We start from the raw sequence: 288,358 nt of genomic DNA on the forward strand, positions 1-288,358 counted from the left end.
CATTAGACCACCAAGACCAGGACATCTTTTCTTGGGAAAAGCGGTGCATCTTTGGACCTATGGGCTACCATGAGCACACCTCTAGGTCAACATTGGTCCTGCCAGATACTGAGGGAGGAGTGCCAGTGAACCGCTTGGGTGCACTCTGGTGAAAGACGTTTTCCATTTAGGACATGCAGACTGTTCTGTCGGTGAATGGATGGTGGGCAGCTGAACAAGCGGACTATTAAAATACCTCTAGTGAACACCAAGTGAATGTTCGGTAAGCCCCAGAAAGTACACCACAGGCAATGTTATGATGCAGACTGAAGAAGTGGTACCTCAGGCAAAGATTAGGTCATATGCAGAAAAAGCCCCTAAGAGCTACTTTCAGTATTGGGCCTTAACAGCATCATCAAGTGACTGATGGTAGTCACTGGAGGGCTACAAGGGGCCTTTTAATGCCTGGTCAGAACTGAGACGGAGACTGGTACCTCTGTCAATATAAGGAATGCATTTAGGAGCATTCTTGCCTAATCCAATTCTGTGCGGCATGTAGATAGTGAAGAGAAACCCTGGCGAGAGGGGGTGACATTTGTCAGGCTCAGGTGAAACTGCAGAGTGCTTCCCCCCTCCTCAGTTTTCTTCTCAGCAAAAGATACATAAGGTGGAAGCGAGGCATGCTGAAAGGAAACATGTAGTGGCAGCAATACAAACACATATCTTGGAAGCCTCAGTAAGAAACACATACAACATTTATTGTGTTGTGGAGCTTTTCATATAACGCCAGTAGCCGTTTCAGGGCAATTGACAAGCAGCAGCAGATTAAAAAAAAGCAATAAAACACTCAGAAAACACATGAATCTTTAGAAGGATGAATGGCTGGTTATTCTTGTCTTGGAGGTTTTCTGGGTATCTTCAGAGAGAGGCTCCCAACATAGGGAAAATACAACTGAAGGATTTGGGAATCAAACAATTCAACAACTTGATGTTTGTGAGGGCATTTGTGGATAGTACAACACAGACTATTGTAGTAATGCAATGCAGATCCAACAGAGAACCGGGGAAAGCCAGAGGCTGCATCATTTGTCTTTGCAGATGTTGTGGACTAAAACTCCCAGGGAAAGCGGAATTGTAATCAAAAACATCTGGAAAACTGCAGTCTGCAGACACCATCAGATAGGAAGAATTGTTTTTAACATTTGTATCTTGAAGGTGACATGGGTAAGGGGTGGAAACTTTCAGGGCTGGGTTGGAAGAGGCAACCACATTTTTAAGGCGAGGCACAGGTAGAAAATAGGGGACGTCAATAGAAGGAAATGTGCAATATTTAAAGAAGGCCAATTATGTTTCTTCTTGCAGTTGAGGAGGTCATCCGTCAAGATCTTGATCTACACACAAGTAGACTGTTTCATCAGAATATGATTCAAACTGGAGGTTATAATTTCACTGGATGTCAACCAGAGTTGCAATCTAAATGTTCAAAAGAAATGGAGAAACATTGGAGATTGAGGACACCACAATTAACAAAGCTGTCAAGTTTGGTGGTGTACGAGTTGTCGAAAATGAAGCTTGAACAAATTGCATGCCAAAATGTTGGTGCCAGCAATTATGGACTCTTTGATGCAATGCTCACTCCCAAGGTCTGCGCCGAGGAACCTAAAACCAGTACCTTCATTCCACAAAGCCTCCCAGGCAAAGTACCGGGTTCTTTGTACGTTAGTCCATCAGCACTTAACCACAATTCAGTTTATTAGTAAATACATCATTGGTTAGAAGGGGCTTCTTTGGAGGGAGGGTGCTACGGGCTTCACGTGGAAACATTCATTGTCCATGTCCTTCATTTTGGCTAGACTACCACTCTGTTGGAATCAAACTCCAGAGGTAATCGCTGATGAAGGCTTTGCTGTGCTGGGTGGCATCTATGTTGATGGGTTGGGCTACCTCTCCGCCGTAGTGTACTGAGAGCTGTGAGTCAAGGAAATGTCTCATTTTGTAATAGTACGAAATCATTTTTATGTTTGCTGCTTTAAAATGTTTCCATTTATCTTACGCTAGCTAGAGCACTCAAACAGAGCAATAGAGCACTGTCTTTTGCAAGAGTCAGAGGAGGGGGGCTTGAAAACTGCACGTTCTTCATAAATCATTATACCATCCAATCATTAAACAATCAAACAGCACAAAAAGATTACCCAGCTGGCCAATCGAACACTTAAGACAAATTTATAGTGAATATTTGACAAAATTAGAGGGAGCTGTGGACCGGAAGTGGGAGTTATGATGCCTTGTACTTTGGGATTGACAGGTGCTACAGGGAGGTTTTCAAGTTTTCCCTAAACTGGGAGGGAATGGTTTTGGATTATAGGGAAATTTAAGTTACAGCTCTTTTCTATAGTGACTGCACTTTTTCCCCATACTTGCACGTTATTATGTTCCTCCGGCTCCGGGCTAGACCATGTTGTTTTCTCGCACGACACACCAATACACCCAAAAGCCTCGGGCACGCAAAGACAAACAAAAACAGACAGCCAACAAAGGAGGAGGGAGGTCAAGGATCAATAAATAAACTACTTAATCTAATACTCTATTTAAAAAAGGAGAGCTTTGACTGCCTTCCTGAAGGAAGACAAACACAAAACCAATCAGAGAGAGAGGGGAAGTTCATTCTAGAAATGCAGGGCCTGGAAATCAAAAGCAAATTCCACCGTATTTCTTCAGGTTGTGCTGAGGAACATTGAGGAGATGGAGTTCATTAGGCCGGAGGGCCCTTCTGATCGATGCATCCTTCAAAGGCTTAGAAAGATAGCTAGGCTCCAATCCATGTACAAATGTATAGGTAAGGGTGCACGCTTTGTGATGAATGTGATGTTATACAGGAAGCCAGTGTAAATTACGTCTGGCTGCAGTAACATGCAGTTGTTTCTTAAGGCCAACAACAGTCCTAACAGCACCGTTCTGAATAACCTGCATTTTCTTTATGTTATAGGCATAGATGCCATCCAACAAGATGTTACAATGATCGAGCTGGGCATTGATTAGGGCTGACCAATAACCACTTTATTCTCCGAGGAGAGATAGAGGCGTATTTGCCAAAGCAGGTTATTCAGATAGGTGCAGGAAGAGCGCAGATGGGATACAGGTTTATCAAATGACAACTTGGCATTGAAGTATACTCCCAGGGTTTTCGCAGGAGGAGATACTTTAAAGGCACTCCTGACAGTTGAAAAGAGGCAGTATCGTGGATCCAGCTTTTTTTTTTAGCCTGATCCTATGGTCAAGAACTCTGTTTTACCATCATTGAGAGCAAGGGAATTCACAGCCATCCAAGATTGCATGGCAGCATAGAGGTTATTGATGGCTTTGAACAAAATGAGTGTATCCCTGTTGCAGATTCAATTTAATATATAAAGAACAACTTACCAACACAGCTCCACAATTTGTGCGAGTCTGTGGTGCATGGGTCTGATACAGAACACTCACTTCTTAGTGTTGCAAAAGCAAATGTTGTAGTTCTTGAAATATGAACAATTCAATAATAAACATAATACAGATTTAAGAAAACAACAGATGTAGTGCTAAATTTCACGAATAATCGCGCTGAAGACATTCAAAATTGTCTAAATCATAAATCCTGGTGTTACAAACCTGTAAAATAAAGTTTTGTGACATTAAATAGAAATAAATATAAGCATTACACATTTTTTATTAAAATGTCTATGCATTCTTATGTTGTTCTAACTATACATTCTTGTGCGTGTTATCTATGAAGTGGCCCAAAACCAACTACTTTGTTTTTGATGGCTTTGATTCATAATGATTTATTTTTTTATATAGTGCCTTCATCTAAAGCGCTTTACATAGGACATACTTACATTATGCAATCTAAATAGGTACTCATGTTTCGACCTCGGAAGGATAAAAGGCTAAGTTGGCAGCAACAAGCGTTTAACCGGTTTAGTCATCTTACCGGCTGTAAGCCATGAACATAATCACTGGACAATTACAGCAAGACCGGAGTATGATCTGCACAGTTTGTGTAGCAGAACCCTGTGCTATCCAGCAGACCAAACAGAGGCCTACTGTAGATGTTAAAGAGCATGGGGGAAGTACACAAGCTTTGAGGGACACCACAGATAAGCTGAATTAGAGAGACCTGAAAACCTCCAACTGCCACCCAGGCCCAACGAGGTCCCAGGAATTAATGTATCCAGTCTGCAGCGGGTTTAGATCATCTGCCAATTTTCATCGGTCTTAACAAGAAAAGAGTGGTCTCCCAAATCAGAACCCGCTGACAGATCGAGAAGCATTGTCATGTAAAATGAACCTGATCGATGATACCCTCAATATTAGATTACAAATCCAGGAGTGGCGTTTCAGTTCCATATCCAACTCGAAAGCGGGATTGACAAGCCCCAATCAGATTGTGAGCTTCAAAGAAGTCTTGTAGTTGGGTGTATGTGACTTTGTCCAATATTTTCAATGGGAAGGGGACATTAGTGATTGCTATTGTAGGATCAAGGTTACCCGTAGTAACCTTCTTTCAACTGGATGCTCCTCCCAAGCATTCCTCATTTGTGATATATCCAGGTCTGCTTGCAGCTTGCTTTTGAATTCATTTTCTCCATAGGGTTGAGCATCATGCAGCGTCGAGTCTTGGTCTTCGACAGCCGCCGTAGCATCCCTCGTGACGTTGACACTGATATACGGGATTCAAAACTTTTTCGGGAGAGAGGAAAAGAAGTCCTGTGACACTGTTTCTTACTCTTCTTTTGAGTGATTGTCTCCGATGTTTCGGGCTTTTTCTCTGGGGAAAACATCCCTCAATTCGGAGGATGACTTTCTTTTGGATGGGGCTAATTGATGGGGATTGGGAGAGGGCTTACCTGCATTACGTTTCCCATTCCTCTCCCGCAAAGCCTTGACAGTCATGGACTGACATGAGCCACAGTCATCCACCTTGTGGCCTGTCCCCAAACACCAGACAGACACAGTGAGGGTCTGTAATGGAAAGTTTTGCCCCACAGTCCGCACACCATCTGAAACCTATCTTCGGTGTCAAGGACATGTTGAAGGAGTATTAATGTCACCAGGGACGCTATGGAGGCCATCAAAGACCAAGACTCAACACTGTGCCATGCTCAATCCTATGGGAACAAAAATCTGAAGCAAGCTAGGCTTGGATATGGACTACGTGGGAAGACACAATCCATTAAATGTTCTTTTTTAAGAGTGGTGTGATACACGCTTCCTTGCTAGGAGAGGGGACAAGGGACTCAACAAAGGAGGAATTTAGTCCTTAATGATGCTCGCAAGAGAGGTGGGTTCTTCAGCCACTTGATGAAAGCAAACAAGGATTGATATGGAGAAAGTGTGGCAGATCTATAGTCGCCAGAGAATATCAACAGATTGTAAAGAAAGAGGGTTTAGTGATGCTTGACGAGATGTAATACTCTGTTGATGAACAGATATTTTCACAACAAGCTCTTCTTTGATAGCCTGGGACCAGGCATTGATCTTCACAATCTCTGGCCCCTTATTCTTGCCCCCAAGTTCAAAAAGAATGACAAGAGCTTTCATCAACTGGACTTGGCCTCAAGAATTCCTTTATGATAATTAGCTCATTTTGCAGACAAAGGTGCCAGTTTATAGGCAGCCACAGCCTTCGTATAATCAAGGAGTGAGTCAGAGCCACATTATTTTGCTTTTTCACTTTTCTAAGAGTGATCAAGCCACTGCCAAACCAAGTGGGGGATTTTGCATCCCTTTTGAGGTTTTTGGTCCTCAACGGGGCAAGAGTGTCTATTGCCTAGAGGATCGTCTGCTGATATTGAGGCACCAGATCCTCAACATGCATAGGTAGATTCACGGGTGGAGTAGCTGCAAATGTTGCTAAAGCATCAGCATTGACATTCCTGAAATTCCTTGTTTTTTAAAATCCTTGTGGTGACAAAAGTCTCCCTGACCGTGGTGACTGGCAGATTAAGATCAAAGGAAACAAGATGGTGATCAAACCACGTGCAGGGGCTTACTTCAATAGAGGGTTAGATATTAGAGGACAGCACCCAATCAAGAATAGTACCTTCTTGGTGTGTGGCAGAGTGAACCTTATGACTAAACACAAGAGCCTTCAAGGCACTAATAAGAGAGGATGCTTCCCAGTCTTGAGAGTTCCCAGTCCACAGGTTAAAGTCGGCCAGTGCCATAAAATGTGATGCAGGTGTTAGGGTTTCATTACAAAGGCCAAGGAATTTCTCCTCAAAGTGGGGCATTTTGTGTGGTGGACGATATATTACCAAAAAGCTAATAGTGGTAGAATTTAAACTAAGTTTCAGCAGAAACAAATCACAACTATCCGGTGAAATTACACTGGTGGAGTGTATTTTCAGTGAATCTTTGTAGAGAGGTGTCCTGTTTAGTGGTGACCCTATCTGACCTATAAGAATTATAGCCTGCAAAAGTTGCAGGAATAAGAGCATGAGTAGCAGTCACATGCAACCAGGTCTCTGACAGCAAATTTCAGCAGAGATTGTTGTGGGTATGCGTGACCACACTCCAACCGGGATCCTCCCGGCAAACCACCAGTCGATGTTAATTGCATGCACTGGGACATTTTAAAGATTCTAAAGGGGGTAGGTCACAAAGAAGGACAAGAAAAAGAGAACAGCGGTCACTACTCCTACATCCAGCCCCCTTTCTCCTATACTTATGGGAGATTAAAAAGCATTCCTACTAGATGGTAGGAAAGGAAGGTAGCCAATCCACAACCTAAAAGAGTTGATAAAACTATTTAGACAAAAAATGGTGCAGAGGACAGATTGGCCAGATCTTTGTCGGCTCTAGAGAAGGAAACCAAAGAATACGGTTTACAGAAGTAATAACGAGAAACCCACATAGCTGCCTTGCAAATACACAGTTGGGGAAATCGGGTCTCAGAAGGACCACAAAAGCCACATTCCCTCTTATCAAGTGCACATGAAGGCCTTTGGGAGGTGGAGCCTTAGCCAGCTTGTAGGCCTCCAAGTAGCTCACTAGCAACCTAGTGATAGTAGCCTTGGCTGCTCTAGAACCTGGAGATTTTATTTTGTAGTCTGAAATTCAATCAAATGACATGATGGACTTTTGTGGGCTCCAGGTACAATTTAGGCAACTGACATTGTGTAATGAAATGTCTTTAGGCCTCTGAGGAAGGCTGCAGGGGAGTGGGGCGGGGAGAATACTAAATATAATCACATGAAATTTCATGACCCCTCTGTGAAGGAAGTTAGGATAAGCGAAGATGCACCTTATTAATATGTAAGGCCAAGCAAGGTAACTCCCTGGATAGTGTTTGAAGCCAGCTGATTTTACAAGTGGATGGAATGGAGACCAAAGGCATTCTTTCAGTACAGCAGATTCATATCTGCTAAAGCCATAGCCTCAAAGGGCCTATGCATAACTTCTTAGATGTCAATATTGAGGTCCCACGAGGCAGCTTAAAGTGGGGGGAAATGCATGGCAGCCCATTCGAATGATGCTTCACAATGGTATTTCATAGTTCTATGATGTTTCCCAGCAGGCTCTTTTGCTTGCTACACGGTTCGCAGATTCAGAGTTCGGTAGCGCAGGGAAAACATGTCCCTTGCATGCTTCCTACCCTCCTCATTTGCGAGGGACACCTCCACAACTCCATCAGCCCTACCTCCCTACCCTGTTACCTTTATTTTGCAGGAGACCCCCCAGGCCCACTCTGTCCCCTTTCCGTTCTCCCTCCTCCCCCCATCACTCTTGCACATACATACACAATTAACCCCAGTCTCCCTCAACTGCCGCATATGAGCGGCAATCGATGGGAAGAGAACAAACCAGACAACTCGAACTGCGCAGTATATAATACCCATGTTTTGTCCGGTATCCAGTGTGGATGTGCGATCTCCTTTACTGCATTTTATCAACACAGATTATTTTCACCAATATATCTTTTGTTAAAAACATTTTCATTTCACCCCTTCTCTTGGCACATTTTATATCTGGGGTATTTTTAAAACCTTTCTCACCAAACCAACAATCCGGACATGTTGCTGCTCACCCCCCGACATTCTCTAATTGGTCTTCGACATCTTTTGCCCTTTGAAGTTTGTTAACGGTCAAAGCAGTCAATTCTATTGATACTTTAAGGATTTCTGTGTCATTGTTGCCTTAAGAGTACCTTATGCTTTTAGACAAAAGGGATAATGCTATGTTGAGGTCTTTCCCAGTGGAATATTGTTCGCTCAGAGGGAGTGACTGGGGCAGTTTGAGCAGATTAAAGAACCCAAAGCGCTTGCACGAAAAGTAATGCACACAGCCCTAACACCCACCCACCCCCATCTCATGCATCCAGTCTGCTTTCATCCACCCACTTCTCTTACCCAGTTAGGACCTCTGCTACAGCTTGACATGCTTTGCATCAGCCACAAATCTGCTGCAGATTTAGACCATGCTGCTCTTGCATGCCTTTTCCTTCTGCCTCAAACCTTGAAGTGTTTTGAATGCCTGGCCTGTGGCATTGCTAGTCACTTTGCAATTTGTGTGGAGGAATTACTTGCAAGACTACACCAGGTAAATAAGTTTCTTTTTACACAGGTATGACACACTGTGGTCTCGCACGATGCTCACCAGCACAGTAGCCTCAGAGTGAATTTTCACTCTAATTTCCAAGTAAGGCTTAAGACCGGTTAGAAAACTGAGGTGCCCATTTGGCTGATGATCGGACCTTCCCTACAGGTGCTGCTTTATTGGTCTTGAAGGGGGATCCTGCTTCTGTGGCCTACCCCAGGTAACGGACTTTCACCATGAAGGCTTCAGCAGCGAGAGCTTTCACCAGGGGTAAGGCTTTGTCCAGTTTTTATGTAGGGATATTTCCCAAGATGCAGTTGCCAGGGTGACCACAACCAACTTCATAGTTCAGCAAGCCAACCAAGATGTCTGCAATAAGGTCAGGCGAGAGACCGACGTTGCTTCAACGCTCAACCTGGAACTGAGATGGCATTTTTCTGAAAAAGGTTTTTTATCAGTTTTGACAGTTTCTGAACGGGTCACAACTACACACATATATAAGGGAAATAAGGGATATGGTCTCATTTAATTGGAAGCAGTTCCTTGATGTCGCTCCCCCACCATTATTTTTGCTCATGTGCTGATGGCCTGCCAAGTATCCAAGGTTGGCGAGAAAGCCGCCAACCAGTCAAAACTCTCAATGTGAGGCCGCTTAGCACATGTTGCATTAGCCAATTACTTCTTGCTAGGATGTCTTTCTTTTATCTATTCTAGGGTGGTCCAAGATGGGTCCGTCAGATAGTTATATCCAATGAAAAGACCAACCCATATACAAACTATATGTAGACGATTCCCTAAAAAACAAAAAAAACACAGGGCTGAGGGATTGGTTAACTAAGATTGTGATGCAACATCGATTAGGACCCATTTCGTGGTTAAAACCTGATGTTTTGTATTGGAGAATCAGAGATGAGACTTGAGTGCTTACTGCTGTCCCGGATTTATATGCATGGTTAATAAAGGAGACTTTGCCATTTACATTGACTATTTCCATTATTGGGTGCAGGATTTCCCAGCCTGATTTTTCCACTTGCTTTTCTTCTGAACCCCATTACAACTTCCTGTCTACTTGCATCTCCCCCACATTTGGGGCAATTCCACCACCCTAAAAAAACTTAAGTGTAGTGTCGCTGAGAGGAAGTGGAGAGCACCGAGCGCATCCTCAAACTGGCCTGTCGCCTGCTCCAAAGGCAATACAGATTTTCTGTCCTGTACAAGAAGAGAGGCCACATTCAGGCCCGAGTCTCTGCGGCCTCAAACAACTGGGCCGAACTCTTTAAAATCTGCAAAGAGCTGGCCAATCCTTCTGCAGTCTCCGCCTCTCCTGTTCCCTCCCAAGCCCTCTTTATGGCTCTGGCTTCTCACGTCACCACTAAAGCTCAGGACATCTTCTCCTCTTCCTCTCTCAGCCCCCCTTTGGCTGCCTCTCACTCTCCTCCTCCGTTCTCCTCTTTCTCTCCGACTACACCCAATGAGGTTTCTAGACAAGGCCAATCTATGACAGTGTCCTCCAAACAGGTGCTCCCCTGCTCCTCTAAAACCATCAAGGACCACATTGACACCCACGCTCTAGTCTTGGCCGATTTCTGCAATCACTCTTTTACCACTGGAACTTTCCCCTCTCTCAAGCACTTCCTTGTGCACCCCCTCCTTGGCTCCAACCTCTCACCCTGGCTCTTCAATGTCAACTTGGCCCCTTTGGCCTACCTTATCTCTACGTTCTCCTCTAACATTCAGTGTTATGCAGATGGCACCCAGCTCTCTTTTAGGCTTCCCTCAGCATCCTCTCCCCTCATTCCTCACGGTCTATACACAATTCAGGTTTGGTGCACCTCCAACGATCTCTGCCTTAATGCCAGTTAGACTGAGATCCTTCACATTGGGACCCATGCTCCCGCTTTCCCTCTCTCACTCAGGCTGCCGTCCTTGGGCACTCTTCCTTCGCCTTCCTGTGAGGCAAAATAAACCTTGGTGTCATCTTCGACTCCACACCCTCCATCTCTCCTCATATCACAGCCCACTAGCAGCATCACCTCCTCAGAGGTATTCTTCCTTTTCTTACTTTCCCCCAGAAGCTCACGGTCTCCAGAACCCTGGTTCTCTCTAGGATGGACTACTGCAACAGTATCTTTCTCAATCTGCCTTCCTCTACTCTCTGGCCCCTGCAACTAATCGAGAACAGGACTGCAGGACTTGCCCTTGGCCTCAAGCACAGGGACTGTATCTCTCCAGCCCTGAAATCTCTCTACCGGCTCACAGATGCTGTAAGGATGAAGGTCAAGAACCTCTGCATCGTCCACAGGGCTTTCCGCGGTCGGGACCCGCACTACATGCAACTTTCTCTTCCAAAACACTTTTCTTCTCAAGCCTTTCGCTCAGCCACCTCTAACTCTGAGAGCCAGGCAGAGAGAGGGGTGTAAATCTCCCTCCTCTGCAGGTGCCCTCCTCTGGAGTGGCCTTCCGGCTCCTCTCAAACTTGAGCGGGCCCCATTGAAGTTCGGAAGTAGCTCAAGACCTTCCTTTTTGCCTATGCTTTCTCTCCAACTCCCCTGCTGTCTGACCTATCTGCAGCACTGACTGGCGGCGTGGCTACCCTCAGAGTCTCACTGGGTACCAAGCTCCTCCAAGACAAGTCACCCCTGCACTGCCTACCGTGCACTTAGTGGCTGTAACTGTTAACCCTACAGTCCCCTGCCTCCTTGAACTTACCCAGATCCTGGCTGCACTTACTCAGAGCAATGGTGCCTTGATTGCACTGCCCACTCTCTGTCACTTTCCTCCTCTACCCCCACCGCCTGCACCTCACATTATCTCACTTGCACGATCCGAATGACACAAGTCCTAGTAAGATTGTTTGTTTTGTCCTCCCTATCTGTTCCCTCCCTTGTTACACCCAGAAACCGTGTACAAGCACATTATAAATGACATATCATACAGAGCAGTGTGCACTGGATATCAAAGATCTTCTGAATGAAACCCTACTCACATCACCCGCCTGCCCTATTTCTCCACTCTCGCCTCGGCTATTGCTAGTGCTTCGCCCTTTGATCCTTGTGAGCTAGAGCTCACTAGTCTAGAGTTTTCTGGGGCATGGAGTTACTTAATCTTGCAATACCTGACCCAGCAAATCAAACCAAAACCAGGATGCTCACCTAGGAGTGTTAGTCTTCCAAGGCTCAGAGTACTGGCCTCCCTATTCAGGGCAGCATCCTCAAGGTGGCCAATGCAATTCAGCCCAAGCCTTGCTCAGCCACAACTATCAGTATGTTTGCACAATCAGGTCTTTTCCTCAAACAAAGGCCATGTGGAGTTTTGCACTCCGACAATCATCCGTGGTGTCATTGGCTTTTCAATATGACCAGGATTAGGCCATGGCTTACAGCACCCCTTTAATAAGATTATCAAAACAGGGCTTTACAGTTGATGCAAGTAGGAGACATCATGGCAGACTCACCCCTTATGGTGTGGGGCAATATCACACTGTTAAACACAGACTATCAGAGAGGCAGAGGCAATTTAAAGTGGTGGCTGTCCCAAAGCAGAAGGCGAGGGACATGTTGGGAACATTGGAAGCAGAGCCGACAGACATTTATAAACCTGAATAGCAGGCAGTCCCAAGCTCTTCCCAGACATATATTTCGGCAGGTCCGAGCCCTAGAACAATGGCATTGCTGCAAAATCATTTACCGTTTGATCCAAGCATCGGCCTGTGTCTCCACCTCACTCTTATCAGGACCTAAGAATGAAGGGCCATGTAGGATTGCTAGGCAGAAAATGTACCAGATGATTACAAATGGGCTTATTAATTAGGCATTACACTTCTAGAAGCCAGGTTGAGAAACTGAAGCCCATACAGCAGAATTGTACTTGCACTGTGTGCAGGCCATGAACTTTGTAGTAGTTTTAAGTGGTTATCACAAACCTTCCTTCTTACTGCCCTACCCACAGTGCCCATATGTGGCCCAGATGGGTCATAAAGGGGAAGTTCAGTCAGAAATTGTATTGGCCCAATCGATTGGGGCATGTATTTTAGAGCATACATCGAAGATTCTTTTTAAAAAAATGCAATGCACCCAAGTGTTTCTCACTTTAACACATGCTAAAACAATGAGTCGGGTCCCGCCATCATGTGCTAATCTTATCCTTCTAAACAAGTTCCCTTGCACGATTATTTCAGTTCACCCGCTGCCATCACTACACGCTCACCATGAGCTCCACCTATTTTAATGTTGTTAGTGGGCAGCATAGCCAAACGTACCGTCATCACCAACGTCAGAACGTTATCCAACGCCAAACTATGACCATAAACACGCATATCCACAGACGCAAAACTTTAGTTTCTTAAAAAAAAAAAATTGATAAAAACAGTTTATTTTGAAGAAAACAGCAATAGTCGAGAGTGTAACATTTTTCATTTTGACATAAGGCACAAGTCCATGAAAACATGGGTAGCGTTTTCCAATAAAGGTTATAGCTAGCAAATATCGCATTGTTCTCATTTACGGTGATCAATTAATCTGAGTTTTTGCATTCTTCACAGAAGGTTTTTATCTTCAATCGCCAATTTCTGATCAACGCACATGGCGTTCCATTAGAGAGAAGAAATGAGTGGCTTAAATTTCAAATGCAATACTTTCTCATCCGCACGTTTTCAGAGTTTATAGGCTGTCATGTTGCTCCTTATAACTGCAACTGCAAAAAGGACAGATTGGTGTCCGGCGAACGTCCCAGATAATGGTCTTCACAGATGCCTTGTTGGTGATTATTGCCCAATTGCAGTTAAAGAAGCCGTCGACCAGTAAACTGTACCCATGACAGGCAGACAGCAGTATAATAGAACTATGGAAAATCAAGAATGCAAACATATATTTCAGTACCCAATTTATAATTGTATATACACAGTACATAATTATGTTAACTATCAATTCAAGTTAGAATTAACACATACAATGTCTATTATTTGAGTCAAATTGAACATTCATCCGTCACAACATAAATCATACAGCACACTTGCCATCCTCACCGTCATAAATATTATTGAAAACTTTACTCACATTGTGTGTTGTGTGTCCATTTTCCCTTTAGGACTAATGACCAACTGCTTCGAAAAACAGATCTCAGTAATAGAAACTTAACATTCCTAGGTAAGCTTTCAATATAGTGAATCTTAGCACTTCTTTGTGGAGCTCCAACACATTTTGGCCTTCATATTGTTAGTGCAGTGTATTCAAGGGCACACAATAATGCAAACCGTCATCCAGCATTCACAGCGTGTAGGAGGGAGTCTTGTTTTGGGAACACATGCCACAAAATTGAACAATATTAATGGAAAGGTATGCAGTGAAAAACCACAAAATATTTCAATTATCTCAGATATGTAATCATTTACTTCCATTTGAACATTATAAATGTGCCTGGTCCCACAAGATCTACGTATTCTTTCAAAGATGACCCTAGACGAGGTGCACACAGGCTCCGACTTCCCTATACTTCAATAGGGCAATGCCCCAAAAAAGAAAAACCAAAAGCGTGGGGCCATTTTTTTTTCGGAAATAAACAGAATTCAAATGCAAATGCGGTGGGTTAATATATAGAGACAGCACGGATGGACAGGGAATGGGGAGGGTGGGGGTCAGGGCGATTTAGCACCAGGCTGGATGGATTGTTGCAGCCAGAGCAACACGTGCAATGAGCAACAAAAGAAGAAATAGTTTACATCACTAAAATTCCAGCATTCCTCAAATGAGTGCAGTTTTGAAAAGCTTACTGGTTTCTGTGTATATCTACTCCAGCAATCGCATTGATTTCTGCATTGATGCATGCACACCTGGTTGGCTTCCACAGTAAGATGTAAATGTGCAAAGGCCACAGGCGCATGTTCATAGTGCACATTGGCAAGACATTTCCTTTGCTCGTTATTTCAAAGTTGGCCAACATTGTGGTACATACACATTTCGTCTATTGCTAGCTGCAGCCACTTATCATGGCTACTTTACAGCAAGGTTAGACTTCATTTATGTATTGGTTATTTGTAAAGTGCTTACACAAAAGTGCTGTTTCCAGGCACCACAAGACAAACAAGGGTAGGGAATTAAAAAAAAAACAATAACAGTCCTACTGGGCCTTGTCATCTGTATCTTGCAAGAGCAGTAACAAATAGTGCAGGGGGGAGGGTGTAGGTCAGGCTGAAGGGGAAAATGCTAGGTTGGGAGGGAGGTGTGGGGAAAGAGGAGGTATACAAGTGCAGGGAGGAGAAGAGGGCCAATGGGACCAGGCAAGTGCTAAGGGGAGGCCAGGTGGCCAAGTGTCAAGGGAAGCAGGGAGTAAGGACCACATGCAAAGCGCAAGGATGAGGCTGGACCAGGCTCGGCAGGGATGTACACCCCTGCCAGGCATGTCAGGTGAAAGGAGCCCAGAAAGGCAAGCGCAGATCGTGGGGGGAGGAGGTATGAGGACAGGGAGCTGGGGTATAGTGGGCGTGGAGGGCCCGGTGCCCTGTGGAGATGAGAAGGGACCAGGCAGCCATTCAATGCAACAGAGAGGGGCATTATTGAGGGGCGAGGGAATGTAGAAGAGAAAAGTTGGGTCTTGAGAATGTTCAAGAACTTAAGATCAGGTAGAATCCTAGGAGGGGCAGGGAGCCCATTACAGAGGGATGCTCCTGCTGAGGAAAGAGATCTACCCCTAACACTCTGCTTGGAATAGCGCCTGATCTGCAGTGAATTGCAGCTATATGACCGAAGGTCTCCAAGTGGGAGGTATTTAGGCAAAGAGTCGGATGTAGTGGGGCCCCTGGCCACAGAAAACATGTGGATGATGTGGAGGGTCTTAAACTTGATCCTCACAGCCACCAGGAGCCAGTGTAGATATTTTTAGGCTCAAGGCCAAGGATAAGTCTTGCAGTCCTATTCTGGATTAGTTAAAGGGGGCGAAGGGAGGATTTAAGTAGATTGAGAAAGAGGCATGTTCCAGTAGTCCAGCCTGGAGAGGATCAGAGCTCTGCAGACCATGAGTTTCTGTATATCTGCAGCTCCAATTTTCTTCTTAGATTCTTCAACCATTGTGAGCTCATTAAAACCAGGGCTTGAAATTAGGATTGAATAAAATGGAATTACATGAAGTGTCTGGGTATCCAGCAGTAACTAGTGACCGGGAGCTACCACTATGGAACAATGAGCTATTTGATAGCGTTACATTATTTGGCCGGTGGGAGCCAAAAGTAGCTCTTGGTGACGGTTGTTTTTAAGCTTACCAGTCTCTTCTACTTTTGAATTGAGTCACATACTCAAAATAATAGGAACATTTATTTTTCTAATATAAATCAATTATATTGATGGTAATAAATACACAAATGAAAGAAAAGAACAAGTTATTTACCAACTGGTAATGTTATTGCGACTGGTTGTTCCTCCAACGTATTCCTTAGCTTTGATATTCTCGGCCAGCTTCGGCTGCATCAGAAAAAAAAACATTTCGGCAGAGGGCGCCGTGCACCGAGTCGATGTCCCTCGAAGGCCTCCATCGAGGGTGACGTCATCAGGTCTACAAGTAGCACACGCAGCACCCGTTGGCCTGAGTTCCGTTTTTCCTCCCTGTGCGTGTTGGTTGTTTGTGTAGGTTAGACGGTAGGCAGCCCTGCGAGAGCTGAAGTAGCAACAACATAGGTCATTCTACAGAGGGGTAGGATGGGAGGGCGATGAGGAATACGTTGGAGGAACATACAGTCGAAAGAACGTTACAGGTTGGTAAGTAACTTGTTCTTCGAATGGACTGTGTCCTCCAACGTATTCCACATCTTTTATAGACTCCCAAAGCAGTATAAGGAATTTGATGGAGGTAGTAGAATCTTGAGACTGATGGTATTTTACAATGCTGAATATAGTACTGCCTTACCAAAGGCAACTTCCTGAGAGTGGGAAGCGTCTAAACTGTAATACTTTGTGAGAGTTTGCATTGGAGACCTTATTGCTGCATCACAAATCGATTTAATAGGGACGCCCCTTTGAAGGAATGTGGAAGAGGCTATACCACTGGTGGAGTGGGCCCTCAAGCCTTGCGGCGGGTCCTTAGCAGCCAATCTATAGCATTCTGAAATGCAAAGTACAATCCATCTTGACAAGGTCTGCTTTGAAACCGCTTCACTCAATTTCCTTCCGGTGTACCCATTAAAGAGTTGTTCATCAACTTGGAGGCCTAGAAATACTAAAACTTAAAATCCTTTTAGGGTCCAGTCTGTGGAGTCTTTCCTCCTCTTTACCAGGATGCAGCGGAGGATAGAACACCGGCAGAATGATTTTCCGATTCAAATGAAAACAGACACGACTTTAGGTAAGAAGGAGGGTTTAACCTTCAACACCACCCTGTACTTGTGGAACACAGTATAGGGTGGCCTGGAAGATAGTGCCTGCAACTCGCTCACTCTACGTGCAGATGTTAATGCAACCAATAAAACGGTCTTGAAGGTTAACAGCCTCAATGGGAATGTGTGCAAAGGCTCAAATGGGGCACACATTAAAAACTTTAGAACCAGATTAAGGTCCCAAACTGGGACTTGAAAAGAAGAAGGTGGGAACACATTTGTGAGCCCTTTCAGGAATTGAATTATCAAGGGAAGTTTAAAATAGGAACACTCTTCCGAAGAGCGCTTGATGATGGAAAGCGCTGCCAGGTAACCTTTAATGGTCCCAACATTGAGACCCTTGTGTGCCAGTGATAAGAGGAAAGATAACACCTCTGGAATTGAACATAGAAAAGGATCAACATTCTTTTCCCTGCACCAGTCGCAAAACTTGTTCCAACGGCAACGGTACAGAGATTTTGTTGCTGGTCTTCTTGCAAGCAACACCTCCATGACGTCATCCGGGATGTCCAAATCCTTGTATCTCAGCCTTTCAGAAACCAAGCGTGAAGGTTGAGAGTGTTGACCTCTGGATGGAGAACCTGTCCCTCCCTTTGTGAGAGAGGATTTTCTTTCTGCAGAAGATGAAATGGAGGACAGGAGGACATGTGTAGATGGTCCGGGTACCACATTCTCCTGGCCCAATCCGGGGCAATTAGGATCATGCAGTTTCCGAACCATCTCAACCTCCTGATGACTTGAGGAATGACGGGGATCGGAGGGAACGCGTATAGTAGTGGGAAATGCCAATCCACCACAAATGCGCCTCCTACAGCTCCTCTCTGAGGAAATTCCCTTGAGCAATACCTTTCGCACTTCTGTTTGCGACCTGGATCAACTGGGTCTGCTTGAGGGGTTCCCCAAAGGGCGAAGATCTCTCGAAGGACTTCCAGAGCTAGTTTCCACTTGTGGGACACTGCACTCTGTCTGCTCAGAGCGTCCGCCATCATGTTTTCCTCTCCGGCCAGGTGAACTGTCGATAACGAGATTCCTTCTTGAATCGGACAGGACCAGAGCTGCATTGCCTCTCTGCACAGAGGTAGTGACCCTACACCCCCCTCTCTTGTTGAGGTACTGCATGGCCACTGTGTTGTCTGTCATTATCGGGACATTTTTTCCTCTAACCAAGGGCAGGAAGGCTTTCAGCGCTAGTCTGATCGCCCTTAGCTCCAAAAGGTTGATGGGTAGTTTGGACTGCGATGGAGACCAACGACCACTGATTGATAGGCCGTTGACATGGGCTCCCCACCCTGTGAGTGAAGCGTCCGTCACTACAGTAATATCTGGCCATGGTTGCCAAAAATGTTCCCCCTTCAGAATATTGTCCTCGCAGGCCCACCACAGAAGATCCTGGGCGACCCTGCTTGGAACCCGAAGTAGATCCATCATCTTTCCCGAGAACTGGGACCATTGAGTCTCCAGAGCCCATTGAAGGGATCTCATCCTGAGGTGGGCCTCTTGTACCAGAAAAAGGCAGGATGCCATGAGGCCAAGCAACCTCGTAGGCCGGAAGATTCTGGGCACTCTGAAATGTTGAGACCATCTAAAGAATATCTTGAGCCCTCGTCTTGGGTGGCAAGCTCTTTCCCAAGGATGTGTCTAATACAGCTCTGATGTACTGGGGCTGCTGGGAAGGTGTGTAATCTGTGACTTCTTGAAATTGAGGGAGAAGCCCAGTCTGTGAAGGGAGTGGCAGATTACTTTTAGGTGATCCAAGGCTTGCTCTGGAGAGTGCACCCTGCTCAGCCAATCGTCCAGGTAGGGGTAGACATGACCCCCCCCCCTCTCTCCTGAGATGCGCTGCCACCACTACCATCAGTTTGGTGAAGACCCTTGGGGCGGAGGTCAACCCGAATGGTAGGACTCGAAACTGATAGTGCGAGCCACCAACAGCGATCCTCAGGTATTTTCTGTGCTTGAGATGGATAGGCATGTGGAAATAAGCATCGAGAATGTCCAATGACACCAACCAATCCTGAAGTTGAAAGGCCTGAAGGATCTGAGAAAGTGTGACCATATTGTACTTGGTCTTCCTGAGGAACTTCAAGAATCTCAAGTCCAAGATGGGTCTCAGTCTTCCGTCCTTTTTCGGGATCAAAAAATATGGGGAATACAACCCTTGATCCTCTCCTCTATAGGTACTGGTTCTATAGCACCTTTCTCCAGCAGAGTTAATGTTTCTTAATGTAGGAGCGGTGGATTGTTGTGAGACTGCATTAATAAAGGGAGATGGTAACCTTAGGCTATTGTTTCCAGAGCCCAGGCATCTGAAGTAATGTCTCGCCATTCTTGCAGATGCTGAGACAGCCTGCCTCCTACTGGTGTGACGTGACGCAAGCTCAAAGCGGTTTTGGGGCAGATGTTGCAGCTGCTGATGGCAAGGAAGCTAGAGCTGGCTTAGCACTTACCTCGTCCACATAGGATTTTTCTTTGGCCTCTTTGACTGGCCATTCCCCTCACCTTTCCATATGAGGAGTAGTAACGATAGGATCATCCCCTCCAAGACTGACCTGATGAACGAAAAGGCTGGGGTTGCCTAACAGCAGCCTCTAAAGATTTGGCTGCCGCTTTTGGGGTCTGCAACCTCTCAAGGCTCTCGTCAGCCTTACTGCAAAAAAGGTGAAACCCGTCAAATGGCATGTTCAGGAGACGGGACTGCACGTCTGGTGAGAAACACGACTTCTGCAACCACGCAAACCTGCGCAGAACTGTGCCCGCAGCCATGGACCTGCTGACGCGGTCTGCAGTGTCCAAACCAGACTGAAGGGATTCACAAATGGCTTCCTTTCCATCTCTAACTATAGCTAGGAAGCCCTCCCTTTCATCACATTCTGGTATGTGCTCCGCCGCCATGTAGATGCACTCCCACAGTGTGTACGCAAATTTGGCAAAGGCACATGTGAAGTTGGCCGATTTTAAGGCCATACTGCCTGCTGAAAATACCTTGCGATCTCATCCATCCACACGCTTGTTGTCCCTATCCGGAGGGATGATAGGGTACGCCACTTTGTTAGATGTAGCTGTGGCTGCCCGGACCACCAAACTCTCGGGAGTGGGGTGACAGGATAGCCGGGGTTACTACTGGAAGAGCGGTATTTTCTAGCAAGAGACTTATCCACAGCTGGGATAGCATCCGGTGACTCTCAATTTTTGGCTACCCTATTTTGCAAGGCCACGCAGAAGGATAAAATTGGGTTAGTGGGCGGACCTTCGTCTAGAATGTCCAACAGATCATCCTGAACAAATTGAGCCGATGGTCTAGCCCATCCTGAAAAGTCTACCACCTTTGACGTTAGCTGCCAGTAGGAGGAATCAGCATGTTCCCCTGGCTCTGGTTTGCCAAATTCAGTCTCTGGAGATGTATCTACATCACTAGCATTATGTAGTGCGTCAATGAGGTCCCTCATTTTACTCTCCACAGAGATCAGACACGCTGGCACATTTGGAGTACCAAACACGACCAAAAGGAACCTCCTCATCCTCTGATCTTTCCTGTTCTGCAAAAATAGAAGATAAAAGATTTAAAGTATTCCTTTCTGGGCAAAGGAATGTAAGATTTTTCAGGAGGAGTTGGTTTTGAGGGAGGTATTGGTTTTACAACTTTTTCTTAAGTTGCAACTTGCTCAGAGGCCTGAGTTGGAGCCTTAGAAATCTTTGCGCCGATGGCTTTGGTGTCGACAAATGCATAAATGAAAATGGTGCTGAAGGAGTAAAAGGCTTTGAGGGTGTCAAAGCTTCAACGACCTTCGAGGGTTTCGCCTTAAGAGTAATGCAGAGCCTTGGACGGCGTCGAGGACCTCGAGCGCGCGTCACGTCTGGAACGACTTTTTAGTCGGAGAGCTCACGATCAGATCTTCTTCGATCACCCGGGCTCGAGGACGCGCGAGTGTCGGTATGGGAACGCTCTCGGCCGGCTTCAGAGTAAGGCGCAGACAGAGGCTTGGCCTTCTCAAACACATCATTTTAAAGCAAAATGCTTCCCACTCCACAGAAGAATGTTTAGTGGCGCATCTAAACTTACTTGGGGATTCGTCTGAAGACGAAGATGGTGAACGGTGGCATTGCTTCGAAGACGAGTAGCGGGAGCCACTTCGAGATCTCAACCTTTCTTCCTTCCTTTTCGCATCTAGGGGGAATGAACTCTAGCCTCGACGGTCAAGGATCTGTCGGATTTAGATTTTCAACCCACCTGCAATTTCCCCTTCCTCTCTCGTAGGGCTTTACCCGTCATCGCCCGACACTTTGAGCTGGCCTCCGCGTCGTGGCCCTCTCCCAGGCACCACAGGCACGACCGATGCGGGTCTGTGATCGACATTCTAGAACGGCACTTCTTAAAACCTGAACGACGGGTAGTTGGGGGTCGATGAAGAAGACATCTTCGAAGGTTTTTTTTTTTTTTTTTTACAAAGAACGGAAATTGCGCAGCAGAAAATAGCAACGAGGCGCACGAACAGGTTCTGCAGAAAAACAGAACTGAGGCCAACAGGCACCGCGCATGCTATTTGTACACCCAATGAAGTCATCCTCGACGGAGGCCTTTGAGGGACATCGACACGCCATCGACACACAGCGCCCTCTGCTGAGAATTTTTCTTCCGATGCAGCCGAAGCTGGACAAGAAGATCAAATATGAGGAATACATTGGAGGACACAATCCATTCTAAACAGATTCTAAGGCATATCTAGTGCCATTACTTCACAAACTAATTAATTAAAAATAAATTATTTAACAATTACATCTCACGTGACATACTATTCCGTTTATTGTACAATGAAAACAGTTTCCAAACACTGCAAAAGCTTGAAAACGTGCTTTGTTAAACATTGTGAAGAGAGCCACACATCATTTGAAACTTGAGGTCAACCTTTCAACAAGTTCGGGAGGGCAACCCTCTTTTGCGATATTCTGTGGCATAGACTGGAAACAAAATCTGAAGCTATTCCATGCGTTTCCACAACCAGCACATTCTTTCACAAATTCAATATCCATGTGCTGGAAGATTGGCTTTGTCATTCACTGTTTGCTTCTTTGGTAAACTCATTGTTGTAAGAAGGCATCACAAAAAATCTGGCAGTTTTTGCTTGTTCCCTTCCAATGTTCTCATTGTGTGCAAAAACAACTAGTCCTGTTGTGGCCTGCATAGCGTCTATTCCAAAATGCAACATTTCAGGTCTGTACTTTAGGCACATATTATGGTTCACCTCCAAATATCCGGTGTGGCAGAACCCAGAGAGGCCCCTCATGTCTCTTGAAAGCATTTTGTCGTACACAATCTTCTCAAGTGCTGTGAGAGGAGGGGAGCCTGGAACCAACCACCTTTTGTTACGTTCCTGCTCAATGGTCCATGTGCACATTTGTGGAAATGCTTGAATTCTGTCCTAGAGTATGTTAAAACAATGGTGCATCAATGAACGCCATTTTTCAAGCAGAATCCATCAGAGGTTTTTGAGCTCCATCACAGAGGTTGCTGATGGACTGACCAATTGAAAATGTTTTCTGCAGCATTTTTTTTTCTCAGAAGCTGTCTTTTTTTTATAGTTGATTTTGCGACGGGTCATACATCCTAGTCATGCTTTATGTCTGGGAACTGCTCCCACATGGCCTTGGCTGTTGAAACCTGCCTAGTGGCTATCCAGTATATTTGCATTTCTCTGGATTGCAGAAGCTGAATAGATTTAATGAATGTTTTTTCCATGGCAACAGACAATGTACATTTAGATACTTGCACGACGACTGAACTCATTGTTTTGTTTCCATGTCTTGGAAGTGGCAAGTAAATACATCGTTTATTATTATTTTAAAATAAATATTTGTTTATAAACAAATACAAATGCAAGTGCAGTATTTACCAGAAAAACCACCACCAGCAAGCCAGAGCCTTCTGCCAGCGAGAGCATTAACATCTGTTCAAGTGTCCATGCCTGGATAAAAGCAGGGAACAAGACATCCTTCTGATATTTGTAGTACTGTGTTTTTTTAAAGGAAATCGAGTCCCACAAAGTTAGAAACACAACAAAGCAGATGAACAAAGTACATTTTCAGCAGGAACTTTTCCAATTACAGGTTGAGCAGACCATGAAAATTAGTTACAGTGGTATACACAGCTACCTTTTATCTTCAGGTTGGTGCATTTGACCACACAAGTAAACTTCACCAATGGCTCCCCAGAAATCCTCCTACATAATTTGTGATCACATTTAATCATTCTCGATCAGGCAGCAGTCAAACACAATGTATTTTGGTACCTTTAACAGCCAATCATCCAGTACAATGGTTTGCAATTATTCCATGGTGGTGGATAAGTCCTCAACACTAGGAAGAGGGACATACACATCATGAGCACAAGCGTCAATCAGTAGCGAAAATGCTTCGGTTATTTTTGTGTGTGATATTTCGGATTTGTCCGCATGTATTGGGGAAATGGGTAACATTTTCTGTTTCTTATACAACTTTTAGAGAGTTGGATTGTGTGAGCGGTTCTGCAAGTAATTCTGAAACATCTTCTGCGTTTCTTCTGGGTGACGCTGTAACAATGATCCAGGGTTACTTTCCATGGGTCACTGCTGACATTCAATTCAAATTCCGGCCACTGAACATCTGCATCATGACATAATCTTGTGAGGACCATGTTGAACCTAAAAATGCAGCTGCTCACAAGTGACAACTGTTTGGCAAGCAACATCATTAGTTTGTGTAGTTATCTGAGTCGTTATGCTCCTCTTCTTCCTAAGCCTCTAATCAAAGAGAATAAAAACATGCTTAATTTATAGCACACATACAGAAAATATGAATTACAACATGAAAATGTAGTATCAATGAAATAACTCCCAAACCACACATTTAAAAAAACATTCTGTTACGAACCCTTGTTTTCCGAATTTACCTTGAAACAGTCAAATCGGATTTGCCGACCAACAGACAAATCTGAAAAACAACATTTTGAAATTGTATAAACCTTGAAATGTGCTCTTCCTGTTAAATAATCATATGTACATATATAGCAAAATGTCACCATGGAAACCATTAAAATATTTTAAATATGACACCACAGTTAAAATGGATAACTAATATTTTACAATATCTTATGTATACCTCTTGTTCATGTGTCTCTTCAATTTCGACAGCTTCAGTAGTACATACTTCGTACATAGCAAATTCAAAGACCATTGATTCAATTGTTAAAAATGTAAATTTAAAATCTTTGATCTCACAAAATAGAGCTTGAGAAAGGTGATTTAATGATGGCTGATCTTAAAATATCAGTTAAGCTATGTAAAAAAAATATATCGTTAATCCTTTAATTAAAATGTTTAAATAGGTATTGACAAAGTCAAAAACTGTGTACATGAAACATTTTAAAAATATATAATTGAAAACTACCCGATAACCTTCAGAGATGTCACAGGGAGTTGGGTGAGAGATCACCCTGCAAAACATTGATTAAATGAATGCATTGTAATGTTATTTTGTTTCATTGATTCCATTTTCTGCTAAGCAGCTAAAGGTTCATAAACAGAAACATACACCATTCATATAGTTAAAGGGTCTGTTACTATGTGACAAAGTATATTTTTCTGAATGTTTACTTTCATTGTTGCATGTGTTTCTGCGATAAATACATCAAGGTCGCTGGATCGAATGCTTTGAAATTTGCTGACAGTATTGCAAATTATCAGAAAAGTTACCTTACATGTAAAATCAATATTGTTAATCAACTAGAAGTAAAAATAAAACAATAAATAAACAAAAAATTATCACTTGTCATACCTCATCCGCCAGACCGGTTGCAGTAGAAGAATAGTGCATTGTTAAAGTTCCAGGGCTCTGCCTATATAACAGTAATTGTAATAATAAAGATGCAACATCAACAACAAAAAATTACATGTAAAAGATGGTCGTTATTGACAAGGAAGCCTACAAGTCAGTTTGTATTAAAAGCTTATATTAAATATAACAATAATCAATATGTTTTGTTGTACAAATACATATTTTGTATAGTCACATCTGAAGGAACAGTCTAAAGAAATGACTTGAAAGGTGAGTGAGGTGGCTGTTGACTCCGGAATAGTGGTCAATGTAGCATCACGGTCCCTTAATCAATGTATATATTCAAACCATTGTTCGATAGAAAGATGGACATTAGTATTATAATTTAGACCACAACAAAAACGATTTAAAAAAAGTGTGTGCGCAAGTTGCTTGGCCCCACTGTTAGGCGTGTGTTTGGTTACCTCCATGGTACCAGTCTGTAATTCCATCAGTGCGGTCTACGTAAAGACAGACAATTTACAAACAAAAAATATTACCAAATTTTAAAGGACGTTAGTGTGTGTTTGGAAAGGGTCCCATTGCTCAGAACTATTGGAGTATCTCTAATGTAGGGATACACAAAGTAAACTAAAGTTCAAAATGTACAAACCACAGTACATTGTGTCACGAAGGAAACTTGTGTAATAAAATATCAATAGAAATATTCCCGAAAAAACTGAAAACTGTTATATTAGCTGTTCACAGACTATTTCATATGCAAATTTAGAAAATGGTAAAAAGCATTAAAAATGTACTGTCCACTATCACCTGGGTCAGCGTGTGCCGAAATTCAATTGAACTGCATCGGGAAGTAATTTGCAAAGGCATCTGGGGCAATGCTTTTTAGTGTACTGTGATTGTTCGTACATATCCTCTTTGATGGGCATGCTGCAGATGTGGAATCGATTGCCCATCCAAGACATCATTGGCTCTGCTTTCAATTTCGGACACTGGAATTCCACAGCTCAAGAGCCATTTTCATATTATATTTAAATCCTTTGCAAATACATGCAGGACTGTACTGACTTTCAGCATGGCTGTTATACGTGCAACTCAAAACGATAGAAGAAGGCTTCGTAGGATTGTCCCTATGATCTGTTAAAGACATATAAATAAATATTACCATTAAAAAAGTATTGGTGAGTAAATCAAAACACATTGCTTTGATAATTAAAACATTTTTATAAAAAATGGCACCTAAAGCAAACGCGCATTGAAAACATGCACTACAAAAGATTACATTGGGAAACAATACTCTGTAATGTTATGTGCTAGTTATAGAGATAACAATGTGTAGGACAGTTCATAATGGTGTAGCCTCTTTGAATAAAATGAGAATACGGTGTACTTGGAGTATAAAGCAATAGAAAGTGGCCTAGCAGAGAACGTTGACACTACAGAAAACAATCATAAAAGTTGACTAACAGTTACTTGGAAGAACAGATGAGCTGACTCAGCAAACAAGGTAAAAAGTGGAGTGCTTGCGATATCCGTTGTCAGATGTTTTCTTGCTAACCCCCTCACTGTTTATAAAGGATTTCAGAAGTGGGTGTGTATATGAATGTATGACGTGTTCGTACACACCCACCAGGCCTCCATGACAATGGTTGACATCTTCAATCCAGCCAGTGCAGCCCCCTTGCCAGCAAGAGTACGCCCACTGGTGCGAACAGCCATTGAAAGCGGAGTGGGGTGGATGTGGATGAGACGAGCGCAATGGGCACAGAACACAGTCAAAAGACACAGACATATGTTGATTGCAGGGACGGGTTCCTCAAAGGGGAGAGTCTGGAGACACCGGGTCTGGGGTGGTTAAGGGTGCCCATGCGAAAAAACCCTTTGTGATGTACATGGTATTCGGCACCTTGAGCGTTCCCATCCTCCCAGCCCCCTTGCAAGCGCATGCCCACAGGCGTGAACAGCCATTGATAGCAGAGGGGGGATAGATGTGGAGAGCGAGATAGGGTAGTAAACTTGTTAAAGCACATTAATCTTTTACGATACTCTTAGATGTTTGGACATGTTAAAGACTTACAAAAAGTTTCTAACTGTTCAGATTAACTAATTTTTTATACATTTTATTAAGTTTGGTAAAGTGGATGGCAATGACACTACAAATTATGCTGCTGCGGTCAAGCTACTGCCTGTATAAATCCATGGTATCATCCGTGGTCACAGGGGAATTCATTACTAATGGCTCGAACCACACAAGCAGTTGTTACTCTTACACGAAATCCCAGTCTTCCATGAATACACCATGTAAAGGCACGATATGCCACAAGTCTGCACCATCTACGTATGAGAATCAGAAATAGTTTGCATTTTCTTTTCTTTGCACTACCTTGAAAAATCTAAGGCATTGTAATGCTTTAAAAAGTACCTTTTATGAGCAAATTACTGACAGTACTCAAGTAGGGATCAATTAGAAACGTGAACAAACATTCCAGCAAAGAGAGTTTGGGAGATACTTCCAAGTAAAAGAAACGTAATTGTTCGACGATAAATCTAAAGATGAACACTTTGGTTTCAGATTAGAATGAGTTATCTATTCAATTTATAGAAAAAAATAATTTTGTAGTAATCCATCAAAGTTATATTGATGTAGGGGAACAGTCGACTCGGTCGTCAAACACACAACATATATAGAGTGAATTTACTCGTTACTTGGATTACGAGGGCGAACGGTAACGCACAACAGTGGTGTGTCTTATTCGGCAATGTAGACCAAACAGCCAGAGTTTTCATAAGCTCACAACAATGGCAGGTACACCAGGTGGAAACGTGTTCCATGCGACTGGGTACAGGCTGCAGTCATTTATCCTTATGACTCATTTGATTCCTCGTCTCAAGTTTTTTCTCTTTAAAAGGATTTCCTCTTTGGAATATTCAGGCTCGTACAGTTAGGACTGAATTGTTGCCATAGTTCCTGAATAGTGAAGAAGCACAGAATCAGCAGTTATGTAAATACAAACATTTATGTTTTTATACAGTAAAGAGAGGAGATTTCCATGAACATTAAGGGCCTGATTAATGGAACATTTTCCTATGGGATTGCGCCGTTATGAAACACTTCCATGAATGAGCCCTGAATGTTTAAAGGAATGGTTCGCCCAAAAAATTTTATTTAAAAAATAGATAGGCAATATAAAAAAAAACGATTGGCATTTTTTTTTTGAAGTCCCTATGTAAAATTTTGAGCAATTCAAGCTCACAGATGGGGGCATCCATTTTGTGAAATGGATGCCCGCCACTGTGCTCGCTTTGGCGGCACTAATGAAGGAAAAGCCAGCCAGCTGTAGTAAACAAAAGCTACCACTGGGTGGCTTTTACTTCATTGTTGCCGGGACTCGCATTGGGGGAGCACCAGAGACCCAAAGTGATAGCCACGGCAGGCAGAAACACAACGCGGTTGTGTTTGAAAACGCTGCGGTTTTTCTTTGAGTTTCTCAGGCTCCTCCGAGCAGGAGGAGCCTGAGAAACTTAGAAAGAAAAACCGCAGCGTTTTCAAACACAATAACGCTGTATTTATGTTTGCGGTCACTTCAAAAGCGACCGCAAACATAAATGCAACATTTTTAAAGCTGTTGTTTTATTTCTACGTTTTCCGGGCTCCTCCAGCCCGGAAAACTCAGAAAAAAAACGAAGCTAGTGCTTATTTTAAAAAATAAATAAATAGCACTTACCGAGATGCAGCTGCAGCTTTTCTGCCTGTAGTCTCTGGTCCGCGTCCTCCGAGTCCCGGCACCAATGAAGGAAAAGCCACCCAGTGGTAGCTTTTGTTTACTACAGCTGGCTGGCTTTTCCTTCATTAGTGCCGCAAAAGCAAAAGCCAGCACAGGCGTGCAGCCATTTCCCAAAATGGATGCGCCCATGTGCTTGCTTTTTCAATTTTTGAGCTTGAATTGCTCAAAATTTTACAAAGAGACTTCGAAAAAAAAAATGCGAATCGTTTTTTTTTTATATTGCCAATCTATTTTTGAAATAAAAATTTTTGGGCGAACCATTCCTTTAAGAAAGACGAGCGAAGAAACAGCCATGTTACAAAAAAAAACGCATCCTTAAAAGACAAGATTAATAGGCTCAAACTAAGTTTGCAAGGACTTTTGTTTAAATATGGTTTGGTAAAGACATTTGTCCTTAATATAAGAAATGAAAAGCAACTACTGAGTTAAATCATTTTAGGCAGTACAAGTACCGGTTCTCAGTGCGTCGCACTTGGCAGATATCTGACCAGAGCAGAAACAAGTCATGGATGCTTGAAATTAAATGCACCGACACGAAGGAAAAAGAAACTCCAAAGTTGTATGATCAGAAAGGGTTTGTTTACACTTGTCTAGGAACAGGATGTCTTGCCATTGCAATGCAGAGACCGATGAGACGTGAATGGGCGTTGTGCAAAGGGGCAGGTGATGTGAATCAGTGCTGCGAGGGCACTTGAATTTAGGGCAATGGATCAACTGAATTTAGGGCAATGGATCAACTGATAAGTTAAGCACAAGATGGAGGTACACGACCCGTCGTTTTCACATGTGTGAAAGTGAGAAAAACTCAGGTACGTTGAATTGGATTTTGTTTTAAGAACGTACAAATGTATGCTCTAAAATACATGCCAATTCGATTGGGCCAATAACAATTCCGACCGAACTACCTCTTTAAGGAAGAGATGGAACAAGTTACTTACCTGTAACTGTTGTTCTCCAGCATGGGTCTGGCATGGATTCACATGCTCATAAATATTCCCCGTCGTCAGGCAGGGAATCCTCGGTAAAAGAAAAATCAGTTTCGTTTCTGAACTGTCTTTCTCGCCTAAACCAATCACTGAGCTCTGGGTCATACTGCTCCCAGCCAATGACTGCCCTCTACCTAAGCTTCTCCTCTGGCAGCCATCTTCAGATTTGGTAGCACGTAAAGCGGCAGTAGGACCAAGAGAAGAGCCGCAGAGGGGCAGGCGGGAGTGTTTGCATGTGAATCCATGCCAAATCCATGCTGGAGAACAACAGTTATAGGTAAGAAACTTGTTCCTTTTCCAGCATGGGGTCTGGCATGGATTCACATGCTCATGAATAAATAAGATAGCAGTACACGCATGCACAACCACGGGAGGTGGCAAGGCATAAGCATCTCTTACCTCCTCACCAGGCTCATCTTCAAGCGAACGGGTGCGCAGCACTGCTTGGCCGTCTCTGGCTTCTTCCCTGGAATCACTGTCGACGCAGTAGAATCTCGTGAAGGTATGCATCAACCTCCACGTAGCAGCCCTGCACACCAGACAGGAACATCGTAGTAGCAGCGATCGCACTGGTCGAATGGACAATGTGTGAAGCAGCCGGCGAGCCATTTGGAAATGGAAGCCTTGGATAAGGCCTTCTCATGGTTCACAGGGCCAAAGTTCACAAAGAGCTGAGACGTCTTCCGGAAACTCTTTGTGTGGTCCACATAGAACTTCAACGCTCTAGCCACATCCAGCGAGCGCAAAGTCCTTTCAGCCAGCGACAAAGGCGTTGGAAAAAACACAGGTAACACCAAGAGCTTGTTGAGATGGAAGTCTGACAGCACCTTGGGCATGAAGGAGGGGTGCGTCCACAGCACCACCCTCGTCTAGTGAAAAGTCAAATAAGGTGGCTTACAGGACAGGCCCTGAATCTCACCTACCTGTCGAGCAGAAGTGATGGCCACGAGCATTGCTGTCTTCCACAAGAACTTCAGTGGCACTGTCTGCATAGGTTCGAAATGGAGGGACCATGAGCCTAATCAGTACCACATTCAGCTCCCACACCGGGGCAGGAGCCTTCACCGGCAGGAAATAACAGAACAATCCCTTGACGAAATCCTTAACCAGACGTTGTGACCATAAGGACCACCGTCTCGAAGATGGTTTAGCGGGAGATAGCCGCCAGATGAATCTTGATGGAGGCATGGGCCAGTCCCGGTTTGGCCGACAGCTAATATAGTAGCACCTGTGGAGCCGTGACTCTTAGACGGTCGATAGTCTGTGCACAGCACCACACAGTGAACCTCTTACATTTATGTCCATAGCATTTTAGAAGAGGAAATGCCCTGGCTTTGGCAAGCAACTCCTTGCAGTCAGTCTGTAGATCGTAACCCCCGAATTTTAACGCTGCAGTAGCCAGGCCTTCAGGTTCAGCCATCCTGGGTCGTGGTGCAGAATTGTGCCTTCTTCCCTTACGAGAAGATCTGCGACCACTGGAAGCTTGACTGGGAGGGGACGCTGTCATGCTGAGAAGGTACGGGTACCAGATCTACCTCAGCCACGCTGGTGCGACGAGAATCATCATGCCCCGGAACCGTTTGTTGATTGATGAGTCAAAGAAGCAATGGCGGGACCGCATACAGAAACAGGCCATCCCAGGGGAATTAGAATGCATCCCCCATGCTCCCTCACTGGGGAAAACTGATGGCGAACCTCTGGCACTTGGCGTTCGTCGCCGTCGCTAACAGATCGATCTGGGGATTGCCCCATCCGCGGAACAGGTGGTTCACTTGGTCCTGCCGAAGCTCCCATTCGTGGAAAGAGTGAAGCTCCGTCGACGGTGTTCTTTACTCCTGCCAGGTGAAAAGGAGTGAAGAACATCCCCTGGAGCGACGGCCCAGTGCCATAGGTCCTGCACCTCTTTGGGGGAGCGCTGGAGATCTGGTGCCCCACTGCTTCCAGATGTAGAACATCGTGGTGGTATTGTCTGTGAAGTTCTGCACCACCCTGCCCTTAAGGGACGGAAGGAATGACTTGAGGGCCCAAAACACCGCCTGTAGTTCCAGAACGTTGATGTGCAACGTCTTCTCCTCCGGCAACCACAGACCTCTGGCGTGAAGACTTCTGGTGCGAGCTCCCCATCCTTCCAGGGAGGCGTCTGTCTTGACTGTCTCCTGGTGTGGTGGGGGGTCTGAAAACCAGCGCCTCCAGACAGAAGAGAGTGCACGTCCCACCACGTTTATCGCTCGACAGAAGCTCTCGTTGAGCGTGATTCTGTCCTGGAAGCTTCCTGACACTTGGACGGGCATCGAGGAACTCCTGCAGTGGGTGCATCCATAGCCTGCAGAGCCGGATGAGGTAGATGCACGACGACATCATGCCGAGCAGAGATTTGATGGTCCTCACTGTGGCGATTTTCAGTGCTAACAGCCGTTACACATTGCCTAGGATGGCCGCTATCCTCTCCTCAGACAGTGCCGCCAGACATGACAGTGATCAGACGGGACCCCAGGAACAGCGCGTCCTGCGATGGAGTCAAGCAGGACTTTGCATAGTTCACCGAGAACCCCAGATCCATCAGAAAGCGAACGGTCCTCGCCGTTGGTCGACGGCGACTCACCTTGATCTGTACCGGATGAGCCAGTGGACCAAGTAGGGGTAGACGTGAATCACTTGCAGTCGTCCGTGGGCCGCCACCGGAGCCAGGCACTTTGTGAAGACTCTGGGTACAGATTTCAGCCCAAAGGGAAGGGCATTGAATTGGTAATGCATCCCTAAAATGACGAAGCGCAAGAACTTGCAGCATCCCTTGTGAACCGGGATGTGGAAGTAAGCATCCTCCAGTTCCAGCGACGACAGAAAGTCCCCCTCTTCCAGATTTCTGAGGACGTGTTGAAGAGTGACCATCTGGAACTTTATGTATTTGTTCAGCCGTCATTCAGCTGTCGCAGGTCGAGAAAGGGCCTCCAGCCCCTGGTCTTCTTTACCTGGAGTATACTCCGGAGCCCAGGAGCTGCTTTGGAACCAGCTCCATCGCTCCTTTGCTTAGCATGGCCCGAACCTCCAACAGCAGTTGAGGGCTGTGGTTTTCTTGCCGGACACCAGTGGTATTTGGGGACAAAGTTTCAACGAGAGCGTCCAGCACCCAACGGTCGGTGCAGATGGTCTCCCACGCGCTGACGAAGTTCACCAGCCAGCCTCCCAGCGGGGTGCACGGTCGGGGCCGACATCCTGGCCGGTATATTCTTGTTTGGAGGTCGACAGGGCGCCTTGGGGTCCTTGGAGACGACGCCAGCCTCCTCCTATAGTCTTGGAGCAGCCACTGTTGGTCTCCTGGGTCGAGGATTGGGAGTGTTGGCGGTAGGATTAAAAGCCTTAGTGTCTGCCTTGATGGCATGTAGACTCATCTACAGCTTTCCCGAAAAGATTCTCTCAGTAAAAGGGCATGTCCAAAACCCTTGCCTGAACCTCCTGGCAAAAGTTGGTTGCCTTGAGCCAATCATGGCGATGAAGGCAAATGCTGTGGCCCATATGGCGGAAACCTGCATCGGCAATGTCTGTGGCAACCGTGATGGCATGATCCGACGCCACCTCGCCGTCGTGCAGAATTTCCAATGCTTCGGACGTCTGGTCGTCGAGGTGGAAGTCCAACAAAGGAGCAAGCTTGAACCACAGCTCTTGGTCGTAGTGTGCAACAATAGCTAGGACGTTGGTGGCCTTGATGGTCGTAGCTGCCGAGTAGATAACTCTCCATCCCATAGCATCCAACTTCTTCCCTTCACTGTCCGGAGGAGAGGACGCTGCCGAAGACAAAGCGCCTGATGACTTCTTCTTGGCGCTGCAGAGAAGACCGAGTCCGGTGACGGTTGGGCCCGCAATCACTTGGGTGCAGAGTCCGGCACCCTGTATTTCTTCTCTAGGCGGTGCCTTTTCGCCGGGGCCGTAGAGGGGTTCTTCATGAGCGATAGACCCTCGTCCCAAATGTCATCCAAGAGTGGGACAAACAAGATGGTCTGCCTCTTTGCCTCATGACACTGGTATAAGAAGCCCTCCTTCTCCTCTGGCGCGAGTTGAAATAGCTGCGACGCTCTGGAGATCATCGCATGGAACGAGATGATCTAGTCTGACAGGGAGGTTATGGGCGGAGGTGACGTGAGGTCCACTCCACCGCCGTCAGTGCCCGTCGTCGCTTTGTCAGGATCAGTCTCCTCCCCCGGAAGGGTTGGTTGGGGGGGGGTTAGGCAAGAAGATTAAGGGTGCCTCTTCCTCTTCTTGGCCGGTTTTTCCCCCGTAGCTAGAGGGGTCAGCCGGTACCAGAGCCGCGGGCGGGGCTAACGGCAGAGCCGGCATCTTCTTCTGTATCTCGGAGCCCAGCATATACAGATTAGAGAGAATGTCCACCGAGAGGTCTCGAAGGGGCAGCTGAGGCAGAGGACAAATATGAGGCTGGGGCATAGGAAGAGAGCCAAGGCCCTCGTCGCCCTGAGGCTCCCCGTCACCTTCCTCAATGGTATCCTCGCCGTCGTCACCCTCATCGTGGGGTGTGACGCCAATTTTTCCATCGTCGCCACCCCCTTCCTGGATGGTCTGAAGGTAGGTGAGCTTCTCCTCTGAGGAGATATCTGTACCCTGGAGGACCTCTTTACCCGCCCCCCCCTCCTTCGCATACAGAGGTGATGGTCTCGGGGAGATGATCAGCATCTTTTCCGGGGTCTTCTCAACAGGCTGGAATGAAGACTCCCTTCTGGCAGGGAGGGACACTCTTGCCTTTGGAAGTGAGCCCTGCGGGTCCACCTCTGCGGCCTTCGAAAGGGATGCACCATCACCTCAATGGAAGGCAATGCCTTCGTCGGGTGTACCTGGGCCTACACGGTCAGGACCAAACCCTTGTCCTGCTTGGCCCTTGTGGTTGTCCCGGATGCCTTGTCCTGCTTGGCCATTTTAGGGGGCGGCTCGGAGCCTCGATCCCCCTTGGCCTTCTCCGACAAGAGCACACTGGCTTTGGACTTCTCCTTGGCCGTCTCTGGGGCCACCTGGAGTTTGCCCGGATGGTCCGACTTCCTCTTGGACGAAGATCCTGAGCGTTGACTGGTGACTGAAGTCGGAGATGTCCGACGCACCCTGGCCACCGTGGAGCCCGCCGCAACGGCACTCCCGGTGGCAGTGGGCTTGCAGTGCTTAGCCTTCTGTAGGATCCCCGCGGGAGGGGCACCCTCAACAGACTTAGAAGCCCGCTCAGCATTCCCAGAACTGGGAGAGGCATGCTCCTGGGACCCCTCCCCCCAGTGCAGAGGCCTTGGCCTGTAGCCACTCCTTCAGCCGTCTATGCCGATCCTTCATTGTGCACATCGAGAGTTCATGGCAAAATGCACAATCTTCCGCCTTGTGCATCGGGTACAGGCAGAAAAGTGACTGGAAATGTTTATCGTCCATATAAACATTCCACAGACTGCAGTCGGTACAAAGCTTGAAAAGAGAGGGGGAATTCTCCTCCTCCGCCATGCTCCACACAGTGTAGGCATTGAAGAATCTTCTGGAACCTCCATGAAGAAACTCGACGAAATTCACCCTTGAGGCGCACTGAAGAATCTGAAAAATGGGCCCCCATTAGTCAGAAGGTTGATCGATGGAGCACAGGTGCTCGATTAACTGAAAAATAGAGTAAAACTCTTCCAAAATGCAAAAACCGCAGTAAAGGCTCGAGAGCCAAGTACGAGGACTCCCAACACTTGAACGTAAGGTATAAATCTGAAGATGGCTGCCAGAGGAGGGGCTCAAGTAGAGGCAAGTCTTTGGCTGGGGGCAGCATGACCCAGAGCTCAGCGATTGGTGTAGGGGAGAAAGACAGTTCAGAAACAAAACAAACTGATTATTCTTTTACCAAGGATTCCCAGCCTGACGACAGGGAATATTCATGAGCATGTGAATTCATGCCAGACCCCATGCTGGAGAATTGCATTACTCATATTGCAAAAGAAAACTGGTTCTGCTTCAAGTGGTTTGCCAGGGCTCTTCTCCAGCTTCTTCACTGCTGAGAAAATAAAGAATTCGGAAGTATGCAGATGTGAGATGCGGTATTCTTCAAGTTGAGAATTTCAAAATGATGCACTAATGCAGTTTGTGTCCTTCCTCCAGCAAGGAGAGTTCTCCTGTAGGTGGATTTCAGAGCCAGTCCTCCCTGCATCAAGATTTCAGACCATCGTCAGTGCCAACTTCAATTTGTGACAAATGGGGTCCCATGGTGGTCTTTCATGTAACGTGTCCTTTCGCCACCAAAAGAGGAATCACATTTACCTCTATCAGGACAACAGACTAAATGTTGCCGTTTCCCCCCGCCTCCCAATGAGCATCCTAGGATGAAGGTCACTCCGCTTCTATGGCAGCTCATTGAGATCAGCGCCCCGCAACTAATCACAGCAGAGGCTACAAAATATGTTCCTGTGGTTAATGGTGGAAAAAAGGAAGCACTGCAATGCAATGTCAGCTCCCAAACCGTTCTTTTTTGGGCTAGACCAACTTAGAGGACACCAATGAGACACCCCTGTGCATGCTCTCTGGGGTACCAACAAATCCACATTATCACTATGCAGTTGAAACCATTCTTGTTGGCCCTTTGTGCTATCCAGACAGCATCATGAATCACAGGAGTTTGGTCTTTAATGGCTCCACTACCACAATGTTTATTATGTGACTAGGCATGGGCAGCCAAGGTCCCCTCATCTCCAACATGGAAAAACTCAATAACAGATGCATCCACAACACCTAGGCAGGTAGCTGAGCAGCAGCAGAATTTGCATAAAAAGCCACTATTTCAACGTGGGCACAGCTGATCATCATGAACACAAGGTTTTCTAACATTTACCAGTTAGTCTCTCAAAACAAGTCCTTCGAGGATGCATTGTTAAGCTCATAGCATAAGAAGTTCCTTGATGTCTTCCTCTCCTATTTAACTTACCAAGATCTTGAGGTTCAGAGTCGTCAGTGTGAATGAAGGTCTCTGAGGCGGCTCTGTACTGTACCAACCACTTCCACACATGCTGCATTAGTCACCATCTTCCTGTGCTCTTCCAGGTCAGACCAACCTCCTTTCTTAAAAGAAGGATTGGGTCTTCCCCCTTAATTATTTGCTTTAGTTTTTCCTCTCCAGTACAGAATGTTTGCCACCCTAGTTTAAAGTACGGGTTGGACCCAGATTATTGTGACAGCTGTAACCTTGGGGTGGAATATTTGAACAGCAAATGGTTTGTTTTCAGTAAATGTTGAAAATAAAAGTTTCAAACATCTTCACACACACTAGCAAGGTTTAGAACCATGGAAATGGTATTTTCCCATCATAAAATCTCCTTTCCAATGCGAGTGGGATAGATTTTGAGAGCCCTGGAACAAGCCCATTGCCTGGGTTGCATCAGTGTCACATTTGATATTTTGCAGCATCTGATCGATTTCCTTGCTAAAAAAGGGAGCATGTTTCGAAATGAGCATCCATTAATATACTCACAACGTCCAGTGTAAACTTTACAGCTCTTGGTGATGAAAGCCTTCTTAGCAGTATAGACCGGTTCATGGTCTTGAATTCCATGTCGTCCAGGTCCACTGCTACTTTCTGGAAGAAGGTAGCCAGGCCGTCCCCAAGAACCTCAGTGTAGATTAGTTTCCCCCCACAACACTTATACCTTACAAACCGAGTGAACCTACGTTTTGTGTTGTTGGATATCTTTTTACCAAGGGCATCCAACTTAATGATTTATTTCACCCGGTGGTGTAGCAGATGATGTAATCACATTGGCCGCTCTTCTAGCCACCATAGAAACAATGGATTATGGGGAAGGGTCACGACCATGCACGGGGGGTGGAGAAGCAAGGAAGGATCACCTGGGTGCAGGGTAATTGGGGATTGGGAAAGATGTTCTCAGGCAAGACACAGTATTCAACTTTTCCCTTTCGGGATGAACCGTCTGTTCCAGAGGTAGTCATGGGATATTATTACCGATGTTTCATTAACCAAGAAAATTATGGGAAATATCACCAGTCCAGACGAACCTGAAAGAGGGTGAAAAGGGTTAGGGGTAAGGTATCCCCCCTTTTCCCCATTAAAGACCAACCTAGCCCCCATCCCCCTCCACCTGCCCCCACCGGTCATTTATGGGCTATTATAAAGCAGTGCCCCTCATTTGCCCACACGTGAGATTTGACCATACTGAGACGAGGAAGAGCAAACAGAGTAATGCACACTAAGCATTATCACCACTTATGATGCCTGCAAAGAGTAGTGAAGGTCAGGCATGGCCTCTAATTATGGTCAGGCAAATCCAATTGCAAGTCCACACCTGCAACCTTTTGACAGGTTGCAGGTTTATAAAGGGAGACATAATTGGGAGCCAAGGGAAACACAGGGAGACCTGTGGGAAGGACACCAGCTGGAGACCCGTGTCTGGAGGGGGCAGCTGTGGTGGGTCCTGCGTAGGAACCAGGAAGCCAGCACAAAGCCCAGGAGGCCCACCCAGCCTCAGGTGTATCGAATAGTTAGGCTGTTGCAGAGGCAGGAGCCTCTGTGGCGGAGAATCCTGCAGCTGGGGCTGCAGGACAGTTAGAGAGCGGGATGCTGCCTGCAGCCTAAAGGAAGTGGCGGAGCAACCAGCAAGGTCAAAAAGCAGCCGCGCATAACGAGCTGGGCTCGCATCAGCCAGTCCGCTACCTGGAGAGGTTGGGAGAAGCTGCGGAAGCCACTGCGGAACCACGCAGCAAACCGTTGAGTGTCAGGAGAGGCAGTCGGGGCGTTTCGAGGGGGTGGCGGAAACATACGTCTTTATCAAACTGAAGATAAAACATGAAAATAAACACCCCAAGTGCATATTGAATACTGAACCAAATAGGAACTTGAAATTGAGCATTTTCAAGCTCCTTTTAAACATTGAAATTGGATGAAACTTGCACTTAAGCATTTTGAGCCTTTGCTAAACATTGAACGAAGTGAAAACTTGAAGTTAAGCACTTTTGAATATCTGTTGAATATCAACAGCGTAAACCTCGCAATTAAGTTGGTTGAACATAAAACTAAGCACAGCTTTGTGGGAAAAACAAGCACAGCTAAAGCGAAAGTGCCCATACGACAAAAACACACAAACGAGGGCACTAATGTGAAAGAGTGCTATATAAAAAGGTGGGGCAAGAAAAGGACCACCCCAAAGCGTAATTTGTAAATAAATACAATGCAGCAGGGCCAAAGACTGTTGGAAGGTGTGTGACTTACTCTGGAAAGGCCAGCAGGCTACAGAGGAGAGACCAGAAGGGTGGACATTGTTTGCCAAAGTCAAGAGACCAACAAAGAGGAATCCTGGTTGCGTGACCTGTGCTGGATGGACCGTGCAATCTAACAACTGCGCCTAGACCAGTGAGCCCTGAACTGTGATAACCAAACGACACTGAAGTAACTAAGAAGGAATCTTATTATTTGAAAGAGGTATATTTGGCAGAGCTGAAGTCTTCGGGAAGGGAGCCCTGAGAAGTTATACTTGTTGTTTCAAGAAGAATCCTTGAGACCATCCTTTCTTTGAATGGTTCTATTTGGAACTTGGGGAAGGGAACCCCGAGTATTGTGTGGACCAGTGTTACCTTGAGTGGGAACGAGGTAACAGAATTTTGTGGAACTTTCTTGGAGCTGGAGAAGAAGCTGATAGCTGGGAGAAGCTTGTAACTATGTATCGAACAACATGTTTGTTTGTTTGTTTATTTATTTATATAGCGCTCTTGACCCGGGGGTATATATGCGCTTTGAACATCAGGTTACAGGTAAAAGACAATAGTACAGTATTGATAGGGCATAGATAATAGTAATCAAACAGTATACATAAAATTGGACATTCGGAGTGCATACATATGTGGTAGGACAGTTATTTGTTGGTTAACCAGGAAATGACCTTGGTTCTGAAGGGTTGGAAAGTAGGTGTGGATTTAATATCCAGTGGGATGGAATTCCAGAGTTGTGATGCCAAGGTTGGGAAGCTGGATCCTCCAGCTCTTTTGAGGGAGTATTTGGGAACTGTTAGTTGTAATGAGTTGGACGATCTGGTGGTTCTAGTGTTCTGTCTTAGTGTAAATTTGTTCGAGAGGTAGGGTGGGGCAAGATGATTGAGGGCTTTGTAAGTAAGGCATATGGTTTTCAAATCAATTTTCTGTTGGATGGACAACCATTTGCAGGCAGTTCTGGTGGCGGAGATGTGTTCCCTTCTAGGAATATTGAGGGCGGCACGGAGTGCGTTATTTTGTAAAACTTGCAATTTATTGATTACTGTTTTGTTGGCACCTACATAGAGGCTATTACAGTAATCCAGTTTAGATTGAATGAGTGCTCTGGCTAGGATGAGACAGTTGCTAGGGGAGATCAGTGGTCTGCAGGCCCTGATAAGTTTACCGGTGTAGGCAGTGGCTGAGGCGGTCATGTTGATTTGTTTAGCTAGGTTGATGTTCGTGTCTAGGTAGAAACCGAGGGTTTTTACGCTCTTGGCAATGGGTATGGTATTACCGTCAATAGTGAAGCTAGTGTAGCCGGGACAGAGTTTACTGATAGTGTTCGGTGAGCCGACAAGAAGCAATTCAGTCTTGTCATCATTCAGGCATAGGCCATGTGTGGCCATCCATGCCTGAATGATGGAAAAGACTTCATTGATCCATTTAGCGTCCTTGTTGTAGTTGCCTGATAAGGTGAGGAGTATCTGGGTGTCATCTGCGTAGTTAGTATAGGTGACACCCAGATTGTCCAGCTTGTCGAATAAGGGCTTAGTGAAAATATTGTAAAGGGTAGGTGAGACACAGGATCCTTGTGGGACACCGCAGGTGATGGGGATGGGGTCAGCCGCTGCTAGGGGGGAGAAGACCCGCATGGTTCTGTTGTCCAGGAAAGATTGGATCCATGTGACTGCAGAGTGGGAGAAGTGTGCTGCCAGAGATAAATGGTTGCACAGGATTTTATGGTCGACCAGGTCGAAGGCAGCGGAGAGGTCAAGGAGTAGAAGGATGGCAGCCTTGTTTTTGTCTTTGAGTTCGTCTATCTGGCATTTGAGATCAACAAGGGCCGTTTCTGTCCCGTGTTGAGGTCGAAAGCCAGATTGGCGAGTTCCTAGTAGGTGATTGGCCTCAAGGTAGTCCTGGATTTGTAAATAAGCCACTCTATCCAAGATTTTTAGTAGGAATGGGACGGTGGTAATGGGTCTGTAATTCGTGGGGATGTCAGGGTTGAGAGTAGTTTTTTTTAGTAGCGGTAGGACCCAAGACTGTTTCAGATTGCTGGGGACCATGTTGTTGGCGAAGCACAGGTTTATTAATTTGGTGATAAATGGGGAGAGATCCCTAGCTGCATCTTTTATGATCTGTGCGGGGCAGCTGTCCCCCTTGCAATTCGATGGTTTAAGGGATGCTATAATTTTCTGAACCTCCAATATGGATACCTTTTTGAAGGTGAAGCCTGAATTAGTGGCAGTAGGTGGAGGGGGCGTGGGGAAGGAGGTGGGATCGAGAGTGAGTTGTTGACGTTTGTTGTTGATTTTAGTTTGGAGCCCTGAGATTTTGTTAGCTAGGGCATTCTGGATCCCTGTGCACCAGGGTTTATCCTTAGTGCAAGAGTCAGTGGGGGTAATGGGGTTTTCTAATTCCTTTAGTATGTTAAAGAGCTCCTTAGTACTGGAGCTTGCCTGGGAGATCCTAGTGTTGAGAGATTCTTTCTTGGCCCGTATAATCTCATTTTTGTAGAGGGTGGAGATGTTGGTGAGATTGGTTCTGTTATTTATAGAAGGCACTAATTTCCAGAGTGCTTCAAGTTTGTTTTTTTGTTGACGCAGGGTTTTGAGCTCAGGGGTGAACCATGTGTTCAGGTGCGCTTTGGGTATTCCTTTGCGCGATTTCAGTGGGGCAATGATGTCAATGGCTTTGGCCATGGACTCATTGTAGGCGTTGACCAGTTGGTTCAAGTCCGTTGTGGCGGGTAGTGCGTTTAAAGTAGGGATCACCAGAGGTATTAGGGCTTCCGCTGTGATATTGCTCTTTTTCCTAGTAGGGCAGGCAGGTGCCATGATAGGCCTTTTATGTGCTGAGTTGCTGGTAAGAATGTCAAACTGGAGGAGGTGGTGGTCAGTCCAGATAAGTTGTGTGGGATCTTTCGTAGTAATGTTGCAGTTAAGGGTAGTTATCCAGTCAAGGATTCTGCCTTTCGAGTGGGTAGGTTTGGAGCAAAGTTGTTGGAGGCCATGCTCCTCTAATGCCATGGCCAGGGCAGTGGCTGGGGTGTCTAGGGGGTCGTTAAACCCAAGGTTAAAGTCTCCGAGTATAATCAATTGTGCTGATGGTTTGGAACTTTCAGCAACTAGTGAAGTGATGTCTTCCTCAAATGAGCCAGGAGGGCCCGGGGGTCGGTAAATTAAGTGCAGCGTAATAGTACTTTTAGGGGAAGTTTGAAATTTGACTGTAATGTGTTCACAGGATTTGAGTGGGGGAGCAGAGGATAGTCTGATGTCAAGCGTGGACTTAAAGATGAGAGCTACGCCGCCACCTCGAGCGTTCGGTCTATCTGCTCTAAGGATGGTGTAGTTATCAGGTATGGCTAGGGTAAGAGATGGACCTGCAGCATCGTGCAGCCATGTTTCGGTTACCGCAAGGAAGTCCAGGTTGTTTGTTAGAATAATGTCAGCGACTTCTGAGGCATGGGCGATTAATGATCTGACATTTAGGAGAGCTCCTTTAAGACTGGGATGGATAGTGTTGATGGGTGTTACAGTGTGAGGGTTGATCTTATTGAGTGATTTGGTAGGGCCTTTGCTAGGTCTGTGGTGGGTTCTGGTGCCAAGTCTAGAATTCCGATCGGAGGGGATGAGGGTAGTGTTACGGGAGTTGGTTGGGTTAGCTAATGTAGAGGTGTTGTAGTCAATGGTAGGGCAAGATGCTCTCGTGTTGATGGGGTTCTGCTTATAGACAGCTAGGTGTGTGTTAGCTGCGACATGCGGAACGTGTGCATGTCTATGGGTGGGAAGGGCGGACTTGGTATCCGGGGGGAAGGCTGGTGTGGTGGGCAGGAATGGTGTAGGGCAGGTGATCGGGTGGTGTCTTGGGCAGGCGGGTCTGACTAAACCATTATTATAGGCTAGGTAACTGTTGCCAGTGCAGGGTATGTTACTTTGCATGACACAGAAAGGGAACATGATCGCAGTCAGGCAGAGTAGCATGCTGGGGCTAAGGTAATATACAGGGGAGTGGCGTGAAGGGGGCATAGGCGTTATAGGTAGGGCACAACACAATGCGAATGAGGTCAGGGCGACCATAGGGCACAGCACAATGCAAGTGGGGTCTAGGCGACCATAGGGCACAACACAATGCAAGTGGGGTCTAGGCGACCATAGGGCACAACACAATGCGAATGATGTCTAGGCGACCATAGGGCACAACACAGTGCAGGTGGGGTCTAGGCGACCATAGGGCACAACACAATGCAAGTGGGGTCTAGGTGACCATGGGGCACAACACAATGCAGGTGGGGTCTAGGCGACCAAGGGGCACAACACAATGCAAGTGGGGTCAGGGCGACCATAGGGCACAACACAATGCAAGTGGGGTCAGGGCGACCATAGGGCACAACACAATGCAAGTAAGGTCTAAGCGACCATAGGGCACAACACAATGCAAGTATGGTCTAAGCGACCATAGGGCACAACACAATGCGAATGATGTCTAGGCGACCATAGGGCACAACACAGTGCAGGTGGGGTCTAGGCGACCATAGGGCACAACACAATGCAAGTGGGGTCTAGGCGACCATGGGGCACAACACAATGCAGGTGGGGTCTAGGCGACCAAGGGGCACAACACAATGCAAGTGGGGTCAGGGCGACCATAGGGCACAACACAATGCAAGTGGGGTCAGGGCGACCATAGGGCACAACACAATGCAAGTAAGGTCTAAGCGACCATAGGGCACAACACAATGCAAGTATGGTCTAAGCGACCATAGGGCACAACACAATGCAAGTGGGGTCTAGGCGACCATGGGGCACAACGCAATGCAGGTGGGGTCTAGGCGACCAAGGGGCACATCACAATGCAAGTGGGGTCTGGGCGACCATAGGGCACAACACAATGCAAGTGGGGTCTAGGCGACCATAGGGCACAACACAATGCAAGTGGGGTCTGGGCGACCATAGGGCACAACACAATGCAAGTGGGGTCTGGGCGACCATAGGGCACAACACAATGCAAGTGGGGTCTGGGCGACCATAGGGCACAACACAATGCAAGTGGGGTCTAGGCGACCATAGGGCACAACACAATGCAAGTGGGGTCTGGGCGACCATAGGGCACAACACAATGCAAGTGGGGTCTGGGCGACCATAGGGCACAACACAATGCAAGTGGGGTCTGGGCGACCATAGGGCACAACACAATGCAAGTGGGGTCTGGGCGACCATAGGGCACAGCACAATGCAAGTGGGGTCTGGGCGACCATAGGGCACAACACAATGCAAGTGGGGTCTAGGCGACCATAGGGCACAACACAGTTGCGGTGGTACGTTAGCGACCATAGGGCACGGCCAAATGGCAGTCATGAGGCATGGAGCACTAAGGGCTAAGGAAGCCTGTACTATTAAAGAGGTGGCAGCAGTAATGCATAGAGGCGGCGGCGTTGGAAGCATGAGCATATGTAGCAAACAGTTAAAGAAACCGAGTTCAAATGTTTATGGGTGCGTAGTAGCAGAGGGCATACCAGAAAGCACAATAGTATAGACTGAGGGTATTCCCACTACTCACAAAAGAATATAGGTCCGCGGCCCCTGGCTCCTGATGCTCCAAACAGGCTCTCAACAGGCCCTAGAGTGGCCTTGGAGCTGGCCGCCGGCGTGATCCGCCTGCCGGCGGTTACCGCTGATGAAAATGAGGCTCAGCCTCGGTTTCAGCCCGCGCTGCGCCCGGCATGGGCGAGTCAGGCGCCGTGTGGGGACAGGGTCAGGCAGGCCCTGTCCTGTTCCCCGCTGTCGCGTGGTTCCTCTGCTGGGCTGGGGGTGCTGGGGGGGCTCCTGCCCTCGCCCCACGATGAGGAAGAGTGGAGTGAGGGGGTAACAGGCTCTCAACAGGCCTTAGAGTGGCCTTGGAGCTGGCCGCCGGCGTGATCCGCCTGCCAGCGGTTACCGCTGATGAAAATGAGACTCAGCCTCGGTTTCAGCCCGCGCTGCGCCCGGCATGGGCGAGTCAGGCGCCGTGTGGGGACAGGGTCAGGCAGGCCCTGTCCTGTTCCCCGCTGTCGCGTGGTTCCTCTGCTGGGCTGGGGGTGCTGGGGGGGCTCCTGCCCTCGCCCCACGATGAGGAAGAGTGGAGTGAGGGGGTAACAGGCTCTCAACAGGCCTTAGAGTGGCCTTGGAGCTGGCCGCCGGCGTGATCCGCCTGCCGGCGGTTACCGCTGATGAAAATGAGGCTCAGCCTCGGTTTCAGCCCGCGCTGCGCCCGGCATGGGCGAGTCAGGCGCCGTGTGGGGACAGGGTCAGGCAGGCCCTGTCCTGTTCCCCGCTGTCGCGTGGTTCCTCTGCTGGGCTGGGGGTGCTGGGGGGGCTCCTGCCCTCGCCCCACGATGAGGAAGAGTGGAGTGAGGGGGTAACAGGCTCTCAACAGGCCTTAGAGTGGCCTTGGAGCTGGCCGCCGGCGTGATCCGCCTGCCGGCGGTTACCGCTGATGAAAATGAGGCTCAGCCTCGGTTTCAGCCCGCGCTGCGCCCGGCATGGGCGAGTCAGGCGCCGTGTGGGGACAGGGTCAGGCAGGCCCTGTCCTGTTCCCCGCTGTCGCGTGGTTCCTCTGCTGGGCTGGGGGTGCTGGGGGGGCTCCTGCCCTCGCCCCACGATGAGGAATGTATTTGATTATTGACATCCCTGCACATTGTTTAGCTTTAGTTGTGAGGGCAAGCAGATGTTTTGGACACTGACTTGAACTCTGACTCAGACTTTCCTTGGTTTCATTCAGGTAAGGAAATCCCAAATTAGAATAGGGCAATTTAGGCTTTCTACTGTCCTGCCATTGGAGTTAATACATCATCGGTTGTCCATGTCATAATTTAAGATTCCTCCACAACTGTGTGCTTTGTTTTCAGTGCCAAACTATTGTGGACCACCTGTGGCGGTTCTATCCGACGCAGTAGACTACTTGTGAGGCTTGCTCTTTGGGGCCGAATCCTTTAGTAGCCTACCCTCCTTGTGAGGCTTCTTAATTGTCACATTTGCTGGTGCGTGTGCACCTGGTTGCTTAAATGATGCTGCCACATCAAGTGGTACTTTATCATTAAACGGCACCGACTTGTGCCTTTTCTGTGTTGTAGTATTTGTGGCCAATAGTTCCAGTGGTACGTTTAACAGACCCACTGAAGCCAATATCCAATGCCGGTGTCAAGTGAAAAAGTCTTTCACATAACCAAATTTCAAAAAGCACAATTTAGAAAGAGCGTTCACAGCAGTCTTTCTAAATTGTACTATCAGCCCTTGCCACACACCAGTGCGCCTAGGTGCCGACAGGCGCATACGGGACTTGAGAGGGAGACGCGGGCATCTCGGTTAAGTGTTTTTGGTGTGTTTGAGTGTGCGAGTAATGTTTTTGTGGCGGCAAAGGGAGGGAGTGGGTGAATGGGAGTGCGTTTTTTGTGATGTTAGTGTGCCCATGGTAATATTTTCAGGGGTGAAGCCCACCGCTTTTCAACAAGTTCCACCACCTCTGGAATAGGGTGGGATCAGGGATCAGATTTTGGAGGGGTGTGGGGGGAGGTTATGGAAGCGTCATATTTCCACATATTGAAGGCCGCACAAAATACGCCGGAAAAATTGAAAATGTCTTTTTTGTGTTCGGTCTTCAATATGCAGAAATGTCACATAGAACCCCAATGACAGTATACAGACTGGGGAGAAAACTAGGATAATTGTGCAGAACAAACATAGCACCCTCCACAACAGCATGGGCCCAAACAAGCTTAATCACATTTTTTTGGGTTTAGAAGACACTGGCCTCACTCTTGCTTTTAAGGATACCTCTCCCACTAAAAGCTTCTTCCAATGTATACTGCTAAGAGAGGACTTCTCTCATGAAGGGACCTGGATGTGAAGGATGTGCCTATGTCAGTGTTTATATTCATTGTCAATATATTTCTTGCCACATTTCCAGCACTCAGTGGCATATCAAAGGTTTTTATTTTTTTAATTTTTAATTAATTTCAACCTGATCACCATACAGTCCAACAGCAATTATACATGTTCATTTTCCTGTACAGTTTCAAGTCGTTTTTTCACCACCCTCCCCCACTTTCGAGCCTACCCCACATTTAGCCTCTCTCAATTTAACCCTGTGGGCTCCCTTCCCCATCTTCTAAAGGGCTATCTCCCCCGGGCTTACCCGGTCCAACCCCGACAGGGAGCTACTAATTGTTTCCAAACGCTTAACGTACCCGCTTCTCCCACCCCCCCCCCTATTTGTTGCTTCATTCCATGCCGTTGTCTCTGCATTCGCCCATTTCAGATCATCACGCCACCAGGCCTCCCCCTCTGTCTCCTGCTTGCTTTCCAACTCATTGCTATCCTACGTTTAGCAAGTATATACGCCAGTTCTTTGAGTTAACTCACATGTTTAAGTTCGCGTTGGCTGTGGACCCTCCCAACCCCCCAACATGCAGGCCCACAAGGAGTCCAGGTTTATCTCTTTTCCCATCAAGTGGTGGGCCACCTCCCTCCAGAATCTCCTTATTTCGGGGCATGCCCAAAACATATGTACCATCCCTGTATCCTCCTCCCCGCATTTTTGGCATATCTTTGTTTCGATGTTTTTGAACTTGGCTGTCTTTCTAGGGGTCATGTACGCTCCATGGGTGATATAGAATTGAATCTGTTGCAACCTCACATTCCTGGATACCTTTTTGCGATACCCTTGTACTCTGACCCAGTGTCTCCCATCAGTTCTCCCGCCTCCTCCTGCCAATCTCGTCTGGAACACCCCTTTCCCAACCTTAGCCATCAACAACTCATATATCCGGGAAACCTCATGGCCTCCTTCTGATATGTTGTGGAATGTTTATATGACCGCATCGAGCTGTTGTGTCAGCACTGTTTCGGGCCATGCACCTTTTATCATCTTCACCAGCCTAGCATATATGATGTATTGGCCCCGATGTAATCCTGTATCTTCCACCAGTGTGTCAAACTCTATTGCTTCCACCGTCTTGCCACTCATCCCCTAGGGTCGCCAAGCTCATCGGCTCCCACCATCTTCTTATGTTTCTCCTCATTTGTCCATCCACTCCCTCCAGTGCCACTAGCGGGGCATATCAAAGGTTTACCTCAGAAAGTTCTGAAGAAACTAAACACTGAATGGAAATATCCCAGAAAAAACGACATGGAAAAAGAATACTGTACTAGACATACTCCACTCCAGCAGGAAAAACACTGTCCCTCACCAAAGCTGCATGGAAAATAATCTGACTGCTGGAGGAGATTCCTGCTTACAGGAGCCCGGGCTGCCTAACAGTGTCAATGAGCACAGTTTAGTCTTGCCTAATTCAGGGTGATGAGTTACTTGGTAAGTACCGTTTTCTGGCAATGTCTTGGTTATATACCGTGGGCTCCCTTATAGGATTCCAGACTGGTGAATGGTTAAAACTCATACGCTGTAAAGACGCCAGAGGGGGGTGTCTGTAATTCCGCTCTCTATATGGTAGAGGAGAGGCACAGCGGACCCCAGCCAAGATTCTCTATAAGGTAGCAATGGACGAGCAATCAAGACCTCGCTTCTCAGGAGGTGATGCAGGCTGGTTCTTAAGTACGGTGTAGTCCACAAGACCCACAAACGAATGTCCACACACTGTATCGGTTAAACCACAGTCTTTATATAATTAATATTCAAGGTCACGTACACTATCACAATAACTCACTTTGTGCTCAGAAATCAACAATGGTAAATATATACAGTTCTAAAGTGGTACCACAAACGTTATCAGATCTCATTAAAGTGCATACGGTCAGAATGACACACAGATCAAATAAAGGAAACCAACAATAGAAAATAGGAGGAAAGCAGTTGGTTGGAACAATTGGCAGATTACTGGTCTCGCTACCTAGACACAGTTCTGTGTGGAGACCCCCCCAACTGGGCAACCTGTAAAGCAAAGATGTATCACAAGCCCAGTCCATATATTGTTCACCCCAGACTTGCCAATAGTTCCGCAACCCCAACGTACCTGGCGTTGTAGCGTTCCTCGTCGGGGAATCGACGGCCCTTCTCGAGTGTCCTCCCTTTCAGGCAGGAGTCACGGGTCGTCGAACCTCCGACGGAGAACAGGTCGAGCTACGACAGGGAAGTGGCAGCTTCGTTCCTAGCGGTGCTCGTTGACGGGGAAGCGTAAACGTCCTGCAAGGAAGAGGCGTGCGGGACACCTCGGTGTCGATAGTTCTGGGCCACAAAGAGTTTGAAGAACAGTGGCCCAGCAAGGGCGTCGAGTCATCGGCTTCTCTGTGGTCTTTGTGTGGCGGATGCTCCTCGGCGCGTCGACGGTCAAGCCTTCTCCAGCAGGATGCAGACGAGAGCGTCCTTGGATTCGAAAGTTCTTAGGCAAAACGGGAGCACGGCGGCGCCGGTGGGCGACGGCGGTCGTCTACAGTGGCAGACAACAGTCCGGGCGCTTCTCCTTGGAGTTCCGCAGCAGTCCACGTATCGGGTCGGCAGACTGTCGAAGGTCTGTCTACCCGGGAGCTTTGGCAAATATCAGCTGGTGCACGATGGTCCCTCGTAGCTCGGGAAGAGGGCGTCTTACCAGGTCCTATCTGGGTCAGTCCTTGGAGGAGAGCAACAGCAATTCTTCTCATCCAGCAGGGCTTCAAGGTCAGGCTTCAGTTACTCCAGTTACTCGTCGTAGTGGACTTCAGCTTCTGAACATGATTCCTAGCAGTGAGAGGTCCCCAGATATACTGTTGATCTCCCATTCATTCCGCTGGGTCACACTCAAGCATCCAATCACGACTAAGGCCTTCATGCAGGCAGGCAGCCAATCAGGCACACAGTGCATTCAGGCCATTCACTACTCTCCAGACACTCACAACAGGTTATGCGTATTGGGACAAGTACCGAGCCATTCACCACTCCATACTGCATTCATACCGGTTTCGGACAGGGCTGTTTCAGGCATTCTGTCAACCACCAGATACTAGACACCCACAACATAGAATGCGTATTCGTCACACACTCCATTCACCCATGTCCCACCCACAGGCGTACCCACAACATACGGTTGTTGGGAAGGCTCCAGCCAGTCTGGTCGGCACTTCCCCACACTACCATATATGGAACTTCCACCCAACAGCCAGTCAGGGGGAAGGGCCAGAGGCAGGGCATCCCGGGACTTCGGGAAGATCAAGGTAACAGGTGATGGAAGGTAAGAGGCCATGGGGACCATTTTGTCTCCATCAGGAATCTATTGATTCCAATGACAGGACCTGGGAATCCCAAAATGGAGGACGCTCAGGGCACCAGTCATTTCAGCACAGAGCTGCCACCAGCCTGTACCGTGCTCTGTGGGCCACACACAGGTGCCCAAAAACATACATTAGGGGCACAGGGTTGCACCCCTACCATGGGTGTCATAAGGGTATCTCATGGGCCTGTTCACCAAACCAAAAGAGAGCTGCACCGCGAGGAGTCCCACATGAACTCCTGCACGGAAAACACGACAGAACACACGATAAAAAGCAGTAAAGGACAAGGATACAGAGGCCCTGTCCCTCCGATGCATTTCCAGCATCACATACGCAACTCAGGGAATCAATTCTTCTCCATTCTCACATCCCTCAGGCCTACCCACGTCAAGGTTATGTCCTCCAGTATCAAGCACATTAAGGCTTAAGTGCTACTCATCCTCAATACACCCTCCCTTGCCAAAGGAAACTACCACTCATCTCAGAACCTGCTTCTCAAAAAAGCAAACTTAGATGCAGGCAACTTGTCAAATAAACAGATTACTGATTTCCCCATTTCTGAGAAAGGGAAGCAGCTCCAAAACAGAAGAGAGGTGTTGGACCTCTGGCGCATGTTCGTAGAAGTCCCAAATGCCAAAAATAAAGACATGAACTGTAGAAGCAGTAAAACAGGTCGAGTGAGAAGAAAAATGCATGGGGGAAGAACCTAAAAAGTTATGCCTATTGTTAACTAAACCTGCCGAGGCATATTGCGGTCCAATGTATTTGCCCAGGCCCCGCGCACCCCCTACGCTGGCAGCCCCTCTCCCTCCCCCTTACGATCCTAAAGGTCCATACGGGCAAACATGTGCAACCCCAGTACACCTAGGGCGCCTCACATAGGATTTAGAATCACAGATCACCACTACACAAGCAGAATTAACCAGATTAAGAACATTATGTGAGAGTAGACAACTTTTGCCCAGGGGTGGACAGACGTCACCGTCTCTGCAATCAAAACATGTGTGTGTGGCTGAGGAGGAATGGGGACTTCGGATCGATAAAGCACCTGTCAAGGTGATACGAGTAGGGCGAGAGGAGGAGCAGGTAAGTGCAGGGCAAGGAAGTGTGGCCTCGGGTAGGGTAGAGGAGTGTTGGAGCAACCTGGAGGAGTACAAGGAAGGGGCCCAAGCAGATGGCATATCGTTGTCAAGGAGAACACTACTAAGTGATGAAGGGGAGCATGAGGGGTGGCATGGTGGAAGGTTGAGGAACAGGATAGGGAGAATGGCATTATCAAAGAAAAAAGGAACAAAGGTAAGTAAAGGAAAAGGAAAGTCAAACTTACAGATGTCCCTAATCCACAAGGGGGCAGGGAGGCCTCACTATGTACCCTGGGCACAAATTGATAAATCAAATTTACTAAAGACGCTGCCCCTGCTTTCTGGAGGCGCCAGTAAGTGGATATCTGCATTTGAGAAAAACATGGCAGGAGTTCCACTGGCAATAGGTGATGTTAAGAGCTTGTTAGTGTCTGCAGTGGGTGACCAAGTCAATGGGGTGTGGGTGAAAGCAGGGTTCCCAGGGGTAACACTAGATTGTGATCACCATGATGGGGCTTCATTTAATAATGTGAGGGCACAGGTATGGGACGCGTTGCAGAGTACTTTCCACTGACACCCCAGATTTACACGCAGTGATGCAATGTACTATTGGGGAGGATGAAGACGTTGTGACTTACATTCTTCGGGTGCAGGACATGTGGAGGGCGGAGATGGGCACCGCTTGGGACCAGTCTACCTCCATCTTTTACTTTATCATCAAGAGAGGCCTCCCCAAGGAGGTACAGAAGGCCTTGGATAAAACTGCCGGGATAGAAGCCAAGGGTTTGCCAGAAATACAGAGAATTATAGTACATCATTGTAGGAGGATCAAACAAGGGGAGAAGGAACTGGCACAAAAGCGATTAGCATTCGAGGCAAAGCTTGTGCAAAATAAATTGGTGAAGGTTGCAGAAGTAATAGCCACCCTCCCTGCAGAACGACAGGGAGTTGGGGAGGAGGGGCCGGTAGCAATAAAAGCGAGAATAGCAGCCATTTGGGCGGCAAACAGGCAGGAATAATGGGCTGGAGAGGAGCAGTATGGAGGGCCCCAATGGCAAGGAAGACCTGGAAGAGGAAGAGGTGGGTAACAGAGGCCAGAGAGGGGGCTATCGAGGACAGGGACCTTGAGGAGGGGGACAAGGAGTATGTTGGTTTTGTGGGAGGTGGGGCCAATTTGCAAGGGAATATCGTGCCTGTCCCATGACACACTAACAAAACACACAAGGGTTCAGCAATGTACAGCAGTATGGTCACCCCCACCCAGGTAGCCCCTATGGATTACCTATGGGAGAGTACAGACAGGAGGAGCAGGTTAATACTCTCCCCATGCAGGAACAGCAAGCACCGCCAGAGGGGGCGCAGTAACGGATAACGCGCCAGAACCAAATGATAAACACACACAGTAACCCTTTTGTCACCACTGCTAATGTCGCACTTCACGGGGGACAACCATGGTTGGGGAAAATGTTTTTTCCCAGGATAAAATACATATCCAGACTATGACAGCCCACAAAGAGCACTTGCGTTCGAATACCTTACACGTCCAGATGAGGAACCACTGGTGCGGGCAGAGATAGGAAACAGACATTTCATCATTTTGGTGGACTCAGCGGCGGAAAAATCATGTCCAATGGAATGCCGGTTTCTGCTTTCGGACCGGAAGTTGGAAACGCAGGGGTTTTTCTAGGGCTACAGTCACGGTTGTATACACTAAAGATCTAGACATCACATTTGGGGGCGGGGGGGGAAAGAGACGTGCAGGCACGCCTATTGTACTATGAAGATTTGCCAATAAATCTGCTAGGGAGGGACTACTTAGCAAGCTTAACTTGACCATCTCCTTTACTGAAAGAGGTATAGTGTGTTCAACCCCGGGAATATGTCCTCACAGAGCAATGTTATTGATGAATGCCATTGCAAATGAAACAGTCCGGGGAGTGCCTGTTGACGCAGACATGTTCATGTATGGAATACAGGTTTTGGCAAGAGTGGTACCAGAGATAACACAACAAGAATGTAGAATACCCTGCAACTTTGTCTTTCGCCCCTTAACCGCCCCCGAGGTGGTACCTGGGAAAATATCGTCCATAGATTTGCACATGTACAAGTGTCTGCCCAGCGTATCGCGGTGATAGGTTTGGACACGCATGGGTGCGAGTTGAGAACAGTGCTCTGCATAGATCCCAACATCACGCTGCACAACCTCATATATGAGGATCTATTCACTGACAATGACGGAGAGATAATGGAAATTTGCATGCCTTGTGGCATAATGATCCAGCACAGGCAGGTGGCAAACCCCCTCATGACCATTGTCAGTGTGCCCCCCACTTTTTTTGAAGATGACATGCAGCAAGTACCTGCTAAATTATGGACCACCAATCCTCATGTCGTAGGGCTCATGTAAGGGGTAACACCTGTCAAAATAAAACTCAAACCCAGGGGCAGTGTTGCCCCGAGTGAAACAATATCCCTTGTCATACAGGCATTACTACAACAGAGTATCATTGTGTCATCAAATTCACCAATACGGTCATTTATCTGATAAAAAAGCGAGGGGCGAGTCTTGGAGGATTATACAGGATTTACGCCCACTTAATGACGCCTTACATAAGGAATTTCCCCTTGTCCCAAACCCTGCATCAATTTAGTGCAGTATCCCAAAATCAGCCACGTGCTTCACAGTGGTAGACTTGAAAAACGCCTTTTTCTCAGTACCACTCAATCCTGCCTCACAATACTTGACTGCCTTTACCTTGGAGGGCAGAGGGGGTGAGGGCTGGAGATATGAACATTGCATATTGCCCCAGGGGTATTGTGAAAGTCCCAGCATTTTTAACAGAATACTACATGAAGACTTGGGCAACATTGATGTCAGAAGCACAGTGATACAATACCTAGACGATCTATGTGGGGAAAGAGAAGAACAGTGCAGAACAGACTCAATCACCTTGTTAAATTTATTGGCAGAGAAGGGGTACAAGGTGGACAGAAATAAACAACAGTATTGCTTATCAGAAGTGCTGTATTTAGGACAACCAATATCGAAAGATGTCAAACGAATACTCCCGGACAGAGCAGCACCAGTGCATGCGGCTATCAGGCTGCGCACATTAAAGGAGATGCAGAAGTTCTTCTGCATGTAACTATTGTCGAGCATGGATACTAGATTATGCAGCATACTCAAGGCCACAATTACAAGCACTGAAAGAAGCACAAAGAGAAAACACAGCCATTGTATGGACACAAGAGACGAGCACTGCCTTTAACACACTAAAAGAGCTTATATGCACAGCCCCCGTTTTAGCGACCCCGGATTACGATTGAGAATTCTACTTGTTCTCACACAGCAATGGGACGCTCATGACAGCAGTGCTAACACAGAAAATATTATTGGGGCACAAACCATTGGCCTATTACAGTAGTACCCTCGATCCTATCATGAAAGGTCACGTCGCATGCAAACAGGCTCTCGCTGCTGCCGCCTTTGCAATTGAAAAGAGCGCCACCATTGTGATGGGCTGCTCAATAACACTGAATGTTGAGCACTCCTTTGCAATCCTTGAAAGATCCAAATCCACATTGACAACACAAAGAGCAACAGCATATGAAATTATTTTCGAACGCAAACATTCATGTAGTACGTTGTAAAACGGTGAACCCAGCAACGTTTATCACAGAACCATGCAGAGTTGAGGATATGCAACAACATGATTGTGCCAGAAACGAAGGGGAGGGCAACGACATTCCCAAACCAAATGAGAATTCCCTAGAGGAGGGTGAGGTGTATTTTGTAGACTGTTCAGCTTCAATTTGTCCAGAGACATGTGAAAAACACGTGGGTGCAGCGTTACTGTGGCAGGAAGACCAGGAATATGAAACGATTGTGCAGAAACGGTTACCAATGCATTTCTCCGCACAGGCAGCAGAACTGGTGGCATTAATTGAAGCGTTGCACATGGCAAAAGGTTGCACGGTTGACCATATACACTGATGCAGCATACATGACCACAACATTACATATCATACCCTTGCAAAAGTTCAATGAACACCCTTGAACTGTGGTCACTTTTGTCAGTCTTACCGTCTTACTGTTGACACCATGCCTTCCTTACAGATCCTTCCGCACTGGTTCCAACCCAAGGCACTGGATCCAAAAGCGATGGCCGTGTCCTAGCAGTTTGGGTTGTACTGCCCTTTTGGGGTGGGACCAAGCCTGATTTGCATATGGTCTTTCCCCTTCTGTAATGGCTTGGCAGGCGAAGAACGATGGTCTGGACGGTTGCCCAGAGCAATGCCAGAGGTAAAGATTAATTCTAAACCTTCCAGTCGTCACCTCTTTGTTTTTGCATGACCACCAGGATGACAGATCCCCGGGGACTAGTGGGTGAGACACCTTCTGGTTTCTCACAGGATGCAAACATATCCAGGTCTGCGAACCCCCAACGCAGGAACAAGGAGTCAGTGTGCAACTCCCACTCGCAAGTGTTGAACCCCAAGCGGCTCAACTGGTCCACTTCTGATTGCTGTCCCCGGGGAGATGGACTGCTGGAATCCAAATCCCATCGGTCAGGGCCCATTCACAGATCGATAACTCCTGCAGAGGAGGAGGTAGGGGGAATGGGTGCCACCCTGCATGTTCAGGTAAAACATTGTAGTAGAATGGTCTGTCCTGACCAGAACAGACCTGTCACTGAGGAGGGGCAAAAGAAACACCTTGAGGACCAGACCCACTGCCCTGAGCTCGAGCAGACTGATATGCAGGAGGGCCTCTGCAATGGACCATAGTCGATGAATCACATAGCCCTCCAGACTAGCCCCCCCCAGTCTGTCATCACCACCAGGGTAGGCTCTGGCCGGGTGAAGGGGCTCCCACCGAAACATTGCGATCCACCAGCGAAGATAGCGCAGTAGGGGAGGTGACACTGGGAGCCTGTCCAACTGAGGCCCTGTCTCCTGATCCCAAATGGCCACCTGGTGGAGTTGGAGGCGCATCATCTTGAGGTGTGCATGCTGTACCATGAGCACACAGGAGGCCATCAGGCCCAGAATTTGCTGGAACCACCATGCCGAGGTGGTAGAATTGGCCAGAAAGTGCCCCACCACCTTGCGGAGGGACAGGATCCTCTGGGGCATAGGGAACACCTGCTGAACGGTAGTGTTCCAACACACCCCTAGGGAAACCAGTTTGTGAGATGGGCAAAACTGTGACTTCCTCTGGTTGAGGAAAAACCCCACCTGAGAAAGGATATCTGCCAATCTCTGGCAGGAGTGCACCACTCATTCGGGTGACCCCACCTTCACCAGGCAGTCATCCAAATAAGGGTACAGATGATGGCCCTCCAAGTGGAGAAGGCTGCCACTGCATTCATCAACTTTGTGAAGACACGCGGGGCCGAGTTTAGGCCGAAGGGCAGCACCTTGTACTGCCAGTGGTAGGACATAACCGTGAACCGCAGAAACTTCCATTGCTGTTAGTAGATGGGTACATGCAGGTACGCATCCTTGAGGCCCAGGGAACACATTTATTCCCCTGAACACACAGACTAGGCTATGTGCGTGGGAGTAATCATCTTGAGGCGTTCCAGCGGTTGAGACAGATTTAGAAATGACGGGTTCAGGACAACTCTGATGCCATCCTGGTTAGGGGATACTGCAAAAATCCTGGACTAGTACCCAGAGCCCATGTCTAAAAGAGGAAAATGTTCCATCTCTTGCATCTCTAATAGCGAAAGAACCTCCTGTAAAAGAGCCGGGGACCCGATCTGAACAAGAGGAAGAGAGGATGGTAGAGGCAAAGGAAGAGGCGATCCGAAGGCTGTGGAGACCATTGATAAGATCCACGGGTTGCTGAAAAAACGCTTCCAGGTGGCCTGGCAAAGAGCCAAATAGCCTCCCACAGGCGAGCAGTGTTCCCTGACCTCGACGTCACTGATTCTTAGCATCGGAGGCAGAGAAGGGGGAGCGGAGAAACCTGTGCAATGCATCTGCTGCTTCCTCCTGTTGTCTCTGGGCGACCTGCCAGGTCTATGTGTACCACAGTCGTGGAACCCCTTGAAGCCATAGAAAGCGCAGGGCTTGGACTCGGTCCTGCCCTGGGACGAAGGAAGGATGTATGTCCAGGTTTTGTCAGGATGGCCAAGGACATGGCAGTTTGTTTGAGTGGAGGTTTTCTTCTTTGTCAACTCATCTGTTGACAAATGAAAACGGTCCAAGCCCCCGAAGGGCAGATCCAGGATCTGCTCCTGCACGTCAGATGAAAACTTAGTGGCATGCATCCATGCCGTCGTCCTCATCTCAACACCAAGGTACAGCCCTCTGCTGGCAGTGTCGATGTGGGAGACAGAAGACTCCGGGTTGAGGAACCGGCACTGGAACCAGCATCGCTGGAGAAACCGGAGGAGTACCCAGAGGAGGAAGTCGTGCAGTACCACCTGCGGGATGACCTTCAGGAGCCCCTGCATCTGAGGGGAATGCATGAGGAAGAGGAAGCGCACAAATAAGCGGTCTTTGCAAGCCGCCGTGTCCATAGGGGCCCGGTTCTCCGAGTCGCAGTGGGCCTCTGCTCCTGGTAAAAGCGGCGAGGCGCCTGTGGTGTGTAGCCATAAGGCCGTGATGATTAGATGTATATCCCTGAGGAGACCAGATGCCTGTACCGTACAATCCGCTTCCTCTTCGAGAGGGTAGGGAAGTGGGATCATTTTGTAGAGCCCATTCGATGGGAGAAAGCATGGGCAGGCCCTCAGCTGGATCAATATGGCCACCGGGCTGCCAGGCTCTGCCAGGTGCCTCTCCCCCATATTGAAGCCTTGCGCCACACCCTAGGCAGGAGGGCGCGGAGGCGCTCATCCCCAAGAGAGGTCTCAGATACGGGAGCCTACTGCTTGGGTCTTGCACACGAAGCAGAAGTGTCGACCTCAGATATCAGTGAGCGCCGGTATGCTGAATGCCCTCGCCACCTGTGCCGGTAGCTGTGCTGGATTGTGTTGAGGACACTCTTGGAGGTCGTCGAAGAAGAGGACAAACTTATCGGCCCTCTGGAATAGCCCGGTAGGGCCCCTGCACCCCTCAGTTGGGAGCCGGTAGCATTGGAGGCCTCGGGCCTGCCAGAACCCCAATCCGAGGAATCGATCTGTGGGAACCCCCAGGAAGGGGGTCGCCACTCTGTGGAGCCATGCTGAACAGAGGGCCTACCTTGTCTTGACAAGAGGTCCTGGAGAGGAAGTGCTTAAGGCAGGGTGGAGCAGGCGTGTGGGAGATCTCTCTTCACTGTGACAACCAATTCTTCATTGCCCTGTCACCGAGAGCGCTGCAAGTCGAACATGTGTCAGGCACAACTCGAGAGTGCATGGGGGTCGGAGGCTGGGAGCTGAGCGCATCTTGTGAATCCTCCTACTGTTGACGTGCACAGACGGAAGCGAAGCACCAAAGGGAAGTTAAATATGATTGTAAAAATAAAACTGGGAGCAAGCGGAAAGCGAACATTCTCCGCGCAGGCTGCCAGGTCCGACACTGTCCGTGCGGAAAAAGGGACTGAGGTGAGGCGCAGGAGGGTGGGGCCGCGGCAGGTGTTCCCACACCAGAGGCCGCGCATTATACTAAATTTAAAGGGGAAGCTCAATTCTACGCTGCCAAAGGTTCCAGTAGCGTCCCCATGTTGGGGGCTCCCAAAATGATGGAGGAAAGAGGACGGGAGGTATTTACATTTTTGTACGCATTTATGAGAGGTTTCTCTCTTAATTACTCTAATTTGCAAAGGCCAAATTACATCAAAAATTGGAAGCGTTAGCATATGTAGTCAGAGCAGTCAGGGAATCAGCAAGGGAGATAGAAAGCAGAAGTGAAAAGGAAGGTCTTGAGTTGTTCCCTGGTCTGCTCAAGTTTGAGAGAGGCAGGGAGGCTGTCCAGAGGGGGGCCCCAGCCGAGGAAAGATCTACACCCCTTCTCTGCCTGGAGAAGCGTCTGGCCCTCAGAGAGTTGGAGGTGGATGAGCGGAGGGCTTGAGAAGGAAGATGCTTAGGAAGAGAAATCTGGAGGTAGTGCGGTCCCTGGCCCCAGAAAGCCTTGTGGACGATGCAAAGGGTCCTGAACTTGATTCTTTCAGCCACAGGGAGCCAGAGGAGAGATTTCCGAGCTCGAAAGATAGGATCCCTGGGCTTGAGGCCAAGGACAAGTCTTGCAGTCCTGTTCTGAATAAGATGTAAAGGGCGAATAGTAGAGGCAGGTAGATTTAGAAAGAGGCCGTTACAGTAGTCCAGCCTAGAGAGGACCAGGGCTCTGGAGACACTAAGCTTCAGAGCCAAAGTGAGAAAAGGAATAATACCTCTTAGGAGGCGCAGTGGATAGTGAGACTTCTTAGAGATGTCAGAAATGGGAGGAGAGAAGGAGAGGGTGGAGTCGAAGAGGACGGCAGGGTTCTTAGCCTCACAGGAAGGAGCAGGTAGAGGTCCCAGGGTGGGCCGCCAGATTAAGAGAGGAAAGGAGGTAGCATGTGTCCAAATGTGGAGGAGCTCAGTCTTACTGGCATCAAGGCAGATATCGTTGGAGGCACAGCATCCCTGAATTGCAGACAGTCTGGTATGAGAGAAGGAGCAGAAGTGACTGAGGGGAGCCTGAAGGAGAGCCGGGTGTCACCCCATAACACACAGTAAGAGCAGAAAGGCGAGATGTGGTGGGCAAGAGGTGCCAGCTTGTGGTTGAAAAGCCAGGGAGATAGGTTAGACCCCTGGGGAACATCAGAAGTAGAACAAGATATAGAAGAGAGCAAAGACCCAAGTTGTACCTGGGAGGGTCGATCAGTGATAAAGGAGGGCAACCAGGCCAGGGCCTGACCAGAGACACCCAGGTTACCACGGAGGGGCGGTGGGAGGAGGAGGATGGCGTGATTGACCGTGTCGAAAGCAGAGGATAGATCAATGAGAATGAGGACCGATTCAATGAGCAGGGCTAAAACCAGATCCTGTGTGTTCAGCATCGTCCAGTAGGCAGGAGTTACTGCAGGGGGCACCAGGAGCTAGCAGAGATGCTCATTTAACTTTTCCAATTTGTATCAATCATTCTGTTTAAATGTGTATTAGATGTGTTGTCATTCTTCTTTATTAACCTTCTCAAATACTCAAGTTAATGTCACATTTACATGTTTGGAAGGCACCAGTTGGTCCCACGAGCCAAAGGTAGATCCTGGTAGCTGTTGGTTTCAGGTTCCCCAGGCTATACTATGCTAGCAGCAGGAGCTAAATAACTACCAGCTCCCCTCAATTTAGAAGCCTGTTTTTTTCATGATATGTTCCGAAAGAAAGCAAAGCCAACACTGCTTTTGTATGTTCCAATATCAGAATAATTTACATGGGTTTTTATTTTAAAAGACAGACCATGAAACAATAGGCTATCCTATGCAATTCCACAGGATTCCAATACTGAGTTTGTTGAGATCAAGAGTGAAGTGTAAATGTCTTAATAACAAACTGCAATTAAACTGTGGAAAACTGTGCATTAAGAGATGGATCATTTGAATGGGACAATTAACAAGACAGGCATCAGGAGTTGAGCTGGAACAGAAGTTTAGAGGGGTTGGGGAGGAGACATTACCAGATCAGTGTGGGGGGACGTACAAGAAAGATTTTTGGGTATTGGAAAAAGGGGAGATGGTAAGACCCAAAGTCGGGCTTTCTCCACCACTCTAGCTTTACCAGTTAGTATATTATATGTCAGATGGCATCAACCAACCTCAACACACAACACAAAATATATCATACATTATTTAAAACTCTGAATAAATTCATTATTTTCCACTTTACAATTTCATTACACCACCATTACCAAATAGACCTATACTATTTATAATAATTCCCAATATAAAACCTACATAATACAGCACCAATTTCATAACTTAAACATCGATAAAGTGCTACTAGCAGTGGCGAACTACAGTGTTCCATGAAAAACCTTTCCCAAAGAAAATCCCAGGGCAATATTTGCAGGTCCTTTATATAGTTAGAAAGTATTCGTCCGGGAAGAGCAGTGTATGCCACCAATAGATGATATAGGGTTTTCACTTTGGGGTTTCCATTTCAGGGTTTTTTCCCCAGGTAATTCGAGGCAGAAATACATTATAAGAAAAGGCACATTTCCAGAAAGGAAAGGTCAAATAATTTGCTGGGGCACTCTGAGATCGAAAGCCCCTCGTCAAATTCATACATTTCAGACTTTCTCCACTGTGTTCACCCAAACCCGCTTCCAGATTTTCTGCTTACACTTAAATTGTGTCCCCAAAGGGCTAAATTACACTAAAGCCCATATTTTGCAGGTCACAAATCTTGTCCATTAGCTGTGCAATATTTGCAGTTTTTAAGTCTAACAGTTCATATATCGATTCCATTGGAGGTTTTGCAAACAGGTCACTCAGTTACATACTTTTCCAAAGCGTTTTCATCTGAAGAGAAATTAATCCAAATTCGAGCTGAGACAGGCCTCCAGCGTGGCCTTAGGGAGTTCCAGAACGCTCCTCCACATTATACCGCCGTAGACATCGCAATCACCATCACCCAACAGATGATACACCTCTAATCCATAAATTAACACGGGGATCATTTTTACCAGATTTGTAGTTTTGCTCAGAAAGGCACGTGGATGTTCAACTCCCTCACACATTGCACTCTTCAAGGTCTAAATGGTACACTGTGTTAAACAGGGCAAAGTGGAGGGTATGGAAAATAAATGAAAAAACAGCTCAACTGGACTGCACATATAAAGACTGACAACAAACCAACCCTGCCTGCCTTCCTGATAGCAACTGCCAGAGCCAGGAGGGCCGCACTCCAGGGTCAGGAGATGCCAAACAGACTGACTAAAATCCAGAGTGTAATTATTCTGAGGTTTACTTATGAAAAACACAGCAGAGACAGGATACAACAGGGACAAGGTTCTGGATGAGGCGTTTCGCGTTCACAGAACTCTTGATCACACACGGATTACAGGGGGACAAATGCAGTTATATTTCATGCAGAGTCCTTTTTCCACGTTGACAGAACAGGTAAGCGAAACAAACAGTGCGATATGGAGGCAGACATATTGGAATGGAGGATAACACATTACACAAGGCAATACATCCACATGATCGTCAAATACATACAAATAAATACATTGCCTTTAAAAACGATAAGAGCAAAAAACTGCCAAATCCATAAGTAATGCATTGATCAGTGCAGAAACTGATCACTAATGCAGGGAAAAGTGTGCAGGTGCTAGTGCATAAAGCAGCATCAACATGAAGTGCTAGTGCAAGAACGTCCAAACGACCATGCGCTGGAATGAGTAAAACGTGAGTCTGTATCTAACTGGCGGACAGTTCAGATAAAGTGCAAGTGCCAGCAGCAATGAAATAGTGCTATACAGGCACATTATAAAGTTCAAGTGCACAAAGCCGACAAAGTGCAAATGCATCAATTGTCCAAATGACGCGCTATGACGGCTATGCAGTCAATCATTAAAGATGATAATCTCCCTGACACATAGGAATATTACGCCACAACGATTATCTTGTGTGTGAAACAGGTCACTATGATCCTCCACGCAGACAAAGCATAGCTAAAATCGCTTCCAAGATTAGCAACGCCGGAGAAAACAAACCAACACCGGCGACATACCAACATTATTAATGAAGAAAAATGTAAGCAATTGGTCCCGGACTCCCCCCACTAATGTGAAGTTCGAAGCTGTGTAGCCAACTATCGAGCATGTGGTCAAACCTAGGGAAGCCAAATATGAGTGGAGCTTGTGGGATATATTGACCCAACTCAGCAGTACTTCCACACATCACCAAGCTGCGCATCTACAGTCACCAGTAAAATGGCTGCGCTGGCTCCTGTGGGCACCATGGCACCAAAACTGCGTTTTGCTGCAACAAAAAGATGGCTGCACACTCTTGCCAAGCACATACTGGGCAGGATGGAACAAGGGGGGCACACTGAGGGAGCTTGCCAGTGTGTTCTTACATATACAAAAGAAACAGTGAAAAAGCAGCGCTGTTTTGCTGACAGACCAAAAACCCCATTGAAAAGGGGGTATTTTACCTTAAAATGATGCTGCTCTGACGCTATTTTTATTTGTTCTTCCTCAAACTACTGTTAGTAATAAGGCCCTGCCATGCCCATTCATATCCCAATTGTGATTCAGCAAAACCAAACATGACCCCTGAATGACAGGCTCTGTCAAACCAAATCAACAAAGAAACTTAATTTTCCGTCGCACGGGAAAAAGCTTCACTTTCAAGTTACAAGGTGTCAAGGATCCATCATTCAAAGAAACTCCATCTTGGGGGGATGTCAATTCCAGTGCATAGGTGGTTCAAATAAACTACTGCCTAAACAAAAATAGCCATTGCTGCAAAACAGTGTGGGAATCCAGATGGAAAGTCAAAAACCGATTTTGAAAGAAAAGTGCTAGCAGCTTGTACCACATGTGTAAAAATGGGCTTTGCAAACTAAAGGAGAAAAATGCTCGTTTGAGAGTACTAGGCTGAACAAAAACTTCTTGCCTAGCAATATGAAAGGGGATTGTACTGTGAAAACACAATGTATGAACGGGTTCTATTCAGCAGGTTTTTCTACCAATTCAGAGCTAAAATAAATAGGATTAAATCAAACTTCAGTGGCTACATGGGGTTGGGGGGAGGGGGAGGGGAAATCAGCCCAAGACAGGTTTCTGCTGAGGATGACAGAAACAAAAAGGCCCTCTCAGTAGATACTAACACCCCAGGGATAATAACTAGGTTGGACAGAATCTGGTCTGGGCTGAACCCTCGGACCATGGAACTCCCAGGACACGAATGTTCGAAGTGGATACGGGCCAATAAACCTTCAATCAAGCTGGGAAAACCCATCCTCCCTCTGGGGAAAGTGACAGTTGGTGGTAGCTGAAAAGGAAAAAAAAATGGGCCATTGTAGGATGACCAGTTGTTTCAAAAGACCATTTTATTAAAAAACTTTGAAGACGTTTATCTTTGCAACAGGAATTGGCAAAAGTATACAAATGTTGTAGTTTAAAGGTGATTTTTGTGGCTTTCAAATAAGAGGTCTTGGCTGGCAATAGCATGTATGGGACACGAACACCAGAAGAATGTGAATCATGGGGAAAAGACACATGATGGAATGTTAAAAATTAACAGAAATGGGCCCCATGATATTATGTACGCACGTGTAAAGTCACAGAATTTTAGGCCGAACATTTCACATTGAAAATGACCAAAGACTATTAAATGTACAAAACAATGTCTCACAGATTTCAGAGTTGGACTGCAATGGTCTGCATAAAATATGTAACCTGTTTATGTAATTTGCTAATAGACTTCAACTGTATAAAGGTACCATTTGTGGAAAAATCGGATTTTAGCCAAAGTAACTGTGTGAGGTTTTTTAAACATTGTAAAACTCACATCATAAATCGGACATCCTGCCCATGTTTGTTTATTTATTTGTAACGCGCACCATACCCGCATGTATCAGGGCGCAAGGCAACGATATTTTAAGCTTAAATAGTTACATAATACAGTAAAGGTCATTTTTGGTTACATAGTTGTACGTTATGGTACATGGACTAGTTGCAAATTCCAGAGCAGGGATTAGCATGGTTAGCAGATTACAAATATAATACCAGAATATACAGGGCTGGCCTGTAGTACAAATTACAATTCTGAGAATAGCAAGATTAGCAATTTTATAGATATAATACAGTGATATACAGTGACGGCATATCCATAATGCCCGTTTGGTACAAAAGAACGGTCATAAAGCGGCTAGAATAAAGCAGGAAGGGGTGAGAGAGGTTAGGAGAACCTTCTCTCTCTAGCCTAAATTTAAAGATCATTGGATTTATGATATGGCATTGTAACGCGCTAATACACAAGTGTTTCAATTCAAGCCAATTGATAATGTTAAGTCTGAAGTGTGGGTACGGTTGGATCGCCCTAAGGTGTGGAGGGAGGGAGTTCCAAAGTTGGGTGGCTTTGACATGGAAGCTATTCCGCCAATGGTTACTTGTTTGAAAGAGGGGACTGTCAGCGAGATAGTGTAGGCCGCTCTAGTAGGTCGGAGTGTCGATCATTTGCTGAACCTCTCTGTTAGGTAGCGAGATGCTGCGTCATTGAGGGAATTATATGTTAGTGAGGCAGTTTTTATTCTGATCTTCTCACTGTAGAGATGTGATCTCTTTTTGTCATTCCTAACACTGCTCTCAAAGCGTTATTTTGGAGTATTTGAATTTTCATAGTAATATGTTTGTGAGCTCCAATGTAGAGGGTGTTACAGTAGTCTAACTTAGATAGCACAAGTGCTCTTGCTAATGTTGTACAATTACTTGTTGATAGGAAAGGTTTAGAGGATCTAATAGGTTTACAAGTGTAGGCCATGGAGGATGCCATAGCATTCATTTGTTTTGTCAGGGTGAGGCACAAATCAAGGTAGAAGCCTAAGGTTTTCACCTCCTTCATCAACTTGATCGTGTTGCCATCTATGACAAGGGAAGTATATTTATGGCCAGGTTTGTTAATGTTAGGTGTGATCCCCAGGATGATGAGTTCCGTTTTATCATCATCCAGGCATAGACCATGACGTGCCATCCATGCCTGGATGATGAGGTATATTCTATTCACCAAGGCCAAATCCTGATTGTAATCCCCTGTAAGTGGGAAGAGAATCTGAGTGTCATATGCATAGTTAGTGTAGGTGACACCAAGACAGTCCAGATCATCAAAGAGAGGCTTGGTAAATATGTTATACAGAGTAGGGGAGACACAGGAGCCCTGGGGAACACTGCATGAGATGGGGATGGGACCAGCTGCTTCTGTAGTGGAAAAGACTCATGGTTCTTTCGCTTAAGAAGGATTGAATCCAAGCTATGGCTTGTTGTGAAAAGTGTGCGGCCGATTCTAGAGAAGTAGTAGGGCACATTTTCCCTGGTCTCTCAGCTTGTCAACCTGAGCCTTGCCGGGTACCAAGGAGTTTGTTCTGTTCCAAGAAGCCCTGAATCTGTAGGTATGCCAACCTATCTAAGATCTTAAGGAGGAATGGCACCTTTGTGATTGGCCTATAGTTCGTGGGTATAGCAGGGTCGAGCGTTTGTTCCTTCAAGAGAGGGAGGACCCAAGATTCCTTTAGGTTGCTTGTGATGGTACCTGTGGTGAATGACGCATTAATAAGCTTGGAGATAAAGGGTGAAATGTCTCTCGCAGCGTCTTTTATGAGTTGGGCGGAACATTGATCTCCTCGGCAATCGGAAGGTTTGAGAGAGAGCATTATTTTTTCAACTTCTGTTATCGAGATTTTAGTGAAGTTGAAACAGAGTTCTGGTTTTGGTAGGTGAGGTGAGTTTCTAGGTTGCGGGGTGGATGTCGGTACGTTTACTTTGTTGTGGGCAATTTTTACTTGAAGGGTGCCAATTTTATTAGCGAGTGCTTTCTGCATGTCGGAACACCAGATCTTGTCTTTGACACAGTTATCAGGTACAGGGATGGGGTTTTCTAGTTCCTTTAGTATAGCAAAGAGTTCCCTTGTACCTGATTTGACATGTAGTATCCTACTGTCAAAGCTTTCTTTCTTTGCTCGCCGTATTTCATTTTTGTATTTCGTAGAGATGTTGATAAGGTTCACTTGAAATCCAACCAGCTGAGAGCGAGGCAGGGAATAGCACCCCTGACCAAGCCAGTGGGTTAGACGTGTGCTTATCTAAGCCTACCTAGCCGTACACTTCTATGATGTCAATATGCATTATAAATAATGCCACTATGCATTATAAATAAGAGTCCATGACAGGACTCTAGACAGACACTCTTCCTGAAGTTCCTGCGCTGCGTTCCTGATCTGCTCCATTCATCTTGCCGATTCCAACTACAAGGCCAAAGCATTGCGAACCCTACTCCAGAGCCCACTGCAAAACCCAAGCATAGCCGATTCCTATCCCAGCAAGGCCAGTGATCCAGAATTAACCCACTAATATCCCATTAAAAAGGGGAAAGCTGTGGTACCTTTTGCATCCTGAAATCAGACCGGCTTGCAGCTCACTAACTGCATCCAGCAGTACCTGTACCATCCAGTGACCCAAATTGCCCAGCTGTTTGCTACCCCTTGACCAGACCTTGCCCAGCTGACTTTTGCTAGGTGCGCCGCCATGCGGTGACCAGAACTGTCCACAAATCCCAAAACTAAAAAGTGGACTGTGAGTATAATCCCCACCCCACAGAGACACATAGCCTATCTTGTCTTGCCTTGCCTTTGTCCTTATCCCACTCTCCAAGTAGTCATAGTTACACCCTGGTAACGTGTTAAAACTGTTAGAATGATCCTCATATCCTGTCCTTAATGTTTAGTGCTAGCACCATCTCTTTTCAATTTTGTCTGGTGTAAATTATAAGCCCTTAGTTCTATTAGGAGTATCAAAAAAAATTCCATACATTTTATTGTTGGGGTTGAGCACTGGGGTGACAAGTTTGACCTTGCAAATCAATCTTGGACTTTACTGTGTTCCGCTTTAGCAATATAGCCTAGATAATTTAGTGTAAATAACATTTTCCTTTCTTTCAAAACCAATTTTCTCACGTTTGACTGCTCCATTTACATAAAAACGAAGCTCACTCTACCTTCTAAATCTCTCTCCATTTACCAGCTAGAGACCTATTTTCACCTCTAAATTGTCCCTGTGATACCTCCATCCCCGAAACCGCCCTCCACACCAGAGTATTTGACCCATTTTTTATTAAAAACCGGTTGCGTAATTTTAAGCGGGAATTGAGGAAATTGCAACTTTTCAACATGTCATTTGGCTGCAACATGCTCTAAACTTTCCACTCATCGAATTGTATGCCTTTTGCTGACCCATTGCCTTGTGATTGCCAGTGAGATAACATACATGCTATTGTGATAAAACATATGTATATTATTATTTAACCACACATTAATTATTTGTAAAATTCAAGTGTTATTTTAGGCCTTTGCTAAGGGTTTAAAGCCGTTTTTGCCTCTTATTCTGTGAGGGAAGGTTGCATTGTGATTCTGTTTTCTCCCTCTTATTCCCGACTACCTGCTGCTTCTTTCTATCCACATATATCAGAATTCGATTATTTGTGAGTTGAGGGAACATTGCATAAAATCAAAAAGTGCTCCTATTCAATTATGCAGTGTATATGTTCTGGGAGAAGGTTAATTAAGTGCTTTGCTTACATTTCTATTGTAATTATCTCCCCATTGGTGATTGCAGCCCCATATTAAAATAGTCTGATTTCATTTGAATTTTAAAAATAAGTAAATATTGCATTTTCACCAACCAGTATGGTTCATGGTCCATTGTGACCCGGGGTATTTGAAAAAGGGGGTGTGATACGAGTGGTTTACCATCTCAAATTGAATTTGCATAAAATAAAGAGAAAGGCATATCAATTGAGCGCTACACCCTAGGCTGAGACCAAGGTGTGTCGCCTGATTGAAATCTTTAACGAGCTTGGGCCCAGAAGGCTGAAGAGCAACCAATACCACAGAGCAGGGAGGAACCGGGATACAATATACAAGAAGGTAATAACCCAATGCAAGAAAAGCAAAACAGGAAAAGAAACCCACGTCAACCATAAGACAGCAACAAATACAATTAACAGCTTATTTATTTATTTGTGAAAGTGCGTTTGAATGTTTGTGGTTGGCCCAGCCCCATAACAGTTCGTGGGCTGAAATGTTGGCCCAAGGTCGGAATACCGGTCTGGGGGTGGACTGGCGATAGTGAAATGTGCCAACTGACGATTTTTGCGACTTTTCCAAAAATAGAAGTTAGGAACAGGGTCGTCATACCAGTCTGGGGCGTACTGGAAATAGTGAAATTTGATCAACCCCACCCATGCTCCCTGCAAAGAGGTGGAGCGGGGTCTGGCTTTGTGCCATCCGCATACCCGATTTCGAGAGATTGACAATTTTGCGATTTTTCTAAAATAGGAAGTTGTGACACAATAAAACATTGACAAGGCTATAGCAGACACCCACGTGCACGTCAGCTACAGACCCGTGCAACGCCGGGTGCTATCGGTAGTATTCAATAAATGACTCATTACACCCCAATTCTGCAGCTTACTCTGCAGAAAGTTCCAAACGCTAGCTAAGGCTAGGTAAATACTTCTAGCATAAATGCAGGGGATTTTCTCTGCCATGCCAACGGTTGCAAATAATCAACTATAACCCGTGCACAATGTCCAGTATTGACCTAGTTGGTATTTTTCCATTACCAATGGGGGAGACATGGGTCAGGCTAATGCGGCGAAGAATGCATAGGGGAAAAGAGTCTGTAGACTAGGCATTCAAGAGCTACCCCATACTTAAGTGTGATTTTAAAGCATCCCTAGTAAGAGAAAACCAGCAGCAGAGCAGGGCAAAATACAGCCAAAAGATACACTGCTGGAGTCCAGAGAGAAAACACATGATGCTGCTTTACAAACAGCCTCCACAGGAATTGCCCCAAAAGCAACAGAATCAGTCCAAGCGCTGGCTGAAGGTGCTTCACAATGACATACACTGAGGAGAGGAGGTGCACTGCAAAAATACTTAACTTCAAACGAAAAGTACAAGAAAAACCTCAATATACTTCACTGTAAATGGGCAACATCCTTGGCCACCAGCCTTAATCTATGAATACACCCAAAAGAACCAAGGAGATGAAAGTTTGGACAACGGGTGGATGAGGGGTCTGCAATAGTTGATAACACTAAAAGGGAGCATGAGAAAATCCAGTGAGCAATACAAACTTTGAAAGCTTGCTTTCCCGCAAGCGTGAACACCCCACAGAAATAGAAACTTAGCTAACACTGTGTTGGTGAGATTTATCAGATTAATGCTTAATTGCCTCTTCTAGTGAGACCGCCAGCACTTTCTGCTGGACTTCTGGACCTTTTTCTTTCTATCCTGAATGAGGGGAGCCTTTTTCACTCTCTAATTATTATTTGCTCTGACTTTCTGTGAACTCTGTTCTTTTTGTATTACCTTATCATATGGAGTCTGCTTTCCTCCATGTCTCTTAAAGGCATCTGTAACACTTTTGCAATGTTGATGGGAAACATATGGGTTCTCATTTTGAGATTCTGTAACTATCCTTAAAGACAACTGTTCTTAAGGATAGAGGATACTTCGTACCCTTCCTAAAACTTTAATTTATGGGATATTAGCACACACCATGTGGAGTGCTAAGGGGATACTTAGTATGCCCCTTCTCTAAGCTCCTGTGACTTCTTGGGTACAGTGCCAGCCCTATAGTTAGGGCTGGTGGCAGTGTTCTACCAGCATTTGTGCTATTTTCTACGGCAGACTGTATTCACAGACTTGGTTATGCACAAAAGGGTCACTTATGCTCAAGCATGGCAGTTCCTTTCTTTTTTTGCCATTTCTTGCGTGGTAATCCTTTGTTAGCCTTTCTTCTACCATTCGGGGAGGGGGTGGTCAATGTGAGTTTTGCCTTTGGTGGGAACCCTTGGGTGCCCCCCCAATGCTCAAGTTTGTCTGTGAAGGCAGGAAGCAGGGAAGAAGTTTAAAACTCCTCTATCCATTGTTCAACAGAATGCCTGAATGTAGCCAGGGCCCACTGAGCGGGCTGGCTGTCCCGATTGGACAGTCGCCCGCCCCTTTCTGTAAACGGCTGGTAGAGTTTCCAGAGGAGTGAATGGGAAATCCAAATAAAAGGTGAGGTTCCTGAGGCAGAAGATAACTTGACCACTGGAACAGAAGCTCCGAAGCTGGAGATGACCAGAGATACCTGCAGACCCACCCAGTAACTGTGAAGAGACCACTGCTGTTCTGACCTCATTATCTTATCGTCAGAGGAGTTGAGCCAGGCTGATGGGACGAATCAACCCCAGGACAAACTGCAGATTGAGCCATCTCCAGAGGTGCAGTTGCCTTCCAGGACTGCATACCGCGAATACCAGGGGACCGCCAACCAATCTACAGTGCAACATCTTTGCGAGGACAAATCCGCCCAGTCCTTTGGTGAGCTCCAGTTGGACCTCAAGAGGCACAATCCCACTCATCCTAGTCCCCTTACCAGAGTGTCTGACTGCAGAATCGAGGAAGATCGACCAGCCGATAACCGTCCTTTATTGGGTTGATAAAAGGGCGCCAAAACCACAGACCGACTAATCCTTGCTGAGTGTCCTCCCTCACAACTGCTGCTGTGACTTCCCATTGAGAGTCCTTACTTTCGTCACCAGACCGAGGAATCTGGAGACAGGGTCTGTCGCTGCTGAACAGGAGAGAATCCAGCTGCATTTGCTTCTTCTAACCTAAGGTACTGTGGGGCTAAATGTAGACCTTACCTTAAGCCGAATAGTTACTCCAGTGTGACTAGATTGCGTTGCAAGGTGTTTCGGTGGCCACCCATACCTGTGGCAAAGGCTTAACAGCTTGTGCTCTTTCGTCCATTGCAGGGTACCTAGAACATGTGTTATTCACTAAAGCATTTTTATTTAAGTGACTAAAGTAAGGAACTTGGGCTTTCCTGCTGCTACATAAGACTTTTGCTAAACTCCTACTCTGACCTTAGTGAACGGTATAGTTCGGGATTGGACTGCCAAAGCATTAGAAGCCTTGAAAAGTGTTGCTAAGAAGTAATAACTGCTAAAGTGTTGAATAACTCTCCTTTTCCTTCCTACAGATTTTATCTGATGTGACTTTACTAAATGAATAACCTATAATTTCTCTAACAAATGTGAGTGCACTGTACTACAATTAATACGTTAGAACTGTCCCTAGTGTCATTTTCTGTAACAATTGTAAGTGCGAGCAACTACCATTGAAGCAGTCCCCCATGAAAAGTATTGTGAACAATTCTTGTGTGTATTGGTTAGTCTAAAAGAGCATTTACTTACCTACCTTGTGTATATAAAATAAATGTATATTTTATTATAACAGTGTGTTAACAGTTGCTTTTGACTATTGTATTGACTGGGATCAGTGTACTTACCTACAGCTCACATCCAACTCATAAAATAAGCCTGGCTGCTTGGCCATTCTACCAGATCCTTTGGGTAGTACAGACTGAGTGACCTGTATACCAATAGATAGTTGTATAGAGTCCTATCTCCAACTGGACTTTAGGAAAACTCCCCATATACATTGAGATTGTGAAAACCATCTGCTTGGTACAGAAACACATTGAAAAAAGGCAAGACCACCAAAGTCCTTCTGCAACCCAGTGAGAACATTTAGGAGAAGGGAAGGAGGCATGCAGAGTACAAGCGTATGCGTATGGCTGTGGAAACGTCCAGCCCTGTCCGTGCAGAGAAAACTCTGGGCTAAACCACAGTCTGCTCACAAGGAGGGCAGGGAGAACATGTACACCTTTTCAGTTTGTAGAACAGAATTTAGCAAAATATTGCACCCAACCCTGCCTTTGTTAAAAAGGCAGTCCTATAGGTATACAGCAGGGATCTGAAATCTGCGTGCCTCCAGATGCTTTAGACTACAACTGCCATGATCTGCAACCATGGTCTATAATGGCTGTTGCTGATGGGAAATGTAGTTACAATAAAATATCTGGAGAGCCAAAGGTGGCAGACCTCGGGACAGAGCAAAGGAAATGGGATACAGAAGTAAAGCAGGTCAATCTGGAGATCAAACCTGCCTGGAGATTTAGGCCACGTACTGTCATCCGTTTAAGTACCCCATTTAGAACAGCAGCAGACTAAATATGGACCAGTTAAAGGATACTGCCCTTAATGAGAGTGGGCTCTGTGCTGTAATCCCAGTCGATTTTTGTGACCTTGTGGTAGAGCTGTGCCAAGTACCTGTAGGAAAACAAAAAGACCCATGACAAAACGGCAACGCTTTGTAGTAAGATCATGCACCGGTGGTATAGGTTGACATGTGAACGTTTAGTAAGGGGCAGGCATGACATTAAGCATAATAGATCATGAAGTTTGCAAACCCTCAATTTTAGTTTCACTTAAGATTGGTCTTTCAAGTAACAATAGGGAACCCCAAAGTTGCCACCATGAGCTGTAACTCAAAATGTCACAATGTTTGTTCAAAACAGGAGGATATTCTCTCCAACTACCAATAGTGGACAGCTGGCTGCAATAAAGAATGAACGAAAAAGCCTACACTGCCGCTTTAAAAACGTCGAGTAGCAATTTCAGTTTGATGTTACTACCTATACACAAGTAACACTAAAATGCATCAATGACTCAACAGTATCAATCTAAGAAACCTTGAAATTATACGTTTGCGATTCCAGACCTACAGCCGCCCATTTACAGATTTATTTGACAGATATGGAAGAGCAGAAGAACTCAAAATGGCTGCCAGTTGGCACACGCGAGTGCTTAGCAACGTTTCATCTGCAGTGTTTAAGCTTGATTCCCACAAGGGGCCAACTCTAGCTAACCACAGAAAGAGGTTGGTTGTTCCACAAAAGGGCCAACCAAGAAAGAAGAACTTTGTTTTTAGCTTGCACAGGATCCTGGGATGGCAGCTAACATTTGGAAAATTCACTTAAGACTTTGGAGTACAAAAGTAAAACATGCCATGGCTCAAGAAACACTCAAGGACAGTGCAAAGGTTGTTATTGAACTTCAAGGGTTCCTAGCCCCCCCCCCCCCCATCTTGTTTGCAAGCCCCTCCTCTCTAGCAAATGCATCCTTACCCCACCCCACGGTTAGTATCTACCAATTGTTTCTCCCACCATTCTTATGTGAAGATCTAATTTAGCCGAGACGATGAACTAAAGGGTAACATTACTTATCTGTTTAAACTCCCTGAAGGACTTGCTAACTGTGAATGTGTGTTGCAGGCATCCTGTTCGATTCACTCTTGCATCTACAACTCTTTTTTTCTCACACTGCAGCGCCCCCCTACTCTATAGCTACCCCTCACCGACCTGCTACTCATTCACCCTTCTTCTCACAGTTACTTTCCATTCATCGTCATTCCTTACACCATTTTATCTGCAGTAACACTTGCTAACCAATAGGTCAACCTCTAGCAAGCAACTCTACAATCTGCAATTCAATTCTTCCTCCTGCTGGTTTCTTGGCCCCACCACCTCCACCTCTTCTGACCACACTGAATAACGCGTCTTCCTCATTCCCTGCTAGTTTCCCAATTTATCCTCCTCCCGGTCTCCTGGTTGGTGATCTGATCTCACCCAATTGGGGCCTGCTTCCCCTCCCCGGGTTTGGAATAGTGGATACTGCAGCTTTGAAATACAGGGCTAAGCCCCCACCCCTTTTCTCTATGCAGTACTACCGTCGAGCAGTAATGGAAGCCCGCAATCTGTATTGTCCCCGTTCAAGATAGGGGTTCGATGTTCCATTTTGAGTTCTCGTCTCTTTCAGACGTTTAATGTCTGCTTTAGTGTCTGGTCTTCTAGTGGCCCTGTTCGGAAGGCGGTCTCACAAAGGCCGCTCTTCCTTTCAGGTACTCCTGCTTTGAGGCTGTTGCTGATTCAGCACAGGAACGCATGTACACTGTGGGTTGAACGGCATCTCTTGCTCTTGGGTTGTGGTTTGTTGGGTTTGGAACAGAATGATGTGTGGGGCGCTGTTCGTAATCCTGCCACTTTTTCTTCATTCTGTTAAATCATTTTTTATTATTAAAAGTAGTACAATCCAATACAATACCCTTCGATTCCAGTCCATACAAAGCAGTGGGCATCACATTGAAGCAAACTAAGTGTAGGTCCGAAACGCCAAGGTAACAGCCTAATCGCCTAGGCAAGAGTTCATAATACCATCTCGGCCCACATGCATTATTGCCCACCTCGAACACATAAAACCACCTCCACCATGGCCAAATTTACTTAACCCAACCGACCCCCCCTCCTTCTCTTCTAACAGCATAGACTCATTATAAACTTATACTAGGTATACAACTTTTTGAATAACCAACAGTTTACAAGAGTTTTTTTTGGGACAAACAATATACTGGGGCAAAGCAGTCTCCCCATCTCCGAAACGGAGGTGTAGGCAGATCATCCTCCAGTCACTGGGTCCTGAGATAGACAATCCATTTCCACCATTTAATCATAAGCAATGCATTAAATGTGCAATGTACAACTAGGTCAAGCAGGAAGTATACAACCTTTGACCCGATACTCATCGATCCCTAGCAATGAACAATAAGCTATAAGGAAATCAGCATAAAAAGGAAAAGCAAGCGGGACGGGCAAAGAAAGAAAAAAGAAGACAGACACATAGGGGATAAACAGCACAATGGCAGGGGAAGAGATGATAAAATAAGCAGCAATACCCTTAGTATCAATACCCTCAGCAGAGCCAATGAGGGTCCTCTACCCACCACGGATGAGAGGGGCAGGTCAGACACCCCCTGTACTCCAACAAGCCAATCAGACATAACCAACAACACGCTTAAATAATCGACCAAGCAAGACCCATCTGACACCTCTTCTCCCCCCAATGTACCTCTCCCATATCAAGGCTGAAGGCTACGGGACCCCAACCTGGGAGCCCTCTCCCTATGTAGTGGAGATAATCCTCTATAAGTGACCAATGGTTACCTCCCCCCGCAACACTCCGCGATTTCCTGCAAATACAAGTTTCCATATGGTGCGCATAAGCCACCAGATTCCACCATGCACATAGTTTATCAAGCTCTTTCCAATTGGATGTAATCACTAACTGCACAGCTACTAAAGCATCTCAAAGAAACCCTACCCTTAAATGAGGGTTGCACGCTCCCCAGGAGGCCAACCACTGGGGAAAAAGGGATGTCGGAATTGCAGGTGCGAATAATGTGCTGCCAAATTCCTGCTCAGAATGCCTGTGAAAACCTTCACCTGAACAGCATTTGTAATAGTGAACCAGTCTCCTCCCAACAAGACCAGCACAGCGTGGATTGCCTACTTTTACCCCCTGCTTCGAGAAGTAGTATACAGTGCTCTATTGTAGTCCATAAAAAGGGTTTTTGTAGTGGCCGCCGACAGGGAGGTAAATGCAACTTTTCACCAAATTCCTAACACCACACGATTAGTGATCACAGACTCACAGTCCACTGTGCATGCCAGCTCTGTTTTTTATTGCGACTATCTGCCTGCATTAGGACCCTATGAATATGTGCTACTTTGTAGGTAGCAACTTCCCAGTCCAGGCCCTCAACCAAACGGTTTCTCTCCAGCATCCACACCTTTAGCCATCTACAGGAAGACCAGTAAAGCGAATTTCTCCTGCAAGTCCCGAAATGGGACCATCCCCTAGTTGCTTGGATCTAATCTAAGTACAAGATACCACTGTCCCTCCAAGTAGACCAGTTGAGAATTCTCCCCGCTCCACTCTCCCCAGCCCCCACACCACACCACCACTCGCAATGGATCGGCACTCGAGGGCCTAGACACTCCGGCTGCATGGGTACCCCAACTATGCAATACAGTACACGTATACCCTATCAGCTCCATACCTTGCAGGGAGAACTTGGCCCAAATGAGGGGGGATATCCTGCAACCGATAAGGGAACGCTAGAGAGGCTTTTAGGTCTACACATACCGGATGGGAGTGCAGGGTCACCCCAGAAAACTACTCTACTCCTTGATAAAAGCCAAATGCTGACTGATTCTCCCACCCCCCCTTTGAAATTTGGGACCCCACCCCCGGGAAGTAGGCATCAGGAGCCTCTTAAGAGATATTCTGAGCCTTTCGCCTCCACCAAAGGAATGTGGTTAAAATCCTATATAGCTCCTCAAAAAATAATGACGCCCATTGAAGGGCAAGCATTGCCAAGGAATACACCACCACCGGGGTAATGCAGATTTTAATATTTGCCAGTCACCCCCACCAGGTTAGGAGAAGGGTAGACCATTTGTCCAGAAGCTTGTCCACCCTGGCTTTCACCCTAGCACAATTTAATCTTAGGGAATGTGACACATAACTGGAGAATGTAATCGCTTGGTCTTGATACTGCTCTTCTGCCACTGCAGGCCTAGGCCCTCTACATGAGAGCTAAAACAGAGGTTGTTCAGGGGCATGACTTCACTTTTAGTTTGAATACATTTGTATCCAGACACCCTGGAATATTCCTCGATTTTCTGCAGGAATGGAAGGGGGGAGGGGGAGGAGGAGTGGGAGAGCGAAGTGGCTGGGTCCTTCATATATACCAGAATGTCATCAGCTTTGGCCGAAACTTTGAGGTTAAAACCCCGAGAACCCACCCCTTTAATTGCATCATTCATTTGAATCTGCTGAAGCAGGGGCTCCAAGGATGCAACTAAGAGTAAATACCATTAAGGTAGGTCAAACTCCATGCCATTGCAGAGCTCAATCCAGCAAATCCCACCTAACCCTGTCAAACGCCTTTTCAGTATCCAGAGCGGCAGCTGCCCAGAGTTTGTCAGCTTTCTTCTGCAGCTCCAGAATGTCAACTAATTCTTGGCTTTATAACGAGCAAAGAGTGCCAGTAACCTAGCGGCCAGCATTTCACTGAAAGTATAATATAACTCAATAAGTTGGCCATCAGGACCTTCTGCAGCCTACATATGGCTTCCTCAATTTAATCTCTGGAGATTCCCCTCTCTAACAAGCCAAAAGGTTCCTGTGGGACACTAGCTCTTCTCGGATGTGGAATAAGTAAGTATCCGTCATACCTGCAGGAGAGTGAGAATCTGGAGGATAAAGGACTTTGTAGAATTTTGCAAATTCCTCATCATTACAAATTGTATTCCTCTCCACTACCAAAGCTGCAATCTTATTATTTTGGCTATAGCTTTCAGGTAATTTGTCAGTAATTGTCCTGCCTCATTAGCACCCCCCAAAGAATTTCGAATAACACTTTAGAAGCACCCCCGCCGCTTTCTCCATGTCATCTTGTTGAATTAGCATTTTGCTTTAATCATGCCTTTCAACAAGTGATCATCCGAGTGCCTCATATACTGGAGCTCCAAGGTTCTAATGTAGCTGAGTTTCTTCCGAGCAGATACCCAAGCCCCCTTCTCTCCCGCTACACACCCAGTTACGTGACCTTGGAGAGTGGCTTTATACGCATCCCAAATTACTGTATGCTTCAATTCTTCCCTCTCATTTAGCGAAAAGAACTTGTGCCCCCCCACCCGTGAATTGGCACATCGTCCATCGAAAGTCTGGCTAACTTAGCAGATCCGTACTCCGTCTCCACTATTATTTTCTTAGTCAGTAATCCCCCAGTCAAAATAAACTGGCACTGGAGTGCATTCAAGTTGGTAATTCAGTGCCAGATTGGGGGAAGGAGGGTACCTATAGGAATAAGCAAGAGGGAATGGGCTATCTCCTAGAATGGGGGCAGGGGGAGACAGGCACACAACGGATCTGTAGTAACACCATGAATAAAGGCCTTGTGGGGTAATGCAGGGCTAGGGTCGCAATGTGCCTGCCATCGGCCTAGGGAACTTCTGTACATTACTACGAGATGGGGAAACACACTTAGCAGGGACGCCCCCAGGTTGGCCCTCATCCGGCAAAACTGCACTGAGCACATTATCAACAAATCACGGATTAGGGTGGAGGGAGATGAAGCTCGGGCTGCGCGTCACAAGCAGAGCAGCTGAGACAGCACTGGGTGATGTAATGACGAGGCAGTAAACCAATCCCACGGGGACTCTGAGCCAGAGGGGGAAGTGGATTTGAGCCAGAGAACCATTCCCACAGCCACAGATGTCTTTCGGTGGGTGGCTATGGGAATGGGAAAGCTGCACAGAACAGCATCCCTGGGAGGATCAATCAGACAGTAAGTTTGTGTCCCTGTGAGGTGGGCAGCCTTCAGATTATCCAACACAAGGTCTGCGAAGGGAGTTATCCGGCAGGTGCCGTGTGAATGTCTCCCTTCCCACCAGAAGCAGGGCATCTCCACAGTGCTGAACAATGGCAGAATAATGAAGTCCCAGCGGTCAGCACAAATGTTATTTATTTTATTAAAATAAATTATTTTAATTACATATAAACTTTAAGCACGTTACAAAACAATCATCATAAGAGAATGAAACACAAAAATTATCAATTAAGAGATGCGATTCAGACAAATGCACACAAGACTAAGATCTACACGTATAGTACATACTTTCAATTCAATTATATCAATAACTCCATGCACCCATATTGTGCTAAAAGGCAGAGAAGAGGATTTTTCCTAAGTACTTGTGGCCCTATTCCAAATTTCATATGCAGCCGAATTCATTTCCACAGACTGGGCCCCCGTCAGTGTGGACCAAAATTAAGTCTTCTCGGATGCTTTCCGTTGCACTTACAATATGACCATACCCTCTCCTGTAAATCTCATTCACGGCTGTACATGATGGTAGAGTATGTCGAGCGGTCTCAATCTCTAGTTTGCAACATCTGCATAGATCCTCCTGAGAAACAGAAGCTTTCCAGTGGCTAGTATATTCGTTGGTAGGGAGAATGTTAAAGCACAGGTACAGGATAAAGCGCTTTAAGTTAATACTACAGCATTTGGTTGAGTAGCTACAGGGCGCGTTTCCGCAAAAACTCTGATATGAATATTCTTTATATCGAGCATATTGATGCAGGTTCTCGATATTCGAGATCAAATCCCATTGATGGGACTTCTGCTTAACGATTTTTTCATAATTAGGCGAGTTTACGAGTACATTACTATGAAGACCCAACATTCTCAGATGATCCTTACAAAACCTATGAAGTTCTACAATAAAGGGGGGGGGCGGGAGGAGGGGTTTAAAGCAAGTGATGAAAGCCTACCACCAAGGAGTTGCAGTAGAGCTTTTGAGGTACGATCTTGTTTCCTCAATTTGGCATACAATTGTGCTCCATAATAAATACAAGGGTAGAACATATTCAAGCCTCAAGGCCTCAACCGGAATGGCTTGAGGGAGATTTATAATAGTTTGCAATATTTTTGCTTCCAACTTCCTCAGCGAGCAAGAATTCAAGGGCATATAATATGGCAGGAATTATGCTCATCCCATAAATCTCCACAAAGCCACTGATATTCCATCCTCCATTATGTTCGATGAAATTCTTTGTGACCAGCCATCGTTTCCATACTTTCCCATGGACATGTGCTTCCTAGGAGAAGGCTGGTGCTCCAACCTTTACAGGGAAACCCAAGTATAGCAATTCCTGCAAGTCTTGGAGCAAGGAGTTATCAATGTGCCATAGCTTTAGTCTTTGCTGTGCGTTTTCCCCCAAGGCACATTGTTCTGGTCTTCTTTTTTATTAATGATCTTGTTATTAGCTGCTGCATTCTCGGCAAGAGCTGCTAAAGACCGCTCCAGGCCAATAGGAGTCTGATCAAAAATGATGATGTCAGTGTAGGAAATGCAGACGACTGATGTTATTTTGGGGCGGAAAATTACGTACAGTGTTCAATACTGGGGCTTAAACAGCTGTGTATAGATTATACAAAATAGGTCCCAGTACACATCCCTATTTTAGGCTGCCGTTAGTTGGAGTGTAATCAGAAGGTTGACCTTCCGAGCTGAGACGCACGGATATAGAGGTGTTGGTGTACAAGGATTGAATGAAATACAACAGCTGTGGGTGAATGCTCTGTTTCTTAAGTGTATCCCATAATGCTCTTGAGACCAGATCAAAGGCCTTGGTAAAGTCTACAAAGCAGAAATAGAATGCATCATCTTTCTCCTTAGAACAGGAGGAGATCAAAAACTGCAACGTAGAAATATTAGTTGTGGTATTATAAGACTTCCAGAAACCAGTCTGGAACTTACCTAATATATCACTTTCTTCGAGCCACAGAGAAAGTTGTTCTAATAGTAGCTTTGCAAAGAGCTTTTGACTGGAGTCCATCATGGCCAGTAGGTCGATAATTTGATGGCTCCAGTCGACTGCCCCCTTAAAGATAGGGACCAGTATTGATCATATCTAGCCAGCTAATCGGGATGATATCAGTTTGAATAATGTGTGCAAACAGTACGCTGAGGACCTTAGCCCATACAAACGGCTTTCTTTGAATACAGTGTTGGGAATACCATCCGGGCTTGAGGCCCGTAACGATTTTGATTGTCCAATCTCACCAAAATTTCCTCCTGAATGTCAAGTTCAAAGGGACACTGATAACCAACAGTAGCACTCCCACTGTCGTTCAACCTCACATTCAGGGAGGTGTTCTGATGGCATAAAGTACAGATCCTGAACGTATTGCAACAACAGCTCTTGTGATTTAGGATTGAGCTCTTGAGAGAACGATTTTTGAAAATCATTGTAAAACTGCCAGAATTTACTGGTATCGTGTCTTTAGCAAGAAAACAATTTCTGCCAATTGGCAGTTCTGAGAGATAGCTTATGCTGTTTTCAACCGTTTTTATATTTTGTTTTCAGATTTATTTGCATTCTTTGTCTCGCCTCAAGGCTCAATTCGTGGTTGTTTCTTACACCAGCGCGCCCCTTACAGAGTAGCTTTTTATGCTCAGCTATAATGTGATCAAACAGAGCCAATTTACTGATCACATTATTCATTGTTGGTCTCCATTTATTCGATAAAGGTAGAACTATAATGGAGACCATTTCTCCCAGGTACCATCCAGACCTTTCAAATGCTTCAACCAAGTCGAATAGTTCCAGGGATAACTTCACATAGTAAACGTAATGTTTTCCTCTGACCATTGGAGACGGTTTCCCTGAAAGTTTGAAATAACGCTAACAGTGCGCATGACCATCGGTGGTTGGTTTATGATGTTCTTGTGCCAACATAATAGTCCATGGTGAGACTGTTGTGGGTAATAGTTACATTACTATGGCGCAAATGCAAAGCCGAGCTACATAACACAATCAATATATGATTTCAAGATGCCATTTGACCAGTTGTAAGGGTGCACATTGCTACTAATACAGGAAGGGGCCAAGAATGTTAAATCAAAGGGATTGATTATGTCAAACTAGGAAAAAAGTCCTGGATGAGTGGTTTTTGCACCTATACGCAGATCCCTTTTGTTAAAAATCACCTGCCAATACAAAAATATCATGTTGGTGATTGCTCGAGCATTGAAGAATGGCGTTAAACACCATATTTTGAACGGCTTTCGTAAGCAAGCCACTCAGTGGATCGTAAATATTAAAAATAAAAATGTAATTTCGGCAAACTAATTAGAACAGAGCCGCATTATACCCATTGGCACATTTAGGGATTTTTCCAGTACAATAAAAGGAGTCAAACTTAAATGAGCCTTGGCCCCAATGGGCAGTCACCCCTGGCACGTCCCTTCTTAACGGGAATAGCATTTGAGCATTACATTTGGAAACCGTCTATACCTAAGGTTTTTGTCAAGTCTCTTGGATTAGAAACATCAGCGGTTTCCAGTAACTTTTGACCCTCAGTATGATCAAGAAAGGATTGGAAACCCTGTGTATTCCATGATAAGAATCTCAGGCCAGGTGAAGAAGGATCTGGTCAATTGGCCCCACTGTGTGACGACACCAGCATTCAAAAGCCCTTCTGCTGCACACTATCTCTCAGCTTGTAGAGCTCGGGAGTTGCGCCTATGAACCAGCGATTGTATAATTGCATCATTGAGGACAGAGTTGTGTCATTTAATTTTTCTGTGAGGTATAGAGAGGGGCACGCGTGTGGTAGTTAGTATTGTTTTATGGTGTGACCCGTGGTGGAAGGGCCAACACCAAGAGGTACCTTATGTAAAAAAGTGTGCTTGCCATTGTAGCAGCGGTCATATGCAGATGGCACGGAGAAGGCACAACACCTATTTATTCTAACGTTGCAAATGGTGAGCCCGTGGAGAGGGCCGATGGATAATAACAAAGCGACTGGTTGGGCTTGTGGAGAGGTCCAGCGTGTTCAGTGGAGTGCTTCGGTGGGCCTTTGGCGTTTACGTTGAGCGAGGTGAGAAAGGAAGTGAGTGAGTGTGACCGGAGAAAGGGTGGTGGGGGAGAAGAGAAAAGGTGGGAAGAATACACAGGGTAGTTGGGATAAAAAAAAACTACAGGAGGTAGGAGAATAATGACCTATTTAGATAGCCCCCTGGATCAGTACAATTTCCAATTGGCTAAGAAGACTGCAGGCCAGTGTTTCCATGCATGTCCCGGGGAGGGTACTTTTGACAGCACAATAATAATAGAGACTACACTCTCTTATTTATTAACAAAATACAAGGGCTCTGGAAGTTGAAAGGCGGACAGAACATATTGGGGCTTTGGAAATTACAAGAAGAGACCAAAGGGGGAAAAGTGGAGAGAGAGGAGACTTACAGGGTTGGGAGGGGAGTAGTTGGAGTCCAAGCTCTCCTCCCCTGCACTATGAGGTCTGTCATTACGCAAAAGTAACCGGGGAAAGGGACACAGATGCATGAAGGGAGGAAATGCACACAAGGGGAGAGAGGAAATACGTAGCGGACATAGAAAAGAATACGCGCCGACAAGTCGACACATTATTCAGTGAGGCAGATAGTAAGTGGAGGAGCAGAGGAAAAATAAGGGAGGCATTGGAGTTTCACCATGTACCACAGATTATAAATGTATGGTTAAATCTCAGTACTACACTCCTCTCTAAAGAACTGTATTTTTACAGTATGTATTTAATAGTTCCTTTTGTGTGACTTATTGCTAGTGAGCCAGTCCTAGACCCATGTTGTTGGCTCTCTAGGATTCGTTGCTAAAGTGTTACCCTTTTCCCGTATATCTAAGTGGTATATGTAATGCATAGGGTACATTTGTGATATTAATGCTGCCTTGTACTGGAGGGGAAATGAGTGCATCTCTGTAGGACATTGAGGGTCCCGATTAGGACTTGAAATGTAGATTTATTATTGTGTAGGGTTCCCTTTTCCTCTCCCCATCCTTAGCCGGTTCAGTATTGCTTACCCCATGTAGTAGGCATACGTTTCGCCTAGGAGTGGCTAGGGTTGGTCTATGGCCTATACATGCACTGTCGTTTTAATATGCTTTAGGTTTATCCTTCAGTGCATGTCCCCTTACAGATATTAACTGAGTGATTTGATATCAAATTGCATATTATTCAGTATACCAGTTAACTACTTCAATACCAACTTCCCCCTCCTCTTGATTTAAGCCGGAGTGCTCAGCCATAGCTACCTTTACAGAGGTCTGGGCCTGCCTTTTTGGGAAAACCATGTTTTGCCATTAGGTTAGATGGTTTTACATTCCTCAGAGTACTGTGGACAAATCCTACACAACAACCGGACTCACCAAAACAGTGAAGTACATAGTAGAAGCCAATTGCAAACTTATTGCTAAAGGGCTGATTTGCCTTAACAAAGACGCTGAAGGCAGTCTTGCAATTCATGTACCCATCACTTTTCAACTTTATAGTAGGCAACGCGTCCACATTCAATTTGCAACACAACTGCACTCCAACGGAAAATCCATAATTCTAGATTGTACTCTAGGTCTGAAAACAGCCAGATTTATCCATGCTCACTCAGGGTTCAAAATTGCTGGGAGCTGCTGAGTCTAATCTCCGAGAGTCAGGTTAGCTGAAAACAGTTACCAGGAGCTACGTTTGGCACCCCAGGCCAAGTGAGTTTTCAAGAGTGTAAATATAGAATATAAATGAGACATCAACATATAATGGTACATACATAATGGGCAAAACTTGAAAGTGTGCATCACATGCGGAAGTTACATTTGCAGTGCGTCTGGTAATCGCTGCTGGTTCCCCAGTAGTAGCTCCTGTCTACTGGGTGATGCCCAACACCCAGGAGCTGGTTTTAGCTCCTGCTCATCGAATCTTAATTTCAAACCCTGTAGACTGCGTAATGCATCTGCAAATTCAGCTTTCAAAAATGCAGTTGCGGAACCTACTGTTGCCCTCCTCACTAGGTCAGTTATTAGAACACCAAAAGCATATCGTTTATTGCCTATTTTGTGGCAAAACAAACAAGACCTGCACCTTATATCAGAAGTCTGTTTTACTGGCAAAGAACGGCTCCACTATTAGTTGCCAACTAAGCACTGTGAATTATGTTACAGCAATAACGTCCAGCAGATCTGGTCATGGAACACTGGTTCTTTACTGTATGCCCAAAGTGCATAGATCCTCTGGGTTGACGGATTGCCCACATACGTGACCATTTTTTAACATTCCGGTATCTAAAACGATTATTTTCCAATTAATAACCACTGCCCATCATGTACAGGACACTACACATTTAATTTTGAAATTACATGTTCCTTACTTGATGACTACCTTAGGATAGCCAATTTGGACGTCACTTGCTGAAATACTAATATTCCCAACGTTAAGAGGATTGAGATGGTGAGACAGCTTTATTACTGAAAATAACCCAGGATGTTCAGCATGAGATTTAAAAAAAAAACAACAGTCTCTGGTCTTGAAAGAAAATAGTTGCAATATTTGTACTGAATGTTGCAAATATATGTTTCCATGTTTTCAATTGTACCCCAATGTTTCAGAGGGTACAATTTGGACATGATTGACATGTTAATTATGTGGCATGGCAAGGTTGCCTCATTGATGTGTGGGGGGGAAAAAACAAATCTGGCGTACCCTGCTAAATTCACTGCAACAACTGGACCAAAGGGTTTCTTTTATGCATACTACAGCAGAGATCACAGATACATGGTTCGTTGCACCAGAAGAACACTGACCACAACTCCTTGCTGTCAGCAGTTTCTGCAATGCCAAACAAACCGATTCTTGACCATTTCCGCAGTTTCGTACAAAGCGAATAATTTTAGACCCTACTCCTAAACAGTTCAAAATTATAGTTCGAGATTTTGACCGAATGCCGACCAGAAAAGCATCAATGAGGAAAGTTACTTCACAAATTCAATTAGCAACACAATATATTCTGGCATGTAGGACGCAGACCATGATCGTTCAAAACATGGTCAAGATATATTCCAATATTTCAGTAGAGGAAAACACGATTGGCATCACAGTGTCTGCACCACCTATCACTATGTCCAATCATTCATCAAATTCATTGCATTTTCTTGTTGAAAGTAGTTGATGTCTTAACATGATCTCACTTGAATGTGAGACCCATCTGGGTTCTGGAGGACAGACAGCTCTGAGGCATTACATGTATTCGTGATCTGTCGATCCTTCAGATAGCTTCACTTCTCCACAGAGGGGTCCCCCCTCCCATGAGGCCAGGTGAGGCTGCTCCCCAATAATCCCCCTAGGGGCAGTGCACAGCGGGAGGATCTCATGGACGGGGTGGGGGTAAATGTCCCTCCCAGGGAAATTTGCGTGGGTCTGGGATTTGGGGTCCTGTAAAAATCCTAAACCAAGGTCTAACCTCCTTGCCGCTAAATGTGCAATGGAAACTACGTGTTTTTGTAATCATCCCAACAAAGTGAACCGACACTACTACCTTGATGATTCTTCTGAAATGGTTACTAGTAATGTTGATGAGAAACTGAAACCTGAACACTCAGGTAACCGTCACCTTTCCCTTCACATCACAAAGAGGGAAATCAGGAAGAAGAGCAGGCTACATGCACCACAGCCAAGCAGGAAGAATATTAAAATAGCTTTTGGCCTGTGGACTGACGTTACGCAGGGGCCATGCCCACTATTTAAAACAAACCAAGAAAGAAGAGAGGAGTAGCAGTAGTCACAGAGTATGCGTATATGGTTCTTGGCCTGCAACAGGAGGAGATCTCGAGTCAGCAAGCTGAGAGAGGACCTAAGCCAGTGTGGAAGGGGCGAACACGCCATCCTCTCATTCCGACAACCAGCATTCAAATGACAGCGGTTTGCTGGAGAGCCAGGTTAGCCTCTTAGCCACAGAACCCAGTGAGCAGGTAAACTGCTGTAGGAAGGTGCAGACGAGCACCAGGTGCAGGGAAGTCAAAACCCCAACACCGTAAAGAAGTGCAGCAGTGAGAAGGAGGAACAGTTGCGGGAACCATCGAGGGTGGATAGTTTGGTCTAACAACTTCACCTATACTGTTCCTCCCCCAGCCGACGCGCAGCAGAAGCATAGTGAAGGCAAACCCTTGCGTGCATGGACCGAGAGGGTCAAAGAATCTAAAAAATCTGTACAAAGAAGTTGGCTTCCATACGGAGCAAGCAGACCGAAGCCGGAGACAGAAAGATACCCAAGGGACCTCGTGTGACCAGTGAAGAACTTCCTGTGTACAAGTATCATGGAGACATTCAAGTCCAGGTGGGGCCTGGGACTTAACCGTATTGAATAACACTACCTTGATCACTTTGTACAAGTTCCCAGTCAATACCATAAAGATTTGGTGATTGAAGAACCAAAGCCAACTTAATTGTTTCAACAGCCAGTGATGTTGCTAAACTTACAAACTTTAAGTTGACTTTACTTTTGTCCTCAAGGACTTGTTTTCTCCATAAGGGAAACAGTTTAGGAGAAGTGAAGCTTTCTCCGATCCCTACTGGAACTATATGAAGCCCACTTTGATACAAAGGAACTTTCAATAGTCCGGACAAGGGAGATTTTCTGAGCAGAAGCATAGTAGAACTTTAGCTTCATTAGTTACAGTCACAGGGAAAGGGATAAAGTTTTGACCAGGATGGAGTTTACTTTGGACTCGCATGACCAGCCCGGTTTTAGGTCATTTAGGCAGAGTAACCACTGTAGAATAGGAATTTGCTTTTCTTTAATAAATGTTTAAAGCAACAAACGTGACCCCACTTGGTCAGTCTCCTTGTCACAACAGTGAATACATGGTCTTTTTTTTAATGCCCTTCTGGCAAGATTCATGTTGTACAGTAAATTAAGGAGAGGATAAGTGAAATTCTATTGGCTATCAGGACAAGTATTGGCAATCATTTCCAAACATCTGAGATACAGCTACAGTTCTCCACTTACCTTACACACATTTTGGATTTGTGATTTTAAATGGGGTTATTGATAGTATCAGTGGTTTACATTGATAAATATCCTTTTGATAGTTTGTTCTACATTTGTATTGCCTGTTTCATTTATTGTTCATCATGGTCAGAGTATGGGTCACCATTGCTTGGTATCCATATTGGCCTTTGTCGATTTACAGTTTTTCTTGTTCGCATAGATTTTCAACTTCAGCCTTTGTATTATTTCTACTATTGTGGGCAGTATATGCATTAGTATTAAATTCACTATTAATGTTTCCCCTATAGCTTAGTCCTTTTAATATACCACTGCAACCATAAAACCAAATCAAACCTTAAAACTCACCAAGTAGAAGGCAAAGATCAATACCATAGTTGAAATGTTTTAAGGTTTCATTCGTAGTTGCATGGCGCAAGTTATGAGTTTCAAGTTGCATTTTCTAGTGTATACAGTGAGTGTTTCTACCTTATTGTTAATCCCACTCTTACGACCCTTTACTTTGTTAGATCATTCTTGACATAAAAACTTTGATAATTTCCGTTTTTTAAACTAGTAGGATGTATAGCGTGTGATTGTGTTTAGCATGAGTGAATGTAGTAAGGATTGTATTCGCGTATGACATAAGCCATACACTTTATTTATTACGTATATGCAACATTTGTTATATCTATGATGGCATACATGTACATTTTGTATAGGAGTACATTGATTCTCGAGTTTGTCTCAACAGTGTGTGTATGTAAGAAGCACATGTAGCCTAACTGCATGTTATGTTACTTGGCATTTGTATAGCGCCTTATGTACCATAGTTATGACCTCAAAGCGCTGGTAGGTTGAACGCCCTCGGGAACCGTAGTTGAAGTCAGAGAGAGAGAGAGAGAGAGAGAGAGAGAGAGAGAGAGAGAGAGAGAGAGAGAGAGAGAGAGAGAGAGAGAGAGAGAGTCGTATAGTGCATGGGCGCAACGGATATGTGTGCAGCTGGTGTGGTTGTTGCAGGATAGCTGCTTCTTAGCGATAGGTGTAGTGCCAGTCTGGAGGGTGGACACCCAGACTGAGTTCTGGCTGTGCTAGGCCTGAAGCTAGCGGTATGTGCTCAGCTACCTGTGTTTTATTATGATGAGGAGGAGGAGATTGTGGGGGCATGTTAGTATGAGGACAGCTATACCGAATGTGTCATAGTATAGCTGTATTCTAGTTGAGTGATGGTGTATAGGAGAGAGCAAGCGTAGTAGTGTGATATGGTTGTTATCAGTAAAGCGCCTGCCACCAGGCACGAGAACAGGACAGGGGGGCGGGGGAGGGGCAGTCATACAAAGGGCCAACAGGATGGATAGGGAAGACGTGATACGGATAACAAGGGGATTCCATCCACTTTATCATTCGTCCATTCTATCTTTTCCGTCCACTCCATATTATATATTTTGTAACAGCATGTACCCAAGTCTGTGGTAAGATTGTGTGTCAATTGAGGTCTGGTAGCATGCCTAGTAGTATCATGGATTTGAGTTTTCAGGAGATGTACAAAACTGGAACTCTTATACCTCTTTCTACAATTCATAAGATTAACATTTTGCACAGAGGTTGTTCTAGAGCAACAATGCTTGGAAACCGACACCATTTGGATATTCTTGCTGCTGAGCAGGCAAAAGTACCAGCAGTGTGGTGTGGGACAGACACAAGGTCACATTCCAGTCAATATCAAATATGTAATTACACCTTTGCCTAGATTGATTCTAAGCTCACTTGTGAGGACTGTCATACGTGCATTAATTCCTAGCGTGTAATGTACATATTCTGAATGTACATTTTATACATTATAGTAGTGTACATGCACAGAATGTATATATTCTACATGTATCTGCCAATTTGTACAGAAGGTGTACATTGCTTCTCATAATAGCACGTGGCATAAGTGTTTATCGTAGGAGTTTGCATCATAAGAGCATTGATGAGGTTTCAGGAAATCCATATTGCATAATGTACGAAATATTAAACCTACCATTTGTACATTTCACAAGAAAGGAACAAGTAAGTTACTTACCTGTAACTGTTCTCCAGCATGGGTCTTGCATGGATTCACATGCTCACATCACATGCTTATGAATATTCCCGTCGTAAGGCTGGGAATCCTCGGTAAAAGAAAAATCAGTTTCCGTTTCGTTTTTGAACTGTCTTTCTCCTATAAACCAATCACTGAGCTCTGGGTCATACTGCCCCCAGCCAATGACTGACCTCTCCCTAAGCCCCTCCTGTGGCAGCCATCTTCATATTTGGTAGCAAGTAAAGTGGCAGTAGGACCAAGAGAAGAGACGCAGAGGGGCAGGCGGGAGATTTCGCATGTGAATCCATGCCAGACCCATGCTGGAGAATGGCAGTTACAGGTAAGTTACTTGTCCTTTCTCCAGCATGGGGTCTAGCATGGATTCACATGGTCATGAATAAGAAATGCATAGCAGTACACACATGCACAACCACGGGAGGTGGCAAGGCTCAACAGAAGCAATTTCTCTTAACATCTCACCAGGCTCACCTTCAAGCGAACAGCTTGTGCAGCACTGCTTGGCCGTCTCTGGACTCCTCCCTGGAATCCCTGTCCATGCAGTAGAATTTCGTGAAGGTGTGCATTGACCTCCATGTAGCCACCCTGCAGATGTCCAGCAGGGGCACACCAGACAGGAATGCCGTCGTAGCAGCGATCGCTCTGCTAGAATGGGCCAGGCAACGGACGGCCGGGCAACGGTCGGTTTGCCAACCGATGACAATGAGTGATGCAGCCGGAGAGCCACATGGAAATGGAAACTTTGGATAGGGCCTTCCCACGGTTAACAGGACCAAAGTTCACAAAGAGCTGGGAAGTTTTCCGGAAAACCTTTGTACTGATCACATAGAACTTCAGCGCTCTAGCCACATCCACTGTGTGCAAAATCCTTTCAGCTCGCGGTGAAGGCTTCGGAAAAAATAATGCCAACACCAAATGCTTGTTTAGATGAAAGTCTGATGGCACCTTGGACATGAAGGGGGGTGGGTGCATCCGCAGCACCACCCTCGTCTCGTGGAAAGTTGGGTAAGGTGGCTTACAGGACAGGGCCTATCCCACAAAAGAGGACGGTCCCAGAGATCTGGTGTAGCGAGAGATAGCCGCCAGATGAACCTTGGAGGCAGGTGACAGCCCCACTTTAGCAAACAATAGCAAATATGGCACTACCTGAGGGGCCGTGACCCTCAGAGGGTCGATCTTCTGTGAAAGGCACCAAATTGTGAATCTCTTCCATTTGTGTCAGTAGCATTTTAAAGTAGATGAGACACTGACCTTGGCAAGCATCTCCTTGCAGTCTGCTGGAAGATCGTAGCCTCCAACATTGCAGGAGCCAGGCCTTCAGGTTCAGTGATCCTGGGGGGTGGTGCAGAATTGTGCCTCCTTCCCTGGCGGGAAGATCTGTGTCCACTGGAAGCTTGACTGGTGGGGAAGGGGGGGGGGGAACGCCAACATGATGAGAAGGTCCGGATACCAGATCTGACTCGGCCATGCTGGGGCAACGAGGATCCTCCTGCACTGGTACAGTCCGAGTTGATTGATGACTCAAAGAAGCAACGGAGGGAACGCATACAGACACAGGCCGTCCCAGGTGAATGAGAATGCGTCCCCCATGCTCCCCAGCTGGGGATACCTGCTGGCGAACCTCCAGCACTTGGTTTTCATCGCTGTTGCAAAGTGATCGATCCAGGGATTGCCCAGTCTGCTGAACAGATTGTCCACTAGGTCTTGCCGAAGTTCCCAATCGTGGCAAGAGAGGAGCTCCCTGCTGAAGGAATCGTCAACAGTGTTCTGTACCCCTGCCAGGTGGAACGGAATAAAAGAACATCCCTGGGCGACGGCCCAGTGCCACAACTCCCGTGCCTCCTTGGAGAGCGCCAGGGATCTGGTGCCCCCCTGCTTCCGGAAGTTAAAACATTGTGGTGGTATGGTCCGTGAAGAACCTCACCAGTTTGCCCTTGAGGGACGGCAGAAAAGACTTGAGGGCCCAGAACACAGCTCGTAATTTCAATAAGTTTATTTGCTTCTCTTCCGGCAGCCACAGGCCACTGGCCGGAAGTCGTTTGGTGTGGCCCCCTCCCCTCAACCTTCCAGAGACGCATCTGTCGCTACCGTCTCCTGAAACGGGGGGGGGGTTCTGGAAATCCACACCTCAGCAATATAGGAGCATAAGCCCCCACCATCGGGTCGCCCGTCGAAACTCTTTGTCGAGGGTGATCCTGTCCTGGATGCCTCCGGACACTTGGATCCACCGGGCATCGAGGAACTCCTGCAGGGGCTGCACCTGCAACCTGCAGAGCCGAACCAGGTTAATGCATGACAACATCATGCCGAGTAGCGACTTGATTGTCCTCACTGTTGGATCTTCAGTGCCAACAGCCGTTGTACCATGCCGAAGATGGCAAATATCCTGTCCTCCGACGGCGACACTAGACATGACACTGTGTGGAGTCTGGATCCCAGGAATAGAGCATCCTGTGATGGAGTCAAGCAATATTTAGCATAGTTCACTGAGAACCCCAGGCCCTTCAGCAGACGAATGGTCCGTACTGCATGGTTGACTGCGATGTCCCTTGACCTGGCCCAGATGAGCCAGTCATCCAGATAGCGGTAGACATGGTTCTCTTGCAGACGCAGATTGGCCACGACCAGCGCCAAGCACTTGGTGAAGACTCGGGCGCGAACTTCAGTCCAAAGGGAAGCACCTTTAACTGATAATGTTTCCCATGAACGACGAAGCACAGAAACGTGCAGTGTAGAATGGGGACGTGGAAATACGCGTCCTCCAGATACGACGACGACAGAAAATCCCCCTCTTCCAGCTGGCCGAACACGTGCTGTAGCAGGACCATCCTAAATTTCGGGGACTTTATGTATTTGTTGAGCCGTCGTAGGTCGAGAATGGGCCTCCAGGCCCCAGTCTACTTTCTCACAAGGAAGTACCTTAAGTAAACCCCGCAGCCCCATGCTCCATCATCCCTTTTTGCAACACTGCCCAAACCTCTGGCAGCAGCTGACGGATGTGGTTTTCCTGTCTGGCCACTGCAGGTATTCCCAAGCACTTCACTGAAATTCTAGCGTGTGTCCGTGGGCGAGAGTGTCCAGCACCCATCTGTCGATGGAGATGGTCTCCCACACGCTGACCGGCCTCCCACCGGGGTGCATGGTGGGGGGCCCAACGTCCCAGCCGGTTCATTCCTGTTTGGAGGTCAGCAGGCTGCCAGACAACATCAGCCTCCGAAGGTTTTGGATCAACCCCGGTTGTCTTCCTGGGCCGAGAAACAATAGGGTTGGCGGTAAGAGGATGAGCCCCTGACGAAACCCTTCGATGACCTGAAAGACTTCCCTCCTGAGGAACAAAAGGAGGTCTGTTCTTGCTGTTGGGTGCCTGGGGCCCGCGACCTCTCCGTGTCTGTCTTGATGGCTTGGAGACACATCCACAGCCTTCCCGAACAGGTGGTCCCTGTCGAAGGGCATGTCCAAAACCCTTGCCTGAAATTGGTGGCCTTAAACCAACCACAGCGATGACATACCCCATTTCCCATCTGGCGGAACCCCATATACGCGATGTCTAGGGCCACTGTGATGGCCTGGTCCAACACCACCTCGTCTTCTGGAAGGATCTCCAATGCCTCTGCCTGCTTATCCTCCAGGAGCAGAGCCAGCTAAAACCACAACTTTCAATCGTACCTGGCCACGATCACGTTGGCAGCCTTGATTATCGTCGCCGCTGAGTAGATCACTTTTCTTCCCATCTAATCCAACTTCTTTCCGTCGGAATATGGAGGGGTGGAGGAAGAAGAAGACGCCAAGCCCAGCAACTTCTTCCTGGCGGCCATCGAAACCACAGAGTCTGAAGAATGTTGAGCCCGCAAGCACTTGGGTGCAGAGTCCGGCACCCTGTACTTTTTCTCCAGCTAGTCCCTCTTCGCCGGGCCATAGCGGGTTTCTTCAGTTGGGTCAGTCCATCATCCCACAAATAGTCCAGGAGTGGGACAGAAAGGATGGTCTTTCTCTTTGCCTCCCAGCGTTGGTACAAGAAGCCCTGCTTTTCTTTGTGTGCGCTAAAATCAGATGCCCGGGCAACCATCGCATGGAAAGAGCCAACCTCGTCCGGCGGAGAAGCCCTGGGCTGTGGCGACGGGAGGTCCCCCGTCCCGTCATCCTCTTCCGTTGTTGATGCAGTGTGGGGTCTTGGGGGGGTGGGGGTTTGACCGTGGCGCCAGTGAGGGAGGCGTAGGGTGCCTCCTCTTCATGGCCAGTGGTTCCCACGATGGCAACGGGATGGCCGGAACTGGTGCTGCGGGTGGAGCTGGCGCCAGGATCAGCAGAGTGTGGAGGTTAGAGAGAATGTCCTGTGAAAGGTCTATGTGGTATCTGGGGCGTAGGAACGCCAGGTGGAACCTAGTCGTCCTGGGGTCCCTCGTAGTCACCTCCGTGGACGGTATCCCTGTCGTCATCGTCTTCCCCCGTCATGGGGAAGAGTCTCCCGCATTACCCTGGTCGTAATCGCCCTCCTGGACGGGCGGACGGAGATATCATCAGCCGAAGAGATGTCTGTGCCCTGCAGACCTTCAAAACCCTTTCTTTTCCTGGGTCCAGAGGGGTCGGTCTCAACATGCATGCTCAAAGCCTCCCTCCTGAGAGAAAGCCACCCTGGCTGTCGCCGGGCCACACTGCGGGTCTGCGCTTATGGTCTTCGCAAGCGACGCCACCACTACCTCGAGGGAGGGGGACGACCTCACCTGGTGCACTTGGGCCTTCACGGAAAGGCTGGATCCTTTGTCCGGTTTGGCCTTGTCCTTCTTGGCTGTCTCGGACACATTGTCCTGCTTAGCCTTCTCCTTCGGGGCCTTTTCAGACACACCGTCTTCCTTGGGCTTCTCCGCCGAGGGTGGGGCGGCCACTGCTCCCTGCTTGGTCTTCTTCGGCCTGGACTTCTCCCTCAGGTAGCAGACTTCCTCTTGGATGATGACCCGGAGTGGTGGCTGGAAACTGATGCCGATGATGATCGCACGCTGACTGTCGCAGGACCTGCGGTAGCTGCGACCGACGGAAACAGACTTGCGGTGCTTGGCCCTCTGTTGGGCCCCCACGGGGGACGCACCCTTAAAAGGTCTTAGAAGCCCACTCTGACTTTCCTGATCCAGAATCATGTCCCTGGGTGCCACCGAGGGCAGAGGCCTTGGCCTGCAGCCACGACGCCAGGCGCTGGCGCCGATCCTTGAACATGCACGTGGTGAAGCCATGGCAAATCACGCAGTCTTCCTCCTTGCGCGTAGGGTGTAAGCAGTACAGGATCTGGGAATGCTTGTCCTCCATATACACATTCCACAAACTGCAGTCAGAGCAGAGCTTGAAGGGGGAAGCACCGTCTTTCTCGTCTGACATTATCCACGCAGTGTAGGCCTGAAGAATCTTTTTGAAGCCTCCAAAAAGAAAAAGCTCAATGAAAAACTGCCCTTGAGGGGCGCTGAAAAATCCGAAAAACGGGTCCCAGTTAGAGCACAAGGGCTCAATTGACCGAGAATTTAACACTAAAAAAAATGCGAATAATGCAGCAAAAGAGCAACGTGCGGTAAGAATCTAAAGATGGCTGCCAAAGGAGGGGATTAGGGAGAGGGCAGTCATTGGCTGGGGGCAGTATGACCTAGAGCTCAGTGATTGGTTTATAGGAGAACGACAGTTCAGAAACTAAACTGATTTTTCTTTTGCCAAGGATTCCCAGCTCGACGACAGGGAATATTAATGAGCATGTGAATCCATGCCAGACCCGATGCTGGCGAAGATATCAAAGCTGTTCCCAGAGAAGCTACACTTGGGACATGACACAGCTCGGGTATTCATGATGCTGAGCAGGCTAGTGACCCCCACAGTGTAGTTGAGGACAGAGACAAGGTCAGATTCCACAGTTCGTATCAAAGATGCAATACAATGAATTATTAAAAACATAAAATCATTAAATAATAGAAAACATGTTCGCGACATGCGTTAAATATACACACAATAAATCAGGAAAATCTAAACATTGGGAAGTCGATTTTCAATTTTTGTTCCTTCGGTGGACCAAATCCTGAGGTGGACTAGGAGCATGCCAAAAATATAAGCAGCCAAGTTCGAGATTTGGGCCTAAAAAATATATTTTTTCTCCCATCGGAAAACCCCATGTTAGAAGCTGTTGGAAACACAAAGTAACACTTTGTTGAAATAAGAACTCATCCTTTAAAATCTGGAAATGCTCCATGCAGAGACAGCTAACTCACATGTATGGTTGTTGAATATTTTCTGAATTTTTCATGCAACGGTTCAAGTTAGGAAAAGTTAGTTTCTGAAAGTCTATTAGTCAATGGATATTAATTGGATCAATGTCATGCGCCACACACACCTATTTCTGCAATCTATTTGATAAAGGAGTAGCTCACTAGGGAACAAATTCTAGATCAGTAAGCACCCTGTTGAATATGTGTTGTGGACTGTATGAAATTGGTCTTTGAAATGTGTTACTAAATAAACCTTTTTGGATCTTCAGGATATACCCCAATGAGAGGGTGTGACTTGTGTGCCATTTATTGGCCAAAACTTATTTTGCTCCAACCAGATTTCATAGATTGGCCCTTCCCGGGCTCACTCACTATGGTTATCAAGGAAAGCAAGCGTTTTTTGCATCAGTTTATCATCTGTGAGCTAATCTAATGCCACAAGCAGTCTACTGTCCTTCCCCACGCTCCAGCAGGCCCCATGTCAACATTCATAGCTATTAAAATAAGATTGACGATGTGCGAGAACATATTCCCCTTTCAGATTAAAGTATAAAAAGATGTTCTACCAGTCATCATATTACACACACCCCACACCGAGTACAGCCAGAAGATGTGTAAAAGAGAGCCATGCTCCCATCACCGACCGTGCAGAGGGAATCACTTCAGTTGTGTCTTCATCCACTTCTTCCTGCATCCGCTGCATTTCAGCCTCCATTGCCATCAGTTCCTCCAGCTCTTTTGTCAAAAATGTAATTCAAACAATGTAAGGAAAATCAAATGCAATTAAACAGCAAATGCAGGCAGTCCTCTGGAAGCAGACATTGGCACAGAAGTTAACAGACAGTGCATTTCACATGTTTGATGTAATAGGGGTCGCATTACAAAACTGGCAAATTGTTGTGTACTGTACTTCCTCAATGAAGTACAGTCAGAAATGGAAAAGGAAAGAAAAGGAAGGCAAGTTGTACACAAGCCCATAGCAAAGGTCCTACTGATGCGGCTGGATCCAACAGCCTCTAAAAAGGGAGAAAGTTGCCAGTAACAATCGATTTCAGCTGGGTATGTAGCTCAGTTGGCCAATGCCTCCAGTACAGGGATCTGCATTTGACCTCATGAGTACAGGTTTGAGTTCCAGGCACTCCACTCAGCCAATCATCCTAAATGGATACAATGGGCCTCATTACATGGATGGCTTTAAGGATTTACTGGTACCGGTATTTTACAAGCTCTACAATGGGCCTCATTACATGGATGGCTTTAAGGATTTACTGGTACCGGTATTTTACCGGTACCGGTAAATCCTTACCGCCTTACTACGAGGTCCCTTTACGGGTTGGGGAATTTAACGCCTGCTTTTTGCAGGTGTTAAAAACCAACCCGCAAAGGGACTCAGGGAGCTAATTACGGTACCGCAATTTGCGGTACCGTAATTAGCGCCTTCCCCATTCCCATTATGCCCTATGGGGCAAAAATGGGAATGGAGAAGGGCAATGGTGGAATGGGGAATTACCGCCCCGCCAACCTTGGAATGGGGCGGTAATTCCCCTTTCCGCCAAGGCGGTGCCGGTATTTTACCGGCATGAACCATGGCGCTAATAGCGCCATGGTTCTCCGCCATCCGTGTAATGAGGCCCAATGAGTACCAACGCATTGGTATCTTACATGGATTCACATGCTCATGAATATTCCCCCATGGTGAGGCTGGGAATCCTCAGTAATATAAAAGAAGTTTTAATTTAAAAGCTATAAACTGCTGGTCGCTTATATAGCCTGCTGTCAGCTTGGGTCATACTGCCCCCAACTAATGGCATTCGTCCTCCTTAGCTCAACCCCCGTTCAGATTGTAAAGCGCACATAAAGTGGAAGTAGGGACCAAGAAGAGCCATAGAAGGAAGGCGGGAGGGCCACATGTGAATCCATGTAAGAAACCAATGCTGGATAACAGGAGTTACACATTGCTTCTGCAGCATTGGATCTTACATGGATTCACCTGCTCATAAATAGGATCAGACAGCAGTACATATACACAACCACAGGAGGTTGAACAAGCTCTCCGGAAGTAATAACACCTCTGGGACACTCACCTCAAGCAAACCGGTTGCAAAGCACTGCCTGGCCAGCAGTCATTACTGCAATCTCTGTCAATGCAGTATGTGAATGTATGGGTGGATCTCAACGTAGCAGCACTGCGAATGCCCATCAGGGGCACACCAGACAGGAACATCGTAGTAGATGCCACGGTTTTGGTACAAATAGCTGAGAAGTGTTTCGAAAAGCTTTAGTGCGTCCAATATAGAACTTCAAAGTATGCGCAACGCCCAGTGAATGTAAAGATAGTTCTGCAGGAGAGGCAGGATTGGCAAAGAAGACGGGAAGAACTAAAGGCTTGTTCAAATGAAAGCCTGATGGAACTTTAGACATGAAAGACGGATGAGTACTGTACGGAATTCATGGTGGCAAAAGTAAAGACAGACATGTGAAAACAGTTCAAGGGTGTTAATTTAACTGTATAGGTAGGTTGGAAAAACGCCTAATCTAAACCTAAATCTAAGATGGGAGCATCAAAAAATGCCCTAGTGGCGTCTTGTCAAATAAAAAGCCCTAAACAATCCTTACAACTAAATACAAAAAGAGGGTGGGATAAGGTTCACAGGAAAGAAGTGTTCACAAATGAGGAGTCAGGATGTGGTAGCCAGGGGGTCTCCCTTCCTCACGTTTTGAGCACGGGACAAAGCGGGATGCCTGAGCACAGCACACGCTCAAGCTTTCCCAGCACGAGACCACAGTTCCACTCTCAGATATCAGGACCTTCAGTAGTTGTCTCTTTTCTACAAAACATCTCTTGCCTCAGAGGACCTGATGTGTTCAAAATAATAAACAAAAGTTCCCTTCTGCTTGTATTTTGGGGGGATGGCTTTCCACCCCTGGATACCCCTCTTCCGGCCTCATTTCACTCTCGAATAGCAACCTTCCTCTGTCGGGTTCACTACGGCTTTTCCTCAAAACTATTTTTCCTGTGGAATTCACAAACGTCTTTTTAAACAGCCAACTGTAGTCATCACTCGGTCAGGTTCACTCTTGCCAATTACAGTTATTTCTCTTGCCTCACTATCCAGGATTCATCTCCCTTATCTTTCGAATTACGTGCAGGTCAAAGACTTTCAACTGTACAGGGGGTTTTGCTAGACCCCTGTATGGCCACTTTGACCTTTTCCTTGCAGCTTTCCCAGGGCATACTGTTATCGGTAGTTCCAACAAACGGGGAATAAACCAGAGTCTCTCGAATTAACAGATCTTTGAACTACCCTTATTTTGCCATTTGCGACATTCGTTCACCACAGTCCGGTTTCTTATCAGTTTTCCCCTCGACTCACCGGCTGTGATGAACTACTTGTCTCTTGAGTCAAGGACAGTACTACAGTATTTTCTGCTCATCAGTGTAGGCATGTACCATTGACATCTGCAGAAACCCACGCTGGCTATTGTTCGCAGTCTTACAATTCCTTCCACATAGGATTTGTGGGTCTGGATTGGAAAGGGCAAGGTTGCTTCTCTCCTTGGCAGCCTTTCGGTTCTCGCCGCCCTACTACTCCTCTTGAACTAACATGCTTGGATAGCTGTCTCATCGTGCGGTCTGCCTTGCTTGTGTGCTTTCGTGCTCCACCTTTCATCCCTGTGGGGAAGGGAAAGGGTCGTCGGGTGTATGCGATTCTGGTCAATTGCCTGACCCTTGTATTGGGACATGTCAGGTAAACCGCTCTATTGTTAGTCTGTTGTCTTTCGTGGTGTAACAAAGTGTTTGTGTTGGATAAGGGGCAGAGCGAGAGGTGGTGGAGGTAGAGCAGTGATAGACTGGGGAAAAGGTGCTATAAGAAGGGGGGTCCCGAGTCTCACCCATCCGTGTCCGGATTCCAATCCCCGAGGACACTCCCCATCCAGGTGATCCTCTCTCACATCGTCCACCCGCATTAACTGGATCCAATAGCGATGGCCGTGTCCATACCAACTAGATGACAGATCCCCGGGGACTAGTCAGGGAGATAGCTTCAGGTTTCTCACATACCCGTCCTCCATGCGATGTAGCCATCTTTGTTTCACAGGGGAAGTGGGAAAGAAAATCTACATTTCCCTGGTCTTTTCCTTTTTTTGGTCCACAGTGACACAATAGGGTTGTAGGTCTAGAAACTATTGCATGACCAGAGGGTTGGAGTCTTTGCCCTGGCTAATCCAAACTAGGGGTGAGTGAACTGTAACAAGCGTGAATTTTTGTCCGAATAGGTAGTATCTAAGATTGATAATGGCCCACTTGATGGTCAGGGCCTCTAGTTCTAACGGAGTAATTGTTTACACGTGAACAGCTTGCGACTAGTGAATAATATGTGGTGTTCCAATCATCATCGCAAACCTGGGACAGGACGGCTCCTAACACCGTAAGGGAGGCATCCATCTGTAATACAAACTCTTTATAGAAGTGGACTACCTTGAGCATTGGGTTCTGGCACAGAGTCTGTTTCAAGGTGTTGTAACATATCTCATCCTCGTCATTGGAATTAAGTTTCTACAGTTCGGCATTCTTATGTTTATCCGTCACCAGGCTGTTTTGTCCGAAATGTTGGGTGATAAACCTACGGTAATCTCCTATTAAACCAAGAAAAGCTCCAATATCTCTTTTGGTCTTGGGGGTTGGTGTATCGAAGACAGTTTTACTGTCTCAAGTTGGGGCTGTACATTCCCATTCCCTAAGAAGCAGCTAAAGCTATTTTATTGCTGACTGAGCCAATCTGCACTTAACTGGATTAGCAGTTAGGCCAGCGTTTCCGAGGACTTCCATGATGGTATAAAGATGGAAGAGATGGTCCTCCCAAGTCTTACTATATGTGACGATATCGTCAATATAAACTCTGCAGAAATAGAAGTAGGGTTGTAGGATTTGATAAGGTTCACAAGAAAGAGAGAAGTGTTCACAAATGATAAGTCAGGATGTGGTAGCCGGGGGTCTTCCTTCCCCACGTTTTGAGCTCGTGACAAGGCAGGACTCCTGAGCACAGCACACGCTCTAGCATTCCCAGCACGAGACAGGTCCGCTATCAGGACCTTCGGTAGTTAAGTCTCTTTTCTACAAGAAGTCTCTTGCCTCAGAGGACCCGATGTTTTCAAAATAATAAACAAAAGTTCCTTTCCCTTATATGTTGGGTGAAGACTTTCCACCTCTGAATCTCCCTCTTCCGGGCTCCGATCCCTTTGGAATAGCAGCCTCCCTCCATCAGGTTTAATACGGCTTTTCCTCAAAATAATTTCTCCTGTAGCATTCACAAATCGTCTTTTTAAACAGTTCACTGTGGACATCCCTCCGTCAGGTTCACTCTTGCCAATCACAGTTCTTTCCCTTTTCTCACTATCGGATTCATATCCCTTAGCTTTCGAATTATGTGCAGGGCAAAGACTTTCGACTGTACAAGGGGGTTTTGCTTGACCTCTGTATGACCACTCTGATCTTTTCCTTGTGGCTTTCCCAGGGCCTTCTGGTATTAGTAGTTTCAAACGGGGAATCAACTAGAGTCTCTCGAATGAACAGCCAAGGTGTGCCGGACCCCTCTGCAGCTTGTTTTCCCTTAATGTTAACAGTTCATTGAACTTGCCTGATTTTGCCATTTGTGACTTTCATTCAACACAGTTCAGTTTCTTAACGGTTTTCCCATCAATTCACCGACTGTGATGAACTGCTTGGCTCTTCTCGTCTCTGGAGACAAGGACAGTACCACGGTAGCCAGTGTCTCTCCCTCTTCTGCTTATCAGTGTAGGCGTGCTCCGTGTACAGTTGACATCTGCTGAAACACAGGCTATTGCTCGCGATTTTACGATTCTTTCCACAGAGGTTTCGCGGGTCTGGATTGGAAAGGGCAAGGTTGCATCTCTCCTTGTCACCCTCTCGGTTCTTGCCGCCTTTCTCCTCCTCTTGAACTGCCGTACTTGGATAGCAGTCTCGTTGTGCGGTCTGCATTGCTCGTTGTGTACTTTCATGCTCCACCTTTTATTCCTGTGGGGAAGGAAAAGGACCGTCATGTGTGCGATTCTGGTCAATTGCCTGACCCTTGTATTGGGACATGTCAGGTAAACCGCTCTAGTGTTAGTCCACTGTCTTTCGTGGTGTATGAAAGGGTTTGTGTCAGAAAAGGAGGGGGAGGGATGGCTGGGGAAAAGGTGTTGGGGGGGGGGAATACAGTGTCTCACCCATCGGTGTCCCACTTCCATCCCCGACGACCCCCCCACCCCCATCCAGGTGATCCTCCCTCACTGGTCCACCCCGAGGAACTGGATCCAATGGCCGTGTCCTGGCCACCTGGCTGACAGATCACTGGCGACTCGTCAGGGAGAAAGCTTCAGGTTACTCATTGTACTCCAGTGCTGCTCCAGCAATCCAGGTGAGAGCAACCCCCTCAGAGACCCTCCGGGCCTCAATCAGCCCAAAATCCACCTTTTTAGTGGGGCCCAGTTCCCTTGCCGCTCCTCTGTTACCTCCTAGCCCCAGCCTTCCCCATCTCCCGATCCCTCTTACGCCCGCCTCCCACTGCTCCCGATTGGCTGCCTCGCCTGGTCTTAGCGGTCCCTTCCTGGGCAGCCCTCTGCCTGTGCAGCCCTGCAGCTAAAGGCCCCAAGGCAAAGGGCAGCTCCTACAGAGGTGGCTCCAAGATGTGTCTGCAGGTGTCCGCAGAGGAAGCCAAGGAATCCAGCAGTCAACAGACACCAATAAAAACTGTAAGTGTGGCATGGGTGTGGTGTAGAGCAATTACTCTACACCAGAAAACCCCCGCCACTCTACCTTACCTACCCATAACAGACTGCCATAGACTTAACCCATGCATACTTAAAGATTTGTAAGCATCAGCCAGATTTTATACATGATTGTACACCACTCCTGATAGAACTCTGATAGAAATGTGATTGTCGGCATGCGCCGCACTTAGTTAGAATTCTTAGCTTTGGCCTGTCTCGCATCTAACTAGGGTTATAAATATTAGCATATGCCACATCTAGATTGAACTTGAATGTTAGCATGTGCCACACTTAGAATTAAGAACATTAGCCTGTGCCGCATCTGTACAGGATTGTGAGTGTTAGCATGCGCCATACTTGGACGAAACTGTAAATGTTAGCATGTGCCACAACTAGATGGAACTTGAATGTGAGCATATGCTACACTTAGAATTGAGAACACTAGCCTGCCCATTTCTAGATAATTAATGTGAAGGTTAGCAAGGGCCACACTTAGAAGGAATTATGTAGAGCGGCAAGTACTATGCCTGGACAGAACTGTGAATGTTAGCATATTAAATGTCATATAACCCACTAACCAATATAAGCTCAAACTCTCTGCATACTTATCTCACTAAAAAAAAACTCACAACCATCTCTCGCACAACAAGCTGCATGCACTTCACCACACTGCAACAACACATAAGCCGCACCAACAGCACACGCGGACTGACACCGATCCAATACTCACAACAAAGCTCAGCACCCGGTGTTTACCTAGTTGAAGCTGCCAACAGTACACCACTCCTCTCACTATCTTACTCCCTCTTCACCTTACTAACCCATCCCATCTTCTCCTTTACAAAATCCTCCAGAGCGCCTCGGGACCAATTCCATTGGTGACGGTGCACTATACAAGTACCTTTAACATAACGTAGTATGTAGAACCAACTTGGGACTGATGAAAGACAAATATGGTGGTTTGCAAGAGAGCTTGTACCTCTCCAACAGGTCTGGCAGAAGTGATGGCCAGCAGAATATCAGTCTTCCAGAACAGAAACATGAACACACAGTGAAGGGGCTAAAAAAGAGGACTCATCAAATTGGACAGAACTATGTAGGGGCTGGATATTTCACATGAGGGAACGCTATGAACATACCCTTTAGGAATTAAGTCTGTGAGACCACAAGGAAAGCCTGCCAGGCATCAGAGTGTATCGTGAGATAGTTGCCAGAAGTACCTTGATAGATGTGTGAGCCAGGCCCGCCTTTGCTATGTAGCAGGTATGGCAGGATGAGGGGCGCCATTATGCAAAGAAGAGACATCCCAACCTCAACAGACAGGTGGCAAAGGTCCGAGTAACAGATCTGCCTGGGCTAGCACAATGAAAGTATGGGAGGACAGGTCAAAGAGACACCCCTCCCCTGCATTCCCTCCTTGTGATGTCTATGACTCATCAGGGGATCCCTGCCACCAGGGCCCAGGTGGTGGGCGGACCACTGGCCGACAGATGGACCAAACGTACTGTATTAGGCTAGACCCTGGGAACCATTTGGAAAACCAGAACGCCATCTTAAGACATGACTCCATGTGCGCTGCAGCACGGCCCCCACCTTCAGAGAGTCCTCGTCTACCCTGTTGCCTCCGCTCCCTGGCAGATCCGCTGAAAGCCCGTTCCCACGACCAGTCGGACATGAGCTAGTGTTAGAGCAAACACTGTATCTTTCACCTTCTGCAGTGCATCATTATCCTCAGCGTGACACGGCAGCGGGGCTGGCCTGTAAAATAACTGTAAACCGTCCTCGATGAAACAAAAGTCTTAATCCCACACCAAGAAACTGCTAATACATACATACATACATATATTGCATTACAATGATATCCCTTCTGCACGACCTCCGTGTCAAAAATCTACGAACACTGTACGAACAAAAGAATGTGTCATTGTGTGACCCCCTGGTCACGACACTCAAACCCTCTCAGTATGCGTACACACTCAGGGCCCCTGGCCTCCTACTATTTGCTTCTCTAGGGATAATGTAAAGTGAGTGATACCAAGTCCTTATGACTACCCTGATGCTGCTAGAGTGCAAAGGAACACAAGCGCAACAGTATTGTGTGCTCATGTAAATTGCTTAAATGAGATACATAGAATGCCATCAAGTGCAAATGTACAAGTTTAATGTGTATCACTGCTGTCAACCATATTGTTGCTCCTGCGTGCTCCACCAACCCTAATGCTACCTCACGTATTGTGTTTACAATGTGATTCTAAAACTGCTAATATTGCAAATACTTACCCTATAGTGACTAATGGAGCTGTAGATCTAGTTAACGAATTCTGAAATGAATATGTACTGATGTAAATACTATAGATGTGTAACCCCTTAGCCATTTTTACATCATACGAATCCCTTCATCGTCAATACAATCCAATACGATTTGCAATCCAATACGATTTGCAGCTTGCGAGAAGGCTATCATCGCGGGCATATCCAAGGCCACCTCCCCTCCCTTCCCATTGAAGCCTGCCAGAGAAAGCAAAGGCCCGAGCTACACCGCCTCACCTCCCCCCAATTCGGCTGGAGCCGCTTCAAGCATTCATGATTCCCCCCCCGCAGCTCACATGGCCACAAACAGCCACCTGAATTATTTACAGCCCAGCAGCAAAATCCGGCCAAAACAAGAGGCCAGAGGTGCCCCCTCATAGGTCCCACGACCCACCAGTTCACCCCAGGTTAATGACGCTTGTAAAAGAAGACACCTAATATTGCACCATCATTGTGTAAAAGCATCCGTCATGACTTCTAACGAGACCCAAAGCTCGGACAGCTTACCCCATGCCCTGAGACCCGACCCCATGGCCTATGAAACCTAGTCAACAGGATATCAGCAACCCTGTACTGATGTATCGCCACAGCACCCCACCTAATGCGCATTCCTCCTGTGTTGTATTAACATGTAGAATAACCTATTGTAGGATTTACAGGGCAACTGACATTGCAGCATTGAATGAATGGGGACATTGCAGCATTGAATGAATGGGGTGTGCCTGGCCCTTAGGGCAGAAAGCCAAGGAAGACGTCCATCAATGACACTGATCACGCCTGACCGGACAGCGCCTCCCTAAATGAGCCCAGCTGACCTGCCCACCCCACGTTGGCACCCGGCGGTGTCCACCAACCACAAAGCGACGCATCACAGCTGCACATATAGTTAGCCAACGCCACCCATTCCCCCATGTACATGTGCCCCCTATAGTGTGTAGGTGCCTATGACACTTTTTGTAAATATAAACGCCTGTCTTCGCGATTGTCAAACAGAGCGCTCTCGGAGTTTGCAGAGTTCTTTGCATGCCCTATTTTGACTTCGATAAAGCTTCCCTTAAGCTCACCCGCACTTGGTCCTAGCCTTATTCCCATTCGTGGGAGAGTCCATTCTTGCCTCTCATTGCGGGGAGGGTCATGCTATCTGGGGACGCTTGCCTTCACTAGGTAGCAGGTATGGCAGGATGAGGGGCGCTGTTATGCAAAGAAGAGACATCCCATCAACAGACAGGTGGCAAAGGTCTGAGTAACAGATCTGCCTGGGCTAGCACAATGAAGATCATCTAGCAATGTTTGGGTGCAGTTAGCACTTGTAGAAGCAAAGCAATCTGAGGGAATGCATAGAGAAACAGGCCTTCCCTGGGAAAACGAGAAAGAATCCCCCTGACTTTGAGGGTACCTGCTGGCAAATCGGGTGCACTTTGCGTTGGCTGCCGTGGGGAATAGGTCAATTTGAGGGCAACTCAGCTTGAAGAAAAGTAAGAGGACTGGTGACTGAGGGGGGTCCCACTCATGGCAGGATTGCAGCTCCCTGCTGAGCGAATCTGCAATGGTATTGTGAATGACTGCCAGGTAAAACGAAATATGAAACATCTGAGCCACCGCCCAGTTCCACAGAGCTTGCGCCTCTTTGGATAGAATGGGAGAGCGGGTCCCGCCAGGTTTCCTGATGTAGAACATTAGAACATGGTGGTTGTGTTATCCATGAAGATGCGGACCACCTTGTCTTGAAGTTGGGGCCTAAATGACTTCAGAGCCTAGGACACTGCTTTGAGATGTCAGACTGTGGTGTGCAACTCGTTCTCCAAGTCCAGAGAGGATAGGAAATATCCACTGTTCGAGCACGTGCTGCAGCGAGACCATCCTGAAATTCTGGGACTTGAGAAACATCCATCCAACCCCTTTCCTTCCATCCATCCACCGCCTATCCATTGCATTTGTTAATTTGATCCGTTCCATCCGTTCTCTAAATTCAATATACATATATTTCGTCTATTCCATCTGTTTGCATTCATGAATTCTCTATACGTACCTTCCAATCATTCCACATGCATCAACGCCATCTGTTCAGTCCATTTTATCCACATGCGCCCATCCATTCCATCTATCCCTTGCATCAGTCCATTCTATCCACCATCCCATTCATCTATCCTTTCATCCATCCGTCTTTTCCAGCTATTCTATTTATTCATTCTGTTCGGTCTATTCCATCCATCCATTGTTCTATTCATCCATTCCATCTATCCTTTCCATCCATCCATGTGCCTTTTGCTGGGCTGAGGAATGCTGTTTGTTTTAGTGCGGTATGTGAGAGGTGTATTCGGAGGGTTAATTGTTAATAACAGGTTGGGTTGTTAGTGGCCATGGCTGATATTCAGCTTTTCTGGTTTATTAGTTGCATCTTCCCTTCTTCCCTGTGCCCTTTCTAGTTGCAGCAGTAAAGTCGCCTCTGGGTGTAAGCTTTGTGTGCTACTTTGTCTTTTGCCTGAATTCTGAGTGCAGTTCCCATTTCTGATTAGATGCCCGTTCCTAGCCAACAGAGTGCTCAGCGGGGAGTTCTTTAACTGATTCCCTTGGGGGGCGGGGGTTAAGTTCTAGTAGGGGCGTACATGGTGTTTGTTCTAGTTCCCTTTTGTTGCCCTTACCCGTGGCATGCCTGGGGGGTAACCCTCCCTTCCCATTTTCATCCCTGGGTTTTCCTTGGCCTACCTCCCTGGTCCTAGCCTTTCTGGCTTATAACCCTCTCTTTTCCGGGGCTCCATCTTGAACGGGTAGGTGGGGGGGTTTCTCTTTCCAGTACTATCCCTCAATCTTGTTTTTCTGGTTACTGCTCTTTTTTCGCAGGCTTCAGAAGGTGTGCAGACATCGTTCAGAGTTGAAGAGCCAGGTTTTCAGCAGTCTGCTGAATTTTGCATCATCCTCCACGGTTTGAATTCCCCCTCAAAGTTGAGTTCGATAGATTCTCGGCTAAGCAGGAAAATGCTGAGCCCAGTTTTTTCTTCCAGTACCATATGGGTTCAAGACGGATGTCGCTGCAGATCTCAGGGTTCCAATTGGTTTGTAGATGGAGAATTTATTTTGGATAAAGTCTGCTCCCTGGCTGTGTATTGCTCTGTGCGTTATGCACAGGGTTTTGAAGGAGATTCTTTTTGGCCGGGAGCCAATGTAGCATCCTGGAGGGCTGGTGTGAGGTGATCTCTTCTGCAAAGTTTGAGGAGGAGAGTGGCTGCCGCGTTTAGCATTCGTTGCAGTTTCCTCATTAGGTATTCTGGCATTCTGCGGTATATGGTGTTAGCATAATCAATCCTGGTCATGAGGGATATGATGGCCAGTGTTCCGTGCATGAAGGAGAAGCATGGTAGGATCTTTTTCGTTTGTAGGAGGAAGAAGCATTTCAAGATTATTGGATTCACTTGGGGTGCAAGTGTTAACTCGTTGTCCATGAGGATTCCAAAGTTTTTTTTACATCTTTGGATGGCATCGATTGGGTTCCCAGCTCCATTGCCCATAGTATGTGCTGGTCGTTCCTTCTGTCTTACTATTTTAATCAGGATTTCAGTTTTGTCAGGATGAAGTTTGAGTTAATGTTTATCCATTGGTAGAGCTACTTGAGACACTCTCCTAGGGTGCGATCCCTTCCTGTTATGTCCATGAATTTAGAGATAATTTGTGCATCGCCTGCATAATCAGATAGTTGTCCTTTCCGCAAGTAATAATTTGATCCAGAACAGTGCTGTGCCAGTGATCCCCATTTCTTTGATTCTTTATTATGATGTTGTGGTTGACTGTGAGAAAGACAGCAGAGAGATCGAGTAAATCAGTGCTGATTTGGTGTTAGAATCTGCATTCATTTTTAGGTCATCCCATATTGAGACTAGTGCTGTTTCAGTTCCTCTCAGATGTCTGATCCAATAGTTGGTTATTTTAAATGTTCTCCAGTAGTTCGTAGACATAGGTCTCTAGTATTTTTGCTGGGTATGGGATGTCAACGATTGGTCTGTAGTTTGAGAGGTCTTCCACATTTCCCATTGTGTCCTTGAGTAGAGGTTTGATGTAGGCAGTTTTGAAAGCTCTCGGTGTTAAAAGGCATTGACAAGGCTTTGGTAATATTCCGCTGGTGTGTCCTGTGCGAGGATAGATTTATAGATTTATGTAGGGCAGGGGTCCATCAGAGAACCTGCCTTGTTGCACCTTTTTCTTCAACCTTAGTTTTCCTCTCAACATCTATTGGAAGCAGTACATTTTGTTAGCTAGCCCTGGGTATGGTGGTAGCTAGCGGGTTGTCTGGTCGATTGGTCTGCTTTGTATGATTCGGTGTATGCTGGTGATTGATCTTAAAAGGGTCTGCGAGATCATTGCATAGTTTTTGGGAGGGTGTCAGTAGGTTGTTGCAGCCCAGTGTGTTTGTCATCTCATTGATGTTGAATAATCCTTTGAGGTTTGGCATTTTTTTTGATCCACTCGTTTAGTATTTCTTTTTTGCTTTAAGAATTTCAGATTTGTATGCTCTGATTGGTAGTAGGTATGTTATTCTTTTTTCTTCGTCACGTTTGTTCCTCCATTCTTGTTCTAGTGTTCTGTTAATTCTTACACCGCAAGTGTAAGCTTTCAATCGGCATCACAGAGCTCTTAATACGGCTTGGAGAGAAGTTGTATCTACATGATCAACACATGGAATACAGCGGCGCAGTTTAAGGATATGATGCAAGGGAGGCTTTAGCTCACTAAATCTGGTTTTGCATCTTGTACGCAGACAGTATTTTTTGGGGTTTTCTGTGCAATGTACTCCCATTTCCTTCGATATTTTTCTGTGCCTACACTTGGGTACAGGACCACCACAATTATTGGCATGGATAAGGGTGCTATTTAGATGCTTTAACTAAGGTGTTTCTAATGAAGTTAATGAACTTAAATACCATCTACCTCTTCACAATTGGCGTATGCACAAATATATGGTGCCGCGTGATACTTTGTCCCCCAAGTATCATGCACTTGCAATAAGTGACCATATCAACATAGGTCTTTGTTTTATAATGGGAGAAGTGTAGATATTTAAGTTTGCTGCTTGTGATCTCACATGGAGAATTAAAATTACCTGCTCCTGCTGCAACCGTTTACCATTTAGGAGCAGTTATTTCCACATATTTTATTGATATTTTAGGTAAATAGCCAATTTATTCTATGGCGAGGTTGATACTATTAGTGGAGGGATTCCATTTTTTTCAGTACATTAATGGATGAAAAATCCTAATAAAGTGATGATTTTTAAAAAGCAGGCAAGATTACAAAAAAACTGAGAACGTCCAACATGGTGTGAAATACAGAAATTAAGGTTATCAATAGCGTCGTATCCTTTGGGAAACGTTCTTTCAGTTAAAGCTACAGTAAGGTTAGCTACCCAAGAGCACAAGAGAACAGAACAGCCACGGACAGTGTCTGCAAACGGGTTAGCTCTCAGTGTTGGACGTGCTGCATAGAAGCCTAATTTGCTTAATAAAGGATATTTGATGTCCGTCTGTAGGCTGGCGTTCTGCTCGCCCACCTCGTGCAATTCCTGCTCAATTTTGCAAAGTTGAGACATGCACTGCTGCTTCTCGTCGGCACAGTCCAGTAATTTCTGGGCAGCTTCTTTTTCCAAATTTAACAGATCTGAAAGTAAAACAAAAAAAGTGCATCAAACACTAATCTCTCCCACACAAAATGATACACAACCACATGTAGGTGTGCCCCAGACTTTGTCTTCAAATCATGCTTAGATTGTTCAAGCTTCAGGTACATGGGTACTAGTCTAACCGTTCTGCCGCCTCTACAGCTTGAAGGTTTTATTTATATGGGGTTTGACAGAGTTTTTCCATGGATGTAAATCAAGCATGCCCACCAATGTCTTCTAAAGTAATCAGACGCATTGAAGATCCTCTTCAGTTAAGGAAGACAGTTCAAATCCCTTTACCCTCATGGGAGTGCATAGGCTATAGGAATTCGCCAGTGGTAGGAGACTGCTTCGGTGGCGACTGTGCTTTAGAAACCACACAGCATGTGCAACGGACATGCCATTTAATAAGGAATTGGCAATCCACATTTCCCCCACCAATCATCATTACAGCTGCTCCGCACCAAATAGCGACATATTCAAACTATTTTTTCATGGAGCTTCACTTTCAAAGCACCACTCACTGCTTCCTGCAGGCGTTCACCATTACATTTCAAATCACTTCTCATAGCATGTGTTCACCATGGCTATCTTGTGGTAATGTTATTTGAGATTAAATCTTAACGTCAAATGCCCTGGTGGCATTAGACCAGAGCAAAAAGTGCTCCACACAACCACATGCTGCCATGGAAATATAAAACACGCATTAGCCTCCAATAAATATTGCAACATTCTTTCTGCGGGTCCACATTATTACCCACTTGTGTCTTGTTCATAATGCTTCTATTTGACAGGTCCCTTGCCAAATTTTTTTTATATAACTACTATATGGTGCCTCTGCTACATTAAGTAAAGTGTTTCACATAATTTCTTTTATCGATGGACCTTGTAGTTTGTCGTAGGGAGGCTCGTTTGCATCCATAAAAGTTTCACCATTTTCAACAATGGAAGATATTGCTCACCGTCTTGGTTGCATTAATCCTAATATCCTCCTGCTAATTTGTTATGTTACAACAGTGATCTACTGAGGTTTACTAACTTAAATACGTGTTAGCCATTTTTCTCACAGAGCCCTCTTGAATTGTTACTTTAACAAACCGTTTAATTACCAGTGTAACTCAATTTGTAACTGGATTCGAATTTACATATTTTGAACATCCAATACCCCTTTAATCTATATTTTTATTTTTTAAAACGGTCTGTTCTGTGGAGTCTTTCCCTGCTCATTTTATCTACTAAGCACATTTGAAAGTTTAAATGGCAGGGCTTCAACTGGCAGAGCTTCATGTTTGAAACAGAATACAAGGATGAAGAAACGGAATTCACAGGCAAGAACATAGAGGAAGACACTGACCCAGGAGTTGTCTTTGGATTCTAAACCAATTCAACTGGAAGATGTCCCTATGTGGCATCAATGCAATCATTGTAAAGAAGCCCTCATTAGAAGAATATGCGTGTTGCCATGACAATTCAACCTCTAGGACCTATCAGAAGAGGACCCTCTTCTACAGTGTGTAACACAGAATAGTGATCTTAGCCAGCGTCCTCTTGAATGCGGATGGCCATCATGCACAAACGTCAAGGTGCGGTTCATCTGTGTGTTCAAACTATTGAGCGAGTATAGGAAAACGTTTTTTGTGGCAAGGATTCATTGTAAAATGTATAGAGATAGCTTGTATGGAAACTGCCATTGAGGGGATTTTAGAATTCATTGCTCTCCTCTCAAAGTTAAATTGCTATTTGCTCACTTTCCCTTCATCGACCATTTAACTACTAGGGGTGAAGCGTAGGCATCAGCACTACATCTCCCACCCGACTGCTTGAGGCGCTCCACTTGCATGCCACGGCCAAGGCCAGCAGGGCTTACAAGATTTGCTGTCGTTTGGTTGAAGAGTAGGAAGCGGTTCCAGTGAACATTTTCATTGTGTTCCGTTTTGCTTCACCTGGTAGAAGTATGGCCGCATATAGGTTCAGCTACAGTGGTAAGGCTATACATGATTTGAATATGGACTGTGACCTGCTAACTTCGCTAATTGTACGCAACTCAGAGAATCTCTAACAAATGATTCAAAATTATGCAGTTTGACTGATTTTTAAACTCTTTAAATCCACTTGTGCCCATTTACAGCTCTACTGGTTACCAGTTGAACAACGTATCACTTAAGCGCCTCTCGTTTTATTTATAAGTGTACTCCGGAACTGTCTCGACCATATTCATGCACAAAATCTGCCCATAAATTCATACAAGAGAACTTTCTATCCTCAGTGAAGTAATCGATTGTTGGGTCACTTCAGTTTGCATGGCGACAGACGATTCTCTGTGTTAGGTCCAAACTGTGGAACTAAGTTCCGCAGAACATTCGGAACCCAAACTCTTTTTGGGAAAAAGTTATTTTTCAATAGTAATTCCTGTGTTTGAGCTTAATTTAAGTATATCTGCACCCAGATGCTAGTCCCTGCAATGTTCCGTACTTGTTTTGGATATGTGCAGAACAAATTAACAAAAATACAAAAAAGATAAGTTATTGCAATGTTTGCAGAACATCAGCATTACAAACAGGAGTACTTTGTCCCTGCCCGACCCGAGGGCACTAGTAGCTGCGTTTTCTTTATCCAGTCACACGCATTTATACTCGTACTGTAATATGAATATTTCTTTACTACATGTCCAATAGCTGCCTTAATTTTTGATATTAAGGTCAAACTATAGTTTACTATTACACTTTAGTGACTGTAATGGTGTCGCCACACTTGCTATGATGCGTTTACTGATTGATCAATGAAATAATACCAAAAATGTACACAAAGTGGATTAAAATATAAATATGTAACATCAACTGCAGTGTCTAAACATTCCAATTTGTTAGAACAACAATTTTAGACCGAAAATAAGAAATACCAATGTTAAACTTTTTCCCTATAACCATCTTTTTCATGTTCTTCGTCGGGCCTCCCAGAGCATGATGCCCGTCTTTTGGATTGCATTTATTTATTTGTGGTCTATGCCTGGGTAGCCTGTAATTTATATTTAAGTGTCCCATAAAACTTCAAGGAGTGTACAAAGTACTGCTCTCACTAGAACAATTTAAATTCCATCAACAAATGTTACCTTTTAGTGGCCTATCGAGTGAATATATGGTGGAGTCACGAAAGACTAGGAATCAAAATGCATCGAGTTATACCAGCAGGCGTTCTACTTAGCATCAGGGAAGAATTTTAAAAGTTGGACAGGTCAATAAGTCAGGTGCATCCAAGATGTTAAAGGAGCGTTAAATGTTTAATTTTTGTATTCATAATATTTTGGTAAACAAATAATACACTACCATATTTTCATTTTCACCTCGGAGTCATGGCTATTGAAGTAGTTCATATGTTTCCATGGTTCTAGGATCACCCTTGTTCTTTAAACTGGACTCAAAGATGAAAAACGTTCATAGCAACCAATTGATAGGGAGCCATTTAATAATGTTACATATGTGCGAAGAACCTATGGCACGAAGAGGCAATTTCCAATAGAATTTTGAACTAGTATGTATACTGTAACGAAACAGAAGAAAAAGATGCACCCTTGATCTCCAAATGTGATCACACCCTATTCTGTCATTTGTTTTTAGAGACAACCACAAGGGCAAAATAAACAAAAAAAGTGTATGTGCGATTACTTGTGTGATGTTTGGATTTTAAAAATATGATCTACTCTGCTGATCTTTTCACAATTGGCCCATAACTACTTTAATTTTACAGATCTGGTACTAGCACACATTCGACGGGCTGCTTTTCCTCTACAGTAGTAGATTTGGATCTGATCATAGATATGGTCTCAGGACATCAAAATAATATGCATTATGCAGACCTTTCCACTGAAGCAATGCAATACTGTGGTAGGTTGGTGCGAGACAGTATCAAACTTCATTTAAAAAAAAACCAAAATTACTTTCAATGGAATATAAAAGCAGTACAAGCATTTCCATTTGGCGTGTTATCAAACGATGTACGCACCAAGCAGCTCATACCAAAATGAAAGTATATTTAAAATTGACAATGAAATGTAATTTCAAGCAAGAAATTCAAATTAATGAGGTTTGGGAGACAAACATCATTGTTAAGTAGCAAAAAATGCGGGTTGCGTCACCGTTATGCTTGAGATAAAACATGGCGCTGGTGCGCAGTGAATTCTGGGAGCGCTCGGAGCCATGATGGATATTTACTTCATGCCGCAGTGAAAAGCTGCACGCATTTTGCTGAGAGTTAGATTCACGGTGCTGAAGAAAACATGCTTTCGAAACCTGATATGTAGTCGAGGACATTTCTGCTGGGAATTCTAACTTTGTTATGTCTTGTTATGAGCTATGGGACTGTTTTTCGTGGTGCTTGTTTTTAGAGGAGGGAGGCACTTTGCTCCTTGAGGGTACTGTCGGTTGACCCAGCTGGCAACGAACGGCTGCTCATCAATGCGCAAGTGTGCTGCCAGAAGGTTCGAGAAATCGCCACCCCTTTTTGAAGTGTGCATATATGCGGAACCCCTGAGCGGTCAGGTGTGACTTCAGCCGGAGGAGGACGCTTTCGTCCGGCATACCTGTGGGATGTTGTGCTCTCGGCCTGGCTGTTATCGGGGTCTTCCAGCCGCTTCTGGCGAGATGAGGAATCCAGTTACGCTCACGGTGATGTATTTCCTTTTGAATTCTTTGCTTCTTCTGTGATTTATTTCTGTTTCTTCTGTGATTTATTTCTATGTTATCACTGGTTGATTCTAAGCTTTGAATAAATAGCCGTATAAGTGCTCATTATTTTCTAAGAGTGCGTGGTTGAAAGTTATTGTGTCTTACTGCGTTCAAAGTATAGGCTCTGTAATTGCATTGGTGATTTATGATTTTCCGTGCACTCTGGAAGAGCAATACATTTTTGGCGTCACGAACAGGAGATTTGTGATGAATTGTTCCAAATATTCAAGAATCTGTTTGAACGTGGATAGGCTTCGGTTACCTTGCAAGCGAAAGTGATTTGGCAGTGAGTGTTGAACTGTGTTAAGCTGTTTTTTTTGTCCTCTTTCTTTGCCGGTGTGTGCGTGCTTGTGGGAGTGATTACAGTGTGGAAAGAAAGAAATAAAAAAAATATAGAAATTAAGAGGTTTTGTTTTGTTTGCAATAATGAGTAGTTTGTTCAGGAAAAAGAGCGTTACCGCTGAATGTTCTGATGTTATCATTCCAGGCTGGACTAAGAGTCCATATGATAAATTGGCCCAGGCGTGGGCATGCGGGGCAGGGCTAAGTGAAACATGGGATCAGGGATTGGGAGATGCTGATTCGTCTGATGTAATGGTATACTTGCAGCAAGTTCCAGTGGAACCTGGCAGAGAATGCGCTGCATTAGGTAGGCAAGGTTGGGTTCTTTTGCATGCTTATAGGAAAATACATCAAAGGAAGGTGGAAATGAAAAATGAGGTTTTGCGATTAGAAAGAGAGCTGGCTGCGGAAAGGCAGACTGCGTTAATGCAGCAGATTCAAATGAAACTTTTTAAAGATAAGGCGGACATATATCAGGCTGTGGCCGAGAGGGCAGCAGTCAGAGTAGCCCGGTATAAGTATAGGAAAAGAAGGGGAGGGGGGTCAACAAAAGAAAGGTGGCAGCTGTAATCGCTACCGCCGGTGTGGACTGGCATCCGGATAAGTGGGATGGTGATATTTATGACTCAACCTGTCTAGAGAGTAGTTCCGCAAATGAGTCCGACCCCAAAATGGAAGTGAAGCAGAAAACAGTGGTGGCTAAAATCGTTAGAAGACGGCGAGCCGGACCCCACCCACAGAATCCTGCAGGCGGAGTGGTGGATTTAACCACGCTGGAGGATTACACACAGCAGGATGTTGGGGAAATTACCCGTTTGAGGCAAAAAACAGGGGAACCTTTATTGACATGGATGTGAGATTGCTAGATGGGGGCGCTGCAGGGTTGTTGGTAGATTCCACGGACTCACCGCGTTTTCTACCCTTGTCAACTGACACCAATGTACAGGAGGTAAGGGCAGGGCCGCCCCCTGATGACAATGGTCAAGATGCACAGGTGTCTTTGTTGCACCTAGCAGCCCAAGCATGTAACCGTAAATACCCCATTACCACAGATTGGCCTAGTGAAGAAACAAAGTGGTATACTTTGAGAGGCAATTCAAAATGTCAGAGAGCATGATATGAAAGAGGCAATTCACGTAGATGCTCCAGGACACATGGGGGCCGTGCCGCTCTCAGTTTCAACTCAAACATGGTGATTAGAACTGCGCCACCCGCATACAAAAGTGTCATTATGACTGCTCGTAGGTATGACGGGCAAACCCACTGATGAGGTAGTGGATGCCATTCGGCAACTTGCAGATTTAGGGGAGTGGGACAAGAGTGATGACACGCCACGGGAGAGAGAGGGGCGTAGTGAGAGAAGAACTGAAGGCAGGAGTCAAGATAGTAGATGCATCTGAGTGTCCCGAAAGGACATGTTTCTGGCTTTGTTAAAAGATAGTGTGCCACATGAAGAAATTGATGGCATTGAAACCAGAGTAATGTATGAATTATACAAAAAAAGGGGACTTGCAGCTAAATAGCGCTATAAACAGGTTAAGAAACAGGTAGTAACCAAGCCACAGGGGGACACCTCACCTTCCGCTCCTCCTGAGGAAGAACAAGAAGAAGGGTCTATGGGGACACCTCCCCGTACCAGCCAACATGCGCTGATTTCAGAAAGGTGGTGAGTGCAATGCTAGAGGCGGAGTCAAGTCACACTCATTCGAAATTTGACTAGAGCTACGGCCAAGCTCCGGCAGCGTCTGCTCGCATAAATGTTGATAGGCGGCCCCATGTTGATAAGATTTTTTGGGGGCCAGGAAATACACAAGAGGTGTGAGCATTGATAGACACCGGGGCGGAGGCCTCTCTGATTCATGGCAATCCAGCACGATTTAAAGGCAAACAATTTACTATTACAGGTCTCGGGGGAAAGGAGACCCCCGCAGTACAAACGAAAGTGGAGATGAAAATAGGCAATTTGAACGGCAGAAATACCAAGTGTTGATTGTCCGGATACCCGAATATATAATTGGCTTTGACATGCTGGAAGGGTGGACTTTGGGACTTGGAGGTAAAAAGTACCAGTTTGGGGTGAGTGAATTGATCTGTACACCCATTACCGTAGGCAAATTGAAGATGACCACCGGTGCAAGTGCCTGTGGCAACAAAGCGGGTAGCAATGAAGCAATACTGCATTCCTGGGGGGCACAAGGACATTTCAGACACCATCAAAGAGTATGTGGAGGCTGGTGTGTTACGCCCTATCACCACCGCATGGAACAATCCTGTCTGGTCTATTAAAAAGGGGGATGGGTCGTGGGGGATGACGGTGGATTACCGTGAGTTGAATAAACACACTCCTCCCTTAGTGCCCGCGGTCTCCGATGCCATTACCTTGATTGAGAATGTCCAAAAGTTTGAGGGGACTTGGTATGCAGTGATCGATTTAGCCAATGCATTTTTCTCTGTGCCAATTGCTGAAGAGTGTCAAGAGCAGTTTGCATTTTCTTGGAGTGGGCGTCAGTACAGCTTTACAAGGTTATCTATGGGGTACATACATAGCCCGACTGTCACCGGCTGGTGGCAGAGCACTTAGACAAGATACTGTGTAAACCTGACATACAAATCTCTCATTACATTCATGATATTTAGATTCAGGGCAAGGATGAGCACAGTGTGCAAAGTCAGTTAGATGTCATTATGGAAGGATTGAAGAAGAAAGGGTGGGAGATTAACCCAAATAAAATTCAAGGCCCAGCTGAAACAGTGATATTCCTAGGGATTGGCATCGAGAAATGGTGCCAAGAGCCTGACAGAGAATACTTGAATTCACCACTCCAATGAACAAAAAGCAAGCTCAGCAGTTTATAGGGCTGTTCGGGTTTTGGAGACAGCACATTCCCCATTGAGGGCAGATATTGGACCCCCTCTACAAGTTGACACGCAAGAAATATGGGTTTCAGTGGGGGGAAGAGCAGCAGAAAGCATTTGAGTTGGCGAAAGACACTGTGCAGCAGGTGCTTGATTTATGTCCATTGAAGGAAGGCGAAGTGGAACTGAATGTGTCTGTACAAGACAATTATGCTAACTGGAGTGTGTGGCAGAAACAGGACAGGAAATGTGTGCCATTGGGGTTTTGGAGTCGTAAGGATCCCGATGCTGGCAACTCATACACTCCGTTTGAGAAGCAGTTGCTGGCATGTTATTGGGCCCTTGTCGATACCGAGCAAATGACGGTGGGCCATGATGTATGGATGAGGCCAGAAATACCAATCATGCAATGGGTACTGAGCTCTCCTAAAACACATAGAATAGGACATGCTCAAGAAGCCAGCATAATTAAATGGAAATGGTACATTCAAGACAGAGCCAAATCAGGGAAGGGGGAGTTGCGAAATTACATGAGCAAGTACCAACATACTGCCCTCAGATTATATACCACCTGAAGCGCCTGAAAAATGCGAGTCTCCCATGAAATGGGGAGTACCTTACAGCGATTTGACCGTGGAGCAAACAGAGCATGCCCGGATGGCTGAGCCCAATATGTGGGAACTGAGCGATACTGGAAAGCAGTGTCGTACAATCCCAAGACAAAAAAGATGTTAACAACGTCTGGGAAAGGGAAGAGCAGTCGGTTTGCAGAGCGTTACGCAGTTTACCAAGCATTGAAACAAGAGACCCCTGGTCGATGTCATGTGTACATGGATTCATGGTCAGTGGCGAATGGATTGGCGGTGTGGTTGCCAACCTGGCAAAAGAACGGGTGGACGATTCATTCAAAAGAGTTGTGGGGAAAACAACTGTGGCAAGATATTGCAGAAATGTTATCACAAAGTGAAGTCACTGTGTATCATGTGGACGCGCATTGTGCCACAGACTCATTAGAACGTTGTTTCAATTCTGTTGCAGACGAACACACCAAGATTTCATCTGTGGATGCGGAGGCTCAGGAAGATGATTTGGAGGGTTTGGCCAAGTGGGCTCACCAGAAATGTGGGCACCTTGGAGAAAAGGCTACTATCATGTGGGCACAAGCTCGAGGAATCAGTCTTCCTTTAGAGGTAGTGAAAACGATCATTTTGCAATGTCCAGTGTGCCAACACCAACAGCATAGACCTATCCCTCGGGGTACATTGCGAAGAGGAAAACTACCAGGCCAAATTTGGCAGATTGATTATATCAATTCCCCTGCCAATCAGTAAAGGTTGTCAGTATGCATGCACTATTGTGGATACATATTCAGGCTATCTGATGGTTTTGCTGTGCAAGCGTGCAACACAGCTGAACACCATCAGGTTTTTAGATCACATCATATTACATTATGGAGTGCCTTTACAGATTCAAAGTGAAAATGGGTCACATTTCAAAGGCAAACTGATACAGGAGTATTGCCAGGAAAAAAGCATTGAGTGGATGTACCACGTGCCTTATTACCCTGCTGCTTCAGGGCTGGTTGAACGAACGAATGAATGGGTTTTGAAAGAACAGCTGCGCAAATCTGGAGATGGCAATTTGGCAGGCTGGCATGATCGTGTGTTTGATGCGTTGCAAGTATTAAACAATAGGCCTGTGAATGAGCATGAAACTCCTTTGATGCGGCCAATGACTCCTACTTTACAGATTCAACCCAATTCAGTCAGAGAAACCCTATTGTACTGGGAAATTACCCCGGGTTCTTTAGCTCCCTATCGGGCGACTCCAGAATCAGCAGGAGTAGACTTGCATTCCCATGAAGAAATCAGATTAGACCCAAGAGGGATTGTTGTAATTGAAACAGGGATTGGAGTACAAATTCCGCCAGAGCATACGGGATGGATTGCCCCTAGATCTGGCCTAGCATTGAAGGGAGTTCAAGTGTTGGGAGGGGTAATTGATGCCGATTACCAAGGTGAGATCAAAGTCATCCTGATGAATAGTGGGGACCAATTGTTATCGATCCACAAGGGTGATCGGGTGGCCCAATTGATTATCATTCCAGTTAAGTTGTCCATGATTAAGAAGGGGGAGCCTCCTACAGTGTTAACTACCCGTGGGGATCGTGGTTTTGGCTCTTCAGACAGTATGGTACCGGGTGCGAAGGTGTGGGTGGAAAGGCCAAGTGGCCCACCAGTGCACGCAGATGTCATCGTGTCAGGCAAAGACCAAGTAGTTTTAATCATGGAGCCCGGTAGAAAGAAATGGCACTTGTAATCATACAGTGATAGCTGCCAGTCATTTGAATCATGTGAAACTTCCAACATGATGGCTCTTTTCATGTGGCAACATCACATACACATATATCCAGCTAACATTTCCGGAGGTCCATGTGCCTTAACTCGATTAGGACTAATGATGTTCCCTTTACACCCAGCAATAACTGAGGCAAAAGGTCAACTTTCGAGACTGTGGGTCTATCTCCCGATTGTGATTCACATGTACATTTGTTATCAGAAGCTGAGGTTCTAGCATTAACCCTTTCATTAGTGGGAGTTTAGCTGCTAGGGGTTACAAATCTTTGATTAAATTAGCATGTTTAGTAGTCAAAGGCCTTAATCATACTTCTCAGGCATTAGACGAATTACTCCTTGATAGTCAAGTTATTAGAAAAGCAACTTTGCAAAACAGAGCTGCTGTTGATTATTTATTGCTAAAGCATAATTTAGGGTGTAACGCAGTTGAAGGTATGTGTTGTTTCAATCTAAGTGACCATTCACAATCCAGTGAAAGTCATATTCGAGGTTTGAGGGATCTCATTTCTCAAGTATCCCAAAATCATACTAGGAATTGGTGGGATTGGTTATTTTCATGGATTCCTGATGTTGGGGGTACACTGCGTTACGCTTTTGCTTGCATTTGCATTATATTAGCTATCATAATAGCTTGTTGTTGTTGTATTCAATGCATTCCTAATTTAGTTTTAATGTTTCGTCGGTTTCAGAGACCGGCTCCTCTGCCACTGGGCTATGGAAGATAAATATCCAAGGGTGGAATTGTTATGCTTGAGCTAAAACATGGCGCTGGTGCGCAGTGCATTCTGGGAACGCTCGGAGCCATGATGGATATTTACTTCATGCCGCAGTGAAAAGCTGCACGCATTTTGCTGAGAGTTAGATTCACGTTGCTGAAGAAAATATGCTTTCCAAACCTGTCAAGGACATTTCTGCTGGGAAAGCTAACTTTGTTATGAGCTATGGGACTGTTTTTCGTGGTGCTTGTTTTTAGAGGAGGGAGGCACTTTGCTCCTTGAGGGTACTGTTGGTTGCCCCAGCTGGCAACCAACGGCTGCTTATCAATGCGCAAGTTCGTTGCCAGAAGGTTCGAGAAATCGCCACCCCTTTTTGAAGTGTGAATATATGGGGAACCCCTGAGCGGTCAGGTGAGACTTCAGCCGGAGGAGGACGCTTTCGTCCAGCATACCTGTGGGCTGTTGTGCTCTCGGCCTGGCTGTTATCAGGGCCTTCCAGACGCTTCTGGCGAGATGAGGAATCCAGTTACGCCCACGGTGATGTATTTCCTTTTGAATTATTTGCTTCTTCTGTGATTTATTTCTGTTTTTCTTCTGTGATTTATTTCTTTGTCATCACTGGTTGCTTCTAAGCTTTGAATAAATAGCCGTATAAGTGCTCATTATTTTCTGAGAGTGTGTGGTTGTAAGTTATTGTGTCTTACTGCGTTCAAAGTATTGGCTTCGTAATTGCATTGGCGATTAATGTTTTTCCGTGCACTCTGGAAGAGCAATACAGTCACAAAATCTCACTATCAGCATCTAAATATTTTTAACCGTCCATAAAAATTAAATTTTCAATTTCAACCATGTGGTGTACAAAAACACTATTTCATACGCAAGGAGCGCAATATTCTACATGTAGCTTTACTCAGCCATTTTTATTTTTTGGGAGAATTTGCCAATTTTTAGGAAGTAATAGTGGCCGATTCACCGCTTATCTGTAGAGCTGAGTAACGAGTAAAGAAGCCACTTATGCAGCATCTGAGCAGATCTCTGCATGCCACGCTAATTCTGAAAATTACTATACCTGCAAATCTAGTTAGTTGACCCACTCAACCCAAAAAATTACCCCTGCCTTTTTAAACCACAGGGGTTGTGTTAAATTGTGTGTCTCACCATAAATGCATTTCATATTTGATGCAATGCTCCCACCGAGAGGCCAGCCGTGCACAGTGAAACATCTGCCATTTACTGCAAAGAACCTTTCTTAGCAGTAAATAGCAAATTAATGTTTCCTACATCCCGGTAATTGCCATGAAGCGAGAGGAACAGGCAAATGGGCCTCGCCCTTCATATAATTTCGAGTAGGCAAGGAGATTTTGCAAGCCTAGGTTCTTCATTTTATTTTCTTGTCAAATGCATACATTCTTCTGTGCCACTTCACAACATGCACACCCACACCACTATGGCTTCTCAATCTTAGCATAGTCAGAAGGTCAAAATATGTAACCTACCACCCAGGATTCACCTAGGTTTTTGATAACTTGGTCAATATACCGGGTTTATAGTCAAAATGTCGAAAAAAAAATGTCGACAAACAAAAATGTCGAAAAAAAAATGTGGAAAATAATAATGTCGACATCCTATACTTATAATGTAAAAAGTCATTTTTTCGAAAAAAAATGTCGACAAAAAAATGTCACTTAAAACTATCAACACCTCACCCAACACCCCCTGCCACCCCCCCCCACACCCCCCCCCCACCACCCTCCCACCCCATATACTCAACACATTCTAATTATATATTTATTTATTTATTTTTTCAATAAATAAATAACCAAACAGAGTATCATTTACTATTAGGGGGGCGTCCCCCCCAACCCCCCTCACCCAACACTCCCCTGCCACCCCCCCACACCCTCCCCAACCACCCTCCCACCCCTCATACTCAACACATTCTAATTATATATTTATTCTTACAATGAATACAAAATTTCGAAAAAATATCGAAAAATGTCGACATTATTGTTTTTCGACATTTATTTGTCGACATTTTGACTGTCGACATTATGACTGCCCACCAATATACCGCTCTACACAACAGCACTTGCTGTTTGCCTTAAGCAGATGGCCCCACCATGGTTGGGTGTTCATCATGCGCCAACAGCCCCCCCATTTCAAAAGACAGAAAAGCTTCAATTGCATGCATGTAAGTAAATGCCAACGCAGATAATGGGCCCCTTGCTTGTTGAATGCAGGCAGTGTAATCGTTTTCCAACAGACTATTCTGGCTCTTGCTAAAGGTTGCCTCACATAACCTACATCATTGCAAACTACAGACAAAAGCAGCATGGAAACTAATTCTGCAGGATGTTACAGGGGTGTGGCACAGTCTTTACAGTTCATGTACTACTCAGGTATACAGTCTTGAAGGACATGTAAAATATATGTCCCCATAGAAACCTTGGCTCCTGCTAAGGGTCACCTCACAGAGACCACTACAAACAATAAATAGTAGTAGCCAATTGATTTGGCAGGATGTTCCACTGGGGTGTGCGACAAGTACTAGAAGATGTGACAACAGTCCTCTTTTTATAGTCATCGGATTACTCCAAGGGGTACAAGCTTCAATGGCATGCAAGTACCTGCTCCCCACAGGCACAATTTATCTTGCTGATCAAATGCAGGTGGCCGAAATGCATATCAAGCACGCTGTACCCACGGCAAGTCTGCCTACCTACATCAAGAGACAACAATAAACAAAACCACTTGAATATTGAATTCATGCGCAGGTCTCACCATCCTGTGGAGCAAGATCTTTGAGGAACCAAGTGGCTCATGTGTTTACAGTTTACTTATGGATTCCATTGAACTAGATGTTCATTTGCGTTCAACAGATCCAAAAGCATCCCACAATGTGCCCTGTTAACAGGTGTCCTCACCTTACCAAATTATATGTCAAACGCAGTCCAGTCAAACAAAATACAATAAGAGGATTGCCCATTCTGTAGCCAAACACTAACTTCCCATACATACCTCACCAGCATATTTATTGGACATGTGTATGGCACCTATACATCAATAAGTGTTTTCCAGGTGCCACAAGACAAAAGGGGAGGGGGAATGGGGAAGGATCAAAACAAAAACTGTCCTAATAGGTTACACAGTTAACCTGGACTCTAAAAACGAATTACTAAATCTACTGGGAACACACCACTATCCACAAGAGCAATTTCAAACATCGCCAAACAAGCCCATTTCTAAATTTTATTCACAGGCTCTTGATGGTTCCATGAACTAATTACATGATAAACTCAGTTTCGAGTAGGATTTTACATTTTGGAAATAGCTTATTTTCCATTTTCAGTCTTCATCCCATTCTGGGACTATTCTTTAGGTCATATACTTTTATGCAAATTGCGAGGGATCAACAGCAAACTAGGACCCAGTAAAAGTGTTGGATTGGATAAAGACAATTATCAAAATAAAGAGTAGTTGGAGAAATCCCATTTATCCCCAACTCTAAGAGGGGTGTCCATGACTCACCAAAACTAAGGAACGTCTGCGTCAGGGCGTTTAAAGCAAAAACAGTTCTCTGTTCTGTGTCCAAACTAGAGCACGATGCTCGATACACATCCACTACGCATCGCAGCTCAACCCCACTTAGTTTAAAACATGTGTGCCAAAACCTCTGCTGCAAAGCCCGCTTAGGTAGTGGGCACAGTGTTGAGCGCCGAAGGCCCAAGAGCGCACTGCTCGATCCACGTCCACTACGTGCTACGCATCGTTGTTCGACCCCGCTTTTTTGATTAAAGGGCCAAGGGTGTGGTGCAGGAGTTAGGCGCCGCACAATGGCGCCGCTGAACTCTACCGCCACGTACCTCGCCTGGGCCCTGTCACGGGGGTAATGCAAGTCCACCCAGCCTCCAGGGACGGCTGCCACACTTGGACCGCAGGAAAGCGCATTGGCGCTTCCACTCTCCCCGCACCTTGCTGCTAGCCCAACACACGCCTAGGCCACCCCCGCCAATACCCTCATCAGTCAGACACCCACGGCTCTGCCATCGCTACGCCCCCTCCGGTTCTTATGAGGAATATCTTCATCGGGCTGCGCATTCAGGTCACTGCATGCGGCCCACACCAAGCTCTCAGCTCCACCCATCGCGGACACTTGGCACTAGCCACTCGGAGAGGTTCTTACAGTCTGCCACCCTGGTCCCGACTAAAAAACCTATGGTAGAGGATAATTCTTACTGCTAATCAGGCCTTAATTGCCTCAACATATTTTACAGGCAATCTTCAGGATTGAAGAATACAATTGTACTCTGGAGACCCCCAGCCGGCCCATAGAGCCAAGGTTTGCTCCCAAGTACTTTAAGACGAGATAGCTACACCCTTGAGATGGATGGGGTGCAGATTTATTACTCCAACACCAATCAATAAGGACAACTCAATGGTTTGGCAAAGGGAGTCCTTTTAATGACAAGTACAAAAAAACAAGGAGTCATGGAAATCAGCAGTGATGCGATCGTCCTTCTCGCTTCAACTCCAACGAACTTCATACAAGTTGGAACATTTATACTCGTCATAATTGACATGCAACACTCAAAAGGTAACATGCAATTCCATTGGTTACGAAAAGGTAACTTTAATATAGGTAGTATATCTGTATATGGTAACGGAGTGAGGGGATTGGGTAAACACTGTCAGGTGGGCTTCTAAGCCCTTCCTTCAAAAATGACTACTGTAGACGTCACTAAAAGTACGACGTCCCATTGGTTCCCCTAACTATAGGACCCTCTGATTAATTGGTCCATTGTGATTGGGTTGGCACCAACCCCATGCATATTCTTCCACTTCGCTTAGCAGCACGCAGAACGGTCGGCCAGGTGCGGGGTGCCCCCTGGTAACCTGGCCTTTGTCCAATTAAGGTTACAATCAATCATCGCTTCAACAACTATGTGTCAATTATTTCACTGTGGTTGTCCTCTAAACTGCATCTTCTGTCTGGAAAAGTTCTGATATCTCTGCCTGGGTGGATGCCAAGCGTAGTTGTGAACCCATGCTTCTTCTCGCTAGGCTGGTCACGTGCTTCCTGCACCGTGAATTTGTCTAGTTTCTCTCAATTTGTGCATTTGATTCTTATTTAGCTTGTCACCTGCATACGCCTCCTTATCTTGACCTTTCAGAGACCAGATATTTTGTTAAGTTTCGATTCAGCCGTCTCTTCTCGTTTTGTTAATATATGAATCTCTGCTCATTCGGCCTTTAGTAACCTGAGTTGATTCTGCTTCGTTTGCAAAGTGGAATATACTTATACTAACATACTTCGTTTGAGGTAGATGTATAATGGCGCTTGCCGCACTATCCTTCTACTTAGCATAGCAAGCCATACTGTTTTCTTAGCTTTCTTGTGGTTCTAAGCATATGTACAGGTGTAAACTGATCGACTGTTCATTTTTCTTACAGCTTAACTCCCTTACGTATTTGATAGCATTCTCCCACTTCAAGTTTGCAATCTCTTTTCTCATGGCGTTTCATCTCTTTTCGTCATTCTTGGGTCATCATTTCTTCTATCTGTGAGTCCGTCCGGGTCCTTGGGACGTCAACATTCGTCTTCCATTAAGACCTTTTTGGTTTCTTCCAGGACTGTGCTTAGGCACTCTTCATTTCGTCTCATTTGCTGGTAGGGTTTTCTTAATGGATACCTTACTATCCATGGTTTTCTGGGTATCGGTACTTCAATAGGTGTTTCTCTTCTGATAGGTACAGGGCAGAGCCCTACTGCGGCTCCCTGCTGGTTTATTTGCTCATCATACGTCACATATTTTGGTGTGAACGTTCCTGGTAATTCAAAATGGGCAACTGGAGTGCAGGCTTTATTTGGGACCCCCTCTACACAATGTCTGAGGTGGAAGCAGCATGGAGGGAGAATTGGGACTAATTAACGGTTACATTGGTTAATTACGTCGAAGTCATTTGATGAATTTATGATTGGAGCATACAGTTGAAGTAATTTTGTGTATGTTTTGTGTTGTTTGCATTTTTTCTCATCTTAGTGTAAGAGTTTCTAGTAAACACTTTTTTTTTTATTTTTTTTTTTTTTAAAGATCGCCCCAGGTCTAGTGTGGAAGAAAGTACTACAACCGTTGAGGCTGAAGAAAATTAGTTACCAGACAAAATAAATTCCATGGAAACCTAAATATAAACAAGTGCTGCCTGCATGATATTTTAAAGATGCTGAATCGCAACACATTAACAGTTGTGGCACTCCACTGACTGATTTTAAGCAGAATTTAAAGTTACTTGACAACATAATAGAGGACCACCACTACAGCCTTACGTGGTCAGCTTAACCACGGCTTGGGAATGATGCAGCCAACAAAGTTCATGTGCATGGTTTAGCGAACCCCAATTCTCAAAAATCACTTGTTTTTGGGACCGGAATTAAGTCAAGCAACTCTTACTACAAATGCCAGAAGAAAATACCCATTCTCTGCAATATGTTATGACTGACTACAAGAGAAAGCAGCATTATGCTCTCAATGGAAAATGTTTTTGGTTGGCAGGAGATGGACAGTGCTGGTGCCAACTCCCCTACACAATAGCACAACATCAGAATGATGGACACACCCCAGTAGGGAATGAGACCAGGAGAGAGATTGCAAGTTGAACAAAGTTTATTATATAAAGTAAATTGTGCACGCAGAGAACTCTGCTACCCTGAGAGCGCTCTGCCAACAGATACACGGGCAGCACATTAAAAAGGCATCCAGCGTCATAAATGACATCACATTACAATCCCGCAACACGATTGGGCCAAATCATCAGCGCAGTATGGATCCATATGTGTTGACCTTATGGGATTGGTTGGTGTTTAAATGTCACTCCTGCAGCCCGTGGGTCAGCTGGTCTCATCTTTGAGAGGTGAAGGCCAGACCAGCAAAATGATACTTTCCCTGACTAACTAATCTTGCAAAAACAGCATTTGAGAGCATGAGACAAATGACACTCGTAAAGTCAAGTAGGAATGTGGGTCCCTTTCAGAGTTCATACACAAGTTATAGGCAGAACTTGTACCCTCTGCACCCTGGAACCCATAAACCTAGAATTCCCGTCCCAGGTGCCCATCTCAGATTTTATCTACCCAATGCCTCAGGGTATGAATAGACAAGTGTTATGGTTAGAAAGAAATATATGCAGGTCTGGTGTCAGGACTCTCCGGGGCGTCTTCGTTTGGTCGCTACAGCGGGCTAGATGTGTATCTGTATCAAAGAGCAGAAGGGCACGGGCCTGGTAGTTTACAGCTTAGCAGGGTGGGGTCAGAAGGGCCACAAGCAGGTTTAGTGGAGATGAATGGGTTCTCAGGCAGCGGCCTGGTTTGGTCTCACACAGTGCAATGAGCATTTGTTCTGGGACAGCATGGGAGGGCGCAACAATGAATATTGACTTCCGTGAGAACAGCGGGGTGGGGGCCTGGGCCAGTGGTGTGATTCGCGGGGCAGAGGGAGAGAGGTTTTTAGCGATCATTTTCAGGCCTAGTAAAAGATGGCATCTAGCGAGGTACCTAAAATGGGGTCTTTGTGCGTTAGCAAAGCCTAATTGCATGATTGCCTTGTAAGTAATTAATAAGTAATTAACACAGATTACAGTTGGGCAGAAAGGGGGGACATCTCCCACCTTCAGCACAAGTGAGATCTGTTCATGCAGGAGTGGTGCCGAATAGACCATCTCCCTCCCAAAACTCCCCCCTTTCGTTACTCCTAAAGTAATGAATACCGTCCTCCGACACTTCTACATGCCTCTGTCCTTTTTACTGCCTCATCAAATGCAGGAGTAACCTTAATTGGCACCCATTCACACACTTCTCCACTCCCCAACTTTCCCCACACCACACATATTCCTCAGGAGTACACGTCATATAAATGCACCTTCCACCCCCCTCCAGGTCAACCCACAACTCCTTATAGTCGTTTGATGGTTGTGTGCCATAGAGTGTCTACTATATCCCCTGTGTTGTAAATGGCCACCATGCGATCTTTAGGTTCATCACTTTCCCCCGTTTGTACTTGGGCTTCTCTAGTACCATGAGGCATTTTCCTGTTTCTATTTGGATTGCCCACAGTCTCCATCATCATCGCACTATTAGGAATTGCCTCTGCACAACATCGTACACCCAGTTGGTACAAAAATAAGATCAGCAGGAGGAAACCAATAAAAGGAATCGGTAACCTCTTTGCAGTCCCGAGCCACGATGGTACCCAATCGAATGTTGCACTGAACCAGTCACTTGCTTCAACGCCACCTTCTTCTTTCATCTGCACTCCGAGTTCATGCACTGCTGATATCACATACAAAAGTGTTCCGTTTTCAGCATCTGATGAAGGCACGAAAGTGCAATATGCACTCCCAATTCTTCGACAAACACCGCCTTCCATAGCCGTGAGCAGGGCGAGCACATACTTTTGCATCATCAGTCTTCGTGCTCTTAGTTCTGCCTTTATTACGTTGGATCCTTCTGTATTGTTGCCCAGCTGGATCAGCTACCAGCGCACAATTTGAAGACACTTGGCGTTTGCTCGTGCCTGGATGCTGGGAATATGTGATGCAAAAAAGTCTCTGCCGAGTTGAATAGCTTATATTGATCAGGTATTTGCGCAAAGCTATTTTAAGATTCTTTTGAGAGGTAATTGGATGCTCTCTTTCTGCGGGACACTTGATCTTGCAGCTCGTCTTTAGATAGAACGTCATAGATGGGGGGCTCTTCACTTTTGCTGTGGATTGGTCATCCCTTCCCATTGATGTGATTTTCTGGAATCACCAGCAGTGCAGAGTGTAGCGTTGCCAGAGCACAGTGCTCCTCCCGCCCCCCCCCCTTCACAATGACAGGCGGTGCAAGTATGCCCATTTGCCACACACCAGTAGTGGTCCATCAATGCAGCTGTTCCTTTTCGTATGTCAGGTATTGTAAGAGTTCTGTTTCAGCATGTGTTGGAGCCCATGGGTACTCTTCCCTCTCCCTGGAAACAGTTCATATATTTTTCTTCACGCTGGACCTTGATGGGTTTTGAGAGCTGTAACCCATGTTAGTTTCGCAATGTGCTGAGACCATACGTGGGAGCACGTGTCCTCCATCCTTTTCAGTCTTTTGTCCATAGTGCTTCTGCCTTGCCCATCACCATTGCCTCTTGCCATTTGTTTTCAGCGAACATTGCTCCTTTAATTGCAAAAAATGGCTCTTTAAAGCATGTTGTACCTTGAGGTTTCTTCTTACACAGCTTTTCATCAGGAGGTAGCAGTTATAAATTTACTGTGTGTGCCTGGAAGGTGCTTCTTATCCCACATAGTGCGATATGAACGAGACACTGGGATACCAATAAGGGGGATTCTTGAGGCACTAAAACCTTAGGCGTCACTGACGCACAAGGTATCAGTGAACACACAACAGCTACCATTTGGGGACTGTCTACCTGTGGTGCTCATATAGTACCACTTGTTAGACTGGTCCGGATGATGAAGATCTTCACCTCATCCAATCCCAACCTGTGGTATGCATCGTATTTTAAATCTTTTGTTTGCCATTCCTGCATGCGTGTAGACCTATTTTTTCCATTAGTTAATGACCATTTGTACTGTTTACCATCAACACTGGGCGTTTCGTGTGTACTGGAAGCATATAAGCGATAAAAGGTTAAGAGACCCGCATCAGATGTTACATTGGTATTATTAAGCTGCCAGTATTGAGTATTCAAAGTGCTTCTGACATATCATTACGGGACAGAGTATATACAGCATTTACATTTGAGGTAGGGTATGTGGTTGTATATGGGTCATTTAGTGGTGTTGTAAAGATTGCTGGAGTTGAAAAGGAGTCGTCCTATACATAAATGACATTTTCACTTTCATTCATTGCAAAATGTTCAAGCTGTGATGACACCTTTGAATGGTCCTTGTGTAGTGTGGTAACATTTTTAAAAGTATTATGGTCCCATATTAGATTGCTACCTTCTTGTATTAGTTTGCCCCCACAACCCTCTCTTTTATATCTCCGATAATAAAAGTAAGACTCCAATACAACCCCAAACACAATAAGATGGTCGAAAAATCAATGGCCGTAAAATAAAGGCCACTATCATAAGAATACATTCTAGTAGCACTTATAGTATTCCTACTTCTATTAGCAACCAAGGAGCTATTTTCCACCATCGTTGCACCTACAAAGTGGAACACATTTTCAGTTCATCACCATTGTCAAATGTTTGAAGAGAGAGAGCGAGAGCAAAACATTTTTTGTAAATATGCGTTTATATCACTGTGAAGTGTTGCTCTTTTACTCATTAAGGAGTTGCTGTTTCTTGTTCACCTTGCTGGAGTGTTTCTGGTACTACAGTCATGTGACTTCCTGACATCCGACAGATGTATCCAGTATTTCAGGCCCTTTACCTTTACTGCTGAAGGTGTGCAGTATATTACTTCATAAGGGCCATGAAATCTTGGACTGTTACACCTGTGTACAAAACTACAGACATACTAGTTCTCCAGGCATTAAAGGACTTGACGGGCTATCCGCTGAGGGTGTGAAGTGTCCTTTTCATTTTCTCTAGTAAATGGTGGAGGTGGTTTGTTTCCAAATTACTCGTACTGCTCTTGTAAACTGTGGGAGGTATTCTTTAAATTCCTCTCCCAGCACTGTGGCACTTCTATGGGCATCATACATTAGTCTCACTGGGGTCAAGGGTGTTTGCATTCGTCGTCAAGTTACTATTTCATGGGGGGGACAAATGGTGGTCCTTATTAGGTTGAGTACGCAGTTGAAATGACACTAGTGGGAGCTAGTAAACCCAGTTCTTTTTAAGAGTGTGGCACAGTTGGGAAACCTACATTTGAGGAGGCTGTTGATTTTTTCTTCCACCCCTTTTGCTTGTGGGTGATCGAGCACATTTTATATTTTATTCCCAATAACGTAGTCACTTCTTTAAAGTGGTCGTTTGCGAAATGTTTCCCATTGTCTGAGCGTAGAACATCGCAGATGCCCCAACGTGGGAACACTTCTCTCACTAGAAACTTAGCTGCACATTTCACGTCTGAGTGGGTGCAAGGTCCAGCTTCCACCCAACGAGAAAAGGGACAAATCACTACAATCAAGTACCATTGCACCTTTCTCCCATGTCTGCATAATCCATGTGTAGTTCACGGAGAGGTCCGATGGGGCGGGGCAATGCAATGTTCCAAAAGTCATTCCAGAGCTAAATGTTTGGCATGTTATTCACTCCATTGTCAATTTATTAATGTATTCCTGAAGGTTTGGGATGAACCAATCCTCCTGGATGTCTGCGGCGATGTGTTTTGACGTATGGGCTGGAAAATGTAGCTGTGCAAATGCTACTTGCAATAGTTCTACAGGCATTACTACCTTCCCCTGTCGTGTCCTGCCTCCAGAGGTGGTCTGTCAGTGACTGGTTGTAACCCCTTTTCGCCCATAATTCTTGTCCGGATTGGGCAACTCTATTATTTGTGCTGTGGTGAGTTCGTTCTAACCACCGTTGTCTTTGGGCTCCTCCGTTCACTCTTTCATTACACATTCGGTTGCTAAATCTGTCTAGAAATACGCTGCTTGTTTTCCCAGTGATATTTAGACTTTGTTATTGGTGTGGGTTTGGCATTTTACCAGGCCTGCTATTGATGGTTCTGCATGTGCCTCTATCAATTCATTTAGTAGTCCTGCATGCTGTGCGGGTGACCAGTCTGCTCTCCTGAACCCTCTTCTCCTCCACCTAGAGAGTCCAGTATGTACCGTGGTGGTTACATATGCTGAATCTGTGTATATTGTCACTGCACACCCTTTGGCTGCATGGTGTGCTTCTATTAATGCTACTAATTCTGCTTGAGCTGAATAATGCATTGGCAATCTCCATTATATCAGCAGCTCATACTCCCCTTCCTCCAATCTCACCACTGCTGCCCCAACATGCTTTTCCCCAGTCTCTGGGCAAATAGACACTGACCAATCTACAAAATATACCTCTCCTTCACTCAAGGGAATCTCACCTGTTTTGGGAATGTCGTCTCCTTCTCCCACATACCAGGCACAGTCATGTGTTTGCATATCTTCCAATGTACATGGCTTTGTGATGAATGTGGCTGGGTTCACTGTTTTACAACCTATCACATGAACGTTTGGGCTTGAAATGATGATCTCATAAGCCGTGGCCCTTTGTGTGGCGAGTGTGGGTTTCGATCGCTCAAGTATGGCAAACCGAAAATGTTCGACAAACAACGTTACTAAGCATCCCATCACAATTGTGGAGCTGTTTTCAATTGTGAAGGCGGCTGCAGCAAGAGCCTGTTCGCACGTAAAGTTGTCTTTGCATCACTGAATCAAGGGTACTGCTATAATAAGCTAGTGGTTTATGGCCCAACAATGTTTTTTGTGTCAGCACTGCGGTCATCAGTGTTCCGTTTGAATGTGAGAACAAGAAAAATTCCCGTTCATAATCGGGTGTGGCGAGGACGGGTGTTGCACAGATCAGTTCTTTTAATGTTGTGAAAGCGGTATGCATGCAGTATGCATTTCAGGGATCCATGTTATGGCGGTGTTCTCTTTCTGTGCATCTTTTAAAGCTTGCAGTAGGGGTCGTGTGTATGCGGCATAATCCAAGATCCATGCCCTGCAATAATTACATATACCAAGGAACTTTTTCATGTCCTTTACTGTGTGGGGTGTGGCTGTTGCCCATACTGTCGCTGCTCTGTCAGGAATAATTTTCTTACCATCTTTGGATATTAATTGGCACAGATATAACACCTCTGTCAGACAGTATTGAAGTTTGTTCTCATCTACCTTGTACCCCCTTGTGGGCCAGTAACGTAAACAACGTTACTGAATCTTTTCTGTATATTTCCTCCCATTCACTGCACACTAGAAGGTCATCAACATATTGAATGATGTAGCTTTGAATAGCAATATTGACGAGGTCTTTGTGCAATATTCTGTTGAAAATGCTGGGGCTTTCACAGTACCCCTGGGGCTGTCAGCAATATTCGTACCGTTTCCCTCACAGGGCGAATACTGGTAGGTATTGAGAACATCGGTCAAGGGACACTGAGAAAAAGGCATTTTTCAAGCCCACCACAGTGGAATGGGTGACCTGTTTTGGAATACTGCATAAGATAGCCACCAGGTTCGGGACAAGAGGGAACTCCTTTAGAACAATATCATTAAGGTGCCGGAGGTCCTGCACCATCCTCCACGACTCCCATTTTGCTTTTCTAATCTGATAAATTGCAGTGTTACATGGGGAATTTGAGGGTAGAATGATGCCCTGCCTATATGATGTCTATGATGCCCTCCTCAGCTTCTCTGGACAAGGGGTACTGCCATACTCTGGGCAACACTGCTCCTGGTTTGATCTTTATTTTTACTGGGGTCATTTCCTTCAATAACCCTACATCATGGGGGTTTGTAGTCCATAAATTGGGTGGCATCAATTATAAATCCTTGTTGCAGAAGACGGCAGTGCACGGACGATGACCATGAGGGGGTTAATCCCTCCTCTCTTTTGCACCATGATGTCACAAGGCATGCATACCTCTAAGATTGTTTCGGCATCAGTGAACAGCTCTTCATCAGTCAACTCGCGCTGTGCTATGTTTGGGTCAATACACAATACTGTCCTCCACTCCCAACCATGCCTGTCCAGTCCAATTGCCACAATACACTTTGCAGATCAAGAGACAAAATGGTGCCAGGCACTATTTTGGGTGTTGCTACTGGGTGAAAAACAAAATCAGAGGGCACTCTCCAATCCTTACGTGTAATCTCGCCACCCTTGCTAACACCTGTATACCATAGACAAACATATCCACCATGGTTAGTACCCCTCAGACAACTGTCTGGTTTGCCATTGTCTGTATGAGAAGCATTGCTCGCATGGAGCACATACCCAAGGTGTAGCATACCACCCCTCCGTCTGTAAATGTGATGGTCATATTTAGTCTGCTTAGTACGTCTCACCCTAGTAAATTCACAGGTGAGTCCTCATTATACAGTAGGGGTGGTTGTACCGTTCTTTCCCCTATTTTGACATCTAGCTCTTCTGAGTAAGGAACCATGACTGCAGCCCCAGAAAATCCCTGCGTCTCGAGATTCTTGCCTGATAGCAGAAAATCACCTTCATATAAACATGATTTATCCGCCCCCGAGTCCACCATAAAAATGAACTATTTCCCATCTCTGCCCCCAGCAGTGGTTCCTCATTTGGACGTAAAGTAGTGGATAGGACTGGACATGCAAGGGTACTCTGTGGACTGTCCTAATCTGGGTGGGTGTTTGTTCCTGGGCAAGAGTAAACATTTTCACTTAGCACACACGTTCCTTGATAGGGTGTGGGAGCTCCGTTGGCTGTGGTGGCAAATGGGTTTGTACGTGTGCGCACAATACGATTTTGCTGTGTCGGATGGGTTTGTGCAGGATACCCTTGTGTTTGCCTAATGTCGGGCTGCCTACTCTGTGTGCAGGGGCCCATAGGGAGTCCATACAGGCTACCTGGGTGCGGTTGCCCATATTTTTGTTCACGGCTATAGCTCTGTATGTTCTGATAATTGGCCACAGGACAAATACGACATTCCCTGGCACAGTGTCCTCATACCCGCACGATCAACATGGTCCAAGGCCATTCCCCCCCCTTGCTCCTTGCCCTGTATGCATAGACACTCCTCCTCCTTGCAGTCCTCGATACCCATGTTGTCCTTTTGTCGGTCTTCCCTGCCATTGAGGTCCTGTGTACCGCTCCTCTCCATCCCATTGCTCCTGTACATCGTCTACCCATGCAGCTGCCATTCTGGCCTGTAGTGCTAGCAGCCCCTCCCCTTCCCATTCTGAGGGAGGTGCAACGATTACTGCTGCGACCTTCACTAACTTTGTGCCAGATTTGCTTCGTCTGCGAATCTCCTCTGAGCTATCTCTTTTTCCCTTTCTTTGATCCTTCTGCAGTGGTGCACTATTATACTTTGTATTTCTGGCCACCCTTTGACTTCTATCCCAGCAATTTTATCAAGGGTCTTTTGTACCTCCTTCAGGAGGCCTTTCTTTATAATGAAGTAGAACAGGGAGGTGGATTGGTCCCACTCTGTATCCGTCTCCGCCTGCCACATCTCCTGCATCCGAAAAATGAACTGCAGAGCTTCTTCCTCGTCCCCCCATGGTGCATTGCATCACAGAGTGTAAATCTTGGGTGTCAGGGAAGGTCCTCCGCTGTGCATCCTATACCTGTGGTCTCACATTGTCAAAGGACGCTCCGTCATGTCTATAGTTACCCATGGTTAGTGCTGGGAACCCTACCTTCACCCACACTGAGTAAGGTTGGTCACCTACGACTGACTCCAAAAGGCTTTTGATATCCCTACAGCCAAGAGCACACCCGCTGTGTTTTTGTCAATGCATATATCCCATTTCATCGCACCCCCCCCCCCCGAGAGTTAGTGGCAGGAGGGCCTTTAATAAGTTGTTTTTGTCCACCAGTGCCCAAGGGACATAATGGGGTCGTCCTGCTCGCTTGTGAATAAGAGGCATCTGTAATTTCGATCTCACCTTCCCTCAACTTACCTTCACTCCTTTCTTTTTTGCCAATGCCATTCGCCCTATTCTATTACGGAGCCTTCCTTCCCAAACCTCCTCTTCTACTTCCGTCACTTGTGGAGTTGCCCATTTGATCTGTTGAATACCTGCCACTGCTCCTTCGTCGGACTCAAAGTCGCTCCAACATTCCTCTTCCCTCTCCACGCTAGTGTCATACTCCACACTTGCCGATTCCCCCTCTCTCTCTACTCCACAGATTTCCATTCGTGCTCTGGTAGCAAAGTAGAACTCTTTAATGGGGGTGGCATTGGTGGTTGCCCTCCCCCTGTAACGGCAGTGTTGTTTCACACAATGTTCGCAGTGTGGATAACTCTGCTGGAGTACTTGTCATGTGTTGTTGGTCCTGCGGGGGCATCTAAACCTACAAGGGCAACATTTGTATTTGATGGGACATAGGGAGGGGGTGGTGTGATTACTGGTGTGGCTGTTGTGCTACTCTCTGGCAGGTATATCAGATCACAATACCCCTCAGCTGGCCTTGTGAATAGTGGCTATAGTTTCTATGGTTCTTCACCCCCCCCTTGCCTTTCTCTCCTATCTCATTGTCTGTTACTTTCGTGGACTCTGCTTCATTTTCTTTATTATTTGTAGGGGGCGTTTCCTCAAACATCCTCCACAAAGCCAACACCTCTCGCCTATTTTGAAGCTGCTTCCCTTTATATTTTGCCATTACATAGGTTGCTACATGGTCAAATATCCCATTGTCTAAAGACCCTCCGTCTGGCCAAACCTGAGGTGACCCCTCTTTATTCAATCACTATACAAGGGGAGGTGCTTACAAATGTGTGTAAGTGGCGTATCTACAGCTATATTTATCAAAGGGTCGCTTCCATTCCCTCTATTCGATCTATCTATTTAACCCCTCAACTTCTAATGCATCAATCTTGTTAGTCAATTGTTTACTTTCCAAAACATTAGGTATGCATTTTCACATCAGTTACATTAAACAAACATTTTGACCAGACAGACCAACAATTTCAATGCAACATTGAACAAAGAAAATAAAATGCTCTAAAATAAACTCATATGCCCCATGGCCCCCTTTAGTTGTCCTTCCCCACACTCACAAATGCACGAGGCTCCTATTTTATTCCATTTCCTCACTTATATCCAGCACTGGTCGGGACAGTGCTAGGCAGCGCTGCCTTCCACCCCCTTTCAGAGCTAGGTTCCTGCATCTCCTCATTTTCGCACTATACTCCTTTATATAAAGCCTAATAGCCATGAAAAAGGACGCAGTATTCTCAAATATCACTCCATTCAGTCATACTAAACCCAATTTTTGCGTGTTCCCCTTAATTAATCTATTCTACACCTCCCCTTTCACTCCTTTACTTCCCCTTGTATTCAGTACTCACGTGCCCGTGGTATTCCGAGAGCCTCCGTTCATGGTCTATCCAAAGAGGGGGCCTCCCCGTCGTGGCACATGCTGCTCTCCGGAGAGCAGTTGGATATTCGCAAAGCCGGGATCCACAAAACCTGCCTTGTTGCCTATGCATTTTTTTGGGGTCTGCCTTTCCGGGGAAGCCCTGGATCTTGCTGCAGTACGGGAATATCACGTTGATGGTCACCAAATGAAGGTGCCAACTCCCAGACACAATATCCCAAAATCAGACACACCCCAGTAGGGAATTAGACAAGGAGAGAGACTGCAAGTTCAATAAAGTTAATATAAAGTAAATTGTGCACACAGAGAACACTGCTGCCTGGCGAGCGCTCTGCCATCAGATACACAGGCAGCACATTAAAAAGGCATCCAGCATCATAAATGACATATTACAAAATACAATTGGGTCAAATCATCAGCGCAGTATGGATCCATATGTGTTGACCTCATGGGATTGGTGGGTGCTTAGACATCACTCCTGCTGCATGTGGGTCAGCTGGGCTCATCTTTGCGAGGTGAAGGTCATGCCAGCAAAAAGACACTTTCCCCGACTAACTGATCTTGCAAAAACAGCATTTGAGAGCACGAGAAAAAATGACACTCGTAAAGTCAAGTAGGAATGTGGGTTCCTTTCAGAGTTCATACACATGTTATAGGCAGGCCTTGTACCCTCTGCACCCTGGAACCCATAAATCTAGAATTTCCGTCCCAGGTGCCCACCTCAGAGTTTTTTTATCTACCCAGTGCCTCAGGGTATGAATAGACAAGTGTTATGGTTAGAAAGAAATATATGCAGGTCTGGTGTCAGGACTCAGGCATTTCGGGGGTGTGTTCGTTTAGTCGCTACAGGGGGCCAGATGTGTATCTGTATTAAAGAGCAGAGGGGAATGGGCCTGGTAGTTTACAGCTTAGCAGGGTGGGATTCATAAGGGACACAAGCAGGTTTAGTGGAGATGAATGGGTTCTCAGGCAGAGGCCTGGTCTGGTCTCACACAGTTCAATGAGATCATTTGTTCTGGGACGGAATGGGAGGTTACAACAAATAGCTGGACTTCCGTGAGAACAGAGTTTGTGCCAAGTTGGTAGGAGGTAGTGCGGCGGGGGCCTGGGCCGGTGTTGTGAAGAACGGGGCAGAGGAGGGAGAGACAGGTTTTTAAGAGATCATTTTTAGGCCTAGTAAAAGATGGAGTCTAGCGAGGTACCTAAAATGGGGTCTTTGTGTGATAGCAAAGCCTAATTGCATGATGTACTTGTTATAAACAGAGATTACAGTTGGGCGGAAGGGTTTTGGGGGTCCGGGACGTCTCCCACATTCAGCATAAGCGAGATCTGTGCATACGAGAGTGGTGAGAGGGACAGAATAGACCATCCCCCTCCCAACAACAGTGCAAAAGTATTGGATCGAGTGTCAAGTCCTGCACTTGTCACCAGGCCTTCAGCACTATAAAGACTAAGCTCTGTAGTGATCCAAGACACTGAAGGTACTGCCTCTGTTGCAATGGAGAGGCATTGCTTTGTCAAATATATTGTACTTCTTCAATCCAGAGGTTTACATGTCAAACTAATAGTGAATAACAGGCATGTGAGCATTGCCAAAGAAATACAAGCTGTGATGTTGGTGGACAGCCATATTCAGTTAATCATGTGGTTGGTGATAAATGGCATTGATATGTTAGAACTGCTTGCAAGTCTTTGCGAGTTAATAAGTGGCCCATACATTGGTCTCAAATTGCAATGAAGCATGGCGTGCCAGCCTCTTTGAAAGCAGAGTGCTGCATGAGTTCTCAAAAAATAAAAAAATACATTTTAAAAAAAAAGTAGAATCGGTCAGGATTAGATTCACAACAGTGCATGGCCCATTAGTATTCATACTGAGGCATGTATTTTTTTGAGAAACCTTTCGATAAGATCCATGTAGCCTGCATTAATTTCGTAACAGCATAATGATAGATATTCCATGAACAGGGATTTGCAGAATATCAATATGATCACTAAGGTGCAGATCCAAGTTCTTATTTTATCCGCCTTCAGCTCTATTGAGACTATCAAAGCAATGGTTTTAGGAGCGTGGTGGGGGGACGAGGGGGTTGTGGTAGGCACCAGCCTTCCTGTGAGGAGAGTATACCCTGCCCCCATTACATCGAGAAAGATCTCATCAAACCCGAATGTATAACATTTTTGGGGGGATTTCGAGCCACTATATAAAGGGAGAGTTGGGCTAGGGGGGTAATTGGAGTAGGTGGGGAGGGGAAGAGTTGTTGGGGAAGGGGGTGGGCGGTATGGGGTCGGTGGGAGAAAGGTGTCCCCCCTGTACTACTTTGCGGGCAAAACAAATTCCTCCCCAAAAGAATTGTATGAAAACGAATTTGATGAGATCACATAGAACTGTGAGGACAAGACAAGGCCAGGCGTTCATCTGGGACATGGCACTGTTCCAGGGAGTGAGAGAAAGGAGAGACCAAGAGGGTTGTGGCAGCTGCTAGTCCGTGGTAAGGAAAGCAGCAATGATTGGGGTGGTACCATGAAAGGTCAGACAGGATGTATATGTGGAACTCTAGCCATCAATAGGCTATGTCCTCAGCTATTGAGGAAAAAGCGAAAACGAAAGAAAAAAATATGGAGAGAGAAGCAATATTTTAAGCTTTTGCAGAAGACGTATAGTGAACTAAAGAAATCTATATGCTTGGTCTTGTGTGAGAACCACTGAATGGAAGCCTAGCACCCATCATACCTTTGGTGGTGGAATCCAGCACCATCACACTGACCCCACAACCGATGGCTGTGTTCATGGGAGAGGGTACCCTCCCATACCGGACAGATATCTAAAACAACTTCCAGCGAGGCCAGGTGAAAGAACACATTCTGCTGACAAGTATACAAATATGCCTTACAGGGGGAGACAATTTAACAGATAGAACCAAAAGGTCAATAGATCACATCACATACACACTGCGTGAAACGAAAACTCAGAATGGCAACCAAATCTAGTTTTTACAGTCATAAACCACACTATACTCTGTGGCCCCACTTTCACCAAGTCCTACTGTACTGAGTTAGTCTAGATTCCACCAGCTTCCATTGCTCCATCCTGTTGGTCAGGCCCCCAAGACTAGCCTTAAACGTGCAAGTGGTGAGAAACACAGTTCATCGCCTTTCAATGAGGCTGGGCCAAGCCAACATATACTGTGCCAGCAAGGTAGCCCAGGATTGTTCTGCACTCCTGGCCTCTCTGATTTGTATTCCCCTCCTCCCCTAGCATCCGAGGCCGGTAATAAATGGAATGCAAGGTATACTGCAGAAAGCATTGCTACAAAGCCACACAAAATGCCCTAGGACCTATTTTTACATTACACTTTATGTTCTCCTCACAAGGAGATCCAGATAGCAGCCATTACTAACCTTTTATAATCTCAGCTGCGGATACTTTGGTCTCCAAGAGCTTGTCCACGATCAAATCCTGCTTATCAAAGGTTTTCTGAAAGTTAAGGTTCCCAGAATTCAGCATCTTGATGATCTCATGGCTCACCTCCATCATTTCTTTCATCTGTCCCCCAAACATGGTTGGTTCGATGTACAGATCGATTAAAGGGAACTGGGAAGAGGAAACCACATTTCCAAATGTTAATGTCTTGCACTGGATACCACAGAGAACCCCTGTTACACAGCTGGGAATTCAAAGCACCATTGATTTGGCAATATCTCATGGCACAGAAGGACACCAGAGTATTTTTATAACACCACTCTCATTGAACTATTAGGCGTTTACTCTATATGGGCACAGACCTCCCCCTTTAATAGGCCAGGTGACAGAGATTGTGCAAGGGCAGTGGAAGGAGTGTGGGGGAGGGGACAAGTGCAAGGGGGAAAGGGGAGGGGGCGGGGCAGTGCAGTACATAAGATAAATTGTAAAATAAGTAAGAAAATAAATCAAACAAATACAAGTTTGGCCAACTGGTGGCCAGTGCAAGTGCAGACATCAGGTTTCAAGTGCTAGTAGGGGCTCTAGGGATACAGAAACAGCCCCCGAGTGCCTGGGATGCCAGGGGGAGGGGGGGTGCAGGTGTGCAACTGGCAGGGAGGGGGCTTGGGCCAGAGATCAGAAGGTAGCCAGGTAACAAGTGCAAGTTCAGATTCAGCCAGGAGATCAGCAGGGGAGAGGAGAGAAAGAGGAAGGTCTTGAGGTGCTTCCGGAACCGGAGATGGTTCTCATCAAGTTTCAGAGAGGCTGTTCCAGAGGGAGGCCCCAGCAGAAGAAATCTACCACCAACTCGCTGCTTGGAGAAGCGACTAACCCTGAGGGAGTTGGAGGCGGATGAGCGACGAACTTGAGAAGGAAGGCATTTAGGAAGAGAGAGTTGAAGGTATTGAGGTCCCAGGCCCCAGATGGCATTGTGGACAATGCAGAGGGTTTTGAACTTAATCCTCTGAGACAGTGCAGAGATTTCCGTCCTGGATAGGTACGATATGTGGTCTTGAGGCCAAGGACAAGTCTCGCAGGCCTGTTTTGGATAAGTTGCAGAGGGCGGAGAGTAGAGGAAGGCAGATTTAGAAAGAGGCTGTTGTAGTAGTCCAGCCTAGACAGAACCACAGCTCTGGAGACCATGAGCTTCTGGGGGAAGGAGAGGAAGTGAAGAATACCTCCGAGGATGTGCAGCTGGTAGTATGACTTCTTAGAGCCGTAAGCGATGTGAGGAGAGAAGGAAAGTGTGGAGTCGAAGAGGGCAGGTTTTTAGCCTCACATTTTGGAGCAGGAAGAGGGTCAAAAGGGGGCCGGCCAGAGAGTGCCAGGAAAGGAGGGAGCAGGTGTGCCGATGAGGAGCATCTCAGGCTTACGGGCATTAAGTCAGAGATCACAGGCGGCGCACCACTCTTGGATAGCGGACATTCAGAGAAGGAGAAGAAGTGCCAGGTATTGGTTGAACAGCCAGGGAGACAGGTGGAGTTAGAGGAGAGGAAGGACCCAAGTTGGACCTAGGAGGGTCATCAATCAGAGAGGAAGGCAGTCAGCCAGGCCAGGGCCTGATCAGTGATACCCAGGTTATCACGGAGATGAGGGCTCTCTTCTTGGAGCGGACGGAGAGCTGGTATTGCCTTTGGAGCAGGCGGCAGGCCAGTTTGTCAGAGGATGTACTGGAAGCATGTCATTTCCTCTCAGCCACCCTGCACTTGCGTTTAAGGGTGACGACGTCTGTGTCGGACCAAGAGTTGCACTTGGCTCTGGGCTTCAAGCAGATCCTCACGACAAGGGCAAGAACTTCGAGAGTATCAGATATAGCAGAGTGGAGCATGGAAAGGGCTGCGTTCGGGTGCGAGTCAGCCAAAGGGGGAGGGGTGGGGGCAAGAAAATGGCACACTTCATGGGTCAGATAAGCGAGAAGGTAGGTGGCAGTGCTGGAGTTGGCTTGCCCTGAGGGGTAGAGAGGGTGAGCTGGGAGGAAAGGAGAAGGTGATCACTCCAGGAGAGATGAGTGGTGAGAGGGATTGAAGTCTCCAAGAAGGAGGAGTTGAGTGGTAGAGACCAGGAGTGAGGAGGAGAGGTCCGCCCACTCGGAAAGGTGGCTGATAGATGGTAGCCACATTGAGGAAATGGCCAGGAGGGAGAGAGAGCCTGCAGACGAGGCATTCGAAAGAGGAATAGGCCTGTGTAGGAATGACAGAGGCAGGAATCCACTCAGGAAAGATCAGGGCTACACCCCCTCCGATACGGTTAGATCTGGGCGTGGAGAGGATCTTGCAGCCAACAGGGAGGAGAGTTTCAAAGATCGTGACAGAGCTGGCCATGAACCATGTCTCGGGGAAACCGAGGACGTCTAGGTCAAGTTCCTCCAGGAGGTGGCAGATGTCAGAGAAGTGTTGGACAGCTGAGCGAGAGTTTAGAGTGGCAATATGGAGAAGGTTGCCACCCTTGAAAGACTTCCGGGGAGGGGTACAAATCTGAGGTACGGCCTGCAGAGTTGTAGAAGAGGAGGAAGGAGGCGAGGGCAAGGTAGCCAAGGAGGAGAAAGCAGGGGAAGGTGAGGAAGCCGTGTAGGTGAGTGATGGGACAGCAGGGGAAGAAAGGAAATTTGATGAGGCACAGGAAGCGTCTATCAAAGAGGAGAAGTTTGGCTCAAGGGCCTTGGACCAAGACGGTACCATTCAAATAAACATGAATGATGACCTTAGAGGAGTGGCAGGAGGCGAGGATGGCTTCCCACCAAGTGCCACCATTAATGGGAGAGGAAGGGAGAGAGCACAGAGACCATACGTAGAGTCCATAAGTCTGGCGAGAGAACGACAAAGAGGATGTCAGTGAAAGTTTGCTTGGAGGAGGCACTAGTATGGGCCTTGGCGATAGGGAGGCCTGGTTGGAAACCAGGATGTCCTTTTTAAACTTCTTCCTACCAGATTTAGTGAGGAGAGCAGGATAGTCGACAGAAAAGATAGGAGACACAGACCACCATAGAGTAGGTAGGAAGAGAAGAGCGGAGGAAGGAAAGGGGTCGGGGCGAACACTAGGGAAGGAATAGGGCAGAAGAGAGAGAGAGACGAGATAAGTGAACAATTGGACAAGATGACGGGTGCATAGATAGTGGTAGAAAGGTTTGCTAGAAGACTGCTATGCTAGGAGGCAAGCTACACAAAGTCACTGCTTTCACAATTCAATTTTAAAAACAGGAGAAATTGCTGTTGCTGGGAGATAATTCCAAAACCATAATTTGATGGTTGGAAGTTTCCGAATAATCATGACTGGCAAAGCTCTGGGCAACCCACCAGACCATAATTTTTTCAGCCTGAGAAACCATGTTCCCAAGGGTCTACCCTTTCTCCTTTGCTTATCAACCACTATCTAGCACCTCTTGCCCACTGCATCGCTACTTTCTGCTCCAATTTTCAGTGCTATGCGGATGACACCCAACTCTCTTTCAGGCTCCCCTCAGTCACCTCTGCTCCTTCTCTCATACCAGGCTGTCTGCCTCCAATTCAGGAATGGTGTGCCACCAATGATCTACGCCTTAATGCCAGTAAGGCAGCGCTACACAGTTTGAGGTGCGCTCGGAGGTATCCTTGGCCTTCCACTGTATGATGCAGTAACCTCTCCTTATGCAAGTCCTTGCTGTGAAGACAGGGCTGTTGACAGAAGATGGAGTGTCCACCCTCCATGTAAATTGTAGGCGAGTCATCTCCCTTGAAATTCCTGCTACCAATATAAATTCATCCATGATCTTGCCCACCTCGCAGCACACCACCCTCAATTTGAAACCCTCATCTCTTCACAGCCCATCAGTCCCCCTCCACTACTGTGCCTTCCCGTCTTTTGCTATTTTTCACTACTTGCACGAGACTACTGGCATGCCCTTTCCACACTTAAAGCCATATCTTCAATGGCATTATGTAGACCCCAGCCATAGCCATATCTTCTATGGAATTATTGAAACCACGGTTCAAACTCCAGATGTTATGGAAGGAGCTCCCCAAAACCCTTCCAACCTCCTTTCCAAACAAACACAGTGATAGAATTGAGGTAGGTGACAAACGGAGCAGGAATACCAGGATACACGTGAAGTATAAAAGGAAGGAAACATGTTACAGTGTTGAGAAAAGGTAAGCAGGAGAGCATAGGTATTTTTTTAATATTTTTTAAATAGGCTATTTTGTTTCATAACAAACCTTTTTGCCCTTTTCCAATGTTTATCCTCATTAAATTTCAGAATACAATTATCCATATTACACAATTAAAAAGTGAAGAGCCCCATAACGTTCATTACATAATTAAAATAGCTGCTATATTAACACAGTCTTATCTCATTCATCTCTAATAATCATTGTCATTTAAAAACCTTTTGTAAAAATGATCCACTACCTCAGTTTTCCAAGTGCAAAGTACGCTTTTCGGTTAGACTTAGCAATATATGTTTACGTGTCTCAATTACTCCCTGCCTTTTACAGCACGTACAATTCATGTCCATATATCCTTTAGTTTTGCGTGCCATCAGCAGTGCTTTCGTCAAGTAGAATTTCAAACGCAGTCTTGGAATTTCTTTCTATAAAAGGGGCTCGGGAACTTCATGAAATACCTAGGTATCATTCACTGGTCTAGCTTCAGGTGCCAATTGATAGTATAATGAATACGAATTAGCTTCCTCACGGGTCTTGATCCAATCCATCTTCCACAGTCTTCTTTTGGCTGCCTACAGGATTATGACAGAAGCGACTTTGGTCCATATCAGGTTTCTTTAAAATCTCAGCACAAGCATAGGTATTATCTATTCAGTTCCAGCTCCTATGCTGAAGTCCAACAGAACAGTCTTGCCTGGAATCTGGGCTTCTCAGATTCTACATTCCAATGCACTTTCTATGGTTTGATGAATGCAGTCAGGGATCCTAAAGACTTCACTTCTTTACAAAACACAGACAGAACTTGTACCAACAACTCCACCCGGGACACAAATCTACATCCGTAACCAAGAAATGTAGCGAAACATGCCGACTAATCGAGCCTGCCGCACTCAAGCGCAACCATGCACTCCTTTTACTGGGTCTGCCAGGGCCAGACTCAGCTGCGACCTTTGAGCACAAACCTGTAGTCAAGAAAAATGTCCTGACCTCGGGTTTACCGCACCGACAATACTAAACTAGCTTATACAAATTCCTGTCACATGCCCACCCATGCAAGAAATAAGCATCTCCTAAAGTAACAAAAAAGATGAAAAGTACAGGAAAGCCACAAAGAACAGAGCACACACACAATAAACGTAACAGTAAAGAAGCAGCACGTTATACATCACACAAGAGCAATTAGTGAAAAATCACCCTCATTCGCAGGAAAGATGGGAAGAATAAAACAATTATGCACACCACAAATGTATGCATCATCACCCTCTAAAGTCTTCTCCTATATACTCCAAATTGTGCAGAACAACTTTCTAATTTGTGCTTACAGGCACTGCACCAACTTCTACATTCTTGGTGCCAGAAGAAAGAATGTCAACTCTGCATATGCAAGTCTGACGCACCTTATGCACACGCACAATAATCTACAACATTAGTGCCAAACACTCATTCCACACTGTTAAAATGTGTGCTCTAATAAATGCAATATTTAATTCACACCAACTTCAACACAGTGGTGCTAGAAAGTGCCAGAATACTATACTCATCAACTTCATCTGCACTGTGCATCCTAATAAACACAATAATCTGCACCATTAGTGCTACACGAGAACACTCCAAACTTCTAGACAGTGGTGCTACCAAATGCCAGACATCACCCTCATATGCACTTTGTATGCTAGAGTAATCAGCAAATTAATGATTAAAAGCACCAAGCAAGACCTAAGTGCTCACAACATGCATTTCCGAAAATCTACAACATTTGGCATGGTGGAAACCAAACTCACAATTAACTAACTTCATTAGACTCACCTAATTTTTCAATAACTACTTTGCTAAATTAGTTGGCAACCATTAACTCATAACGCATGTTAATGCATACATTATGCATTTCAACTCACACAGCATGACTGGTTCACCAATAAACAAACGCATCACTCACAGCAGATTTTCCTATTGTGAAGCTTCAAATCCAAAATAAACCTGTACCCACACACCCTAATGGTGAAAAACGTGCCTGCATTTAAACAGTTACCAAAGGTGGCAGTGATACCCCCTTTAATACTAAACGTTATCAAAAAGCAGTGTTGATAAGGCATCACGTGGAAATCAAAATCCTTCCTTTCTAACATTGCACATGTAAAGTTGCAATAATTACAATCTACATTTCTTTTCCACACATAAAACGTTATAATCTCATGATGTTGCCTGTATAACCATACAGTGCGAGTATAGATTATCGTTTGGTACACCGTAGCATTTGTAAATAAAGCAATCATTACTTATGCAATAACCCCCGAGGTGCCAGGTAGTGGTTGAAACTTCGATTTCATCTTCAGTTCCCTTGAACACATATCATTACATTGAAAATCAAATCTCAGTTATAGGTGCAAGACTTGCAGACTCTGCATCATGGCATGCTGCACTTACAACTTGGGAGTGTCCACTACCGCATTTCCAAACTTTGAAAAGTATCTCATGGTGCCAGTTATTGCAGCGCTTCCTCATTCATTACAGTAGCTCAACATTTACTTTGGGGCACATGTTTCTAACCCACTGTGCCCCGTCAGTAACACCACAGCTCTCAAATCCCTTACCTTGCAAGCAGCCGACTCACCGGCCAAGCCCCCTACACCCCAATTCACTTCTATGGGCTCGCACCCGCAAATAAATAGGAAATTGGGTTTTTTCAGCCCCGATTAATAGCTATAGTAGCACTGCCGCATCAATTCTAACTTGAACCTCACCCAGCTTTACCAATGCTATTTTTTTAACAGGACTTTGGTCAACAACATGTATGCTTATAAATGGATTAGTTAGTGTATTACCCCAATAAGGCGTATACATCCATAATAAAGTCATTAACTCACAAAAGTATGCTTTAAATAAAAACTTGCCAGTCACTTCCAGCGCAGAATTTGATGACAAGGTGTAAGGGAGGAAGGGTCTCCCAGGCCCCCCCTTCGTTCCTAATGACGCACATGAGATGCTCATTCCACGGTTGACAGCGCACCTCTGGCCAAGGTGTGAGGTAGCCATTGAATGACAACAGTGCATGGCCTATGAGCCACGAGACATTATCTTGCATGGGCACAGATGGACAAAACAATCTATTGAAAACATTACCTCCACCTTCACTGGGGGTGAGTAAATGGATATACGCATTTGAGAAAAATACAGCCGAGGTCCCCCTACCAATTGGTGATGCTAGTCTCTGCACTGGGCGATCAGGCTAACAGGGTGTGGGCAAAGGCGGGGTTCCCCGGGGTAACATTGGATTGTGACCGCCATGACGGAGCATCATTTAACACTTTGGTGAAGGTCGCGGCAGTAGCTGCTGCTCTCCCAGCAGAACGGCTGGGAGACGGGGAGGAGGGGCCAATAGCAATACAGGCGCGAATGGCGGCAAACTGGGCAGCAAACGGACAAGAAAAATGGCCTGGCGAGGAGCCGTATGGAGGGCCACAGTGGCCAGGAAGGGCTGGAAGCAGACGAGGTGAATACAGAGGGCCAAGGGGGGGGGGGGGGTAGGGAGGTCAGGGACCCAGAGGAGGAGGGCAAGGAGCGTGTTTGTACTGTGGGAAATGGGGCCATTTTTCAAGGTAATGTTGCAGCCGCCCCATGGCACCTTACCAAAATGAACAACAGTATGGCCACCCCCACCCAGGTAGCCCCTGTGGCCTGCCTATGGGTGGATATAGACGCGAAGAACAAACAGATCCTCGGTACACATATGAACACAGAGCAGCCACACAGGATGCACGACAATACCCACCATCACAGAGTCACATGACACCTGCGCGCGGCAACCCATTCACCACCACAGCAAACGGCACACCAGCACCATTCAGAGGGACAGCAGTGGTGGGAGACCATGTTTTTCACGACAATGAGACAGACGGCATAGGACAGCCCACAGAGAGCACTTGCATGTCCAGTACTATCAACAACCCTCCACGCAGACGAGGAACCACTGGTGGAGGCGGAGATAGGAAACAAACGGTTCATCTTTATGGTGGTCTCGGGAGCGGAAAAATCTTGTCTAAAAGAAGGCCAGTTTCTGCTCTCTAATCGAAAAAAAACAGAGACGCAAGGGTTTTCTGGGGCAGTGGTCGAGGTTCCATATACTGAAGATTTGAATGTAGCAGTGAGGGGGGGGATGGGAGGGAAAAAAAAACAGTGTGGGCACCCCTCTTGTATTATGAAGATTCGCCCATAAATCTACTGAGGAGGGACCTCCTCAGCAAGCTCAATATGACCATCTCCTTTACGGAAAGAGGCATAGTGTGTTCAACATCAGGGAAATGTGCCATGAGGGCCATGTTGCTTATACACACACAAGTGAGTGAATTAACAGTCTGTGGGGTACCCATTGACCCAGACATGTTTGTGCAAGGGATACAGGTGTTGGCGAGAGTAGTGCTAGAAATAACACGCCAAGAATGGAGATTAAAATCGGAATTTGTATCTTTCCGGTGGAAGCCCCAGAAATGGCACCCGGGGTCAAATAGTGTCCATAGATTTGCATGGTGTGCAAGTATCTGGCAAATCGTGGTAATAGGAATGGACATACATGGGTTTGAGTGGCAGACAGTGCTATGCATAGACCCCAATGTAGTACTAGGCGACACATCAGATGATGAGCTGTTCACGGACAATGACACTGATGGAGAAATAATAATGGAAATTTCCATCCCATGTGAGATAATGATTCAGCACAGACAAGTGATGACGCCCCTTATGGCCATTGTCAGTGCACCCCCAGCATTTTTCAACGAAGACATGCAACAGGTAGCATCCATACTGTGGACAACAGGGCCCCATGACGTGGACTCCTGCAGGAAGTAACCCCAGTAAAAAATTAAGCTGTGGCAAGGAGCGATATTGCCCAGAGTAAAACAAAACCCACTATCAAGAGAGGCTGAGGAGGGAATAAAGGAAATGATACATGCCCTACTAGAGCAAAGGATAATTGTACCATCAAATTCACCATGTCATACTTGCATCTATCCAATTAAAAAAGCAAAAGGTGGGCTTGGAGGATGATACAGGACTTAAGGCCTCTTAATGATATCATACAAATGGAATTCCCACTTGTCCCAAACCCTGCACCCATACTGTGCAGCATCCCAAAGTCGGCAACATGTTTTACAGTGGTAGACTTGAAAAATGTGTTTCTCGGTATCACTGTACCCAGAGTCACAATACCTAACCGCATTTACTGGGGGTGCAGGTGGGGAATGCGGTTAAGAGATACAAGCATTGCCGGTTGCCCCAGGGATGCGCAAGCCCAAGTATCTTTAACAGGATACTACATGAAGACCTCGGAAAAATTGACACAAAAAGCACTTTTATTAAGCGCATTGATGACCTGCTAATTTGCGGAGAGACTGAAGAGCAATGTAGGAATGATTCAATTATGTTTCTTACCTTGTTAGCACACAAGGGGTACAAAGTAGACAAACAAAAGTTGCAGTACTACCTACCTGAAGTATTGTATTTGGGGGACAACTTATATCAAAAGATGGTAAAATGATTATACCGGACAGAGCAGCAGCAGTGCGTGCAGTCAGCAAACCCAGCACAGTAAAGGAAATGCAAAATTTCCTAGGCATGTTCAATTATTGCCGAGTCTGGATATTGGACTATGCAGCATACACAAAACCCTTATTGCATGCACTAAAAGCAGAGAGTGAACACACCACATTAATATGCACCCCAGAAATGAGCACAGCTTTTGACACACTTGATTTCAACAGTACCCGTTCTAGCAACCCCCGATTATGACCATGAGCTAGCAACCCCTGATTATGCCTGCGAGTTCTACTTGTTCTCGCACTGTGATGGAATGCTGATGACATCAGTACTGACAAAAAACGCCACTAGGCCACAAGCCTTTAGCATACTACAGTGGAAAACTTGACGCGGTAATGCGGGAACTCTTGGCATGATAACAGGCTCTCGCAGCCGCCGCATTTGTGATTGAGAAAAGCACCACCATAGTAATGGGATGTTCGGTGAAGCTGTTCGTTAAACATTCATTGTTTGCCATCCTTGAGAGATCAAAAGCCAACAGAGAGCCACAGTATATGATATTATTTTGTCCATTTTGAACATACACAAAGTGCGGTGTATAACAGTGAACCCAGCAACATTCCTCACAGACGTCTGCACTATAGAAGATATGCAAAACCATGACTGTGCCACATACAAAGGGGAGGATGATGACATGCCCAAAGCAAACGAGAATGCCATGGAGGAAGGAGAAGTGTATTTTGTAGACTGGTCTGCATCGATAAACTCAGAAACCGGAGAAAAGCACGTAGGGGCACCAGTAGTGCGACTGGAAGATGGAGAAATATGAGACAATAGTGCAAAAGAGATTCCCAACACAAGCAGCAGCATTGGTAGCATTAATTGAGGCCTTATACACAGCAAAAGGGTGTGCAGTAACTATTTACACAGATTCATCTTACATGACCACAACGGTACACAGGGGATTGTCACAATGAGGGAGGAGAGGATTCAGGAGGGCAGATGGGTCCCCGGTACAACATGCTGAACTTCTAAAGGAACTAATAAAGCATTAGCAGAACCAACGATGGTGGCCCTGGTTAAATGCCAGGTCCACACTAACAATAGTGACGTCATATCTTTGGGAAACGTCCGCTGCAGCCAAAGGAGCAGCATACTTACGAAAGGAGATACAAGGGAAATTCATAGTAAAAAGAAATGTGGAAGAAGAGAACAGTGAGAGTTACAATTCGATGCCAATATCCCATATAATTGACTTACAAAAACAGGCCCCACTTGAGGAATAGGAGTTATGGACGAAAAGAGGGTGTACCCAGTCAACCACTGACCTCCTCTGGTGACAAGATTACACAGGAAAGGTAGTAATGCGTGTGGAATTATCAGAAATAGTATTCCAGCAGTTACACTTTCCCGCCCACACTGCAAAGCAACACATAGAAGCAGACATACAGGAAAATTGGTTTGTGCTAGGGCTACAGGAATACGTGGCCAAGCTAGCAATAGAATGTACAACTTGTCAGACATACAATTCAGGAATGACTTTGAGAACACAGAGGAACACTGCCCCGCCCCATCGAACCATTCCGTGAGCGGCATATTGATTATGCAGACATGGGAGAAAGTTGTAATAGAGCACAATATCTAAATGTGGTGGTCTACCCCTTCTAGCGTTGGGTGGAAGCAGGGTCCTGTGCCCACCCGGATGTGAAATGAGCGGCAAAATTCTTAGTGAGAGGCGTTTCCCTGGTGGGGGATCTGTGACGTCATACGCTCCGATAATGGGACGCATTAATCAATGACTTATTCAAAGCAGTGACTACACTGCTGGGAATCACACACAAACTGTGTTCAATTCATCACCTACAAGCTAACAGGGTTGTGGAAAAAATAAACGGCCTCCTTAAGAGCAGACTGTCGAAGTTATGTCACACACTTAAGAAAATCTGGGTGTACTGCTTACCGTTAGTTAAGAAACCAGCCAAGCAAAGACCACCACTTGTCACATCATGAGATAGTGAGAGGGAGGCGTGTGCATACCCCAATATCACCTCTAAAGAGATTATCAGATGCACACAGAAACGCCACAGTACTGGGTGAGGAATTTCAAGATTACCTGAGGAAATGGACTAGAGCTGCAAGAATAATAGCAAAGCAAATAGCTCCACCCTTTACACAGGAAAGTGAGCGTGACAGTAAGGCCGGCGTGAGACAGCCCAAATGTACAACTAATGCCTGGGTATCCGCTATATGTGCGCAGTTTTGTACGGCAATGGAATGCTCCAAGATTTGATGGCCTATATGAGGCAATATATTGTACACCTACTGCAGTGAAAGTAAAAGGGCTAAAATACTGGATCATCTATCAGGCATGCGAAAAGCACATGACATTGTTGTAATGGAAGGAGTACAAAATGCGGAGGAAAGAACAACGCAAACATAGCATTAATGGTCTTACAGCACTAGATGAAAAACAGAAATATAAGGAGGGGCAATGAGAAATGAGATGCAATAAAGAAAATGGGAGTGCATAGAACAGAGGAGCAAATGTATATAGAAATGATGTACTTCCGTAATACGCGGAGCACATATGTTCATAATTGCAAGAATTGAATGTTTCCATTTCTCTCTCTCTCCCTCCCTCTTTCCCTCTCCCTCTTTTGTGTCGCCTCACACCCAAGTACCAAAGCATAAAAGTGATTTACTAAATTGGTTTTATGAAAATGCACGTAAAGTAGAATGTACAATGTAGATAAAATGGAGTATGCTTAACCCAATTATCTCTCACTCTATAGGAACAGAAATGGCAGAAACGAGGACCCCCGATGGCAGCGACTCTACGATAGATAGCAATAGGAGAAACGTTAGCAGCACTAGGATGCATTCTTTCGAGTGCGGGCTTTGCTTCTCTGCAATTCTGTTTTTTACACTATTGTTTTGCCTAATGCTGTACTGGGAAATTTCTTTTAGATCTACTGATAAGGGTGGGGGGGGTAAAACTGATACAAGAAGGATCCCACTTAGTATGGGGTGGTTTTAAGCTAATATGGGCACACAATGTTCCTACAAACCTCACTACCCTAGACAAAAATAAACTGTTAGAGGATGGACAACAAAGTGATGGAAGGGGAGCAAGGGTAATAACTGGAATATTCCCAATCCGATACCAGGAATTATTAGATGCCCGAAGTGGTCCAGGGGGGAGCAGGAGGCGGAAAAGCGGGGGTGGGGAGAGGCTAGAAAAGGTACGATAACTATTATGGTTTAGGTTTAGATACAGTAGAAGACCCACGTCACCCAGATCAGTCCAACAAATGGTACACAGACATGAGCACCATGGCGAAGCAAGCTACCAACGAAAGCTGCTATGTGTGCTCCTTGAGTCCCCATGCCTCAGGGACCCCTAAAGTGTTAATACCACAAGAGGCGCGTATTGCAGAGGCTCAGTGTCTCATTCACCTTGCACTGTGTAGGATGAAAAGCACCTATCAAGCACACACCATTTCACTACAAATGCTGCAGAATGAAAAGACTTCCTTAAACAAGCCACAAGGAATAATCTGCAAATGACCTTTTTACGTGGTCCAACTGACAATGTTTTCTGACAAGTGGCTGGAGGAACAAGTGACGTGCAAAGCAGAGGCGTTGCGAGGACTGTCGGATGAAAAATTCCAATGGATCAAGAGCACATGCACTCCAATCTGGTCGAAGCACATCACCAAACTAACGTGGGTAACGGCTCTCGAGAAACCAATCGAGGTGCAACGCGAGATATCCTACAAACTGTGCTTCCACGCAGAAGGAAAAGTGCCCCCTAGGCACAAATAAGAACTGTACCAAAACGCTCATCATACCAGACATGAAGAAAGGAACAGCAGCGTTAATGGACACTTACTGGGTGTGCGACAAGCAAGCATATTTGCACCTTCCGCAGTCATGGAGGGGCACCTGCGCTCCGGCAACGCTGCACTCAGCCCTGATGGTGATACCAGAAAGCCATGTCCGAGGGTGCCAGCAAAGATGTCCCAGACACACCCGTCAACGACCGAAGAACCCCCTGTATTTGACGTGTTATCGGAAGAGCCGCTACAAAGCACAGTATCCCGAAAACGGAGATCATCAAACTATAACTCTGCAGAATCCTCTGAACTCTTGGCGCAAATACCTGACAAGTTCAAGTTATTTACTTCAGCAGAAACGTTCTTCGCGTCCCTCCTTCCAACCACCCAAGCTCGAGCCAACGCGAAATGCATACAGATAGTGTGCTGGGAACTTATCCTAAACATAGCATGCACCCGTGAGAATCCTTTGCCATCCCAGTCAAAAGCAGGCACCCATCACCCTCACAATCCCCAATGTGGCATGGATAAAGCCTGAGACTATGTTGGGCCAAAGTGGAAGCCAGAGGCCTAAACATAGCATGCACCCGTGAGAATCTTTTGCCATCCCAGTCAAAAGCAGGCACCCATCACCCTCACAATCCCCAATGTGGCATGGATAAAGCCTGAGACTATGTTGGGCCAAAGTGGAAGCCAGAGGCCTAAACATAGCATGCACCCGTGAGAATCTTTTGCCATCCCAGTCAAAAGCAGGAACCCAGCACCCACACAATCAATACATTTCCATGCTGACTTGTTAGGTAAGAATTGGTGTAGTACCACTGTGTGAGACTATACAACACTTATCTGCTTGGTATTAGGTAAGCCCACCTTTTGGTATAGGTCTGAACTACACAGGTTGGCAGTGTGACTGAGCAGCCAGGCCTATCTCAATAGGGATAACTGTGAGCTGTACAAATGAAATCTGTAAATACAAGTAGCCAAGGTTTCAGTTATAAATAGTTGTTTATTTAATTAACATCAATTGTTAAATAAGCGTTCTTTAGAAAGGCAATTCATGTAACTGTAAACTTTTCAGAATCAGAGTAAGTTAATGCATAATCTTTGGATATGCTTCATACACAATTGCTACACCATGGGGTGACTCAATCACAAGGACAGTAATGGCATTTATGTATCACACTAGGTTGCAGAAAGGAAAGGTTTAAGGAAGGAAAAATGTTAAACAGCTTCTCAGTATATGTGAGGACAACTAAATCTTCCAATGAAGTCTAGACAAGCCTTTCCCAGCAGTAACAGTCTAAAAGAAGTTACTACCTTTGAGGGACAAACCATATCAAAGTCAATGGGCTAGAAGAGTCTGCAGGGAGCCAGGACAGCCAAAGTCAATTTGAATCAGTCTTTGGAGCGGATGTACTTCTTTGAATCAAAAGGCTTGCACAAAGTTAGAGAGTTTGTTAGAAAATCACTTGTAGGGTCACAAGCTGTTAAGCCCGTGGAAGGAGAGTTGGAATCAACTCTAAAAGTAAGCCACTGCAATTCCCAACTGAGAAGAGCAAGGCTACAAGACAGTGGGGTAAGTACCCTAAGTCTAAGCAGTACCTCTGGTTTGAAGAAGAGTGGTCCAGCTGGATTCTGTCCTGCTACAGCGTTACACACCCCGTGTTCCTGAGTCTCAGTTGTGGGGACAAGAGGGAGGACATCTGTAGGGCTCCTGCGGTAGTACTTCGGAGGTCATTGGCAGCTACGGGATCTTTTCGGTTCAGTGGCACTTTGCGGTTTCAGCGCTTAGCAAACAGCACTGTTGCGGATCTCTGGTACCGGATGGGCTTCCTTCACTCCTTGGGTCTGGTAAGGGGAATCTAGCTCTGGTCGTCCTGCTTCTGGAGGGTCCTTAGGAGACTCCTGGAGCTTCTAGCCAGATTTCAGACATTCACTCGACTACGGATTATTTGACCCCTGGCACTTGGTTCTTGCGGCAATGAAGAAGTACAGCCAGACGGTATACACACATTTCACCGCAGTATTTTTCATCGCGGGTTTTTTCATCGCCGTTTTAATTTGGAAAAAAAAACCTCATCTTTTTTTGAGGGGGGGGGGGTTAAAAAATGAAATATATGGTTGTGGGTGTAAGGGAATAAAAAAAATAAAAAAAAAAAAAAAAAAGAAGGGGTGCTTGGGGCGGTAACCCCCCCCAACAAAAAAAACAAGAGTTTCTCGAGAAAAAAAACGGCGATGAAAAAACCTGCGGCGAAATAACATAGAACCCCGCCAGACAGGGAAGATGGTCCAGTGGAGTTTGTCCCTGGGTTAGTTGGTCCCACTAACCCAAGGGGAGAAGTCCATTCCAAAACTTCTCTGTCTGAAAAGGGAGTTTCAGTACAGCAGCAGGGCTTCACCAGGCAACTCAAAGGTCCAGGATGATGCAGCAAGCTTCGTTCCCAGTTTCGTCAGGTGTTTTTCCCAGTGTTCGACTCTGCCTCTAGTCCAAAAACCCTCGCTTTTTAAGCAGGTTTCTCCCATTCATGCACAGCCTAGGCTGTCAATGACACATCAGGGTCACTGTCTTGAAAGGACAGCCAGTCAGCCAGCCATTCAGGACTGGTTGCATTCAGGCATTCCCAGAGACAAAGGACAGGGGAGTTTCGGGTACTCCCTCACATCCTGCCCTTCCAGACACACTGGAAACAGAGGCTGGCCTCAGGGCTGAAGTGCGCCAAAGGCAAGACAAACAAAGGGCTCCAATCTGTTTGACGCACAGAGTAGAACCCAAGAAAGACCTCACAAACAGAAAATGGCAAAAAAAGAAGACAGGGACCGACTGTAGAAAAGCACAATGGTAGGAAAAATTAAACCACTGCCACTAGCCATTTAAAAGTAGGAAGGGCAACATACAAATGTTACATGAGAATGTAGGATACTGCAGCTACTAGGTAACCCCCCCAGCACTCCACTTAAAATGGTGTGTGCTGGACCAACAAAGAGAAAAGGGAAGTAAAGTCAATTTCACGTTACTATTCTTGGGAACAGTAGTTTACACAAGAAAAGGTATTTTAAACCTTATGAGAAATCTAAAGGATTTCTCAGTGACACTGCATTGAAGGTGCTGTGTGTCACCATACAAAAAGTAGATGCGTATGGAGTTCGTCAGACTCCCAAAACAGTGAAAGCACATAATCCAAAAGGTCAAAACACATGAGGCAGTGGGAAAAGGGTCTCACTCACTCCAGTGTTAAAATTAAAAAGTCCTACAGTCCAGCAAAGGAGCTGGGGGTCTCTAAGGTTGCAGGGAATTAGCACAGAAATGAGAATTCTCCCCAACATGACTGCACCAATATATGGCAGCATTCACATGCACTCCTTCACATATTATTCATGTTTGATTTGCGCAAAATCTAATAATTAAACAACCATAACAAAAAGTACCTCCAGGATAAAAAAAAAACAAGAAAAGGATCCAAAAAAGAAAGATGCAATAAAGAAACAGAACCATAAAGTCCCATCAACTGAGGTCTCAACTACCCACAACCTACCAAACACAAGCAACAACAAACCACAAACAGCAAAGACTAAACCAAAAAAGACCAATCGAAAGAGGACACCCAATAAGGAACACAACCCACGCATCATGCCTCACCACAAGAAAGACAAAGAAGTCAGAAAAGACAACATAAATAATAAGAAATCCCAAACCACTCGGGAAGGCGCGGACCAGCATGATCCCACAACCCCAAAAAAACTCAACATCTGAGATGGCCCAAGGAGACAAACAAATAACAGAGCAAAGACAGACTACAATGCTTGCTACCTGTCCACATACGACAACGTGGTAAACAAAAACAGCACAGCAACAACGAACCGACAGCCAACAAGCGTCACAAATACAGACCCAACCAGGACACAAACGGATGACAACTAATAAACCATCACAACCCGGTCTCCACCATGGACAATACCCCAACCAGAACAAGGAACAAATTGGAAACCATCACACTCACTCTACACCCCCTATATCACCAAGGCTGGAATAATAGAGGGGTAGCTAACCCATTTACCATCCGGAAACAAACCAAACCCACTATAAACCTTATCGGTCTACTTGGCAAAGAGAGTGACCAACAAAGAACCACCCCACCCAAAAGACTCAACTGGGAAAAACCCACCTGGAACGGAAACCCAAACTACAACAACACCGGTCAGCACAAACAATACTAACAACAACACAAAAGGTAAATCCAGCTAACTACACTGCAGCCTCCTCAACATTAGATCCATGGCAAACCACTCAACAGAAATCAATGACCTCCTAAGCGAAGGAGGCACAGACGTGCTCTTCCTTACTGAAACCTGGCTATGTTTTAAAAAAATATATATATTTGATTAGTTGATAAACAACTTTATAAATATTTTTCATCAAATTCAACATTTACAGTTTGTTAGAACTATAAAAAATAAAAATATAAGTCATTGCAGTTCATTGCATGAGTATTACTATTTTCTTTTTCCCTCTTACCTAAATTAAAATTTTAACCTGGCTATCAGACAACTATAAAGCCATCACGAAGAAAGCAATACCCGACAATTATAAAATTAATACATGCCAACAGAGAAAACCGAAGAGGAGGTGGAATTGCAATTATACTCAAAAAACACGCCTAAGCATCTCGAATCATCACAACCAACGCGGAAGACTATGAATCCCTCCAAATCAAGATAGAACTCAACGACCAATTCAACATAGTTTTACTACTAATCTACAAACCATCTTCTTACAACCCCAACTTTGCAATAAAACTAGCGGACGAGGCCGCCATGCTATCAACCTACCACGGCAACCTAGGTGAAAGAGATCCCACTGATACAAACAGAGATACAACAGAAGACACACTCAACAATTGGATCACCAAGGCCATTGACCAATTAGCACCAGCTAAAACATTCAAAGCAACACCAAAAAAACTGGCAGCAAAATGGTTCACAGAAGAACTGAAATAACGCCCAAAAACAGCTGCAAAATGGAGAGAACAATACACCAGACAAGACTAAATAAAATACCAACGACAACTCAAAATGTACAAAGCAACAGTCCTCAGAGCAAAAAAAAAAAAATACATAAAAAAAATACTACTATGCCACAAGAATCCGCAAACAATTCACAGAAAGAACTCCATCACCCCTACACACTTTGTGACAGACACTTACACCAGAGCAGGGTCTGTGTAGTAGCTACACAGCGGTTACTGCGTCTGAAAGCATTATCCGGCACAGGCAGAGACGGGCTTATGGGGGGCAAGCCGGACGACAACCCGGGGGTGCCATTAGCCCCCGACACGCCAGCTCGGGGGGAGTCTTTCAAGGGCTCCCCCAAGCTGGAGTTGTGAGAGAATGCATGGCAGGCGGCCTTTTACTGTAAAGTGTGCCAGCGGCGGCGAATGCATTTAAATGCGCCCCTCCATCACGGGCACTTTTCATAAGAAAAGACGCCATTAGCCCCCTACCACGTCAGCTCGGGGGGGGGGGGGAGAGTCTTTCAAGGACTCCCCCGAGCTGGCCTAGTGGCAGAAGGCGTGGCAGGCGCCTCATTGTCATTGAATGCACCCGCAGCGGCGGGCTCATTCAATGACAGCGGGGTGCTAACACGCCCTTTTTAACCTCCTCGCCGAAGCGAGGAGGTTTATATATATATTTTTTTTAAAGTTGCCCATCGTGGCCCCACCCCCTTTCACCCCGCCCACTGTTAACCAGGGGCGCGCAGTGGGTGAGGGGGGCCCCACTTCGCCCAAGGTGCTGCTGCCCTTAAGGCCGGCCCTATATATATATATATGTCATCCCCGCATAGCACCGCCAGCGGGACCTGCTGAGAAAGCGGGTCTGGGTCACCCACCGTTCTCCATGTCCTGCGCCAGACTTCCCAGCCCAACTCCAACAGTCTCCCCCTCCTTGCCATTTCAGTTTTATGCAGCCACACTGTCTCTCTCAAAGAGTATGGAGCTGATTCACCTTGTAAAAGCCTGGCTTCTGCTGAGTCTTCCTAGCCACGTACAACAACTGACCCGCCAAGTAATATAGTTCGAAATTCGGCAGGTTTAAGCACCCCTTATCACATGTGTTCTGTAGTTTCCACAGGGCCACCCTGCTCCAAGAGTTACCCCATATGAAGCCCCTGCACATGCCTTGTAGTCTCACAAAAAAGCGTCTGGGGATCAGGTATGGGACGTTCACAAAAAAATGCAAGAGTCTAGGCAAAACAACCATTTTGAACATCATGGCTAGGGGTAATCTGGAACAGAAAGGCCATGCTAGTCTTAATTCCCTCGATCGCTTACTCTGTATTGTGTTCGTGCTCTGTCTCTATCCTGTGGTAAATGTTTACGCCCAGATATCTGAATGTCAAGGTCTGCCAGGGTATCTGCAGGATGGGCAGTCTCTCCAATGGGATACTCCTATACCTTCCCAAGGGGAACAGACTAGACTTCCCGGGGTTCACCGATATGCCCGAGAGGGCGGCGTAGCGCTCCATCACCTCCAACACGTATTGCAGGTTCTCCTCCGGGTGGCGCAAGTAGAGAAGCATATCATCTGCATGCAGCGATATCAGGTGTGTGCCCCCTGTTGTACGGATCCCCACCTCCCTGTATTGTTGCCGCAGGTATATTGCCAGCGGCCCTAATGCCAGGATGTATAACATGGGTGACCAGGGGCATCCCTGTCTGGTCCCACTACTGAGTTGCCATTTATCTGAAATTATGGTTCCGGTTTTAACTCTTGCAATCGGGGAGCTATATAACATCTGGACCCATCCGATATATTCCGGTCCCATTCCGTATCCTTTCAGGGTCGCTTTCAGCCACAGCCACCGCACTTAATCAAAAGCTTTGACCGTGTCCAGCGACACAATGGCCAACTCGCCCGAGTCTCCCTCGGTTCGATCGATGATGTGGTGCAGCCTCCTGTGAGTGTCTGTGATATTTCTACTGGGGCATAACCCGTTTGGTCTGGGTGTATCAACTTGCCAATTGCCCTCTTTAGCCTGTTGGCCAGCACTGCCGTGAGTATTTTGCTGTCCTGATTTAGCATGCACAAGGGCCTATAGGACCCGCATTCCATGTCCGGCTTGCCTGGTTTTAGGAGCGGGATAATCACTGCCTCGCGGAGGGATGCCAGCAGTTCCCCCCGCTCATAGGCTTCATTAAACATGGCCAGCAACGGCTGGAGTAGCTCCTGCTTATATGTTTTATAAAACTTGCTGGGTAACCCATCCGACCCGGGCGCTTTACATGTAGGCAGGTGTTGGATCACCGCCTCCAGTTCCTCCGAGGTGATGGGGGCGTAGAGATCTGCGCGTTCTAGATCATCTAAGGTGGGCAGCCCTATATCCTCAATTGCTTCCAGTATTTCTTGACTCATATCCTCTCCCGTGTCCTCATATAATCGTCTGCAATACTCGAGGAACTCCTCGTTTCCCCCCTCCTGGGTATTACAGATTTGACCTTCCACGTCCCTGACCTCTCTGATCACCGAGCAGGGGGGTTTCATTTTTGTATAACCAAGCCAATAATCTACCCGGCTTATCCCCCCTAGCGTGTAGCCTCTCTGTATATTTCTTATAATTTAATTTGCATAATCTGTCCCAGAGACTACAAGCTAACTGTAAGTCCCTTATCTTGACGCTGTTCTCTCGGGTGTTCCCCTTGCTTTGTATAAGGCCCTCCATCCCTCTTTCTGTTTCATGCAGTTCCCGTTCAATACCCCCTTGGAGCTCCTTGGATTTTGATATAGCTACCCCACGCACCACCACCTTAAATGCCTCCCATACTGTTCCATTGGAACGTACACTGCCCGTGTTGATTTCAAAGTATTCCTCAATGGCTTCCCTCAGATCCTCTCAAAACCCTGCATCCCGCAGAGCCTCAGTTCTGAGCCTCCACGTCGGGATACGCGCCCGGGGGGTTTGATGTCTCCACTCTACGACCAAAGGCGAATGGTCGGATAATACCCGGGCCTTGTATTCCGCCCCCCACCATTTCTCCCACTATCTCAGCAGCAGCAAACACATAATCCAGCCTTGTATGCAGGTCATGTGGCGCTGCATTGTGCAAATATTGCCTTTCCATTGGGTGTAACCTTCTCCACACATCCTCTAGACCGAGGTCTATCAACAGTGTCCCCAATGCTTTAGCCGCTGGCGCCGGCTTCCCAGATTTGTCATCTGACCTATCTATCCTGGGGTTCAGGGTGCAATTAAAATCCCCTCCCCACACCATCGCGCCCCCCACCAGGGGGCTAATTTTACTGTCTAGGGAACTAAAATATGCCGCTGTGTCATGGTTGGGGGCATACAAATTTATGATGTTCACCTCCCTATTTTCCAGGAGTCCCGCCACCAGCATCATTCTGCCCTCTGGATCTATTGTCGAGGTGAGCAGCTTAAACGGCACGTGCGGTGCCACCCATGTGATCACCCCTCTTGCATATGCCGAGTATGTGGCGCTTATGACGTTACCTTTCCATTTTCTTCTGACCACCTCCAACTTCTCTTCGGCGAGGTGGGTCTTCTGTAGCCGGGCTATGTCTATACACATCCTCTTTAGGTACATCATCACTTTATTACGTTTTAGATAACTATTGAGGCCGCGCACATTCCAGGTCGCCACTCAGATTACCCGATGCCATCTACTCGATGTACTCCCTGTCCACCCTTCCCTCCAATGTCTTCCCTGATGGCCCGTTGTCCGACTCTTATCCCACCCAAAGTTAACAACTTCCCCCGTCCCCTTTCCCCAACTGCACACAACCATTCCCCTCCCCCCACCTTACCCAGCCCCAACAATTGCCCAGCTCCATCCCTGGATCTCAGGCCCACCCGCGTCTGGTCCTATCTCGTAACATGCGGGGCATCACCGATCTAACAGTGACCTAACTAAGTGTACTAGTAAGGGGTTCAAGGATTGTCTCCCAGGAGCTCCCACTCATCTGGTTAGGATTTTTGCATCCAACGGATCCTGCCAGCGTATATTTGCCGCAACACATTCCCACAAACTTTATTTAACACTATATTCAAGTCCCAATGTCTTATCTATGTCACCAGAGATGACCCAGCTGCGTGCTACTCATCTTCTGCGACTCCCGTCTGAACATCTGGTTCCTGAGGGCGACCCTGCATGTCCAGCCATTGCATAGCATCCTTCGGCGTCTCGAAAAACAGGGTTTTGTTCTTGTAGAACACTTTCAATTTGGCTGGGTAGAGCAACATATAACAGTGGCTGGCCTCTCTCAATCTCCTTTTCACCGTCCCGAAGTTCATCCTGCTGCGCTCCGGCTCAGCGCTCTCCCACTTCGGCGCTCTGTCGGCCTCGAGGCCCTCCAGTCCACAGTCCAGCCCAAGGTGTTTTCCTCACACTCCATAGCTAAGGAGGCCGCCTTATCTTGCGTCTGGGGATCAGCAAGTGCTCCGGGTTAACCTCCTTTACTGTCTTACCTCCCCGACATTTTTCGGCTTTCCAATCTCACTAGATCCGGTGAGCTGCTCCATGGCTGAGCTGCCAATACCACTTTTAGCTGGCTTGTTCACTGTGCACTCGTGGGCCAGTCACAGGTTCCGTTGTGTAATCGTCCCTTTCGCGGCCCGCTTTAGCAGCCCTCAACAATCCATACCTTCCCCAGGGGATTAAAGTAAGTCCAGGAACGTTATGGTGCGGTTTGGTCCCAAAGACAAGGAGCTTCACATATTCCCAGGGGTCCCCGGCTTCACCCCCCCTGCGGGTTACACCTGATCATTGGGGGTTCTCAGCTGCTGGGCCGAGGGCAGTTAACGCTGTTCTTGGTTGTAGCGTTTAAAAATGAGGCTGCAATTTAGTGTGCTTTCACATGCCTCTTGTGTGCCATAGCTCGTGTTCCTGGCACCATCCAGACTGCCTGCTTGCCTTCAGTGTTCCGTTGAAATGTGGCCGTACTCGGGCCCACTACACTTTTTGGGAATGCCTTCAGATGCTGCGGGCCTCCTGCCAAATGCGCAGCCAGCCGTTCCTCAACAGCATTCGGTACTTCTGTGTGATTGGGAGTTCCGAAATGAAGCCTGCATCGAGCTCCCAGGTTAATCCACAGCCGCTGTGAGTGCGGAGTGAATCACGCCTGCCACATTTGTATCTTGTGGGTTCAGGCTTCGTCTCCGTTCCGGGCCGATGATCAATGTAGCAGCTCGCCCGCGTCAGCCTCAGGGCTGCGGCCACATTGTATCTAGTCACCTCCTCACGCGCGTCGCTTCCCCAGTGCAGGCCTCTCAGAGTCAATGCAGGTGCTCAATCGGTAGCTCCCGAAATCAGCCTCTCATATGGGCTGTATTTTCTGTGTGTTATGTGCCCGCAATGCACACGGCCGGCACGGTCCTTCACGCCTGCTTATGGTTTTGCAGGGCGTCCTCCATTCCATCTCTTCCCGTTGTTTCCTTTGTTTGCCTGGCGGCGGCCATCTTCCTCGCCGCCTCGGCTGAACCTCGGGCTCTTCTTCAGCCTCTAGCTCGGTGAACACAGCATGGATCCGCTCGGCACTTTCTCCTCACGTGCCTCCGGGCTTCGTACGCTCGATCCTCCAGTTTCAGGGAATTTTTAGGGTATTTGCGCAACTCCTTACAGGATGATGTCCGGATCTCTGGAGCTCCAAGGAAAGCACATCCTTCTACATGACTCTTTTAGCCACGCCCCCGCACAGGTATTATATATGTAGTCACTTAAACCAGAGCAGGGTCTGTGTAGCAGCTACACAGCAGTTACTGCATCTGCGAGCATTATCGAGCACAGGTATTATTATATATACAGCAACTTACAGCAGAGCAGGGTCTGTGTAGTAGATGCACCGCAGTCACTGCGATCATTAGCACATGCAGGTATTATATATGTAGTCAATTACACCAGAGCAGGGTCTGTGTAGTAGCGGCATAGCAGTTACTGCGTCTGCAAGCCTTAGCCCATGCAGGTATTATTATGTATGTAGTCACTTACACCAGAGCAGGGTCTGTGTAGCAGCTGCACAGCAGTCACTGCGCCTGTGATCATTAGCCTGCACAGGTATTATATATGTAGTCACTTACACCAGAGCAGGGTCTGTGTAGCAGCGGCATGCCTTAGCCTGCACAGTAATTATATTGAAGTGGGAGAATGGGACAAAAGAGTCCCTCCAATCCCCTCACGCCCCTGGCCTAGAGGATCGCGGCCCAGACACCCGCCACGAGAGGAGTTTGCCTATCTACCAGATGACCAAATACCCTGGTACAGGAACATACGGATGTGCCAACCAGCCTGCCCACCAGCCTGCCCTGCCCAAGCCGACACCTGCGGCATGGATGAACTCGACTGAACCATTCAACAGTAAATAAAACACATTGTTAGAGATGCCATGACGACCTAGCCGACGGTCAGAACACCAGTGCAAACATGCACACTGGACACTCCTACACCAATCCACACGAAGAACATATTTAGTGCTATGACGTAGGTGACGGACACACCCACTGACGCGCATCTTTATTATTTTTCACATAGGTTTTTCAAAATGCAGAAACGCAAGACGCACAACGAACTCATCTAAAATGCTTGCTGACGCTTCTCCTAACCCATGCATTGCAATGAGAAATATAACGAAGACATGATACTGGGGATAAAGCAATATGATACCGTAACTTAAAGCGCCGTGCATCAAACATCCCCACCTATGCACCAGGCCCAAGTAGGCCGCAAGCAAGAGCCTCCATGAACATTGAACGAGCAAGAGTACAATTGCTGACCCTGCAGAATGAGCCCGGCGAGAACAGACAGCCAAGGGAACAATGTTGCAAACTCGCATGCCACAAGCCGAAGCCAAGGTCACACCTGCAAACTAAGCCAGACACACAGTGGAAAATGCACCATTAAATGTGCAGAATTCTGCCTCAACCACGGTCTCTCCTCACGTGACCAAGCCGAACCTGACAGGGTGCCAGACCCAGGAGGGAGGAGGCGCCTGGTTCCCACGTTTTGAGACACAGGCAGCAACAATGAAGCGACTCAATGGACACCTGCGGCAGTGGGAGTAGTCTGCTCTGAAGCATATGAACAAATCCATGCATTGTCTGCACAAATGCATAGTTACATATTGTTGCAAATGACAGGTGCACCGCGATCTGGGAACAACGATGGTCCCAGGCTGGGGGGGCTCGCGAGTGGGCCAATCAGAACATGGGGCACTCATCACTGACGCCATTAACATTAGCCAATCATCAGGGGTCTTCGTGTAACAATTTTCATGTATCTAATAGAAGGGACAACCCAAGTATACCACCTGACTGACCCTTAACCACTAACAGCTTTCTCTATACGTATGCTATACTAACCCTACCACTCGAGGAACCAATCCAGAGTGACGATAGGTTTTTTTGCTAACTTTCCCAGGTGACGCAAGTAGCGCGTCATACTGAGGTAAAAAGGGCCTGCGAGCCCCACGAATTTCGAGAGTCAGGACGGACGCGTACGATCCTTGACCCATCCTTGCCGTTGTTTAATAAACAGCAGAACCACCTTGCTTCTTGCGTGTGCCTCATACTCATTTTTGGGATACGCGGGAGGAGTTGGGGCCTCCCTGCCCGGGGGTCCGCGGACGGCCCAGCAGACCCCGGGAGAATTTCCCCCCCGACAATATATGTAGTCACTTAAACCAGAGCAGGGTCTGTATAGTAGCTGCACAACAGTCACTGCGTCTGCAAGCATTAGCCCGCACAGGTATTATATAGTCACACCAGAGCAGGGTCTGTGTAGCAGCTGCACAGCAGTTACTGCATCTACGAGCATTATCCGGCACAGGTATTATTAGATATGTAGTCACTTACACTAGAGCACGGTCGGTGTAGTAGCTGCACAGCAGTTACGGCATCTGCGAGCATTATCCGTCACAAGTATTATTATATATATAGTCACTTACACCAGAGCAGGGTCCGTGTAGCAGCTGCACAGCAGTCACTGCATCTTCGATCATTAGCCCGCGCAGGTATTATTATATATGTAGTCACTTACACAAGAGCAGGGTCTGTGTAGTAGCTGCACAGCAGTTACTGCGTCTGCGATCATTAGCTCGCGCAGGTATTATTATATATGGAGTCACTTACACCAGAGCAGAGTCTGTGTAGCAAATGCACAGAAGACACTGCGTCTGCGAGACTTAGCCTGTGCGGGTACTATTATACATGTACAGGTTCTGTGTAGTAGCTGCACAGCAGTTACTGCCTCTGCGAGACTTAGCCTGTGCAGGTACTATTATTTATGTACAGGGTCTGTGCAGTATCTGCCCAGCAGTTACTGCCTCTGCGAGCCTTAGCCTGTGCAGGTACTATTATATATGTACAGGGTCTGTGCAGTATCTGCACAGCAGTTACTGCCTCTGCGAGCCTTAGCCTGTGCGGGTACTATTATATATGTACAGGGTCTGTGCAGTAGCTGCACAGCAGTTACGGCATCTGCAAGCATTATCCGTCACAAGTATTATTATATATATAGTCACTTACACCAGAGCAGGGTCTGTGTAGCAGCTGCACAGCAGTTACTGCGTCTGCGATCATTAGCCCGCGCAGGTATTATTATATATGTAGTCACTTACACCAGAGCAGGGTCTGTGTAGTAGCTGCACAGCAGTTACTGCGTCTGCGAGCCTAGTCACTTACACAAGAGCAGGGTCTGTTTAGCAGCTACACATCAGTCACTGAGTCTGCGATCATTAGCCCGCGCAGGTATTATTATATATGTAGTCACTTACACCAGAGCAGAGTCTGTGTAGCAACTGCACAGAAGACACTGCGTCTGCGAGACTTAGCCTGTGTGGGTACTATTATATATGTACAGGGTCTGTGTAGTAGCTGCACAGCAGTTACTGCCTCTGCGAGACTTAGCCTGTGCGGGTACTATTATTTATGTACAGGGTCTGTGCAGTATCTGCACAGCAGTTACTGCCTCTGCGAGCCTTAGCCTGTGCGGGTACTATTATATATGTACGGGGTCTGTGCAGTATCTGCACAGCAGTTACTGCCTCTGCGAGCCTTAGCCTGTGCGGGTACTATTATATATGTACGGGGTCTGTTCAGTATCTGCACAGCAGTTACTGCCTCTGCGAGCCTTAGCCTGTGCGGGTACTATTATATATGTACGGGGTCTGTGCAGTAGCTGCACAGCAGTTACTGCCTCTGCGAGACTTAGCCTGTGAGGGTACTATTATATATGTACAGGGTCTGTGCAGTAGCTGCACAGCAGTTACTGCCTCTGCGAGCCTTAGCCTGTGAGGGTACTATTACATATGTACAGGGTCTGTGCAGTAGCTGCACAGCAGTTACTGCCTCTGCGAGCCTTAGCCTGTGTGGGTACTATTATATATGTACAGGGTATGTGTAGTAGCTGCACAGCAGTTACTGCGTCTGCGAGACTTAGCCTGTGCAGGTACTATTATATATGTACAGGGTCTGTGTAGTAGCTGCACAGCAGTTACTGCGTCTGCGAGCCTTAGCAGGTACTATTATATATGTACAGGGCCTGTGTAGTAGCTGCACATCAGTTACTGCCTCTGCAAGACTTAGCCTGTGCAGGCTCTGCGAGACTTAGCCTGCGCAGGTACTATTAGAGACTTAGCCTGTGCAGGTACTATTATATATTTACAGGGTCTGTGTAGTAGCTGCACAGCAGTTACTGCCTCTGCGAGACTTAGCCTGTGCGGGTACTATTATATATGTACAGGGTCTGTGTAGTAGCTGCACAGCAGTTACTGCGTCTGCGAGCCTTAGCAGGTACTATTATATATGTACAGGGCCTGTGTAGTAGCTGACAGCAGTTACTGCGTCTGCGAGACTTAGCCTGTGCAGGTACTATTATATATGTACAGGGTCTGTGTAGTAGCTGCACAGCAGTTACTGCGTCTGCGAGACTTAGCCTGTGCAGGTACTATTATATATGTACAGGGTTTGCGTAGTAGCTGCACAGCAGTTACTGTACAGGGTCTGTGTAGTAGCTGCACAGCAGTTACTGCGTCTGCGAGTCTTAGCAGGTACTATTATATATGTTCAGGGTCTGTGTAGTAGCTGCACAGCAGTTACTGCGTCTGCAAGACTTAGCCTGTGCGGGTACTATTATACATGTACAGGGTCTGTGTAGTAGCTGCACAGCAGTTACTGCGTCTGCGAGACTTAGCCTGTGCAGGTACTATTATACATGTACAGGGTCTGTGTAGTAGCTGCACAGCAGTTACTGCATCTACGAGACTTAGCCTGTGCAGGTACTATTATATATGTACAGGGTCTGTGTAGTAGCTGCACAGCAGTTACTGCGTCTGCGAGACTTAGCCTGTGCGGGTACTATTATATATTTACAGGGTCTGTGTAGTAGCTGCACAGCAGTTACTGCCTCTGCGAGACTTAGCCTGTGCGGGTACTATTATATATGTACAGGGTCTGTGTAGTAGCTGCACAGCAGTTACTGCGTCTGCGAGCCTTAGCAGGTACTATTATATATGTACAGGGCCTGTGTAGTAGCTAACAGCAGTTACTGCGTCTGCGAGACTTAGCCTGTGCAGGTACTATTATATATGTACAGGGTCTGTGTAGTAGCTGCACAGAAGTTACTGCGTCTGCGAGACTTAGCCTGTGCAGGTACTATTATATATGTACAGGGTTTGCGTAGTAGCTGCACAGCAGTTACTGTACAGGGTCTGTGTAGTAGCTGCACAGCAGTTACTGCGTCTGCGAGTCTTAGCAGGTACTATTATATATGTACAGGGTCTGTGTAGTAGCTGCACAGCAGTTACTGCGTCTGCAAGACTTAGCCTGTGCGGGTACTGTTATACATGTACAGGGTCTGTGTAGTAGCTGCACAGCAGTTACTGCGTCTGCGAGACTTAGCCTGTGAAGGTACTATTATACATGTACAGGGTCTGTGTAGTAGCTGCACAGCAGTTACTGCGTCTGCGAGACTTAGCCTGTGCAGGTACTATTATATATGTACAGGGTCTGTGTAGTAGCTGCACAGCAGTTACTGTACAGGGTCTGTGTAGTAGCTGCACAGCAGCAGGTACTATTAACTCTTAGAGGTTGCAAAATGGCTCCTGTTAACAACAGGACAACAAAGGGGTGAGAAGAACGTTTAAGTTGATGGAGGCTAAAAGAAATGCATATAAAATTCACGGTAAGAGCTGCATCGCGCGCACTCACCTGATGCTGCCTGGAAACTGGAAACGCGCGTTTCGTTTCGTAAAGGCAAGGCCCGCCTCCACTTCTGCATCACGTGGGGAGTTTCAAGGACCACTTCATCACGTGGGCTGCTCTGCATCACGTGGGTTTCAACGTCCACTTCCTCACGTTGGCTTGCTCTGCATCACGTGGCGTGGGTTTCACCGTCCACTTTATCACGTGGGTTGCTCTGCATCACGTGGGTTGCAACGTCCACTTCATCACGTTGGCTTGTTCTGCATCACGTGGGTTTAAACGTTTACTTCAGGCAAGGGCGTTACGGGGGCCATTCCTCTTTTCCAAAGAACGTTTTGTATAGTTGTTTGTTATAAGTCTTAAAGTTATCTCTTGTTGATTGTTACTTTAATGCAGAGCGGCAATATTGGGAAGGGGTTATTTCTGTGTATTTTGGCGGTTTATAATGTGCATCAGGGAAGAAGTTTACCTAAAGTACAGGCGGATTCAGTTCCTTATTTCAGTGTTTTCTAAGGATATGTAATGTGCATCAAAGGGGGTGAGGCAATATTGGGAAGGGGGTATTTCTGTATATTTTGGGGGTTTGTAATGTGCACTGGTTGAGATTTACTTAAAGTAAAGGCAGATTCAGTTCTTTTTGTGGTTTTCTCATGTAGATGTGCGATTTGCCCAGGGGGCGGGGGAGAGGATGGGAGATGTGTTTTATGGAGTGGGGCTGGGCACAGTGCGTTCCTCCTGTCCCAATGGGACTTCCAGTGCACCAATGAACAGTACAGCGAGCGGTTAGTTATCCTCCCCGCTGGAGGGGGTTGGAGGATTTGGTATGTGCAGCAGATGGGGATATGTGTCTTATGCAGACAGAAACATGTGGGTATGAATTTCTAGCATAACAGTTCTTTATTTCTCGTGCCTGGGGTGCGATTTGGCATTCCCCAGGGAAGGGATTGTTCATTTTCCCCTTTGCAATGTGTGGAAGAGAAGGCTAAATGGAGGCCTTGTATTGCTTTCATTATCTATCAATCAATCACACATTTAAAGTCACATTCTGAAATGGTAGCGACTAGTTCCCATCCGAGAAAAGGACTATAGCAACGGCCTGCCCCCTGTTCTTCATGTGACCTCTGATGTCATCTGTGTGATTTCCGGAGCAGTGAAGCGGTTCTGGAGCACTTCCAGTGAGCGGGCCGGTGCTGAGCGGGAATTCTGAACGCTCTGGCTGCCGGTGCAAGTGCAACCGGACCCTGCCAGCCTTTGCCTTGCAATGTTTGGGGTGGGGATTTCAACACCGGGAATGATTCTACGAGACCCTGGAGCGTCCTGAGCGGCAAGGCTCTGGGTGTCAGGTTGCAGGAACAGCAGCAACCCGTGTGCTCTTGGCTGGCTGTAAATATAATTGGCATTTTCTTCCGGATACCGTGAACGTTCCTGCAAGACAACTGATTACAATAGGGGAGCGGGAAATTACATTTACTCTAAAAATCATGCTCATCTATTCAACATGATGGGTATGGAGGGCTAAGAAAAGGAACGGGGAGACAGTGTATGATGGTGTTTAACTGATCAACGGGGGCTAATAGAGTGATTTAATGTTTCATGAGGGTGTGATTATTAGGATGGGTGGTTTTAGAGGGGGTTGGCTGGGGCTATCTGTGATTCGGGATTGGCACACGCGTCTGTTGCAAGGGGGAAGGGGCATCTTGCTATTTGGATTGAGGATCAGGCATTATGGTATTGGACTAGCGGGAGGGATTGGGCATCTTGGTAGGGTCTGAATGGTTGGATAGGGGCATGCTGGTGTGGGTCTGGCGGGATGGGGCACTTGTGTGGATCTGGAGAAAGGGGGCACATTGGTGTGGGCCTGGAGGGATGAATAGGACAGTGGTGTGGGTCTGGGGGATGGATAGGGACAGTGGTGTGGTTTTGGGGGAGTGTTGGGGTTCACTGGTGTGGGTCTGGGGAGGGATGGAGGACATGGGTGTGTTTCTGGAGGGAGAGATGGAGCACAGTGTCTGGAGGGTGGCACTGGTCATTAGGTGTGGGTTGGGAAGTGGGACGGGGCATTTTGATGTGGCTCTGGAGGGAGGTGGTGGTGGCACATTGGTGTGGCTCTGGAGGGAGGTGGTGGGGGCACATTGGTGTGGATCTTGGCGGAGGGATTGTGCACATGGGTGTGTTTCTGGAGGGAGAGATGGGGCACAGTGGGTCTGGAGGGTGGCATGGGTCATCTAGGTGTGGTTTGGGAAGTGGGACGGGGCATCTTGGTGTGGCTCTGGAGGGAGGTGGTGGGGGCACATTGGTGTGGCTCTGGAGGGAGGTGGTTGGGGCATCTTGGTGTGGCTCTGGAGGGAGGTGGTGGGGGCACATTGGTGTGGATCTAGGCAGAGGGATGGTGCACATGGGTGCGTTTCTGGAGGGAGAGATGGGGCACAGTGGGTCTGGAGGGTGGCATGCGTCATCTAGGTGTGGGTTGGGAAGTTGGACGGGGCATCTTGGTGTGGCTCTGGAGGGAGGTGGTGGGGGCACATGGGTGTGTTTCTAGAGGGAGAGATGGGGCACAGCGGGTCTGGAGGGTGGCATGGGTCATCTAGGTGTGGGTTGCGAAGTTGGACAGGACATCTTGGTGTGGCTCTGGAGGGAGGTGGTGGGGGCACATCGGTGTGGGTCTGGAGGGAGGTGGTGTGGCCACATTGGTGTTGATCTGGGCGGAGGGATGGTGCACATGGGTTTGTTTCTAGAGGGAGAGATGGGGCAAGGTGGGTCTGGAGGGTAGCATAGGTCATCTAGGTGTGGGTTGGGAAGTTGGACGGGGCATCTTGGTGTGGCTCTGGAGGGAGGTGGTGGGGCGACATTGGTGTGGCTCTGGAGGGTAGGTGGTGGGGGCGCATTGTCGTGGATCTGGGTGGAGGGATGGTGCACATGGGTGTGTTTCTGGAGGGAGAGATGGGGCAGAGTGGTTCTGGAGGGTGGCATGGGTCATCTAGCTTTGGGTTAGGAAGTGGGACGGGGCATCTTGGTGTGGCTCTGGAGAGAGGTGGTGGGGGCACATTGGTGTGGGTTTGATGGGAGGGACAGGGACATTGGTCTGGGGAGGGAGGGCTGCATATTTTTGTTGGTCTGGAAGGAGGGGATGGGGCACATTGGTGTGGGTCTGGCCGGATTAGGGCATACTAGGATGGGGGGTTTTAGATGGGGTTGGCTAGGGCTATCTGTATGTGATTCAGGATCGGCACATGGACATCTGATGTAAGGGGAGGGGGCATCTTGCTATGTGGAGGGAGGATGGGGCATTATGGTATTGGTCTAGAGCAGCGGTATTCAAACTGTGGGGCGCGACCCCCTCCAGGGGTCCGCGGGTGCATCCCTGGGGGTCCCTGAGAGCTCAGCATGAAATATTTTAAATTTTTATTTATTTATTTTTAGTTTGGAAGAAATGGGCAGGGGTGGCTCACATGGTGAAGCTGAAGCATGAAACTGTCTCAGGCAACAATGAAAAAGTGGCCCTCAGTTGTAAATGGATATTCTTTCATTTAATCACAGACTGGGCCTCATTACAACCATGGCGGTACGGTAACAACGGTGCCGGTAAGCTACCAGCACCATTGCTACCGTACCGCCATAGTGAGAGTTGTACTCGCGGGTGCCTGACAGCCCGCCAGGTCTGACCTGGCAGGCCGTGCGGCACCTGCGAGCACAGTTCATCAGATGCACCGGCACCGTTATTAACGGTGCCGGTGCATCCAAGCTCCCCATTCCCATTTGAGCCCTATGGGGCTCAAATGGGAATAGGGATCTACCGGTACCCACGAAAGGGCACTTATCAGGTCCGGCTAACTCGGCATGACCCGGTAATTGCCAATTTGCGGCTGCCGACCCGGTTGCAACTCCGGCGGCAACTCCGGCGGCAGCCGTGCCGGTTTCACCGGCACGGCTACTGCAATGGTTGTAATGAAGCCCACTGTTTCAATAGTACACAAGCGGGTGCTTTGTGTTCAAATGTAAGTAAATTGTGATAGATTCAGCAACAATGGTCAAAATTACTAACTGCATAGTTAAGTAACTCATCAAACTGGTCCACATTGGCCAAAATGGTGGCCCATTTTGACGGGCCCACACTAGCATTTTACATTTTTGGTACATGCATTGCCCTATAGGCCAGTCTGAGCCTGGCGGCTCATCCATAATGGCGAGGGGGCACCCACCCAGTGGCCCCTCACCCATTATGGAGGAGCTAAGGAGCCAGCCCAGTGAAACAGTGAGCACTCCCTCAGCTGCTTTTTCCAGCTGATGGATTGCTCCTGGGCTGGCTGAACTGTCAAAGGGAAACACTGTTTCCCTTTGACAGTTCAGTTTAGTTCCCCAGCCACACATGCTCACTGAGGCCATGCATAGCTCATTGGAAATGCTGGCTGTGGCACTGCATGTCTGTATGTCCGACGAGGTGCTCCTGCGCCTCCTTGCACATACGGACAGAGAAGCCTGGAGCAGGGCGTTGCAGCACCCACACGCACGTCAATGCAGAAGTTACGTTTATGTTCATTGTTTTTATTTAAACATGTGTATGGATGCATGTATGCTTATGTTATGAGTGAGAGTATGGTGATGGATGCTTGTGTGAATGATAGAGTGATTGCTGTATGAATGTGCAGTGCCTTGCATGCACACATAATCATGTTGATTGTGTTAGGCCCAGTGGGGCCCTGGGGACAGGGATGGTATCTTTTTACTGGACATCTATCATAGATGTCCAGTAAAAAATGTTATGCCTGCCCCCTAGGCCCCCCAGCACCAATTGCAAACTATTTAGCTATTTACCCATTTTTTTGTTAAAAGTATGCTCTACCATGCAACATTTTAACCCATTATTTCAAAATAATTCACAGGGGGAAACACCCCCCGAACTCCCCTTTATTGGTTCGGGCTCCCTCACTATGCTCGGTCGCATGGCATTTTTGGGGGAAATAGTTATGCCCTTCCACTTAAAAAAATCACCAGCCGCCACTGGCCCTCAGACTGTGTTGTGGATTGGGGGAACCCAGGGACTATGGTGGGAGCACAATGGGTGGGAACCGTGGGATAGTGGTGGGAGCAGAGTGGGGAGGGCCCGGGTGTGTGATGAGGTGGGGAGAGACCAGGGACTGGGTAGGAGTGGGATGAGGGAGCCCAGTGACTGTGATGGGAGCAGGTGCTCAATATACCCTGTCTATTTGAAATTTCTGGGGGGGTCCCGACCTGCCCAAATTTTGCTCAGTGGGGACCCGGCCAAAAAAGTTTGAAGACCATTGGTCTAGAGGGAGGGATGGGGCATCTTGGTGTGGTTCTGAGAGGGAGGGATGGGGCATATTGGTGTGGATTAATGAGATTCCCACTGTCCCTACCTACTATCTAGCGAAACCACAGCCAAGGGAACAAGCTTGACAGAATCGTCGGGGAAAGAAGACCCGGTTGCGTTTGACTGTAGTCTGGCACTGTGAAGAGACACGAGAGGTAGGATAAGTGGGAGGCCCTCGGGCCGCTGGTGAAATACCACTACTCTTATTGTTTTTTCACTTACTCGGTGAGGCGGGGGCGAGCCCTGTGGGGCTCTCGCTTCTGGCTCCAAGCACCCTGCACCTGCCGGGCACGACCCGCTCCGGGGACAGTGGCAGGTGGGGAGTTTGACTGGGGTGGTACACCTGTCAAAGGATAACACAGTTGTCCTAAGGCAAACTCGGGGAGGGCAGAAACCTCCCGCGGAGCAGAAGGGCAAAAGCTAGCTTGATCTCGATTTTTCAGTATGAATACAGACCGTGAAAGCGGGACTTCAGCATCCTGCTGACTTTTTGGGTTTCAAGCAAGAGGTGTCAGAAAAGTTACCACAAGGATAACTGGCTTGTGGCAGCCAAGCTTTCAAAGTGACGTCGCTTTTTGATCCTTCGATGTCGACTCTTCCTATCATTGTGAAACAGAATTCACCAAGCATCGAATTGTTCACCCACTAATAGGGAACGTGAGGTGGATTTAGACCGTTGTGAGACAGGTTAGTTTTACCCTACTGATGCTGTGTTGTTGCAATAGTAATCCTGCTCAGTACGAGAGGAACCGCAGGTTCAGACATTTGGTGTGCATGCTTGGCTGAGGAGCCAATGGGGTGAAGCTACCATCTGTGGGATTATGACTGAATGCCTCTAAGTCAGAAATACCCCCCACCCCCAGAACGTGATACTGCAGCGCTGTCGAGCATCGGTGGGCTTAGGATAGCCGGCCTCGGGGCCGGTGTGTAGAGCCGCTCGCCTCGGGACTTGAGTGTGGACAGAAAGGGGCCACCTCTCTCACCCGTAGTGCACCGCATGTTTGTGGGGAATCTGGTGCTTAATCATTCGTAGACAACCAGATTCTAGTTCAGGGTTTCGTAAGTAGCAGAGCAGCTACCTCGTTGCGATCTATTGGAAGTTATCCTCTGAGCCAAGCTTTTGATGCAAGGTGGCACCGCCGCCAAGGTTCTCTCCATCCTTTGTCTTGTGGCCCGTGGGGCGCACAGGAAAATGCCACCCACCTTAGGGGTGCACCCGTGGGGGTGTGCGGGCTAGGCGGGGAGCACTCTTCTCACCTTTCCTGGTCAGCCTGGCAGACCAGATGGCCTTGGGCCCGGGCCTTTGAGGTGGTGCCTTAAACCCCCAGACAGGGGAGGGGAAGAGAGGGTACAAGCCATCCCAGGGTGCAGGGGTGGTACCTAAAGCCTGTGCCCCTGGACACTGGGCCAACTGGCCTGGTAGTAGGCCCAGATGGCCCAAGTTGTGGCTGGCAGACCAGATGGCCCGAGTTGCGGCTGACTCCTGCATTTGTCTCTGGTCGGGTTCCGTAAGCTTAATAGTCGGCGTGGAAGTTTCTCCCCGGCCCGAGTGCGCGGAGATGGTGCCTTAAACCCAGGTCGGGGAAGAGAGGCAGCAGCTTAAGCACCCACCCTAGAGCACGGGGGGTGGTACCTTAGGCCTGTCTCCCTGGACGGTGTGGGCAGGCACGGCCGCCGGGCCATCTGGCCCGGGGAGTAGGCCCAGATGGCTCGAGTTGTGGTTGCCGCGGCTGACTCCTGCATTTGTCTACGGTTGGCATGTAAGTGCCACCCTGCGGCCTCCAGGGCGGCCGTGGTGTAATTACCGGCTTTAGTTCAATGGTGTTCGTGGGTTGCTCCTGGTCCTCGTGCAAGTATCAACCACGTGTGGTCAGGTCCAAGCCGAGGTGTGTGTGTCAAGGGGCGCCCTCAGCGGGTCCCTTTCCTCTGCGTGGGGGTAAATGCGCTCGCAGTGGCCGGCCCTGAGTTCCACAGTGTTTGTGGGTTAGTCCTGGAGGGAAAGGCTCTAATGTAGCGGGAGAAGCTTTGAGGGGAGCCCGGCCAGAGCTCCAGGGCGAAAGCTCCTGAACCCAGTGGTAGTCGCAGGGAGCCCTGGTGGGGTTCCCATCGCTCCCCACAGGGAAAAGCTCTAAAGGAGCTATGCTGAAGCTCCCGGGTGGCTGGTGCGGGGGGGGGAGGCTTCCTGGCTTTGGGCGCCTCTCTCACGTCTGGGTTGACTGTCCCCAAGCCCGGTGGTGATCGTGGGGAACCCTGTCCCTCTCTGGAGGGTAAAGCTCTAATGTGGCGGGAGAAGCTCTAAGGCAGCCCGGGCCAGAGCTCAGGGTGGCCGGGCTGCTGTCTGCACTGGCCTTGGGTGCCAGCCTTGTGCGTGTGGGTCGAGTCCCCAAGCCTTTTGGCAGTCGTGGGGAGCCCTGGAGGGAGAAGCTCTAAAGGGGCCCTGCTAAAGCTCCAGGATGGCTGGGGGGGGTGCTGGTCCCCCCAAGCACCCAGTCTTGGGTACCTGTCTCACATGTGGGTCGACTGTCCCTCCCTGGAGGGATAAGCTCCAAGGTGGATCAAAAACCTCTTACGTGGAGGGGGGGAGAAAAACTCTAAGGTGGCCTGGCCAGAGCTCGAGGATGACGATTGGTGCTGGCCCATGCTTTTGGGCACCGCCGGTCCCCTGTCCTTTGTCAGGTGGGGGGCCAAAGGCTTTTCCCGTCCAGGCCCATCCCGACTCCGGGAGGTAGTGACGAAAATAACAGTACAGGACTCTTTTGAGGCACTGTAATTGGAATGAGTACACTTAAAATCCTTTAACGAGTAATCATTGGAGGGCAAGTCTGGTGCCAGCAGCCGCGGTGATTCCAGCTTCAATAGCATATATTAAAGTTGCTGCAGTTTAAAAGCTTGTAGTTGGATCTTGGGATTGAGCTTCATGCTCTTGGCTGAGTGTCCTGGTGTCTGAAGCGTTTACTTTGAAAAAAGTACAGTGTTCAAAGCAGGCTGGTCGCCTGAATACTTAAGCTAGGAATAATGGAATAGGACACTGGTTCTATTTTGTTGTTTTTCGGAACTGGGACTGTGATTAAGAGGGACGGCCGGGGGCATTCGTATTGTGCCGCTAGAGGTGACATTCTTGGACCAGCGCAAGACGAACCAAAGTGAAAGCATTAGCCAATAATGTTTTCATTAATCTACTGTCGTTTTTGGTTGTTGGTCTTCAGGTCTGCCACTCTGCCAAATTCCCCTAGGAGTGCTGTTAACCTCTGGGGGGGAAGTGTCCATGTCTGTTAGCACAACTAGGAGGTCGTTGGCAAAGGCCATTGCCTTATGGTCTTCCCCACCGAATGTAATCCCTTTTATTCCCCTCTCCTGTCTAATTCTAGCGAGGAAGGGTTAGAGAAAGTTTGCATACAGGAATGCTGACATGGGAAGCCCTGCTTAGTACGCCTAGTGATCCTTATCGCCTGGGAGACTTGCCCATTGATAGCTAGCCTGATAAGTGGTGCTCCATAGTTGGTTTTGACCAGTGGCCAAACCCCATAAGCACCATGGTAGCAAACAAGAATGACCGTTTGACTTGGTCGAATGCCTTCTCTGCATCGAGTGCTAACAGCCCCTGCCATCAGGACTGCCCTGTTTAACTTCTCTATCAGGTGGTATATTCGCCTAATGTTGTCAAACGTTTGTCTCCCCTTGACAAAGCCTGCTTGATCCGAGTGGATCAGGTCGGTGATTACTTTATCCATTCTAAATATTAGAATTTATTTGTAAAGATTTTGGCATCAAGGTTTGTTAGGGCAGTAGGGCGTTAGGAGCTACAGAGGGTTTGTTTTTTGTTTGGCTTAGGGAAGAGGATTACATTGGCCTCCTCCATGGACTGGGAGAGGCGGCCCGTATCGGAGAAGGAGTTGAACAGGGATGTCATTAACAGGACTAATGTGGTATGGAATGCTTTACAGAATGTGGCGGAGTACCCGTCCGGGCCTGGGGCTTTATTTGGTTGTAGCGATTGGATCGCTGCACGCACCTTGTCTTGGGTAATCATCCCTTCTAAAGCGTCACGCTGGCTCTGTTCTAATCTTTTTAGCCAGCAAGATTTTAAGAAGGCTTTTCGGAGGTCACTCTCCGGTGCCTCCGTAGAGGCATGTATAGAACTCTGTGAACGCCTGCAGGATCTCTTCTGTATGTGCGGTTTCCTGTCCCTCCACCATCTGAATGTGGCGTATTGTACCTGCCGCCTCCTTCTGCTTAACCTACCTGGCTAAGAGCCGGCCTGTCTTGTTTGCCTGGAGGTAATACTTCTGCCTCAAGAATAGGAGCGATTATACTGCTTGTTTAGCTAGAAGGATATTGATTTGCCCTTTGATATGCCTGTACTCCTTCCTGATCATTACCCCCCCCCCCCTATCGGTCTCCATTATCCCTGTTCTAGGTCCCCCTGGAGGGCCTTCTCCTGTTTGGCTCGAGATGCCTGCTTTGCTTTGAGCATCCCCCGCATGGTTGCCTTAAAGGCGTCCCATACTACATGTTCCTGCACCTCCGTGGTCTTATTTTCCCCCAAGAAGTTGCGGATGGACTTGTGTATCTCGTCACAAATTACTGCATCTCTCAGCAGATGTCAGGGGAACCACCACTTCCAGAGGTCCCCCTCCCGTTGGATTTCTAGCTGCAGGGGAGTGTGGTTGGGCAGGGCTATGGTTTCCCTTTCTATGATCCGAACTTGGCAAAGCAATGTCTCCTAAACCAATATGTAATCAATTCTTGAGAATGTTCGGTGCGCATGTGAGTAGTAAGTATGCCCCTTGGAGTCCCCTTTTAGTTCATGCCATGTATCTGCTAATGCCATTCTGTTATGCTAGCCTGTAGTTTACTAGATGGGCCTTTAGATGTGGGTGTCCTGTCTGTGCTTCTGTCAGTGGATGGGCGCCACGCCAAGTTAAAATCCTGTCAGTATTAGCTGGCTCGTTAACTGGTCTAGCTTCTCCAAAACCCCCTGCAAGTAATCGTCCTGCCCTGAGTTGGCGGCATACACTGTGGCGATTGTGCGAGGTCACCCCCCCAATGTAGCTGGACAAAGAGGAATCTACCTTCCTTGTCGGCTTTTGTGCCTATTATTTTGACGCCAGGTAGGTGTCTAAACGCTATGAGGACCTCTCAAGCTTTGCTCTTGTCATTGGCCTGCAGAACCTGGGGTTACCCTCTCAACTTCTGTCTGTCTTGCTTACGGATATGGGTCTCCTGGAGCGTCACAGTGTCAGGCTTGGTATCCTGGAGGAGCTTCTCCATTTTCCATCTCCTTAGTTGGTGTGTTTAGTCCTCTAACATTGAGTTTTAGTATTTGGATCCCTACCCCTAACCCGTTACGTCCTGAGAGTAACCATGTTGAAATGACCCCCCTCGATTTAAGCCCCCAACCCTCCCTCTCGCCCCCTCCAGCTGGACTTGGCTCAACTTCCCCAGGCCGTAACATCGCCCCCTCCGGCAGGACTTGGCTCAACTTCCCCAGTCCCTAACATCGCCCCCTCTGGCTGGACTTGGTTCAACTTTCCCAGGCCGTAACATTGCCCCCTCCGGCTGGACTTGGCTCAACTTTCCCAGGCCGTAACATCGCCTCCTCTGGCTGGACTCGGCTCAACTTCCCCAAGCCGTAACGTTGTCCTAGGTTGCTGGATCTCGTTCCCATCCCAGAGAATAACTGTGCGGGGAGAGCAATTCCTCTGAACTCCCCTGTTTCCAAGATCTGTCACCCCTTCCCCCGCCCCCCCCCGTCTCCCGGAGCCGACCCTTAGGCTAACATTACTTGTGTAACCCCACCGGGTCTTAACCCTTGTCTCGTGATCCCCCCCTCGCTGCTAAGTGGACAGCCTATTCAGCCTGGGGCTTCAGTTGCTGCCCTCCCCCCCCCGGCCCCCGCAATTGTTTCTGTCTTGTATTTGACCTCTCTACTCTTCTCCACTCCCATGGCTTCTCTTGGTGGCCTTCATGTTCTGGCCTCTTATTATGTCCTCCTCCCCCTGCATCCCCTTCTTCTTCAATATTCAGGATCTTGGGTCCCTCATCCAACGTAGTGATGTGGTGTTGGCGTCCTTCCCACTTGAAGACCATTCCAAAGGGGAATGTCCACCTGGATCTTATCTGGGCTTTGGTAAGGGCTTTGGTCACCGGGCCCACTTGCCTCCTCTTTGTTAGTATGGATTTGGCCAGGTCCTGGAAAAGTTCTATGACGGCGCTGTTCACTTTTATCAGGGTTGCTTTCCTCGCCGCTTGGAGGATCCATTTGTTTTGGTCGTATCGCTGTAAAGCCATCACCACTTTTCTTGGCCTGGCCCCGGGTTCTTCTCGTTGCAGACCTTCTATGAGAATTTCTCCCCCATGTACAGCAAATCTTTGAACACGTGCTGCATTGTTTTCTTGAGGTCGGCATCGCTCACACTTTCTGGCAGCCCCTTCACGCTGATGTTGGACCTTCCCGAGTGGTTCTCCAAGTCCTTGGCTTGGAGCTCCAGGTTGTGTCGCTACCGCCTGCTGCTTCGCTAATACACCTATCTTCCGGGTGTTTTCAGTGAGTTCTTGAATGGCGTTTTCATTTATATCAATTCAACTGTCGCCTTTGATTTCCTGCAGGGATTGTGCAAGTTCTGTGCGTATTAGGCTTAATTGTGTCTGAAGGGTAGCAGTCATTTGGTCACTGAATGCCTTAAAGCACTGTTGCAGCACCTTGCTCCTGACCTCTTGCCCCTGTGGCAGCGTTGGGGGTTCCTCCGACTGCTGCCTCTCTGTCACTGATGGATCCTCTTCATCCGGGGCTTCCCCCGCATTTCTCCATAGCTTTTGGAGGGTCCCTTCCGGTTTTCTTGAGATATTGGCCCTTGAGGGGCCTTTTTTGGCCTCCTTGGCCTTGTTGCGCAACATTGCTTGTTGATGGCGAATGTCTGCATGCATCTTACTGTAGGGGGCTTCTCCCCAGGCCTCTGAGGTTCCTCTTGACCCTAGGGTATTGGCCAGTTTTTCTATATTAAGGGGATGGTTCTCTCTCACTCCTGTGCGCAGCCGGGGTCTGTCTCCCCTTTAGAGCCCGGGTTGGTTGCCCCCTGGGGGCCCTGGGGCTAGTACGCTCAAAGGTGAAAGTGGTGAAGGTCGCAGTGTCACACTGGTCCGGATCCCAGGAGATTCTTGAATTTCTTCCCAGGGTGCCCCATGCTCCCACCGCTCCTGAGCCTGTAAGTATGCTCTTGCACCACTGGGGGTTCCTTCTCGGTTAATCTTGCATGGCAGGGTTAGTTTTTATAAGGGTGGGTGGTGGCGTGAAGCAGCGCTCTCCTGCGGAGTTAAATGCTGGGGGTTGGGAACACGTGCCGCCCCACCCCTCGCCCCCGGGTTCCTTCCCTGGCCGGAAGCGGGGGAGATGCTGCAGGAGACTTGGTGCTGTCACCCTTCTATTACTGCAGTTTGCCTCTGATGTTGCTGAATGGTATGGGCTTGAGCCTTTTCCTGGGTCTGGGTATGCTGCGGGTCTCCTGTCGTAGGGAGGGTCCCCTTCCAAGTTAAGGTGCGCTGGGGCAGATGCTTTCATAAACCTCCATGTCCGTTGTTTGGGAGGGGAGTATCTTGCGTGCGCCTGCTTCATGGCTGCCAACTCCCTTAATTATGCCTACTTACCATGCACCAGCTGGGGCGCATCACAGCTCCTGTTCGTGGAGGCCCTGCGCTGCATGGAGCCGGGCTTGCTGTATGGGGCAGAGGCTGGCGCAGGATTTCAGGGGAATGCTACCTGCTCCCTCTCAATTGTAGCTGGGTGTCCAGGCTGCACCGGTTCTGCTGTATTGCCACGGGCTGCGCGATGGTCTGCTCACACTCCCCAGTCTCGCCTATGTTGCCTTGGCTGAATGGGCACCCTGCGTCTTCTGCACCACCCGCGTGGGTTCTCTGATCTCCTCCGGCTTGACTGCCAGTCCCCACACAGGCATCGCTGCTGGCGGTCTCAGGTCCACTCACTCTGTCACCAAACGCTCCAGTTGGAGTTTTCCTGGGGACCGCTCGTTTCACGGGTTGTCCCCTTTGCTTTTGCTGCCCTGGGGTCTTGTAATGCTGCGTATTGCTCCTTTTTTGGGTGGCCACGGAGGAGCACGCTCCACGCGGTGGGGTGGTCGCGGGGGCTGTTTTGGAATCTTCTTATGAAACTTTTTGAAGCCTTCGTCTGCCCTTTCTTGAGTAATCTTTCTTCCACACTTCTCAATCCATTTTTCGTCCTGGATGTGGCACAGAGGGGGTGCTGGTCTCCAATGTTGACGATGTGGCTTGGCTGCACGACTCGGGCAGCGTCGGTGCTTATCACTTGACTTATCTGCCACCTTTGATACCGTTGACCATGCCACCTTGCTCGTCTGGGCCAGCCTTTCTGGTGCCGTTCATTCCTGGTTTTCTTTGTTTCTCTCTAACCGAACAGTCCATTTCCATCCCCCCTTTTCACTCTGTACCGTCTGCCTTGAGATGTGGTGTGTCCTCCAGGTTTTGTTTAACATGTACATGTAACCTCTTACCAAGCTTATCTGCTCTCATGGCTTCCACTGTTATTCTTAACAGAAGACACAGATCCTGGTCCGTTTTAGATGTCTCTTGTCGAGACAGCGACCAGATTTAGGTCCTGTCTCAAAGCTGTTGGTGCATGGATGTGTAATAGCTGGTTATTGGGTGTTGGTGGTGGGCCCTCCTTCCTCTACTGCCTTTTGGACCCTCTCTTTTTGGCCATCTTTAGAGGTAAATATGTTATCTGAGATTCCACAGACAGAAAAGCTAAGTCCAGTATCTCAAATGAGCCATCTTCAACTGAAAACCCCATAGTAAGGTTCTTTACTCCTTTCTCAGTTACGTGCCCCCGTGGTGTCCTTACTTGTTATTTCCTCCATGGACCACTGCTACGCCCTATTTCTGGCACAAACTGGCTACTTCTTATGGCACCTTCAGGTCCTGCAGAACTCTGCAGCCAGAGTAGCCACTTACACACCTAGTTGTGCTCACATTACTCCATGTGTACACCATCTTCATTGGCTACCCATGGCCAAGCCCATTCAGGTCAAGGGCTAATGTCTAGTTCATCATGCCTTTTATGGAACTGGGGCAGAATATCTTAAGACCAAATTCTGTTTGTACATTCCTGCTCGGCCACTCTGCTTTGTAAATGCCTGATATTGAATACTGACAAAACTGCCTCATACATATAGATCCATTATACATCCATATAAAAGTGCTGTGTGCAAAATGCGTCATAAAGTCAAAGCAGAACCATATTACTTCAAGGCAAATCGCAACTATTGGAAATGCCTGACTAAAGTGCAAAGAGTATAACGGATTCAAAAAGTGCCAGGTGCGCTTGAGAAAAGTGTCAAGTGTTTCTGAGTTCCTCTCCCTCTAAGCGCATTTTTAATTTTGGGCAGTGTGAGTTCCATTTCATGCTATTTTAACTCACTGTCCTATAAATCCATATTTCGAGTGACATTTTTAACTTGGAAATGTTCTGAGACCTTTATTTAGTTGTCTATAGTTTACCTGTACTTGTTCACACTACAGCACCATTAAGAAAAGCAAATAATTTATAGATCGATAATTGCGTTACAAACCTCCGGCACTGTGTATCAGCGTGCCCCTGCTGAAGGTGTGAAGCCGTGATATCTGTTGAGCCCTTATAGGAAATATTTTGACAAAAGATTGTGAACATTTGCAATAATAGAGTTTACTTTTTCTGTTATCCAATTCTTGCAGCGATTCATGTGCAGTTATGAGAACTGTTTTTCCATAAATGTTTCACTATTCGGCTTCTTTTTCTTCCAATCCCCCAGGTAAAGCAGGTTCACTCCATAAGGCTCCACCAATTTGATCTTTGGTTTACACATGTTTATGTATTATTTGTTGCTTTACAGTGTAAGCACTTGTCATAATAAAAACACTTCAATGACCCAATTGTCTATTTCTTTAAGCTAATGTGATATTTGTTTTTAACCCCTTAACTGACAATGCTCCCCCACCATCCCCGCACGCCAAGCCCTTTTTAAGTGGTTTCGGTATGTCGCCATTCAATCCCTTGTAACTTTTTATTTACATGTGATATCTTTCTCAAATTTGGCCCCCTTTCTTCCCACATGTAGGTGATCATAATGCCACCTAGGAATCCTAGTTTGCTGTATGGGAGAGGGGTGAGAGAAAATAACTGAAAAGGGATCACATTTTCTGTTTTTTCAGAAAATACCAATAAAATGATGTACAAAGAAGCCTGTGGTTGTTTCCTTGTAAGAGCTAGGAACACATTGTTTGTTGTGCTGAATTGGCCATTTTTCAAACTTTCAAGAACAGGTTGAGCGGAAGGAATCCAAAAAAATAAGGTTACCATCAATTTTGTGAGAGCTATGCAAGTTTACCCACTTTTTTTTCCCCAATAGACCATGCGTGGACGGAATGGAAGAGGAGGGTAGGAAAGATGAAAGGGAAGACCAAGGCATACATTTCTGAAAAGTATACAAAATTCCAAGTTTAGGAAAGAGTGATTTGTGCAGGTCAGGCAACGTCTATGTTGGGAAAATGCCCATAGTTTGGGGAAAGGTTTGAAGAATGACAGTTAAAAAAGGTATGTGGTGGACATGGTTGGACCTGTAAGGTAATGGCTTCTGTGAATATTGAGAAAAGCAGTGCCCCGCTACATTCCCCTGACTTTTCCAGTTAGGAAATTGCATATACGACAAGCCAAAAACAGAGCCATAGTACACAGGAATTTTATGCTGACGGCCTAAACAGACATACTTAGCGTGTGTAAATAAGGGAAATAAATGTGAGGAACGGCAAGCATACCATTTTTGAAAGAGCACATGCAGACCTTTTGAAGGGTAGGTGACATGAGCAGTTTACAAAAGCATACAGTGCCCAAATCAGCAACTACATGTAGTTCACTTTTGGGAAATTAAAGGGTTGTGTAACTAAGTGCAGTAGCAAATCTATGAAAATGTTAAACCAAGAGAAAAAAACAAACGTCCTACCATCCCACATTCCCACATGTGTCCTGATGAAAACTGTACCTCATGTGTCGGTGCAACTACCTGGGTGCAAATGGAAAAGGCTAAACCACTGGTAACCCAAGTGTTTCAGGAGAGCAGATTCCCGTAGGAACCCACAGAGGTCTGACTTGTGCAAATTGCCCTAGAATTTATTACCCAAAAGCCCAGCAAGGTCTGAAATTTAGGGATAATAAACACAATTTTCAGACATTTCCAACCTGGAAACTACTGAAACATACCACCCACAACACATGGCCTACCTCCCCACGGGTGTCTGGATGAAAACAGTACCTCATGTGTGGGTGTACATACCTGGGTGAAAAAGAAAGTGTTGACCATCCCCAAGTCCAACGGCAGTCCCAAGGAGCACCAGCAGGGTCTCCACCCGCTCCCTGTGGGGAAATTCTGTATGCTGCCTAGCCAGAGCTCCAGGATGGTTGGGTGTGATGTCCCCGGCCTTGGATGACTGTACCATATGGGTTCACCATCCTCAAGCGCAGCGGCACTCCCAGGGAGCCCCGGCAGGGTCCCTGACTTTTCCCAGAGGGAGAAGCTGTAACACAGGCCAGCCAGAGCTCCAGGATAGTTTGTTCCTGGCCTTGGGCAGCTGTCTCCCATATGGAGTGACCATCTCCAAGTGCAGCGGCTGTCCCAGGGAGCCCTGACAGGGTCACCTTCCCTGAAGGAGTGGGACCCTTCTGGGGCTTCCTGGAACCACTGCTGGGCTGTGGGACGGTCAACCCACATGGGAGACAGCCGCCCAAAGCCAGGCACTTTACCTCCAACCATCTTGGTGCTCTGGCTGGCCTCTGTTACAGCTTTCCCCCACCAGGGAGCCCCGGCAGTGTGCCAATACCTCCATGAAGGGAAAAGCTGTCATGTAGCCCAGCCAAAACTCAAGGACGGCTGGAGGTGATGTCCCCGGCCTTCGGCATCTGTCTCCCATGTGAGTCCACCCTCCCCTAGTGCAGTGGCAGCCGAAGGGGGCCCGGCAGGGTCCCCCTCACGGAGTGAAATTGTATAATACAGGTCAGCCCAGAGCTCCAGGATGGTCAGGGGTGCTGTCCCTGGCGTTGGGTGGCTGTCCCTCGTGTGGTTTGACTGTCCACAAACCCAGCAACGGTTCCAGGGAGCTTCGGCAGGGTCCACGTCCTTCCCAGAAGGTGAAGCTGCAACGAAACCCAGCCAGAGCTCCAGCACAGTTGGGGGTGCTGTCCCTGGGCTTGGGTATTCGTTTCCCATTTGGGTCTACCGTCCTCAAGCACATCGGCTGTCCCAGGGAGCCCTGGCAGGGCCCTGTCCCTTCCCGGAGGGAGAAGCTGTAATGCAGGCCAGCCAGAGCTCCAGGAAGGTGGCAGTGATGCCCCTGGCCTTGGGTGGCTGTCTCACATGTGGGTTGACCGTCCCCAAGTTCAGCTGCAGTTCTGGGGAGCCCTGGCAGGGTCTCCATTCCTCCTCCGAGGCGAAGGGTCCCCATTCTTCCCCAGAGGTGAAATCTGTAACTCAGCAGAGGCAGAGGTGCAGCTTTGGCTTGCGGACAGTCATCTGGGAGACGGCCGCTCCCAGGGAAGTGCCAATGTGTTGCTGGCATGGTGGGAATTTGTGGCCTGACCCTGCATTTGTGTCCCAGCCCACCAAAATACCTGCCCAGACTGCCCAATCCCGTAGAATAAAAAAGCGACTCGCATAACGTTGCAGCTCCTTGCGTAAAGAAACCTGTAAACAGAACAAAAAACATTCATTACCTATGTTCAGCCCAGCAAAAACAAATCATAACTATCACGCTCCGATCACCGCCCCCCCTTTAAAGCCATCCCTGGTGGTCTAGTGACCCTCATACCCAAGTAAAAACACATTTGCCACTTCCTAGGGGCCGATTTCTATTAAGACTATTAGTGACCACAACACCATTTAACAGTATATATATATAGGTTTATGGATTTTGTTGACTCCTCCACTCCCCCGCCCCCAAAACTGGTTGAAAATCCGGTGCCCTCTCCCCTCAATTTCTTTAAATTTTTTATACCACTGATGGTAGATGGTGGGTTGGGTGTCAGGCCATATTGGATTGTGTAAGGGGTTGGAGAGGGTGGGTGGTGGCGGGGTGACCTACCCCAAAATCTGACATTTAAAAAAATTAGCTACAAAACATTTTGAAAAAAATTCAACTACTTAAGGTTTAATTCAACACATAGATCCATAATTATGCCAACGGCTAAGATAGTTCACACTTTGGTTCAATTAAATGGTTATAATAAATCTTGAATATGATAAATATGTAAGAACCATGAACTGATAACTCGCGTAATATAATAAATGAAAGTAAGGCCTACTTTAACAATATAAATACTTTCATGGAATATAAATGACTGAAAATATGAAACTGTCAATGAAAAGAATTACATATTGAGTACAACAATGAACTGAGTGACAGCATAAAAAAAGGAGAGAACTGTGACCATTTTTCTATGTGGACATATGGGAATGGACCCTGGGGGGGGGCCTGTACCTTCAGAAAGATAATAGTATATAAGGTATTCCCAAGGCGTCTACCCTATCCACTTTATCCTTTGCCAGGTACCAGTCTGTAATTCAAGACCTGGTAGAGTTTTGAAGAATAAACAATTCTGCATTAGAAGGCCAAAAGATCTGTGGGTATCGTGTTTGATCCCACTAAAAGTACATTTGAATACACAGTCTGCAGGATGGACTGTGGAAAATACCTACTTGAGCTTTGGTATGCAATGAAATTGGTAGATGAGGAGGTTCAAGGTTTGCAGACTTATTGTGCAGCTGCCTGCAGGAGGCACCATGGTGGGGTCAGGCAGCTACCATGACAGCACAGCTTGACTTCAAGTTGGCAGCTGACAATTTATAACTGATACGAATCACTAGATCTGAAGATGGTGAGTTACTCAGAAGAGCCAATCACTTTCTCAAGTACACACAAGGAGTTGGGCACGTTTAGTAACAACCTATCTTTTCCAGTATCAAAAGGGGCAGGCTATACAGGGAGGCTTTGGTAGAAGGCCTAGTATGGGAGTTTGGAAACAAGCGTTGCAGTAAAGAGCGGAGTAAAAGAGGAAGAAGGAAGGCGAAGGGAGTTGAAGGAGAGTAAGACATGAGGTGGATGGGAGAGGAAGGTGAAGATACGTCAAAAGAAGGGAAAGGGGACAGCAGCATGAAGAGGGGTTAACTAGCAAGGGAGAAAAGGAGAGATGGAAGGTGAGACACAAGAGAAAGGAGGAAATTACTTGGAGAACAGATTAAAAGGTACAGACAAAATCGGTGTAGGAAGATGAGGGCCACGGATGGAGGAACATTTTTGGAAAGGTACTGAGGAAGAAAAGGAAGGTGGAGGAAGGAAGAAGTGCAGAAGGTGGACCCTGAAAATAAGGTAAATGCTGTGGACGAAGGCCTGTGTCCATTAAGTAGTATGCTAGCTGATGCCTGGTTGTACATCTTAACCTAATAACTAGCCCATCAAAAGTAGAGAGGGGTATTGGAAAGACGAGGAGTGCAGTACACTGGGTAACCAACTTGACCGTGGTTTAACTCTCAACACCAAGTTGAGTGGATCTCGCTTCGGTTTCTGGCCCTGCCGATGCATCACATCATCAGTTTCTGGCCCCTGGAAGGGCCTATCTTTGTCTTCAAGCCCAGGAGTGCCAGCGCATCTTCAAGCCCAGGACAGACAAATGGTCTTTCTAGCCAGGAGAGCAAACAAATCTTCATGCCCAATAGGGCCAATGCGAGAAGGGTCAACCCATGCTCATATAGAGAACTAGAGGGGGACTAACTGAACCATTCCCACTTGGCAATACAACTCTAGTTGAGAAATATTAGAATACGGAAAGGGGCCATGGGAATAAAGTCCTCTAGAAGAAAGGGGGACTCCTTGCAGTGTTAGGAATGTCAGCAGAGGGATTGTTATGGGTGTGGAATGTGAACAGAGAACACTAGAAGAGAATGCAAGGCAAGTTGTATGGCGGTTGGTGTAAGGGTGAGGACAGAGAGAGTTGTTACAGCATAAAGATGAAAATTAAGTCACTGTGTTCTGGTTCACTTCCTTAACTTGTGATGAGTTGCGGCAATGACAAAGAGCCTGTACTTGCCATTGAGTGTAGTTGCCCTGGCTGAACAGGTACTGGGTTAGTTGCACAGTGGAATGGTGGCTCAGTGGGACTCTCCAGGCGTGTATTGGGGATTATCTGGACTGTGCGTGAGCCTATAGGACACAGGAAGCACCCTAGCAGCATAGCCGTACATGGAGACGGCAGAACACGTCATCCAAGGACGCATCGTCCGCTGTTGCAAGTTGTTACCTGGCAATTTTAGACATGATAAGGAGTTGACATGTCTGTTGCTTAGCTATGTAACAAGCTGAAGGCCTTCACTGCGGGCACTGTGCTCTGTGCTGTGCCCGTCCCACATGCACTGTAGCGACCGAAAGAAACACTTACACACATAAAGAAGGGAGCATGCCGTAGCACAATTGGCTGTTACTCTGAGAGTTCTTTTTTCATTGTACCTTAAAAGGGAGATTACAGACATTTGTCCCGGTGAACAAGGTGATAAATACCAAGAACAAGTAAATAGGGAAGCAACCGAAACAAATTCAAAGATTATAGCAAATATACCAGGCACTGGGTTATTCCTAGGTTATTAAATCGAAACAAAGATTCCAGAAGTATATGTTAGCAGTATATGGTCCTAATTATTTGAGTAAAAAGAAAGAGGCACTGTTTCTTTGTCGAAGTCGGGCTGGACAACAATTTCTTAAAACTAGCTGAATGCATCAAGATGGGCAACCAGTTTGATATATGCATAGCCAAAATGGACAAGCATTACGAGGTGATGGGGAATAACATTTTGGCTTGTGTTCAATTTGCCATCAGACAACAGAAATATTGTGAGACCATTGAGTTTGTTACAGCACTGTGAGGTTTGGCTATAAAGTGTTGTTTTGAACATTATCAGAAAGAGTACATTCGGGACAAGTTGATGATCAACAGGAGATCAAGCGGTCCCCTCGTCTAATGGGAACTAGCCCACTCACACTGAAGCAGCTATTTCCCATTAGAGAAATAGCCCTCCGACTCTGTTGAAAGCTTGCACCAAGTCCATGAAGATTAGACATAATCGTGTTTTGGCTTGAAGTGCTTTTGCCTTCAGAATACTTATTAGAAGAATGTTTGCTGAAGTTCCCAGTCCACAAACGAAGACCCCTGTAGTGGATCATAATTATCAGAAACAAGGGTCCACTCTTGGAAGCCCTCTAGAGCTAAGGAAACAAACATTTTGCCGATGGTATCCAGTAGAGCTATTGGGCGATATTGCCTTGGATCATTCTTGTCTCCTTTTTTTAAAGATTGGCACTACAATGACGTTTTCCCATGTTGAGGGAATTGCACTACAGTCTACGCAGTCCTGAAATATTTCACTTATCAGGGATGCCCAGGCTTCCGGGTGCTGTTTCAGGTTATAATTAGTTAACCCATCTGGGTACGGTGCTCGAGAGTTATTTAATTTTCAGATCTTGTCTTTTATAGTCTTCTTGTCACTGGCGATGTTCCAGCGCACTTTAACAGATGGCGTGTCAAGGGGGCATTTGTTTCCCATTGATTTATATAATTCCTTGTGTGAAATCCAAGCTTGTTCAGCCACGTTGTTATTAAGTGTTGTTGATTCATTTGCGCCTGGCTCAATCAGGGTCCAGAAGACCCTGGAGTTTTTTCCACTCAGAATGCACAGTATTGCTTCCGAGTATGCTTGGTATAAATTTACTCTTTGCTGTCGTATCCAGGCTTTGTAGTGTTTTTCCTCCTTTTGCTTTAGTTATTAATAATGGCTTTTTTGTTTTTTTTCACCAAGCGTTTCCTTTGTCTTACCATTCGCCTTTTAGGTACTAACAGTTTGTTGTACATGTGGAGCTTTGGTTTTAAGGTGCCAGAGCTCTGCAGTTTGTTAACTTTGTGTACTTTGAGGAAGGGCTGATAGGCAAGAACTTCTATACCTCTTTTTCCTTACTGTTCCTTTGCTTGGAGATAGTCAGATGTCAAGGAGACAATTTCTTTTTCTTTTAGTGTAAGACGTGTATTCCCCTTACAAGGTACCAGGTTATTAAGCATGCTTTCCCTGTTCAGGTGTGTGACTTTCCAGTCGGTTGTTAGGTTATGGTCGCTGTTTAAGGTTCTCACGACTTCAAAGTCTTCAATCTGTTCCAGCAATTTTCTTGAGACACATGTGTGATCTATCATGAGACCCACTCCTTTTCCTTCCTATGTCGCTACTGATGGTATTTGGTCGTTTTTTATTTTGTGGAGGTTATGTAGATCGTATGCATCGATTAGCAGATTCCATTTTCTGCCCCTAAGATGTGAATTCACTCTCGATTGAAGGTGTGCCTCCTTTGCCCCCTCTGTTACGTACACTGCATTTAAGTCACCCGAAATTATTGTGTGATTGATTTTGTGGGTGACGTTGGGTTCTTCAAGGGTGTCTTCTATGGCATGTAAGTATTTGTCGGCATCAGTTCTGGCCGGGTTCCAGTAAGTGTTAATTAGGAGAATCTTTTCAAATTTAGTCAGATCTTCTTGGGGCTCTTGTCTATTCCACAAAACTAAGACTGCTTGAATTAGTTCTGTGGCTTGAAGGGTAGAATCTAGCATTAACCCGCTTCCTGCTCTTATGGCGATTAGAAGCCTGGAATTGGGCCTACCAACCTCCCCCTTAATTGCTGGTGAGAGTTCCAGGTCATATCTATTCAGGTAAGACTTTGTAGTTAACCATGTCTCTTGGAGACAGACAATATCAAAGTCGCCCAGGTTAACATCCGAGATCGTAGTTAAATGTCCGAAACCTCGGGTATTCCATGAGCACATTGAGTTTTTCTTGGCGCAACTCTTCTTCTGACTTCCCCTAGGTTTGGTGTTTGGCGAGCTGGTTGGTCCCACCAAGCTCAAGGGAAGAAGATTACTTGCGGATCTTCTCTGTCATCAGAGTTTCGGGTGATTCGGACCTGCAGCAGGGCTTCACCGGGAGGTCCAGTAGTTGCAGCATTCTTCTTCCTTCAGCTTCTCGTTGGTTCTATCGTTCCTGTGTCGACTCCGCCTTCCAAGTCCCAGAGACCTGCTTTTAAGCAGTTTTCCCCCATTCACACAGCCTGGCTGTCAATCACACAGCATGGTGGCTGTCCTGGCAGGACAGTCACCTAGCCAATCAAGCAAGAGTGCGACTTGGGTCTCCAAGGAGACCCTGTGCCGGGTAACTCAAACCCCTCCCTCACATCCTGTCCACCCAGACACTCAGGCGCCTAAGGAGGGCTTCTGTGCAGAAGCCCGCCGAAGGACGGAAAACAAAGGAACCAAACCTTGTTTGGCGCGCAGAGTAAAACACGAGAAAGACCTTTACAAAAAGAAATGGTGAATAAACCCGACCGGAACCAAATAAAAATCAATGGGGTCCAGCGGGTTAGAGTTTGAGGCTCACACCATAGCCTCTAACTGTACCGAGGCTATTTTCATAGCTCGCTGTAGATAAAAAATGGTAGATACCACTGCCACCAGCCAAATCTTAGAGAAAGGGGAACTAAATAATGTTCCATGAGAAACAGACAAAAAGGGATAAATATTAACCCTTCCAGTACTCTATTGGAAGATAGGTTGTACTGGATCTGTAAATTTAAAAAGACGAGTAAAGTCAATGGCAACTTTACATGTTCTGGGAGACAGTAGTCAGTCCCAGAAAATGAAGTTTAAAGTCGGAAGTCTAAAAAGGCAACCCTGTGTCACTGCACTAAAGGTGCTGTGTGACACACAGTAAAAAGATGATGCCTATGGAGTAGGTGAGACTCCATAGTCCAGGAGCAAAACATGTACAACACACAGCAAAAAGACATGTAAGAGTGGGAAAAAAAGGCTCACACTCTTACCAGGTGAAAAAATAAATCCTAGAAATCTAGCAAAGCTGCTGAGTGACTCATCAGGAAAGGGAAATTAGTCATTCAGGTGAATTCTCCCTAACATTAACCCCTGCTCATTTTGGAGATGCAGGTAGACATGTATCCTTGACTGTTTTCATTGCAGCAGCATTGCTCCAAGGGTCGGTGTGTCAACCTAACCACCTGTGTCCCAGCAAGAAAAATCCAGTGAAGCACTTGACCCAGTCATGCAGGCAAGTAAGGATTTGTTTTTCCTGTGTAACATTGGTTGAGTAGAAGTGCTGAAGGTTTATATTGGCCCTGTGCATCCAGGTGTGGGTTTCACCGCCAATCTGTGGCCTAGTCCAGTGTTAGGCAGAATTGCATGCAGTACCCTCTGGGACCACCACATACAATTAGGACTACAGGTGTAAGCAAAACCAACCTTTGGTATAAGTCTGTACTACACAGTTTTTGATAGCAGGGCTGAGCAGTCAGGCTTATCTCAAGAGGGAATGTGAGCTGTAAGGGCTGTTACACAGAGGTCTACAATCACAAGTATTCAAATAGACACTCTCAACGTTTCTTGGTAAAACACTTATTAATTTATTACACAATTGTTTATAAAGCATTCACTAAATGGAGGCAAGTTATATCACACAAATATACTACAGTACTGATTACTTAAGCAGTTGAGCTCCCCTGAAGTAAGGGCAAAATAGCAGTAAAGTAGGAGTAAAAAGGCATAGGTTAATCCAACGAATATCACAGTGATTCTGAAACAGGGCAAATAGTTCCCCAGAGGAGTCAGTTCAATGCACTAGGTTAGGCCAAAGTCAATGGGCTAATGTCTTGTAAAGGATAAAACAGTTCTGGTTATTAAACGGTGAAGTCTTCGCCAAAGTTCTCACAAGTAGTTTGTGGAAGAAAGGTTTGTATGCTGGGTCACAAGATGATTGGGCCTGAAAGTTGCCAACATTATACGCACTTTTGCGTTGAGAGGTAAGTTGTTATGCATCGACGCGGACTTGGTCAGTTTGGCACCGTTGGCGTCACATCTCGTCAACATATCGCTTTAAACCCAAGTTGACGTATAGTTCTTCCAAAATGGCGCATCGAACTGAAAGTAACAGTCTAGTCCTGCAGAATGGCGGACAAGAGGCTCCTCCCTCTTTCCTGGAGACGGTACATCTGAAGCAGAAGCCAGGAGGAGGGTGCGTTGCTACTGCTTACTGTAGCTACGTTACGTGAGTAATCGAATAGTTCCGAACTTTCCTCCTGCTTCCCTACCTTTCCGCAACTCCTCTGCTTCTTACCTTTCAACTCCTTTATATTTCCAGGTTTTCTTTTCCTCCGCGCCCACCGAGCGCAGAGAGTACTCCCACGGCCCCGAGCTTATCGCAGGAACCCTTTCAAGCAGCGTTCCCCGTTGTTAAGGAAGATTCTTTTCAAGTAGGTCGCGTACCTCGTCAGATACTTGACTCCCATCAGGCTACCTTTTGCTGTTAGTAATTCTCGACCCTTTCAGGTTGTGTTCCTTTCTGCTAACGAGGATTTGTGGTATCAGACTACATTTCCCATAACCCCTTCTCCACAAGTCACGAACCTTGTCCTCGTCAACTTAGGTAAACTAAACTCCTCAATAGGTATTCTGAGTAAGACTTCCTACTCCCTTCTTTCAAACCTCTCTTTTTCCTTACTCTTTTACCCAAAGGAGTCAAGCGTGTTTCAAACAGCAGGACTTCCCATCCGTCTATTCTCCCGTTCTAACTGAAATACAGTCCGGAAAGGTATCCTCATTTCCTATAACCTTTGACATACCTTTCCATCAAAAACATCTTAGTAATTCTCTCCTTATATTATAGTTACCTCCACGTGAAGTAGAATACACCTGCTAGACATTGGGGATCAAACTACGCTCTCTAGCCACGCACCCCAATTTCTATTGACCAGCGCTCTCAAGCAGCCCAGGGTTTTTTCCCTTTCGAGGGTTTCCCTGCTGTGGTCTCCAAGAGCTTTAATTACAAGCGCGAGGAGAGTGCGGCAGGTGAACTTTCATCACTTCCTGCAGCTCCGAAGACAAGGTAGGCTGTACTTTGATTGTGTTACCCATCGGCCAACATCAAGAGTGAGAAATAGATCATTTGATTGGTATCCTATAAGTTTTTAACAGATAGCAACGCCAGATATCACCTAGTGTTGGCAGTTGGAGAACGCAACCGAGTGTAGCCCTACTATGGAGCAACAAGTGCAACAGTTGGTTTCTGCCATGCAAGCATTATCGGCGGAAATGCAACAACTTAAACAAGAAAACCTCAGTTTACGTCAGACTATAGGGCAATCAGGACCGAGTTCAGGGGTTCCCCCGGGTCCCTTGCCTTGTGGCAGATTTGATGGAAACCCACATATGGTGAGAGAATTCTTAGAATCCTGCACAGTCAAATTTACTTTCAAAGCAGCGTTTTTTCCTACCGACAGGGACAAGGTAGGTCACATGATCGCCCAGATGACGGGAGCCGCTTTGGCATGGGCCACTCCTCTTGTGACCAACAACAATCCCATTCTCGACTCTTATCCCGCCTTTTGTAATAGTGTTAAAAGTATGTTTGGGAGACAAGAGGTTACCATTGTATCCCAAGAGAAGCTATTGGATTTAAAACAGGGAAATCAAGATATCCTAACATACATAACCAAATTTAAACAAATGGCTGCAGACACCTCTTGGGCAGACGATGCTCAGATAACCATATTTAGGCGAGGTCTTTCTGAGGAACTTAAAGACGAGGTATCCAGAGTAGCGAGACCACACAACATGGCCGAATTCATTTCCTTAGTAATGCAACTGGATTTTCGTCTACAAGAACGGAATAAGGAGAGAAGGAAGGGACGTACTTTTAGACAGCTGACAGAAGGTGGTACTTCCTCAAACAAAGGCACTTCATCTGAAGAACCTATGCAGTTGGGGACTACCAGAGGCCCCCTTTCGGCAGAAGAACGAGTTAGGCGAAAGACACAGGGAATTTGTATATACTGTGGTTCCAACACCCATACTGTGAAAGAATGTACTGTGGCTTCACAAAGGAAGCCGGGAAACGCCAAAGCTGACCGTAAAGGGAACGACGGGGCAGGGCTTTCTTTCAGTTACCGGTTCCCTACTTAAGAAGGAGTCTCATCCTCCCAACTTCATCAATAAGTCCATGGTGGTTCTTGAAGTATCCTTGTCTTGGAATAACATTAGATTAGAGAGAGTATCCGCATTGATAGACAGTGGCGCTGCAGGTAACTTTATAGATGACTCTTGGTCTAGAAATCATGGGATACCCAGAGAAACCAAACACGTGGAAATCCCAGTTGAAAGTGTAGATGGTAGTCCATTAACATCTGGCCCTATTAAGGAACAGACTTGTTCCCTTGGTCTTCACATATCTGCCCACCAAGAGATAGTGTTCCTTGATATAATTCGCACTGCACATTATCCGATCATACTCGGACTACCTTGGTTGAGGAGACACAACCCATACATCAACTGGTCAGCGGGTACGCTTTTTTTGGGTTCAGAACATTGTGTTCATCACTGTCAAGAAACGAAAAGATCTCCAGATGACAGCATTTCCAGCAGGATACTTAATCAGGTTTCTTCAATACTCCCAGAATACTAGATGTACCAGTCAGTATTTTCTCAGTCAGAATATTCATCTCTCCCACCACATCGAAGGGACGACTGTGCTATCGAATTGCTTCCCGACTGTCCCTTGCCCTTCGGTCGCATGTATATCCTATCAGCCAAAGAGAAGGAAGCCTTAAAAGAGTACCTTCATACTCATCTACAAAACGGTTTGATCACGGAATCAACCTCCCCAGCGGCCGCGTCTTTGTTTTTCATTCCAAAGAAGAACACAACAGAACTTCGTCCGTGTATCGATTATAGAGGACTAAACAAAATCACAGTACCTGATAAGTACCCCATGCCGCTTATACCAGACATCTTGGAGGCGATCAGAGGAGCCCAAATCTACACTAAACTCGATCTACGGGTGCGTATCATCTGATTCGCATACGTACTGGAGACGAATGGAAGACAGCGTTTCGAACGCCCTTTGGACATTTTCAATATCGTGTAATGCCCTTTGGCTTGGCAAATGCCCCCGCAGTCTTCCAAAGGTTTATGGATCATGTCTTTTCAGACATTTCTCTTCATTATGTTATCGTCTGCTTAGACGATATACTGGTGTTTTCTCCTTACTTGTCTGAACATATACGACATGTGCGTGAAGTCCTACATCGATTACAACAAAATCACCTATTATGTAAACTGGAGAAATGTGAGTTCCATCAAACAACTGTCGCCTACTTGGGTTATATTCTATCCCCTCAGGGTATCGCTATGGATCCAACAAAAGTGTCAGCCATCATTGAATGGCCCTCACCAAGATCGGTAAAGGATATCCAGAGATTCCTAGGTTTCGCAAATTTTTACAGGCGCTTTATACCCCATTTTTCTAAGCTTACCATGCCTTTAACTCATTTGTTGAAAAAAGGAGTTGCCTTCAATTGGTCTTCTGAGACACAAAGGTCTTTTCAAGACCTGAAAGGATTGTTTACTGCTGCACCTATCTTATCGGTCCCTGATCAAAGGAGACGTTTCATTGTGGAATCCGATGCTTCTCATCACGCCATCGGCGCTATTCTTTTACAACCGGACCATAGAAACAATGAGAAACCCATCGCCTATCTTTCCAAGACTCTGACCCCTGCGGAACTGAACTATACAGTCCTCGAGAAAGAACTCTTGGCCATCAAACGTGCCTTTGAGGAATGGCGCCATCTCTTATTAGGAGCACAACATCCTGTTGAGGTGAGAACGGACCATCAAAACCTCCGCACCTTACAATACGCGCAAACCTGCAACAGCAGACAAGCGAGATGGGCACATTTCTTTTCTCCTTTTTGCATCGTTTTCACCTTCATTCCAGGAAGAAACAACCAAAGGGCGGACGCACTATCTCGACGGGATCCCTGGGAGAAGACAGCTTTTCAACCTGAACCTTTGTTTCCCAAGGAGCTTTTCATTTCAGTCCTCCATAACTTCTTGCAAAGGATGAAAGACCGAAGCAAGATTTGGGTCCCTTCTAACCCCGAGATTATCGCACAACATGGTCTTACAATTAGCAAGGGATTGCTGTTCAAAGATGAAAAGATGTTTGTTCCGGAGGAAATCCTGCAAAAAGAAGTCTTACGACTCTGTCATGATTCTCGTGTTGCTGGACATCGGGGTTTTGTAAACACTACGGAATTGATCCAGAGACATTTCTGGTGGCCTTCTCTGCAACAGGACGTATGACTATACATCAGTTCCTGCCCGGTCTGTCTTCTAACCAAGTCATCACGTCAACCCCCCATTGGTGAATTGACTCAAATGCCACTCCCCAATAAGCCATGGCAAATAATCTCCACTGACTTTATAGTGGATCTCACTTTGTCAGAGGGTTGTAACACGATTATGGTCACGTATTTTTTCACTGCATGGACTCCCTGATACTATCATATCAGACCGTGGTCCGCAATATACCTCCAACTATTGGCGCCACCTGTGTAACGTCTTAGGGATCTCACGAGCCCTGAGTTCGGGCTACCACCCACAAACCAATGGGCAAACCGAGCGTCTCAATCAGACCCTAGAGGGTTACCTCAGATGTTACATATCGTCGGCCCAAGACAATTGGAAGGAACTTCTACCGTTAGCAGAATTTGCGTATAACAACGCACAACATTCCGCAACCCGTTCCAGCCCCTTCTATTGTACATATGGATTTCATCCGTCAGTATTTCCTGCTTCTCTACCTCAATCCCTGCCTATTCCGAATTTGGAGAAACTCGCTGACGGAATCCGACAGGGACACGCCAAAGCGGTTACGGCCCTACAAGCTGCCCAAGAAGCATGCAAGAGGCAAGCGGACAGACACCGGACTCCAGCACCGCTTATAAATATCGGAGACAAAGTATGGTTGGCAAGCAAGTTCCTGCCCAGAAGACTTGTCCCTTCCAAATTGTCGCCTAAATTTTATGGCTCATTCACTGTATTGGAAAAGAAGGGAGCAGGGGCTTATCGTTTACAGTTACCATTGTCATGGAGTCGCATTCACCCTACCTTTCATGTGTCTCAATTGAAACTGGATGTGAGGAGTCAATTTCATCCTAAACACTCTAGTATGCCTCCCCCTGTTTTGCTAGACTCTGCCCCTGAATACGAGGTGTCAGGAATTTGTGACGCCCGCTACTATCGCGGGGTCTTCAATTCCTGGTGGACTGGAAGGGATATTCCGTGGCTGAGCGCTCTTGGGAACCCGCTTCAGCGGTTCATGCCCCGCGCCTGGTTCGCTTGTTTTACAGAAATCATCCGGGCAAACCGGGGGGTTCTTCCCTTGGAAGGGGGCATACTGTTATGCATCGACGGCGGACTTGGTCGGTTTGGCACCGTTGGCGTCACATCTCGTCAACATATCGCTTTAAACCCAAGTTGACGTATAGTTCTTCCAAAATGGCGCATCGAACTGAAAGTAACAGTCTAGTCCTGCAGAATGGCGGACAAGAGGCTCCTCCCTCTTTCCTGGAGACGGTACATCTGAAGCAGAAGCCAGGAGGAGGGTGCGTTGCTACTGCTTACTGTAGCTACGTTACGTGAGTAATCGAATAGTTCCGAACTTTCCTCCTGCTTCCCTACCTTTCCGCAACTCCTCTGCTTCTTACCTTTCAACTCCTTTATATTTCCAGGTTTTCTTTTCCTCCGCGCCCACCGAGCGCAGAGAGTACTCCCACGGCCCCAAGCTTATCGCAGGAACCCTTTCAAGCAGCGTTCCCCGTTGTTAAGGAAGATTCTTTTCAAGTAGGTTGCGTACCTCGTCAGATACTTGACTCCCATCAGGCTACCTTTTGCTGTTAGTAATTCTCGACCCTTTCAGGTTGTGTTCCTTTCTGCTAACGAGGATTCATGGTATCAGACTACATTTCCCATAACCCCTTCTCCACAAGCCACGAACCTTGTCCTCGTCAACTTAGGTAAACTAAACTCCTCAATAGGTATTCTGAGTAAGACTTCCTACTCCCTTCTTTCAAACCTCTCTTTTTCCTTACTCTTTTACCCAAAGGAGTCAAGCGTGTTTCAAACAGCAGGACTTCCCATCCGTCTATTCTCCCGTTCTAACTGAAATACAGTCCGGAAAGGTATCCTCATTTCCTATATCCTTTGACATACCTTTCCATCAAAAACATCTTAGTAATTCTCTCCTTATATTATAGTTACCTCCACGTGTCATGATCTCTGCTTCCAAAAGGTCAGGGTTTTCCCAACTCCCTTGGAAGCAGATCCATAACCCAGGTTCCGAGTGCCAACCAGTCCCAATTGGGACCTTTTGGACCCAGTCCTGGCGCCAGTGGCACCAGGCTCATAAATATGCCCAGTCCCAGCGCTGGAAGCGCCGGGCTCATAATGCTTGGGTGGACTTACCTTCAGCAGACCATGCTGCTTACTTGCCTGCCAGTTGAGCCTCTGATCCTCTTCTGTTTGGAACTACTTTTCCTGTTGGGTGGGGCTGGAGCCACTCCCTAGATTCAGAACACTGGAACTGTTCTGGAAGGCAGGAACTCTTTTCTTACCAGGAACTCTTTTCTTACTTAGGCGTGGCTGTGGAAGGAGACACCTAAGCACTACAGGAGGCTATTTAAACCACACCCGGTGGATGAATCTTGCTTTGCGTTATTCTGCAACCTCTGCAGCAGAACGCTCATCGTGTCTTCTGCATCCGGTCCTGGGCCTAAGGAAAAAGGCTTACCATCCTGAATCCAGTCTTCAGCAACACCTATAAAGACAAGAAAGAACAGGTTAGCATTCCGGCATCTGAAAGGCAAAGGCTTACCATCCTGAATCCAGTCTTCAGCAACACCTATAAAGACAAGAAAGAACAGGTTAGCATTCCGGCATCTGAAAGGCAAAGGCTTACCTACTCTTCGTACGCTCCGGAGGCCTTCGGCGCTGCATCCCGCATCTGAAAGACAAAACAAGGTGCGTTTAAAGACATTGGGGAACTTTAATACTCACGTGCCATTACTCCTTTCCACATCTAATCCAGTGGGTATTCCGGCACCCTGCAGCCGCTCCGAACTCGTACCTGCAAAATAAAAAGACAGTTAGAGCGCATAGTGAAGCAGGCAACAAGCGCTTACTTACGTGCTTCCAGGCGCTTCTATTCATCACACGGGCTCCATCTTCAACTCACTTCAGCCCGTCATCCGCCATCGCCGGAACCCTGCAAAACAAGAGACATCATTACTAAAGACTTTAAAGACATTTGAATGACTCGAAACTTACCGCTCGTGCAGTAAACGACGGACAGCAGTCCTCTGAAGTCAAGAGGCCTGCGCTACCTATCCAGTGAAGAAACTGGTTACAGCACCCTGCCCCGAGGCAGATGGAGAGCTCGGCATTCACTTACCTAAGACATCTTACTCTACACGTCAGGCATACAGTGCACAGAGGTCCAGCCCAAAGAGCCAACCGGGTGCTACACATCACCTTTGAAGATACGGTAGTCGCCCAGTCAAGACCGGCGCCTCTGCGAGAATCAGGTGAGCGTTACAGAACGCAAAGCCTACCGCAAAACTCTCGCCCAGGCGCTATGGAAACCTCGGATACTGACCCCCTAGCCCGGTTACTTGGGGAACTAAGGGCAGAAGTGCATGCAGCTCGTCAGGAAACGAATGCTTTAAGAAGGGAACTAATTATTTCCAAGGAGAGAACAGACAATCTTGCTAGACAAGTGCTACAGTCACAAGCCGGACAGACCCCGTTACCCGCATCAGGGGCAAATCTTCCTTCAACATCCTCTATGAATCCAGTGCAGATCAACCTACCTGGGAATGTACCTCTGGCTCCGCCCGAACGATTTTCTGGTGACCCAAAGAGGTTTGCAGTATTTATCAATCAGTGCCGGTTGCACTTCTTATGCCGGCCAGCAGCCTTTCCAACTGATCAAGCAAAAGTAGCTTTTGTACTTTCGTACCTTAGTGGCAATGCGGCAGACTGGTCGATCCCTCTAGTTAATCAAGATGATCCGGTTCTCCATGATTTTCAAGCCTTTCAGCTTAGTATGGAAAAACTGTTCGCAAGACATTCACAGGGGCAGGCCTTGGACAATGAGCTTCTTTCGTTGCGACAGGGTAATCAAGACCTTTTGGCTTATATTGCATCTTTCAATAGACTAATAGTGGAAACTCAATGGCCTGAGGACAAAAGGATTACGCTGTTTTATAGAGGTCTACGTGGAGAGCTCAAAGACGTTTTAGCCCAAGTAGTGAATCCCCCACAAGACTGTTCGGATTATATAGACTTGGTCATTCAAATAGATCACAGGCTGCAGAACAGGAAGGCCGATCGTTCCAAGTTTGATGCTCGAGTATTTTCCAAACCGCCAACTCCTTCCAAAGGAGTAGACTCCGGGGAACCCATGCAAATAGGGGGTCTGAAAGGTCCTCTTACACAAAGGGAGCGGGAAAGGAGGAAACAGTTGCAATTATGCCTATATTGCGGAAACTCAGGGCACTTTCTTCGAGACTGTCAGGTGAAACCTGCCAAGAAGGCAGTAGGAGCTGCAGTTACCAAAGTTACAAACTCTGAGCAGGGAAACGACCTCGCCCGACAAGAATAGAGGTCCTCTTGCCGAGCGTGAAAACCAGTTCCGTGACCTCGCATTTCGTGATACCTATGGTCCTCATTAGCCCTGATAATCCGGATCGATTACATGCAATTGAAGCTTACGTCGACAGCGGTGCCATCGGCAATTATGTGGATCATGAAATGGTTTTGAGGATGAATCTAACTCTTTGTCCCAAGGCTGTAAAGGACGTCATTACTACGGTGGATGGTACGGAGATAGCCTCCGGGCCAGTAACGCATACCACTCAAGAGGTGACGCTAGTAAGTCAAGATGGACACCATGAGAAGATCGTGTTCGATGTGATCAAGGCCCCTCAGTTTCAGATTATTCTAGGAATACCTTGGTTAGAGAAACACAATCCTCTGATCGATTGGCGAGCAAGAACGGTCCAGTTTCCAGAATGTGTCTCTACTTGTCACCCTCCACCTGGTGTTGCACTGGCCGCAATTTCTTCAGAGACTCCCCAGTTACCTCCCGAATACCTAGAATACCAAGATGTTTTCCGGAAGGATCAGGCTAACTCTCTACCTCCTCATAGGTCTTATGACTGCCAGATAGACCTGATACCTGGATCTACTCCTCCTTGTAGTAGAATTTATGCCCTCACCGAGCCTGGGAACCTTCACCTTCGACAATACCTGGATCAATACCTGGCAAATGGGTTTATTCGTCCTTCCAAGTCCCCTGCTTCTTCAGCTTTGTTCTTCGTTCCAAAAAAGGAAGGAGACCTTAGAACTTGTATCGATTATCGCTCCCTGAACCAGATCACCGTTAAGAATAGATATCCGTTACCTTTGATCCCTGAACTCCTGGACCAAGTCAGAAAAGCATGCATATATACAAAGCTGGATCTTAGAGGAGCTTACCACTTGGTACGAGTAAAAGAGGGTGATGAATGGAAGACGGCCTTCCGCACCAAGTATGGGCTATTTGAATATCAGGTCATGCCCTTCGGACTTTGCAATGCCCCGGCCGCCTTTCAATATTTTATGAACGATGTCCTCAGAGAGCTCATAGATGTATGTGTTGTTGTTTACATTGACGACATCCTCGTTTATTCTTCATCGGAATCTGAACATCGGAAACACGTGAAAATGGTCCTCGAAAGATTGCGTCAACACAAACTTTTCGCTAAGTTGGAAAAATGTGTTTTCAACGTGACTGAAGTTGAATTCTTGGGATTCATATTATCACCTGGCGGAGTGCGTATGGATTCAAAGAAGGTCGATGCAGTTCTCAAATGGCCATCACCATCCTCCGTAAAAGGTGTGCAAAGCATGTTAGGCTTCACTAACTTTTACCGCAGGTTTATCCCCGAATTCTCTCGAATAGTCCAGCCCATCACTACCTTGTTAAAGAAAAACAAACGTTTTGAATGGTCTACCGAGGCGGAACAAGCTTTCCAGGATTTGAAGACTAAATTTATCTCTGCACCAATCTTAAAACACCCTCGCCCCGAACTCCCCTACATCGTGGAAACTGATGCTTCAAGCCTTGCCATGGGGGCAGTTCTATCACAAAAGGACCCGGTAACCAATCAGTTGCATCCCGTGGCATTTTGGTCCCGCAAATTCTCGCCTCCTGAAATCAATTACACGATTACTGACAAGTAACTTCTGGCTATCAAGTCTGCCTTTAAGGCTTGGCGGCATTATCTGCTGGGGGCCCGACACACCGTTACTGTGATTACGGATCACAGAAACCTGCAATATTTGAAGACCGCAAAAGCCCAATCCTCTAGACAACTCCGTTGGGCATTATTCTTTGCCGAGTTTGACTTCATAATTACCTATCGACCTGGTACAAAGAACGGTAAAGCCGATGCCCTTTCTCGGATGGGAGTGGAAGAACACTTGGTCAACCCTAAACCTGTACCAATCATTCCCGAACAAAGAATTCTGGGTGTAATCGCCACAGAATCCATAGAGGAAGTTAAGGATAAAGCCAGGCAACTTGTAACTCTTGCAGACATACAGAATTGGCATCTGCAGGGAAAGGACTTTGCAGTAAAGGACAACTTATTGTATTTCCAAGAACGATTATACCTACCCAGCACAGATTTACAGAAAAAAGTAATCTCTTGTTATCACGACTCTTTAATGGAAGGTCATCCCGGTATAGCCAAGACCTCAGAAAAGATCAAGCGCTACTTCTGGTGGCCGTCTTGGAAAAAAGATATCAGAGACTTTATAATGTCCTGTGGAGTATGCGCCCAAAACAAGAGTCAAAAGGAAAGACCAGCAGGCCTCTTACGCCCTATTGACATCCCACCTCGCCCTTGGCATACGCTTTCTATGGACTTCATCACCGATCTACCTCCATGCTCCGGATACAAGACGATTCTAGTAATCGTGGACTTATTCTCCAAGATGGCGCATTTCATTCCGCTCAAAGGCTTGCCAACAGCAGCAACTCTGGCCTGAGAATTTCTCGAAAACATCGTCCGACTGCACGGTTTTCCTTCGGTTCTAATTTCGGATCGAGGTAGTCAATTTATTTCTCATTTTTGGCGAAGTTGCTGTCGGTCGGCTCAAATTGATGTGAGACTATCGACCAGTCACCACCCTCAGACCGACGGACAAACCGAGAGGACCAATCAAACTCTGGAACAGTATTTACGCTGCATGCTGCAACAAACTGAAAAAACTTGGAAAGATATCCTTTGGGTAGCCGAGTATGCCTACAATAACTCTGTCCATTCGGGAACTGGGAAAACCCCGTTTTTTCTTTTGTACGGCAGTCACCCTCGAACCTCGGAGTTGGATCCCCTCCAAGATCTTGAAACACCAGCAGTAGACTACCTGCATTCTACAATCACCCAAGCCTTTAAGGAAGCTGTTTCTCACCTTCAAAGGGCTAAAGAACAATACAAGAAAGGAGCAGATCAACATCGGAAGGAAGCCCCTCACTATCAAGTAGGGGATCAAGTCTGGTTATCCACCAAATATCTATCTCTAAAAGGGCCACGCACATTCAACCCAAGATACCTTGGTCCCTATTCCATCACTACCATAGTAAACCCAGTAGCGGTCAAGTTGGACTTGCCCCCGCACATGAAGATACATCCGGTCTTCCACGTCTCTCTATTAAAACCCGTGCAACCTCAAACCCGACTAACCAAATCTCCAAAACCTATCCTAGTGGATGGAGAACTCGAGTTTGAAGTCAAAAGCATTCTGGACTCCAAGATCTCCAAATCTAAACTATTCTACCTAATTGACTGGAAAGGCTACGGCCCCCAAGAGAGATCCTGGGAACCTGCTGAATATGTCCACGCTCCTCGCCTAATCAAAAGATTTCACCGAACATTTCCTGACAAGCCAAAACCCCCGGAGAAGCCCGGTTTGGGAGGGGCCTTGAGGGGGGGTACTGTCATGATCTCTGCTTCCAAAAGGTCAGGGTTTTCCCAACTCCCTTGGAAGCAGATCCATAACCCAGGTTCCGAGTGCCAACCAGTCCCAATTGGGACCTTTTGGACCCAGTCCTGGCGCCAGTGGCACCAGGCTCATAAATATGCCCAGTCCCAGCGCTGGAAGCGCCGGGCTCATAATGCTTGGGTGGACTTACCTTCAGCAGACCATGCTGCTTACTTGCCTGCCAGTTGAGCCTCTGATCCTCTTCTGTTTGGAACTACTTTTCCTGTTGGGTGGGGCTGGAGCCACTCCCTAGATTCAGAACACTGGAACTGTTCTGGAAGGCAGGAACTCTTTTCTTACCAGGAACTCTTTTCTTACTTAGGCGTGGCTGTGGAAGGAGACACCTAAGCACTACAGGAGGCTATTTAAACCACACCCGGTGGATGAATCTTGCTTTGCGTTATTCTGCAACCTCTGCAGCAGAACGCTCATCGTGTCTTCTGCATCCGGTCCTGGGCCTAAGGAAAAAGGCTTACCATCCTGAATCCAGTCTTCAGCAACACCTATAAAGACAAGAAAGAACAGGTTAGCATTCCGGCATCTGAAAGGCAAAGGCTTACCATCCTGAATCCAGTCTTCAGCAACACCTATAAAGACAAGAAAGAACAGGTTAGCATTCCGGCATCTGAAAGGCAAAGGCTTACCTACTCTTCGTACGCTCCGGAGGCCTTCGGCGCTGCATCCCGCATCTGAAAGACAAAACAAGGTGCGTTTAAAGACATTGGGGAACTTTAATACTCACGTGCCATTACTCCTTTCCACATCTAATCCAGTGGGTATTCCGGCACCCTGCAGCCGCTCCGAACTCGTACCTGCAAAATAAAAAGATAGTTAGAGCGCATAGTGAAGCAGGCAACAAGCGCTTACTTACGTGCTTCCAGGCGCTTCTATTCATCACACGGGCTCCATCTTCAACTCACTTCAGCCCGTCATCCGCCATCGCCGGAACCCTGCAAAACAAGAGACATCATTACTAAAGACTTTAAAGACATTTGAATGACTCGAAACTTACCGCTCGTGCAGTAAACGACGGACAGCAGTCCTCTGAAGTCAAGAGGCCTGCGCTACCTATCCAGTGAAGAAACTGGTTACAGCACCCTGCCCCGAGGCAGATGGAGAGCTCGGCATTCACTTAAGTAAGACATCTTACTCTACACGTCAGGCATACAGTGCACAGAGGTCCAGCCCAAAGAGCCAACCGGGTGCTACACATCACCTTTGAAGATACGGTAGTCGCCCAGTCAAGACCGGCGCCTCTGCGAGAATCAGGTGAGCGTTACACCACGTGAAGTAGAATACACCTGCTAGACATTGGGGATCAAACTACGCTCTCTAGCCACGCACCCCAATTTCTATTGACCAGCGCTCTCAAGCAGCCCAGGGTTTTTTCCCTTTCGAGGGTTTCCCGGCTGTGGTCTCCAAGAGCTTTAATTACAAGCGCGAGGAGAGTGCGGCAGGTGAACTTTCATCACTTCCTGCAGCTCCGAAGACAAGGTAGGCTGTACTTTGATTGTGTTACCCATCGGCCAACATCAAGAGTGAGAAATAGATCATTTGATTGGTATCCTATAAGTTTTTAACATAAGTTCTCTCGAGTTTTCACAGTACCTTACAATGAAGAAAAAGATGCAGCTGAAGACTTCTGTTCCTGACATTTCCTGCAGATCTCGCTGTTCCTGAGCCTCAGTCGTGGGGACAAGAGGGAGGATGTCGGGGGACTCCTGCACGGCGAATGGTCACAAAGCTGGCAGACTTGGCAAATCTTCAGTTCCAGTAGCTGTCCTTCAAGCACACATGCTGGTGTTCTTTTTTCCTGGTTAATCCTAACCAGCTCCGAGAATGGTATCCAGGTGGCTTATGAGTTGATTGGTCCTACCAACTCAAAGGAAGAACCTTGCAGGGGTTTCTCTGTCGAGCTGAACTGGGCATTTTGGACCTGCAGCAGGGCTTCACCAGGCAAACCAACGGTCCAGGAGTTGCAACAGCCGTCCTCTTCCAGCTCATCTTCGGGTCTTTCGTTACAGTGGTCGACTCTGCCTTCCAAGCCAAGAGACGCATCTTTTATTCAGTTCTCTCCTGTTCATTCCAGCCTAGCTGTCACTCGACCAGCAGGTTGGCTGTCCTTGCCAGACATATTAATTTCATATTAATTTCATATTAATTAATAGTCATATTAATTTGTCACCTCCATATTCTATCTCTAATACTAATGCCCTCCAAACCAATAATCATAAGCGTAAATCAAGCGATAATACCACTGCCAAACCTGTTCAGGTAAAAATTGTAACTGAGGCCCCCTCCCTTAATGGAGCACTTCTCAATGCAAGATTGCTTGTCGCACATGCCATCGACATTGCTGACCTAATTACAGAAGGTAATCTTGATTTCCTTGCGATTACCGAGACATGGCTACATAATGCGGCAGGACCGTCACTTATGTTAGCCATCCCAGATGGCTACACAATAACCAGACAAGATAGAGATGGCGCACGAGGAGGCGGTATCGCTATCATCTCCAAAATGTGTCTCTCCCTCAGACTAGTCCCTAGCCAATTGTCACAATCCTTTGAAATTCTATCTGCTAAATTCCAGATAAACAATTCTCAATCACTCACCAGACATCTAATATACAGCCCACCGGGTCCTCTTGGCACCTTCGAGGAAGATCTGCAGAATATACTTACTAACAACCTCAAACCAACCTCTCAATTAATCCTATTTGGGGACTTTAACATAGGCTTTAATGACCAGATGGACAAAAACGCTACAGATATAGCTAACATAATCAAGGAATTAGGCTTGTCTCAAAAAGTTAATAAACCTAGCCACCTGAAGGGGAGAACATTGGATTGGATTGCGGATTATAACTGCACAGTTACTATCTCATCCATCACGCTTCTTTCCTGGACAGACCACTCACTGCTGTCCTTTCACTTATCCACGACCAGACCTACTCCCACGGCCCTACTATTAGCGCCACCATGCCTAACAAGAAATAAAAAAAAGCATTACAGTCGACAAGGTAATCCCAGCGATCCTTCCCACTCTAAATGCCTTACCAGAAAATCTAGATCCTAGCATCCTAGTCCATGAATTCAACAATGCTAACTACATTGGACAAAATTTCCCCTCTTAAACTTGGATCTAGCAAACCCAAAGCCCACTTAAATAAATGGTTCACACCACAACTCAGAGACCTACGCCTTCTGAAAAGAAAAAGTGAAACCAATTGGAGACTCTGCCCCTCCATTGATGATAAAGTCAAATTAACCTCGCTCTCCTCACACTATAAGAATGAAGTCAGCCGGGCTAAACGTAATTCTTATGACGAGCGCATTGCCAAATCCAACTCTAGCATGGAGGAACTCTTCTCTATACTAAAAGAATTATAGTCACCTATAGATACACCCGATATCTGTACTAAAGGTAAGTTCTGGTATATAGACATCCAACAGGCATTATCAAACAAAATTAACATGCTCCAAAACAAAATCCAGCTCAAAAAAGATACGCTGAATCTAGAGCACTCACCCAAAAACCCTCTCCCTCGTGACCTACTGAAGGCACGCGACAATATCTTCCACTTCACCAAAATGTCTACCCTGGAAGTATAAAAAAGTATCCTTTCATTGAAACTCTCTAACTTCAAAGGCGACATCTTCAAAGCGCAACTAATAAAAGATGCGGCCAAGAAACTTTCTTCGTTCATTGCCAAATTGATTAATGCCTCCTTTACTTCAGGCTCAGTCCCGGCTAACCTAAAACAGTCGTGGGTGCTCCCTCTCCTCAAGAAACAGACATTAGACCCCCTCATCGTTACCAACTACCGCCCCATTACTACTGTACCATTTTTGATCAAAATATTGGACAAAGCTGCCAATAACCAAATTCAGAAACACATCGAACTGCACAAACTCCTAGGAGACAGACAATCTGGTTTCCGCCCTTTATACGGAACAGAAACTGTCCTGATCGATTTAAAATCCTAAATTGATGAGCTGAGAGACAAAAGGAAGTCAGTACTCCTGCTCCTACTTAATCTCTCAGCTGCATTTGATCTGGTGGACCATAAGACCCTCTGTAGATACCTTGATTCCACGGCTCACTTCTCCCCTGAGGCTGTCAGATGGATTAAATCTTTCCTGAGCGAGAGAACCATGAGTTTTTTCTCACCTTCGGCAGCTGCAGACCCTACCCCTATCCTGTGCGGTGTTCCTCAAGGTTCTTGCGTCTCTCCAACTCTATACAACATCTTCACCAAGCCCCTGTTTGATGATTTGGACCATCTGGGTATCATCTATACTAATTATGCAGATGATACACAGATTCTCCTCCCGTTCATCATAGTAAGGACACAGAGTTGGTGAACAGGGTATATCTTATCATATCTTATCTTATCATCCAGGCATGGATGGCCACTCATGGCCTATGCCTGAACGATGATAAAACCGAGTTGATAATCATGGGAACACATGCCAACATCACAAAATTAGGTCAGGAATTTTCCTCATTCAACATCGACGGAAACACTATTCAAGTCTCCAAGGAAGTAAAAACCCTTGGTTTCTACCTGGATTCCACCCTGTCCTTTGATAAACAGGTAAAATCCCTAACCTCCACCACAGCCTACACCTGTAAGCTGGTCAGAGCTGGCAAGCCATTCCTCCCTAAAGACAGCTGTTAGATTTTGGCCAGAGCCTTACTACTATCCAGAATCGACTACTGCAGTGCCCTATACAGTGGTGCTAGTAAAACTACCATCCAGCGCTTCTAAACAACAAAATACAGCTAAAGACGCTATCACTGACTCACAAAGCTCTAAATAACGCCGCCCCTAGCTACCTCACAGATAAACTTCATAGAAGAATTTGTCTCAGACCTACTAGAGCCGGCAATGCTAATTGCTGGACCATACCTAGATACAGACTTACCACTATTGGTGGTAATAGCTTCCCAGTGAAGGCTGCTAAATTTTGGAATTTACTGCCACTAGACCTAAGAGCAGACAAACCTTACCCACTCTTCTGAAAAAATGCCATCAAACACATCATCTCTACTGACCCCTAGTCATCTACCCTTTAGGCCTATTCCGTACCTTGATTAGCTGAGTCTCACTCGCCTTTCATTTTCTCACTTAAACTATGTGCCTTTCTGTAACTTGTATATTTGTACAATGCATATTTTTTGCAATCAAATAAACCTGTATTGTATATTTTGTATATACTACAACTATGTAAAATATGTAAGCCTTTATTGTATATATTGTATATTTGTATCTTGTAACCATGTAAGCCTTGCATCTTCCTACTGCTGTGCCCTTTTACTTACGGGTCTGGTGCTCATAAAAAGTGAATAAATAAATAATAATAAATAAACAGTCAGCCAGCCAATCACGCCAGAGTTCATTTGGGTCTCCTAGGAGACTAAGCACAGGGAGTTTCGGGCACCTCCCTCACTTCCTGCCCACCCCAGACACTCAGGCGCCAGAGGCAGTCTTTAGTCCTGAAGCCCGGCAAAGGCGTTGGAACAAAGGGACCAAACCTGGTTTGGCGCACAGAGACAAGTTCTAGAAGGCCCTGTCCAAAAAGAAACGCCGAAAAAAGAAGACTGGGACCTCTTTAAACAAAGGCTGCTCAGAAGCCATCTTGAAAAACATGGCTCCCGTGATTTTTAGCTGCCGGTGTTTGTGGTCGAGAAAAATCATTGTAGTTCATTGTAAAACCACTGCCACCAGCCATTTCAATAGGAAAGGGTAGCATTTGACTGCTACATGAGTTTCTAGACACAGGATTACTAGATAACCCCTCCAGCACTCTTTTGGTAAGTAGTGTGTGCTGGGTCTAGGAATTTAAAGACTAGTGAAGTCAATTTAACTTTACTTTCTCTGGGAAACAGTAGTTTATCCCAGAGAAGGTATTTAAACCTTGGGACATCCTGAAAGGCTTCCCCATGTCACTGCACTGAGGGTGCTGTCTGACACAAAAATGAAAAGATGCTTATGGAGTTGTTTAGGCTCCACAATCAAAGAACACAAGAACAAAACACACATCAAAATACATGAGAGAGTGGGAAGAAAGGCACACACACTCTCCAGGTAAGAAAATTCCAAGAAAGTTGCTGGGGGTCTCTAAGGTGGGGGAAATTAGCACATTTATGAGAATTCTCCCTAACATCCAGGACCACACTTCAACAAAAAACCTGAGCTAGAATTTTACGATCTGAACAGGTAGTCTTCTGAGACTTGTATCAATGTGGTGTTTTTTTTTGGATCCAAGCAGCATTTCTGCCCCATTTCTGCTGAGTCCCTCACCTCTACCCCACTGTCAATTTAAATCTTTTAAAGCATTTTTAATTTTTGAAAACTTGAAAAAAAATAACATGACATTAATTAACATGGGCGTTTTCAGAGTCAGGCTCCTTTTTAGATGGATCGTTGGTACTAAGTGAAAATATCTTTTTCACTGCACTGATTGGGGTGGGGGGTCGATTTGGAAAGACCGCTCTGTGAAAGCACAGAGCGGTCTTTCTAAATCAAACTATCATACTTGTAAAACCCTTTCGCACATGTGCGGGCAGGGGCTGATTGGCGCTGTGAGCCCTAGCAGAGTTGTCACAGGAGGCAGAGGTGAGTTGTGGACTGTATGTGTGTGCGCGCATGTGTGTAGGATGCGTGTGTTGGGTGGGTGGGGAAATCGGGTGTTCCGGGGTCCACCCCCGATTGACAAGTTAATGAGTGGGTGCGGTAGGAGGGGGCAGTATGTGATTTCTGCACTTTAAAGCCAGTACAAAAACAGACGGGGAAAAAAAAATCAGTTTTTTTTTTGTTCGGCCGTTAAAATGCAGAAATGACAAATAGAACTGGATAGTTTCCTAGTGCCCAAAGATGGTTGGAATCTCAAACGAAAAGGGCAAGGAGAGGTGGAAACGGACCCGAGAAATGCAAAAACACAGAAATATGTCTTTTTTGCATTTTTGGTTCACATGGATCGCAGTTGCTGTTAAGCTCCAGTGTGTGGTTTGTGGCGCTACATTAGCAAACCTGTAGCCAACACTATTAAGGCGGCATTTGGAAACAAAACATTAGCAAAAAAGACCAAGGATTTGTTTGTACGGCAGCTGCAAGGCATAGACAAGCAAAAAGACACTATTGAAACGTGGTCTCAGTACCTGCAAATGCTTTGGAAGCTTCTTACCATATTATCTGGGGGAAAAAAATCCCTTTACAGATGCTGAGAGTAATTCTGCCTACAATTCTCGCTGTCAACCGGGTAATGCTTAGTGACGGTGCAGCAGAGAAATGCCAAAGTATCCTTATGTCTGACACCACAATTTTCTGCCGCATCACTGACCTGTCCTCTTCTATTAGTACAGAATTGATATTGTGCATGAAATATTGGAGAAATATTTTGTAAATCAATTTAGGGCGGAGCAACTGCATCTATAGTCATTGACATTGTTAACTACTCGTTCCCACTGCCTGAGGCGTGTGTTGGTATTTGCTTGGATGGTGCTCCTTCAATGACTGGTGCAAGAACTGGGTTAAAAGCAAAAGTGTTGGTAGTAGCTCCACATATATTGTGGACACACAGCGTGATCCCCCGGGAAGCTTTGCCTGTGCACAATAACTCTCAGAGGTGCTGACTTCTGTTGTAAAGATTGTGCATTTTATTAAGATGCACCGCACAAGAGAATGTCTGTTTGCCACGTGCAGAAATGGGAGCTGAACATGATGCTTTGTTTAACACGGAGGTCAGGTTGCTCTCCAGGGGGAAATGGTTTTAAATTGTGTTTAGGAACTCAGGAACAAAGTGAGACACTTTCTCCTGGGTTTAGGCCAGACAAAAGAAGAGCCTGGCTTGTACTGTTAGCTTATTATGGCGACCTCTTTGAAAAGCTAAATTTTCTAAACCACTCCCTGCAAGGCACAGAAAAGAAACCACATCAATGACTATGAACGCAAAAATGTCAGCATTCAAGAAGTTGGAGCTTTTGAGGAGGAGGGTTAATGTCTGCAATCTAAATGCGTTTCCATTATTAGCAGATGCTCTTGAGGAGGCGGAGTATGATCTTTTCATGTGTTGCTCAACTAATGGGAAACCATCTCAGAACCACTCTCAAGAGTACTTTCCAGAGGACAATTGTAGCATCAATGACTGCGTGATTCAGCCTTTCCTAGCAGATGCAGAGGCCCACCCACCTCCCAATACACCTCCAGGAGGAACTAATGGAACTTCAAAGTGGCTGCCTACTGGAGAGCCAATTCAAAAAATTGTCCTTGGGTGGATTTTGGCAAAATGCAGTTTCCTACTCTATCCAAATACAAAGTCATTGTACTGTTACCTTTCAGCACCTTGTACCTTTGCAAGATAGGATTTTCAACACTTGCAGCCCTAAAGACTAAATATCGGTCAAAGCTGGAAGAAAACCTGTGGTGGTTGGCTATTGCAAAAATTTTACCAAATAGTGATGAGTGGCTGCTGAAAGGCAGGCCCACCCTTCACACTAGTTCTCCAGTATGCCACTGTCCAACTTGCAAGTGACTGCATTTATAGTAATCAAGTTGTTGTACTTGAGTATGTGCTACGTTACAGTATGAAATAAATATCCAACTACTTTTAGTCAAGTCCCCTGTAGCAAAACATTCTGAAGCTGCGTTTACAAATATTTGCCCTCTAATTAATTTGAGTTATTGCAAGCAATGATTTTGAAATAATGTTTGGCACCCACACCTCCATTTGGCACCATTCTACACCAGATAAGTATTTTGGAGTCCATGTGTATAGAGGGGCCAATGCCAGGTACCATTTTCTTATGGAGGGCTCAGCGGTCAAAAAAGTTTGAAGACCACTGCCTGTAGAGTGACTATCTTGTTATCAAGAATAAAAAATCCAAAAAAGGCCAAAAAAACGAAACCAAATTGCTATCTTGCTGGCACCGCTATATGTAAACAAATATTTTGATTGCTAGTTTGGATGAGCACTTTTCCTCCCTGGTCCCTAGGGGACAGTGCACATGTGGGCTCAAACGGCAGAAGCTTAATGTATTAAACAAACCTTTGCAACATCCCTGGTTGCTTTAAAGTGGTCCATTATCCACATGCTTGCTGTGCCCTTGTGTGCGACGTTGCTATGTTTCTGGTCCGTGCTATCAAACTCGTACACATGACCGCACCTTCAGTGGGCATGAGCAAAATCATTGCAGTGCTTTACTGTGAAGGAAAGAGTTGCACAGACCCAGCCATATTCAAGATTTGACTCTGTCGTCTGCTTAAGAACATTGCAGTGTCCCATAGCCCCTGTGAGAATGTGTCTATTGCAGTGGTCTCCAAACAGTCGATTGGGAGCTATGAGTAGCTCGCCAGAGCCTTTGAAGTAGCTTGTGCTCGAGTTTCAGAAAAAAAAAGATTGATTCCAGGAAGTGCTCTGACCAATCACAGGCCTGCAATTCTCTATAGCAAATAGATTGCACCTTGTGATTGGCCAGAGCACATTCCTTGCTGGGAGCTGTGCTCCTATTGGCCACAGCGGTTTCTGTGTGCTACTCCGTTTCCCCTGGCTTTTTTTCTTTAAAAAGCACCATGGCAACTTGCATCATTTTTGGATCTGTTTTGGAGGTAGTTGAGGCTGGGGCTTGAATTGCAGGAGCGAGCTGACAGTGGCATCCCAGAAAAAATGTGTCTTGCTGAGGTAAGTTGGGTCAGGTGGATCGGTGGAAGTTGATCTTTTTTTTTTTTTTTACTTTTTCTGCCGAGCCACTGCCGTCCCTATGTGCACAGCTGTTGCGTGTGCTGTCAGAGGGTTGGGCAGCTCGGCAGAACAAAGCCTGGGGTGAAATGGAGACATTCAGCCATGATGCTTAATGTCTCCGCTTCACCCTGGGCCCATTTGCAATCATGTGAGCTACTTTTAGGTGACAGGGCTCTGGCGAGCAAGCCCCCTCGGGACTTCCTCGCCAGAGCCCTGCCATTTCTAATAGTAACTCATATGACTGAAAGTCAGCCCAGGGTGAAGCAGAGACATTCAGCATGATAGCTGCATGCCTCCGTTTCGACCCTGGGCTCATTTTCAGTCATGTTAGCTATTTTTAGAAGGCAGGACACTGGCGAGCAAGTCCCATAGGGACTTGCTCGCCAGAGCCCTGCTGTTTCTAATAGTAGCTGCAGCCTTGTTGATCCCAGGCTCTTCTTTTGGTGGATCACCCTCTGAAGAGAATCTCTTGCATTTGGTGTGCAGTAGGCCACTGGAACGTGAATGAGATGTACAGGTACACTATTCTACTCAGCAGTGGAAATGGGAAGAATGTAAAGGGGATCCCACAAGGGCCAGTGTGGGGGCGGAGTTGGCATTTGAACTCCACTCAAAGGAAATGTTCAAAATAGACGTTTTAAAATGGGGCAACTTCTTTCATGCTGCTTCTTTCCAAACTCCACACTTCATCAGTTCCACTTTAAATCCCTTTCCTGGTTGGGGTGCACCCAAAATACAGTTGGTAATACAGCAATCTTGAGTACATTAAGGGATCCATAGACACACTCTACAGTAGAAGGTTACCAGGGTAGCTCAGCAGGTTGAGAGATGATGTTAAATATTTAAAAAACTGCTTGTTAATCATATGACTTTTGCAATTCCTATACAATGTGTTTGGCCAGGGCATGGTTTGGGCTGGTCGCTTGCTTATATTCAGAGCAGAGTTTGGGGTATTTCTGTCCCTGGAGTGAATATCAAAAGTTGACACCCATGAACCCACAGTTTAATTTCCTAATAACTGCTGTCAGCACAACAGAAGCATTTATATGTGATTAAGCAGTTTGTCAAGCATATAACATCTTTATACATGACTTGGCATAGGTGCATGCCACAAAGTTAATATTTTTCGGAATTGCGAATGTGCTAAAATGGCATTGGTTTTTATTTTTTGACTAAGCAGAATTTTGTGTGCTCAATTATTTTTAAAACCATAATAACACATTGAAATCCTCCTCAGATGACATTGCACGTGCAGTCCCAAAAGAAACGTACAAACAAAACGACACTTGTTGAAATCATGGATGCAGAAGTAGGTGGATCATCTAACAAAAGGCAGAAGACGTATAATTTTCATCAAGAGTGGTAGACAGAGGGGCGATGCAGTAGACGTGCGTCTGCTCGGCTCCCGCAGCCGCACTAACATCCTGTTATAAAAAATCCTATTTTCGGGGATAACAAGAGCTGGAAATACCCCGATGTGACGGCGAACACCCTTGGGGACACCCGGAGCGAAGATCGAAGAGAACCGCATTCGGATACACCAGAGACGACCGTGTGAAGTTTTGTGGCGACAGCATCTAGCCCGTCTTCAAAATGGCCATGGGCGCACGCAGCTTAACGTCCTGTGCATGTCCAGCGAGGCTGCGTTGAGGCAGTGTCCAACCCACAACAGACTGGTCGATCACAGCGGAAGAAAGGTGCGGACCCAGCGGGGTCCCGGAGAGGCCCCGATCGGCAGACACGCTCTCGCAGGACAGCACAGACAAGAAAGCGGCGGGAGAACCTGCCGAAAAGTGGAGTCTGGGCCTCCCGCGCCGGCTCCCGCCCTTCGGGGGGTCCGGCCGGAGCAACGACACTGGCCGGGAAGCCAAGAGGGCCAGCAAAGGGAGAGAGGGCCGTGCACCTGTGTGAGCCCTGCCCCCCAACAACAGGCGAGCGGGGAGGCCCGGAGAGAGGCCTTTCCGCCCCTGCGGGAACCGCTGATTCAGTGACATACACACGGGGGATATGCCGGGAGGCTTGCTGCTGCTGGGCGGAGGGCGGCTGCGTCGGCCCAGGAGTGAGGACATACCCCCGGAGCCCAGCAGCAACAAAGGGAGCGATTTACCAACAAAAGAGGCAAGAGGCACACCGGAAAGCATAGTGCTCAGGCAAAAGCTGGCTGGACGGGCGTCCACATCGGCCCATATAGCGTACAAGGTGGACTTGGTGCCATGGGGAAGGATAGGCTGAGGAAGCTTCATGCCCAGAGCAGAATGGATCAGTACACCATTCCTCCACCCCAGCCCACTGAACACCACCCGCAATCCTCAGACGACATGGAGACGGACCAAGGAATCTCGCTCAAAGACATCATGGCCACCATTACCGACTCCCGCACGTCCATGGAGCAGAAAATGGACGGAATAAGTATGGATGTTTCCCTCCTCAGGCATTACCTCCAAAAACTAACGGCAAGCACCGGGGAGGCTGAGCAGCGCATTTCCAACACGGAGGACAGGATGAACACCATGCAACAGCAGCTTCATAAAACGATGTCCAAATTGAAGGTGCTGTAAGACAGAATTGAAGAGGGAGAGGGCAGGTCCAGACGCGACAATGTGCGCATCCTGGGTATACCCGAAAAGGCAGAGGGCGCTTGCATGGAACTTTTTCTACAACAATGGCTTTCTGACCTGTATGAGCCCGATGACTTTTCCAAGTTTTTTTCCATAGAGAGGGCACACAGGGTACCCACGGGCAGGCCACCGCCTGGCGCCCCCCCACGAACTGTAATAGCAAGATTCTTAAATTACAGAGACCGCAACGCCCTACTGCAACATGCGCGCACCAAAGGAGCTGTCACGTTCAATGGCTTCAAAATCGCCTTTTTCCCGGATTACACGAGGGAAGTGCAAAGAGCAAGGCAATCCTTCGACTCCCTGAAAAGGCAGCTACACACGATGGGAGTGAAGTACGGCCTGCTCTTCCCTGCACAGATTTATCACAAAGGCACAACAGTCTATTTTAGTGACCCTAAGGAGGCTCGGCGCTAGGGAGGGAGGTTGGTCTGCCCCCGCGAAAATAGGGGAAGAAATCGAAGACCTCTGCCAGACCAACGGCGAGAACCCTGACGACCACCACCGCAGGACCCACCAGAAGACCCAGGGGGGTGATAACCCCCCACCCCCACCACAGCTGTCAAAATCCTGTGGCCACACTGAGATACTCAAGTCAGACCATAGATCTTCCTACAGTACACACACACACACAATGATAGGCAGCACATACCCACCTGTAGCGGCCGCGGTATGCCCCAAGCCCTATAATAGAAGGAGAACCCCTCCCCCCGAGAGTGCAATAAATTCCAGGCGTAGTATACACGTTGACTCCCTCGGGGATCACCTTTAGAGGAGTACTACCTTCCCCCCGGGTCCCACCTAGGGGAAGGCCACTTTTATTTGAAAACCACAACTAGAGGTGTTGATATCTACAATGAGGTCAAGAATTATTTTATCAAAACAAAAATTCCATTGAACAAGTTGGTGGCAATAACAACTGATGGTGCACCAGGGCGTCATTCTGGTTTTGTTGCGTGCTGTAAAGCAGACCCTGATTTCCCTCCATTATTGCACTACCACTGCATCATCCACCACCAGGCAAATTGTGCCAAAGTGATTAGGTTTGATCACGTAATGGTCCCTCTTGTGCGAATTATTAATTACATTCATGCAAAGGCCAAACAGCACAGAATGGTCAAAATATTCCTGGCAGAACTATCTGCCGCACATAGTGATCTGTTGCTACACACGGAAATCCGATGGCTTATCACGGGGGAAATACTACGTCGCTTTCTTTCACTTTTGCCAGAAATCAAAGACTTCATGAGGTCAAGAAATGAAGACATCGGCCAATTATGCAGCATTTCTTGGCTTCATGATTTGGCATTTCTGACAGATGTTACTGAGAAATATCTTGAACTGTGAACTACAAGGAAAGGATAAAACCATTGCTGACATAAGCGCAGTAAAGACATAATTTTTTTAACATTTTTTATTTGTATTTGGTTTACCAACCTTTTTACAAAAGAACTTAGAAAGGGATATTAGGACGCAGGTCTTGGTACGATCTTTAATATAGAGTCAGATTTCCTTTATCGGCATTTCTCTTGCTTTACCCAGTATTTTTCCATTCATCACAATCTCCTTCCTTAAGGATTCTTTCATGTCTCTACACGGACCATTACGCTACCTACCTCCTCCCAGAACTAGCATGGGATTAGTCTCTCCATTGTCTCCTTCGGGTGGTAAGCTTAAGTGACATTCCATCTCAGTTAACAGGATCAGAATTGGGAGGGGAAAGACTAAGTCTAATTTTCATTATTTACACTTTGTTAGGCTTTGCAACTATTCCCCCTGTTTTCTCCAAAACTGCCATCCAGGAACTTAATCCTCCGGTCTTCTGGGCCTGATTTAGGTGTTTCTAGGGTAAGCCTTTTTAGAGATCAGCCAACATACTCTCTTTGGGTCTGTAACATCTATCCTTTGTGTCATTAATCCCTCTCTGTGTTTACTTGCACCTAGCGCCTATAGATCTTGGAGGAGATTAGGAAGTTCAACCGAAGGGGCTGATTATTATCCACCGGAAACATCTCCAGGGAGCAGTCCTCAGGAAACTACGCTCTCTAGCAGCCCTTCACAGGGTTTTTTCCCCATAAGGGGTTTTCCCTGGAGGCTCCACCTCTGTCGAACTCTCCGAAGTCGGATTGTGGAGGGGCTACTAGGTATTTTCCCATTGCTGCAAAAGATTACAGAACCATCAATCCCAAAGAAGCGAGAGGTAGGAGTTTTGTTTGTCTGTATTGGAGTCTGAGTACATGTAATGATTTTGAAATATGACATAATAACAGTGTAGTGACAGAATAACAGAAAGGAAAGTTCCACAGTACACATAGTCCACATTTTCTGATGATTCCAAGAGCTGGGACGCAATGGGAATACAAATTATATGCAACTAACAATAAAATAACATAAAATTTGTAGAGTAAAAATTACATACAATTCTTCAATTCACATCTTTCCACCCTTTCCCAAAGGACTTCGAGTGGAATCTGCAAAAGTTAAAATGTTTCCCATTCAAACTAAAACAGCTCTTACTATACATCTTTCCTTTCCATGTCCGATTTCAGCATTTAATAAATCAGGTTAGATGAGCATACACGCTCTTTTCCCCTGATTACAAATCATCTTGAGCTCCTGAGATCTTAGAAAGTTCAAACTTAACCTTTTCAGTGAACAAGTGGAGAAAAGGAAAATGCATCATTTCCCTTCTGTAATCCAAATGCTGACGGAGCATACAGCTAGTCCTGAACTCCTGAACATAGACAAATACAGCAGTCTCCTGAGCAGGTTTAAGGAAGAGTTCAGTGACCGGTTCAGGGATTTCGAAAGGATTGAACCCTGTGTGATGTTTATCACAAACCCCTTCATGGAAGTTAATGTTTGTGAACTTACAGAACAAATGAGTGAGCTGTTTTACTCTGAACAGTTTTGCTTTGGAACTGGAGATTGTCAGCCTGCAAGGCGACATTCAGTTGAAAAGCAGACAATCTCACACCAATTTCTGGAGCCTTGTTGATTACAATGAGTACAGTAACATTTGCACAGCAGCATTAAAAGTGACTTCCCTGTTTGGTTCCACCTATCTCTGTGAATATGCATTTTGAGATATGTACTTCATCAAATCGAAATTTTGAACCCGCCTGACCCGATGAGCATCTGAGTGACTCCATTCGAGTTGCTGTATCAAGTCATACACCAGACTACAGAGCACTGGTGGATGGCATGCAGTGTCAACCGTCACACGGAATGTCCCAATCATTTTCCTACATTGTGAAAGTCTTTTTATGAGAACTTCTAATAAACAAGAATGCAATAAAGAGATGTTTGAACTTTTTAACATAATCGTGAAGGGATATGTTATTCCTTATATTTATAAAGGGAAAATTACAGCTAAAAAAAAGTACAAGTGCCAATGTTTATGAACAACCCCGACCCCTGATATAGCCCGCAAGTAGCACTCGCTGTTGGCCCCCCACTGAAAGTAGCTCACGCCAACATAAAGGTTGGAGACCCCTGGTCTATTGTATATAGAGGGCACAATGCTTGTAATTTTCAATAAGTTGCCCAGACAGCTGCATGCCAGTGCACCGACACCCGTTGGCATAGATTTCCCTTGTGTGGGGATTGTTGATGTGTGGCTTGTGGGAAGCGTGTGTGACTTTCGCAGCATCTTTAATATTGCTCAATTCTGAAGCAGTGTGCCAAGGGGCAAAGTTTTGTTTGGCTAATATGAAGGCTGGCTAAGTTTTGAAGTGTGTGGCAGACTGTTTGAGCCGCTGTGTGGTACGGGGTGTGCTGTACACACTGCCTGGTGTAGTCTCAAGCTGGGGATGGTTATAACGCCCTGATGAATGAGTTCTTCAATTCCTGCATTCCTCCTTCTGGTTGCACAGGGTGCTTTGGGCTTAGATTTGTTGTTGTGATTCTGCGCACAGAGAATGGTTGTAAATATTGGCCATCCAAACTCTCATGAAGGGAGAGAAAAAGACTCCTCTAACCAACAGTGGACTGATGCTCCCCCACCCCCATCTATTTATTTCTCTTATCAATGCTTGCTACCTGATCATTGCTTTCACTTAAGCCATTGAACACCAGCCAACTAAAACAAAGTGGCATCTCCAGCAACTGAATTTGCATTAAAGGAGAGTCTCAACGCCCCCTCCCCCTTTCAAGCTGGGGAATATTGTTGAGATTTGTGTAATGTGAAAAGTGTACAGGGCAGGTACTCTGTGAAGTTCAAGGTCAAAGCACCCCTAAAGAGATTGTGTAAAGCTACCCCCCATAAAAAGCAAACTGTCCTGCATTCAAAGACCCATTTTGTATTGTAAGGCTTTTGAATATTTTTTCACTGATGGAAGTTACGGATGCTATACCCGTGAGGCAGAGCTTTTTACGCCATTTATTTTAAAGAACACACAGATGGCTTGTTTACCCCCGTTTTCCATTGCCTTTTTGGTTCACAGTAGGGCTAGTTGTGCCAGCCTTTATGTGCAGGGTACTATGTTCTAATTCCGCCCCTCCCCCCATGACTCATGCTCTACTCCATCTACGTTTAGTTTGTTCAACACTTTGGGGAAATTGCTACATGATTCAAATGTAAGTTTCAGGGACTCGGGATTACTGCATGTTCTAGTTATACTTGTGTCATTTTCTCTATATAGGTTGATGAGGTTCCCGGAGGGATTTTATTGCCCCTTCAATGCTGTTTGTTCTTTTCCAGCCACTTGACCTCAGCAGTTAATTGAAGATAGTTTGCCTGTAAACTTTATTGAATGCTTGCTGGGGATAGTGATCCCTGTCATTAATTTTGAAAATATCTTTTTTGATCATTGTTTATGATGATCTGGGGTGAATGTTTTTTATGTTTTTTGTTCTTCTCTAATGATGAGACCAGTTCATTCTCACTAGATGATGTTGAGCTATTTTCATGCTTGTCTGGATTTTTAAGCAGCCTTGTGGATCCGAGGACTGGCGCGGTAGCAGGAGTTTTCTGAACTGGGCGTGAAAGAGGGCTGTTAATTGCTTTGCTATTTGAAAGTGGGAGGTCACTTTATTCCCATCCCCCTGAGTAAAATAATTTCTGCCCCCTCCTCCCCCGGGGCTGGGGGGGGGGTTGGGTGGGAGGAGACATCTGATTCTTCTGGAGGATAGTGCCTGGCTCATATTAGCAAAGGCCTTCCTGCTAAGGTGTAAAATTGACTTTTTGTTCCCCCAGTAAAGATCACTTTGGTCATGGGTTCTGTCCCTGCATATCCTCCTATTTCCTATACATTTTGCTGTCTGCAAGCTGGGGCTCTCTATGGTTGATATGTATGTTTAAGTCACTGAAACAGGTGATTGTCTTTTAAAGGACACACACAAAATGACTGCAGCATTTTAGGTACAAGAGCTCTGCAGTTAAGAACGTATTGCCTCTCCAGAACACGCACCTCTAATTTTGCGAACAGATGCAAATAGTTAAAGACACAATGGGTGGAAGTCTTGGAGGAAGCTAACCAAGCACCTATCATGCATAAATTGGGACACATCAGGCAGGAACATCCATAGCAAGCGCACTATAAATTAATGGTTTTGGGTACAGACCTGGTTCACAAATACCTGGTGCATACTAAATTTTTTAAAACTTTTTTTATTTCTTCTTTTAGACAATAACTCAAATCATGGCACTCTTCATGATTCTGACAATTCTCTGCATTTGAAAGGATGGGGAATTTGAGCCTTTGCAATTCCTGGTAAAGTTAATTGTAAATTGCTGATAGAGAGTATCGATGAAGATAGAAGAGAAATACGTGAAGATAAGGATTTCAAGGCAGTCCTGCTTTTGTAGTTAGGTAAGCAATGTTTGTTTTCCATCTATTTGATATTTGAGGAGGAGGGTACATCTGACGTCCATATGCGGAGTCGTTCCCTTTTTTCACACATACAGATGCACAATGCCCACCTCATTTACAGCATCTCTATCCTCTAGAGTAACTCTCTAAAGTATAGATGGTCTACTGATTTCTCTTATGTTATTGGCAAAGCGCTATGGGTTGAATGCCCTCGGGGACCGTAGTCCAGGTCAGAGTATGTGTGCAGCTAGGACAGAGAATGGATTGGTATTGGCAAATCGCACTCTACCTCCTTAAAGTTAGGTATACAGTCTTTTAGAATGAAGTAAAACAATATCGGGTTATTCATCTGTAGGTGAATTAATTCCCATAAAGTCAGCCGACACATGTTTCAACCTTAGCTGTCTTCAAGGCCTTGAAATTGAACACTTGTTATGGTGACCAGGTTTGGAGGTTGTTTGTGAAAATATCTTGAAACAATTTTCTGATGGTACTTGATGATAAAGGATTGAGTCCCGAGAGACCTGTCAATGGCTGGCGCGTTGTGCTAAAAGTCTTTAGTGGTGCTTGGACATCCTGGATTGGTTCCCCAAATCGAAATTCCTAAACTATGTTTTTAGATTATTATTTTATTTGTACCTTAGATGCAATCCTGAAAGTTTAGTTCACAGGTTGGGGAACCAATCTAGGGTGTCCAAGGTAGAGCGCGATTCGCAAATACCAATCTGTTTTCTGTCCTATTCATTCAATTTCGAGGGGATTGGGTCCTCCGACGTATTCCATATCTATGACATGTAATCACCACAGCTGTGCTGCTTCGGAAACTTTTTTCCTGGCGTCTGCGTCCTGCGTCGATGACGTCGATGCGCCGTCGTCGAGGACCTCCTCCGACGTCCGACGTCATCCGATGTGATAAGTAGGACGCACGACGCCCGTAGCCTCAGTTCCGTTTTTTCCGCGAACGTGTTGCTTCGTGTTTCTCGGTTAAACGCCTCGACTCTTTGGAGTTCTGTTCTTCTCGGTTCTTCGAACTTGTTCGTTTTGTGAAAATCCTTTGTGTGAAGATGTCTTCTACTTCGTCTTCGATCCCGCGTCCGGGCTTCAAGAAGTGTGGGTCCAAGGTGTCAGTGACGGACTCGCACGACGCCTGCCTCTGGTGCCTCGGGGAGGCCCACGACACGGATGACTGTATCGACTGCCAGTCGCTCACGTCCAAAGCCTTACGCGAATGTAAGAAGAAGTTGTCGGGTGTCCAAGCCCCGGAAGTCGAAGTCTGCGGGGCTTTCGACGGATGATTCGAGGGGTGACTCTCTGCGTCATCGTCGGAAGTCTCGTGGGTCTCCTTCTAGGAGTCGGTCTCGCCACTCCTCAGCCTCTTCGAGGCATTCTCGGAAGCGCTGACCCCGGTCGTCTTCCAGGTCCTCTTCGGTGGACTCTGCCCGCACATCGCTTACCCCACCAGCCGTGCGACGCCGGAGGAATGGGCTTCCTTCGGGAAGAAAATGCTGGCGATTCTTGAGTCGCAGGGTACTAAGCCGTCCGCGCCTCCGAGTGGGGTCGGCCGTGAGTGGTCGAGAGACACCGCTCGCAAGAGTGGTCGGCACGAGTCACGGGAGAGGTCCCGTTCGGACAAGGAGACTCGTTCTCGACGTACCCGTTCCAGGTCCCGGTCCTCGACGCGTTCGAGACTGTGTGCACCTGTGAGGTCTTCGAGGAAGACATCGACGTCTGTGGCGTCGAGGGCGTCGACAGGCTTTCTCGAGGCTCCGGCTCCGAGGAAGTCGTCGAAGCCGTTGACGCTCAGGTCGTCGAAGGACACGCTCGGGGCTCCGGCTTTGAGGGCTGTGTCGACGCCGCCGATGCTGGAGGCGCTGCATCTGACGTCGACGCCGATTTCCTCGACGTCGACGCCGATCCTCTCGGCGCCGATGCCAGTTCTCTCGACGCTGGCGCCGATTTGCTCGATGCCATCGACGCCTTTCGTGTCGGAGGTACCCCGTGGCACGGGAGGACCCCCTAGGAAGGCTCTGGTTAAGAGCAAGCACTCTCGGGTGCCTTCTTTTCGCCACCTGGAGTATATTTCAGAGGCGGATGAGGATTCTGATTGCCTGGTTCCTAGTCAGGTTCCAGATGAAATTGTCTCGGGCCATAGTCAGTTTGACGATTTGAGGCAGTCACTGCATGATGCCAGTGGACTGGACACCTCTCCGGAGGTGGAGTTTGGTAGGCCTGAGCCTGGCTCTCATGCCGATTCCTCGTACCGGCGCCTTATGGCTAGGGTTTCTGAGTACTTGGGATGGTCTGCTCCCCCAGGGGAGTTTGTGCAGGATGATCTGACGGACATCCTTGATGTTGGTCCCCCAACTGACCTGGTACTGCCGTTCCATATGGCTTTACAGAGAAGGGTGGCGGCGGCTTGGACTGCTCCGCAGAGTCTCCCGGCGGTGGGCAGATCCTTGTCGCGAAAATACCGTCCAGCCAGTAGCGACCCCTGCTACTTGACCAGGCACCCCACTCCAGAGAGTTTGGTGGTGCAGGCAGCCACGGCCCCGGCAAAGCAGGCGTCGTACCCTACCATCCCTCCTGATAGGGACGACAAACGTTTTGATGGCTGGGCGAAGAAAGTGTTTTCTTCTGGTGGTATGGCGCTTCAGGCGGCCAACTCCATTTGTGCCTTGTCTCGTTTCACGCACACTCTGTGGAACTGTGTTGCGTTAGCGGCTGAACATATTCCCAAAGGGGACGAACGGGATGGTTTCCTTGCTATGGTCCAGGATGGTAAGGATGCCATGTGTGAGTCCGTTCAGTCAGGTTTGGACTTAGCTGAATGCGTCAGTAGGTCCATGGTGGCGAGCACCGTGATACGCAGGTTTGCGTGGTTGCGGAAGTCGGGGTTTGCTCCTGATGTGCAGTCCCGGCTCCTCAACATGCCCTTTGACGGTGAACACCTTTTTGGCAGCAAGGCTGACGAGAGCCTTGAGAGGTTGCAGACCTCAAAAGCTGCAGCGAAGTCGTTGGGCGCTGCAGTTCGCCAACCTCCGCCTTTTCGTCCTAGGGGACAGCAGTGGAGGGGTGGTTCCTTTCGCTATTACTCGTCCTTCAGTAAAGCGAGAGGAGCTGGCAGTCAAAGGGGCCTACGCAGGGGTACCAGAGGTGGACGACAGGGTACCCGTGGTGCCAAGGCCGCTCAGGCAGTTGCCTCTTTGCCCTCAGGTAACGCCGCAGCCGCTCCCACTCAGTCATGAGGCCATGTCCCATGGTATGCCGGTTGGGGGAAGGCTGGCGCAGCATCTTGTAGAGTGGCAAGCTATTACTTCAGATGTGTGGGTTCTGGAGATCATAACCCACGGCTACTGTCTTCCTTTTCGGCACAGGCCTCGCGACAATCCACAGGGGGACCTCTCTTTGCAGAGTCCGGATCCGCTCCTTGCGCAGGAAATTCAAGCCCTGCTGGAGAAAGGCGCCATAGAACTGGTGCCTGTAGCGGAGAGGAACAAGGGATGGTATTCCCCTTATTTTTTGATTTCGAAGAAAGACGGGGGATTGAGACCCATCATGGACTTGCGCGGTTTGAACAAACTCCTCAGGAAGGACAAGTTCAAGATGGTTACTCTCTCTCAAGTCCTCCAGGCCCTTCAGCTTCAGGACTGGTTGGTGTCTCTCGACCTCAAGGATGCTTATTTCCATGTGCCGATCCATCCCAAGCACAAGAAGTACCTGAGGTTCGCGGTTGGCGACTCGCACTTTCAGTTTTCAATTTAAAGAAGTCCCATTTGACGCCAACACAGCGGCTCCAGTACATCGGAGCAGTACTCGACACTTCCCTGGGGCAGTGTTTTCCTCCCCAGGTGAGGGCTCTTCACATTCAGCAGATGGTGCACAAGTTTCAGCATGCCCAGACGCTCCCAGCGTTCGAGTTCTTGAGGTTGCTCGGCCTCATGGCATCCTGCATTCTTCTGGTGCCAGAGGCTCGCCTACGGATGAGATCTTTGCAGTGGGCACTCAAGACGCAATGGTCGCAGTCCTCCGGCAGGATGTCGGACTCGGTTCAGGTGCCGCCCTCGGTCGTCCGAGACCTTCTGTGGTGGGCCGTCGAAGGCAACTTGATGAAGGGGGCTCCATTTTGGCTTCCCTGGCCGGAGGTGACGATCGTGACGGATGCATCCCTCACGGGATGGGGAGCTCATGCCAACAGGCTGACAGTCAGCGGTCTTTGGTCTCCGTCGGAGTCCAGACTCCATATCAATCTGTTGGAGCTGAGGGCCGTCATGCTAGCCCTGAAGGCTTTTCTGCCGACTGTGCGAGGAAAGAATGTCCTGATCCTGACGGACAACACAGTGGCCATGCACTACCTCAACAAAAAGGGGGGGGCAGGGTCACTTCCTCTGTGTAGGGAGGCGATGCAGCTCGAGTTCTGGGCCATCCAGCAGGAAGTTTCGATCTCGGCAGTTCATCTGGCCGGAGACGAAAACGTGACAGCGGACGCTCTGAGCAGGCAGAGCGCTATCTCTCACGAGTGGGAGTTGGCTCAGGAGATTCTCCTGGAGATCTTCGCCCTTTGGGGGACCCCTCAAGTGGATCTCTTCGCCTCCAGTGCCAACCAGAAGTGCGAAAGGTTTTGCTCGCGGGAATTTCCTCCAAAAGGAGCCTTAGGAGATGCGTTTGTGGTGGAGTGGTCATTCCCGCTGCTGTACGCGTTTCCTCCAGTCCCCGTCATCCCGCAAGTGCTGCGGAGGTTACGGAAGTTCGGTTCCCGGATGATCCTCATTGCTCCGGCGTGGGCTCGGAGGACGTGGTACCCGGACCTTCTCGACTTGTCCATCTGCCCTCCACGTCGTCTTCCCTACCGAGACGATCTGCTCTCACGGGAGGGGGGTCAGGTTCTCCATCCAGAGGTCAGATCCCTCAACCTTCACGCTTGGCTTCTGAAAGGTTGAGGTATAAGGATTGGGACCTCCCTGAAGACGTGATGGAGGTGTTGCTTTCGGCCCGAAGGCCAGCAACAAAGTCTCTGTACCGTTGCCGTAAGTTTTGCAACTGGTGCAGGGTTCAGAATGTGGATCCTTTTGCATGTGACATCCCCATGGTTCTGTCCTTTTTACTTTCTTTGGCCCACAGGGGCTTGCAAGTGGGTACCATTAAAGGTTACCTGGTGGCGCTGTCCATCTTTAAGCGCTCGTCTGAAGAGTGTTCTTACTTTAAAATCCCTTTAATTTCACAGTTTCTGAAAGGGCTCACTAATGTGTTCCCTCCGTCACCTTTCCTGGTGCCCGGTTGGGATTTAAACCTTGTTCTTAGGTTTCTTATGGGTGCTCCGTTTGAGCCTTTACATTCTTGCCCTTTGAGGCTGTTAACTCTGAAAACTGTGTTTTTAGTTGCGGTTACTTCCCCTTGCAGAGTGAGTGAGTTACAGGCACTTTCAGTTCAGCCACCCTTCACTGTATTTCACAAGGACAGGGTTGTCCTTAGAGTTCGTCCTTCTTTTCTTCCGAAGGTAGTGACGGAATTTCATTTGGCCCAGAAGGTTGTTCTTCCGGCATTCTATCCTCCTCCGCATCCTGGTAAGGAGGAGGAGAGGCTCCATAGGCTTGATCCTAGGAGAGCTTTAAGCTTTTATGTTTCACGCATGTCCCGGGTCAGAGTGGACGATCAACTCTTTATTGGTTACGCTGGAAAGCGTTTGGGGCAAGCTGTGACGAAACAGACTTTGTCTCGCTGGATTATTTTAGCCATCTCGGAGTGTTACCGCTTGGCGGGTAGGGACCCACCGGCTGGCTTGCGGGCCCATTCTACCAGGGGTGTGGCTGCATCTACTGCCCTGCAGAGGGGTGTTCCTATTCGCAACATCTGTGATGCAGCCACCTGGGCTTCAGTACATACATTTGTACGTCACTATTCCCTCGATTCCATCCGAGGGCAGGATCTGGCCTTTGGCAAGGCGGTCCTTTGCTCTGCTATTTGATTGGCTATTCTAAATTTTGATTCTAAATTCTTTCCCTCCTCCCTGCTCTGGTACTGCTTTGGGAGTCTATCATAGATATGGAATACGTCGGAGGACCCAATTCCCTCGAAGAACAAGTTACTTTCTTACCTGGTAACGTTCTTTCAATGGGATGGTCCGACGACGTATTCCATATCGCTCCTGCCCTGCCTTCCCCGCTGCAGAAGTTCTTTTGCGATTGCAGCTTACATTCCGCAAGGACTAATGTCACACGTTCTGGGGGAAAAAACTACAACTGAGGCTACGGGCGTCGTGCGTCCTACTTATCACATTGGATGACGTCGGACGTCGGAGGAGGTCCTCGACGATGGGGCATCGACGTCATCGACGCAGGACGCAGACGCCAGGAAAAAAGTTTCCGAAGCAGCACAGCTGTGGTGATTACATGTCATAGATATGAAATACGTCGTCGGACCATCCCATCGAAAGAACGTTACCAGGTAAGAAAGTAACTTGTTCGTCTTTATACGTAGACATGTGGAATTGGTGACGCAGGTCGCCGCTATTTATAAAGTATAGTGGTCACAGCGCACTCTCAAGGGTATGTACCCATACACACTTTTATGTGTGCAGCTACACTGAGTTGTGGGTAGCTGCATGGGAGGGAGGGAAAGCGCTAAGGAGAGCAAGAATAAGCAAAACTCCAAGGGGGCGGATAGGATCGCGCTTAAGTGGAGTCCCCTCTGTGTACAGCTCAGACAAAAATGTTTGTTGTATTGGTAGTCACATTATGAAGTTTCAACTTGCCTTTTTCACACTCGCAACCAAGAAACAGTATTAAGACACAGGAAACATTTGATGAAATAACTAAAAGCTATAATTGAGGCTTTAAAAAGAAAGGTAGAGGAGAAAAAGCAGCTACTAGTGAAATCTGGAAAAAGAAGATGCAGTGAAAAAAGAGAATTATATTGCAAAAGCTGATGGCTGAAAACTGACTATTCCAAAATGTATTAATGGCTGTTCACAAAAGAGGAACACCTAAGTCTTTTGGCAGGGATGGCTAGTGTTCTTCATTCCTCCTACATTCCTTCCTCAGAACCTGCCTCTTACTTCATCTGGACAATTGATAGACACAGCATTAAATTTGCAAATGTCTGTGTAATGTTGCAGTTCCTGGAGATGTAGCTGTGCAACAACTGCAAAATATTGGACTATAAAGTAACCCGTATATTGTCTGCTACAAATATTTTGTCAGACAGATCTTATTTGACAAGCTGAACTCTATCACCACATCTTCTTAACAGTGTGTTTGTGTTACAGTATGACGGTCATGCCTGTTTGGACAATGAAGTGACACCTACACATTACCACACACCTGTGCAATCTTTCAGATTACGTTTAAAAAAAATAATGGAATTGTAACATCCCCACAACTGAGTTTGGTTGCTATGTCAGCCCCTGCTACTAATTGTAATTGTAGCGCACATGCTGCTCTGTGAAAACTGAAGATGCAAGTGCTCTTGTTTGTAGAACTATTATAGTTGATCTGGTGAATTTGTAGGTTGGTGCCAACTTGTAAATGGTACATGTTTTTGTGGTATTGGATTTCTGTTGGGGGTCAGCTAATGTTTTCTTGGGTGTGGTGAATGGTCGAACTAATTGCTAGCTACTCATAGTGATATTGGGTGAAGTGATCGTCAATCATATCATGCAGGTAGACCTTTAACGGATTCTGTTTAGGTCATTGAAAGTGTTTATTTTAGTGCAGTGATTTGTAATTGTGGGAGTTTATTGGGTGTGATTCCATGTTAGCTAGAGGTGAGATATGAAATGAGGGAGTTTAGAGGTTGGTTTGTGACATTGTGGGGTGGATTTATAGTTTTGTATACTAAATCAGCAAACCTTAGTTAATGACATTTGAGTGCTCTAGGAAAGAAGGTAAGTAACGGCTGCAAATTCCATGTTTTCCAGTACACTATTCATAAGTCTAACCCTATAGTAATACCACCAATCTTACACACAAGGAATCAAAACCCTTTTCCTAAATCGTTTGAAAGCAACATCCTCCTGAAATTGTCTGCAATAATCGTTCACAATTTCAAACCCATCCTAAAGTTGTCACAGGGTCATCCTGGAGTAATCCCCTACCTATCCTGAAGTTGTCATGAAGTTATCCTGGAGTAATCCGCACCATCCTGAAGTTGTCCTGGGGGTCACCCCGGCGTAATACAAGATCATCACTGGAAGTAATCACTACTCCTCTTGGAGTAGTTTCTGTGATAACTCTAGAGTCATCTCATTTGAATATTTCGGCCTATACACATACTTCAGGATGGTTTCGGAATATCTCCCTGAACAAGCCATGGATGACTTTAGGATGGGGTCACCTGATAACTCAAGAATGATTCCAGGAAGATTTTCCTTTTTGACTTGGGTAAGCTATGGCCAAGCAAGTGAAATGCTTTACCCTGCCCACTTAACTGCTTCAACCACAGTTCGCGCCTCCGGACCCGTGTGTGACACACATTAAAGTCACTTGCACCCATGTACACCCTATAGTTATAGTATACAATGACTTGTCCCACTCAGCTCTGAATCCTTGTCCCCAATGTTTTCACAGGTACCCTGATACATCTCACATTGTCACCAGGGTGCCACCTTGTTGGTGACGTGGTGATAAAATGCGAACACCCTCAAATCCCTTGCGCTTTTTAAAGGTGTGCCTATCACGAAATGCTGGCCTCCACTCGCACGCACGACAGGTGTTACACTTTACATGGCTCCTGTTACAAACTATACAGATTGCGAGGAAATTAACAATCCCTGACAGCACTAGGTATTAGGATATCTCTACCCATGTACACTTACTACTGCATCCTAGGAACTAGGACTTTGGGTGGAAAGTTTCCAACAGTCCGTTTTAGAAAATCACAACCAGTTCAGGAGTTTTCCCATGCGTTCTGGAAGTTACGGCTCCGAATTTCAACATTATAAACACAGGACAGGCTTATGACAACAAAAGCAGCCTGGCTGGGGTCCTCACGCTTGACACGCAGCATCTTCCCAATCTGCCTTTCAGTTTCACCCCCACCTCCCCTGGTTGCATGCAAAGTCGTCTCAACTGTTATGGGGGCCTCTGCGGTTCATCTATGTTTCACACTCAATGACTTTCTGCACTCCCACAGAATTTCCTAGGCATCGGTATCTCGCGCTTCGCTTTTGAAACACCCAGCCAACCCCAGTCCGCCTTGTAAACAAACAGCTCTTCTCACCAGCCAATGGCAGCTCTCGGAACATGGCTCTCTATTGGGAGTAACGTTAAAGACATCGGAGCAGACGTATCACGTGACGCGCAGCACATCTCAGTAGGGTAGAGACTAGTTCCCATCCGAGAAAGGGACCATAGCAACGGCCCGCCCACTCTTCTTCATGTGACTTCGCACGTCATCGTTGTGATTTTTCCGGAGCAATGAAGTGCTTCCGGAGCACTGTCAGTGAGCGCTGAGCGGAAAGCGTGAAGTCTGTGGCTGCCGGTGCAAGTGAGCATTTTCTTCAGGATACCGGGAACGTTTCTGCAAGACCTTGGAGCGTCAAACTTTGTCTTGTCCCTCGTCATTTTTCTGAGGGGGAACCATGAGGACACAAGATGCCAGGCTGCAAGAGCAGCAGCAATCCGTGTGCTCTTGGCAGGAGTAGCTGCAATCCGTGTGCTCTTGGCTAGCTGAGAACACAATTTGCATTTTCTTCGGAATACCGTGAACATTCCTGCAAGACACCAGGTTGAGACTGGGAACGGAAAATTACATTTTCTTTAAAAATCATATTCAGCTTGGGTCTGGAGCCAGGTTTGCAGTTGAGCTAGAAGACTGCTAGCTACATAGACAAAAAAACACCTGAGGATGTAGAAATGACAATGCATTTGGCAATGTTAAATGTATTGTCATTTAAAACAATACATGCAGTAAACCAAGTTTGTCACTCTGCCTACTAACTCACAAATATGCAGACCTCAATGTGCTCAATTATGCATATCTTCAGCGCTACGGCGCAGTTTGTAAAATTGTTTTGTTCTCTGTTAGTGTAAATTAAAAAAACCCTTTTTTGTCATTTCTACATCCTTGGGTGTTTTTTGTCTATGTAGCTAGCAGTCTTCTAGCTCCACTGCAAACCTGGTCACCCTATGTCACGCTTTTGGTTAGGGTAGCTTTGACTCACTTTCTTTTCTATAGTACCTCCTACCCTCTCGAGTCAAGCCCCCTTCAAAAAAGAGGGTTCGCACACTTATCTCTCATCAGGGAGGCTTAGGGCTACAGTACTGTGGGTCTGACTGGAGGGAGGTATAGGGACACGGTGGTGTGGGTCTGGAGGGAGGGTTGGGGACACAGTGGTTGGGGGCATATTGGTGTGGGTTTTAATGGGAGGGACTGGCACATTGTTCTGGGGAGCGGTGGGGCATAATGGTGTGGGTCTGGAGGGAGTGATGGGGCATATTGGTGTGGGTCTGCAATGGATGGGGCACATCAGTGTCGGTCTGAAACAGGTATGGTACATCTGTTGGTCTGGAGGGTGGCATGGGGTATATTGGTATATTGGTGTGGGTCTGGAGAGAGGGGATGGGACACATTGGTGTGGGTTTGATGGGAGGGATGGGGGACATTGATCTATGTCTGGGGGAGGGATGGTTCATCTAGATGTGGGTCTGGAGGGAGGGATGGGGGCATCTTGCTGTGTAAATGGTGGGATCTTGGGATCTGCAATGGATGGTGGCACATTGGTGTCGGTCTGTAACAGGTATATGGCATCTGTTGGTCTGGAAGGTGGATTAGGGCATCCTGGTGTGGGTGGGATGGGGACATCTGTGTGCATCTGGAGGGAGGATGGGCCATATTGGTGTGGCTCTGTAGGGAGCGATGTGGCACATTGTGGGTTGGGAGGGATGGGGACATAGTTGTGGGTGTGAGGGAGGCATAGGACCCATTGGTGTGGATCTGGAGGGAGGGATAGGTGCTCATTGGTCGGGGGATAGGGGCATGTGTGGAAGGAGAATGGGGCATCATGGTATTGTCCTTGAGGAAGGGATTGTGCATCTTGGTGGTGTATGGATGAGAGGGGGGGATCGTTGATCTGGAATGGAGGGACAGGGCATATGATGGGGGCATGTCAGGGAATGTTGGAGCATGTGGGTCTGAGTGAGGGCTCGAGCACTCTTTCGGGAAGGAAGGTTGTGAATGGAGGGATGGGGTATGTATGTCTAGATAGAAGGATGTTGGTTTATGGGAGGGGTGGGAGCATGTCTGTTTTGAAGGAATGGGGTAATCGGGTGTGTGTATTGCGAGAGGGCAGATGGCACCATCTGAGTGTGAGTCTGGAGGAAGAGGTGAAGCAAATGGGTGTGGCTCTGAGAGGTGGAGCTTCTTGGTGTAGGTATGGAGGGACATATGTTGTGTGGGTTTGGAGGGAGGTATGTGGGTCCGGAGGGAGGTGGCATTTGAATCTGGAACATGTATTTTGAAGGAGAAATGGGGCATTTGAGGTTCAATTGGGACATCTAGGGCTTGCGTATCTGCTTGTGAGTGGTGGGCATGAAGGATCATTCACAGCGCAGCAGCCGCGGGGAGAGCCGCGGGCCCGACTCGGTTGCATCCCAGACGTGCACACCCACAGCCCGGACCACCTCTCGCAGAGGTGTGCCTGGGCAACCAGGCGCCGGGGAGCAGGGATTTCCTTCCACCGTAGGGGGGTCCACGACTCAGCAGATGGGTGGGGAAGCCTGGCAGGGTTGGGCTAACCTGCTGGGGATGTCCCCAACCACGCACCGGAAAAGGGAGCCCCGCGCGGCCACCTCTCCTCACTAAACCGGCCGCTGCGCTGGCCGAGTGCGTGCACGCCTCTCTCTGACTCGCCAGCGGGTCGGCATTGATGGGCGCACTCTGATCAGCAGGGAAGCCCCGAGTGGTGGCAGCCGCGAGCCGAGGGAAACCTGGCTTCCCTTGTGGGGTGCTTCCCCTGGCAGACAGGGAACCGGCACACCAGGTCCGAGCCTGACGGGCGGGCGTCGAGTTTCCAGCCGCCCACATCTGCGGGCGAGTGATGGCCAGGTCCTCTGGCGCAGCAGGTGACCTTCCCTCTTGCCTATGTACCTGGAGCTCAGCCCTGTGTAGCCAGGCTGTGCTTTGAAGACTGTAGCGGCCCACCCGACCCCATGCCTGTGCTCTCTCTGGCCTGCCTTGCTGTCCGTCCCCCACCCCATAAGGGGAGCAGAGTGGGTCAGGGAAGGATGAGTGGCTCGGGTCGGGTGGGCCGGTGGCAGAGCGGCCAGTCTCCACCCCCCTGGGAAGCGCTGTGCTGGTGCAACGGCGGGCTGGTCTCCCGGGCTGAGCACCTGGATTTTTTTTTTTAGACCACAATGGTCTCCGCTGAGCTAGACAGGGAGCTGGGCTATCTCGCCACCAGCGGCGCTGCCTCCCCCTAGCCTCTCCTACACTGGCAGGGTCAGGCTGATGTCTGGAACAAAAAAAAGTTGCCTGTGACTCTTGCCAGTGGATCACTTGGCTTGCGCGTCGATAAAGAATGTAGCTAGCTGCGAGAATTGGTGTGAATAGCAGGACACATTGATCAACACTTCCAACTCACCATGCAGCCCCAGGTTCCTCCCGAGGGTTGATTGTACATCAATTGCCCCAGGGTTTCCTCCCAGGAGTGTGGAAGGTCAGACCCCGATCAGCACCGTCCCAGGATTCCTGAATCTGGCGCACAGGCTCATTGCCGGCACATCCCGGCCTCCCCAGTTTCCCTGCCACAGGTGGGTTATGGGAGGGCCGGGTGGCCGGCGTGCCCCGGATGTGGTGGCAGAGGCAGCGGGCCTGGCGCAACTTCACCCTACTACGGGCCACCTGGCCATGCTGTGTGTGGCTGTATGTGGGGTCCCACGGCTGCCAGCGCAGGATGGCCATGGAGCGCGGGCCTCACGACCAGGTGGGCTTCGACTGCAGATCGGGACAGAACACTCTGCTGCACCAGAGACAAAGGGCTGGGGCAACACCCAGTACGGGCCTGAGGCCAGCTGCCCCGAGCTTTGTGCTCCCCCTGGCTACGGCCGTGACGTGGCGACCCGCTGAATTTAAGCATATTATTAAGCAGAGGAAAAGTAACTAACCAGGATTCCCTCAGTAACAGCCAGTGAAGAGGGAAGAGCCCAGCGCTGAATCCCTGTTCAGCGACAGGCATGGGAAATGTGGGGTACAGAAGACCGGCATCGCTCAGGGGGCTCAAGTCCTTCTGATCGAGTCTCACCCCGCGGACGGCGTTAGGCCGTTAGCGGCCTCTGGCACGCCGGGATCAGGCCTCCTTAGAGTCGGGTTGCTTGGGAATGCATCCCAAAGCATGTGGTAAACTCCAACTATGGCTAAATACGGGCACGAGACGGATGGCTAACAAGTGCCGTAAGGGAAAGTTGAAAAGAACTTTGAAGAGAGAGTGCACGAGAGCGTGGAACCGTTGAGGTAAACTGATGGAGTCCGTACTGTCCGCCCGCAGGATTCAACACAGCCGGCAGGTCGGTCGCCTGGAACAGTGAATGCCCTTGCGGGACTGAGGCCTGGGCAGACCCAGCCCCTGCAGGGTGCATTTCCTAAGTGCCGCTGCACCGGCTGGGAAGGCCCTAAGGGGCAGGTGGCTCTCTGCTCTGACAGCGAGTGTTACAGCACCCTGACGGCAGTTTTGCTGTGTTGGGGAAGGCACGACCGCCAGGCCAACTGGCCCGAGTTGTGGGCGGCGGACCAGGTGACCCAAGGGTGACCCAAGTTGCAGCTGCCTCGTGCATTTGTCTCTGGTCGGGTTCTGTAAGCCCCCCACCTTGTGGGGGCTTAATAGTCAGCATGGAAGTGTCTCCCAGGCCCCGGCCCGAGTGCGTGGAGGTGGTGCCTTAAGCCCCAAGCAGGGCGGGGAAGAGAGGCAGCAGCTTAAGCCCCCACCGCAGACCACTGGGTGGTATCTTAAGCCTGTTCCCCTGGACTGTGGGGTCAGGGCAGACACGGCCAGTGGGCCCTGGGCAATCTGGCCTGGGGAGTAGGCCCAGTTGGCCTGAGTTGTGGCCGGCGGACCAGATGGCCTGAGTTGCGGCTGGTGCGGCTGGCTCATGCATTTGTCTCCGGTCGGGTTCCATAAGCCCTGTGGGGGCTTAATAGTCGGCATGGAAGTGCCACCCTGCGACCTCCTCCGTAGCGCAGTTAACGGCCTCGGTTCCATGGCGTTTGTCGGTTGCTCCTGGTCCTCGGCCCAGTTCCACCCATGTGTGGTCAAGCCTAAAACGGGTGCGTGTGTCAAGGGGTGCCCTGAGCGGATTCCTTTCCTCCTTGTGGGGATAAATGCGCTCGCAGCAGCCTGCCCTGAGTTCCACAGTGTTTGTGGGTTAGTCCCGGAGGGAAAGGCTCTAATGTGGTGGGAGAAGCTGTAAGGGGGGCCCGGCCAGAGAGTGCTTCAGGGAGATGGCCGGTCTGCTGCCCCCGGTCTTGGGAGCCTGTCTCGTGCCTGGTTTTGAAAGTCACCAAGCTCGGTGGTGTTCGCGGGGAGCCCCGGTGGGGTCCCCATCGCGCCCCACAGGGAGCAGCTCTAAAGAGGCCCTGCTAAAGCACCAGGGTGGCTGGGGGTGCTGGCCCCTGGCCTTGGGCACCTATTTCACATCTGAGTCGACTGTCCCCAAACCCTGTGAGAAGCTCTAGGTGGCCCGGGCCAGAGCTCGAGGGTGGCCGGGGCTGCTGCCGCCATCGGCCTTGTGCGCCAGCCTTGTGCGTGTGGGTCGAGAGTCTTCAAGGGAGAAGCTGTAAGGGGTCCCTGCTTAAGCTCTGGGCTGTGGGGTTGGCGCAGGTCCCGCCCCCGGCCTTGGGCGCTTGTCTCACGTGTGGGTCGACTGTCCCTCCTCGATTAGCTCCAAGGCGGGCGATAAACCTCTCACGTCGAGGGGGGAAAAAGCTCTAAGGTGGCCTGGCCAGAGCTCGAGGATGATCATTGGTGCTGGCCCATGCCCTTGGGCACCTGCCAGTCCTCTGCCTGCCTTCCCATCCAGGCCCATTGGAATGCATTTCCCTACCAGATGGCCGCTCTCCGAGCCTGGCCATCTAGTCGTTTGCCATAGGAATGACTGCAAGGACCAGCTGGCTGGGCTGCTCTGGAAGTCCCGATGGGCGGCAATGAAAAAATGTTCTCCAGTTGGGTTTATAAGGAGCTTGAATGCTTTTGCAGAGAGGTCCCACTTTGTCACTCTTGGTACGCAGATTACAAGAACACTTTGTCACCTTCCTCCGGATTATTATAGACCGGGTGAGAGGGACCTGTCTGCTCTCCTCTTGGTTCTCGCTGCCCGACCCGGGCTCCGTGGCGAAACCACTGCACCTCCCCCGTCTGGCTGGGGGCTGAGGGGTGAGTGCCCCACGCAATGCCCCAGCAGAGACAAGACTGTCCTGCTGGGGGTGCTCTCCCCAGCACTCCATGGGGTCGATTTGGCGCACTTGGTCCGTCTAGGGTTGGACTGCTTGGCCAGCCTCGGCTGTGTTTCAAGCAATTTTCTTCCACCTGCAGGGGGGGGGCCCTTGTGTGCGCGGCTCTCCCTTCCGAGCAGAGCGAAGGCCGAGGTGCCCGGCAGCTCCCCAGTGGTTAGATCAGAGTGGATGGGGTCCCCCCGCAAGCCACGACGCGGCCCTCCTCCACCAAAACACGTTTCTCCAGCAATTTGGAACGCACGTTCCATGGGTGCTGACCACCTCTGGCCACACTGGTGTTGGCGTGCAGGCGAACCCCCTACTGCTAAAAGTTGTGCCTGGGCCCGGCCACTCCCTCCCACGCATCCGGTGTCGTGGCGGAGCTGGTCGGGCTGCCGGCGCCTTTGTGATCGACCTGTCCACCCGACCCACAGGCGTCGGGGGACACTGAGGTCCCGCAGACATCCACAGCGGGTGCAAAGGTCGGCTCCGAGGCGGGCATGCGGCTCCCAGCATTGCCACCCTCCAGCAGGTAGGGCTACCTGATTGATCCTGCAAGTAGCATATGCTTGTCTCAAAGATGAAGCCATGCACGTGTAAGTACACATGGCCGGTATAGGGAAACTGCGAATGGCTTATTGAATCAGATATGATTCCTTTGATCGCTCCATCTGTTACTTGGATAACTGTGGTAATTCTAGAGCCAATGCATGCCGATGAGCGCGGACCTCCCGGGATGCGTGCATTTATCAGACCAAGACAAATCCGGGGCCGATCGCACGTCCCTGTGACGGCGACGATGCATTTGCATGTCTACCCCATCAAATTTCGATGGTACTTTCTGTGCCTACCATGGTGACCACGGTTAAGGTGGAATCGGGGTTCGATTCCGGAGAGGGAGCCTGAGAAACGGCTACCACATCCCAGGAAGACGGCAGGCACTCAAATTACCCACTCCCGACTCCGGGAGGTAGTGACAAAAAATATCAATACAGGACTCTTTCGAGGCACTGTAATTGGAATGAGTACACTTTAAATCCTTTTTCAAGTACCCATTGAAGGGCAAGTCTGGTGCCAGCAGCCACAGTAATTCCAGCTGCAATGGCATATATTAAAGTTGCTGCAGTTAAAAAGCTTGTAGTTGGATCTTGGGATCAAGCTGGTGGTTTGCCACGTGGCGAGCTACCGCCTGTCCCAGCCCCTGCCTCTCGGGCCCCTTGATTCTCTTGAGTGAGTGTCCTGGGGATCTGAAGCGTTTACTTTGCAAAAATTAGAGTGTTCAAAGCAGGCCGGTTGCCTGAATACTTCAGCTAGGAATAATGGAATAGGACTCTATTTTGTTGGTTTTCAGAACTGGGACAATGATTAAGAGGGATGGCCGGGGGCATTAGTATTGTGCCGGTACAGGTGAAATTCTTGAACCGGCGCAAAATGAACCAAAGCGAAAGCATTATCCAAGAATGTTTTCATTAATCAAGAATGAAAGTCTGAGGTTTGAAGACGATCCGGTGCCGTCGTAGTTCTGACCATAAACAATGCCAACTACCGATCGGGCGGCGTTATTCCCCTGACCCGCCAAACAAGTTCTGGGAAATCGGGGGAGGGGGCTGGTGGTGATGGGGGGGGATGGTTGCACAGCTGAAACTTAAAGGAATTGACGAAAGGGCACCACCAGGAGTGGAGCCTGCGGCTTAATTTGACTCCACACCGAAAAACTCGCCCGGCCCGGACACAATTGACAGATTGATAGCTATTTCTCAATTCTTTGGGAGGTGGTGCATTGCCGTTCTTGGTTGGTGGAGCAATTTGTCTGGTTAATTCCTAGTTGCGTGACTCCCCCAGCTCCCCAGCGGTCTGCATTCAACTTCTTAGAGGGACAAGTGGCGTTCAGCCAGCCACACAAGATTGAACAACAACAGGTCTGTGATGTCCTTAGATGTCCGGGGCTGCACAAGCACTACACTGAATGGATCAGCGTGTGTCTACCCCTCGCCGACAGGAGCTGCTTACCCGCTGAACCCCGTTCATAAATTATTTCCCATGAACGAGGAATTCCCAGTAAATGTGGGACATAAACTCACGTTGATTAAGTCCTTGCCCTTTCAACACACCGCCCATATTTACTACCGATTAGATGGTTTAGTGAGGTCACCGATCGGCCCAGCCAGGGTCGGCAACGGCCCTGGCGGAGTGGCGAGAAGATGATCAAACTTGACTATCTAGAGGAAGTAAAAGTCGTACGGATTGAGTTAACCTACCGGTAACGTCCCACCCACACCCCAACGGAGAGAGGGAGCCCCGAGTGGCCCCTCTGCTCACCAAGCTGGCCCCTAAGCCGCCACGCCGGGTGGGGGTTCGATCCTCCACCCTGACCCGCCAGCGGGCAGGCGTTGGTGAGCGCACCCCAGTCGGCAGCGAAGTCCTTGATTGGGAGCAGCCAGGAGCCGAGGGAAGCCCGGATGTTCTCGAGGAACGCCTCTCCAGGCAGACTGGGGCCCGGTACACCGGGCCAGCCTTGATCCATGGTGCAGGCGGGCATCGAGGTTCCGGCTGGCCAGGTCTGTGGTGAGCGATGGCCAGGCCCGCCAGCGCAGCAGGTGACCTTCCCTATTGTCCAGGTACCTGGATCTCAGCCCCATGCGGTCTGGCTGGTGTTAGAAGACTAGCAATCCCACCTGACCGCCCCTACTGGTGCTGTCTCTGGCCCGCGCCTCCGTCCGGCCCACGGCCTGAGCGCCTTGATTTGTTTTTTTTTTTAAACCATGATGTCTCGGCTGACTACTAAGTGGGGAAGAGGGTACTGGGCTTTCTCACTGCGGCGGGCAGGACAGGCGGCGATGCCTCCCCATGGCCTCTTGTCCTAGCTCATTTTCGTCCCATTTTGCATCTTCAATTTCTTATGAAGCTTTTTTTTTATTGTTATTTTTATTGCCATTTTAAAGTTTTGAACATTAACAATCCCCTTCCCGACGACCCTCCACCCCCCGGATCACTGCGCTGCATGTTTTCTGAAGCAAATTTACAGGGTATAACGTGTCGTAGTATATATTATATCCTATAGTCTTAGTCTGTGAGGACACCATTGTTCACAGTGGTCTTTGTGCAGGAAGTTCAGGACGGTGTCACGCTGGTTCTTGAATTTAGCATAATCCCCCTGTATAGTGTATGTTACCCATTCCAGTGAAGAGTAATGCCACATTTTTGCTATCCATTCCTGTTCGCTGGGGATCATGGTTTGTTTCCACTTTTGCGCAATTAGGGAGAGGGCCGCCACGCTTAGGACCATGTGTGTTTTCATCTGTGGTTTAGTCAGGAGTATGTCCAGCACCTCACTCAGGTCCAGCATAGCTTTTCCTTATTCTCTCCGTATTTGGCACCAAAGATGGCTTTCATTTCTTTGTTGGCCACTTCCCAGAACGGTTTTAGGATGGGGCAGGACCACCAGACATGGAACCACGTGCCTACTTCTTTGCAGCCCCGCCAACACATCTGTGATACTGAGGGGTATATTTTATGTAGCTTCTCCGGTATTAGGTGCCACTGCCCAAGTATCCTGGTCCATATTTCCCTGATCTGCATCCCTCATCAATTTGGGGATTCTCTTACCACACTTCCCACCACTGTTCTTCGGAGATCGGGCGGGGCAGCGTGTCTGCCCATTGTTTCATATAGGGCCACTGGACCTGGGCCTCTGGCATGATGAATAATTTGTACATTTTACTAATCATTTGTCTATCACCGGAATTGGTTAGCAAGTACCTTTCTAGCGCAGTTAATTCTCTGGTAATGGATTATTTCATATTTCGAAAAGAGAGCCAGTGCTGCAGTTCAGCATAGCGGTACCGATCCTCTTCCTGCAAACCCATGGTTTTTTGCAGAGCTGAAATGACTTAACCTCCTGTGCCTCCATTGTGTCCCTTGCACGAATGCTGCCCACTTCTTCCCACCCAGCATATGCTCCTTTCTCCAGCCCCGGATAAGCTGTGGGTTGCGGAATAGGGGAGTGAACGGAGATGGGTAGTATGTGATCTCTGCTTTTTTAACCATAGCATCCCATGTATCCCCCACCAGGGCTATAATTCGGCTTCTGTACATGTTTGGGGGCCTGTCTGCTGTTGGGCACCACAGGATCTCGTCCAGGGGCCTTCCCACCACTGCCCTATCCATCCTTCGCCAGATGCTGTCGTGATTCCCATTTAACCAGTCTCAGATGACCCTCAATTGAGCTGCTCAGTAGTACATTTGAAAGTTCAGCACTCCCATTCCCACTGCCCCTGTGGGAGTGACCATGACCCTCCAGGCACGCCTTTATCTTTTCCTTTGGCAAATGTAGTTACGTACTAGTTTATTCAGGGTTTTGAAGATTTTTTGGGGGTCCGCCAGGGGAGACCCTGAAAGTAATATAGCGCTCTGGGGAGAATGATCATTTTAATGACATTGATGTGGCCCATCCATGATATGTTAAGGAGCCTCCTCTCTCCCAACCAGGTCTTGATAGTTTCCAACAAGTTGGGATAGTTTGCTTGGTACATATCCTCTAGGGTACTGGTTATTGTCACCCCAGGTATCGAAGGGATCCCCCTGCTTGTGCGAATTGCCCTGTATCTGATGTTTCTGAGGGCGTGCCTTCTTATAGCACCATTAGTTCCGATGTTTGGCTGTTGGTATTCAGGCCTGCCACTCTGCCAAATTCCCCTAGGGGTACCGTTAACCTCAGGAGGGTAGTGTCCATGTCTGTTAGCACGACCAGGGGGTAGTCGGCAAAGGCCATTGCCTTATGGTCTTCCCCACCAAATGTAATATTTATTCCCCTCTTGTGTCTAATTCTAGCTAGGAAGGGTTAGAGAAAGATTGCGTACAGGACTGGTGACACAGGGCAGCCCTGCTTAGTACCCCTGGTGACCCTTATCGCCAGGGAGACATGCCCATTGATAGCTAGCCTGATAAGTGGTGCTCCATAGTTGGCTTTGACCAGGTGGAGAAAGCCCGGCCAAACCCCATAACCTCAATGGTAGCAAACAAGAATGACAATTCGACTCGGTCCAATGCCTTCTCTGCATCTAGCACTAACACCCCCGCCCTCAGGCCCGCCCTGTTTGACTTCTCTATCAGGTGGGATATTCGTCTAATGTTGTGAAATGTTTGTCTCCCCTTGACAAAGCCTACTTGATCCGGGTGGATTGGGTCGGGGATTACTTTATCCATTCTAGATGTTAGAATTTTTGTAAAGGTTTTGGCTTCGAGGTTTATTAGGGCAATAGGGCGGTACGATCTACAGAGGGTTTGTTTCTTGTTTGGCTTAGGGAAGAGGATTACCTTGGCCTCCTCCATGGACTGGGAGATTGGGCCCGTATCGGAGAAGGAGTTGAACAGGGATGTCATTAACGGGACTAATGTGGTCTGGAATGCTTAATAGAATGCGGCTAGCTACCCGTCCGGGCCTGAGGCTTTATTTCGTGGTATCGATTGGATCGCTGAGCACACCTAGTCTTCGGTAATCGTCCCTTCTAAAGTGCCACACTGGTTTTGTTCTAATGTTTTTAGCCGGCAAGGTTTCAAGAAGGCCTTTTGGAGGTCGCTGTCCGGTACCTCCGTAGAGTAGATGCTTATATAGAACTCGATGAACGCCTGCCGGATCTCCTCTGTACGTGTGGTTCCCTGTCCCCCACCATCTGAATGCAGTGTATTGTACCTGCCGCCTCCTTCTGCTTAACCTGCATGGCTAAGAGCCGGCCTGTCTTGTTATCCTGGAGGTAATACATTTGCCTCAAGAATAGGAGCGATTATACTGCTTGTTTAGCTAGAAGGATATTGATTTGCCTTTTGATATTCCTATACTCCCTCCTGATCGTTCCCCTATCAGTCTTCATTCTCTCCATTACCCCTGTTCTAGGTCCACCTGGAGAGCCTTCTCCTGTTTGGCTCGAGATGCCTGCTTTGTTCTGAGCATGTCCTGCATAGTTGCCTTAAAGGCGTCCCATACTATATGTTCCTGCACCTCCGGAGTCTTATTTTCCCCAAAGAAGTCACGGATGGACTCTCGTATCTCGTCGCAAATTACTGCTTCTCTCAGCAGATGGCAGGGGAACCGCCATTTCTAGAGCCCCCCCCCACCCCGCTACCCCACCCCGCTTCCAATTGGATTTCTAGCTGCAGGGGAGCGTGGTCAGACACGGCTATGGGTCCCCTTTCTATTTTCTGTGCATGGCCAAGCAGTGTCATCGAAACCCATATGTAATCAATTCTTGGGAATGATCGGTGCACATGGGAGTAGTAAGTATACCCCGGAATCCCCTTTTAGTTCATGCCATGTATTTGCTAATGCCATTCTGTTTATGCTAGCCTGTAGTTTACTAGATGGGCCTTTAGATGTGGCTGTCCTGTCCATGGAGGGGTGCCGCACCAAGTTAAAATCCCCTGTCCCTATTAGCTGGCCAGTTGTGAACTGGTCTAGCTTCTCCAAAAACCCCTGCAAATATCCGTCCTGCTCTGATTTGGGGATGTACACTGTGTCGATTGTGAGGGGTTCCCCCCGTCCCCCATTGTTGCTGGACGAAGAGGCCTCTACCTTCCTTGCCATTTCTCTGCTCTCCCCTGTTTCCAAGATCCGTCACCAAAACCCCCCCCACCCCCAGCTCCCCGAGCCAACCCTTAGGCTGACATTCCCCTTGTAACCCCACCATGTCTTCACCCTTGTCTCAGGATCCCTGCCACAGCTGTTAAGAGGACGACCTATTCAGCCTTGGGGCTTCGGTTGCTGCACCCTCTGCCCCCCTATCGTTTGTGTATTGTCTTTGACCCCTCTACTCTTCTCCACTCCCATGACTTCTCTTGGTGGCCTTCCATATTCTGCCTCCCATTATGTCATCCCCCTGCATCCCCCTTCTTCTTCAATATTTAGGATCTTGAGTCCCTCATCCAACATGGTGATGTGGTCTTGGCACCGTTCCCACTTGAAGACCATTCCAAACGTGAATGTCCACATGTATCTTATCTGGGCTTTGATCAGCGGGCCCATTTGCCTCCTCTTTGTTAGTGTGGATTTGGCCAGATCCTGGAAAAGTTCTATGACTGTGCCGTTTATCTTTATCAGGGTTGCTTTCCTCGCCGCTTGGAGGATCGATTCTTTTTTGGTCATATCGATGTAAAGCCATCACCACTTCTCTTGCCTGGCCCCAGGTTCTTCTCGCTGGGTACACGCAGTGAATTCTATCTATGAGAATTTCTCCCTCAGCCTCTATGTCCAGCAAATCTTTGAACACGTGCTGCATTGTTTCCCTGAGGTCGGCATCGCTCACACTTATGCCAGCCCTTTCACCCTGATGTTGGACCTTATCGAGCGGTTCTCCAAGTTGTCTGGTTGGAGCTCCAGGTTGTGTGTCGCTACCCTATCTTCTGGGTGTCTTCAGTGAGTTCTTGAATGGCGTTTTCATATGTATCAACTTTGTCACCCAATTCAACTGTCGTCTTTGATTGCCTGCTGGGATTGTGAAAGTTCTGTGCTTAATAGTGTCTGAAGGGTAGCCGGCATTTGGTCACTGATTGCCTGAAAGCACTGTTGCAGCACCTCGCTCATGACCTCTTGTCCCTGCGGCAGCATTGGGGGTTCCTCCGACACCTGCCTCTCTGTCACCGCTGGATCCTCCTTCCTCCGGGGCTTCCCCCTCCTTTCTCCATAGCTTTCGGAGGGTGCTTTCCAGTTTTTTTTAGATCTTGGCCCCCGGGAAGGGCGGGGGTGGGGCCTCCTTTGGCTTGTTGCACGACATTGCTGGGTGATGGCGAGTGGCTGCCTGCACCTTACTGTGGGTGGCTTCTCCCCAGGCTGCTGAGGTTCCTCTTGACCCCACGGTATTGGCCGGTTGTTGTCTATGAAGGGGATGCTCCTCTCTCCCTCCTGTGCGCCGCTGGGGTCTAGCTCCCCTTTAGAGCCAGGTCGGCCACCGCGGATCATGCTGGTCCGCTCACACTCCCCAGTCTCGCCTATGTTGCTGTGGCTGAACGGGCATACCGTGTCTTCTGCACCACCTGCAGGGGTTCTCTCTGATCCCCTCCGGCTCGGCTGCCAGTCCCCACGCAAGCATCGCTGCTGGCTGTCTCAGGTCTGCTCGCTCTGCCCCTCTCTGCCTTCAAACGCTCCAGTTGGAGTTTTCTTGGGGACCGCTCGGTATCGGGTTGTCCCCTTTGCTTTTGCTGCCCGGGGTCTTGGTTTTAATGCTGCTTATTGCTCCTTTTTTTGGGTCGCCTGGGAGGAGCGTGCTCCTCATGGTGGAGTGGTCACAGTGGCCATCTTGGAATCTTCTTATGAAGCTTTTTGAAGTCTTGGTCTGCCCTTTCTTGAGTAATCTTTCTTCCACACTTCCTTCGTCCAGGAAGTGGCATAGAAGGGGTGCTGGTCTCCAATGTTGACGATGTGGTTTAGCTGCATTACTCGGGCGGAGTCGGTGCTTTATTGTTACTTGACTTATCTGCTGTCTTTGATACCGTTAAGCATGATGTCTGGCTTGTTCGGGACGGCCTTTCTGGTGCCGTTCTTTCCTGGTTTCTTTGTTTCTCTTTGACCGAACAGTCAATTTCCCTCCCCCCTTTTCTCTCTGTGCCCACTGCCTTGACATGTGGAGTCCCCCAGGTTTCCTCCATCTTCTAGGTTTTGTTTAACCTGTACATGCAACCTCTTAACAAGCGTATCTGCTCTCACGGCTTCCAATGTTATTCTTAACAGATGACACAGATCGTGGTCCATTTAGATCTCTTTCTTGTTGAGACAGGGCCTGCCTCGAAGCTGTGGGGGCATGGATGTGTAATAGCTGGCTCAAGTTGAATGGGGAAAAAAATGGAGGTGTTGGTGGTGGGCCCTCCTTCCTCGCCTGCCTTTTGGACCTTCTCTTTTTGCCCATCTTTAGGGGAAAATATATTAGCTTTTCTGTCTGTGGAATCTCGGATAAGTCCAGTATGTCAAAGGGGCTATCTTCAACTGAAACCCTTTAGTAAGGTTCTTTGTTTACTCCACTTGTTATGTCTTCCATGAACCACTGCAACAGCCTATTTCTGGCACAACTGGTCTACCTCTTATGCCACCTTCTCGTCCTGCAGAACTCTGCAGCCAGAGTAGCCACTTACACACCTAGTTGTGCTCACATTACTCCAGTTGTGCAACATCTTCATTGGCTACCCACGACCAAGACCATTCAGTTCAAGGCCTAATGTCTAGCTCATCATGCCTTTTATGAAACTGGGGCAGAATATCTACAGGCCTTGGCGAATGCCTGATGTTAAATACTGACAAAACTACCTTGTGCATACAAATCCATTCTACATCCATATAAAAGCGCTGAGTGCAAAATGTGTCATAAAGTCAACGCAGAACAATATTACTTCACCAAGGAAAATCCCAGTTTACAGATTGAGAACAAAGTGTTGCACTGGAGGGGATGGGTTAATAAAGGTATTTTGAAAATTGGAGATGTGTGGAAAGAAGGTAGAATGGTTGCGTTTGAAGGCTTGTGAGATATAGATCACTAGAACGTTTGATGTTGGAGAGACATCAAATGTTAAGTGGACCATTAAGTGACAAGCCCCAAGTGTGTATATTGTATAATGCTGTTCCAAATGTAGTCTCTACATTTACCAAAAATATGCCTGTGCAGGTGTGTATGCGGGACTCCTGGGAGAAATTGCGGAATAAATGAGGGACTGAGTTGGGAAGGGATATATCTGGATCTGAATGGGATCATGCTTGGAGGGTTACGATGAGAGCCAAAATGGATTTAAACTTGAGATACATTCATCAGCGAATCTTGGAGCGTATTTATTGGATACCAGTGAAAATGAAAGCGCAGGGTTTGACAGAGTCAGATTCATGTTGGGGGTGCTCTCATTCAGTAGGAACTTATTTGCATATGCTTTGGGAGTGTGATAGAGTGTTGGCTTTTTGGAAGGAGGTCATAGATCCGGTAGCTCTAGTGATAGGTAGGTCGTTCCCTCGAACTTTCATGTCTGCAGTTTTCCTCTTAAATGAAGGTAGATGTATGTAAATCTGTGGTGCGTCTGAATGGATTGATAGGGCATTGTTAATGGCAATAAAACATATTATGAAAGTGTGGAAGTCACGTAAGGAGCCACATACTGATAGTTGGATGGTGGATATGTGCACACTTTCAAAGTATGAAAGGTCTCGAGCATTTCAGCTTCATCGAGAAACTGAATACTGTGAATAATCCTGGGCCAGCCGCTGCACTTGGGGATGGTCGCCCCATATGGGAGACAGTTGCCCAAGTCCAGGGACATTATCCCCGACTAGCCTGGAGCTATGGCTCCTCTGCGTTACAGCTGCTCCCGCTGGGAAAAGTCGGGGACCCTGCCGGGGCTCCTTGGAACTGCCGCTGTGCTTGGGGATGGTCGACGCACATGGGAGATAGACGCCCAAGGCGGGGACATAATCTCTGACCATCTTGGAGCTCTGGCTGGCCTGTGTTACAGCTTTTCCCCACCAGGGAGCCCCAGCAGTGTGCCAATACCTCCACAGAGGGAAAAGCTGTAACACAGCACAGCCAAACCTCAAGGACAGCCGGAGGTGATGTCCCGGGCCTCCGGCATCTGTCTCCCATGTGAGTCCACCATCCACAAGTGCAGCCGCAGGGGCCAGCCCAGAGCTCCAGGATGGTCAAGGGTGCTGTCCCTGGCTTGGGCAGCTGTCCCTCATGTGGTTTGACCGCCCACAAACCCAGCAGCAGTTCCAGAAAGCCGCTGCAGGTTCTGCGTCTTTCCCAGAGGGGGAAGCTGTAACGCAACCCAGCCAGAGCTCCAGCACGGTTGCGGGTGCTGTCCCTGGCCTCGGGCATTCGTTTCCAATGCGGGTCTATCCTCCTCAAGCACAAGGGCTGTCCCAGGGAGCCCTGGCAGTGCCCCCGTCCTTTCACAGAGGGAGAAACTGTAACGCAGGCCAGCCAGAGCTTCATGAGGGCGGGGGGTGATGTCCCTGGCTTTGGGTGGCTGTCTTCCATGTTGGTCGACCGTCCCAAAGTCCAGCGGCAGTTCCGGGGAGCCCGGGCAGGGTCTCCATTCCTCCCCGAAGGCAAAATCTGTAACGCAGCACAGCCAGAGGTGCAGGCTGGGCTTGCGGACAGTCAACCCACATAGGAGAAAGCCGCTCCCAGGGAAACACCAATGTTTTGCTGGCATGGGGGGCAATTTGTGGCCTAACCCTGCATTTGTGTCCCAGCCCACCAATATACCTCCCCAGACTGCCCAATCCTGTAGAATAAAAAAACGACTTGCATAACTTTGCAGCTCCTCGTGTAAAAAAGCCTGTAAACAAAACAAAAAACATGCATTACCTATGGTCAGCCTAGCAAAAACAAATCATAACTATCACGCTCCGATCGCCTCCGCCCCTTTTCAAGCCATCCCTGGTGGTCTAGTGTCCCTCCCACCCCAGTAAAAGCACATTTGCCCCTTCCTAGGGGCAGATATCTATTAAGACTATTAGTGACCATAACACCAGTTAACAGTTTAATTATAGGTTTATGGATTTTGGTCGACCCAACTCCCCAAACTGGTTGAAAATCCCCTGCCCCCTCCCCTCAATTTCTTTATATGTTTTATACCACCAAAGGTAGATGATGGGTTGTGCCATGACCCTTTCCCATGGCCCTCACTGGCAAGTCAGCCTTCCAGCTAGGGCCAGGTCAAAGGCCTTAAAACCTCATCCAAGACTCTCTTGGAGTCAGTCCTGGTGCCATCATGAAGACCCACATTAGAATGGGACTATTTACTTGGCACTATTTAACTTTGGGGGGGGGGTTCAGCCAACATGGAGGCACACATATAGCTCAGTTACAAGGAACTGAGCTATGCGGGCTAGTCTTTTGAGTGTGGCAGGTCTGGGACTACTTTACCTGGACTACATTGGGTGTGGCAGGCCTGGGACTATTTTACCTGGACTTCTTTACCTGAGACTATTTAAACTGCACCCAACAGCAGAACATGCTTTGCGTTATTCTGCTGTGGGCAGCGTAACGCTCACCGTGTCCAGTTCTTTGATGCCAGTTTACCTGAACCAAGGACCTGCAGAGAGAGAAAGAACACTACGAAACTTACCTGGAACAGTATCCTGTCTTCAATCCATCGCCGACTTCAGTTCCACTCACCTGAAGGTACGAACTCCATCATTCAGCACCGCATGCATCCTGGAATACCATAACCTGGAAAGAGGAGAAAGAAAGACAGCATTAGTAAGCGTTCTGTCGGGGGGAAATTCTGCCGGGGTCGGCCGGGCCGTCCGCAGACCTCCGGGCAGGGAGGCCCCAACTCCTCCCGTATATCCCAGGCGAGATAGAGTATGAGACACACACAAGGAGCAAGGTGACTCTGCTGTTTATTTAGACAAAACGGCAGGGATGGGTCAAGGATCGTACGCGTCCGTCCTGACACACACACAATCGTGGGGCTCGCAGGCCCTTTTTACTGCATTATGACGCGCTACTTGCGTCACTTCAGAAAGTTAACAAAAAACCTATCGCCACTCTTAATTGGTTGCTCGAGTGGTAGGGTTAGTATAGTACACATATAGAGAATGATATTAGTGGACAAGGTGTAGTCAGGTGGTATATCTGGGTTGTCCCTACAATTAGATACATAAGAATTGTTACATGAAGACTCCTGAGGATTGGCTAGTATTACTGACGTCTGAGATAAGAGCCCCATGTTCTGATTGGTGCATCCGTGAGCTTCCCAGCCTGGGACCACCGTTGTTCCCAGCTCTCGGTGTACCTGTGTTTGCAACAATGTTTCAATATGGGTACGTGCAGACAATGTGAGGATTTATTCATAGGTGGAAGGCTGACCGCTCCCACTGTAGCAGATGTCCATTGAGCCTTTCAAGTGTATCGGCCTGTGTCTCGTAGTGAGGGACCCAGACGCCTTTTCTCTCCTGGGTTTTGGCATCTCGTCAGGTTCGGCTTGGTCACGTGGGGAGGGACCGTGAAAGAGGCAGAATTCTGCACAATTAATATTGTTTTTTCTACTGCGCGTCTGGTTTAATTTGTCGGCGTGCCTTTATCGTTGAGGCGCGGAGTGCGAGGTTGCAACATCGTGCCTTTGATGATTTGTTCTTGGATGTGGGTTTGCAACATTGCGACCTTGGCTGGTTGCTCCACCGGGTTCTTTCTGCAGGATCAGCAACCTGACTCTTGCTTTGTTAATGTCCACGGGAGCTCTTGTTTGAGGCCTACTCGGGCCTGGTGCTTAAGTAGTCTGTTTGGTGCATAGGTGCTTTAGGGTTATAATGGCATATATTTCCATGACCAGTATCGTGTTTCCATTATACCTCTCATGGTGGTAACGGGTTTCAAGAGAAGCGTGAGCAAGCGTTATAGATGAGTTCATGATGCGTCTTGCGTTTCTGCATTCTGAAAGCCTATGTAAAAATAATAAAGATGCACGTCCGTGAATATGCCTGTCGCCTACGTCAGAGCACTGAGTATGTTCTTCGTGTAGATTGGTGTGGAAATGTTAAGTGTGTATATTTGTACAGATGTGCTTCCCGTTGTCTAGGTCGTCATGGCATCTCTAACGACGTGTGGTTTTTAGTCTAGCTGATCCGAGCCGCAGGTGTCGGCATGGCCAGTGCGGGCTGCTGGGCAGGCAGGTGGACACATCCGTATGTTCCTGTACCAGGGTACCTGGTCGTCTGGTAAATGGACAAACTCTTCTCGCGGCGGGTGTCTGGGCCGTGACCCTCTAGGCCAAGCGCGAGAGGTGAAGGACGGGAGCCTGGTCTTCCATTCTCCCACTTCAGTCCCCCCTCTGGTCGACTTGTCGACCACAAACATATCCTTCTTGTTATCTCCTCTTACCCTCCATATCTTAGTTATCCCTCCGAGATGTCCATAATGGTTTACATGATCTTCAAATGACCAATACATGTATTCACATGTTCCTCCAGGAGTACAGTATACCCATCTTCCTATGTAGCTCCTGGGGTTCCTTGGGTTCTCGATCTTCACTGATGGTGGGTCTAGATGATTGGTGATGATTTGGGTGCGCAACTTCTCCCTTTCTTGTATTATCACACCTGTATGCTGGCCGTCATCTGCTGGCATTAAGGGGTGCATTCCCACCATTTCCAGCAACTCGTCAGTCGTGCGTGCCTTCCGGGCCTTCCAAAATCTAATTATGATCAGGGTAGCTCCAGCCAAAATAGTACACCCCACTATTATTTTCAGTCCATCTGACAGCCAAGATGGCATCCATGACCATAATAGTGAAAACCAGCTCTTATCCTTGTCTACACCGTTACTTTCGTCCATCATTTTGGAGTGCATCTGGGCCAATTGTGAAACTGCTTCTGTCAGTGTACCATTGTCAGCATCGTTGGCAGGTATGAACGTGCAGCAAGATTGTCCTATCTTTGCACAAACTCCTCCTTCCATTGCTGTGAGAAGGTCCAATACATATCTGTTCTGGAGTGCTACCATCCTTACAGCTCGCAGCTCCTCTTTAATTGTGTTGAACCCATTTACTGTTGAATTGATGGTCATCATTAGTTCCCATCTGGTTATTTGGAGCCATTTTGCGTTTGCGTATGCCTGCAGTCCCGGATGTATTATTGAAGAGAAGAACATTGCTGCTCTGCTGAATAGTCTGTGTTCTGGCGGTATTGATGTTAGTTCCGTTTCCGACCTTCCCCACAGGTAATTTCCTGTCAATGGCTCTCCTTGTCTTTTTCTCCTATTTAGGACAGTATCATTGCTGTTGGTCCTGTTTCCTTGCTCCTTCTGAAGTGGTGCAGATCTCTTTCTTCTCTTATCCCCTTCATCCATTTTAGGAAATTTCGCCACATCGACATGCTTCTTAGGTACCACTAGTGATGGTACATTGACGTGTACCATTGTGCACACACCATTCCACAGGGGAGGCAGTGTATGATATGCCTTTTCTCCACAGGCCCAATAATGGTCCATTATTACTGCTGTTCCTGCTCCCCCCCTCAGGTAACTCCATCACACTTGCACAATTGGTGTTATATCCTACGTCCACCTCTCCTTTATGCTGGTAGCATACTTTGGGCGCAGTCAATGGTAGTATAGTTATTGGGTCTTCATCTTCTTCTACCCACGTGAGCATTGGTACATACTTGATCCACGTCGTCCAACATCGATGATTGTGTGTCTCGATAGTTGAGATAGTTTCTTTTGTTACCATGTTGCTGCCAATCACTCCTATCTCCCAGCTGTTGCCCAGATACACCTTTCCTGTTATCGTCAGTAGCGGCCTCTCCCAGCATCCTTGTTTACCCGGAACTTCAGTGGCGTACCAATCACATGGTAGATACTGCAGTGTTACCTTCTTTGTTTCTCCTTTTGCAGGGCCACTTGTTATGTACCTGAATGCTTCAGCATGTAAACTGGTCTTGTGATAACTCAGATAGGTCTTGAGGAAGTTGTTTTCATATGGGTATGAGTCTCGTGTTTTCCATGTCATGTGCACTACTGTTCCTTGAAATCTTCCTTTCGTTTGGAACAGGGCCAAATATATTATGCACTGTGCTGTTTTTTCATCTATTTCTGTGGCAACAAATGTTCGTGAAGCGCTCATGGCGTATGGTATTAATGAGCAAACGTAACAGCTATCCTCAGTTGTCTGCTTACCAATGCGGGTCATGTGCTGGTACCATATGTTGTTTGTGACGTGTGCTGAATCTTGTACATAATTATCAATACCTTTATTGTCTGAGTATGTGCTGCGTTTAACTCTATTTTGCTTGGGTGCAAAATTACTATTACCACCTGACGTAACACCTGTTGCAGCAGGGAACGGGGGTATATTAGGTTTGGGTGCAGCAATAAAATCGATAGCATAGCTGTATTGCCAGACAGAGGCAGCCAAGAACCCGGTGATCATAAAAATCCCTATTATTTTTATTACATATGCTAATCTCACCGGCATTTTGCTCTTACCTTGCTGCAGTCCTGGCAGCGTATTCTTGCGACGTTAAAGTTGCCCGCCTAAAAATTCTCAAAAGTGCTCGTTATTAAATGTTAGTTTTGTTTCCTTTAAGCTCTCCCTATCAAGTAGTCATTCAGTGCCCAGGCGAAGAGCTGCTCCCACGCTACTCTAAGTGATCGGTCTCTTAGGACCGGCAAGTACGGGCGGAGGTGGGGCATGGAATATTCTATGGCCAGGAGGAAGGCTGTGTAGTAGACACGTACCCTTCTCCTTTTTAGGTATGTTGGCCTTTTTATTTCGTATACAAATTGGTGTGACAATTCTTCTGGGTAGTTATCGTCTGGGAGTACCATCTACGCCTGTACACTGAACTTGTTAATTAGCTTTTTCTTAACAATACAATATTACGCAGTTCCTGTATGTGCGAGAGAAAAAAGAGAACATTCACGTGTTTACATGTGTATTGGTGCAAGCAATGTCCTTCAGTTTTAGTTACAACTGTACTTAGCAGTCAATGGGGGGGGGTTTGCGCTCAGATGGCGGAAGTATTTTTACTCTTTGAGCGTGTGACCATGGGGTGGGCAGTATGGGGATCACCCCCTTCTTCGTCAGTTATCGTCTCAGAGGGAACAATTGGGTCGTTGTCTGTGGTGGAACTTTCTTCCGCTGTCGGGGATGTTGTTGCTGTTCTTCCAATGGACCTGTCGTTGGCGCTGGGGCTGGTCTGCAGTTTGTAGATCTTTACGTCATGTAGGTGGTTCCAGGCACGCTTATCCTTTAGTTTTACTGCTCTTGTTGATACGTCCTCTACCAGATGGGGGCCAGTGAACCTCTTCTCGTTCCACTTTCTATTGAAATTGCGAAGTAGCACGTGGTCACCTTTGGCAAGTTTGCACAAGTTCTCCTTTCCCAATTCTGTACTTGCGCCTTTTTCTTGATTGCTGGTAGACCCGCCCCGTGTGCGCTCGAGCTGTTGAGACACAAACACGACAATAGTAATCAAAGAAGACACATATTGATACATTTCATCACCTAACACACTCGCTGAACTTTCGTGGTCGGTGAATGCCCTTGACGTTGGGGTTAGGGGAAGGCGCATTTGACGTCCAGTAACCACTTCGTGGGGGGTGAGGTGGTGGTCGGACCCTGGCCTATTTCTAAGTTCAAATAAAGCTAACGGAAGGCAATACAACCAACTTTTCTTTGTTGTTTGTTGTATTTTTGCAATTGCCTCCTTCAATAAGCCATTCAGGCGTTCACATACGCCCTTGGTATGCACATGCAAATTTGTGTTTAATGTTCAGCAGGGATGTGATATGTTGGAACATTTCGTTTGCGAAATGTGGGCCGTTGTCTGATCTTAACACCTCGCACACTCCCCACCTGGGGAAGACCTCCCTTACTATGAATTTGGCTGCTCTAAACGCATCAGGGTGTGAACAGGGCCCTGCTTCAATCCACCTAGAAAATGGGCATACTACTACAATAATATACCTATTACCTTGACATATGTTGATCATATCAACATAGTCAATGTGAAGGTGCCGAAAAGGTCCTTCTGGCCGGGGTATGGTACCTCTTATCACTTTTAAAGTATGACCGGCCGTAAACTGTTGACATGTGAGGCAATTGCTGATAAAATTTGACACATGAGAGTTTAACTCAGGACAAAACCAATCTTCTCTAATTCGTGCTGCGATTATTTCCTTGCCTGTATGGGCAGGGTGATGTAATTGGCTCAGGGCGGTATTTAACAGTGCCAACGGTATTACAACTTTCCCCGTGCCACCCTGGCGCCATAGTGCGTCGGTTGGGGACATTGTACATCCTCTTTTTACCCATACTTCTTTTTCGGCCATTGGTGCAGCCGCTTGTAGTTCCATAATCTGTGTGGCTGGGAGATGGGTGTACCCTTCTTTTATTAACATCTCCCTAGCTATTCCCCTCCCTCTCCCTCTCTGTGAGTCTGTGGGGTTCCATATCTCACCAAAGTATGCAGCATATTTCGCATGTGCGTCTGCTGCTGCATTCCCTTTTGAGACATGGTCTTCACCATTGGTGTGTGCGGTGCATTTTACTAGGGCTAGCTCTTGGGGGTGGTTTATTACTTCAATTAATTCAGCCAACAAGAGGGCATGTTGCACTGGAGTGCCGTCAGCTCTCCTAAACCCTCTTCTCCTCCATTTTGTTAGCCCTGAGTGGACAGTGGATGTAACATATGCACTGTCGGAATATATTGTTACACGTTTGTTAAAACTTTCTTTCAGTGCCAATATTAGTGCAACTAGTTCAGCGGCTTGAGCAGAGTAATGCTGTGGTAACTGTACACATTTCATAGCCACACACACCGGAGCCTCCATCATTTTTACCACTGCTGCCCCAGTCCTTCGTATCCCATCTCCTTGATCAATAGTTGATGACCCATCAATAAACAAAAGCTCACCTCCCTCTAGTGCGTTTTCTTCAACTTTTCTAGTACATGAGTACATTTTAGTTATTTGGGTGCAGTCGTGGGCGTAATCTCCCTCTTCAATTACTTCTGCTAGGAACCTTGCAGGGTTAACAGTGCTACATCTAACAATCGCTAGTTCAGCCCTAGACAAAATGATCTCATAACCTGATGCCCTTTGTGTCGTTAGTGTGGACTTGGGTTTATTCAATATTGCAAATAATGCATGTTCCACAAACAGTGTAGTTGGACACCCCATAGTTATTGCTGATGCTTTTTCTACTGCAAAGGCAGCTGCAGCGAGACCTTGTTCACAAGGGAAGTGGCCTAACATCACAGGGTCTAAGTGTCCGCTGTAAAATGCTACTGGTTTATATCCCATGCTCGTTTTTTGTGCCAATACTGCCTTCATCACTGCTGAGTCGCAATGTGAAAATATAAAAAAGCGTCGCTCATAGTCTGGGGATGCCAGTACTGGAGCAGTTGATATCGCGTCTTTCAATTCGTCAAATGCCTCCCTCATTTCCATAGTCCATCCCAACTTTTTCTCCCCTTTATTTGCTTCCTTCAAACCCTCAAGCAGGGGTCCTATGTATGAGCTGTAATCAAATACCCATGCTCTACAGTAGTTGCACAGCCCCAGAAATTGCTGCAGTTCTCTCACAGTCTGTGGCACGGGAGTGCTTGAGATGGCCTGTGCTCTTTGTGGTGCAATCCTTCTTCCATGTTGGGATATCAGTTGGCCAATGTAAAGTACCTGTTCCTGACAGTATTGTATCTTTTCCATGTCTACCTTGTACCCCTTTTCAGCCAATATTGTCAACATCTTTAAGGAGTCCTCTCTACATTTACTTTCGTTTGTACTGCAAATTATTATGTCATCCACATACTGTAACACTGTGCTTTCCACCTCAACGTTACCCAAATCCATCTGTATTACTCTATTGAAAATTGAGGGTGATTCACAATACCCCTGTGGTAATCTGGTATGTTTCCACTTTGTATTTCGGTAAGTGAAGCTTGTCAAATCTTGTGAGTCTGGGTGTAATGGTATTGAGAAAAAAGCATTTTTAAGGTCAATCACTGTAAATCGTGATGCTTCTGCTGGAATGCCACACAATATTGTGGCCGGGTTTGCTGTTACTGGATACTCTGCTTCTACTATGTTGTTCAAGGGTCTGAGGTCCTGTATGAAGCGCCAAGACCCCCCTTTAGCCTTGCGCACCGGGTACACAGCTGTGTTACATGGTGATTCTGAGGGGACCAATATGCCATTGTTTATAAGGGCCGTTATGGTTTCATATATGCCTTCATCTGCCTCTTTTGACAATGGGTACTGTTTCACTCTTAGTAGTATGGCACCTTTTTTCAATTTTATCCTTACACCCCCTATGCTTTTTATGCATCCCACGTCATAAGGGCTAATAGTCCATAATGATTTGGGCACCTTTGACATATCCTCCTTAAAAAACGGGACTGGGGTGCCTGCGGGTGCCTCAAGTGCCATTGCAATTTTCTGTGCTACTTGTTTGTGAGCCACTCTTAGCCATATTTCTACACTCATCATGAACACCATTTCATCTTCTTCCTTTTCTTCTGAGAACAGCTCTTCATCTGACACCTGGGTCAGCCTACATCCTTCTGCTAGTGCTATCACCGCCCTCCATGCTCTCCCTTCTTTATCTTGGGCGTGCACAGCAACATAATCAGCTGTTGCAATAATGCTCTCAATGTCCATTACAAACACCTTCCCTTCCAGTTCATTAACTGGTGTTTCTGGTCGGAACAGATAGGCTGCTGGCCTCCTCCATATTTTCCCTTCTATCCCTGGCATCCATGCAAATGCCATGTCTGTGCCATACTGGAATAGCTCGCCATCTACTGGCTCCGCCCTAATCGCTGTCTGTCCACAGTATGCTTGCAAAATCTGTCGTGCTGCGAGCATGTTAATCCCTGGAGTAGAGCAAATTATGCCATCCTCTGTAAAGGAGATCGTCATATTCAACCTGTTCATTATGTCTCTCCCCAGTATATTTACTGGTGAGGCACTATAATACAAAAGTGGGACTGACAGATCATAATCTCCAATAGATAATGGAACGTTATCAGTAAATGGAACCAACCCTTTAGCCCCAGAAAATCCTTGGGTGTTCATGGCTTCGCCTGACATCTTAAATTTACCTTCCCTTATGCAAGACCGGGTTGCCCCGGTGTCAACAAGAAATGATAATTTTTTGTCACCTATCGTTACCTCTATGCGTGGTTCCTCCGCACTATTAGGTGTTACTGACAGGATGGGACACACCAAGGCCGTCTGTGGGCTGGCCTATTGGGGGTACAATGATTGGCCATTCCCTGTGTAAGGGTTGTGTCCCAACACCGTCACCCTACCCAATTGCGTTTGTTGAGTTTGGGGTGGTGGTTGTATTAACGCTACTTGTTGTTGTGGCGGTGGCAGTTGCTGTGTTATTTGTTGTTGTGGCAGTGAATAGGTTTGTGGCTGTTGTGTTGTTTGTTGTTGTGGGTCACTCCCTTTTTGTGACATCTGCTGTTGTTGTATGCCCTGCTGTTCTTGTGAGGTCCTAGGTTGTGCTTGTTCATTCCATGCTGGTGTTCCTGGCCTGACCCTACATGTACGTGACATGTGTCCTAATAGTCCGCAGCTCCAACACACGGGTGGTTCCCTGCTTTGCCATGGGAAGCTCCCTGTGTTGTCCTGGTATACGGGTTGCCCTGTGGGGTAGTAATTTCTAAGTCCCCCAGCCTGTTGTTGGGTATTATATCCGTATCCTCTCCCCCTCATAAACCCTCCTCTCCCTCTGTTATAACTATAATACCCAGTTCCTTGCATTGGGTACCCTCCTCCCATGTTTGGTGCGTGTAATTGCAGAGGCGGCACTTGCTGTATTACACCTTGTGGAGGCGCTATTTGGGCGGGATCTTGTGCAGCCACTACTTGCGTTGGGCTTTGGGCCATTGGTGTGGGCGTAGTTATTAGTGCCCCTTCCATTGTGTATTTAGTAAGTTTTTTCTGTACTAGTTTGGCCTCTTCTGTTTTCCTATCCTCTTCCTTTTGTTTCATTTTTCCTTGCCATGTCCTGCAGTGATGTACTATAGTCAGTTGTATTTCTGGCCATGGTTTTGCTTCCATCCCCACTACTTTCTTTAGTTGTTTCTGAACCCCTTCTGGGAGCCCTTGTACTAGTATATGATAAAATATGGCTGGTGTTTTGTCCCATTGTTCTCTAGTTTCCATGCGCCACTTCTCTTGAATATCCTGGATATAATCAACAGGGTCCTCATTTTCACCCATCTTACGGGAAGTAATGGCTCCTATGTCTGATGTGTCTGGGTACTGCACTCTCAGTGCCTGCCATAGCGCATGTCTACAGTTTGCAAATGGTGCCCCATCATGCGATGTGTTCGTTATTGTTACCCCATGGAATCCCGCTCTTTTCCAAATGTCGTCCGCTCTATCCCCTAATATTGATATTAACAGGCCCTTCACATCTCCTACTGCTAGTTTCTGTCCTGCGGTGTGTTTTTCCATTTCATATATCCACTTACCCGCACCTCCACTTAGTGATGGGAGCCTACATTTTATATTTTCTTTATCCGTATGTTTCCAAGGTACATACTGTGGTCTAACCCCTCCTCTCTCCAACAGTGGCATTAAATTCTGTCTCGTGTCACCCTTTACGCTCCATAATATTGAGTCTTCACACCCCTCCTCTTCCCCCGTTTCCTTTACTACTTCAAATTCATCCTTACTACCTCTGCTCCTACCTCCCTCTTCTGCCTTTCCCTTTTTTTCGTCATTTCCTGTGTTCAATATGGGTATGTCTATTTGTCTGTCTTGCCTGCGACTAGGGAGGTCCCTAAACCGACATGCATAAGGTGTAATTTCGTTCATGAAGGGCGCGAGCTTTATTCTGTGCAGTGAGCGTGCGGTGGTTGAACATGTATGGTGTGACGTGGGAGGGCGTGATGGAGATGTGGGTGGCGTGGTTTCATGGGTTTGTGTTTCCCCTATTCTTTTCACTCCCTCCTTACTTCTCTCCAGCTCCTCCCATCTTCTACTCATCCAGGGCGAATCTATGTTTGTTCTAGTGAGGTATAGCTTATCTAAGCTTTCCCTTTCACTCTTTCTTCCATCCTTCTCCACTCCTTCTTCCTCCTCACTGCAAAAGTCATTCATAAATGGCACCCCCCACTCTGCCTTTTTTCCTTTTATTGTTACTGTTTTTAAGTCTATTAAGTCTCTTTCTCCCCTTTCGTTGTTACCAACTGTTCCCCCTAGTGCTGATGTTGTTGCTACCTCTCTACTTTTATATACATCTCCCCATCTTTCACTCTCCCTACTCCTCCCTTCTCTTCCCCCTTCACTTCTCTCCTCCATTTCCCTACTATTTTCCTCCCTTTTTCTTTTCAATTCCTCCATTACTTCGTTGCTCATCTGTTCCAATATTCTTTCATCCTCTTTCTTCCTTTCCCATTTCACCCTTTCTCTTTCTACTATGCTCTCTATTACCTTCCCCTCTTCATATTTCTTAGCTGTCTCTGATAGTACCCTCCTCCTCCATATTTCCATTTCCTTTTCTTTTTCTTCTTCTTCCTTCTTCTTCTCCCTCAGCACTACTCTTGATACCCTATCTGCTGCTGCTTTTACCCTTTCAGCTTCTCTCTTTTGCTCCTCATTTCGTTCTCTTAATTTTTCCAATTCGTTCTTACCTTCTTTCCTTTTCCTCACTCTCTCTCTTTCCTCCCTCTCAAGTTGTTTGATCAATTCATTCTGCTCATCCCTTAGTTTTGCTAATTTTTCCTCCAAAATCTCTTCCTTCTGCCATAGTAGCTCCTCTCCCCTCATTTCACTCTCTCTGGCACTATCCTCGTCTGTTCTCCTTACCGCCTCCCTTTCTTCTCCAGTTAGTGAGCCTCGTAATTTCAATAATATCTGTGCAGCTACCCACTCATCGTTTCCTATCTCTACAGTCTGCTCTTCTCCAATCCTTTCTTCCCCCATTGGTATCTTCCTATGAGCCACATATGGTGGAGGGCTGTATGCCGGGTTCGAGTATCCTTCAGCCGCCCTGAACTGTCCTTCTATTTCTCCTAATTCTCTTAAAGGGTACAACCCTCCTCCCTCTATTTTCACTCCTGGTGTTATGGGTGTCTCATTGTTCCGTTCCTTTTTTATGTCGTTTGATTTATCAATCTTTTCTCCTCCCTGTCCTCCGTTCCCCGTATTCTTTGTGCTTTCGCACCCCTTTTCCTCATCCGTTCCTTCTTTCTTAATCTCCTTTTCTTCCGGTGCTTCCCCCATAGTGAACATTCCATTTGGTCCTGGTCGGGACCCCTGGAACATCCTCCATAAGTTAAACACCTCCACATGGTTTGCCAACTTCTTCCCCTTGTATGTATTGTGCAGATGGTTTAGTAGTGAATGTTGGGCATATGGATCGAAACTACCATTAGGCGGCCATGGTGTTAACATTTTGTTGTCCGTCCCCTGGGTCCACTCTATGCTGTACTTAATTAATTTCTCCCTATGTGGTGGCAGTGTGGTGCATATGTGTTGTAATGGGGTAGTGAGGGTGTTCCCCCACCCTCCCGACCCTCTCCCGTATGACATAGTGGCCCTCCCCTTGTTACCCTTCTCTTTACCAGCAGTTTACAATATACAACCTCGTATTGCTTACCTTGCCCCGCAAGTGTGGGGACTTACGACAATCCTTTGACAGATTATGCAATAATTATAAATATGATGTTATATTATATTCCTTCCCCTACGGCCCCCTGCGGCCGAAGCGCACGCAGCCCCCTGCGGCTGCGTACCCCTTACGACGATCTTATACAGTCGTCCTGTTTCTCCGTTCTCTCCCCCTTTTACACTTGCCGTGGCCGGCGTTCTCCGTGCGCAGCCACGCCCCTTTCCCCTTCTCCTTTTCCGATCCTCTAGTCTATCCGTTATCTCCCTGTCTGCTCCCTTATCATCTTTCTCTTCCTCCCCACTCTCAACCCAAAGTTCCTTATGCACGCGATATCCTATAAAAACCCTATTGGTGACGTCACCGATTTCTTCGAGCTACTGGTATATTCTTGTTATGTTCTTTAAGTTCAAAATACACTTGCAATATACCCCGCTAACCCTACAGCTGTCTTCCTGTCTCTCCTGGAACAAGGTAATCTCATCAATAATATAACCGGACTGCGCACGCTGCGTCGCCTCGCGTGTGATACGCCCCTCAACAGGAGGGCTTAACCAGCCAATTATCTTCCGTTTTGGGCAACTATGTAACTAGCTACCGCCCACAGGGAAACGTCATCTACCTATCGAGTTTCTTGCTCGAACAATAGGAAACCTCATCTACTCATTGATCAATAAATGTCAAGTCGTAGGAAACCACACACACCCACCCCCACACGTAGTCGCAATTTAGGCCATCAGTGTCTTACGAGCGGCTGCACGTGATGTTTTCGTGCCCCGCCCCCCTCTTTCGCGTAACGTTAGCCGACTGTTCTCGCACTCGTTTCGCTACCATTCATTCCATTGGCAACACTCAGTTAAACCTTCGCCGCACATCTGTACAATACCTCCCTCCTCCCTTATTTACTTCCTCCCCCTCCCTCACAATTTCGCATTGCTTGTTGTGCGTGTCATGCTCACCAAGTTCTCTCGATGCAGGGCCGCTCGACTGCGTGCACCCCTCCAAGCGGCTCGCCACCTCCCCTCGTCTGGACCACGTCTGGACACTCGCCGACCGCGGGCGGGATACTTCTCAACCGGCTCCCGAGGGCCAATATCCGGATTGCGCTGTCCGGTCTTCTCGCAGCTCCGCGATGGTCCTGTAGTCCTCAGAAGGGGGCAACGGCAGAGGGGGCCGCGCCGCCGGGCCTCCTCGCAACGGGAGTGCCTGGAAAAACTAAAAATAAAAGTCGATCTTAAACAGATCTCAGCAGTGCCTCCAACTTGTCGGGGGGAAATTCTGCCGGGGTCGGCCGGGCCGTCCGCAGACCTCCGGGCAAGGAGGCCCCAACTCCTCCCGTATATCCCAGGCGAGATCGAGTATGAGACACACACAAGGAGCAAGGTGACTCTGCTGTTTATTTAGACAAAACGGCAGGGATGGGTCAAGGATCGTACGCGTCCGTCCTGACACACACACAATCGTGGGGCTCGCAGGCCCTTTTTACTGCATTATGACGCGCTACTTGCGTCACTTCAGAAAGTTAACAAAAAACCTATCGCCACTCTTAATTGGTTGCTCGAGTGGTAGGGTTAGTATAGTACACATATAGAGAATGATATTAGTGGACAAGGTGTAGTCAGGTGGTATATCTGGGTTGTCCCTACAATTAGATACATAAGAATTGTTACATGAAGACTCCTGAGGATTGGCTAGTATTACTGACGTCTGAGATAAGAGCCCCATGTTCTGATTGGTGCATCCGTGAGCTTCCCAGCCTGGGACCACCGTTGTTCCCAGCTCTCGGTGTACCTGTGTTTGCAACAATGTTTCAATATGGGTACGTGCAGACAATGTGAGGATTTATTCATAGGTGGAAGGCTGACCGCTCCCACTGTAGCAGATGTCCATTGAGCCTTTCAAGTGTATCGGCCTGTGTCTCGTAGTGAGGGACCCAGACGCCTTTTCTCTCCTGGGTTTTGGCATCTCGTCAGGTTCGGCTTGGTCACGTGGGGAGGGACCGTGAAAGAGGCAGAATTCTGCACAATTAATATTGTTTTTTCTACTGCGCGTCTGGTTTAATTTGTCGGCGTGCCTTTATCGTTGAGGCGCGGAGTGCGAGGTTGCAACATCGTGCCTTTGATGATTTGTTCTTGGATGTGGGTTTGCAACATTGCGACCTTGGCTGGTTGCTCCACCGGGTTCTTTCTGCAGGATCAGCAACCTGACTCTTGCTTTGTTAATGTCCACGGGAGCTCTTGTTTGAGGCCTACTCGGGCCTGGTGCTTAAGTAGTCTGTTTGGTGCATAGGTGCTTTAGGGTTATAATGGCATATATTTCCATGACCAGTATCGTGTTTCCATTATACCTCTCATGGTGGTAACGGGTTTCAAGAGAAGCGTGAGCAAGCGTTATAGATGAGTTCATGATGCGTCTTGCGTTTCTGCATTCTGAAAGCCTATGTAAAAATAATAAAGATGCACGTCCGTGAATATGCCTGTCGCCTACGTCAGAGCACTGAGTATGTTCTTCGTGTAGATTGGTGTGGAAATGTTAAGTGTGTATATTTGTACAGATGTGCTTCCCGTTGTCTAGGTCGTCATGGCATCTCTAACGACGTGTGGTTTTTAGTCTAGCTGATCCGAGCCGCAGGTGTCGGCATGGCCAGTGCGGGCTGCTGGGCAGGCAGGTGGACACATCCGTATGTTCCTGTACCAGGGTACCTGGTCGTCTGGTAAATGGACAAACTCTTCTCGCGGCGGGTGTCTGGGCCGTGACCCTCTAGGCCAAGCGCGAGAGGTGAAGGACGGGATCCTGGTCTTCCATTCTCCCACTTCAGTTCACTCACGTTTCCTCCCGAATGAAGAAAGCCACACAATTCTTACCTGGGTAGTCATCTCCTGGTCAGTATCATTGCTTGAACATTACGGCGTTCGGCGAGGAACATCGCAACCTGTAAGGAGAGAAAAGACACAGGTTAGCAATATAAAAGGTGAAACAGCGCCGCGCATCGCGCATTACTCACCGAACAGCATTGCGCACACCGCGCTTTCGCCTACCGGCCCATGCTCATCTTCAAACTGCATGACAACACCAAAATACCTTTCCATACCTAAAAGGAAAGAAGCAAGACATTATTATTCGAACTAAGAGGAACATAAGAACTGCATATAAAGACTGTAAAGCAGCAAACCTACGAGTAGCAGCAGGCCTGGATTCCCACAGGGGGGACTTGCACCAGTGAATTAACTTGGTCGCTGCTCGCCCCCCACATCTACGCGCCCCTGCCACGAGGAGCAGGACGGAGAATCCACCTTTCACAATATTAAGGTGAGGAGGGCCCAAGGGGGAGGAAGGAGTTGAGGCCCAGGGAGGTGGGAAACTATAAAGACAATCTGGTATTGAATCCAGCTCTCCTATATTGCAGACCCATCTTTAACCAGAGGCCTTACCAAGGGACCGGGAGAGGGTTCGAGAGAGCAAATCATCCAACCAGGGCTGGGTGGCGTCCCTGTGGATACCAGGTGAGCGTAACATAACGCAAAGACTCAATAATATTATCCACCTGGGCGTCATGGAGACTTCAGAGACTGACCAGTTAGTTCAGTTGTTGGTACAATTACGCGCTGAAGTACATTCAGCCAGGCAAGAAACCAAAGCTCTTAGGAGGGATTTGATTGTTACTAAGGATCGTACCAACGAAATAAGTAGACAATTGCTCCAATCACTGGCGGGACAGACCCCATTGCCTGGTAACATTCCGCCAGCACCTGTACCAACTTCTTCCACCAATCTAGTACCAATAACCCTTCCTGTGGCAGTTCCTTTAGCTCCACCTGAACGATTTACAGGGGATCCCAAGAAGTACGCAATGTTCATGAACCGGTGTCTTCATTTCCTTTGCAGACCTGGGGCTTTTCCTAACGACCAAGCGCGGGTTGCTTTTGTCTTGTCATATCCGAGTGGCAGTGCTGCGTATTGGTCAGTACCATTGGTAAGTCAGGATAACCCGTTGTTACATGACTTTGGGGGTTTCCAGATGGAAATGGAAAAACTCTTTGCTCGTCATACCCAAAGCCCAGCATTAGACAACGAACTTTTGTCACTCCGTCAAGGAAGTCAAGACTTGCTTACATATATAGCAACATTTAACAGACTAGTTGTTGAAGCTGGGTGGCCTGAGGAAAAAAGGACCACACTATTTCATCGGGGTCTACGAGGGGAACTAAAGGATGTCCTTGCTCAAGTGGTTAACCCACCTAAACACTGTAGAGAATTCATCAACCTTGTGGTGCAATTAGATCACAGATTACAAGACCAAAAAGCGGACCGGATAAGGTTAGACACTCGAGCTGTGTATGTCCAGTCAAAGGATATTGTTCCACATACATTGGAAAAAACGGTAGAACACATGCAAATCGGAGGTGTACGGCCCCCTTTAACTAAAACTGAAAGAGACAAGAGAAGGCAACAGCAATTATGCTTATATTGCGGAAAATCAGGCCACTTCCTCAAAGAATTTCCAGTGAAACCACCAAGGAGAACTGTTGGAGCCACAGAGAAGGAAGATAATAACAAGGAGTCAGAAAACTACTAAGCCCAGCAAGCGTAGAGGTCCGCTTGTCGAGTGAGAAGGATGAGCCACAGACCTCACACTTTGCATTACCAGTCATTTTGATCAATCGCCGACAACCGTCTTGGATGCATGCTGTCGAAGCATACATAGACAGCGGAACAGTTGGGAATTATGTAGAGCAAGATCTGGCAGCAGAGATGGTGTCACGTCTCCCGATGCTCGCCCCATTAAGGATCACACGCCCCACACCACACCTAACCACAAGAGCAGTCCCTGCACATAGAAAGAATGCTTTTAAACTGATTAAGTAGTCACGTGATGTGTCCCATGGACGTGTGAGACGTGACGTGGTCACGGGACGCCGGATGTTCGGGGTTGCCGTGGGAGTCTCCGTGGGCGTGACCAGCCGTGAGTGCGCCTCCATGGCAACTGCCAGCGAAACAAAGGACGGTAGACGCCGGGGCTACAGGCTGGTGTCCTCCTACGCCAGGCAAACTGCTGGTTCTTTCTATGTGCAGGGACTGCTCTTGTGGTTAGGTGTGGTGTGGGGTGTGTGATCGTGTGATTCTTAATGGGGCGAGCATCGTGACAGAGCCCCCACGCAAAGGCCCACGACCCCGTGGGCTGGACGGGTTATCCCGATGAAAGCGAGCAACCAGACACGGGGCATGGATGTCCCAGGAAGGAACCCAGGAGCGTTCTTCAGGGCCATACCCCAACCAGTCAACCAGATACTGGAGGCGACCCCTGCAGAGACGAGAACCCAGAATAGCACTGACCTCATACGTATCCGGGGAGGACACAGAAACAGGGGCAGGAGATTGGACCATCCGGGTGGTAGAAAGACCAGGCTTGAGTAGGGAAGTGTGGAACCCCGGGTGGATATGCCAGCTAGAGGGAATAGAGAGCCGTAGGGCTACCGGGTTCAGAACATGTGAAATCTTGTAAGGACCGACAAATCGGGGCAACAGTTTCCGGCAACCAGGGATCCGCAAATGGCGAGTCGACAGCCAAACACGTTCCCCAACCCAATAAACAGGAGCCGCCACCCGTTTCTTGTCGCCCTTGGTTTTCATAGAGGCCTGGGCTTCCCGCAAATGGACCAGTGTCTGGGCATGGATAGAGTGCAGATCACGAGCACAGAAATTGGTGGCGGGAGTGGAGGAGGAAGAAAAATCGGGGGGAGGGAGAGAACGAGGGTGCTGCCCATAGAGTGAATAGAAGGGAGAGAACCTGGTGGAGGAATGCCAGGCATTGTTGTATGCTAATTCGGCCAAATGGAGCAGGTTCAGCCATGTATCCTGATACTGAAGGGTCAGGCAGCGCAGGTACTGTTCGAGGGCCTGGTTCACCCTCTCGGTTTGGCCATCGCTCTCCGGGTGGTAGGCTGAGGAGAAGCGGGCATCAATGCCAAGGATCTTGGTAAGGGCCTGCCAAAAACGGGATGTGAACTGCGGACCGCGATCGGATACAATGACTTGTGGAAGACCAAAAAGACAGAATATCAACTTGAAGAATAGTTGGGCCAGAGCAGGGGCTGAGGGAATCACGTGACAAGGAATGAAACGGGCCATCTTTGTGTAGGAATCGACCACCACCCAGATGGAGTCGTACCCTTGTCTGCGAGGCAAATCTGTAATGAGGTCCATAGAGACCGTATGCCATGGTCTGGGAGGAATAGGTAGGGGCTGAAGGAGACCCACGGGACGCCCCCTGCGTGTCTTGCACTGTGCACAGATGGAGCAAGTGTTTACATAATGTTGAACGTCGCGCCTCATAGATGGCCACCAACACCATCGCTTTAGTAACTCCAAGGTGTGGTGCTGTCCAGGGTGCCCATTGATGGCCGCGTCGTGGGACCAAGCAAGTGCCTGGTTACGTACATCACTAGTGGGGAGGAATAGCTTATCTTGTATGAAGGGCAACCCTTCCTGGAGTACCAAATCCCATTCTGCTGGTGCTTGTGGATGGTGTGAAACCCACTGTCGGATGAGAGTTAGCATGGAGGGAGGAGGAGTACACATGCATATGACATGACCTTTGTTTAGAAGAGTATCTGGGTATAGGGGCAAAGAATCCCCTCCGGGCGAGCGGGATAAAGCATCAGCCTTACTATGTGAAAGCCCTGGTCTATGTTTTACCACAAAGTCATAGGCGGCAAAAAACAGGTGCCAACGCACTTGTCTGCTGTTCAAGCACTTAAGGGAGGCCAGGTCCAGCAGGTTTTTGTGATCTGTGTAAACCACGGTTTGATGTTTGGCCCCAATGAGATGGTGTCGCCAGGTCAGTAGTGCATCCTTAATGGCCAGTAACTCCTTCTCGGTGACTGTGTAGTGGGACTCGGAAGGTGTGAATTTCCTTGAGTGGAATGCTACGGGGTGCAACTGACCAGGGAGGGACAGGGTTGGGAGAGCACTGCGCCTAATGCAAAGGAAGAGGCATCGGCCTCCACAGCAAACGGGAGTTCGGGGTCGGGATGCTGTGATACAGGAGCTGTGGTGAATCTAGCTTTGAGTGTCTCAAAAGAACGCTGATGTTCTGATGTCCAACAAAACTGGACCCGAGGACTGGTCAAGGCAGTCAGTGGTGAAACAATGGATGAAAAACCGGCAATAAAACGCCGATAAAAGTTGGCAAAGCCCAGAAACGACTGGAGCTGTTTGAAACAGGTTGGAGCGGGCCAGTCGATGATGGCACGGACTTTGGACATGTTCATGGATAGACCTCCAGGTGTAATAAGAAAGCCTAGGAACTCTACTTCCCTAGTATAAAACACTCATTTCTCGGGTTTGGCGTACAAGGAATGTCTTTTTAGCCGAGTTAGGACTTCTGTGACATGGCCTATGTGTTCCTCCAGTGAGGACGAAAATATCAATATATTGTCTAGGTAGGCCACAACAAAAACATCTAAGACGTCAGAGAATACTTTGTTAACAAAGCGTTGGAACGTAGCAGGAGCATTGCAGAGACCAAAAGGCATTACAGTATACTCGAACAGCCCTTGTCGAGTACAAAATGCCGTCTTCCACTCGTCTCCGCTACGCATACGAACCAAGTTGTACGCCCCCCGAAGTTCCAACTTAGTAAAGGTGGATGCCTTGGTCAATCGGTCTAGAAGCGTGGAGATGAGGGGTAAGGGATATCGATTCTTGATGGTAACGGCGTTCAAACGTCTGTAATCAATATAGGGACGTAAGTCACCCTCCTTCTTGGGCACGCAGCTGGAGAGCTAGAGGGTCGTATGTGACCTAAGCGTAGGGCTTGTTGGATGTAGTCCTTGAATACCAACTCTTCCGATGGAGATAAGGAGTATATCCTGCCCTTTGGTATAGTTGCCCCAGGAACCAAATCAATGGGGCAATCATAGGGTCGATGTGGTGGTAGGCCTTCTGTCGTGACTTTGTCAAACACCTCTCGGAATTCATGATAGACAGCGGGGATCCCAGCTGTAATGGCCCCCACAGTGTGTGTGGCGTTCATAGATGGATCTGTCTCCTCAATACTGGCGGAGGCCATAGCCCCAAGGACAGTGGCCGAGGATGGAATCGTAGTGGACTCGATCAAACAGAAGTGTTGGCAAACTTCAGATTCAAATGTGACCTGCGCATTGCCCCAAGTTAATCAAGGGATTGTGCTGTTTGAGCCACGGAATGCCTAAAATGATACCGAACTGCGGAGTGGAAATGAGATCAAATGCTAGCGTCTCTTGGTGCGTGCCCTGAATCACCACTAACATGGGAGCGGTCTGGTACTCAATGGGACCAGAGACAACTGAGGTACCATCGACCACTTGTACCGGCTCCGGGTACTTTTTCTTGATCAAGGGTAGATTAAGGTCGTGAGCCAGCAAGATATCAATAAAGCAGCCAGTGGCCCCAGAGTCGATCACTATTTGTAATGAGTGTGCCAAATCTCCGGCTGGTTTCAGCTGGGCCTGGACCGCAATCGGTCTGATGGGACCAAATACAGGTTCATTGGGGGTCACAGAAGGACTCGCCCGTACCCCCATACTTAGGGGCGAGCCTTCTGAAAACCCAATGTTTTATTCTTAGGGCGGCGGGGGCATTCTTTAACGTAGTGCCCTAAAGTACCACAGTAGAAACAGGCGTTATCAGTTCTCCAACGCTCCCGTTCGGCCTGAGTGATGGGACTCCGGATCCCGCCGATTTGCATGGGTTCCGGAGCAGAGACGGACGGGGCTGGGAGTGTCTGATTGGAAAAAGCCGTCTCTGCTCTCCTCTCGGACCTGCGAGCGTCCACCTGTAGAGCCAGGTCCACTAACTCAGGGAAGACTGAGGGGAGAGCCGGCACTACAGAAAGAGCGTCTTTCATGTGGCTACAGAGACCACGGTAGAACATTATGGCTTTCTCATCTTCAGGCCACGAGGTCTCTGCAGCCAGTTGATTGAAACGGGTGATGTAATCAATCAGAGTTTGTTTTCCCTGTGTAAGATCAAGCAATTCCAGGTCTCGGGATTGTGCCTTATACCTGGTGTCAAAAACCTTTGCCATCTCTGTCACCAGTAGGTCGAAATTGTATAGGGCAGGGTGATCGCTCTCTAGTAATGGGTTCGCCCAAATGGCCGCTACACCCAACAGGTGAGAAAGAAGGAAAGCTGCCTTGGTAACAGAGTCAGGAAAAAGCTGGGGTCTACACAAGAAGTGAAGTTTGCACTGGTTGAGGAAGGTACGATATTTCCTGGGATCCCCTGATAGCGTTCGGGGGCAGCAAGAGGAAAGGAGGTTGGAAGGACCACTGGAGTGGGGACTGTGGGTGCTGTGGGCGGAGGTGGAGGCGGAGCTGGGGGGATGGGGTCGCCGAACACGGCATCTGCGGATAAAGGGGCACGTGTGCTTTGTAGGGCGTCGAGTCTATGGTGGATGGCCGTTGTGGCTGCGGCCATGTCGGTCCTAAAGGCCGCAACCGCTTGCATTAGAGCGGCCACAGGGTTCCCGGAGGAGGTATCCATAATCTGGGCGACCAGGAAGGCTTCACAGTCTGTTCTGATCTTGATGGTCGTGCAGATTATTTTACCTTCGTCCCCAAGTACCGCACAAACAGAAAGGATACACTGTCTGTGCAATCTTTGAGGCCACAGGTGTGTTGAGCCGTCAATCAGGTAGCAGGAACGCCGGAAGGACCCCTGACCGCTGCAATGTAATGGTTAATTATTAAACAGGAGCAGTGCAATTGGTACGGGTAACGGGTAACAATCAGTATTAACAAGGCTTACCCAGGAGTGTTGTAAGTGGGGTCCTAAACGTGATGAGAGCCACAGATTGCTGATGGTGGTGAAAGAGGCGTTCTGCACGGCTCGTAGGTGAGTCACACCTGGGTCTGATGTAGATGGATCAGTAAGGCAAGAAGTTCAAAACCAAGTTCCAGGATTCTAGGTTCAGAGAGGATATTCCAAAGGCAGTCCAAAAGAGAGTTCCAAGGTCAAGGAGCCGGGGAAACAAGGCGGAATCCAAGAGACAGAAATCCGAGGGGCAGGCAAGACAAATCCGAAAAACAGTCCAAGGTCGCAAAGTCTGTGATCATGAACAGGTAAACCAGAGCGCTAAACAATCCTCAAGAGATCAGCTGTGAAGCGCTGTACCCACTTTGCCAAGATGCTTTGAAACTGATTAAGGAGTCACGTGATGTGTCCCATGGACGTGTGAGACGTGACGTGATCACATGGTCACGGGACGCCGGATGTTCGGGATTGCCGTGGGAGTCTCCGTGGGCGTGACCAGCCGTGAGTGCGCCTCCATGGCAACTGCCAGCGAAACAAAGGACGGTAGACGCCGGGGCTACAGGCTGGTGTCCTCCTACGCCAGGCAAACTGCTGGTTCTTTCTATGTGCAGGGACTGCTCTTGTGGTTAGGTGTGGTGTGGGGCGTGTGATCGTGTGATTCTTAATGGGGCGAGCATCGGCAGACGTGACAGATGGGGCTTCCCTTATGCTCGAAGTCGACTACTGAAAAAGTTACTACTGTTGATGGGACAGAAATAGCTTCCGGACCAGTAACCCAATGCACAGCAGCACTAACCCTACTGTGCCAGGATGGACACCGAGAATCTATTGCATTCGATCTCATCAAAGCTCCTCAGTTTCGACTAATCTAGAAAGAACAAGCCAATACTCTAGCACTGCACAGGCCTTACGATTGTCAGATCGACCTCATACCTGGTGCGCAAATTCCTTGTGGTCGAATTTATGCACTTACTGAACCAGAAAACCTCCATTTGAAATCTTATCTTGATCAGTACCTGGCAAATGGATTTATCCGCCCATCTAAATTACCGGCAGCCAGTCCCTTATTCTTCGTACCAAAGAAGGAAGGAGATTTGAGGACTTGCATCGACTATTGCGCATTAAATCCGATCACAGTTAAAAAACGTTATCCACTGTCCCTTATTTCCGAATTATTGGATCAAGTCAAAGACGCCCAAATCTATACCAAACTGGACCTTAGGGGGGGTGTACCATCTTGTTCGAGTGAAGAATGGAGACGAATGGAAAACCGACTTTCGTACCAAATACGGCTTGTATGAGTACCAGGTAATGCCTTTTGGACTTTGCAATGCTCCTGCTGCATTCCAGTACTTTATGAATGATGTTTTGCGGAAGTTAATCAACGTTTGCGCCCTGGTTTACATTGATGACATCTTAGTGTATTCTGTTACAAAAGAAGACCATGTCAGGCATGTCCGCTCCGTCCTTATTAAACTCTGCCAACATAAACTGTATGCTAAACTTGAAAAATGCTCTTTTCATGTCACCAAAGTGGAGTTTCTCGGTTTTATCCTCACACCAAAAGGTATCAGAATGGATAGGCACAGGGTAGATGCCATTCTTAACTGGCTGTCACCAACCTCATTTAAAGGAATCCAGAGTATGTTGGGCTTTGCAAATTTTTACTGCCGATTCATCCCAGATTTTTCCCAAATAGTGCATCCAATTACCACCACTTTCTACTTCTATTTACAGTAGATACTAACTTAGCCACAGCCAAGCCCACACCTGCCCCTCCTATACCCACGAGGAACAAAAAGCTAATAACCACGGAAAAATTGTTGCCAATCATACTACCCCAACTAAACTCGCTCCCAGCTAACACGGAGCATGATATGCTAGTTGATCAATTCAATGAAACTATGAACTCAGCCCTTGATCACATAGCACAGCTCAAATTACGGACTAGTAAACCGAAAAAACATCTCAACTCATGGTTCACCCCCCACCTAAAAAATCTCAGGTTAACCAAAAGAAAACTAGAATCCAAATGGAGACTTACTCCTACAGTAGAAAAGAAACTAAACCTTGCAAAGATATCATCCCAATACAAAAAAGATATCCTACTAGCCAAACAGGAAACATACAATACCAGAATATCCCAATCTAAATCAAGTGTCAGAGAACTGTTCAGTATCTTGAAAGAGCTGGAAACACCCATCATTCCCCAAGAAAACTGCACCAAAGACAAAAAATGGTGCTCAGACATTCAGTTGGCCCTTACCAACAAAGTAGTCAACCTACAAACTAAAATCGCCTTCAAAAAAGCATCTCTCACACCTCAGGACGCTCTAACCCCAGCACCCCTACTTAAATCTAAACAAATAACACGTTTCTGCTTCTCCAAGGTATCTACCATTGAAGTCGAAAAAGTGATCCTGGGACTTAAACCATCCAACTGTAAAGGTGACCAATGCCCTGCCCAATTAATTAAGGATGCTGCGAGAGAACTATCGCCATTCATAGCTAAACTCATCAACTCATCCTTCACTACCGGCATTGTACCGAAAAATCTTAAAGAGTCGTGGGTCCTGCCACTCCTAAAGAAGCAAACCCTCGACCCTGCCATTCCCACCAATTTTAGGCCTATCACGACTGTGCCCTTTCTTCTAAAAATTTTAGACAAAGTGGCATGCATGCAAATACAAAATTTCCTTGAATCCAACCACCTGCTCGGAACCCGCCAATCTGGATTCCGTCCCCAGCATGCTACAGAGACTGCCCTTATCGATCTCAAGGCCCAAATAGATCAATGTAGGGACAATGGCCAAGCAGCCTTACTCCTCTTGCTAGACCTCTCAGCAGCGTTCGATTTAGTCGACCATACAGTTTTATGCAGCCACCTAGACTCTGCTGCTCACTTCTCTAAAGAGGCCATATTATGGATCAAATCCTTCCTGAATAACCGCACCATGAGAGTCTTCTCTCCATCAGCCTCAGCTGACCCGACCCCTATAACGTGCGGTGTACCCCAGGGATCTTGTGTATCACCAACCCTCTATAACATATTCACAAAGCCGATCTTTGACGAAATGGATCATCTGGGTATCGCCTACACCAACTATGCAGACGATACCCAGATCCTCCTTCCGCTTTCAGGAGATTACGTCGTGGATCTGGCTTTAGTGAATAAAATTTACAGCATCGTTCAGGCATGGATGGCCACACACGGCTTATGCCTGAACGACGACAAAACTGAGCTCATAATCCTAGGCACCCCGACATCCATAACTAAACTTAACACTGACTATGCCAGCTTCATTATCGATGGGAACAATATCAAAGTAGCAAAGGAAGAATATACCATACTTGATAGCCAGGAAGTTCTTTGTCAAACTTGATAGTGTATGCAGGGACTTCGTGTGGCACGGCATTCGCAACAGGGTAGCCTTGTGGAAACTGCAAAATTTCCACGATAGGGGAGGCATCAAGCTGCCGAACTTTGAGGCCTATTATGTGGCCAGCCAGCTGCAATACGTGACCAAATGGCTCTCTGATGAGGAAACTCCTGAGTCTAGGCTGGTTGGGAGGGACTGTGCCCCGTTTTATCTAAAGGAGGTTGTCTGGGTCCCTAGGTCGGACTTGCAAGGACACCCATGTATGTTGCTGTTGGGGTGGAGAATTTGGCGCAGAATGTGCCAGTTGATTGAGAGCCCGTACCCGTGTTCCCCGTTTGTGCCACTGGTCGCCCTAACTATGGGGGACAGCCAGCTCAGGAAAATTATCAGGACATATTGGGAAACGGTTGGGCTGGCCACATTGGGAGACATATGGCAGAATGGGGCCATTAGAGAATTCGTAGACCTGGGTGAAGAAACAGGGCTGCACGGGGGCCAATATGTTACATATCTAAGGCTGGTACAGATCATCCGCAAGACTTGGCCGGAGACGGTGCTAGCGGAAGATCCGGACGCACTGATCGGAACGATATATGATATATCAGAGGGCGGGCATGAGATCTCTAGATTATATGAGGTGGTGATGACCCGGGTGGGGAAGGACTTGATGGATTTGAGGCTTGATTGGGAAGCGGAAGTGGGGGCACAGATGACTGATGGGATGTGGGAACGGGCCATGGGATACCATAAGAAAGTGTCCAGGAATGCTAGATTGCAGCAAATACAGCTATACATCACGCACAGAGCATATATGACCCCGAAGAAAATAGCCAAGTTTGCGAACGCAGGTAGACAAGCATGCCCGAAATGCGATGACGAAGACGCAGGTATGACACATATGTTCTGGTCCTGCCCAGTGATTGAAGGCTTTTGGGGGGAAGTGGCACAGAAATTAGCAGATAAGGGGGTTCTGCTACGCATTGACACGGCCTGGGCCTGCCTCCTGGGAGGGTTCCCTAGACCACGGAACACCAAACATCTCGGGAAACTGAGAGACCTGGCGTATGTACTTGCTAAGAGAAGGATAGCTATGAGTTGGAAGCAACGCCATGGGCCAAGAATAGAGATATGGTGGCGGGACCTGCAGAAGTGGGCGGAGGCTGAAATGGTGGTATGGCAGGAAGCGTGTGGTAATTGTGGGGAGGAAGAAGTGGGCAACCTGGCGGCTTGGAGAATGTTGATTACGGGACTGTTTGGCACGGAAATGGACCCTGCTGCTTCTGAGAGGGGCGACGCCCGGCCACACCAAGTGTACACAGAACTGTAAGGTTGATAAGCTCTTGGGGGGAGGGGGGGTTTGAAGTGCAGTAACATGGCATTAATTGATGTTTACAGTTTGTAATGTATAATGCTGCAAGTTTGGTTTGTATTGTTTTATTATGAAAATAAAAAATATTTAAAAAAAAAAAAAAGTAGCAACGGAAGTCAAGACCCTAGGCTTTTACCTTGACGCCACCTTATACTTTGGCAAACAAGTCAACTCCCTAGCCTCTTCTACAGCATATACTTGCAAACTCATTAGAGCCAGCAAGCAATTCCTCTCTACAGACAGCTGCATCACACTTGCCAGAGCCCTTATACTGTCCAAACTGGACTACTGTAATGGTCTCTACATTGGGGCTAACAAACAGACTATCCAAAAAATCCAGGTCCTACAGAATAATGCCCTGAGAGCCGCGCTTAAGATCAACAGGAAAGAGCATATCTCCTCTATAAGAAGAGAATATAAATGGCTATCCACTCAGGACAAAATCCAACTCAAAATTGCCTCCCTTACTCACAAGTGCCTCAATAACATGGCACCACCCTACCTCATGGACAGGCTACACTTAAGAACCTCACCTAGACCAACACGAATGGTCAATGCGAATTGCCTCTATGTCCCTCGCTTTAAACGTGCCACTATTGGAGGACATAGCTTCGCAGTCAAAGCAGCACAGCTTTGGAACTCCCTACCACATGACATAAGAGAACCCCAGCCCTTTGCGAAATTTAGGCAGAATTTGACCAAGTGGCTGAGAGCTAATGACATCTAACTAATCCGACCTGCTTGACCTGACTGTCCCTACGCGCGATCCACCTGCATGCCCCAGCTCTGATACCACGTTCGGTATTTTACACCATTGTATATTACTGTACTTATTCCACTGTATATCACATCCACATTGTTAAATATTCCTGTACCCTTATCACCTCTTGTTTGGACCTAGCTCCAGCCCTGCTCATTCTTGCTTATTGTATACTGCATTATGACCATGCACATGTACCTGTATATATTTTATTTATTGCAGATTGTACTATGATTATGTATATGTACCTGTAACAAAGTTGAGCATATTCTTGTCTTGTGCGCCCTGATGCTCCAGGGCTTGGCGCGCCCTACAAATAATAATAAACTAAAACTAAAACATCACTATTGAGAAAAAACAATAAAAAGTTACATTGGACCAATGAAGCAGAGATGGCCGTTCAAGAACTTAAGAAAAAATTCACTTCTGCTCCAGTTCTACGGCATCCTCGCCCAGACCTCCCTTAAATAGTTGAAACAGATGCCTTTAGCATGGCTATGGGAGCTGTTCTCTCCCAAAAGGACCCAGGAACTGGCCAGTTACACCCTGTGGCCTTCTGGTAACGAAAATTCTCACCTCCCATACTCAACTATGCTATCACAGACAAATAACTCTTGGCTATAAAATCAGCTTTCAAGGCATGACGACACTATCTCCTTGGTGCTAGACATATTGTCACGGTCATAACTGATCATCGAAACCTGCAATACCTAAAAACAGCAAAGGCTCAATCATTCAGTCAACTGCAGTGGGCTCTTTTCTTCACTGAATATGACTACGTGATCACCTACCGGCCAGGAGTCCGAAAAGGAAAGACTGACGCCTTGTCCCGGATGGGTATGGCATACCTTGATGAAAAGGTATACATAACTCCAGATCCAGTAGCCATCATTCCAGAAGACAAACTACTGGGTCTTATGACATCATTGACACAGGGTGAACTCCAAAACAAGATCCACCTCTTAATGGATCCCACTTTCTCACAAGAGTTGTGTACTCAAGGAGAACATTACACCATTAAAGACCAGTTACCATATTTTAGGAACCGTCTATACTTGCCAACTAAAGATTTACAAGAGCAGGTTTTTTTGGGTTATCATGACAGCCTGATTGAAGGTCATCCTGGAATTGCCAAAACTCTAGCTAAAGTAAAACAAAACTATTGGTGGCCCACATGGCGTAAAGACATCATACAATTTATCCAATCTTGCGGTGTGTGTGCACAAAACAAGTCCCAAAAGCAAAAACCAGCTGGTCTTCTCCAACCAATGGAAATTCCTCCCGAACCATGGCACACACTGTCCCTTGATTTCGTTACAGATCTACCTCCCAGTCAAGGATTCAACACCATCTTAGAAGTTGTAGACTTGTTCTCTAAAATGACACACTTTATTCCTTTTAAGGGTCTTCCAAATGCATCCAATTTAGCAAAAGGATTCCAGGAGGAAATCGTACGGCTACATGGCTTTCCATCGGTCTTGATCTCAGATCGAGGTAGTCAGTTTGTATCCACCTTCTGGAGGAAATGCTGTTCAATGGCCCAAATTGACATTCGACTATCCACAAGTCACCACCCTCAAACAGATGGCCAAACAGAAATAACAAACCAAATCCTCAAGCAATACTTACGTTGCATGTTACATCAAGTGGAAAGAAATTGGAAGGACTTGTTATGGATAGCTGAATATGCCTATAATAATTCATTACACACCAGCACTGGACAAACCCCTTTCTACACTATATATGGTAGACATCCACATACTTCAGAATTGGAGCTCCCAACACCTTTGGAAATGCCAGCGGTTAAAACCCTACATATGACTATTTCCCAGGCCTTCAAAGAAGCAGCAGAACATTTACTCCAAGCCAAGAACAGACACAAGAAATTTGCTGACCAACATCGTAGTAAAGACCCCGACTATCAAATAGGAGACAAGGTCTGGTTAGCATCAAAATATGTGCCCATAAAAGGGACTCGGACCTTTCGTCCCCGATATCTGGGACCTTATTCTATTGAATCCATAATAAATCCAGAGGCTGTTAAAGTAGCCCTACCACCTACTAAGCAGATTCATCCTGTGTTTCACGTATCACTCCGAAAACCGGTACAACCTGGTACTAGGGTTACAACACGACCAAAACCAGTATTAGTTGACGGAGAACCAGAGTTTGAAGTAAAGGATATCATAGACTCAAAATACACCAGATCCAAACTATACTACTTAGTTGATTGGAAGGGATACGCCCCTCAAGACAGATCATGGGAACCTAGTGAATACATCAATGCAACTCGCTTAATTAAAATGTTCCATCAGAATTACCCAGCCAAACCAGGACCAGGCAGAAGTGCCACCGTGAGAGGGGTCTTGGGGGGGAGTGCTGTCATGACCCTTGCCCCTGGCCCTCACTGGCAAGTCAGCCCTCCAGTTAGGGCCAGGTCAAAGGCCTTAAAACCTCATCCAAGACTCTCTTGGAGTCAGTCCTGGCGCCTTTGGCGGCAGGCTCATAACCATCATGAAGACCAACATTAGAATGGGACTAATTACTTAGCACTATTTAACTTGGGGGGGGGGGGTCATCCAACATGGAGGCACACATATAGCTCAGTTACAAGGAACTGAGCTATGCGGTCTAGTCTTTTGGGCGTGGCAGGCCTGGGACTACTTTACCTGGAATACATTGGGTGTGGCAGGCCTGGTACTATTTTACCTGCACTTCTTTACCTGAGACTATTTAAACTGCACCCAAACCGCAGAACATGCTCTGCATTATTCTGCTGTGGGCAGCGTAACGCTCACTGTGTTCAGTTCTTTGATGCCAGTTTACCTGAAACCAAGGACCTGCAGAGAGAGAAAAAAACACTACGAAACTTACCTGGAACAGTATCCTGTCTTCAATCCATTGCCGACTTCAGTTGAACTCACCCGAAGGTACGAACTCTGGCATCCGGCACCGCATGCATCCTGGAATACCATAACCTGGAAAGAGGAGAAAGAAAGACAGCATTAGTAAGCGTTTACTCACGTTTCCTCCCGAATGAAGAAAGCCACACAATTCTTACCTGGGTAGTCATCTCCTGGTCAGTAACATTACAGTGTTCGGCGAGGAACATCGCAACCTGCAAGGAGAGAAAAGACACAGGTTAGCAATATAAAAGGTGAAACAGCGCCGCGCATCGCGCTTTACTCACCGGACAGCATCGCGCACACCACGCTTTCGCCTATCGGCCCATGCTCATCTTCAAACTGCATGACAACACCAAAATACCTTTCCATACCTAAAAGGAAAGAAGCAAGACATTATTATTCAAACTAAGAGGAACATAAGAACTGCATATAAAGACTGTAAAGCAGCAAACCTACGGAGTCACAGCAGACCTAGATGCCTACAGGGGGGCTTGCACCAATGAAGTAACGTGGTTGCTGCTCGCCCCCCACATCTACGCGCCCCTGCCACGAGGAGCAGGACCGAGAATCCACCTTTCACAATATTAAGGTGAAGAGAGGGCCCAAGGGAGAGGAAGGAGTTGAGGCCATGGGAGGTGGGAAAACATAAAGACAATCTGGTATTGAATCCAGCTTTCCTATATTGCAGACGCATCTTTAACCAGAGGCCTTACCAAGGGAACGGGAGAGGGTTTGAGAGTACAAATCATCCAACCAGGGCTGGGTGGTGTCCCAGTGGTTACCAGGTGAGCGTAACAGATTGGGGTCAGGCCATATTGGATTGTGTAAGGGGTGGGGAGGTGGGTGATGGAGGGGAGACCTAGGCCACAATTGGACATTAAAAAAATATTCGGTACAAAACATTTGGAAAAAAATGCAACTAGTTCAGGTTCAATTTGAACACATAGATCCCTAATTATACCAATGGCTAAGATATTTTACACTTTGGTCCAATTAAATGGTTATAATAAATCTTGAGTATGATAAATATGTAAGAACCATTGTTAGGAAGAATTCTCTGTTTAGGCTGAATTTCCTAACCTAGTGAGTCCCCCAGCAGCTTTGCTGGATTTTTAGGGTTTATTTTTTTTCTCCTGCCAAGAGTGAGACTCTTTTACCCTCACTCTTGGACATGTTTGGAGTGTGTTTCTTTGGTTTGCCTTGTGTTGAATGGGCTATAGGGTCTTTTACTCCATAGGGCCTCATGTGTTTTTGTGAGATGGGTTACACAGCACCCTCAGTGCCGTAACCCAGGGGTGTCCTAGGGACCCCCCAACATAGACTCCATACCCTGGGACTGACTAGTGTCTCCCAGGGTCTGTAAAGTCACCATTGACTTTACTAGTCTCAAATCCTGAACAGAACCAGTACAAACCATCATATTGTGGACGTACTAGCCGGGGCAATTGCATTGCCCCGGGGTCTGTTAGTCGAGGGGGCACGTCTCCGTCCCCCCTCATCGAGTTTTGGCTGGTGGCAGTGGAAACTACTCTTTATATTCAACCGCAAATATTTTCCTATGGGATTTCCCATTGTTTTAGGCTAATACCTTTATTTATTTATTTACGGTAGCCTTGAACATACCGCCGGGTTATTTCTTTATTATTATAACTGCGTTTGGTAATTTTTGCCAAAACTTGATTCTAAAATGGCGTTGGTGTTCACCTCTGTAGCTCTGACCCAAAGTGGAGCCCTTTGTTCCACTTTTGGCGGGCTTCTCCACAGAAGCCCTCCAAAGTGGTGCCACTCTGTCTGGGGTACTTAGGAGGGGTGGAGGGGGATTTAGGCACCCTGGACTGAGTTACCTTGGTAACTCAAGTCGCACTCCGTCCTGATTGGCCCAAGTGGTGAGCCGGCCGGCTCACCACTTGTTTGAGTGACAGCTAGGCTGGGTGAATGGGGGTTTGCTGCATAAAAGCAGGGCTTTGGGGACTGGAACTTCAGAAGTCGCCACAGGACCTAAGAAGCCGAAGAGGGAGAAGCCGAGCCGACCTGCCGAGACGATACCACCGGTGAAGCCCTGCAGAACCGTCTCACCACTTTTCCCGACGACAGAGGAGATCTCCCGCCAGAGAGTCTTCTTCCCTTAACTGGTGGGGACAACCAGTTGCTGCCTTCTTTTCGCTGTCCCGAAGCATCTCGTGGCCGCCTTGCCTGTGCCAAGCACCCTGGCAACCGGGATACCACTTTTTGCCTCAACCGCGAAAGAGGGGTACAAATCCTTTGTGACCGGAAAACTCCACGGCTGGTCTCTTCCCTGGTAGTGCAACGATCTTCAGTTTTCCTCCACGCCGGGAGCACCTCTTCCCCTGGACGACGCCGCGACTTACACCCACTACCAGGAACAACTACCACCGCTGGAGGATCCTTTCCACTTTTAAAGGTACTGTGTTCCGCCCGGCCTCCCTTGCCACCGATTGTACGGGGTAGATTTAGCCCTCGGCTCTCGAACCTGGGTAGGTCTGGGACACCCTAACTAAACTTTCCAGAACCGTAGTAAAACCTTTTTCTCTCACCTGCAAAGACTGAGGACATTGTGTGATCTTGGGCATATTTTTTTCGCCTGGCTCCCTCTAAAGCGGACCCCGAACTAATTCTCCTTGTTCCACCATTGACTGTCTTTGCTAACCTTATGTGAAAAGAGTTTTACCTTACTGCTCTCTTTATTTCTGCCTTTTCCCTCCCTTTTGGTAATACTTGTTGGAGTGTCATCTAACGTTAAGCGCTCACCTCTGTTTAAAAATAAGTGGGAGTAACTTAGAATTGTCCAACAAATGATTAGGGATGTACATATGAGTAATAGTAACTGTGTTTGACTTTCTTATCTTTTCTATTGTGCAAGTGTAATTTATGAGTGTACCTTTAATAAATAAGTCTGTACTTTTACACCTAGCTCTGGTCAGTGTTTGCTTGTGCTACTGGGCCTCTGTACCTATTATGTATCCTCTGTATACTGCCTAACTCTTCTTGAGGGAAGTCTGACTGCTCAGCCACAGCTACCACAGTGAATCTGTGTGGTACAGACT

At 47.2% G+C, this 288,358-nt stretch overlaps 1 protein-coding gene across 2 annotated transcripts; it reads right to left on the reverse strand.

The window, feature by feature from the left end:
* Positions 1 to 716: 716 nt before the first annotated feature.
* Positions 717 to 172,121, reverse strand: LOC138447758 (kinetochore protein Spc24-like). 2 transcript variants are annotated; one of them, XM_069604079.1, is made up of 6 exons: positions 171,991 to 172,121; positions 142,216 to 142,408; positions 110,671 to 110,817; positions 96,732 to 96,834; positions 72,744 to 72,820; positions 717 to 1,940 (listed from the first exon to the last, which is right to left on the reverse strand). In XM_069604079.1, exons 2-6 carry the CDS (start codon positions 142,373 to 142,375, stop codon positions 1,834 to 1,836), a joined length of 594 nt encoding a protein of 197 aa, XP_069460180.1. In that variant the 5' UTR covers positions 142,376 to 142,408; positions 171,991 to 172,121; the 3' UTR covers positions 717 to 1,833. The 2 variants fall into 2 exon arrangements, with proteins under 2 accessions (XP_069460180.1, XP_069460181.1); XM_069604080.1 differs by lacking the exons at positions 717 to 1,940; positions 72,744 to 72,820 and adding an exon at positions 12,886 to 13,392.
* Between the last annotated feature and the right edge of the window lie 116,237 nt (positions 172,122 to 288,358).

Source organism: Ambystoma mexicanum, chromosome 3q (genome assembly GCF_040938575.1).
Source record: "Ambystoma mexicanum isolate Mex_15411 chromosome 3q, UKY_AmexF1_1, whole genome shotgun sequence".
In the NCBI taxonomy this organism is placed as follows: domain Eukaryota; kingdom Metazoa; phylum Chordata; class Amphibia; order Caudata; family Ambystomatidae; genus Ambystoma; species Ambystoma mexicanum.

Excerpts from the sequence above, each read along its gene's own strand:
- LOC138447758 (XM_069604079.1), bottom strand. The coding sequence starts at position 142,375 with ATGTTTGGGGGACAGATGAAAGAAATGATGGAGGTGAGCCATGAGATC. Across the intron at positions 96,835-110,670 it reads CCTACAGACGGACATCAAAT|TTTTGACAAAAGAGCTGGAG; the intron begins ATCCTTTATTAA and ends TTTGAATTACAT. Across the intron at positions 1,941-72,743 it reads GCCCACTCTCATTAAGGGCA|TACACTACGGCGGAGAGGTA; the intron begins GTATCCTTTAAC and ends CACAGCTCTCAG.